General features: G+C 42.6%; 2 protein-coding genes and 1 non-coding gene across 4 annotated transcripts; 2 read left to right on the top strand and 1 right to left on the bottom strand.

Annotated features, from left to right (window-relative positions):
* Positions 1–54801: 54801 nt before the first annotated feature.
* lmf1 (lipase maturation factor 1) lies at positions 54802–257236 on the bottom strand. 2 transcript variants are annotated; one of them, XM_007903504.2, is made up of 10 exons: positions 257091–257236; positions 241342–241352; positions 200012–200160; positions 157146–157211; positions 104802–104969; positions 82051–82234; positions 81308–81461; positions 79658–79841; positions 62949–63061; positions 54802–55547 (listed from the first exon to the last, which is right to left on the bottom strand). In XM_007903504.2, exons 1-10 carry the CDS (start codon positions 257159–257161, stop codon positions 55373–55375), a joined length of 1275 nt encoding a protein of 424 aa, XP_007901695.2. In that variant the 5' UTR covers positions 257162–257236; the 3' UTR covers positions 54802–55372. The 2 variants fall into 2 exon arrangements, with proteins under 2 accessions (XP_007901695.2, XP_042197013.1); XM_042341079.1 differs by lacking the exon at positions 157146–157211.
* trnaa-ggc lies at positions 58441–58512 on the top strand. The gene has a single exon. It is a non-coding gene; the product is annotated as a tRNA-Ala (tRNA).
* Positions 257237–275422: 18186 nt separating the features above from the next.
* Positions 275423–283164, top strand: sox8a (SRY-box transcription factor 8a). The gene is made up of 3 exons (XM_042341061.1): positions 275423–275964; positions 279635–279891; positions 281481–283164. The coding sequence occupies exons 1-3, from the start codon at positions 275441–275443 to the stop codon at positions 282212–282214; spliced, it is 1515 nt and encodes a 504-aa protein (XP_042196995.1). The 5' UTR covers positions 275423–275440; the 3' UTR covers positions 282215–283164.
* The last annotated feature ends 5194 nt before the right edge of the window (positions 283165–288358 follow it).

The following is a 288358-nucleotide window of genomic DNA, read 5'->3' as shown; positions in this document are numbered from 1 at the left end:
TGTCCTGGCTTCAACCATCCTCTCTGCTAACCTGTACCAGCTGCTGATTATCATCTGTAAAGAAATACTTTGCAGGGGGGAGGGGTGGGGGTGCGTTTTTCCTGAAATTGCTCTTCAATTAGTGGCCTCTTGTCCTAATACTCTGGAAAGTATTTATCTTTGCTTTGGCTTTCTTGAACCCATTAATAAGCTTGCGTCCATCAGAGTTGGATCTCTTTACCACGGGAGCGATTAAGATACCTATCGTTGTCCTTGCGCAGTCGAACATTAAAATCTCCAGACACTTTGGAGGCTGAAGCACTGTGTGCTTAGATACATTTCCTTGATCGGTAACCTTCAATAGCACGAGAGTCTGCTGTAACATATACCCAAAGCCCCACGGGTCTTAATAAACCTCCCACTCGCTCAGCAAACCATGCCGATAGCACACACTGGTCACCGCCCACATAACGATTACAAACATTTATTTAATATTGCCAGGGACATTTACCTTCGCAAATAAACCACGGTCCCCACGGGGGGAACGGACTTGGAACCGAAACCCACGCTCGCTGGCCAATAATCACCACAGCTTCGCTGCTCGCTCGCTCGCTCCCCAGTAGCCGATAGCTGGAGTAAATCTCAGATCGAAATGAGAATGTGTTGAATAGATCAGCGCGAGTGTTTCGCAGGACCTGTATTCCACAGGCAAAAAAAAAAAACCCTTTTAGTTTCCAATAATTCTTTTGAGTCAAAAGAAACAGAATTTGATCCGTCTATGAATCAAAGAGCCGAACAGAGCAAAACAGCCTCGACACCCTCCCACTCACCACCCAACCGCCGCCCCCCTGTAGTCTGGTTTTATACATTCAATGATAGAATCCTGCTCTGTTCTATCTCAGCTTCTCTATTGCCCTGGAGAGTTCAGTGTTTTGCACCTGCCATTAACTAACACAAAGAAACCAGAGAGAGACGCGAAGGAAATGTGGCTATCGATCGCCGTCCATCAAGACCCCCTTTTTAAAGGGACTTTTGAGCCCACGGTGCACCCGTAGGGTGCTGCTGCTGGGCGGTGGGGGGTGGGGGATGTGGGTGCGGTTTGCTCTGCATTGTCGGAGGTCAGGTTCTTCGGATGAGACGTTAAACCGAGCTCTTGTCTGGGCCCTGTTCAGGCGGACGTTAAAAGATTTCCACGGCGTAGCTCGGAAAGAGAAGGGAGTTTCTCTTCTCTCCCGGTGTTCTGGCCGACAATCTCCGCTCCCCCCCCGCCCCCACGCCAGGTAAAATAAATTGTGGTCAATTTATTTCATGGCTGTTTGTCTTGGGGACATTGCTGGGCACAAAGAGAGAGAGAGAAAGAGAGACAACATGTGGCGCAACATATAACATATTTCATAGATTCATAGAATGTCACGGCACAGAAGGAGGCCATTCGGCCCATCGAGTCTGTGCCGGCTCTTTGACAGAGCAAGTCACTTTCACTAACCCCAATCACCAGCTTTCTCCCCATAACCCTGCGAACCCGTCTTCCCCAGATTACCTATCCAGTTCTCTCTTAAAAGCTGTTATCGAATCGGACTTTGCTGCCCTTTCGGGCAGATCATTCCAAATTCGAACAACTTGCTTCGTGAAAAAGTGTCTTCTAACCTCCCCTCTGCTTCTTTTGGTAGATATCTTAAGACTGTGCCCACGGGTCACAGACACACCTACCAGCGGAAACAGCTTTTCCTTATCTCGCCTGTCGAAACCTTTCATGATCTTGAAGACCTCTATCAGGTTGCAACATATGAAGAAACAATAACATGTATGTGAGTCAGGGTTACGTGGACCTTTAATCCTTTAAGATCACAACTTTCAGATCAACCCAACCTCCTGCATTCCCATTACAGCATCAACCAGTTTCCCAGTTTAAAGAACTCGAATAGTCTTTGTGTGATTGTTCCGTTACTAATTTGTCAGAAAAAGGATGTTTCATTCCAAATTGGAGAGAGGGGAGGGTTGCGGGGGAGAGTGGGGAGTGGGATGGGGGTGGGGGGGGAGTGGGGAGATGGGGAACTTTTATGACAATTTGAATTTCAGCTGATTTCAGTTTCACATCCACCACATTGGGGAGGACAAATGGGCTTTTAATAGTCAATAAGTGCCTGGATGACATCTGTTAAATGCTCGCTCACCCCCACATCTCATTCGGATTACTGTCTGCATGTTCTTTCGGAAGGTCTTGCCAATGGCCGTCCTATGTCTAAAACAGATGGTTGCTCATGCGAGAGCCATACTCAGGAGCCGTCAACATGAGAGGACAGCACTTGCCAGACAGACAAGGCACAAAGCAGACAAGGCTTCCTGTATCAACAGTGCACATGCACCAAATGCTAGGTCATGCAGGCAGACATCCTAATCATGGCTAACGTTAAAGCCAAACTATTTTGTCTTCATTGTCTCATCATCTGAAGGAAAAGTCGGCTAATTCTGAGACCTATTCCCCTCCCCCCTCCTCCCTCCTATTCTCCCCTCACCACCCCCCCCCCCCCCCGCCTTTTGCCCCATTTTAACTCGAGGCAAACCTGCTGCCAGATTTTTCAAAGGTTTATTTACTGGAAGAGAGACATGAGAAAACAGGAATTAAAATCTTCCCAAGCAATTTGGATTTGGCAATTCCCTTTAAGGGATGTGTATTTTAAAGGCCATTCTTTGATATTTTGATGCCAGTGTGTGAGAGAGAGAATCACATCACGCACACAGACACACGCACACACACACACGCACACACACAGACACACGCACACACACAGACACACGCACACACACACACACACATACGCACTCCCACAGACTCATGCACTTATGTATACACGCGCACCCACATAGGCATATGCACTCACACGCACGACACAATCACACAGACACACGCACGCACACAGACATACGGACTCACCACAGACTCATGCACTCACGCTCGCAGACACATGCACTCACGCTCGCAGACACACACAGACGTGCACACACACAGACACACGCATGCTCACACATAGATACATGCACCCTCACACACAGATACATGCACGCTCACACACAGACCCACAGACGCTCACACACAGACCCACACACAGACTCACGCACCCTCGCACACAGACACCCGCACGCACGCAGAAACACAGGCAAACACAGACACACACACACACAGACACACGCTCACACACAGATACATGCACGCTCACACACAGACTCACGTACGCTCACACACAGACCCACGCACGCTCACACACAGACCCACACAGACCCATGCACGCTTGCACACAGACACCTGCATGCACACAGACACTCGCACGCACACAGAGACCCACACGCACACAGAGACCCGCACGCACACAGACACCAGCACGCACACAGACACCCGCACGCACACAGACACTCACACGCACACAGAGACCCGCACGCGCACAGAGACCCGCACGCGCACAGAGACCCGCACGCGCAGAGACCAGCACGCGCACAGTCACCAGCACGCGCACAGTCACCAGCACGCACACAGTCACCAGCACGCACACAGTCACCAGCACGCGCACAGTCACCAGCACGCGCACAGTCACCAGCACGCACACAGTCACCAGCACGCGCACAGACACCAGCACGCACACAGTCACCCGCACACGCACACAGTCACCCGCACGCACACAGTCACCCGCACACACAGACACCAGCACGCACACAGTCACCCGCACGCACACAGACACCAGCACGCACACAGTCACCCGCACACACAGACACCAGCACGCACACAGTCACCCGCACACGCACACAGTCACCCGCACGCACACAGTCACCCGCACACACAGTCACCCGCACACACACAGACACCCGCACAACTCCAATCAAACAGTTAAAGGGAGCACAATATGATTAAAAACAAAATTCTCAACAAGCCTTTGATTTGGGGAAAACCATAGGAGTTGGTTGCCAAAGCGGCTACTTGTATCAACTTGGCTCGATCTGTAGCGCTCTCACCTCTGGGTCAGAAATATTGTGAGTTCAAGCCCCGTCCCACCCAAGTGAGGGCTTTGAGATGTTGCTGAGCACAAATCGGTTGCCACATTCGCCTACAAAATACACATCACCTGCGCTCACCTGTGAAGCACCTTGAGCCATCTCAACGACATGATAACAATGATGATAATAATAATAATAATAATCCTTGCATTCGATATAGCGCCTTATCAGGTCTTCTAGACGTATCAAAGCGCTTTACAGGATATACTGTAAAGTGAAGGATTATTTGAGGGACGTATGGTTACCACATCCAGTCATGGATGCCCGCACCCACCCCACTTCACCTGCCCCGCCTCACCCACCAACAGACTGGCATCCTTCAGGCTTTCAGCGTCCAATGCAGCAACAGGTGATGTCTGTGTGTGTAAGAGGACCAAATGCTTGATGACCATTTGGTCCTGAAACTCACAGATGTTAATAATTGGACGCCTCCTTTACGAAACATCCACTTCCACTCTCTCCTGCATCAAGGCCTTAAACACAGAAGCCCCACCTCATGACCCTGGTCCTTGATACACTTAGGTCCTGTGTCCTTTCCTTTGAACTCACTACATACAAATCTCAGCGCTGAACAGAAATTACATCGCTGCAAGTATCCTTTTCTGTCCAATGTGTAACAATAATAATTACTAATGATTAACGGTACTGTTAATAATAATTTATTATTGACTTATGTCACTATTAATAATAATTTGATAATAACAACAGGGGAGTACTGTAGCTCAATGGTTAGAGCGCTGGCCTCACAAGCAAGAGGACCTGGGTTCAATTCTTGGGCAGAGTGAAACGTTGGCGAGTTTCCTTACTCCACTCGCTTCTGTTTACCAAACAGTAAGTAGGAACCCGGTTGTTAGTCGATTGGTGGATCGCTTTTCCGGGGCAATAATTCCTTCAAAAAAATAATAATAAATTGGTCGCTTGAATCCACGACTGTTTGTGGGGACGCTGTGGTGCGCAATTGGCTGCCGCGTTTCGCCCACAAAATACATAATCAATTCACTTTGCAGTATGTCCCGTGAAGTGCTTTGAGACGTCTCGAAGATGTGATAGGGCGCTGTATCAAATGCAAGGATTATTATTATTATTAATAACAATATGTGAATGTGAAGAATTGGAGAGATGGGAAACATAGCATTTCCCCACAGATGGCTTCCAGTCTGGGAGCTTGGCAGAGGAGCAGTGAAGTTAAACTGTGTGACCTCCACCTTGTGCTTTCTCTCACGCCGTTTTCTCTCACCCGAGCAAAGTTACGTCTTATTTTATTGGGGTGGTGGGGGGAGGGAGGGGGGGGGGGGGGGGAGAAGAGGGGAGGGAGAGGGGGGAGTTAACAAAAAAGCCAGACAAATCCCACCAGCATCCCAGAAGAGATTCTAGCTAAAAAATTCACACCCGTGTAGAATAAAGCAGACAGATAAACACCCACGTATAGTCTACAACTGAGCAGCGGTGATATAATGGGAAAAAAAAGGATGGGGTGGAGGCGGGTGGGGGGGAGGAATGGGGGGCAGGTGTGGGGGGGGGGAATGGATCGCAGACGGGGGGGGGGGATGGGTCGCAGGCGGTGGGGGGAATGTTTCTTTATCGTAAATAGCTGCACATGAGGATCCATCAACAGCTCCACAGAAAATGGATCCCAGTACAGCCTACTTGAAATGTAACAGCATAAGAACAGGAGGAGGCCATTCAGCCCCTCGAGCCTGATCCGCCATTGTATAAGATCATGGCTGATCTGTACTTCCACTGGTAAAGTGAATCGACTGTATATTTTGTGGGCGAAACGCGGCAGCCGATTGCGCACAGCAGCGTCTCCCACAAACAGTCGTGGATCGAGTGACCAAATTATTATTGTTATTTTTTTTAAGGGATTAATCCCCTCGGGAAAAGCGATCCGCCGATCGACGAGCAACCAGGTTCCTTCTTACTGCTGGGTAAACAGGGGCATGCGGGGTAAGGAAACTTGCCCAACGTTTCGCCCTGCCCGGGAATCCAAACCGGGTCCTCTCGCTCGCTGGCGCAGAAGTGTACCGATGTGTGGTGGTGCTCCCCCCCTCCAACCCCCTCCAGACTCGGCGCTCAAAAGGCGCCCGAGTTTTTGTGTCTGAAACCGGTCCCGGCCTCCGTCCAGGGGTAACAGGAGTATCGGACCACATGCATCAGAAAGAGCAGTAAACTGCTTTCACCAGACAGAGGTAGCTGAAGAACCCTGGATCTCGCCCAAGAACAGCTTGACATTCATTGCTATTACTGCCCATTAACTTATACATCAGCCAGATTGGTCTACATCGCAAAGCCTGAGCAGCCAGGAACATTCAAAATTAGACCCAAAGGATAGATAGTTATGTCTGCAGTCTCTCTATTAATCAAGACCAAGTAAATGTTATAATAAGCCTGACTTAAACAGAAGTCTCGGCCCAAAGCGAAGGAGAGACAGGAAATTATGTCACTCTCCGAGTTCTTGCATCCAGCTAAAGTTCTAGGAAGCGATTTTTTTTTTTTTTTTTTTTTACTCAACAGAGAAACGTTTACGGACTTTTGAAATGAACTATTACGGGTCCGATTCCATCCGTACCCCGTCATTTTTCTCCCCACGCCCTCCCCCCTCCTCTCCTCCCTCCCTCCCTCCCGCCCGCCCGCACCCCCCACCCCCGCCGCCCCCGTGTCCCTCTCCCTGTGTCCCTCTTCTCCCGCGAGAGTTTCTCCTTTCGCGCAGTTGCTTGGAGTCCAGGAGGAATAGTCTAGGGATCTCATGGCAGTTTTCGTGGGCTGGGTTGCTTGCTCTGCGTAGAGCAGAGAAAGGCTTAACCAGTCTGCAGGGACTCCCACCCCTCCCATTTCCTTCCCTCCTGCTCAGCCAAGCTCTGCCGCACTTCTTTCCTTACGCAGGAGAAGCAGAGAACACACCCTTTGGACAACTCCTTGGACCAGTTTGTGTCGCTCAACTCGACAGCACACAAAGCGCTCAGTCTTCACGATTTGGTGTGGGCGGTGGGCGTGAGGGGCGGGCGGGGCGGATGGCGATGGACGTGAGTCAGGCTGGAGTTGGTGGACCCAGAGGCCCCTCGACACAATCTGCTACCTGAGGGCAAAACGCGCTCCTCCCAAGCCCTTGGACATTCGATAGCTTTGGCTAAAGAGAGATCAATTTACCATAACATGGCTACCACAGGCATGATAGGAGCTCTCTACAGCCCCGCCCAACGCACTGCAGCCCCGCCCAGCGCACTGCAGCCCCGCCCAGCGCACTGCAGCCCCACCCAGCTCTCTACAGCCCCGCCCACTCACTGCAGCCCCGCCCAGCTCAGCGCAGCCCCCGCCCAGCTCAGCGCAGCCCCCGCCCAACTCCCTGCAGCCCCGCCCAGCTCCCTGCAGCCCCGCCCAGTTCCGCGCAGCCCCCGCCCAGCTCAGCGAAGCCCCCGCCCAGCTCAGCGCAGCCCCCGCCCAGCTCAGCGAAGCCCCCGCCCAGCTCGCTTCTCTCAGCAACAGCGAGCGACCTCGAGTCGAATAGCTTTACTATTTGTGGTGGCAGTGAGGATGGCGGGCGGCCGGGTTCGCAATGGGCAGCTGAATTGTTAAAACTCTCATTTTCTTCTCGTGTGACTTTCGCCGGGCCAGGCCGGCATTCCAGATCAAATCGCCTCCCCCAGAAAAAAAAATCTGCCGCTCTAGACAGCTGCCTGGTTTGTCTACAGCCAGAACAGCCCCTGGATGGAGCGGAGGGAGTTGAGTCACCGCAGGTTACAGAGGTCGGGGGGGTGCGGGGGGCGCGAGGATGTGCAAGCGTAGGAGGGCGAGGAGAGAGGGGTTCGTAAACTTGACCTGGTTTTTGGTGGTGGTGGGGGGCGGGGGGGTGGGGGGTGCGGGGGGGGGGGCTGTGGTTGGTGGTCAGTGGATCTGGGGCAAGCCGTGAGGACAACGGGCGCGAGCATGGAGAACAAGAACCAATACGTAGCTCGGTTTTGCTTGTACGATAACACAGCTGGTTGAGTAATCATGTGAGGATCATGTGAGACGTTGATCCCAAAATGAGCGCAAGCATTCTTTGAAGTGCCTAACCGACTTTCCACATTGCTGCTCATTTATGCAAGACGTACCCCTTATTGTACGGGTAGCACTACCACGTTGCAAAGGCAAATCCAAATCCATCCAAACTCAACTGCTCGTCGAGAAACTTTTATGGATTTTTTTTTAAAATAGTAATATTACCCGTCCCCCCAGTCCGTCTGGTCTGTCTATGTGTGTGTGTGTGTGTGTGTGTGTGTCTGTCTGTCCACGCCCCTGGAATTTTCCCCCCTCTCCCACAAGAGTTTGCTGACCACCCCCCCCCTCCCCAAGAACCAAAGGTGTCCTTTTAACCCTTCGTGCCTCAGAGGCAACAAAATTAACATCTGTATAATCGCTCAATCTGAATGTCCTTGGCACAGCACATATACAAATGTCTGTCTGCCTGTTTGGGTGGCCGTTAAAGACCCCATTCGATGGGAGAAGGAGCTTTTCTCCTGATGTCCTGGCCGGCAATCCTCTCCCGGATAAAATAAGATCACTCTCTTCCCGTCTGTCTGTGGGGACGTTGCTGTGCGCAAATTGGCTGCCACGTTCGCCTACAAAACACACAGTCACCACTTTTGACAGTGACATCCTGTGAAGCGCTTTGAGAAATCCTCCCGAAGTGCAAGGCGTTATTATTGTAACGTTTCTTGCACTGGTTTGGTTAGCTTGATAAACAACGGGAGTTAACTGGCTTGTCAAGTTGTCCAATTGTGAGCCAGGTTTACACCTCTGGTATTGACTTTGGCTCTTGATTTCATCAATATTGCCAAACTGAGGACTTGGCAGAGTCTGACATCCAGTAAACGTTTAATATGGGGTAGAGCGAGGGTGGGGGAGGTCTGATGTAATGATTAATCGCACTATTAAGATATCATCGCAGCAACCAAGTCTTTCACATCCACTTCATTCCACCAAACACTAAAAAAAATCCTTGCCTTTGATACAGCGGCTCTCACGGCTTTGACGTCTCAAAGCCACCGCAGGATCCTCTCTGAAGTGTAGTGACTGTGTATTTTGCAGGCGAGAGCTGTTCTTGGCAAGATCGGTTCGGATGAATTAGGCTCATCTCATCTGATCTCATCGTTCCACAGTCCCCGCCCGAACATCCTCCCGTCATGACATTGAGCTGCTTTCTTAAATGTCCTGCCCTCAGACACCCTTCCTGGGAATCCTGTTCCAGGCATTTAATGCCCTCTGGTAACAAGAAATATTTCCGTTGTCTGTCCTGAAATTGCCTTTGGCAATGGTAAACCAACGTTCTCTCGTTCTGTTATCTCCGTGTGTCCGAGAGCATTGTTCTGGGATTACTTTCTCAATCCCTTTTCAAAATCTTGTCCACCTCTACACGGTTCTCACTGAGATGTTTCTTTTCAAGAGCCCTGGCATGTCTGATCGCTGCTCATAGCTCAATCCTCTTACCCTGGGGATCATCCTCATTGATCTCTACCCCACTGCCCCCCCACCCCCACCACCACCCCAGGCACTGGCCTGCTCTCTTCCGACAACAACAACTTGTACTTAGAGTAGTGTCTCAGAGTGCTTAACAGTGGCGGAGCCTGACTCTGAGCCGGGCTGGGGGAAGGTGGCCAAAAAGGGGGAGAGAGGGGACAAGTTGGAGGGATTGAGGGAGAGTGTTCCAGAGTTTTGGGGCCTAGTGGGTGAAAGCACGACCTCCGATGGTGGGGAGGAGGGTGCGAGGGACGAGCAGGAGGCCGGTGCCAGTCGAGGGGTGGTGCCAGGTGGCGGGTTGGGGTGGAGTGAGGAGGTCGGAGAGGTAGGGAGGGGCCAGGGAGTGAAGGGATTTGAACACTGGACAATTTGATCAGACCCCTCGACACGAGAATGTGATCGAGCCGGAGAGGAACAGGGCAAAGATCCTGGCACCGAGGAGAAGCGACCAGCTCGAGTGTCGGCAGACAGACTCGTTTAGTCAAAAGCAGTTTGAAATTCCATCACCGATGATCGGATCTGGTTTGACACCAGCTGCACCATATGACGTGGGAAGTGCTACGAGCTGATAGAAAGGCAAAACAAATCTCAGCTCAGTCCAGGTCTGGCTGTACTGATCACAGTTGGATAAGCCTGCAGTTCTCCTGGCCCAGACCTGCTCTGATCCCCACAGTATTGGGGGGGAGCAGAGAACTCCTCAGCTCCGATGTGCAGCTGGCTTGTCACTGAGGCGGAATTAGGTACACGTCCCGCAGGGTTTGCTCTCACTGCGGAGAAGTCCGAGGATGTGTTGCCGAGGACCTCAAGTCTATGTATCGAGTGAGGATCTGGTAACAGAGCTCCCTGTAATCTGGTCACTCAATCCAAATTCCAGGCTCTCTGAAATGCTAAATCAATCGAGTAAAATCCAGCCCTGAGTGAAATTTCTCCCCACAGGAAGACGCATTTGTTTCAGCGCGTTCGACGGTTAACTTTGATGCTGATTATTATTTCAGTATCATTATTTTAATTATTCCAATTATTATCAGGTTAATAAATCGTCCACAGAAGAAAGCGGTCACTTCAATCCACGACTGGTTGGGGGACACCGCTGTGCGCAATTGGCTGCCGCGTTTCGCCCACAAAATATACAGCCAATTCGCTTTAATAATAATTATTATTACAATACCTTGCATTTGATATAGCTCCTTATCACGTCGTCGAGACGTCTCAAAGCGCTTCGCAGAATATACTGCAAAGTGGTAGTGACTGCGTATTTTGTGGGCGAAACGCGGCAGCCAATTGCGCGCAGAAGCGTCGCCACAAACGGTCGTGAATTGAGTGACCGAATTATTATTATTATTTTTTTTAAGGGATTGTTACCCCCGAAAAGCAATCCACACATGTCTGTTTATATTCTTTACAGTATATTCCGCGAAGCGCTTCGCTGAAGCGCTGAATCAAATGCCAGGATTATTAGGGTTATTAGTATTACTATTATCTCCGAGCTGCGCGCAAAGCCCCAGTGGATCAGAACAGAGTCCTAAAAAAGTCCGACCTGCTCGGCCGGGTCTTGGAGCAACGGAAGAGGTGACTTAGCCAGCTGCAGCCCCCGAGCCGAGGAGGAGATAAGCAGTGGGAAAGAGGGAGCGAGCCAGGAAAAAAGGAGGCTTATTTCAGGAGAGCCAGAGCGAAATAAAACTAGAAAAACATGTACAGGAAATGAATCAGCAGGAATTTATATCTGATTGAGAGACTGATAGCACGACAAGTTTTCTCTTCGGTTTGAAGAGCTTTTCTTCAAGATGAAACACAGCAGCGTTTCCACGGCTATTTACCCAGTTGTCGTTTAAGCCGTGCCAACGTATCGCAATAAATTGCCCCGTAAAAGCGCCCGCTGTGGATTGCCCGGCCAGCGGCTTGAGAAGCACCAAATGAAATAGCAACGCGCTGCAAGGATTAATGAGAGGCAGCAAACATTACGCATCGAACGGCACCAGAATGTGGTGCAAAAAGAAATGTACTACATACATTCCAGCCTTTCTTTCCCCTCCGTATCAGATTAAAGGGTTACAACCAGGCTTCATGTCCCACGTCTCTTTCCGCCCCGCCCCGCCATTGGAGGCCAAATTTTCAGGCATTCTGCCCCCGCTCTCTGAAACTCTATCTGAGTCCCTCCACTCCCCCGCCCACCTTTTAACGTTTTTTTTTCAATTGCTCTTTTGGTCACCCCCACCCAGCTCAGCCTCCCAGCCCGTCGCTGCAAAGTGCTTCGAGACATCCTCCTGACGTGAGCAGCACAGAGTCCTGTAGCTCAGTGGTTAGAGCGCTCTCGCCTCGCAAGCGAGAGACCTGGGTTCGATTCCCAGGCAGAGGGCGAAACCTTGGGCAAGTTTCCTTACTCCGCACGCCTGATAATAATCCCTCAAGAAAAACAAACAAACAATAACAAATTGGTCACTTCAAACTACGTCTGTTTGCGGGGACACTGCTGTGCGCAATTGGCTGCCGCGTTTCGCCCACAAACATACAGTCAATTCACTTTACAGTGCATTCCGTGAAGCGCTTTGAGACGTCTCGACGACGTCTATATCGAATGCAAGAATTATTTTGTCATCAGAATCGACCTTGCATTCGACACAGCGCTTTATCGAGTCGTCAAAACATCTCACAGTCTTTTATTGCTGGGTATTTGTAGGCGAACGCAGCAGTCAATTTACGAGCAGCAAAATCGTGAAGCGAATGACTGATTTGATCAATCCATACCCAAGCCGTTTGCTGCTACACAAATGACTCCCCGATTCGCTTTTATGATATAGAGGGCGATGCCAAGCATAACACACCGATTGACCTGATCCAAGCATAACATTTTCTTAGTCGCGAGTCTTCAATGTGCAGTGCATAAATATTCGTTTATTGCCCAAGTATTGAGTAGGTGAAGCACATGTCAAAGTTTAGTCGTTTAACGCATTAGCACCTGCTTGGATAACATTACTTTTTTGCAATATCACTAATCTTTTGAGTTGCTATCAAGACTTTTTTTGTGCGTGCGTGTGTGTACGCCTGTGTGTGTGTGTATACGTGTGTGTGTGTATGTGTGTGTGTGTGCGTGTGTGTGTGTGTATACGTGTGTGTGTGTGTGTGCGTATGTCTGAAATGAATATCGAGGGTGAGATTTGAAGTCGTCTTTAAATTAGTCCTTTTTGATACCTTCCCCTTCATCCACCCCTACCGTGTGTGTGTGCGTGTGTGTGTGCATGTGTGAGAGTGGGGAAGGATTGGTGGGGAGGGTAGAGTTAGCAGCTGAGCTGCTGTACATGTGGTTTAATTAAACTTTGACCCGAGCATTATCAAGAGGGGAAGTTCAGGGAAAGTTACTTTCCTTTTGTTAAGAGTTCAACGATTCTGACCTTACGGCCTGGAAAGTAGCCGAGGGCTGTGTTGGAAAACCATGCTGATTGAGGCTGGCTCTCTGAATATTAGGTGCGCAATGCAAATCATTGGTTCATATGGTTCAGCGACATTTTACAATCAAAGCCTACGGAGTAAATAATAACAATTACAATCCTCGCTTTTGATACAGCACCTCATTGCGTTGTCAAAAAGTCTCCAAGTGCTTGTTAGGATTTACTCTCAGGTGCATCGACTGTGCATTTTGTAGACGAACGCGGCAGGCAATTTGCACACAGCCCCGAAGTGAACGATTAATTGTATCTGGGGGATTCGGGAGAAACTTGCTTCTCTTACCGAATAGTCCTGCGCCATCTTTCGTTTCGCCCACAAAATATACAGCCAACACACTTTGCAGTATATTCTGTGAAGGGCTTTGAGACGTCTCGAAGATGTGATGAGGCGCTGTATCAAATGCAAGGATTATTATTATTATTAATATTATCATCATCTTTAATGTCCACCGGAATTGAACGGACACAGGCAGTTTGGCACCTGATCCGAGCGACACACACCTTCCACAATACAACGCTCCCCCAAACACTGCATCGGAGTGTCAGCCAAGACACTCGTTCGTTCAAAGTCCCTGACGTGGGGCTTGAGCCCCCAACACCTTATCACATCTTCGAGACGTCTCAAAGCGCTTCACAGAATATACTATAAAGCGAATTGACTGTATATTTTGTGGGCGAAACGCGGCAGCCAATTGCGCACAGCAGCGTCCCACAAACAGTCATGGATAGAAGTGACCAATTTTTTTTGGAAGGAATTACTACCCCCGGAAAAGCGATCCACCAATCGACTAACAACCGGGTTCTTACGTACTGCTGGGTAAACAGAGGCGTGTAGAGTAAGGAAACTTGCCCAACGTTTCGTCCGGCCGGGAATCAAACCCAGGTCTCCCTTTTGCGAGGCGAGCGCTCTAACCACTGAGCTACAGGGACTCCACAACGAAGTCCGGAGTCCGAGTTAGAATTCGGGACTCAAAGAGTTAAAGGCTTGCAATGGCAGGTGGCCTACTTAGTTGGTTGCTGTAGCTTTGGGTGTATCCATTTTCAGGGCCATGTTTTGTGAATGAAACTGGGCGCGGGGGTTCGTAACCAGGTTGGGGTCAGCTGTGTGTGCCGCGAGGCCTCATTGGAAACGTGCTAAACTGCTTCAGTTGCGAAAGCATAGCCTCTCCACATCCGCACTCGGAAAGCCATCACTAACCGCAAAAAGGCCATCACCACTAGGGAAACCAACTCAGCCTGTGGTTCCCAAGGAACTTCCTGCTCATCTGCAATGTGGGGGGAGAGACATTAATTAGTAACAGCTTCGGAAATTGAGCAACGGAATACACGGCTCGACCTTTGCCCGTCTGAACTCCGGGAAACCAGGGGGAGGGGTGGAGGGGGGTGTCATTGGATTCCTCTTTCCATTTCGGGGTCAGGCAATAGTTCCGTTTGTACCTTACGGTTACCCCCAAAAGACGTTTAAACCTCACTCCCCGTCTGTGTCCTGTTCAGCGGATGTTAAGCATCCTGCCTCGCTACAGGAAAAGAGAAAGGAGTTTCCCTCTCTCTCCTTCTCTCTCTCTCTCTCTCTCTCGGTGTTCTGGCTGACAATCCCCCCTTCTCTCCCCTCCCTAGATAGGAAATGGGGTCATTCACTCCATTTCTGTTTGTGGGGACATCGCTGCGGGCAAATTAGCCGCTGCGTTCATCTACAAAATACACAGTCACTGCAGTTTACAGTCAACGACAATGGTGTTTAAGAGCATCAAATTTTGCTGCGTCAAATGCGAGGAATATTTATTTGTATTCAAATTTTTTAAAACTCTCAAATAAAACGCTGCAATTGGTAATACTGTGTTTAGTATTAATATTGGGACGTCCTCCCGACGTGAAAGGCTCTGTACAAATGTAATTTGTTGAACTGTCTTGTTCCCTCGCCGGTTCTCTGTCCCGTTTGCCCCATCAACTTGTGCACCAGCTACAATCTTTCACAATCTTTATCGGTATTAAACTTTAATAACAATAAAATAGTAAGCCTTGCATTTGATACAGCGCCCGATCGTGTCGCTCGTTGAGACGTCGCAAAGATATTGTAGAGTGAATTGGCGGAGGATTTGTTGGACGCCAGTGGCTTATGTTCAGTGTGGACAAGGGAGAACATGGTCATTTGAAACAAATGACTGATGTAATCTGTTTTCGCTCTCTCTCTCTCTCCCAGTGTTTGGCTTGGAAGTGCCTTTGAACTGCTGAGGTTAGGATGATTACACAGCCCCGGCAAATCAATGTGAAGCACAGGGAGGGGCAGTGCCGTGTCAAAACAAACCTTCTCTTAAACACCCAAACGCCAAGCAGCTTTAAACGTCTTAAAAATTTACCCAATTCCTGCGCGGTTAACAACTACAACAACAACAACAACGGCAGCAAAAACAACAACAAATGCCACTTGCCTGTAATTGACTCAAACCCTTCATTTCGAACGCAGGTTTAGATTAAAATCTGACCCGAGTTGCACATTCAACAAAAAACTTGGGGTTTATAATGGATCTTTCATGTAGGGTAATGTTTCAGAGACTTTATAGGGTCTGATACGAAGCTAGGGAGAGAGAGAGAGAGAGAGAGAGCGAGAGAGATAGAGGGAGGAGGAGGGAGAATGCGTAGGCATGAAAAGGTAGGTTTTAAAGTGGGGCTTAAAGATAGATCGGGACGGAGGAGGGGGGGAGCCAGGGGCAGAGAGAGGATGCTCCACAGGTTGGAGGCTCAGGACATTCATGTTTTATAAAAAATAATAATAGTTTGGTCACTTCAATCCACGACTGTTTGTGGGGACGCTGCTTTGGTCCTGAAGGGGGTTTATAGCTGAGGGCAAGGAACTTGAAGTCGATCGATTGGGAGACGGGGGAGCATCGGGAATATTGGGAGTGGTGGACATGCCGAAATACAGAACCAAAGAGAAGGGCAACAACAACAACTTGCATTTATATAGCACCCTTCACGGCCAGCGTCTCTGAGCGGAGCCTGATGTCAAGTTGGGGGGAGAGGGAGTGAGGAGGTTGACCGTAAGCACAGTCGAAGAGGAAGCTCTTTCAGCCTTGGTCTAAAAGAGGGGAGGGAAGATTGAGGCGGGGGGGGGGGGGGGGGCGAGGCGGAGGGATTGGGGGAAGAGAGTTCCAAAGCTTCGGGGCATAGTGGCTGAAATCGCTAACGCAGCAGGAGGTCGTGTGGCCCATTATTTCACGCTAGTCTTCACCCATCCAAGAAAGTATCACTCCTAATCCCAATTCCCTGCTCTTTTCCTCCCTCCCCCGCTTCCCCTCCCCCACGGAAAACCACCCCACACCCTGACGACCCCCGGGAGTGGGGGGGGTAGAAGAAGTTCTTCCAAGCACTCTCCTTTTCCTCCCCCGAACCACAAGCCAAAAGACATGTTTTTGTTTTTTATGCAAAAGTCTTCCTCCGAAATGCTAACTGAACTCGGAACCTATGCAAATTGTGTTGTGGATGAATTATAACCTTGCTCTGACCCAGACATTTCAATGTCAGTTTCTTATTAGTTTAATACTTTGCACAGATAAAACATTTATTCGGAGCAATTAAGAGCGTCGCTGAGGTCCCTTGGATTCAGCGCAAACTTCCTCGGGGTGATTGGGAGTCCATTCAGCATCAGATAACGCAGGCAACCACAAACCAGGAGATAACACACGCCAAGAACTCAGTGCCAGATGAGCATCTGCCGTGCAGTAACGCTCCTGTAAACAAATACCCTGCCCTGCTCGCGTCTAGCGCCTTGGGACGTCCTCCCGACGTGAAAGGCGCTCAATAAATGGAATCTTGTTGTTGCTGTTGTTGTTGTTGTTGTTGTTGTCTACCTCTGCAAACAGATATCCTAGTTTTAGTTAAGATTCCGCGCCTTTCACGTCAGGAGGACGTCTCAAAGCGCTTCACAGGCCATACTGCAAAGCGCCGCGACTGTGTGCTTTTGGTGGGCCAGCGCGGCAGCCATTTTTTTCCGCACAGCGACGTCCCGCCAAAAAAAAAAAAACAGCCGCGGAAGCGGGCGACCCCATTTTATTTTGGCGGGTTACCTGCCAGGGCGAGGGAGAAGGTAATGGTTACGGTACATGCCAGGACACCGGAAGAGAGAGAAAATCCCTTCGAGAACAACAACAACAACAACCACCACCACCACCACCACCTGCGTTTATATTAGCGCCATCCACGCCCTCCCAGAGCGCTTTACCGTGTTGGAGGAGAATACGTCATCTCGGGCAAATATTATTTCCGAGGCAGGGTGTAATATTTATTAGGGGGAAGGCCGCTGGTCTTCAGGGAGTTAAGTTGTGGTGATTAACGTCCTCTAGGATTAGTCAAGCACTTTAGAGCTGCCCCGATTCTGAACGGGATGATAAATGACTTTGCACTTAAGTCAGTTAAAAAAAAACATAGAAACCCAATGAGTGATTCAATGCCTTGAAGCATTAAGCAGCCGTACATTATATTTCTTCATTAGATTTCCACGACGGCCTTACAGTTCTACTGCCTTTTACCCTTGTGAGGGCTTTCAGTAGCGTATCTACATCCAAATAAAACAAAGTGCTGCCTACTGGGACCCTTTAATAACGCTGCGAATTAAGTAATAATTGTTAGCGCTCAGCACAGTTTAGTCTTTCGAGGAACTCGACTCAATTATCCAACTACCGCCATCCTCTCTCTATCCAGTTGTCAGACGGTACATAAAAAAAAGGGGAATTTTTTTGAAAGGTAAAATGTCCCTTCTATCTTTCTTTCTTAATAGAATTCTGCGATTGCTGGGATCGTTCTTCTTGGAGCAGAGAAGGTTGAGGGGAGATTTAACAGAGGTGTTCAAAATGAGGAGGGGTTTCGATAGGGTAGATAGGGGAGAAACTGTTTCCACTGGCGGGCGGGTGGGTCGGTAACCAGAGGACGCAGGTTTAGGAAAATTGGCAAAAGAACCAGAGGGGGGACGAGGAGGAATTTTTTTTAATGCAGAGAATTGTTACGGTCTGGAATGCACTGCCTGAAAGGGTGGTGGAAACCGATTCATTAACCATTTTCAAAAGGAAATTAGATAGGGGAAAGAGCGGGGGAGTGGGACGGATTGGGTACCTCTTCCAAAGAACTGGCACAGGCACGTATGGGCCGAATGGCCTCCTTCTGCGCTGTAATATCCTATGATTCTACGATAAATCCATTCAAAACAGACATCCCCCGCCCCGTCACCTCCCCCCCGAATATTCAGCCCTATTCCGTTTGATGTAAAAGAGAAGGGAGTTTCTCCTGGTGTCTCATGTCTGACAATTACCCCCTAATAACTGATCATTCATTTCACGGCTGTTTGCGGGACGTCGCTGTGCACAAATTGGCTGTCACTTTTGACTACACAATGCACAGTTACTACACTTTAGAGTGAATCCCTGTGAAGTGCGAAGGCGCAATATCCAATGCAAGGGATTACTATTTTAGCCATCTCGTTGCTGAGGAAATCTCAGTCACATCACCACCTTCTGAATCAGGGGCGAGAGAACTACGGACTGAGCCAGGCTGGGACACGGAGACATCTCGTTTGCCCCACTCTTGCGCGCGTGTAACTTTGTGCGGGGGTTGGGAGAAAGGGGGAAATGTCCCTTTAAAAGTGTCCGACTTCATTGGATAGTCGGTTATTCCAACCTTCAGCGCACTCCACTTGCTGTGACACGAACCCCAAGAGAACGAGCCTCAGGCTGCAGAAAGAACACTTCATCAGGTCTGAAATAAAATAAAAATTCTTCCCCCCACCCCACAAATATATACTCCCCAGGCAGGCTTCCCAGCCGCCCCGCGCTGTCACTCACATCAGCCATCAGAATATTTTTCACATTTCAACACAAGAGTCTTTAATGTGTTTCATATTAAAAAAAATTCTTTCAGTTGTATCCGCAGTCGATTGATCGTGAAATCACAGCTGGGACTCTGACAAGAGATAGAGTACAAGGGGATTCGATTACAGGGGCCTGAACAGCCCATAGCAGCCAGCGAGCGAGAGCGAGAGAGAGAGAGAGAGAGAGAGAGAGCGCGAATGAACGAGTCAGAGGGGCAACTCTGAGGCGAGTATTGAATAAAAGCAAGACTTTAGAAACATTCCATTAAGACACCCTTTCTAAATACTTTTTTCTCTTCCCCCCCCCCCCCCGCGCCCCACCCCAACCCAACACTCGCACTGGGTGTAAGCTGACCTAGGGACTCATTGACAAAGCATCTTGATGGTGTGAGGGGAGGACGGCAGGGGTGGGGGTGAGATCAGATGCTCCAAAGGGACTTCTTCATCCGAACTGATCCTGCAAAGCCCCAACCACGGTGTCAGTCAGTCAGTCAGTCAGTCTGTGAGGTTTCATTTATACTGTGGGAAAACAGAGGTCCACCCCACCTGCCCACTCCCACCCGCTCACCACAACCACAGCCCCCATCACACGTTCGCCTACAAGTGTGCAGTCACTACAGCTCACAGAGAAGCTCAGCTTTGAGATGTACTCAATGCAATAAGGTGTTGTATCGAGTCCAAGGATTATTATTATGATATTATTATGATTTAAATCACTGTGTAGAGATGTGGTTTTCAGTGATGGGCAGCCAGACCAACAGCACTGCCACTTTACATATTACTATGAAGGATGTTACTTTCCTTACTATATTTGAGCTGCCTAAAATGGTTACTTTTGGCAAGAGGTTCATATTTTATTCACTGGGTATTTTGTCAAACCGTTTCTGATTAGTCTTATTAACAATCCCAATTACACCGATGTCTGTATTAATTATTAATAATATTCATATTAACGATGTTCTGCCCAACAATCCCCAAGATTAAATGAGCCATTCACTTCACGGCGAATGTGGGGATGCAGCTGTGTGTCAAATTGGCTGACCGCATTCGCCTACAAAACGCACAGTCACTTCACTTGAGTCACTTGTTGGGGAGAAACCTTAGGCAAGTTTCCTTACTCCACACACCTCTGTTCACACAGCAGTAAGTAGGAACCCGGTTGTTAGTCAATTGGGGGATCGCTTTTTCATGGGTAATAATTCCATAAAAAAAATAATAATGATAATAATGCGGTCACTTATCACTCACTGAATCCATGACTGTTTGTGGGACACAATTTGCTGCTGCGTTTGGCCCACAAGATACACAGTTTAAAATTCACTTTCTGTGAATATTCTGTGAAGCGATTTGAGACGTCTAGAAGACGCGATAAGGCGCTATATCAAATGCAAGCATTATTTATACATTATTATATTATATTAATGATATTATACATTATTATTATCGTCCACTCACGACAGAATGTCTTCCATCTATCAAACAGGTGCTGTCGGAAATAAAGCAGCTCTGAATTGTGGTCCAATGCCTCCAATGCTGAAACGTGCTGAAATTGTCAGTCCTTCGCCTGTTTGCTTCAAAGAAAAGTCAGCTGAGAGCCCCCGAGATTTGCTTTCCAAACCCACTGAGAGGTGCTGAAGGGTTTTTTTAAAAAAAAGGAGGATATCTTATTTCAGGTGTGGGGGCGGCGGCGGGGGGGAGGTGGGGGGGGAGATGGAAGGGAGGGGGCGTTCTGATGTATTAGACTGCGTATATTGTACAGTTTTTGTGCCTGTTTTTAATCAGACCCGGTTTGGGCCTCAGTCTCTCTGCTTGTCAGAGCAGTGGGTGCTGGGGGAAGGTGTCAGAGACAGAGAGACGCCAGACACTGAGGGTCCATTTATTTAATTGATTGCCAAACGCAGTGACAATATTTCTGTTCTTTATACAGTACTTGCACCGCGGTGTGGGTCGGCCTGGCTCGTTTGGTTGAACTCTCGCCTCTGATCCCAGAGGTTCTGGGTTCGAGCCCCAACGTCGGGGGCTTTTGAATTCACATACTCGAGGCTGATGTGCCGATACAGTGCTGGGTGGGGGGAGTGGTGTGTGGGGGGGTGGTGGGTGGGGGGGTGGTGGGTGGGGGGGTGGGGGGGAGCACTGCATTGTCAAAAGGAGAAGGGAGTTTCTCTCTTTGTCAGTGTGATCGCCGTGTCCCACAAAGTAAATTGGCTGCTGTGTTCAGCAACAAAATACAGTCACTAGATTTTGCAGTGACTACAGTGATAATAATAATAATATTATTATTATTTATATTTGATACAGTGGCTTATCGCGTCTTCGAGACGCCTCAAAGCGCTTCACAGAACATACTGTCAAGTGAACTGACTGTATATTTTGGGGGCGAAACATGGCATAAAATATACCTCGTATATAAATATATCTAATTCCTTTTTTTTTGAAGGAATTATTACCCCCGGAAAAGCCATCCGCAAAGTGACTATCAACCAGGTTCCTTTCTTACAGAGGTGTGTGTGCTAAGGAAACTTGCCTAACATTTTGCCCCGTCAGGGAATCGAACCCAGATCCTCTCACTTGCGAGAAGAGTGCTCTAACCACTGAGCTACAGGACCCCGCAGGATAAGACTCTGTATCTAGTGCCAACAGTATTATTATTGTTGTTGTTGTTGTTGTACGCACCGCGCTTAGGAAGGTGCATGTTTAATAAAAACCTTCCCCCACAGTCCAACCTCACCCCCCCCGGGCCCAGTCAATCACTGCCCATTTCCTCGCTGTTCTGGAATGTGCCCTTTTTCATGGACTCGCTGTCACCCTGCAAACGGACAGCAGGGGGCGCACACGTCCAAGGTCAGGGAGGCGAGACAGAGCCGTGACCACACCGGCAGGGTTTGAGTTGGCTGGACTCCAGCACACATTCTGGGGTCCCCGAGCCTTGGCTCGCGCCAACCTGCACCTCAACTCTGCAGGTGTAGGTGAGCAGGGTCGGAGAGGGGTGTGTGGGTGGGAGGGAGCTCGTGGGGGGGCTGGCAAGGGTCCCAAACCCGCCAAACAGAAGCCAATCATTCGAGGAGCTCTCAGCTTGGTCTGAAGAGCAGTGATGGGTTTCCGCGTGTGTCAGACCAACACATAAACACACGCCTCTCCCACCCTCCCACCCCTTACTCTCAAAGCCGAGCGCGAGATTAGCTATTTCCATCCATTCACTGTGCGTCTTATAGGCAAACCCGGCAGCCAGTTTACTCGCAACAACTTCCTACAAACAACCACGAAGTGAATGACTGATTTTTATTGTCAGTTAGTCAGAGGAACGATACCCGGGTAGAGAGTCTGTCAGGTGTCTGAGATCTGCTGTCACCCACCAATTATGACTGAGGCACAAGCCATGGTTTTGGACAATAATAGCCTGACTCACATCAGTGACACTCTCAACCTTCTGACTCTGAGTCAGAAGCTTGTGGGTTCGAGCTTCGAGTCACTTTGAGCTGATAGTCTGGGCTGACTCTCTAATGCAGTACTGGGGGTGTGCTGCTCTGTCAGAGGGGCCGTCCTTTGGATGAGACGTTAAACCGAGGTCCCACCTTGTACCCTGTTCAGGTGGACCTTAAAACCACTACAAAAAAGGAGTTTCTCTCTCCCCGTGTCCTGTGTCCTGGCCAACAATTCCTTTGATAAAATTGCTCATTCTCTTCACGGCTGTTTGCGGGACATTGCCGTGCGCAAACTGGCTGCCGCTTTGGCCTACGAAGCACACAGTCTTCACGGTCCATCCCGCAAAGCGCTTGGAGTTCTGACGGCGCGATAAGGCGCGGGGGTCAGAATTATCATTTCAAAACCCAGCCAGGTTTGGAGATTTGATGAATCTCTGGTTACGTTGGTCTGAAGGATTAGATTTAAGACATAGTGCCCAAGGCAAGGGTACGAATTGTTACAGTCCTGATGACATTTAAGAAGGAGGAAGAGTATGAACAGCTGCTGGTTCTTCTACAAGACCTCCCCCCTCGCCCCAACACAAACCCACCCTTAAAAGACACACATGTCACTGCCTGTTAAAACCAAAATTTCACGCTGGAAAAATGAGGTTGACACAAGACAGCCGGCAGGAAATATCAAATGATACAAGCATGTAAACATGGCCAGGGCTGTGGGGGAGCTTTGCACAAGTGGCGGGGTTGGAAATCAGTGAGCGCCACCCAACAAACACATCGTACGGGGTCAGTCGCTGAGAGGGCACCAGGGGGTGCAGGCGTGGGTGACCGCCACTAGGCCGCGCTGCTGCCTGGCTCATTCTCAACACTCTGCCTCGAGGGCACGTTTCTCCAAACCACAAGCGACTGCAGATGTTGAAACCCCGGTGAGGAAACTTGCCCGGCAGCTGAGCTCCTGATTAAACAGCCCCTTGTGATTCTACCAGCGTTCACGTTAGAACAGGCGACGTTACGGGCGGGCAAAGCTCAACACAACAAACCCTGTACCTATTCGGAGCGGGTTGGCACATTCGTTGATGTGTAGCTTTCAAACCCACACGAGGTCTCGGCTCAACACGCACGCGCACACAGGCGCACACACACACGCACGCACACACACACACACACACACACCGCCCGCTGCCCTTCCCCACACAGCCGCAGTTCCACCTTTCTTCCTCACACACACACACACACACTCACGCACCAAATCAGCCGCTCCCAGTAACGCGTCCAAATTTATTCCACGGACGTCCACAAGCAACAACGACGACAACAAGGCTTATTATTATTGTTATTCCCTTCAGACTGTGAGGAACTCCAGAGAACTATGGGAATCCCTGAACCAAATAGTAGCATGACATCTCTCCACAGAACTGTCCAAACTGACGATACAGCACGAGGCAACTAATCCCATTCTCTCATTTGTTCCTTCGAAAGCCGTCTATCCCAGTTGCAATTCCCTGCTCTTTCCCGGTGCCTTCTCATCATCTACAGGGTGTCCACAAAATCCCCCCACTGTCATAAAACAGGGATACAAGACCACAAAGGAGCATTTCACCTCCTCACTCCATCCATGTTACCGAAGATGTATCATCGAACATGGCGAAGGATCATTATCTGCCATGAAAATGATGGCGCACATAAACACACTCACACTCATACACACACACCACACACACGCTCACACATACACACGCACACACACACACACACACATTCACACACACTCACACTCACATTCACACACATTCACACACACACTCACTCACATTCACACACTCATACACACACACACACACATAAATACATTTAACACTTGTGCTGAATACAGTGAAGTACATCTAAATACATTTATCGTCATTCTGCCACATGTTTCAGTTCTTGGTCAGTGCACTGTAGGGGGGAGAAAAACACAGGGGTAACCGAACTTTGTGGACAACCTGTACATCCCAGGGAAATAACAATAATCCTTGCATTTGACACAGCGCCTTATCACGCCTTCGAGGCGTCTCAAAGCGCTTCGCAGGATATACTGTAAAGTGAATTGACCGTATGTTTTACGGGCAAAATATTCCCTGGGCTTTTCCACTTCAGACCCACGACCTTTTTCATTCCCTACAATAACATAGGTAGACCACTTAAGGAGGAACTCCTTCCCCAGGACTGAGTGCAGACTTCCCCAATCCTTCACAGTCCATCTGTCCCTAAAGCCAACATTAACGGTATCCATATGTCAGAGCACACCCACTCACAGTCACAGAATACATGAGGTGGTAAGTATATGTTCCATAACTTTTAATACTTAATTGCTTCTGAAGTAGTAAGTAGTGAGATATTTTATGGATGAAATCATAAATTTAGTTCCATATTGTACACTTATTTGCCCCCAAATAAGAACACAGGAAAGTGTTTTATACTGTGGACGGCCGAGTGCTATTTACTCCTCAATCTCCATTTAAGCAGCGTAGTCCTTTGATGTGAACTTGAAGTTTGACTTTGCTCCGTCCCTCTCCTCTTTCACGCCTCCAAATGTAACCGCCACCGTCAAGGTTTCTCGGGACGCCAGCCTGCGTGAAAGGCGCGATATAAATGCAAGTTGTTGCTGTCGTTGTGGGTGAAAGGCGCTGTATAAGCGTGAGCTGCACTGCAGCGAAGCGAATAAAGGGAACTAGACATCAGTCTGTTTAAAATGACAATACAGCGCCTTTCACTCTCGGGAGGACGTCTCAAAAGAGCCCGATACTGGTCCGCGAGTGAATAAGAACGAGTCGTTATTGGGCTCTGGCGATCGATCGCTTTACAAGAGTCCAGGTCGATACCTTTCGCTCACGTACCACAGTGACGTCACCCACCGCATGCGTTTTGTTGGCATTTTATGGTCTGTTGCTTTTGAACAGCATGTCCTGCTCCACAGTGCCACAGACAGCACAATTAAACCTCCTGCATTCAGAACGGGCACTAACCTGGGGCATAAACTTGCACCTATTTGATAAAAATACTAATAATGATAATAATAATCCTCACATTTGACACAGCGCCTTATCACGTCTTCGAGACGTCTCAAAGTGCTTCGCAGAATATACTGTAAAGGCCAGTGACTGTGTATTTTGTGGGCAGCCAATTGCGCACAGCAGCAGTCCCATAAATATTGATTGAGCGACCACAATTATTTATTGATTTTTGAAGGGATTATTACCCCTGGAAAAGCGATCGTCTAATCGACTAACAACTGGGTTCGTACTTACTGCTAGGTAAGCAGACGCGCGTGGAGTACGGAAACTTGCCCAACGTTTCACTCTGCCCGGGAATCAAACCCAGGTCATCCCGCTTGCGAGGCGAGTGCTGTAACCCCTAAGCTACAGGAGTTCACATTGACTAAACTCTTGTGTTTCCCCCTTCCTCTCCCCACCCCAAAAAAAATTAAACAATAAATCTGAAACACAAACAGCAATTTGAAATTTAAATGGCGGCTAAATAAACAGTGATGTGTTTGTTGGTATTTTCTTTTGGTCAGCCGGGTGCTGAACACACACACGCACGTGCGAAAACCCACAGCCATGGATAAGAGTGTCCGAGCCAGACTGAGAATTCCACAAATATATGGCACCTACACGTAGAGATTTCCCCTGCGTCTGGAAATGGGATGTGCATTCTCTCTCTCTCTCTCTCTCTCTCTCTCTCACTCCCAGTGGCCCTCACCCTGCTCACCCAATTCGGAAGGGCGTTTGGCCAAGAGAATCCCAGAGAATTCCTCTCTCCATAGATGCTGCCTGACCTGTTGAGTGTTCCCAGGGACTTCTGTTTTTACCCCAGACGGTTGGCGGGTTAAGTCCCTATGTCGGGACCTTTGAGCTCACAGTTGCGGCTGATGTTCCAGTGTAATGTTGTGTGTGGGGGGGGGGCAGAGAGCGGTGAGTTTGTCAGATTCGTCGACAAATACACAGTCACTACACTTTTTGGAAAGCACGTTTTCATCCTGACAAGCTCTAACATGAAACGCACAGATTATTAAGGTGCAGTCAGGGAAGAGCAGGGCACATCCTATTCCAAGGGGATCTGAACGGCAATGGTAAAGTCAGTCCTTGCGTTACATTGCTCAGAGCATCAATCAAGTTGCTCTATAAAATCACGCACCTGGAATGTAACGTCAGTATAAGTGGCTGAAGTGTTCCTCTCGTCTCGCTTGTGTTTCAGTGCAGACGTTCTAACATTTAATTTGTTTTAGCCAGAAAAGCACAGCGGAAACCTCACAAAGAGAGGATAGCAATGCTACAAGTTTGGCTTCTACCACAATGATAAATAATAATAATAATCGACAACCTCCCCCCGTTCCAGAGTGTCGGGGCGTAGTGACTGAAGGCACGGCCACCGATGGTGGAGTGGGAGGGGGCGAGGGATGAACAGGAGGCCGGAGCCAGCCGAGCAAAGCAGCAGGTGGGGGAGTGGGGGGGTGGGTGGGGGGGGGGGGTGTTAGGGGGAAACAATAACTGGAGGTGGGTAGAGAGGCTTAACCATTCAAACACCTGGAACACATTTACCTACAGAAGATGTTATCTGCTCCTTGTTACATAAATTACACAAAGTCTGCAGTTGATAGAATTTTACTTCCCCCCCCCAACCCCCTGCCCCCCCCCCTTACCTCCTCTCCCCCACAACCCCCGTCACCCACCCTCCCCATCCCTCACTCCCTCCCCCACCGTCCCCGCTCTCGCTCTGGCCATATTCTGACCGTTGGCAAATGCCTTGGATGGAAGCCCAGCCCCAGGTCCCATTTGCATCATAAACCCAGCGCTATCAACCCTGGCTCTTGCCCGCTCAGTCTGCAGGCGGCTTTGCCAGGCTCCTCTATTGACAGAGGCCAGGAAGCCGGCCAAAAAAACAAGCGCGAGGCGTGCAGTGGGATAAGAGACGCAGAAATCCAAGACACAAAGGGAGGTTTATAGAGGAAGTGGCCACCTGACATCGAGAGAACGTGCTCAGTTTGATCAATCTCCTTTCGGGGCTGGGTTTACACATACAGATAGCAACAGCTGGCTGAGATCTTTCCAAAAAATGAACTCACCAACAGCTGTTCCGCTCTGCGTCTCTCTCTCTCTCTCTGCCCCTCTCTCTCTCCCTCCCTCCCTCCCTCCCTCTCTTTAATAATTTTACGTGTACTCTCGTTAGATCAGGCCATCAGTGCGTGACCAATTATTTCAATCGTCAGATAAGACTGCGTGCATCACACAAAAACACGCACACACAAGCAGCAGAGAGAGGGAGAGAGAGAGAGAGAGCGAGAGAGCGATGGAACAAATAATATCTCACTCCGTACAGTTTTAGTTGCACTTTTCAGTACTTTGAATTTCATCTGTGGATTTTTTCAGACCGTGATTAAGTAGCGCTCGAGAGAACTTGCGTACAACCTTCGGATGAGACGTTAAATCAGTCCCTTTATCATTATCATTCAGTTCTCTTTAACTGTGCCCAGTTAAAGATCCTGCGGCGCTATTCGAAAAGTTTCCCTCTCCCAGTGTCCTGGTCGACAATCCGCCAGATGTCAAAATTGTTCGTTCACTTCAGGGCCTTTCACGGGGATGTCACTGTGTGCAAATTGGCTGCCGTGTCCCACCTACAAAATACACGTACACTTCACAGTGAAGCCTGTGAAGCCCTTTGAGACGTCCTTCCAATGTAATTCTGCCCACGAGATGTACAGTCAATTCGCTTTACAGTATATTCTTTGAAGGGTTTGGGATGTCTCGGTGACGTGATGTGGTGCTCTATCTAAGGATTATTATTATTAATAATAATAATATTATTGTTAATAGTATTGTTATTAATAATAATTTGATTTAAGATTATTATTAATAATTATACAACACTATAATCAAATGCACAGATCATTATTTATTTCAAACTTAATAATCCTTCCAAAAATCATCTGGACCTTCGACCAACAAGTGGCAAAGCTTTCCTAAAACATTTCCCGAGTTGACTCAACAACAGGAACATCAGCACCCCTCTTCCCAACCCCCCAACTCACACCAGTCTTACACGTCCCCCCCGTCCCCTCATCTCTGAAGTAGCGAGCAAGAAAGTCAACGTAAGCAACAGCTGCCAATTGGATTTCATTCAGCCACTTAGCCTCTGTAACCCTCTCTTCAGCCATTAACATCTGATTCACAGTAAATGGTGGGGTCGAAACAGAGTGGAGTTATTGACAAGGATCAGGAGTTCAAGACGCAGAGCTCTGACCCTTCGACCCGGGAGATTGATCCTTGCTAATTATACTTCTGAGTATAAACTCCCATCTCCTAACCTTGGCCTTGGTCTCCGCAGATTAGTATCAGGCTGGTAATAAATGGCTTCTGGGGAAGATTTCCATCACTTTCCTTGGTGGCGGGGGTGGGGGGGAGGGCAAGATAGTGACGTGCTTGGTGGGTTGATGATTTAATGCTTCCCGTCAGGGAAAGTGGATCAGGGGGAAACTGCTCTCAGAGTGGGTATGAACCTCAGGAGAGCAGGTGCCATCCTGATCAGCGTGTAGTTAGATTTCACAGGAGAGAAGGTTATTGTGTGCAAAGCCTCCCTTTTATCATTGACGTCGTCCTGTAGACTCATAGACGCAGTTTGAAGTATTCTCCATTCTCCTCACTGTGATATCCCACGTAACAAAACCACAACAACAACCAAATTACATGTGTATAGCGCCTTTCATGTCAGGAGGATGTCCCAAGGCGCTGGGCAGTCAGAGCTGGGGGTCGGGATCGGGGAGAGTGGGGAGGTGGGAGGGAGTAAGGTACGGTCGAAGAGGACGGTCCTGAGACGGGTCTTGAAGGAGGCAAGGGAGGGGGCGAGGGGGAGGGACTGAGGGATGAAGTTCCAAGAGGGTGGAGGCAGAGTGGCAGAAGGCCCACAGCACATGTTGGTGAGTCAGTGACTGGAGGGCATCAATTTGAAAGCATTAGCAACAGGAGAGATTGGGAGGAACTGCTTTACACACAGGGAGTTGTTAGGTACGCCCTGCCAGGTGCAGTGGTGAGGCAGGAACCAAATTAGCTTTGAAAAGGGAATGGGATAGATATCCAAAAAGAAATAATCTACAGTACGAGTATAGGGCGGGGTGGGGGGGTGGGTGTGTGGGAGATAAATGGGACTGAATGGATCGCTCTTTCAATGAACCAGCATAATAATAACAATAATAATGATAATAATCCTCGCATTTGATACAACGTCTTATCACATGGTCAAGACATCTCAAAGCGCTTCACAGAATATACTGTAAAGTGAATTGACCTCGTGTTTTGGGGGAAATGCAACAGCCAATTGCGCACAACAGAGTCCCACAAACAGTCGTGGATTGAGTGACCCAATTATTATTTTTTTTTAAAAAATGGATTACGACGCCCGGAAAAGCGATCCGACAATCGACAAACAACCAGATTCCTACTTGCTGCTGGGTAAACAGAGGAGTGTGGAGTGAGGAAACTTGCCCAACGTTTCGCTCCTGACAGGGAATCTTGCTTGCGAGGCGAGTGCTCCCACCACCGAGCTACAGGACTCCCTGTCTAGACACGATGGGTTGAATGGTCTTTTTCTGGGCGGAGCTGTAAATATCTATGGCTGGTGGTTCCAGAACTGACTGGAAATCCATTATCGCTCACCCAGTGAAAATTCACGCTGTTTATAAAATGAGTCCCAGTGTTGTGACCTCAACCACCCTTCCCTACTATCCCCCTTTTGTAGTCTTGGCCACAATTTTGGGGTGATGTTATACGTGTCCATGGAGCTAATGGGAAATTTGCGGCTTGCAAGCCTATTTTCCACTCGGCAAACGGGGTCTTTGCATTTGGATTGCAACTAAGTTAAAGACCAACGGTGAATTCAATCGCCCACCCCACCATTTCCCCCCCCCCCACCTCCCACCTCCCCTTCTCTCCTCCCAATCCTCTCAGTTGAGGTCGAGCCAACTCCGTTAAGTAAAATTATCCTTCCACACGGTGCGGGGAAAAAACAAATGAGGTTCTATTGTTATATGTTTAAAAGCGACGTGATCTCAACGGAGAGTTATCAAAACACCCAACGCAGCAGCCCTGCTCAGGAACTCATGACGACTTCCGAATGCTCAGGGGTCACAGGAAAGGCTGCCCGGGGAACAGCAGAGAGGATGGGGGGTGGGGGGGGAGGGGGGAAAGGAGGGGCGGGGGGGGAGGCGGAAGGAGAAAGGGGGAAGGAAACGCAAATACGCAGGGATTATCTGTGAAATTCCTGAAAAGATTCCCACAGGAGATGGACTCGAGCAGACACCTGCTGCGTTCTGATAGTTATTTTGCAATTATTAAAAATAAATATATGTGTCTGTGTGTGGGGGAGGGAGGGGGGCGAAGGCGAAGGGAGGGGGGGTGGGGGGGGAATAGAAAGTCTGACAATTAACTGTCCTGTGTCAGTTCCTACATTTTAGGTTTTGCTCTTGATAATACCAATAATAATAATAATCCTTGCATTTGAGATAACTCCTTATCACTTTGCTACGACGTCTCAAAGCGCTTCACAGGCTATACTGTAGAGTGGATTGACCGTGTATTTTGTGGGCGAAACGCGGCAGCCAATTGCGCACAGCAGCGTCCCACAAACAGTCGTGGATTGAGTGGCCACTTTTTTTTTTAGATCGCAAAACGGCTCATTCGCTGATCTTAACATTTTATTCCCCAAATAATAAATCACTCCCCAGACACTACACTTCACAAGAAAATCATGTGAGGTGCGTTGGGACATTTTCCAATGATGTGATAAGTCGCTGAATCGAATGCGAGGACTGTTATTATTTTAATTATATACAAATTGTCTGATGCACGTATTCAACTTATCTTGTAATGAATTATTACACATTATTTTTAATCCACTGCATTTGTATTTGATCCAACAAATTGTATAATTTGTATAATTGTATAGAACAACACAAATGCAATGAATTAACAATAAAAAAAAGGTCTCTGCAGTTTGCCTCGTTATAATTATGGTGCGGGAATTCAGTGGATGAGTTTTAAACATTAACTCACTTTGACCACGTCCCTCGCGGTGCGTGTCAGTGACCTCTGATTAACGATGCTCAGTTACAATAGGGGAAGACAGAATACTTTGGTCGTGTATTTATTTGGGTGTCTCTCGAACTTGGGAGCGTTTGCGCAAACGTTCCACACCTCAGATATTAATGGGATGTAAGAAACCTTTCAGCGAGTAGCCATCTGTGTTCAATACTCCAGCGAGAATCAGCAACGACTAGTGGATGCCAACTGATGTACTGAACTAGACTGAACTGGTGTCAGCTGGATTTCACAGCGGGGATGTCAAAGAATGTGTCAGTACCCGACACAGCTTGATACGGTCCTAAATGGGCCGGGGTCATGTTTTTTAGCGGGATCAGTCTCGTCTTTGTTACTGTGTCAGTCAAATGCTGATGGATCTCAATGGCGTAATGAAGTGAGAGTGAGAGAGCGTGAAAGTGTGTGTGTGTGTGTGTGTGTGTGTGTGTGGTGGTGGTGGGGTGGGGGGGGTGGGGTGGTGGTGTGGGCTGGGCGGGTGGGGGTGTACGACTAGGGGTGGAGAGAAAGAGAGTGTACAAGAGGAGGAAGTGGGGAATCAGACGAGGAAAGGAAGCGCTATTTCATTGGGGTGGTGGCGGGTGGGGGGGCGGGGGTTTAGGTGAATATTAGAGGTCCCGCAGTGTGGGCAGAATCTATCTGTTCAGGAGGACGTTACAGAAATAAATAATAATCCTTGCATTTGGCAGAGCGCCTCTACCCGTCTTCGAGACGTCTCAAAGCGCTTCACAGAACACACTGTAAAGTGTAGTGACTGTGTATCTGTGGGTGAAACGCGGCAGACAATCGCACAAAGCAATGTCCCACAAACAGTCGTGGATCGAGTGACCAATTTTATTTTGGAGGGATTATTACCCCCGGAAAGCGATCCACCAATCGACTAACAACCGGGTTCTTACTTACTGCTGAGTAAACAGAGCGTGTGGAGTAAGGAAACTTGCCCTAACTCTATCCTAATGTGGATTGCCCCCTCCTACCTCTCTGACCTGCTAAACCCCTTATCAACCCGTCCGCTCCCTCCGCTCAGCAGGCTCCAGCCCTACCATCAGCGGTTGGGCTTTCACCCTCTCTGCCCCCCCCCCCCCCTTTGGAACTCCTTGCCACAACCCCTTGGCCTCGCTCCCTTCCCTTGCTTCCTTCAAGGCACTACTCAACACCCTCCATTTCGACCGTGCCTTCAGCCGCCCTCCTACTCTCTGCCCTCCCTCGCCCCAACCCTGCCCCCCACCCCCAAGCTCGGGTCCTGATCCCCGACTGTTCGAACGTCCTCCCGACGTGGAAGGCGCTTTACAAATGTGATATTGTTGCTGTTGTTAAGTCAAACTTGCGTAGAATATGAATTCTTGAAAGGAGACTTGGGCCGATATGTACAGATCAGACTTAGGAGAGTTTTACTGTATTTTAACACATTACGGGGGGGGAGAGGGAGAGGGAGAGGAAGGGTGGGGTGCATAATCCATGCTGAGAAAGAGTACAGCAGCCTCTTTATTGTCTAGACTGTGCACAAATGGTTGTTGTTGTGCCAACAAACTGAGCTGAGCAGTAATGTAATACATGCAAGGTGGCTAAAAATAGACCGACATGTTGCCTCCTGCATCAGCGTGCAAGAATAGCGGTAAACCGGTAACAGGCAGCGGTAAACCGGAAGCAGGCAGACGTGCCCCTGATGGTTCACTCCCAAGTTGGCGATTTTCCACCTCGCCTTAAAACCGCATAAAACAGACACTAGGAACGACGGAAAAATATTCCTCACCCCAACTCCCTGTGACGGAGCAAAGCTGGAATGGCTTTTGAATGCGTCATTTACAAGTGGGGCGTGTTTACAGAGACGTTCCACTCTGTTCGGCAGCGACTGTTTTCATGATTTCGTCCACAAAATACGCAGTCAATTCACTTTACAGTGAATCCTGTGAAGCGCTTTGAGACGTCTCGAAGACGTGATAAGCCCCAGTATCAAATGCAAGGATTATTATTATTATTATGATTGGGTTCAAGGTGTAGGGTAATAATATGATATTCAACCTCACACTCGATGCAGTGATTTGTTATGCCAAAAAAAGTTTTCCTTTGCTGCCTGTAAATCAAAATCACTCTCTGAAGTGGACTATGTATTTTGTAGGCGAATGTGGCAACCAATTTGCATACGGCAAACAGTCCCACAAACAGTCAATGCCTAATTTTGAATCTGGGGTTTTTTGGCCGGGACATGGGACCTTCAACATACACATAACAGTTTAACATCTCATTTGGTGGACAACATCTCAGGCAAGGCAGTGTTCCCCACCCCCCAGTACTGTACTGAAATGTCAGCCTGGACTGTGAGCTCAAAGTCCTGCCATGAGTTGCTGGAACCTACAACCTTCTGACTCAGAGGTGAGATCGCTGTTTACTGAGCCAGATCACCTTTTGGGGCCAGGGGGCTTTGGGACCTTCAAACCCTCCCTTGCGATCGCCATGAAGACCAGTTGTGTCTGGAACGATAGTGAAGTAAGAAAGAGAGTGTCTTTTAATTAAAAATCCCGTTCCACTTCAAAACACGGTATCTCAAAGTGCTTCACGAGTTACAGCTGTTGAGTGCGGTGATGATTTCAGCAGGTAAGGACCCGCAAGGTAATTGGATGATTAATTTAGTGTATTGTTGGGCAGGACACCAGGTGAGAGAGACTCTGTCATCATCCCTACTTTATATTTAGACTCCTTTCTCTTTTCAATAGCGAGATGGGATCTTTAATGCCCCCTCCACCCACCCAACCCACCCCCACACCATTCCACTCACCCATCCAACCCACCCTCCCACCTTCCCAACCAACGCTCCCCCCTACCCACCCAACCCACCCCCACATCATCCCATCCACCCTCCCACCCACCTACCCAACCCACTCCCCCACCAGATGTAGCCTCCGTCCATCCTCTCAAGCTAACGGCAGCACCCCCAATGCATGGATCCTACCCTCTTGCGGGAGGAAAGAGGCTTGAACCCATACAACCTCTTGACCCAGATCCGACAGCCTCGAAGCTTAAAAGGGGGGGTGGTGGGGGGGAGGGGAAAGCATTTTTAATCAGAGTAAGGTCGAGCAATTTTATCTCCAGGGCCACGACAAGCAATGATTTACTGGTGACGGTGGTGGTGGGGAGGGGTGAGGCGGTGAGTCGAGGAGGATGGGGAGGGGTGAGGGGGAGGGTCGGGGGCAGAGCAAGTGTTTGGCTCTCTCCAGCACAAGTGCGGGGGCTCTTTTTACTCTCCTCTCGGATTCTTTAATCTGGGCCGGGACTGAGACGAAGGGGCTTGTGCTGAGCACAGCTGCAGCTGCCCAGCCTGAGAACAGGTGACGTGTCCAACTGTTGCTTCCATGTTAACCGCCTCTCTCCCGGGCAACCCTCGCCACTTTCCTCGGGCCTCTCCGCGCCCCACCCTCCCCCCACCCCCAGCCCCGTCACCCCTGAAATAACAAGCACGGGGGCCGCTTAAACATCCCCATTAATTCTAATCAATTGGGGGCGGAAATGTCCACCTCTCTCTTCCCCCACCTCCATAAGTACAGGAACTCGCTGTTAAAGACTATGGAATAAGTATCTCGGGTCAACGGTCAACAGGAAGCACCTGTTACTCTGGGGTTAGTGTTATGGTAAGCAGGTCACCGGAGATTGTCTTTTGTGGTGCCGAAAATGTACGCGTTTTCAAGTACTTTCAGCCTGAGAGTCTGGCTCAGTTGGTAGCACTCTCACCTCTGAGTCAGAAGGTTGTGGGTTCAATTGGCTGGACACCAGAGCCCAGAGGAGGAGATGGTGGGGCTGAAGGGGGGGGGGGGCAGGGTAGGGGGACAGATGACTGAAAGCACAGTCAAAGGAGTGTAAGCCTTAACAGGGAATGGGTTTGATCGGACGCATCGTCAGAGCGGGAACTGAGGCGAGGAGAGAAGAGAGGATTGGGGTTGAGAAACTCCAGGGAGAGGTAGAGCAAAACCCACAGCGAAAGGCAATGAATTGAGATCACTCGCTGCTCCCTCGAACCCACTTTCAAACGCTATTTGCAGCAGCGAGCAGCCACAACGATCACGCTACTCCTCGTAGAACAATCTGCGTGAGTGATGCGTGAGACAACCATGATGACCCGGCTGAATAAAAGATGGCTGATCACATCGTGCTCTGTTCACGTGCAAAAATACACAGTCACTTCACTTTACAGTAAATCCTGTGAAGGGCTTTGGAGACATTTCGATGACTTTACTTAAGCAATATTATTATTCTCGTGTTCTTTGGGGCAAACCAACAGAAATCGCTTCGTAGAAATTGGCCTTGCAGAGCACTATCCAACTTTATCTGTCCCTACCTCTCCTGGAGATGTTTGCCTCCATTCCTCGACTGCATTTACAAGTCCATAGATGCCCTGGTGCATGTCCTGGCCACCAATCCTTCCACCGTTCACAAATTTGGTGCTGGGTTTGTCCATAAAATACACAGTCACTGCACTTTCTCCCTGTGGGACACCGAGACTCCTCGCTTGATGTACACACACCTGGAGATATTTTCTTGTTAGGGATCAGAAACTCTGGTTGATTTCTCCCCACCCTCCCCCATACACCCACCCTCCCTCATACCCATTCTGTGTGTGTGTATGTGTGTGTGTGTGGTGCTGCCGAGGCAGAGATAATAATAATAATAATCCTTGCTTTTGATATAGCGCCTTGTCACGCCTTCGAGATGTCTCAAAGCGCATCACAGAATATACTGCAAAGTGTAGTGACTGTAATATTTTGTGGGTGAAACGCAGCAGCCAATTGCACACAGCAGCGTCCTGCAAACAATCATGGATTGCAATGACCAATTTATTATTATTATTTTTTTTGAAGGAATTATTACCCCGGAAATTAGATCAGCTAATTCAGCACAGGTTAGCAGAGGATCACACCAATCACCTGTAATACACAGCCATTCACTGCTCTTAACCTCCGTGTTGCTTTGCAACGGCCCCAGCGACCATGTCTGTGCAATTACTCTCTGGCCGTTTACTCTCTAAGGAATAGGAAGAACAAGCGAATAGTTTGAAAGCTACAAAGAAGGCGCTGGATTTAAAGGATTAACGCGATCCTGAACGTACACGAAAGGCTGTTAAAGTCATCAAACTAAACAGCTGTAACGCCTAATCCTGTATAATTGTCACATTACCAGCGGGGGGGGGGGGGGAGGAGGGGGAGAGAGGGAAAAACAGGCGAGTTTTTTTTTGCCATTGCGCTGCCCGAGTGATACTGTTGATCAAGAGGTCACTTTAACTCTGGCGCAACAGCGAGCCCCGTGTCCCCATTGCACCCACATCCCCTTTCCCGCTTGTCCTGGCCTCGCAATCAGTGTCTGTACAAGGCAGGGCTGTGATGAATGGCCCTGTCTGGGTGCCCTCTGTACCAGGCACATACAGCTGTCTGTTTCTCTTACAAAAGGGACCTGCCAATGCACATGTCACTCCTCCCGCTCAGCGGCCAGCTGCACCCACTTCAGCCAAACTCAACGGGTCCCCGTCTATAAAATATTAACAGGCGGGCAGTTAACGCAATCACTTCTCCACACAGACACCCCTCAGTGATGAATTAACCCTTTCTAAAACAACCGACGCAAGGTCAGAGAAAGGACCCCTTGACCAGCCCGAGGGTGTATCTTTTTTTTGGGGGGGGGGGGGGGGTGGGCGGGGAGTGGGGGGGGGAAGGGATTTAAAGAACAAAGTAAATTCTCTCTCGTTCTCCATCCATCACCGGGTATCTCAATGGTTAGGGCCCTCGTCTCGCAAGTGAGAGACCTGGGTTCGATTCCCGGCCAGGATGAAACCTTAGGCAAGTCTCCTTACTCCACACGCCTGATAATAATCCCTCACGAAAAAAATAATAAATAGAAAAAAATCGCTATATGAAATACAAGGATTATTATTATTATTATCTCTGTGGTGATGCTTGAGGCAGTGCTGCTTCCCAGACTGGCCAGCAGGGGGCAGAATGACCACTGATAAATAATAATAATAATAATCCTCGCATTTCATATAACGCCTTATCACGCGGTTGAGCGATCTCAAAGAGCTTCACAGGATATAATAATAATAATAATAATCCTTGCATTTGATATAGCGCTTTTCACGTCGGGAGGACGTCCCAAAGCGCTTCACAGAACACACTGTAAAGTGAATTGACTGTATATTTGTGGGCGAACGCGGCAGCCAATTGCGCACAGCAATGTCCCACAAACAGTCGTAGATTGAAAATGACCAATTTAATTATTGTTTTTGGTTTTTTTTTATATACTGCCAAGTGAAATGACTGTGTATTTTGTGGGCGAAACGCAGCAGCCAATTTCGTACAGCAGCGTCCCACAAACAGTCCTGGATTGTGTGACCAAATTATTATTTTTATCTACTTATTTATTTTGAAGGGATTATTATCCCCGGAAAGGCGATCCGCCAATCGACTAACACTTGGGCTCCTACTTATTGCTAGGTAAACAGTAGCGTGTGGAGTAAGGAAACTTTCCTAAAGTTTCGCCTGACCCGGGAACCGAACCCGGGTCCTTTCTCTCACTTGTGAGGCGAGTGCTCTAACCACTAAGCTGCAGGACTCCAGAAACAACAACTTGTATTTATATAGCGTCCTTTATGCAGGGAAGAATCTCGGAGCGCTTAGAGTATACAGCATACGTGGCACGGCTTAATGTTAATGTTTATGACATAGATGTGAGCCAGGCAGCAAAGCAAGTAATCTCTTACCACTCGGTTAAAGCTACGGATTCAACGAGTGCAACATACACTCAGCTGAATGGAAGGTACCAGTGTTCTGTTCACCCAGAAACAGCACAATGATATCAACACCTTTCTCTAAACCAGTTATATACATACATATAATAATAATCATCATTCTTGGATTTGATACAGTGCCTTATCACGGTCTTAAAGTCCTGTGGAGTCCTGTAGCTCAGTGGTTAGAGCACTCGCTTTGCAAGTGAGAGACCTGAGTTCAATTCCAGGCAGAGGGTGAAACCTTGGGCAAGTTTCCTTACTCCACACAGAGCCTAATAATAATCCCTCCAAAACCAAAAACAATAATAAATTGGTCATTTTCAATCTACGACCGTTTGTGGGACAATTGGCTGCCGCGTTCGCCCACAAATATACACTCACTTCACTTTACAGTGTGTTCTGTGAAGCGCTTTGGGACGTCCTCCCGACGTGAAAAGCGCTATATCAAATGCAAGGATTATATTTAAAGCGCTTCGCGGGTTTTACTGTAAGACGTGGTGACTGTGTGTTTCGTAGGGGAGCACGGCAGCCAATTTGCGCACAGCCACAAAGCGATTTTTGTAACAATGATAAATGAGCTTCTTTGCATTTGACACAGCGCCTTTCACGTCAGGAGGACACATCAAAGCGCTTCTCAGGATTTTAGCGTAAACTGCAGTAACTGCGCATTTCTGCCGATTTACCAGCTACAGATTCTATCTCAACAGAACGGCGGAAATGCGGAGGGGGGAACTGAGACATCCTCTGACATACATACTCCCCCGTCTTAAAGAGAGAGAAAAAAATCTGGTAATCTTATTACTGGGAATTGAGAGAGAGAGAGAGAGAGAGAGAGAGAGAGGGAGGGAGAGAGAGAAAATATTTCAGCAAGTGGCATCCAGACAAAAACTTGTGGAGGTCACAGAGTTCAATGGTGTGACTGAACCTGCAGGATATGAGCGAGATCCGGAATGCTGTGAATCTGCAGCTTATTTAACAAAAGGAGCCCGGTATCAAGTAATGAAATAGTGACACAGACACCAGCCTTCACTGCCACACGATTCCGTGATCGTCCGGAAACGCTAATGTGATTTCAGCCCTTTTGTCTTTAACCGGAGAAAGAACGTTTTGTTTTACATATAAAAAAAAGATATAGGTTTTAACGGCAAAGTAAAAGTGCTTTCACGGGTTTAAGCTTAAAGAGGATCTTAACAATATGTGTAACGTGGTCAAAAATAATTCTAAGAAGGGATCACGGCTCAAGCTCAGAAGGAGGTATGAACGGGCAGTTTAGAGCTGCTAATTTTTTTCCAGGTTGGGTGTTGAGACCTTCAGGTCCAGCATCTCCCCAGCACCTCCCCACCTCGGTGACCTTCTCCTACCTCACTCTTCTACACTCTTAATGGTTGGGACGTCCTCCCGACGTGAAAGGCGCTATACAAATGTAATCTTGTTGTTGTTGTTTATGCGCTCGCCGAGCGAGCGAGAGGACCCGGGTTCGGTTCCCGGGTGGGGCGAAACTTTAGGCAAGTTTCGTTACTCCATGCGCACGCCTCTGTTGACCCAGCAGGAAGTATGAACCCGGTTGTTAGTCGATTGGCGGATCACCTTCCGGGGGTAATAATCCCACCCAAAAAAATGCGGTCACTCAATCCGTGACTGTTTATGGGACACTGCTGTGCGCAATTGGCTGCTGTATTTTGCCCACAAAATATACAGTCAATTCACTTTAGAATATATCCTGTGAAGTGGTTTGAGACGTCTCAACAACATGATAAGGCGCCGTATCAAACGACAGGATTATTATTATTTATGATTCTACTCCCTCTCCCCTTCTCCTCCTCACTACCCCTTGGCAAACTCGGAGTGGTTTTACAAAGGCGGAGTTCAAGGCTGAAAAAGGGAGAGGTGAGTGGAGGCATGGTCAAAGAGGTTTTAAGGCGAGATTTAAAGACGAGGAGGGGTGTTGACCCCAAGCTTTCCTGGTAACCAGCAAGTCTGAGCCTCCGTAACTTCAGTTGAACTAAAGCAAGCTAATACTTTGTGAGGTGGACCTCCAATGACAAGCATTGACATGGGGTAACCAGAGGCAGAGGCCACATGACAGGACCACTCAGCAGCATGGTTCTGAAATCAAACATTAACAAGCGGAATGACTGGGATCAGCTTATTATTGTTTGGCTCCGCAGTGGGTGAAATAACTCACCTCAAGGCCTTGCGATAACCTCGCAGGTCACCACGAGGCATGATTCATGAGATTCATAGGGGAAGGGGGAAGAGGCCCCCTCGGTTCAAAAAAAACACTCCCAGTTCACAAGATCTGTCTGGATGAAGAAGGTCCTTCGGCCCATCTGATCTCAACCCTCTAGACCACCTGCCCTTCTGTCCGCCTATCACAGTGTTGAGCTGCTTTCTAAACGAGTCCCAGTGTCCTGGCCTCAACCACCCTTCCTGGCGAACCTATTCCAGTCATTAATTACCCTCCGGGGTAAAAAGTATCTGTCCTGAAATTGCCCCCTTTCCAACTCTAAACCGTGGGTCCTCTTGTTCTAGTGCCTTGGTGTGTCTGATGGTAACGGCCCTGTTAACGACAAGTTCCTCAAAAATGCTTCCCAAAAGCTATTTTCATACTCGTGCAAAAAAAAAGAGTCTATCTCAATTCAGGGTTTTGCCGGCTTTTGGAAGGGAAAACCGTGTGTGGGGTTCAGTGTCTTAACGTGGGCCCTCTGATGTGGACTCGTCGAAAGGTATAAAAATACCCAGCTGTTTACTTATGTGATTCAACAAAATACGGAGCAGGAACAGAGTACACAACCATGTCTCCAAGACTTTAAAGTAAACAGAATCGGACGCCAAAGACACCTCTTCCCACTCTTGGAAAGATTTGTGGGACATGGTTCCCCTTTTCCTGTTTTTCCTTTGTGGTGGTCTCTCAGGGGTCTGGTTTCTGAGCCGGGCGGGTCCAGGGAACTGCCGATGACAGACCAGCTCAGTCTGGCTCATCGGCAGGACTCGGAAGGGGAGGCCAGTCACTGGGGGCAGGGATTTTTCCAACTCGACTCCCGTTAATTCTACAAGTCAAAGCTCTAATAGGTAGGGTGGTCCTAGTTGAACAAGTTAAACTGGTTAAACTCCAGCAGTTACTCCAACGCACACTCTGGGTTCCCCCAAGCCTTGGCTCCCGCAAACTGGCGCCTAACCCTCTCCGGAATTAGATGCGTCCTTGAGGGAGAGATTGCGCATTCCATTCCAGCCACAGGGAAATGTCCACATGCAGGTGGCGTACATAGGTGGAACCTCCAGTCGGACTTGGATGCTCTTATAATAATAATCCTTGCATTTGATACAGCGCCTTATCACGTCTTTAAGACATCTCAAAGCGCTTCACGGAATATACTGTTAAGTGAAATCACTGTGTATTTTGTGGGCGAAACGCGGCAGCCAATTGCACACAGCAACGTCCCCAAAAACAGTTGTGGATTGTGTGACCAAACTATTATTATTATTTTTTCTTGACGGGATTATTACCCCCGGAAAAAAGATCCGCCAATCGACTAACAACCGGGTTTCCTACTTACTGTTAGGTAAGAGAGGCGTGTGGAGTAGGGCAACCTGCCCAACTTTTCGACCTGCCCAGGAATCGAACCCAGGTCCTCTCGCTTGCGAGGCGAGCGTTCTAACCACTGAGCTGCAGGAGTTGAGCACGACGATAGGTCAAGACACCAGTTGACCAGAGCGATGTGTGGACTCACCGCCGATCAGGCAAGAGGTGGGGGGGGGGGACAACACGTATCCTCCCCCGGCCCCAACTGGGAACAGTACGAGCTGAGTTTTTCTCGTTTCGCAAGTCGATCGCAGCAAAGCCCCGTTTTCCCATCCAGTTAAATGTGAAGTGATTTATGAGCCACTGAGTCTCGCTTGTGTTGTATCTGGGGACCTACCATATGTGATTTATGATGAAATAAGCAGAGCAGTGGAGGCGTTCTGACTAGACAGAGCCACACAGCACCGACAAATAAACACCCAACACGCTTCTCTCCAATTGTATCAACACAGCCGGTTTCTGTGGCAACGATGCCTCCGTTGCCTAAATCAACACGTTGCCTTTCGAGAGGCAATATTTGAGGTGACATTCTTTGAGAAGGATGCAAAACTGTGACGTTTTCCCTGCACAGGAATACAAACACGGCGTGTTTGCCAAGCCCCGCTGCACCGGCAGAGGTGAGACCCTGCTTCTGATAGCCTGACGCTTGCCTTCAAGTGCACATTGTTTTGAGTACTTTACACTGTTCCCGGCCTCCCCGTTACTGATTACCCAAGGTCTGAGCTTGCAAGGAAAGAGCAAACAAACTTGCATTTTTATAGCATCCCTTCGAAGCTTCTCGAAGCACTTGACGGCTAATTACTATCAAGTGTAGTGACTTTTTTTGTAGGCGGTCATTTGCACACAGCAAGGACCCACAAGCAGTGTGGAGAATTAAGGCGGAGGTTTGTTGGCGAGCAGTGTTTTCCGATGGTCTTAAGAGATCTTTAACGCCTGCCTCACAGGCACCTTGGCTATAGGTCTCATCTGAAGGGCGGTGGATGAATCCAGATACCCCCCTCCCCAACCCCACCCCCACACACACCTACCCAGTAATCCTCAAATGTGACATAGCTCCTTTCACGTGTGGAGGACATCCCAAAGCGCTTCACAGGACGTTCTGGAAAGCAGAGTGACTTGTATGTTCTGTAGGCGAACACGTTAAGAGAAGCGTTAGAAACAGGACGTGAAAAGAATGATGTTCTATGCAGTATTATTCACACCCAGTTTAGAGGCTGGGCTCAGATGGAAGAAAGGTCATCAACCTGAAACGTTAACTGACTTTCCTCTCTCCATAGATGCTGCCTGACCTGCTGAGTGTTCCCACCACTTCTGTTTGTATTTTTGCCTTTGTAAACCGCACTTTACGTAGGATAACGCTTTGGAGCGCCCACGAGCGATGGAGAAGGGGGAGATAGAGAAGGCTGACATAACTGCCACTCACTAGCTGTCGCCAGATGGTACACCTTCAGTCATCCAGTCACCTTATCCCTAACTTCCCTGATACTTTGCAGACCTGGAATTCTTTTAACTTGAGTTTTCCCACTTTGGCTTTGGTTAACAAGAGGGAGAGGGGAGTGGAGGTGGTGGGGGGGGTGGGGGTTGGATGCCTAGTATTTGCTATCAAGTCATAAATAATCTTTCCTGTCAAAGTGCAACATCTTGACCCAGGTGGAACTTCATTCCGGAACTGAATTAGACTGGGCATCTGACACATGCATATCACCGTGCTTACCATCGTCTCCAAACCAAAGTGAGATTTCCACGCATCCCACCTACACATGGAAATTCCGGAGGTAGATTGACGGAATGGAATGCGCACTCTCTCTCTCTCTCTCTCTCTCTCGCTCTCTTCCTGGAGGGATGTATCCTGCTTGCCTAATTCCCAGAAAGTATTAGACGCAGGTTGGGAACTGGACTAAAATTAGTCCAGAATAGTAAATCACTGTCCTTCTCATTGAGCCGTTTCATTGACGAATATTGGGAATTTGTTTTCTTTTGGGACAGATCTAGTAAATCCAGCAGAATTGAATAATCCCAAACAACACCAGGTCAATTCGAACGGCTTGATCAATAACTGGGGTCTCGGCCTCTGTTGAAAAATGTCCTCATTTTGATGATTAAATGTGAACTGTCTGGCATCAAGCTACAAAATTCCAATAATCAACTGGTCATTGAAACACGGAAACCAATTGATCAACCAGTCAATAGCAAATTTGTTTACCCGGTGACCTGACATTCAGGGGGCCAGAGGTCAGGCTGAACATACGGTAAATCTCTTGAAAGTCCAGCCATCCCCCCAAACATGTCTTGAATTTGTGGAGACACAAGTCTCCTGTCACACCTCAGCTGCACCTTTACATACTTGAACCAATTGTGTGGAATTTTTTATATATATATATAAAAAATCTCATTTCTCTTTCCTCCGTGCGAATACAGACAAGAGCATCCAATACACATTAAAATTGCCCCCAAAGGTCATCAATCACAATTTATAGTCTTTTGTTAAAAGAATACAGAGGACGGGATGTTGGAGGGAATTAAGAGTTCTGTTCGATTCGATTCTTTCTACTCTGGTTTCAGATGGAGCCCATGACAGATGGGATGAAAGTCTTCTCTCTGATTGCTGTCGGGTGCCTAAGTGAAGCAAGTTTCGGACAGCTTCATTCTCTGGGAATGGCCAGATGGACCTTAATGGTCTTTTCCGGTTTCCGTGCATTCCTCCCCAGTAATTGATAGCATGAACCGGCAGGTCTCAATGGAAGCCACCAGGACACCGTGGGAAATGGACATGTCCAGGGGGAGGCACTGTTTTGAAGTTTAGGTAGGGAGTGGGGGGGCGGCGGGAGCAGGGAGGGGAAAATAAGTAAAGCAAATAAAGGACCTGTCTTCTATCTAATCCAGGCCATACCTATTCAGTGAAGGCTTGAATCTGACACCGGGCAGAAACAGTGGAAATGTTTTGCATTCCACAACCCTCACCTCAACGCGCACAAAATCCGATACATTTTCATTTCTTTCAACCACAACACAAAAAAAGCTGCTCTTTTAATACCCGGTGAAAGCATGAGACGTGCACAGGAGCCACAAACACACAGTTACCACAGTTTACGTTGAATAAAAGCCCGGGGAGCCTTTTGCTGACGAGACGAGGCGCTATATCAAATGCAAGGAATATTATTGTGATTATTATTTGAATCTGCCATCTGGACATCTCTTTCCCTGTCGGATTTTGCAGATGACATCACTTATAGCTGCTATATTGTCCTCCTCTCCTTTCAGTCGGTTGGCTCCTTTTGGCGATGATGTAACTCACAAGAGCGCAATCTGAATCCGTGATTATTTCAGGAATCAGAAGTAATAGTCTGGGATTTATTAAGGTACTGTATAAACCCCAGAGGTTACCCTGCAGTCTGAGTTTTTTCTGCCTGTCTGTTACTTTCTTTTTAAACCTTAACTATTTCCTGGCGCACTCCATTACTTTAGCCTGAACCGTTTCAGATCCCTCGTGTGTCGCACTTCTATTCTACCCCCAAGAATGTGCAGGTTTCTCAGCGTCAATGTGATAGGGCTGTCAGACAGCGCTAAGGCTCTGCCTGTGCTAATCACCCTCATTCCAAGCTATTTAATTCTACCTCTGGGTCTGAAATCTACCCAGCCTTTCGCCTGCAAATAGGCGGTCGCTAACATTAATAACAATCCTTGCATTTGATGTCACCTGTCACATCGTTGAGACGTCTCAAAGGGCTTCACAGAATTTACTGTAAAGTTTATTGACTCTTATTTTGTGGGCAAAATGCGGCAGGCAATTGCGCACAGCAGCGTCCCACAAACAGCCGTAGATCGAGTCACCTTTTCTTTCTTTCAATTTTATTTTTGAAGGGATTATTGAAGCGTTTTGAGATGTCTCGACAACGTGATAAGGCGCTGCTTCAAATCTGAGAATGATTATATTGTTATCAACTTACTACAAAGCTCTCTCGGTTTCAGGCCTCCATCAATACTCAATACATGCCGTTTGACTGGGGAGGTCGATTAAAGGGACAGCAATGTGCCACAGTTAATCTCTCTGCACGGAGCAAGGGAGCAAATAGAAAGTGTCGAGTGTTAAAACCTCCACCTGCTGTTGTAAACTGTTGCCGTACTTTCACTAACGTCTGTGAATGCCACGTAGGTGGCCACTTATTGGGGTGAGGGTGGGTTAGCACTCAAAGCTTTCATTCTGCTGCTTCAGTAGAGAACAGCATTGCTTGACTGCTATCTATTTTGAGCATTTTCCTTCCTTTGTCAGTGAACGCTAAACATTACAGGATAGTCAATGCCACACACTCACACACACACACACACACAACCTCTCCCCCACTCAGGTCACCTTATCGACGTTCTGTGCAGGTGTGAAGCTATTTCAAGAGGTCTTGAAAGTTTATGGTTCTGGTAACTGCTCACAGGTGGGAGTGTGAAACATCTCCACAGTCCGGGCCTTGAACTGCGGTTACGCTTGTGCTCTATTTATACATTTATCTATTGATATCCACGACTGTTTGTGGGGACGCTGCGGTGCACAATTGGCTGCCGCGTTTCACCCGCAAAATACCAAGTTAATTCCCTTTGCGATATATCCTGTGAATCTCAACGAGGTGATAAGGCGCTGTATCAAACGCAAGGATTATTATTATTCATAGCTTCCTCTATAAGCGTATCAAGGACTTATACATCGATGTGGAAAGATTCTGTGCCCTTCCCTTCCTTTAAACTGGCATCTGCTCCAGTCGGGGGCTGAGTGAGTCAAGAGGCAGGTTCGGGGCTGTTTATTACAAGTCTTTTATCTCAAGCTTGACGAGTCATTGAGAAACATTTTGATTTTAATCCCCAGCTATGGGAACGGTGACACACGAGATTCGGAATGGTGGGTGTCTGTGGCGGCTTTACTGGATGGAAATTTTCTTAGAAAAAGGAAGGGTGTGGGGAGCAAGATGAGCAGAAGATCTAGACGGAATGGAATGGCCTGGAGCGAAGAAAGAGAGCTGGTGTCGAGTGTTGGAATTAACGTGTTCCTTGGGGAAGTAGGGCTGGAGCACAGACCTGGGGGGAGCTTTACTGTGTCACTGCACACATTCAACCTCGTTCGCTGCCAAAAGTGGACATTCTTCGCTTTAACCATAACAGCTACACATGGGAGGCGTAAATGTGGGTCAAAAATAATCTTGATATCCCCTTTCCTTTCCAAAGAGCCAAGCTGGGATCGTTTTTGCGAGACTGTTAACTTTCGCTGTCGAACTGTTAACTGGAAGCGTGAGATTCTGTTTCACTGAGAGCAACGAGAGTTCATCATCTCAAAAGAGGAACGGGCTGTTCAATCGCGACCCTAGTGCTGTAGACTTCCGTCAGAGAGTTAGAAAGCTCTAGCTGTTCACTGTGCCATCATCATGTCTCCCTCTCTCCTTCAAGCGTTAACTGTTTCCTACAAGGTAGACTGCTTTCAGCGTGACTTCAGACACTTGTTATATTTAACAAAGACTCGTGGTTTGACATTTGACAGCTATGTTTTCAACAGCTCAAAGCCAAAAGGTTACAAATCAGCAGCTGGAATGATCTGATGCAAATCTTTGCTCTCTACGGGAAAACAGAACAGGTGACAAAATACAGTAGAGGCTGCCACCGTCAAAGATTTCAGAACTATCCCGATTACAAAAAGCAAAGCTCTGGTGGTTGGCGGTGGGTGGGGGGAGGGGGTATAGGGGAGAAACAGAGGGAAGGAGGGGGAGGTAGAGAGAGAGAAAGAGAAAGAGAGCGAAGGAAACCTCAAAGATGGCTAAGGAATAAAAGAGGAATTTTTAAATCCAACATCCCTCTGGGCAAATTAAAACTTCATCTGCTTAAACAGCAACTGAATGTGGAACCATATGGAATCCATCCAAGAATACGGGTTCTGGAGAATTGCTGAAAAAAAAGACATTTCAAAGCATTCGAAAGTACAGCTGTTCTTACGATCCCGGTGGCACAGAACGTTTTGCCTATTTACCCAGGAAGGTCTGTTTAACCCTCATGGAACTGACCCTGACCGTCACGTTCTCGCCTGCCACAAAACATGGGAGTCCTCTCCCCCGTGTTCGCCACCAACACCGTTTGCTACCACTAAACGTGGCAGCGCAGAGAGCTCTGTGATTATTCCGAACGGCGCTCTGTGTCCCCCCCCTTTTCCCACAGCGGGCCCCACGGACAGAGGGGTGAGCGTGGTAAGGGGTGCGCTGTTTCCAGCCAGCGACATGCTGGAGTACTGGCAGAGCAGCAGAAAGTGGGCAGGTGTGCTCAAGTGACTGAGCGGCCTTTAGGAATCAACCCAGAGAGCCAGGCATGTTTCTTGCTGTGTTCTGATTGTATGTTGCACACGTTGATTGCACAGGGCTTTGGGGACAGTACTTGTATTAGGTTTGCTGGCAAGGACGTGAGCAAGTGGGAGCAGTCTGTTTAGAAGGTTCAGCACAATTCATTTGATCTTGTTACTGCGCTTGTGTTGCTGGGACCAAAGCTCCTTTGCTAACAGCAGCAGCAAAGTGGTGTTGGAGCGGGAGACCTAGATTTAGACCCGTCGCTTGGCGATAAGGACCTCTCAGCTATCATAATCCCAAACCGATACCGTTACATGCTTAACCGATATGCTTAACATTCCATTCATTCATATATAACGCCTTTCACGTCGGGAGGAAGTCTCAAAGCACTTGACCCCTCTAGTAGGGCGCCCGAGCTGGAGCCAAGGAGCGGGGCAGGAGAGGAATGATGATCAAAGGTACAAGGTACGTTTTAAGATGTGCCTTGAGGAAGAGGGAGGCTACAACAACAACAACAAGATTCCATTTATAGAGCGCCTTTCACGTCGGGAGGACGTCCCAAGGCGCTGGACAGTTGGGTCAGGACCCGAGCAGGGGGGGGAAGTGGTCAGAGAGAGGGGAGGGAAGGGAGGGAGCGAGGAGGGGGAAATGATCAGGGTGAGGGGAGGGAAGGGAGGGAGCGAGGAGGGGGAAATGATCAGGGTGAGGGGAGGGAAGGGAGGGAGCGAGGAGGGGGAAATGATCAGGGTGAGGGGAGGGAAGGGAGGGAGCGAGGAGGGGGAAATGGTCACGGTGAGGGGAGGGGGAAGGGAGGGGCCGAGGAGGGGCTAAACAGAAACCTAATGTAAGAGCAATAGGAAGAGGAGGCCAATCAACCCTTTGAGTCTGTTCTAATAATAATCCTTGCATTTGATATGTTCACGTCTTCTAGAGGTCTCAAAGCGCTTCACAGAATATGCTGTAGTGAATTGAATGTATATTTGTGGGCAAAACTTTTATTATTTTATTGTGCTGACCTTTTATTAGACCACAAGGCAGATCTTTTCATCCCATCTGCCACTTTTTCTCCCTATCTATTTAATAGCTCGAATATCTATCCATTTCCCTTTCAAACATTCAATCAATTCTGCATCTACGGCCTTCTGGGACACATGGCGTTGCGATGGCAAATTCTCATAGCCCTTTGTGTGTCGAAGAGTTTTCTGGCTTCACGTTGACCTGCAGGGCTATCTTGCCTGCACAACTCCTCTGCTCTTTCACAAGAACGTCCCATGTTGCATTTTGTTTGATCGATAATGGTGTGTGGTCTATTTACGGTGCCCCCCACAATGCTCTATCGCTGCTCGACTGACATATAAAGCAAAGGGGTCGAGGTTTCAGGGGAATCAATAACAGGTGGCCCTGTACTCACACCGAAGAGGGAGGTCTGGCCTGTACTGCTGGCCTCTCTGAGTTGGTGCAGAGTTCAGTAACCCAACAAATAATATGAGTAGTGGTTTTCATATCACCGCACTGCGCGCTCTCAGGCCAAAGGAAGAGAAGGTGTGATTGCTGCAGGTTGGGTGGGTTGCTTGAATGAACGGGGGCCTGTTTTCTCAAGCGGAATGATTCTGTAGATTGGGATGTTCTGTATCTCAGTGGTTAGAGCACTCGCCTCGCAAGCGAGAGGCCTGGGTTTGATTCCCAACAGGGCGAAACGTTGGGCAAGTTTCCTTACTCCACACACACACCTCTGTTTGCCCAACAGTAAGTAGGAACTCGGTTGTTAGTCGATTGTTGGATCACTTTTCTGGGGGTAATAACTCCTTCAAAAAAAAATAATAAATTGGTCACTTTAATCCACGACTGTTTGTGGGACGCTGCTGTGCGCAATTGGTAGCCGCGTTTCGCCCACAAAATACACAATCAATTCACTTGACTGTATATTCTGCAAAGCGCTTTGAGACGTCTCGAAGACGTGATAAGACGCTGTATCAAATGCAAGGATTATTATTATTATTATTATTCACTCCTGTGAGGCACCAACCTTTTGACATGTGCGGCCAAACAACACGGGAACTGGCGTGTGTGTGTTTGTAATATCCTTCCGCTGCAACCGGTCAGTCGCTTTCCAGTTACTTCTAACAGAGCTTCCCGCCCCATGACGTCAATCTGCCTTTGGTCTTCTGACAGCGTTTAACGAACATTTACATTTTTCTTTTGAAGATTTATTTATAAAAAAACACACACGGAGACCTATTCAATGTAACCGAGGATACTCGCTCGCTGAAGGAGTGCGTTGAATTGCGCGAAACCTCTGGACACCATCTGGCACTGGAGAGAGAGAGATCTTGTGTCTGGTTTTTCTGAGGATTTGGGAGATGACGATATCTGTCATCCCTCTATTTGTTTTTCTCTTCCTTCTTGCGTAACCAAGACAGATACTGGACTGCAGACTTTACTCTGGCATAGCACTTGACTTGGTTATTGTGGGTGAGAGTGAAAATCTACCCTGATGTGGACCATTGCTTCTCCTCCATGTTCCATGCCTTGGTTAGTATAGCAATCGGCAGGTCTGTATTATTTCCTTTTATAAACACGGACCCAAGAGTCCATTCCAGTTGAAGGGGGAGGGAGAGGAAGGAAGATCATTATTTTTATAGACCTCTCTGCTGTTTAGAAAATGAGCGCTATGTGTCTGGAACACTTCCTTTTCCCTGCTAGACACAGCTTTGTTTTCTTCTCACCGCTTCTTGTCTGCTGGGACAAGTCTACGAGGGTGAAATACTGAACAAATAAAACTACAATTAGGAGGGTGAGATTGTTCCCTGCCCTTTCTCCAGATCCCAGTACGTGGAGTAAAACCTGAGATGATAATTATTTTTGCAGAAGCCCTTGTAACGTGCTACATCTTACAGAGGTTCCTGGATAGACAGGCAAGTGACAGAGCTCAGACACTCACATTACCATTGCAGTGTCTGTCTGGTGGGCTGGCTAGTTCCAGGGTACCACTGGAGTGTTAACCCTTCACAGTGCTCTATTCCGAAGATTGTACCAGTATGGGATCTGGAGAGGTTGCAACGCAAGTTTAAAGCGGGCTGAGAAACTGGTTGACGGATGATAAACAAGCCAGCTCTGACAGAGGAGAGAGAGAGAGAGAGAGAGAGAGAACCCTGATTTTATTTTCTGATGTACTGATTAATGAAAAGTCGAGAGTTATTTAAAGAGTACCTGGAGGCAACCTGAGACTCGGTCAAAACCATTCTGATTTGAAAGGCAAAGGCATCCGTCTAGATACTGAGAATCACAAGAGTTTATAGGTTTGTTGTGGGGTTACGTCAACACTGACTGTTTAAGAATCACGTAATACTGTTAGTCAGTCCACCAATCAGTACGTTAGTCATCCACAAAATAGTCAATTCACTTTAATAATGATCCTTGCATTTTATATAAACCCTCATCATATCTTCAAGACGTCTCAAAGCGCTTCACAGGATATACTGTAAAGTGAATTGACTGTATATTCTGTAGGCAAATCTTTACAATGTATTGTTTGAAGCGCTTTGAAACGTCTCAAAGATGTGCTAAGGCGCTATATTTCAAATGCAAGGATTATTATTAATATTTGTGCATTGAGTAATAAATTAGTTGATTTCCTGGGAAATGACAAAACCAATAACTGGAGATTCTCTTACCTCTGAAGAGCAACCTCCCGAGTCCCTCTGTGATATGGAAAAGCTACTTTCCATTACCATTACGCACTAACATGAAGCCAGTAGGTTCCTTTGATGTCCTGTCCAACATGGTCTGAAGAAACTGATACCTGGACAGATCCTGATAGTCTCTGGTGTTCGAGCCAATGTGTCTGGTTTGTGAGGCTTTGCAGAAGGATGGTGTCTGTCAATCCTGATAATTCCTTTCCATGTAACAGAATGAGAGAAAGGGCCACAGTTCTGTCGTGGACACTAACAAATGTAACTTCCAATTGGGCCTGAGGACTCCTAGCACAAGTGAAGTGTGTCCAGACCTCCTGGTGAGATAGAGTCCCATTTATAAAGAACCCTGTGATCCCATAACTCCGCAAAACAACAAACAAACAGGCAGAGGAAAAGCATCAGTGGAATGTCACAAGCAAGAGCCTCAAACCAACAGCAACTCACAGCAATGAGCAACCATTGATGTACAGCCCGGTACCTTTCACCTGTCAATCAACAGCTCAGGTCACATCTCTCGGCAACACGGCCATTTCAACAACAACAAGAAGATTCCATTTATAGAGCGCCTTTCATGTCGGGAGGACGTGATTAGTTAGTTAAGATGCCGGATGTTACTGGTCACTCGGCTGGGCATTTCCCGAAGTTAAGGAAACTCCAAATCCACGGAGAGACATTGGTTTCAAGAACAAATGGGATAGGTTTCTGCTAGAAAATAATATTGTGGGATACAGTGTATCGTTTGGGATCCAACATAAGTGACTACCAAGATGGTGGAAGGCGAACTAGATGGACCTTGGTCTTCGTTCCCCAATAATTTTTTATGTTGTATTATGCTCTTAGGAGTCCTTCGTCTGCAAAGGAACTCTCTCTTATTATCAAGGAACAAAGTTATTTTCTTTTTGCCCGATAGATTACCTGGCTGACCACAAACGCGGTGGGGAGCAGGAGGAAGTGGGGGGAGAAGAGGGAGGTGACCATAGGCGCAGTCAAAGAGGTAGGCTTTAAGGCAAGTAGGGAGGGGTGAGATGGAGGTGTAAAGGGAGGGAGTTCCAGGGGTCAGAAGAATAGAAGGGGACGCACAGCAAACTCGAGTTAGCCGAGTGGAGGATACAGCCTATTGAGATTGCAGTAAGTTCCTTTTTCCCTTTCGCTTCTAGTACAGTGAGGGAAAAAGAACTTTTACCACTAAGCCGAAAGTCATTTGAATAGATAAGAGGGCGCCTGTGAGGGCAAAGTGTTAAACTGAGCTGCCACTTGATCGCCATAGAGCGGTAACACAGGGTAAATGTAAGCAGTAGGAGAGGACTGTGTTACACTGTGATTGAGTGAGTTGAATGAAAGGTGAGACTGAGATGAATGCATCAATCAGACAGTATATCCTTATTCCTCAGTACAATGCAAGCAGCCATCTATTACTGATATTCAATCATAACCTGATGCATTTCGGAGGAGATCTTTTCTGACCTCTGCTTCCTGACTTGTTCACTTCGTGCCAAACTCAATGTCATTGTGGTTGGAGGAGGGTGGGGAGTGCGGAGGGGGTGGGCAGAGAGGAAAGAGACATCAAGTAACACAGAGTATCTTGATTTACATTAAGCCCAGCTTCTGTATAGTACCTACTGTTACAAGAGCTGGATATGCCCTCGATCGGTCTTGAAGGCCAGCGGTCAGAAGGCACAGGTAACAATCTCTTACAGAACACTGCAAACGTTCATCAAAAAACAAAGCAAGTTTTACTTGAGGAGGTCAAGACATCAGGTGTTTCAGTTAGCGCTGACACCATAACTCACAGCCCAATGGCCAAGTGCGAAGACATTAATAATAATAATCCTTGCCATGTGATACAGCGCCTTATCACATTGTTTTGATGTTTCAAAGTGCTTCACAGAATATACTGTAAAGCGAATTGACTGTATTTTGTGGGTGAGACACAGCAGCCAATTGCGCACAGCAGCGTCCCACAAACAGTCGTGGGTTGCGTGACAAGAGAAGGCAGAGTGTATCAATCACCATGAGAGAGAAGCCATAAGTTAGATACTAAAAGATGTCAGTCAAACAGCTCAAGTCCAAAATGACACCGCAATACATGTGAGGAACACAATGTATGAGAGGCAAAACACAACCCCAAAAGTCACAGTCTAACCAGAATGAAATCGCCCATCTAAATGTGAAGATACTTCTTTAACTTAAGATCTAATGCTTAACTTGAGGAGATCAGCGATTATATTCTCATACAATGCAACTACAATAGTAGTTCTTAAACTAAAATGTGTAAACCAGCTTACTCAGCAAACTATGGCTGAATTTAAGACTTGTTCAAAGTTCTTCACAATCTGAAGGTTTGATCTTAAGGCTAAGATCATGAGCAATTCGGGGCATCAGGAGTTCAAGAGTGACTTTGGTTTCTTATTTAAAAAAGGATATTATAATAATAATAATCCTTGCATTTGATATAGCGCTTTTCATGTCTTCTCGACGCCTCAAAGCCCTTCACAGAATAGACTGTAAAGTGAATTGACTGTATAATTGAGGGCGAAACGCGGCAGCCAATTGCACACAGCAGTGTCCAACAGTGGATTGAAAATGACCAATTTATCATTGTTTTGTTTTGGAGGGATTATTATTAGGGTCTGTGTGGAGTAAGAAAACTTGCCCAAGATTTCATCCTGCCTGGAATTGAACCCAGGTGTCTCACTTGCAAAGCGAGTGCTCTAACCACTGAGCTACAGGACTCCAGTAATAATAACAATAATAATCCTTGCATTTTATACAGCGCCTCATCACGCCTTCGAGACGCCTCAAAGCGCTTCGTGGAACATACTGCAAAGTGAATTGACTGTATATTTTGTGGGCAAAATACAGTGCTTAGATGGTCTTACCTGTGACACTGCTGGGGTGCAGCGGGAGAAGGTGAGCAGAGCTTGGTAGGCATAGTGTTCTAGTGAGAGATCTGAACCCTCTCACCATGCATTTCTTTACGCCAGTGATGCCAGATATTCTGATCCAACTGAGCTCCCCTTTGACGCAAAGCTTTGAGGAAAGTTGGTCCGGTCAATAAAATGGATATACATTCTCGATTACGTTGGAAGTTTTAATTCGCTGTTTTCACGAGATTCACAACAAGTCCGTGCGTATCATAACAGGCACAACTGACGGCAATTGAGATTGATTAACAATAACAATCCTTGCATTTGATATAGCGGCGTATCACGGCTTTGAGATGTCTCAAAGCGCCTCACAGAATATACTGTAAATTGAATTGACTGTATATTTTGTGGGCAAGAGATGGGGAGAGGAAAGGTAGTCAAGAACATCAATGAAGGTGATACATGTGGTCTTCTACAGAATTGGTACCCATAAAATTGTTACAACACTTTCTCTGCTAAAACCCCATTTACTTATTTAGGGCTGAAAACATGCTGCAAATTGGTCTCAAACATGAATCGCCACCTTACTGCTTATGAAAATTAGCAACATTATAGTTTGTGTAAAATACAAATTGACTATGTACGGTTAAATGGTCTGTGCTGAAGTCTGTTGGCATTCAGTGTACATTAATTACATTCATTGTGCTTCACGGTATTTTAATAGGCATCAGTTCCTGAGGTGGTGGCAGGTTGTTCTTGTTGGATCTCTGGCGAAGGCATCTCAATGCGTATCAAGAGGTGGCCAGTTTTGCTCTTTGAAGTACTGCTTGAGGTGTTTCACACTGAGAGGTGGGAAGTACATCCCAATACGTTTCCGAATCCACCACTTACCATTGCCTGCGTGGCTGCCTCCTGGCCGGCTGAACTTGTATCGATAGTGTTCTGCCCTTATCCACCTGTCCGCAGAAAAGAGACATCAACTGTGTTCAGTCGGGAATAACGAATCATTTCAGGAACCTACTCATTGCTGTGTTTTTTTTTAACTGTAACGTACACTGTATGCTGCATTTCCTTTCCTTTCGCTATCCTGCCAAGAAATGACATTGCTGGAGTACCCGTCACTTCAAGTTACTGATACTCCAATGCAGTGCTGGGGGTGTGCTTCATTGGCGGAGACTCCGTCTTTCGGATGAGACGTTAAACTGTTCAGGTTAAAATCCCATGGCACTATTCGAATAGAGCAGGGAATTTCTCCTGGTATCCTGCCAACAATCCCTCAAATACATTTGGTGGGACTATCTGCATGGGCACACAGGCTGCCACGTTTGCCTAAAATACACAGTCACTACACTTCGCAGCAATCCCTGTGACGCTCTTTGAGGCACCTCGACGAGGTGGTAAAAGCCATGTGTCTAATGCAAGGGAAAAAAAAGATACAGTAATAAGATGAGTTACTGTCGAGCAGGGAACTTGGAATTCGCAGTGGAGGAGTGAGCACCAGCTAAATGGGCCACTTGATCTCCTTCATGCTGCAAAACATCTGAGTGACGTTAGACCTCTCACCATGTCACTCAACACCTTTCACATTCCCCACAGCAGCGCCCAGCCAGAAAGCTCAAACCTCAGCTAACAACTGAAAACAGAACAAACTCACGGCAGCTGGAAATAACAAAGAAGTACGAGACTGTCACGGACACTGATTAACGTCTGTAGTCTACCCTCACCTCTGTCTTGCCTTTATCAAGAAGTAACACCTGCAATAGCTCCAATCCCAGAATCACTGACGACTTAACAGTATTTTGCAGACCAGAGTCACTATCTGCTGAGCCTAACACATTGATTTATACGCACAGTAATGCTGGCACCGACTGTAGCCTCCAGCCCAGTGACATTTCGGTATTTTGTGGTCTGATTTTCCACCAAAAAGAGCTCTCATCAACCAAACCCTGTGTATTTTTCTTCGCGCTGTCTCGACACCGAACATGTAAGTCAACAAGCTTGTTATTGGGAACCTCGCTCGCACACAAACTGGGCAAGCCAGCTATATAGCTCCCCGCGAGAAAGCCCGGTCAAATGGTTGATTTTTCCGTTTTTCCGTACACATAGTGAAAGTTAATTAAATCGGCAATTTGGAAGCTTACTTTTCCAGTCTAGACAAAAGCATAACAATTGCACAAGAGCTGGTTGGTCCGATCTCTCTGCTGATGCTCTTTGAAATCGAGGCTGAACGAGACGTTTCTCTCTGTATGTACCAGGAAAATGCCACATGCCAGCCAGCGTGGGGAGGAGAGGGCAAGAGAGAGAGAGAGAGAGAGACAGAGAGAGAAAGAGAGAGAAAGCCAAATAGGTTCCAGCTTTGTTGAATTGAAACAGGGGGTGTGTTTACCTACTGTTTTGAGATTGATTTAAAATACAGTAGGTCTTGTTGTCTGACGACCGTTCAAAAGATATAGAATTATGCAGCACAGAAGGAGGCCATTCGGCCTACCGTGCCCGTGCTGGCTCTTTGAAAGAGCTACCAACTGGTCCCACTCCCCAGCTCTTACCCTTGCAATTTTTTCCTTAAGTATATTTTTCAAGCACTTCACACAATAGTGGGGGGGGGGGGGGGGGGGAGGAGGAGGAGGAGGTAGGGGGTGTGGGGGGAGCTGTAGCAGTATCACTGAGACATTCAAACAGTCATGTGGAGTTGCTCAATGATGCGATCTGGAACGTAGAGTGAAATGTTTCTCACAATGGATTCCCAAACTCCTGTTGCTCCCTGCAGCTTGGCTGAGGAGAGGTTGAGCAGCCTCACAGGCTCTATGATTGATCTCTCATATAGAAGCGGTGACATTATTGGCAATGTAACCCTATACTGTGAATCAATTCTCAGATGAGTGGGTCAACATTCATTCACCTTCATTGTCCACTCTCTCTGAAACAGTATGATCACGATGGACTCAGAACGCTTAACATGACTTGTCTTGACGGTTCTTTGCACCCTTTGATACGTGGTAAGTAAATACATCAGTGTGTGTCACTTTTCCAAAGCCACAGCCCTGATCCACAAATTCAGAGATCCTGCAATCAAACTGCTTCTCAGAGGTCAAAATAAAGCCAATTTATTTCTGACGGTGCAGATCAAGCCGGTTTGGTGAGAAAACTTCTGTTTGTCTTGTACAAGCTCTTTTGAAACCGGAGTTAATTTGTAATTGGCAAAGTGCTTGAGAAAAGCAATGAGGAGTCAGGTTTGATCTGCTCTGCAGGCGAGGGGAAATTTTCGNAAAAAAAATTGTGTTGCAGCCATATCCAGAGGCTGCTGTCGTTTCAAAATAGTCAGCCTCACAATTTACAATCACGACTTAGTCCATTGTCTTAGACTTAGTCTAAGCTGACACTCCATTGCAGTGCTGGGGGAGGGCTGCACTGTCGGCGGTGCCATCCTTTGGATGAGACTTTAGTTAAACTGAGGTCTCATCTGCCTGTTCCCATGAATTGTTAAAGATCCTGTGGCACTGTGACCCAGTACTCCATAGTGAATGAGTCCCTTCAGGCAAGGAGGGAAAACTGCCTGGAAGGGGGGTGTGGGGGGGGAGGGAGTAAGAAACATAAATCCAAAGCATCTAACTGTACAAAATACGGTTCACGATGTTCAATAGATAGGCACAGGCAATAAACATGCTAAGGTTGCAAGTACCTGCTGCGAAGTACGTACTGTTTAACGAAGCAGAACCATTGTCATTATCTTTCCAGGTGCTACGTGGATTTGAAGAGAGCAGGAGATCCAAAATAGCAGCTCAGTTGTAATAACCCACCCATCATTAGATCTCTCCGTATATGTGGTATCTTATTAACTACTAATTATAGAGTCCTGTAGCTCAGTGGTTAGAGCACTCGCCTGGCAAGCGAGAGACCGGGGTTCGATTCCTGGCAGGGCAAAACCTTGGGCAAGTTTCTTTACTCCACACGCCTAATAATAATCCCTCAAGAAAAAAAAACAATAATAAATTGGTCACTTCAATCCAGACTGTTTGTTGGACGCTGCTGTGCACAATTGGCTGCCGCATTTCGCCCACAAATATACAGTCAATTCACTTTACAGTATATTCTGTAAAGTGCTTTTAGACGTCTTAAAGGCATGATAAGGCGCTGTATCAAATGCAAGAATTATTATTATATTATTAGCTAATAGAGCATTAGCAAATAGACAGCGAAACTCAGACGACACTTTGGTTGATGAATCGGGAATCTGGAAGGATCAGTAAAGGAATGAGTGATACCTTACGCTTTACTGAACTCGTGGGGTTCTAGTTTGCGGTACATCTTACAGGAATCTTTAAATTGCTCTGTGACAGCACACTTCCCGAGGGTCGCCCAGATCTATCTCTGGTTACTAGAAGAATCCCCCTTTCCCTAATCTGCTTCTGTTTTATCCCTATCTTATTAAGAAATCCTGTTATGAGGTCCTGAAAATGAGCTCCCCTCCTCCCACCCCAACAAAATCACATGGAAAGCAACCTCCCACGACCATGAAAAGGCTGAGAAAATGTATGGCAAGGAATCCCTAAGAGAAGGAGACGCCACTTCAGACAGAACTGAATGGATTCAGGGGGTTCCTTTCCCTCTTCACCCGCTCCCCCGTCCTCTAATCAACAGAAACGCTGGAGGTACAGGGTGTAAGCAGATGCTTCGTTGCTGCGAGGGGGTGAGTCACTTGCTGGGAATCCGAGTGCCCCTGAGAGTACCTCAAGAGCGGATACACAAAGGCTTAGCGTGAGCAGCATTAGAAAGGCGCTTCTGGAGAACGGACAGATGCAACACTGAGCATTTGAACAACAACAACTTGCTTCTATATCGCGCTCTTCACGCGGGGCAGAGTCTCGGGAGCGCTTGAACCCCTGAATAGCGCGAGATGAAACCCAAGTGCAAGTGCCATAACCGAGTAACATTCTCTCTCTCTCTCTCTCTCTCTCCCTCGAGCTACCGTGGGGGAAATGTTCCAAGAACAGTCATACGCAGATGATAAGACACGGATGATAAGGAGCCATCTGTGGACTGGTGGCTCTGAGCGAGGACCATGTTGATTCACAGACTGCACACTAGGACGTTTCTTTTGTTGTTGTGAAGGGGAACCTGACATCACACAATGAACTCGTCAGAGAAATCTCCGTGTTTCCATGCTGTAAAGGACCCGTGGGTGACTGCACTGAGCCCATAAATCAGTGCGCAGAAACGGTCAGTAACACGCACACAAATGCCAAAGCAAATGTTTTGAGGGCAACAAGAGAATTATTGGCAATTATTCCGTGCGTGTGCCAAATATGATTAATTAAAAAAACACAAGTCCTTCCACCCAGGCATGTAGGGTAATTCTTATTATCAGTCTACAATTCAGGGTAAAAATAACGTGCAGTCTCACATTTTGTCTTGCAAACAGAGTCTTTCGTCAATGTTATTGCAATACTGAAGCTTCCTGACTGAGCCTGTTCCAAGTCCAACAGAATGCGTGAGGAGGTCATACTTGCAAACTGCCTCTTCATAGGCAAAGAGGGGGCAAGGTGGAGGGATTGAGGCAGGGGGTCTCAGAGTTAACCAATGCATCTTTGTGGGTTAACAACCTGAATTCATTTTGTGGAGCGGCACTGGAATGCTGGCTCCAGAATCACCTACAACAACAACTTGTACAGACAGCACCCTTCATGTGGGGCAGCGTCTCTGAGCCTGATGTCGAGGTGGGGGTAGGGAGGAGGTGAGCGCAAGCGCGGTCGAAGTGAAATGAAGCGGTAGCAAACTCAACCAGTCGGTGGGGGGGGAATGTGGTGTGCTTTACACCCTCCGGCGGCCTGTAGGAACAACTGGAACATTGCGATGTTTTGTAACAGATTCGATGTGAAACATCTCGTGGATGATTAAAAAAAATAAGGCAGGTGGAATTTCTCCCCAGGCATCTGCTGTGCATTTTGATCAGTACCCGCGGGGTTAACCCGGCACCTTTTAACCCATCGAGTGACAGGTTTTTATTGCTTTTGGGCAGGAGGGAGTGCAAGACATCTTTGATCAGCCTGCGAAGACTGAGCTCGGCTCTTTGCAGCCTCGCTTTAAGTGAAACCGAGATTAACATTAATGCGTCCGTCACCTCTGCTATCTGACACGTTGTCTCGTGCGCTGGTCAAATGGAGGGAAAGGCAAGGTCGGGAATCACCTCACGCAAGGTGAGCCCTTCTCCCTTTCCGAAGGATAGGAAAGAAAAGAATGATGAAAGAAGCGAATAAAAAAAAAGTGCAGGGCTGGTCTGTTGCTGGAGCAGACAACGCTGAGCACAGCAGAACCAACTCCTCACCCCCCACCCCCCCCCAGTCCCCGTCCCCCCGCCCACTACCGCCCCCCCCCCCACCTCGTAACTCCGACAGCTGTAATGAAATCCAGAGGGGAGCAGCTGCTTCTAAAGCAACAGCTGTGAGTTTTGGAGGGAAAAGTGCAATCATGTTATGTGTTAGGATTAATGGTCTGACGTAACACTGGGCAGTTGCAGATCCAAGCGCAAAACTGAGCAAGGCAGCGTTTCTGTCTATTTACTCCCTAATTTCCATTGGACTGCACAATCACTGTCAATTCACTCCCCTCCCCACCTGCATCATCCCAGGAAGCCGCTGCGTGTTCCCGCCCAGTGCTTCTCCTGCTTTGTATTTGAAGTCATTTAAAAACGCTTTCGTTTTTGTTACTTTTACGAGCTGGTGTTCAGCCCCACTGCTTCGCTGTCAGGTGTGACTGTTGAACGACAACAACAGCTTGCATTAGCAATGGCGGCCTTCATCTCGGGGCGCTTAACAGCTCCGAGGCGAGTATTTAAGAATATTTCAATGGCTTTTTTTTGGCATTTCCGCTTGGATTTTGCACTCGAGGAAGATGGGGGGGGGAAGAGGAATAGGGCAGAAGCAGCTGGTTCATACAGTGTTTGCTACAATTCTCTCTCCTGAGTCACTCCAATTGAAAATCCCAAGAGGGACAGTCAATGCTGAACTGAAACTGACCATTGGGTGGGAACATTCATCCCAGGGCGAGCTGCCTCCAACTGGAGAATCACTGAAACCTTCCCTTCCGTGGTTCACACCATGAACTCACTGCGTGGAGATGTTGGGAGATGCCAGCTCAGCTCCTATGCTTCAGTGACGGAGCCAAGTCTGTTGACATGCCAAGTCTCTGCCACCTCGATGCTCCCGAATCATTTCTCTTTTGCTGCTCTGAATGAAAACCTAATGCAAGTGTTCAGATGGCATCACCTCACGCTGAAACCATAATGGGCATGTGTGGCAGAGAGCCACGTGAGAGCAAAGTATTCCATGATGGAGCAGCCATGATGTGATCACCGGGGAGGGTTGTGAGTTCACCTGCTCTGGATTCTATCTGTGCCAAGTGTTACTGCACCACAGCTTTAAGATCCTACTGCAGTCCAGTCAATTCCTTCTTCTTCCATTCTACAGCTTGGGTGCCCAGCCAGCTGTGTTAAGTGCTTTGAGACATCCTGTAGCTCAGTGGTTAGAGCATTCGCCTCACAAGCGAGAGACCTGGGTTCTATTCCCGGCCAGGGCGAAATGTTGGGCAAGTTTCCTTACTCCACATGCCTCTGTTTACCTAGCAGTGAATAGGATTGGATCGATTGGCGGATCGCTTTTCCGGGGATAATAATCCTTAAAAAAAATAATAATTTGGTCACTCAATCCACGACTATTTGTGGGACATTGCTGTGTGCAATTGGCTGGCATTTTTCATCCACAAATATACAGTCAGTTCACTTTACAGTATATTCTGTCAAGCCCTTTGAGACGTCTAGAAGACATGAAAAGAGCTATACAAAAATTATTATTATTATTATTATTATCATCCTCCCAACATGAAAGGCGTTAAATATATACATAAATTGTATTGTATTGCTCTGAAGAAAAACATTTTTAATTGCATTTAATTTTTAATTTAATTCAGTTTCAGTCAGACCGGGATTAAACTTGGAATTGCCCGATAACAGCAAGATAATAATAATAATCCTTGCATTTGATATCACGCCTCATCACGTCGTTGAGATGTCTCAAAGCGCGTCACAGAATATACTGTAAAGTGAATTGACTGTGTATTTTGTGGGTGAAAGATCCCTTCACAGTGACCCACAGAGCAGATAATTACCAGCCTGAGAGAGTACAGCGAGAGTTACAGCCTCAGCACTGATATCGATTCCTTTGCAACAAGACTTCTGTAGGCCAAGGCCAGAGGATTGCAGTGGATGTTGAGTCTGTAACGCTGACTGCAGGGGCTGGACCTGAGGAAAGGAATCAACGCACCCCAGTTCGGAAAGAAAGTGAATAAAGGTCAAAGCTCCTCACCTGGGCGGCTGGCTACCTGCGAAGGGATTGTGGGAGATGAGTGACAGGGCATGGCTGTCGTTAGTCAGCAGCTTTCCCGCCAAATGGATTAACCAAGCGTTCTGCTCGTAGGTCTGTCAAAACATAAAGTCAACCAGTTAGACAAGCAACAACAACTTGCATTTATATTGCTCCCTTCACTCCTCAGGGCCAGAACTCTTGACAGTGGCGGAGCACAACACCAAGCCTGGGGAGGGGTGGGGGGGGGGAGATGACCATAAGCACGGTCGAAAAGGAAGATCTTCAGGTGTGACCTGAAGAAGGGGAAGGAGGGAGGGGGCAAGGCGGAGGGATAGAGGAAGAGTGTGCCAGAGTCTCGGCCATTGGGGAAAAGCATTTCTTATTGATGTTCGAGCTAAGCTTCAGCCCAGTGTCTGGACTGGGAAGCCAATAGAGGGGAAACCAGATATACAGGTTCCCCTCATTATAATCCTGTGTTTTTGGTCAACTGTTTGGTGTCATCATGAGGAGCGCTGTAAAAGTGGTCAGCACATCATCACGTCCTGGATGCTAAGAAAGCCAGGAAATGCAAGTTCATGTACGAGCCTGGATTACAAGTGAATACTTGCGTTAATAATGACATGTCCGGTACCAGGCACAATTGACATCTTTTAGGAAGTGCTGTCAGGCTTTGGGAGAATGACAATGGAATATCCACCAACACGTTGTTGTCATCTTGAACCACAATTTATTCTCTACACAGAGTTATTTTCCCTTGAACTGTAGGGGCCACTCTCGTAATGTGGGAGCTTGGATCTGTGATCGCTTTTGCTGGCTGAGCAGAGTGTGTCTAGGCTGAATAATTATGTGTTGATAACCAAAAGCCAATATCCATCTGAATCCTGCCAAAGCCAATATCAGTTTAATTAATATAAAGTGATGAAAAGCACATCAGATTTGATGAAAAATGACGTTTTGAAACAACAATTTCTTAAGGGCTTCAGGATTTATAATCTTTCCGCAAAGTTTAAAACTCTTAACTTCGAGGAACTGATCACAGTCTAGCTTGACAGGGCTGTGTTGTTGGAGGAACACTGTATTGTAGGAGGTGACATCCTTCGGATGAGACATTAAACCAACGTCCTGTCTGTGCTGGTTCGATTTACAGATCGCACGGCACTATTCAACCAGAAAAGGGAATTTCTCCCGGTGTCAATCCCCCAGATAATATTGATCATTCAATTTACCGTTGTTTATGGGACGTCCCTGTGCACAAATTGACTCATCTACGGAATACACAAGTCGTTATACTTCACTGCAGAATCTTTGAATTGCTTTGAGACGTCTCGACGATGTAATAAGACAAAGTATCAAAATGTAAGGATTATTATATTATACATTATTATTGACATTGGCTGCAAATGAGTTAGAATAACAACGTTACTCATCAATAAATTGACGGATAATTTGGCAGCCATTCAGCATGTCCAGCCCCTGACGTGAACATGCATTGACATAAATTACTAAGAGACACAACGAGACAATCACATCTGTAAAGCACTGAGTGTCATTTCACCCGAGAGAGCGAAAGAAAATTAGACTATTAGGGGAAAGTGTTCAACCCAGGTCTAGATTTTCAGAACGGTCAAAATTGGCAAATTCTGCCAATGCAGAATTTTCTGTAATTTACAATAAACCAGCTTCGGAATTCAGACTGGATTGAAGAAGTTGCTAAATTCTGGATGCACCAGTGCTACATAAAGTCAATCTAGACCTGAGTGGAATTTCTCTCCCTATAGCTGTACAGCACACAATGTCATTTCTCAGTAAAACAATCCCTTTCTGTGATCAGGCCCCATTATGCCCCTGGGCTAAAGTCATGCTCCTGTTAAACACAAAATTGGTCCACTGGGGTGTGTTCCTATGAGGTCAGATGTTTAGGTACATTTTAGGAGCAGAAGATGGGTGGGGGGGGGGTTGCTTTGGACCTGACATCTGACCTGGGAGACAAAAATGCTAACACTGCTTTATCCCCCAGTTTGATGATCAAAAGTAGGACATAATCTTGTACTCCACTGAACCTATGGTCTAAACCAGTCTTGCAATCACTTACTGGCTTCTAACGAAAGACAGTTTCCCTGAAATTCCACCTACTCTTAGCCTGTAAGATCATTCGGTCTTAAAATTTAAGGAAGGCGAGGGTGTGGTAAAAATCCTTGAATTCAGTTTACAATTTGGAAGCTGTTTTCCTTTTACGAGTTTACAGTACTTTGGAAATACTGAGTTCAAACATACATGCAGCTGTTGTAGATGTGTGTGTGGGTGGGGTGGAGGGGATGGGACGGGGGGGTTGATGTAGGGAGGAAATGTTCATCTTTTGAGTTACATCTTCAGGGAGTCAGCAGAGATAAGAGCAATTAAACCCTGGACAACTCAGTTCTTTTATCACTTCAGCTAACATCTGCTGGGTCCAACAATTCCTCCCAGTTTTTTACCACAGTAATATCACTCTCACTACAGGACTACATAGGCACAAATTATATGTTTTTCCCCTGAGATTTGGCTTTCCAGACAGCTTCAAGAGAATAACTGCTGGCTACGACTGCGATCTGGTAAATATCATACACGCCAAACTCAAGTCTCTTGCGAGTTCCAAGACCAGCCTTCTCTTATGGCAATCTCTCTCTCCCATCTCACTGCTGCTCGGGATCTGGCAAAGTAGGTGGATTGTTCGTGAATGTGGTCTAAATCAGCACTACTTGACTTCATTTGCCTCTTAATTAGCACTGAGTGCAATCTTATCCTGCTCTCTCACAGGCTATTTCAACTGTTGATGTTTTACTTCCAGATGCCTAAGCGCTCCGAGACTCTGGCCTTCATGAAGGGCACTGTATAAATATAAGTTGTTCTTGTTGTCTGTCTGTAGGTACTGAGGCCGAGGTTCTGAGGATGCTCTTAATGGAGCTGCCTTCGTGAACCTTGTTTGCATAGCAGTGTCAAACATTATCAACAGGAGAGTCCCGGAAACTAGCATTACTTACTCACCCCCCCCCCCACCGCACCCCCCGAGTGTAACATATCCTTCGCAAAGCGATCCGCCAGTCGACAACTGGGTTCCTATTTATGCTAGGTGAACAGAGGTGCGGAGCAAGGAAACTTGCCTAACGTTTCGCCCTGCCCGGGAATTGAATCCAGGTCTTCTCACTTGCCAGGCGAACACTCTAACCACTGAGCTACAGGTCTCCAAAAACAACAGCTTGGGTTTATATAGCGCCCCTCACGCAGGATAGCGTCCCTCCCAGAGCTCTTTGTCAGGGGCACTTTGGAGAAGGGCCAGATTAGCTTCTTTCAGAGCCAGAGTTAGGGTAAGAGTGCACACAGTGAAGGCGTGATCGGCCATTATTCTTGCAGACCAGCAGCAGATAAGCCAAGGCAGATGCACGGGGCACCAGTTACCTTATTAATTTGATTCTGTTCAAGCAGCTGCCCCGTCAGTGCAACAGCAAACCCCACGAAAAGCAGCGGGTTCAGACAGTTCAACACGTGTTATTTCTCGGATTTTTTAGTGCTGCAGATTACAGCTCGCATTCCAGGATTGCATCACCCACACCACCCTCCCACCCTTTCCCCTTCCCTTTCCGAGTTGAGCGCACAAGTGTCGCAACTGACGGCGTCTGTTAAACCAGAAAAAAATCATCCAAACAAAAAAAACCTTGGAAAATTAAAGGTTCATTGGAAACTCTGGCTCGAAGAACCCATCTTGTTTTTGAGCACTCCAGACCCGGGAATTAGGAATTGCTGGCTCTGCATAACTAACATATGCAGATCTTGTTCAGCACTCAGAGACTCAGCTGTTCCCCAATCTTGTGCCAATGCCAGGGCCAAGTGAGTTTGCCAGACAGCCCCGTCCTCACTGCGAAAAGACAAACGGACAGCCAAGGAGTGAAGGAGAGGCCTTGCCACATGGGAAATCCAATGATGACCTTTTCTTTCACTCTTAGGCTTGGGATCCCATTGCAGTTCTGTGAGTGCCACTGGTGATGAGGAGTTTGGTTCAAACGACAGGAGTTGGTGAGGAATTATACCAAAGGGGATCATGGTAACTCAACCAGAACAACAGAAGTCCTCTGTGTGCTTACTGGGTGGTTCTGTGAAAGTAGGCATCCATGACATGTTTGGTACCCTGCCAATCTCCAAGGCGCTCTGCCTACATAACTGTGGGCAGGATAACCATCATGAACTTTTGCTTTCTCAGGAATGTGTGCTGGTTTCTGAGGTCTATGAGGAGGCTGGACCTCACTGACCTTTGGGGGAACCACAAAGCAGCACAATTTTTCCTTTAAGAAAGATACGTTTTCATCGGGCCTCCACCCCTCGCGAGTCTGGCGGTTTCCTTTCACTCAGTTTTACGGAGATGAGGCTTCCTGGGCAGGACCTTGATCTGAATGAATTTCTTTGATCTCAGAAATTCTTTCCAAAACCCAGAGGCATCTGTAGATAAGGTCTTTGTATTGCCAGAGGAGCCTGGTTATTTCTCCTGCCATCAGTCCACTCAATGCTTGTAGTAGGATTATTGGATTCATAGCATTGTTAGATGGATTAAGCAGCTGGGACATGGCGGGCAGCTCCATAGTGATCTGAAGCAGGACGAGAAGACAATCGTGATCTGGAGAACGAGGGCTTTCTGTACAAAACATTTACCCAATGGCAGAGTTTGTGTTTCAACAGATGATGGCGGGAAGTGTGGGGAGAGCTCCTGCCTTTACAGCTGTACATAGCTAGAGATGTTCCTGATGTTATATTGATCGCTGTATGCAGAGCATGGGTTTAACAGAGACTCTCTCAGTTTAGAGAGAATGTATGTAGTGTTGGAGGGTTTACAATGTCCCGAGTAAGTTCTAACAAAAAGGCAGAGTTGGACTGAAACAGCAATTTCAAAGTGAATTGAGGATCTATCCTTTCACCCAAAGAGACTACTTTACACACAAAAAACCTCTTCTGAACTTTTTCCACATTCCCTGTGCATCACTTGGTCGCAGTGTTCCTGTGTAATGTCATTTCTGGTAACCACTGATACCACAAGGCACATCTTTCAGCTCACTGAATATTTTGGAGTAGCCGTCACAAATAGTCAGCGCTGTTTGTTACAAATATTTTCACTCTCTAAGTTGGGACTCAAGTTAGGAGGGACTGAGGGTGGGGGGGGGTGGGTGTAAGGTGGCCAAATGTATAGTCAAAGGTCTTCAGGCAGGATATGAAGGCTGGGAGGGAAAGGGGTGAGGTGAAGGCTTTCAGGACAGCGTTTCAGAGAGAAGGGGGCGATGTAGCCGTTAAGGATTAATTACAGATGTGCATGGGAGTCTACTGCTGGTCTGTTGATAGTGGCATGGAGTAGGCTGGAGTTTGGCGCAATGGAGAGTGTGACGAGGGAAGCAGGAGCACAGGAGGTCACGGAGATAGGCTGATGACGATGTATTTTTTAAGTCAAAACTGATACTGATCTGTGTTAGGTCTCGGAGGATTTGCTTTCTGTGAAGAGCACATTCAGATGTCAGAAGACACTGATTGGCCCCATCGCTGTTCCCCTCCACTTCCAAGATGCCTTTGCTCTGCACTCATTGTATCAATTACCTGCTGTTCCGCAGTACCAATGGCCTACTTGCCTGTGGACCTTCCAAACCCCTGAGTCCTGTCTGTCATTTTCTTTGTGAACGGAAACCAGGAACAGAGTTCCTGGACTGGACAATGGTTAACACAGCCAAGGATTCATTACAGATGTGCATGGGAGTCCACTGCTGGTCTGTGGATTTTATGTGACAAAGAGTTCCAAGACTAGCTTAGGAACTGCACAACATGTCTGTAATTCAAGCACAGCCAGCTGTTATTCTATATATAAATGTGATACTTTTTTTTTAAACTGCCAAGGAGGCCAAAATCATCAGCAATTAAAAACATCACAAATTGACCCATGTGGTTGCCTATGAGTGTGATGGGAACAGATTCATTTCCTCGTTAATGCCATTGAGGAGGAGAGCCAGAGGCTGGACACACCACTGGGTGAGGGTGGGGGTAAGAGATAGAGGGAAATTGCCTGTTGGGTTGGCTGGGGTAAAAGAAAAATGTCAGCCAGGTGTCTGACAGATGCGGAAACCCATCACCGTGCTTAAGAGTAACCAAACCAAACTGAGGATTCCATGCATCTCACTTACATTCATCCTTCAGCCACTACCCCTCGAAACACTGGAAATCTCTGCCTCATTCCCTCTGCCTTGCCCCCTCCCTCCCCACTTTCAAATCCCGCCTAAAGGCCTCCTTTTGATCGTGCTGATGGTCACCTCACCCTTCCCTCTCCCCCTAGACTGCCTCCTAGGTGTCAGGGGGCTATATAAATGCAAGTTGTGGTCGTTGTTGTTACACATGGAAATTCCAGAGGTGGATTGTTGGAATGGAATGTGCACTCTCTCTCTCTCCCTGGAGGGATGCATCCTGCTTACCTAATTCCGGAGAGTATTATGTGCAGGTTGGCAAGAGCCAAGGCTTGGGTAAAATGTAATCTTTGCAATTTGATACACCATCTTAGATGCCAAGATATCGAAACCCACTTCACCACATTTTACAGTGAAGTGTAGTGACCATATATTTTGCAGGCGGGTGCAGCCGCTAATTTGCACACAGCAGCGGACAGACAAGACGGGAGGGGTGCTGTTCCAGACGGCACATCACAGAGGCCATGAGACCGTTCCCTTGACGTGAAGTGCAAACCTCCCCAGGTGTTTATTGCCTGTCGATACAGGGAGTCAGTAAAACAGGGAGGAAAGATGCTTGAGATGCGGCAACGCCAGCTCAGAGAAACGATAGCGGAAATACACGCCCACCTGCCACAGGTGTCTCTCTGGAGTTAAAGACTTCAAACTGTACTAACGTGACCTCCAACTGAACACCATTGACTGCACTGCGCCATGGTGAGCCATGTTATGTGCACTCTGTGACTTAAATGGAAGTTCGCCAGACGAGAACACTTATCAGGCGGAAATACAACGCCTGATTAGGACTTGTCTAAAACAAACAGAAACTGCTGAACAAGTCTTTTCCCCCCAACACCACCCCCCCAACCGCCCCCTTCTCCCCTCTTCCCTCCGCCTTTACAAATCAGCTAAACTACTACGATAAGGGCAGGGAAACCTCATTTTCAGACCCAGATAACGATGGGTTCACAAAACACTAACTCTGATACTTTGACTGCAATTTAAAAATAAAATTCTTGCTGTTTCGGCAAGAGTGCTTACTTTTGTTGCTCTGCTGTTTTCCCTCCTGCCCCCCCCACCCCCCGTAACACTACTTGGCGAATGCACAGCTCTTCCAGCTGTGAGGCAGAGTGGATGCACTACTCCCTACAGACAGACCCATGCTTTTCCACGATTCACCACACCAGACCCCAGTCAACTGCTGATTCATCTGTGCCTCTGGACTTGTTACTAATTCCCAGCATGAGCTAGCATCTTCGGGGGGGGGGGGGGGGAGGGGGGGAAGAGGAGAGAATGATATACAGATGGCTGAGTTCAGATAGTCAGCCGTGTGAGCTGTGCTTTGAGGATTAAACACATAATGAAACCAGGGAGGGAGGTAAATAAAATACCAGTGTGCGATAATAATAATCCATAATAATCCTTACATTTCGTATAGTCCCTTATCACTTCACTGAGACGTCTCAAAGCGCTCCACAGATTATACTGCATACCATATTTTTAATTATTATCATAACAAAATGTGTTTACCCTCTTGTACAATGCATGGTGCACCCACACACATGCACACACACACATACACACACACACAGACAGCGTTCTTAACAAACACTGGATAGATGACCTTAACATCGCAGATCAGCATAAAATGCAGCAACTTCAGGGGAGTGCAAATACAAGGTTAATGATGAGAAGCACTGCCAAGATTGACGCTTTAAGATTAGAATCAGAATGAGAGCTGCTCTGGGAATGTTTTAGCAGGTCCATGAACGGGGGCAGTTTGATGGGGAGGAGGGAAAAACACACAAAGGTTATAGCCCAGTGATCACCGACATTGTAAATAGAAACTTGGCAACGACTCGCTGGCCTTACCTTCGCTCCTCTCTCCATAAAAACCTGAAACACCCATTCATTGCACTCGCAGTTTGATTTCCTATGTCAAGTTCTGAGTTGAAGCAGGTTTATTTTTTAACAAGCTTCGTGACTCGACAGATCAGATCTTAATAAGAACATAAGAACATAAGAATTAGGAGCAGGAGTAGGCCATTCAGCCCTTCGTGCCTGCTCCGCCATTCAATAAGATCATGGCTGATCTTCTCACCTAACTCTGATTTCCTGCCCTATCCCCATATCCCCTAATTCCTCTATTTTTCAAGAATCTATCAGTCTCAGCCTGAAAATGTTCAAGGGCTGAGTATCTACAGTCTTCTGGCGTAGTGGATTCCATAAGTTCACTATCCTCTGAGTGAAGAAATGTTTCCTCAACTCTGTTCTAAGAGGCTGACCCTTAATTTTAAGACTGTGACCCCTGGTTAGAGATTCTCCTACCAGGGGAAACAGTCCCTCTCTGTCTACTTTATCAGCCCTTTAAGAATCTTATAAGTTTCAATGAGATCCCCCTAATTTCTTCTGTACTCTAGAGAATGCAGCCCTAGTTTATTCAGCCTATCCTCATAGGTCAGTCCCCTCATCCCAGGAACTAACTGAGTGAATCTACGCTGCACCCCCTCTAGGGCAGTATAAGTAATAGTGAAGACATAAAATGGAGCATTGCAGTGCAGCAACAAACTATGTGTGAATGGAAAAGAAGCCATGCGTGCAACCCTGCCCACTGCACCAGTAGCTCAGCTCTCAGTATCACCATTCACCTCTCCTCCAGCAACATTCTTTTATGCCCATTTCCAGCGGGAGCAGTCAGCTCCTTACCGACTTGTCCGCTCCTTCCGCTCAGTGGACTCTGGCCCCATCCCACCATCAGCAGTCAGGCCTTCAGTCTTTCTGTCCCCACCCTTTGGAACTCCATCCCACATTCCCTTCACCTGGCCCTCTCTCTTGCCTGCTTCAAGCTTAGTCTCAAGACCCTCCTCTTCAACTGTGCCTTCGGTCACCCTCCTACAACAAAGTACTTAAGTGTCAGTGTCAGTTTGACTCAGTTCATAGCACTTTTACCTTTGCTTCAGAAGGTACAAGTCCCAGCTCACTGTGTGGGCTGACAATTCAGTGCAGTACTGGGGGAACTCTGCAATGTCAGAGTAGCCATCTTCTGGATGAGGTCCAACCTCTCCTTCGGGTAGACGTTCAGGATCCTATGGCACCATTAGAAACAAGAAGGGAGTTCTGTGATGGCCAACAATCCTCCAGATAAATTAGTCATTCACCTCATGGATGTGCGTGAAACTTTCCTGAGGCAATTGGCATGGCCTACTGTTGTGAAACACTTTGAGACATTTTGATGAACAAAACTTGAGATGTAACATCTTACCTTAAATTGAGGACTAAAATTGTCAGCCCTCGATTTAACATAAATATTCTCTCCTGGTTATCCGTTAGGTACCTGCCCTCACCTACATTCAAAAGTGTCTATGGAAATATTTAAAGGCTGCAAAAATTACAATACAGTGGAAAATGTTACCTGACAGACCCTCAAGGGTCATCACATCAATAAAGGTCATTGTCTTGTTCAGCCGGTTCCTTTGATATATCTGTGCTGCAGGTGTCATTCACATCCTGTCCTTCAGAGTTTTATGGTAGGTTTATATTACAGGGCTGCTTCGAGAAATGCTTCTGTAATATTGGCTGGAGGATGCGAGTAGTGTGGAAAGCAGTAATTATATTACGGGGCAGATTCCACTGCGATTGGGATGAAAGCCAAACTACTGCGTGTGGACCAGCTGGACACATGGTGGAATTTCCCTTCCTCTCCCACTCCGCCTCATTCCTACTCAACGAATTTGTGTTCCAGCTGCTCTACCTTTCCTCCATCGGGTGTAAAAAGCACAAGCCAGTGAAGGCAAGACATTCGCCTGATAACCAGTTCGAAACAACCTCGGAGTTCAGTTTGATCCTCAGCTCTCCTTTCTTCACCTCTCCTTGCACCTGGTCCCTGACCAAGACTGCTTTAGTTCCACCCCCCCTAAATTATAACATAATAATCCTTGCATTTTGATATAGCATCTTATCACATCTTTGAGACGTCTCAAAGCATGTCAGAGAATATGCTGTACAGTAAATTAAGTGTGTATTTTGTGGGCGTAACGTGGCAGCCGATTGCGCACAACAGTGTCCGACAAACAGCCGTGGATTGAATGACCACATTTTTTTGGGAGGGATTATTACCCTCGGAAAACGATCCGCCAATCGACTAACAACCGGGTTCCTTCTTGCTGCTGGGTAAAGGGAGGCGTGTGGAGTAAGGAAACTTGCCTAAGGTTTCGCTCCACCCAGGAATCAAAGCCGGATCCTCTCGCTCGCGAGGCAAACGTGCTATCCACTATGCTACGGGATCTTACAAAACATTTATCCGAATATCTCCCTTTGTTTTCTTGCTAAGGATCTCGATGGACTTCTTGACTGACTGAGCAGTAATGTTGGAGGTGCTGTTGGCAGCAGCACTGTGAAGTCAATGAGGCGTAAGACAATGTGTCAGTGCTCCCATTTCAATGAGAATCATGGTAGACTGTAGGACCTCCAGGTCAAGTAAAACCCCAGGAAGGCTTTCCTGTGAGTTGCTATTTCTAAAGACATTTCTATGACACCAGAAAACTCTCCAAGCGTCTGCCAGATTCTCCGCCAGTGCTTATTCCCTCAGATAAGCTTGGCAACCATTTTGCCTCAGTGTATACTCCTGCTTATTATCCCAGGGTCTGGGAGCCAGGGCAGTTCCAGGGAAAGGCGAGAGTAGGGGAATTGGAAATGAAAATGGGAAAGGAGAGGAGACAGCAAGAGAGATGGAGAGCAAAGGGGGGAGAGAAAAAACACAGAAACAAGGAAGTTACAGAGAACACAACGTAATAGGCGAAAGAGTGCTGAGAAACTGAATGACAAGGAAAATCCAAGCAATCAATAACATTTGGGCTGTATGTAAGTAACGATGACTTCATGCTTTCCATCCCTTTTTGCATCTTGGCCCTTGTGTATACAGGAGAGTACGAGGGAAAAACAGTCTAAAAAAAACACAATCAAGAAAGAGAAATGTATAAAATGCTTAAAAGAGACCTCTTTGACCGCATTTCCCCATCTCACTACCCTCAGCACTCTTCTGGTGCCCGGACAGAATTGTCAAGCGCTGTACCTGGGAACCAGACCTAAACAGGAGGTGTAAAAAGGCTAAAATAAAATAATAATAAATTAGTCAGTTCAATTGACGATTGTTTGTGGGACGCTGCTGTGCACAATTGGCTGCCAGGGTTTCACCCACAAAATACCCAGTCAATTCACTTTACGGTAGCGAGCTTTGAGGCGTCTCGAAAATGTGATAAGGCGCGATATCAAATGCAAAGATTATTATTATAAATTGTATTGTATTGAAAATATGTGTGCTCGCAGAGTGGGGCCACATAAGTTTCTGAAGCACCTTTAGGCCTGAAATTCCACTTAGTCTTAGCAAGTGGGACTATTTCGCCTTTAAATTTAAAATCGCGTTGACAATTCTTCAATTCCGATTCTTAAAAGGAAACCAAGGTAACCAGGTTATGAGTGAATTCATGAGATTTTTTTTTGGGGTGGAGCACTACATTGTTGGTGGTGCTGTCCTTTCGAGGAACGTTAAAGAAACTGAGGCCTTGTTCGGTTTTTCCAGGCGAACGTTAAAAAAAAACCCTGTGTAACAATCTGAAACAGAGAAGAGAGTTTTCTCCTGACATCCTGGCCAACAATTCTCCAGATCAATAAATCATTCACTTCAAGGCTGTTTGTGGGACCTTGCTGAATGGAAAAATGGCTGCCACGTTGGCCTCCAAAACAATCACCACGCTTGACATTGATCTGTTTGGGAATTGGATAGGGTTCGGGGTAAGAGCGGGGGAATGGGACGAGTTGGTAGCTTTTTCAAAGAGCCGTCACAGGTATGTTGAGCCGAATGGCCTCCTTTTGTGCGGTAAGATTCAACAATTCCTACTGATAAGGTGCTACGAAAACTGTTTTCTTCCTTTCACAAAGGGTTAAATGCATTAGTGGTTTAAAATAAATCTGTAGTGAGGTGAAAGGCTCCCTTTAAATGTGAATGTAATCCCAGACGAGTTGGTTTCGCCTCCAGTGGAGCCGAAACGGGCTGTGCAAGTCACAGTCAGCCAAAATAGGCAGAGAGAGAGAAAAAAAGATCTTTCAAATTGTTTTAATTAGTAACTTGGAACTCAGACCACTTCAGAGCAAAGAGATATCTAATTAAAACCATTTTGTTGCAGTCGAAATGTAAAACAAAAGCAAAAAAAACACACACAACAACTTTGAGTCACTGATCGGAACATCATGATGAAACATCCCAAGGGAAGGTTTCAGGGTCACAAATTCTATCATATTTTCCACACTTTTCTCTCCCGTCTTAAAAGCTCCGCAACTCTTCAGCAGTTAGGATCTGTGGGAAGTCCACTGCGAAACAACTTCCTTCACTAAGTGATCGTAGACAGTTGTATGCTTATTGAAAGTGGAGCGATTTCACGTTAACCAAATGTCCCTGTGTCACCCCGAGACATATAAAATGTGGACAAACTTAATGTGGAATCCTGTTGTGTAATGGTTATCGTGCTTGCCTCGCAAGCGAGAGGACCTGGGTTCAATTTCCGGGCAAGGGAAACCTTAGGCAAGTTTCCTTACTCAGCACACACTGCTCTGTTTGCCTTGCAGTAAGTAGGAACCCGCTTGTTAGTTGATTGGTGGACCGCTTTCCAGGGACAATAATCCCTTTAAAAAATAAAAACTATAACAATTTGGTCATTCAATCCACGACTGTTTGCAGGACACTGCTGTGCGCAATTGGCTGTCACGTTTCGCTCACAAAATACACAGTCAATCTACTTTACGATATATTCTGTGAGGCGCTTTGAGACACCTCAATGATGTGATAAGTTGCTATAGCAAATGCAAGGATTATTCTTATTCTTATATAAAGATCGTCAACTCAAACCAGCTATCTCAACCCTGCATCCAGCTTTCAGGTACAGTTGCTCAGTCAACAACAACAGCTTGCATTTATTTAGCAACCTACACACGGGCTAGTATCCTGGAGTGCTTGACAATAGCGGAGCCTGACCCCGAGCCAGGGGTAGAGGGAGGCGGGAGGTGACCATAAGCATGATCAAAAAGGAATTTGAAAGTGGGGAGGAGACAAGGCGGAGGGATTGAGGGAGAGAGTTCCAGAGTTTTGGGGCGTAGTGGCTGAAGGCACGGCCACCGATGGCGGAGCAGAGGGGACGAGGGACGAACAGGAGGCGGGAGCCAGCCGAGCGGAGGCAGCGTGGTGGGGAGTTGGGGGTAAGCAAATCGGAGCAGTAGGGAGGTGCGAGGGCATGAAGGGATTTAAAAATGAGTGAGAGGATCTTGAAATCCACCCGTTCAGTAATTGGGAGCCAATGGAGCCTGGCAAGGACTGGTGTGATACCCAGAGGGTAGCTTATTGTGGGAAGGGAGTGAAGCATGACTTTTGGAGTGTAATTTTGTGTTGAAATGTAGATACAAAGACCAACAGCAGGTGGATGAGGACACCTGGATTCCTCCAACACACACTCACGCAGGCTTGCGTTTTGGTTTTGAGTAACAGCCAGCACCGGCACAGGCTTTTACCGCTATGGACTTTTGTGCAGTAGCAATAAATTATTCAAGCAATAAATGGAAACTTATCTCCCAGAAAAGGACGAGTGGAGGAATTCCACCCAGGTCAAGATTTGACCCTATTTATGTAACGTTTCAGAGTTCCCAGAATCTGTCAAATTGCTGAATTCAGTCTTAAAATTCATGTTTAAAATTCGACGTGAAAAGCGCGATCCCAATCTAATTTGTTGTTGTTTTTTAAACTCTGAAGTCATTTTTCTGCGGTTCTTAATAGAAACATATAAAAAAAAGGCTTGAAAATTATGGCTGCCAAATTCTGGACGGTCTGAAATGCTACATAAATAAGAGTAAATCTAGCCCAGGACTTGGTAAGCCAGTTTGGAGTAGGTTTGGATTCAGTGCGGAACAGCCCCCTGCACCACTTACTTCCACGCATGCGGGAATGGGATGAGAGTCAAACGTCTTGCTCTCAGTATAACGAGGAGACATCAGGGAGCCCGAGGCTGAACAGGCTGTACTCTTGTGGCCTCCGCCTGGCCTTTACCCTGTAAATCAACAACTTCGGTCTCTGCTTTGCATTTGTTTCCAAGTAAAAATGAAAACAGGAAGTGGATAAATAGGTGGAAAAACAAGTCACAAGGAACAGGGGCAAAAGAGAAATTGTAAAATACTTGTGACTCACACAGGTCTCATTCCAGTTTAAACAAAAGAACCACCTGTAAAAGAAGATTGTTTGTAGTTCTCATGTCTCCCAGCGCTCTTGGGCTTAAATCTAAGATAGCCAGTGGCAGACCTAATTGGGAGTTCGGGAGCAGAGTGCGCAAGCTGTGATTGAGGCAAAAATCATCAACGTAATTAAAAGGAAACGTGTGCTCACATTAGGGAGAAGGGAATAAAGGGGTGAGGGAGAAAAGATCAGGAGAGGTGAGCCAAGTGGAAGACAAACACGGATGTGGACGAGTGGAGCCAAATGGTCTGTTTTCATGACATATCATCCTAACTCTGACATCGTCGTTCGCATAATGTGTCCAGCGTTGGTCAGTCCACTTTAGGAAAGATATTAAGGGGATAGAGATGGGGTAGAGGAGCTTTACTGGGATGCTACCGGGAATGAGTGATTTGGCCTAGAAATGAGTGAAGACTGGAGGAACTGGGACTTTTCCTCTGGGGGAAAAAAGCTTGAGAAGTGAACTGATGGAAGTCTTTGACATTTTTGAGGGCTTTTGATGGAATCAATAGCGAAAAATTGTTTCCTAGTAACAAAATAACATTTTAAAAAGTTAATTTATTCACTCAACCCACGACTGTTTGTGGGACGCTGCTGTGCGTAATTGGCTGTCGCGTTTCACCCCCAAAATCTAGATTCAATTCACTTTACAGTAATAATCATAATAATCCTTGCATTTGATATAGCGCTTTTCAAGTCGGGAGGACGTCCCAAAGTGCTTCACAGAACACACTGTAAAGTGAATTGACTGTATATTTGTGGGCGAACGCGGCAGCCAATTGCGCACAGCAATGTCCCACAAACAGTCGTAGATTGAATATGACCAATTTATTATTGTTTTTGTTGTTTTTGGAGGGATTATTATTAGGCTCTGTGTGGAGTAAGGAAACTTGCCCAAGGTTTCGCCCTGACTGGAACTGAACTCAGGTCTCTCGCTTGCAAAGCGAGTGCTCTAACCACTGAGCTACAGGACTCCAAAATATATATTGTATATATCACAGTATATTCTGTGAAGCATTTTGAGACGTCTCGAAGGCTCGATAAGGTGCCATATCAAATGCAAGGATTATTATTATTATTATTTTAATTACATGAAGGAAACGGCTTTCGGTGGAGCAGTCCTGGGTCAATCAGCAGCGCATATTAAGATCACGGACTTACATCCTGAATTTTAAGCACATTTGCCTCCTCAACATTGAGCTTTTAGCTTTTTTAACAAAAAATATATGTATAAAAATCTGATACCTAATAAAACAAGTGACATTCAAGAACTCGTCAGGCACTGACAGATCCCGAGCCCATCACTCAACACGTTTGCCTTCAGGACAGGACCCTTGGTTACAAGCAGAGCACTGGAAAGTATTTGCAGGAAGCAGTCGGTGAAATAAAGTGTCAGATGTTGATTGCACTTTAAAGAGTGATAACCTGTCAGAGTTGCAAAATGTGGAAAATGTTCTCTCCTTATCAATTACCCCCACACCCCCCACTCCCCCGCATGCACGACCCCACCACCCCCCCCCCCCACTTCCCTTTCCCCCATCACTAAGTGGGTGCCAAGCTCGGGAATGTAACAGGAGCACTTTGCTTGGGATATTACAAGGTTATTTGGGAATAACCTCCTCAGCGAGCCTTGCTCCCCTTTCATTTTCAACTGAGGCATATGAGGTGTGATTTAAGGCGCTGAACCCTTTGTGGCAATGTGGAGCCTGAATCTGGACAGTTACAGTGTGACATAAATATTTTATGTGGTTACGCAAGACACCAGATTGCAGCTGAAACGCGAGTAAATGTGGCCACTGAATGATTTGTGACCTTTATGTGAATATATATGCAGCCTTTGGTCAGAATAGCTGCATATACCTTACAAGGGAATTCCAGCAGGACTGGATCAACACACGGTTACATCTGCCTCAAATGCCATTTTGAGATGTGAGGAGCATCAATTGGTAAATACAGAATGCACGAGTCCATTTTCAGAATGCTGGACCTGTTGAAGAAACAGTTTGATGCTTCATGGGAAATTCATGGTGTGAGTTTATGGATATCCTCTTGCCCCACTCCCCACCTATAACAAGGCTCTACTGAAAATATTGGTTCATTGCACTGCATGCTGCCCCCCTCCCCACAGGTAGTTTGTGGGTACAGCCCGGTAACTGCTTTCCTGAGAACTACACATGAAGCATGATTTGAATACAGAAAAGCAAATGACTTGCCTGGAATGCTGCAAACCACATGAGCCAGTCAAGTCGATAATGGTAAGGAGTAATAAGACAAGGCCTTCTCTGCAGATCTCCAGGTTTACACTTAAACCCATACTCTTGCCACTGGGCATTGGGGTCTTTCGGATCCAGACTGGACGTCCCCTCAACGATGACCTCAGTCCGTTCTTTCGTTATACTGGGTGAATGACAACACAGGACAAAGGCAAGTTTAGGAAGAAACTCCGTCAAGTTCTGAAACGCACGTTTTCCCCCGATGGCTCACTGGGTAAGCACACAATGTATGCTGTGCGCAATTGGCTGCCGCATTTCGCCCACAAATTATTCAGTCAATTCACTTGGCAGCAAATCCTGTGAAGTGCTTTGAGACGTTGCAAAGACGTGATACTTTACCATACAGTGTATAGTTTGGGAAACGACATGACAAGCCAGGATGGCGGAAGGAAAACTAGATGGACCTTGGTCTTCTTTTGCCAGCAAATTCTTATGTTCTTACATTCTTAGGTGGCAGCCACCCTGGACTCAAAAGGGTTAAAGCTATTTCTGGCTTGCAAGCGCTATGTAGTCAGGCAGCTCACCTCATTAAAGCATGAAATATGGCGTTTTCTCTCAATCCAGCTTCCCGGCAACACTTACTAAATCAAACTTATTAAATGGCTTTTTAAAAAGAAAAAAAGTTCTTGTGTGTCATTTGAATTATGTAAAATGCATCATCCATCACAGGTATCACTTCTTTTTAGGGCTCTGGCTTTGTGAAGGGGGAAAGGAGTTTTTCTCTCCCAGTCAGTTGTGTAACATTCGATTACACATCATTTTTTTTTGATAAAAAAAATTGTCACCGGGGATTTGTGTTCCCGGGCAAGTCCGCAGCGCACATCAGGCTCTCATTTGCTGGATTTGTCAATGGATTTCAAGTCGGGAGAAAAGGGGATTCCCTCCCACAAACCGGAAGTACGTCACCCCAGATTGCAGGAAATTTGCTCCAACACAATCTATAATAATAATCCTTGCATTTGATGTCGCGCCTTATCACGTCTTCGAGACATCACAAAGCGCCTCACAGAATATACTGTAAAATGAATTGGCTGTATCACAAAATTATTATTTTTATTATTTATTATTTATTATTAAGCAAGTTTCCTTACTCCACACGCCTAATAATAATCCCTTCAAAAAACAAAACAATAATAAATTGGTCATTTTCAATCTACGACTGTTTGTGGGACATTGCTGTGCGCAATTGGCTGCCGCGTTCGCCCACAAATATACAGTCAATTCACTTTACAGTGTGTTCTGTGAAGCGCTTTGGGACGTCCTCCCGACGTGAAAAGCGCTATATCAAATGCGAGGATTATTATTATTATTATTATTATTTTATTATAAGTACGTCACCTCAGATTGCAGAAAATCTGCTCCGACACAATCTATGATCTCAATTGAGCAGAGTTGCTGCAGCTCGGTGGGAAATCAAAATCAAGAGACACCGTTAAGAAATATCGCAAGTGGTAAAAATAATAGGTCAAATAAATTTCATTTGATGCAGAGCCTCATGGCGGGAGGACACCTCACAGTGCTTCACTGGTTTTATTTTGGTCGGTGGCAAACGAAGAAGCCTGTGAAAGATGTGAGCGCTCTACTCCGTACCTTCCGAAGGCTCCATAGGTGTTCACGATCCGCAGGGAATTGAAGGAGGTGTTCATGACTTGTTTGGTGCTGAGCAGGTTTAGAATCACTGGCAAACTGAGGAAGGCGATGAGGGATCCAAAGGCAATGTTGACCACACGGCGGATGAATGTACCTTAGAAGGCAAAAGGACACAGAACACTATAACTACTTCTTTTTAAGACTCTTTTGAAAATTCTCGACTGTAATATCTGTCTATTCATCTGTATTAGTCACTGCGTCAGTATTAAGGTTAATTAAGGCTTTAGCAAGCTTCGCGGTCAACTGGTGTAGGAAACGGAAATGTCACACCAGTGAAACCCTTCGGTGGGAGGAAGAAAGGCAGAGCATTGGGAATGGCCTGGTTGATTTCTAACTAACCAACAAGATGTCTAAATGTGGAAAGTGATGTGTGATTCTGGATACTCAAAGGCATGCCAACATGACCCAGCCTTATCCATTCTACATCAAGATTCGAATTTGATTGGACACTCGCTTTACATTTCTCTACATTTCATTTGGTGCTGACTGTGAAATTGCTACATTCATCAGCTGTTTTACCCAATGGCAAGTGATGCGACCATTGGGGGGCTTCCTGGGAGCGAGGAGTGTAGACCAGAAGAACTCAAATTGCTGTCGTTTGTGGTGAATGAGTTAAAGAGCAAAGGTTCACGGAGAAGGACAAAGCCCAAACCACTGGGGGCCCATTAATCAGTGTGACATACCGTGATGAGGGGGTGGTCCCTGACCTGTGACCTCCTCAGCCTGAATCTTGGCTACTTGACCCCTGAGCCCTCCTTGTCGTGAACTGAAGAGAAAGGCCAGGTTGGAGTCGTCAAAGCAAGCAATGCTTGGCACAATAGTCAACCAGTTTAAGAAGCTGAGGTTCCCACTTACGATGAGGATGACCTAAAGAACGGGAAAAGAAAAGAAAATGTACAGCTGCACTCTAGCAAGAAAGTGCCATTGTGAAGGTCTGGTGCACAGACTGCAGCTCGTTTTGTTGATACAGTGAAGTCCACTTATTGTCAAACCACTTTGTGATATGATCCATTTTTTATTTTACAATGTCAAAACACAAAGGCATTCTCTAGTCCTTACTATATACTGCATGTCAGCCTGTTTTATAACATACCGGAGTACACTTCATGTCTCTTTCTTTAAATACATACTGCAGCTTTTCAATAAACCCAGCTCAACCCTAAAACAAATATCTTGGCTTGCCTTGTGGAGGAATTTTACTGTGTTTCTAGATATTACAGTGAAACTTAATCTCATTTACCACAGTTTGCCAATGTAACCTGTGTTGAGGTGATTCATCCTGGTTTAGACATAAGCCTAACTCAATTAGCAGCAATTATACCTCTGGCTCAGACAATTTGGGTTAATTTAGGACCCCATAAACTGATCACTTGCCTTGTGACTGTCTGTGGTAGTTGGCTGTGTGCAAAACGCCAATCATGTTTGCCTACAAATGCAGTCACTACATATACGAGTGATGATTACCGTGAAGTGCTTTGAGACAATTTAACGTTATAAACTTATCAACATTTGATATGCAAGAATATTTGATATGAACGTTATAGCAGTTATAAAATCTAAGTACTTCTCTGTGCTATGAAACTCTTAAGACGAATTACATGGACACTTGGCTGTTAAATCTAAACCCTATCTTAGGTTGTTTGTATAAACTTTGCAAGAATCGATCAAAATATTAAAACAAACTTTTTCCAATTCTTCTTTATGAAACAGATTTAGGAAAATATTTGGTGTAATTACTATTCTCCACTTAAAGGGTTAACAGAAAAAAAAGGCGCCATGTCTAATTCATCTGTAAATCAGAGGGAATTCTTCATGAATAAACACGCTACTGTATGAATTGGGGCACAGGCCTGTTTGGCAAGTGAAGGAATTTACTCTCTGTGATGTATTACAGGAACTGATGGCTCATTTATCTCCACACTATTTCAATTCAGTCACCGCATTTCAGAAACGTACAACCTAAACACAATTTTCCGAAGGAGATTTGTAGGCAATTTACATTCTTTTGGGAAAATCAGACAAAGTTACAATGTGTTTGTGCCATGAAATTGGTGCCAGGGGAGCACTTGGATAAAATGCATCTTATCTGCAATAAACCTGTTGGCAGTCACTCCCACCATTGGTGAATGAACCCGATTCTGGTTTCCAATCTGAAAAAAGGCCCTGATAAGCTTCATTTTATTATTCTCCTTCATTCTTTCAGGGCAAGAGTTTCGGATGAAGAAGACTTTTGATCCCAATTTGATCAGTCCAGCACTGTTCGTGGGACACTGCTATGCACAATTGGCTTCCGCGTTTTGCCCACAGAAATGTAGTCAATTCACTTTACAATATAAACTCTGAAGCGCTTTGAGACGTCTCAATGACGTGATAGGGCGCTGTATCAAATGCAAGGATTATTATTATCTCATCCTTTCAGAAGACCAAACTTTGCCACTTTCTCATTACAAAAATCGAGATGCTTTTAAATGAGACTCTGGTCTCCACCACCTTTCCAGGCAACCCCTCCTAACTGTTGATTAAACGCTAAGGAAATACTTCCTGGTGCCTCTTTTAATATTGACCTTCGAAGCTGAACCTGCTATCTCTTGTCCTTCATGGCTTCTTGAGTCTCTTTGCATAGTACTCCAGCCTCAAGCAAACCAGGCACACAACCTCTTCTCGGGTTAACAACCGCAACAACAGCAACAAAATTACATTTGTAAAGTGCCTTTCACGTTGGGAGGTCGTCCCAAGGCACCGCATTTGCGCTGGTTAATTAGTGCATATTAAAATATAGGATCATAATAATAGTAATCCTTCCATTTGATGTCACGTTGTTGAGACATCTCAAAGCGCTTCACAGAATTTATTGCAAAGTGGATTAACTATTGTGAGTGAAAGTGAAACGGGTCAGCCAATTGCGCACAGCAGTCCATAACAAACAGTTATGGATTGAGTGACCACATTATTATTATTATTATTTTCTTGAGGGACTATTATCAAACGTGAGGAGTAAGGAAACTTGCCCAAGGTTTTGCTTTGCCGGGAAACTAACCCAGGTCTCTCGCCTGCGAGGCGAATGCTCTAACCACTGAGCTATAGGACTCCACACAGGACATACAGGAATCTCTTTGTTGGAGGTGTTGTAACTAGAAAAGGTCGATTGTAGGAGGAAATACTTTCAATACAAAGGGACTTGGAGATTCCCCTCAACATCCTTCAGCTCACGAATCAGACAAAGGGGAAACACTCGGACTGTGACCATGCAGCCACGGTTCTGGTGACCCAGATTTGTGTTCAGTGCCTGAATTTGTCACATAAATCGGGAACAACAATTCAAGCCAGATGTTTCCAATTCAGACACTGTAAATTCTCCTCAAATGTCCCAGACAAGCCCTGTACCAAGCGAGTAAACAGTCACAGGCAAATAGAGAAGTTCTCATTTATCAAACTAATCTTCTCTAAATTCTTATCAGATCCCATTACTGCAATTAGATTATATAAATATACAACCAGCCTCATTTATTCATTAATCTTCAACTGTGTGACTTCATTCACTAAACAAAGTCCAAACATCACCACAGTCTTTCTCCTGACTACAGATATCCCACGTTCCGTTTGATGGCTTCTGTTTGTGAATCCTCTCCCAGCCACCAGCTCTGCTGAGCAGCGTCAGACACACGTCCCCACTTACGAGACCAGAAAATGACTCCACAATAGATCGATGGCTAACGACAGTAGCACTTGTGTCCAGTGAGAAACGTTTTTACTTGGCAAGTATTTTACATGCACCGTATCCACAATGACAGGTGCCAGCCTGGCTCAGTTGGTAGCGTTCTCGCCTGAGGGTCAGAACATTGTGGGTTGAAGGCCCACGTCGGAACTTTGAGCTCCTAGTTTAGGCTGACACTCCTGGGGAGAGTGCTGTGTTGTTATTTAAATGAGACATTCAACTGAGATTTCCCTCCTGTCTGCCTGTTCAGGTGGATGTTAAAGATCCTAATAAATTCATTAGAGTCATTCGCTTCATGGCTGTTTGCCATCTTGTGGCAAGTGCGGGACATGAAGTGGAGTGGAGTGAAGAGTCCTGGACTCTTCCTGTGCTGTGGCCTCCAAACCAATTGCAGGAGCACTCAAGATTCCGGGCAGTAAACGTGAGCCTTTCAAACCAGAGTCCAAAAAAGATGAAAGGGAGAAGCACTGGAGAACACTGCTCTGGCTCCACGCTGCTCTGTCCCGAAGCAAAGTTACAGACACGGCCTTAAGTGTAGCTTGCGTCTCGAGAAACAGGCAAGCCTTGTTCAATCAAATGAACGTGAGTTTGTTTTTAGTGGAGATTTTATGAAGTGTAAAACAAAATAACGTACATTTATTGCTCTCGAAGGAATAATCCAGGACACTCTTTTGCTTATGCAAGTAATGAAATCCATAATTATTTCTCATATTTTCTCTCTTGACAACTTGGCCCCCGATTTTCAGTAAACAAGCAGGCAGCTACCCTTTAGTAATGAGCAGCAATGAATCCTGTTAAAACTCACACCGACAAGCTTGCAGTATGTGCACGGGCCAAACAGGGCCACTGGGAGTTGGCAGTAAAATTAAGTTTCTGATTCTGATTAGAGGAGAAGCAGCTACTCGGCTCAATGGGAAGAGAAACACAAATGTACAAAAAAAAAGGCACCTATTGAAGGAAAACACGGGGGGACGAATTGTTTTCTTTAGGAAAGGCAGGGAGCAGCCTGTGTGTACAACGGCTGGGTACATTGTGAGAGGCAACGTACTGTGCAGCTGACTGCAAGCCAGCCAGCAAGCAACCTCGGAAATTTCCTGCAAGCTGGAACATTGGAGATCTCTCCTCTCTACCAGGAGGTGGGTGCGGAGTTCAGGCCACGTGGCTCCTGCAATGGGACTGTAGGGAAAGAACATCTCAAGTAATTCAAATCATATGGAGAGTCTGAGCGACATGAAGCCCCCCCCGGCTAGGGAGGGGATTTGCCCGAGGCCTGGGAACAAGCGAATGGGGGAAAAATGCTTTGTATATTACAAAAAATTCATGAAATAAATGACATAATAATAATAATCCTTGCAGTTAATGTAGCGCCTTAACACGTTGCCAAGACGTCTCAAAGAGCTTCGTAGGATTTACTGCAGTGAACAGTCTGTGTGTTTTGTAGGTGAATGCAGCAGCCAAATTGCGCACAGTGACGTCCTGCAAACAGCCTGAGGGGAAACTCCCTTCTCTTTTCAAATGGAAGAGATCTTTAATATCAAGCTGAACAGGCGCAGGTGGGGCCTTGCTTTAATGACTCACCTGAAGGACAAAATTAGAGGGAATAAAAACAAAAGAACCACCTGGTTCTTTTTTCTATATTAAGCAGCTGACCAGGTTGAAGTATTGAAAAGAGGATAGATTTCTGATTCAGTGGGGAGCAGAGGAATACAGGAAGTACCGGTTTGTTTGGTGGGGTGGGCCTGAAAGTGGTTCCAAATTATTGGCTGGCTGGAAAGCAGGTTCGACAGAAGTAGCTAAAGGTACATGATTGCCTCTGAAACAATGAGAGCTGGTTTGTGCCTTGCAATACAAGACGTTTCTTTTATAGATCTGATTAAATAATCGGTCCACGTACTTTCCTGGAAAATATTGAGATGACCTTCGTATGTGTATGGGTGTAGGTCGGTGGTGGTGGGAATGATCTTATTTGCATTATTAATGATACAAGTGTCGTATTTTATGGTGTTTAATTTCTTTTGCATTTGAGGCCATAAAAAACTTTGAAAGTTATCTTCCTTGATGACTCAATGGGCGAACGCAGACATGATGTGGCCGGGCTGTGAACCACAGAGACAAGGAAGTCTTCATTCCAAGATGACGATGGCTCTCAGGAAGGGATGCTAGTGAGACTTTGATAACAGGACTCAAGAGTGTTCTTGGGGGGAAAGGGGAAAGAACAGTGGTCAAGAGGCTGCACTCAGTTCCCGTTTTGCTAAGGGCAGACCAGCAAATAAGTGCATGTGTGTGGATGGCTAGGTGAAGAGAGGTCAGGCCTATAAGAGATGGAGCCGTGATAGTGGTGAAGAGCTGGAATATAAACTACTATGAGTCATTCCTTTCAGAAGAGTGAGAGGGAGAAAGATTACAGTAAAAAGTTAAAGGGAAAAAAACATTGAAATCACAGGACCAACAAAGGACATTCGTTCTTTCCCTGTCTGATGGTAACCATTCTGATCTCTCCTTTACATAATATATAATAATCCTTGCATTTGATATAGAGCCTTATCACATCTTCGAGACGTCTCAAAGCGCTGCACCGAATATACGGTGAAGTGAATTGACTATATATTTTGTGGGCGAAACGCAGCAGACCACTGCGCACAGCATTGTCCCACAAACAGTTGTGGATTGAAGTGACCAATTTATTATTATTGGTCCAAGATCTGGTAATCTTTGGAGAGTGATGAATGATTACTGATCAAAATGTCCAGGAAGAAAGCTGTATGACATTCATCCAATTTTGCTGAGTATAAAAGTATTTGTAAAAGACAAAATATTTTATTACCTCTGTTCCTACTTAATATAGAAAAATACATCAGCAGGAAGGTCAGAATATAAATGACACCGACTTCAATAAGGATTCAAAGAAAATCAATCTGCAAAACAGCAACAAGTTGTAGTTTTACAGCACCTTTCAAGTTGGAGAATGTCTCAACACACTTTACAAAGACTGAGTTGGAGCCTGACTTGGGTGGGAATAGGGGTTGGGAATAGATTGCCAAAGATACAATCAAACAGCTAGTGTTTACATGGGTTTTCAAAGTGGAGAGGGAGGGAGCGAAGCAGAAGAATTTTGAAAGAGTTTTCTGGAGGGCGGGGAGGTTTAAAAAGATGGAAAGCAATAAAAAAAAGGACAGAAAGTAAAGCAAGCAAGAACGAAAGAAAGAACAAAAGAAAGAATGAGAGAAGAGTGATAGCTAAACGTACATGCCATCTACAGATTACAACCATTCTCACCCTTAGGAATGTTATGTTGAGAAACAACAACATCAACAAGATTGTATTTATAGAGCGCCTTTCACGTCGGGAGGACGTCCCAAGGCGCTGGACAGTTGGGTCGGGACCTGAGCAGGGGGGAAATGGTCAGGGTGAGGGGAAGGAAGTGAGGGAGCGAGGAGGGGGTACAGAGTCGAGATGGGAGATGAAGGCACTCTGAGAAATAGACTCTGAGTGAGGTTTTTAACTGAAGATTAATTTGAAATGAAATTGACCTTCTTCTGGGACTGGTTCTGGAAACTTCTTCCAAGAACTGGCAATCAAATGTAAACTGGTGATTGGGTGCTTCAAACATAAACAAGTTTTATTTCAGCTTTGTCATATCAAATCAAACCAGTTAACCATTGAAGCAGGTTTTCCTATAACCGGAGCCTCTATAACTACTCATTAAGAGTTACCGAAATACTAACACAAAGCAGAAAAATCAACCTAATCAGTGTGGAAAGATCGTAACTGATGACTGGAATCCTCTGTGCACGTGGATGGCTTTATTTCTGGGACAGCCGTTTTCCTGTTTCGACGCATAAAAACATGGTAATTATTGACCTAGATTTTGCCCTAGAAAACTGTCACTGCATTTTACAGTGTATCCTGCAAAGCGTTTTGAGGTATCGTTGGAAAGTGAAAGGTGCTGTAAAGTGCAATGTGTGTGTGTTTTGTAGGTAAGGTGAAGGCCACCAGATATTGGCGGAAAAACACAGTATGGATTTAGAAAGGTGATAACTGGGGCGCTGGTTGGCTTGTCAAACAGGTGACAATTTTCTAGGTAGTTCACAAAGCGAACAGAATCTTTCCCTCAGATCTCTGATTCCATTAAAACAAAATGTCATATCATTGTCAAGACAGATCTTTTAAGAGTCTTCCAAGCCTGTCAAACAGCTAGCCCCATCGCTGCACGGCAATGACACCACTAGGCTGCTCACAATGCTGTTGAGATAAGAAAGGAAGATATACTTCCCCCTAAAGCCATTCAATTACAGTTGGTTGCTGCAATTTTCTTTCTTCTGTTATCCAAGGACGTACAGTACTCTACAGTATGAAAGTGCAAAAGGCAATCATTTTAACCCTCCCCCTAGCACAATACTTAATGGACAAGCTCATAATAAAATATGCTTTGCATAACAATGATAAAAGGACAGAGATTGCTGAAACTGACAATTTACTTTCAGAGTCTAAAAGAGCAAAGCTTTTTGTTCTTAAAAGATGTATTACAGACCTGCAGCAAGGAATTGATATATGTCTGTAAAACTACAGTGGATTTTGCTTATGAATTCACTTGATAAGAGTATAATTAGGCTACATGTGTAAGATTTCACTAAATAATTTTCTGGGCACGCCCGGTGGGCAAGTCTTACTCTTCTGCAACAATCTCCATCTCTATTTTGTCTCTGTGCCTTCGGTCACCCTCCTACCCTCCACGTGTCTGCAGAGTGGCACTAGGAGCATCGGACACATTTTTGGGGTAAAAGCTGGGGTAACCTGAGTCAGGACGACCTAAACATGTAGAGGATCCCCAGAGATGAAACACTGAGCATCAAACAGTCTGAATCCAGCAATAGAGTCAAACACGGTCTTTGTCCCGAGTGATGGAGTCGTGAGAAACGGACATCCCTCCTCGCTGTCAGGAACCATGGATGTAGTGCTAGTTCATAGATGTTCGCACCAAAGGTGGTGTTTCTGAATAAACGGACTTGTTAAAGTGACTTTGATGAAATAATCGGGAGGGAGTCGTGATGCTTTAATTCATTTCACTAGTCTAATACTTTTCCAGGGTTCCTTTCCTCCGTCCTTCAGCTGAGATCATCGGATCAGCAGGAAAGCTGCACTGAGCAGAACTACAGCAAAATCAGAGGCTACTTTAGAGGCGAAGGGAGACTAACGGAGGATTGTGAATCGGTTAAAATTCTGTCCGTCCCTCTGTATCTCCAGCAGGTCTCGGTGTCAGTGCCTGTACAAACAGGCGGCAAAAGATGTCACTTACAAGGGCAACTGTGCAGAAGAGCTGGTCTCTGACAGCAGGGCAAGCTGTGCTGGTGATGGGGGCGCCGTGCTCATGCACCCAGATATGAAGGCTGCGTTCTATCGGCACAAACGCTGTGCAAGGTTGCAGCGAACGCACGCCCTGGCGTTAGCGTGCACGCAGTGCGCTCTGAATCCGCAAGTGAGAGCCAGCGTATCGGCCAGTGGTACTGTTTTAGTTTTAGCGGGTGGTGCATCATTCTGCCCACCCCCCCTCGCCACCCCCAGCAAACTTTAACCTCTTTGTTGCAAGCAAGCAGTTAGTGAGCGCTGAAGGAACCAGAGCTCAGATTTACTGCCTGTTACACAGCACAGCTGGTTTCAATGAAGGAGAGCCACTGGATGTGTGTGTTCTGAGAAACGTACAGAGAGCACCTAGAAAAGATTGCAAACTTTGGAATTTTATATTAGGCTCTAATTGGAGATTGTTCCAAATGCTCCACGATAATTACGACATTACAGCTCTCTTAAGCAGGGACAGTTTGAAGGAGGTTTGAATCAAAATGCAAGAGGAAAGGCACCAGGTAGCTGCCAGGGCTGTTGAATGGCCCCATTAGTCCTGCGTTGCTCTGTCAACATATACAACGAGACTAAGTCAAGCGGAACGGAAGGAAATTGATTCTCTTGAGAAAAATCGATTGTAATTTGTTCAAATGTTAGTTCTCTCAGGTTCTACCTAAATCTCCTGCAAACGGAACTGTGCCTAAGCAGCTTTACTCTCAGCCTCTGTACAGTACTGCTTACAAGAAGGCATGCTTGCGAGCAAGCAGATTTCTCTGTTCGGTCACTGAATGGGAATAGAGTGCTGGAAAAGATACAGTCACTACACTTCACAGTGTAATCTCATAAAACGCTGCACTATAGCCTCCCAAAGTGAAAGGCGCTATACCCAATCCAAAGATGATTATTATTTGTTTATCACTATTTAATATTATCAGTCAAGCGGTGGGTGGTGGGGGTGATGGGTTTGCTATTGGAGACCACCGCTGTTGTCTTGGGGCTCGAATCTGGGTGAACAAAGGCATTTTGCTCTCTCCAGAAGAAAGAACACTCACGGGAGCAATATCTTTAAATCTTAATTTGATAAAGAAACTGGGAATGATTCCCCTCTACAGATGTTCTATGGAACATGAAGTCATGGTGTGCCAGGACAACGCAGAAGGCTGGGGTTTCTGGGTACTGGGTAGGGCGTGACCTCCCAGTCGTCATGAGGAGGGTAAAGGGGGGGGGGGGGGAAACAGGTCTAATTGCGATAAGCTGTTGGAATCTCCTATCGGCTTTGCAGAAAGTGACGTTGGCAAAGGCTGAGGAGTGAACATTTTCTGCTCTCTTGGCTGCTGCAGGGTGGGGCAACAGAGAGGAAATTAGTGTAGTGTCACACAAGATGAAATAGGATTCAAACCTTGAGTTCACTCATTGAGGCTCCGAAGACTCCAAAAGGGCTTGAACTTTCCTCCTGTGGTTTACCATATCACCAGAACCCGCACAGACGAATGTCAGCCTTATAAACTCCCACGTATCTAGTATTTCACACAGACTGCACACTATCGGTCTGTTTGGAGCCCCCTGTAATTCTAACAAATGCACGCACACATCTCTTAGTTACCGTGAACTAACTCCGGTCGGTTGATGCTTTTCCCCTGCTGTTTCAAGCGAATTGCAAGCAAACCAACATAACGCACACACATAACTTCAAATTAAACAGTTCACAACCCAATAGTTTAAGTGCCAACTTCAATAAATGTCACAGGAAGCAATCGCAAGCACACGCACACAAATTGCGACCTGTTTGGCAGGCCATAGGACTGGCAGCCATTTATACGGTCTGGCTCTGACCCACAGCCAGTAATTTGAGCACTTATTAAAAATCATTCGAAGCTCACAACATGCATCTGAACAGAGACTCTCCTGAGCCCTGAGGTGGGGGCACCTGAAGAGACAGTGTTTTGGTAAAGATACAGTGAACCTGCCTGAGAAAGCAGAGGAAGAAAGGCATTATGCTCAGGACAGAATCTGACCTTTGCCCGCCCCCCCGCCCCCCCCGAGAGCACCATTTATTTTTATCCACACACATTACCAGGTAAGGTAATGTTAGTCAATATCTCCTATCCTGCGGTGAAGTTAACGTGCCCATTTTCAACTAACCCCGATCTAAACATAATTCAAAAGGAACAGCTGGTTCTGATTCACATAAATGCACTTTATACAAACCTGATACCAGGCTGTTACTATCAAAGAATAAGTACAAAGACCTAAAACATTGTTGCCTACACATTTATTGATATCCAATTATAAAACGTTTGCCTGCGTGTTGTGCCGTGTTTTCCAAGGCTCATGACCATTGATCCCCTGTGCTGAGGATGGGCTGTATCAAAGGGCATTACTCTTGCCTGGCACTGTTCCAGAGGACATGTGGTCCACATCAAGTTGTGTGAAATGGGCACATTCCCCGGGAGGAATCTGTCGACAATCAGTGTCTAAGTGCACATGAAGAACGGTTCCTTGGGTGAGGTCTGCCTGTTCAGGTGGACGTTAAAGATTTAAAAGAGATCCTGGCTGACAATCCCTTCACATAAGATTGTTCATTCTTTTCATGACTGCTTGTGCAGCACTACTGTGGGCAAATAGGCTGCCTACAAATATACAGTCACTACACCCTACTGTAAAATCCTTGTGAAGCGCTTTCAGAAATTTCAACGCCGTGATAAGGCGCCGGCAAATCCAAGATAGAGGGTGCAGGGGCAAATTAAAGAGAGTCACTGCAACACTGAATGCAGAAGTGGAACCAATAAGCATTATCCTTACAACGCAAGTCCACACTCCTTGGAGCGATTAAATAATTTCTTACCATTTCCTTCGGAAGAGTCTACTTTTAATCAGTGGTATTTCCACGATGACAACTTCTCAAATCAAAAACTTCCACTTAACTTCCTCAAAACAAGACAAACACGGAACTTGATTTAGATTAAACCATTCAATGGTTTTCGGGACAGCTATTGCAAAGTTTTCTGATACATTCCACCCCCTCCCCAACCCCAACAGCTGGTTCCATTTCATTTAAATTTAGCCTTTTTTTAAAAAAAAAAGCCACTTATTTCTGTTCCTGCAACACAGCCTATAATTAAAAATAAATAAAAAATCATTTATATGGTAATTGATAATTACAGCCATCTCTTTGGATCAAGTTTCCAGCTGCATTTGGAACTATTGAAAACAAATGTGTGACATTTCCTTTAACATGCCTCATCCTGCCCATAAAGTCACAATCTGTTTCCATGAAACTATCTCCAGATGACATTGGGCTTGATAAATGTTTTGAGTTCTCTGGCCTTTACCAGATGACAGGCAAAAATCCGTTTGCGCTTCCAGCAGATGCAGTCTTGGACTGAACAGTAGGAGACGAGAGCAGCTAGTCCCTGCTAATTTACTGTAATCTGCGACAATACTCGAGACTCTTGTTATTTTATGGAGATACTGTCAGGAGCCGCCAATGCAATGCGACATTCATTCCCTCAGGAGGAATCTAGCTCATTTGTTTCATTCAGTCTGCACTGTATAATTACTGAGAAGAGCTGAATGCTATTAAGTAGCGCAAGATGGCAGTGCTCCAAAACTGTGCTGTAAAACTAGCAAGGCACCTGCCCCTCGGCCATTGGTGACTGGGTCACCCAGGCAGTTCTTGTGACTTGTGATATTGGCAGGGACGCGGGAGCAGATCATCAACTGTCTGCTCCATCGGCCAGGGAACGGTGCGTGCTTCATGGATGAGGGAAGGGAAAGAACAGGCAGGAAGGAGCAGGTCTGCCTTCACGAGTGCCTTAAGCTACCGTAGGCCAACCAACGCTGGCAAATACAAGTCACTGAAGGTGTCTACGTCCCAGACCTTGATGACTCTCTCCTCGTTAAAAGTGGGGGAAGTGGGCAGTGGTTCAGACATAAAGGAAGTCAAATGTTTTTAGAGAAACAAAAACCAGTTTACTGAACAAAACCCATCACTCTGGCTTGTGAGTCATGACCTTTTAATGGCGATATTTCTCAAAGAGTCACGGATGCCGCCCGCATACTGACCCGGACCAAACTCCGTACCCACATCTCACCAGTTCTGGCCCAGGCTCCACTGGCTCCCCATCACCAAACGGATCGACTTCAAGATCCTCACACTCATGTTCAAATCCCTTCACTCCCTGGCACCGCCCTACCTCTCCGACCTCCTCACTCCCCAATCCACCACCCGGCGCCTCAGCTCAACTGGCCTCCTGCTCGTCCCTCGCACCCTCCGCCCCACCATTGGAGGTCTCGTTTTCAGCCACTGCGCCCCGAAACTCTGGAACGCTCTCCCTCAATCCCTCTACCTTGCCCCCTCTCTCCCCTTTTTCAAGTCCCGCCTGAAAGCCTTCCTCTTCGACTGTTCTTACGGCCACCTAGCCCCTCCCCCCGGCTCGGAGTCAGGCTCCGCCCCTGTTAAGCGCTCTGAGATGCTACCCTGCGTGGAGGGTGTTATGTAAGTGCAAGTTGTTGTTGCTGGATTCCATCAGAATGGGCTGGCCATGGTACGCAAGACCAACCGAGCTCTTCGGCTCTACTGAGCTCATCCACCCAGAACTTCTGCCCTACTGTCCTCAAGTTACAGCATCAGGCTCTTTCATATCGGGTTCAATGAAGCTCGTTGGTATCCTCTGCACTGTCTTTAGCGTCTAGGCAGTGCCCACAGGCTGTTGGGACCAGAATTGAAGCAGTTCCATTAGCCCCAGCCTAGCCAGAGCCCAGTGTATACTGAGCAAGATGAGCAAGATCCCCCCACCCCTATGTTCACCTCACCAACCTACTGACTGTTAATTGAGTGTAGAAGAAGCACTGAATAAACCAGGTTTTGTCAACCTCAAAAACTCAATTTCACTGGGTTCCTTATAAAAGAGGTACGTAAGACATTCAAGTAGGTTGTTACGGTAAACATTGCTGTCAAATACAACAAGGCAACAAGGACAAAGAGACGAGATTGAATGAAGGGTGTGAAGAGCAGCTTTAGGACACACACCTGGAAGTATTTCTTTCCCCCCCTAGGGAACCTATCAGCTTCTGTCCACAGTCAGCATCCAGGAACACAGGCTATCCTGCAGGGCTGGGGGTGAAGAGGAGCAAAGATTGGAAACTCTCCTCCCCCCACCCCCCAACCCCCCACCCCCGCTATTCCTCTCTCGCCCCCAGCACTGCCCTGGGTGAGAGAGAGAGCACTTAAATCAGAATACAATTCCAGCCAAATGCCTAATGTGTGAAAGCTGACTGCTGCGGAGAAAATCCCTTTCCCCTTGCAACTTTCATCACACGAGACAGCACAAGGGAAAGTAGTTTTATTCCCTTATTTGTGACATTCAAAGGGCCGTGTGTATCTTCCCATTCTCTAAAACCTGTGGTCTAAGCAGGCCTGAGTTGGCCTCTGTGGTGGATGCCGCCTGTAGCTGGCGCCAGTGCTAACAGCAGGCTTGCCTACGTGTCCGTGCATCAGCTGAGTGAGCCCATGATTGCAAATGACTGACTGCTCCTTCCGGGCAGATCACAAGATCGGTGTATAACATGGGAAGCAAATCGGTGTAAAATAGCTGTGTTTTCTGAAAGATTGAGAGTCTTTCCAACTAAGTCTTGTGACATCATTTAAAAACTATTCTGGTAAGACATGCATCTATTTCAGTGGAAGAAATATTCTGCTTGCAATGGCAGTGTCCACTGTTGTCTTAATATCCTACATGGATAGCAGTGCTTTGAAACAGTTAAACAATGTGATAGTGCGCTATGTCAAATGCAAACATTATTAATGCAGAATATTAAAAAAAAAATTCTTAAAAAAACTTGCTTAACTTTCTGGGATACACCGAATTTCCAGGTCAGGAAAGAGCTGTGTCATACTGACTACGTCTATACCAAGTCAGGGTGTTGGCACACCTGGCAACTCATGCCAATAAACATCCAGAAATCTATAAACGTCCAGATTGAAAGATCCAGCCTGAAGATCTTTGCATTTAATCATTCACTCGTCCGTTCAAACCAAATAAAAAGGACTGGCAACACTTAACAAAAACATGTCCTTTTACACAAGAGTGATTAGAGTTCCATGCTGTCTTGGCATCCTTGGGTGAAGCCCATTTGGCTGAAACGCCAAATGGTGAGCTCTGGAAGTCAGCTAATTGTGGAACATTTTATGCTTGAATCAGAATTTACTTTTACGAGCTCTGCTTCTGTGGTGGCTCAAGAAGAGACGTAAGATTTTAAGATTGCCAGAAGGAGAACGTCTCAAAATGGGAAAGAAGATCTTGCACGTGCTCTCTGGGAAAAATAGAACAAATGGCTTTCTCCCAAGGAAACTCATTGTGGTGCTGTAGTGCATGGGTTGAGCCCTGATTTGCTGAGGGTGCAGGTGTACCTGAACTTCCTGTACACCTAGCTTCTGAAGCTGATGTGCCAGCTTCCTACTGTAAAAACACGGGCAACTTCCTATTTTGTGAAATTGCTGTTGGCATCAATTTCTGCAAGAAGCGTTGCTGATGTCACTTTCAGCGCCTTGGGACGTCCTCCCGACGTGAAAGGCGCTCTATAAATGGAATCTTGTTGTTGTTGTTCCTGCGTGTCAATGTGCACAGGAAGCGCCATAAGTATCCCAGGAACCAGGAAGTGACCACGGAAACAGTGCCCGCACATAGCACGGCATACTCACAGGCGACATCAGTGACGACCTGGCATTCCGCAGATGGGAATTTCAGGAAATAGGACACAATTCCCAACTTCCCAAATGCGTATTTGTGCTTCTGTGGGCGTTGGCGAAGTGAGTTCCCAGTAGAGTTACTTCTTGAGAATGATAGATTGCTCCACTTCCAAAACTCAGCTTCCCACATACCCTAGACCGGTCAAACTGTGATGCCCGTGACAAGCAATGTCAGACAAACATAAACAATAGCCATCGCCAGAAGGGTCAACAAAACTGGAATGGTTGATTGCGCTAAAAAAAAATTTACTCTTACTGGTTGCTTTTTACTTCAAATCTCGGATCACCATAACATACATCTCACAATAAGCATAATAATAATAATAATAATCCTTGCATTTGATATAGCACCTTAGCACATCTTCTGGACGTCTCAAATCGCTTCACAGAATATACTGTAAAGGGAATTGACTGTATATTTTGTGGGCGAAATGCAGCATCCAAATGCGCACAGTAGGGTCCCACAAACAGTCGTGGATTAAGTGACCAAATTATTTTTTTTGAAGGAATTATTACCCCTGGAAAAGAAATCTACCAATCAACTAACAACCGGGTTCCTGCTCACTGCTAGGTAAACAGATGCGTGTGGAGTACGGCAACTTGCCTAACATTTCGCCTTGCCCGGGAATCAAATCCAGGTCCTTTCGCTTGCGAGGCGAGTGCTCTAACCACTGAGCTACAGGACTCCACCTGTATAACAACCTGTATATCACATATTGACGCAATGGGCCGAATGGCCTTCTCCTGCGCAGTGAATTTCTATCTGCTGGTCACTCACAGAAAGGTTCAGAGAACTAAAACATCCCAGGTGCAGTAAAGTTTGCTGAGTGGACAGCATCCAGTTTCAGTGCTGAAGGATTAGCTGGAGGGCACTCCTTCCCTATGGCTCGTCTTGAGTATCGTCACTTAGACATCAACTCGTGACATGTCCTGCGGCAGCAATAACCTCCGGGCAAAACGTCAACGCTGAACTTCTTCCACCTTCCCTCCTTTTGCCATCGCTTTTCAAAGGTTCATACCGAAGAACAGAAGACAAATCTGAGGAGTCTCAAGTTTCTTTTGTTTAGCTGCCCTAGAACCACTTGAGCCGGGCTGTGGCAGGTTAGTGTTACACCAACGTTTTTAGATGTTGCCTACAGCGGGAGGTAATGCATCTGCAGTAATTGTGACTAACAGTTGAAATGGCTAAGTGTGTGGCTTTAGAGAGATCTGAAATTCAAGTCACTGGGAAAGACGACAGAATGAAACGCGGAACGTAGCGACCCTGTGATTCACCGCTGCGCTCATTCCCTGCAATTTCAGCAGGCTGAGAGCGCAATTAAAAAAACGTTGATTCCACTTCCCTACAGAGGGGAATTCAGCTCTGTGCTTGTAAAGCTAGCTGGCAATCCAGATAACGTACAATTCTTCACAAATAATAATCCTTGTAATAAGCCTTACACCCATCCGATAAAGTGCCCTATGACTACAAACCATCTCAAAGCAGTTCGCAGTGTTTTCTGTGAAGTGTAGTGACTGTGCGTTTGGAGGTGAACCCTGCAACCAATCTGCGCACAGCAATGTCTCACAAACAGCCTTGAAGTGAATAATATTTTTTTATTCTAGGGACTGTTGGCCAGGATATTGGGAGAAACTCCCTTCTCTATTCGAATGCTGCCATGGGGGGTTTAACGGTTTACCATCTCATCCAAAGGATGGCACCTCCAGCCATCCTGCACTTCCCCAGCCCTGCATTGAAGTGTTAGACTACACATTCAAAGTCCCAACATGGGGCTTGAACCCAACAACAAGCTGACTCAAGAGGCGAGACTGCTACCAGCTGAGTCAGGCTTGCACTGTAAAGCAACAAATAACTAGATCGAGAGATGAACTGTTCTCTTCAAACTGTGGGGTTAGAGTGGGGAACAGACTTGGTCATTAGTTCATATCCCCAAAGCTGTAGACTCAAACTTTACCCTCTTTCAGTGCTTTCAGTGCTGAGGAAACACAGACAATAGCCCGTAGCTGAGTGGGCTCCTGTATCACAGGGGTGCGTGCAGAGATTTTCAGTGAAGTCCCATACCGTAGAACAATGATTTATTTAAGGAATGTGTTTGGTTTTAGAGTCAGAAAATGGCTTACTTTTAAAAGAGCGAACCAATCGTAAATCCTAAGCAGCACCACACAAATCATTTGTGAGAGAAATTTTCACCCTCAAATAATCCACCGCTTGGGGAAGGAAGGGGGATCGTGGAAAGGATATTGCATCTGTGTGGCTTGTTCCTGAAGTCCATTAATATCTTCACCAAGTTGGTCATTTTGATTTATTTACCCATTGGATAAAATATCACACTTTCTTTACATGTATTTAAGTTTAGATTTGGCCTATCAAAAAACATTTGATTTTTGATTGCATAAAATCTCACAATATTAGCAAATTCTCAAATTTCTGAACATCTGGAGTGGATAAGAAGCCATAAAATCCAGGGACCAATAAGTCGTTTGAAGCATTCGTTGAAACAAAGTGCCAGCCAGCCATTTTTTTTAACCTACAAGTTTTTAACGACTAATTTAACAGAGTAGTGGACAGAGCTCTCAGCAAATTCCATGATCTTGACAGTTAGCGGGAATGAGGCCATTGCTGATAACTCAAAGCGTTAGTATGGTTAACACAAGAATGATAGTTGCCAAACAGTTTACAGAAAATAATTGTGACTGAACGGGACTTGAGGCAGGGCTGTTCATAGCGTATTTTGGGAATAAAATTAATTTTGTATTGGGGTGAAGGGAACCATCAAGATTGGAAAGATGAGGATTGAGCATCAGACAAATTAGGAACAAGAAGCTTCTGTGATCTCAAGTTCCAAGTTACGGAAACCGAGCAAACTAGAGCGCTCCAAATTCCTGAATGAATTTGAGTTGCTGCCAACAACAACAACAACTTGCACTTATATAGTGCTCTGGAGAACTTGGCTCGAGTTTGGATTTGAAGAAAATAAACGGAAGAGGCAAAGTATGGAGCTTGATGAGAACAAAATAGAAGCAATGACAATAGTAGTATTGATAAATAGGGGGAAAGATGGGTGGATTTGGAGAAAGGAGGTTGTAGATTAAAAGAATCACATTAGATAGATAGACCACCACGCCAGAATCTGGAGAGTGATCCCAGAAAACTCTCTCCAGAAAGGGAAGCAATATTTGTCTTGGACAGACTTGGACTTTATAGAATTAAGGATTTGGTGAGGGTTATTTTTTAACAATTAAAAACATTTCTTGGATACTGAAAGGTTGTTCCTTCCTCGAATAATATATTTTCAGCCTACTTTGATTTTTTTATATATATATTATGTATATGTATACTGTACATACAAAGACATATATATACACACACATATAAATATATATATATTATAAATTGGACCACAAGTTCTCTTTAAAGCTACCAGGAAATTTCCACAGGAATCTTTGTTTTAACAATGAATGACTTGCTCAGTAACAAAACAACTCTTTTTAATTAGTTTATGTCAAGACCACTTCTGGGTGTATTTTGATGACTTACAGCACCCCAACAAGATCTTATATTCCTGCTAATGCACTTAAATACCCGAGTCCCAGAGGTTTTAAATGGTAGTTCAGAGCTGTGATTCAGTTCAGCAACATTTTAATCACCGATAAATCATTATATAAGGCTATCAACGAAAACCAGCTGAAGGTACTAACTAGGCCGTGCACTGGTGTGACAGCGTGCTGTGATCAGATTGACGGCCACTCACCTTATAGGCTATTCCCAGTCTCGGCAACACAGTCATCGACGTGATGCCAAGCCTAAGGTACCATTGTTGCTCGAGTGACGTTTTAAAACTGTTGGCTAAATGGTGAAGTGGCTGGAATGGATATTAAAGTCCATTTGGAACAATGTCTCAGGTTACGGGAATCATTAATCCTGGCTGAGTCGCAAATTGGGAATTGTGTTGGTGCGTCACACCGAACAGTGGGGACTTCCGACCACACACATTAACGCCTCACAGCCTTTTACAAAGACCACGGGGATCACGGTGATAAGATGACTTCACGTCATGTCAACAAAACAGAGATGGAAATCAACTTATAATTCAATTGAACTAATTTCACTTAAACCTCTCCCACCCGCCCCCCACCCTTACTCCTCCTCATATTCCTGTTTAGAAAATCTGAGCTAGTTTAGTACAGACACAGAAAAATAACTACTGTGGTCATCCCACAATACCAGGCAAAGCCACAGACAGGAAACAGAATTTTTTTATACATACACAACTACGTTTTTAGATCGCTTCCTAAGCCACAAATTCTACGAGGAGTTTTTCTCAACCCATTCCAATTTGCAGCTCTTTGATTGGTGCAAGTAAAGAGAGAAAGATGTACTTTAGCGCAGGGCTGCTTTTAACTCACAAATCAACAGCCTTTAAAGCATTCCAGCAATTACAGACCCAGTACTTTAGAAGGAAATGAAACTCTCGGGTGAGAATGGTAAATATTTACCCCCAGATGCATTCCCAGTCGAACACAGTGTCGCAATGTTACTGTAGAAGTTTGCAAAGACGTTATCCTATTTGAAGAGCGCTGCATAAAGCAAGTTGTTGTTGTATAGGAACAGCAGAACTCTTGCTCTGAGCTGTTTCTCCCCCGCTACGCAGCCAACCACAAGACAAAAGCCGCAATCTGCCAAAACAGGCACGTGATCCAGCTCCATGGATGGCGTCACTGAGAATAATACCAACAACAAGTTACATTTATTTGTATGGTGCCTTTCACGTCAGGAGGACGTCCCAAGGAGCTGTACTGTTAGGGATCTGCACCCGAGTTGGTAGTTGGGATCAGGAAGGGTAGAGGGTGGGGGAGGGTTGGGGTAGGAGGGTGACCAAAGGCACATATCAGTAATATCACGTCAGTAATGTTTTGTCGTTAGTCCCCATTGTGTGACGTTTTGGGCAATGACGCAGAGGGAGGTTAGAGGAGAGCAGAATGGCTGATTTTGGAAAGGAGAGGCTCACAGAGCTGAAATTCACATTAGAAAAAAAGATGGGGTGGGGTTAGGGGGAGAAAAATAATCCACGGTCTTTAAATCACTAGATACATAGCCCAGAGACCTTGACTACAAGAGCAGAACTAAAGAACAAAATTATAAACTTAAATATTAAGCAGGAGTTTCTCATGACCATATTGTTATTGTTAAAACAATCCCTTAGTAGTCGGGAGGGGGGGGTAGGGGGAGAGGCAACAGGATACTGATGCATCAAAGCATGGTATAGACTTTGAGAAAATTCTAACATGTGAAATGGTAGCTTTCTTTCTCCAGGCTAGATTGGGTAGATGTAACAGAATATGGAGACCAGCTCGGAATAATCCATCAATCACTGTGACTAGTTAAGCATTCAAGATTTTGCCAGCTTGGTTTTCCTGACTTCTCTGTGGTTTTATTAATCACAGATCATAATGTCCATCTTCCTCTCACTTATAAGTGTGCAATCTTTTCATCCTTAGTTATTGTTTCACTAATCAACTGTTTGTTTATCCAAAAATAAATGGGCAATCTTAATGAAGTTTAAAAGAAAGTGTGTGAAGTGCAGCCCAACTGGTATAAGTGACTTGCTCCAGGGGGTGTTCGTGGAAAGATATACTGTACCTGATATTTTCCCATAAATAATCCAGGTGTGGGCTATATATTGGGAGATAATGTTTCATTAAATTGCAACTCAATTTGCTGTACTAATGTACATTAATAACCAAACCAACATCCCTGCAGCAGCCAAGCCAAGGGGGCAAGTAACATACAATTTGATATTTCACTCACCTATTCAAGAATTATATGTGAATGGGCAGAAGTTTGTGGGCTCAATCTCCCCCACACGTTTCAGCTCATAGTCGAGGCCAAAACTCCAGTGCAATACTCGGGGCACCACTGCGTTGTCAGAGGTGCCGTCTTTTAAATGAGACATTAAACCAAGATTCTGTTTGCCTGTTCAGGTGCACATTAATCTCGTGGCACTATTCGAAAAGAGAAGAGAGTTTTTCTCTCCCAGTACCAACTCTCATGTTGTTGAGGATCTCAGGCAGTTTTGCTTAAAGAGGCCATTTCGGCATCATTTCTAAGAAAAGGGCTGTTTTGGGGGCACTCACAACCTCTTGGAAAGGTAAGAGCTGAAGCAGCCAATTTATCAGGAGTGTGAGGCCAGACTGAAGTTGGATAATTTGGAAGAAATGGACCAGAACCAAGCTTTTCTGGCTGCATATCTTTGGCTGCGAATGGCTGAAATGTGCTGAAAAAGGTGGAGACAGCGACACCTCAACTCCATTTATTCAAATAAAACCATTATTAAAAGTACTTTTAAGTACTGAGGAGTCCTGTAGCTCAATGGTTAGAGCACTCGCCTCGCAAGCGAGAGACCTAGGTTCAATTCCCATCAGGGTGAAACCTTGGGCAAGTTTCCTTACTCCACACACCTGATAATAGCCCCTCAAGAAATAAACAAATAATAATAATTTGGTCACTTCAATCCACGACTGTTTGTGGAACGCTGCTGTGCGCAATTGGCAGCCGCGTTTCGCCCATAAATATATAGTCAATTCACTTTACAGGATATCCTGTGAAGCGCTTTGAAACGTTTAGAAGAAATGAATAGTGCTATATCAAATGCAAGGATTCTTCTTCTTATATTATTACTTTGCTTGGCAATTACACTGAAATGGTATTGAGGTAAATAAAACACAAACGGAGTCTCTCAATGAGTACAGACACACCATGCATAATTCAGTGTCGGGCGAAAAATAACCTGTCTCCTTTTCTAAAAGCATTCAGCTGATCTTTGATCAATTCACAAGGCCAACGTGGAAACTTCATGGCTGGAGAATGAAACTGCATCCTTCAGAGCAAACCACGTGACTCCGGATGTGGTAAATAAGCAGTTCTTTAATGTAAAAATCTAACACCAACATCAGTTTCAGATTCTTGGCATTCGAGGTCTGGACACAGTTTGGCTTCATTCTGTCCCCTCCCACCTCGGAATGTAACACACTCTGAATATAAAGCGCACGATTAAAAGGCAAAATAATATAAGAGCATGTTCTTGCAGCTGGTACCCTTAACAACATGGCTGTTGTTTTTGAGTCAGTTGAGATTCAATAAATGTATCTGAACACAAGCAGGCAAGGTTACCACCAATTTCTAAGTTTGAGCAATTAACTGGGGAGAAAGCGTTATCAGCCTGTACACTACGTCCTCATTATAAGGCTTGAAGTTGCAACATGGCGCTATACCAAATGTAGGGATTATTATTATTATCTAAATTGTAAAGCACCTTAAGTTTGTTTTGTTTTCATGATCTATTTTACACTCTAAGTGATTCCCTCCATCAAACGCACAAATAAGCTCTTGTGGATAAGCTCTTAAACTCATTCGACAAGCGCCCTGGAGAGAAAACGTTGCGCTGAAGAAGAAAAGAAACCAAACTCACTCTGTTAACCAAACCTGTGCTGCGTGATGTTGGTGGCCGATCAGATTATCTTCCCGCGACTGAAATCCACACACGCTATTATTTCACGTGAGCGTTTTAGCAAGGGAGATTGTGCCATGTGATCACAGACTGCCAGAAGAGGCACAAAATCTAGAAAGGTACCTGGAATAGAATCTGGAGAACTCCATGGATTGCACACATCCGGCGGCCCAGGAAAAGGAAGAATGGCACAACCAGCTCAATTAAATGATTGCCAAGAACTTCGAAGGAATGGAACCACCACGGTGATCGGTGCATGTAGTAAGCAATAGGATTTGGCACAGGCTGAGTCTGTAACACAGGAGACGAAAAAGGGAGGTTAATAAATGAGAAGACTTCGGTTCAGAGCCAGACTAAACCATTCAACACCCGTATGACCAAATCTTGATCTGTTATCAGTCTAGTATTGGTGACAATCAATGGATGTAGATGATTAGAAAAAATATGTGTGGGGTTACGGATTTCGATCTGAACAGAGGAGGAATGTCTCGCTCATATCATGGAACCAGAACTGGATGCAATACTCTAGGTGTGGTCTGACCAGAGTATGACTGGTTGGTTAGTGCAAACATATTGCTACTGCAGTATTTGTTGGAACTACGCAGGACTTTTAAGTCTCTGCTAACAGAGGAATGAGTAAATGTCAAGAGGACATCGAGAGCAGAGGATGCACTCAACACAATCTTTTACTTGTTGCTGAGTCACATGTTGCTAACTCACTGAGTGTCCATTATCCTGAAATATAACATGATAAAACTATGTCTTCACTGCCAACAAGCAGTGATAATGATCTCTGCGCAACCTGGAATTAATAAACCTGGTCCTTGTATTTGGATTAACTGAATGCAGAATCCCCCTGAGGTCACCACCGCATCCTTCCTTCCTTCCAACACCACTGGAGGAAGCCGTCTGCTATGGCTAGGAGTTTACCAATTGCACTGGTTAAGGGTCACAAAATTATTACTTCCCAGGTCACCAAGGCGCATGTGTTTGAAATGCTTCCCAAGGCATTTCCTGAGAGGAAGCAATTCAACTTGCTGTGATGTCAAATGCAGCCGGCTTCATTTTTAGTGATGTTTCAATTTTTAGGTTGAGATCCTTCAATTGCACAAGACGGGAATATTAATATTGTGTTTCACCTCAGCTACATTGTTAAAAAAAATGTTTTGAAATGGAATGGGAAACTGATCAGGAGATTGGGTTGAGAGTGGGTGCAGATAGTAACCAAACAACGGGGCTGTTGCTAAACAACAACAACAACAAGATTGCATTTATAGAGCACCTTTCACGTCGGGAGGACGTCCCAAGGCGCTGGACAGTTGGGTCGGGACCCGAGCAGGGGGGAAATGGTCACGGTGAGCGGAGGGAAGGGAGGGAGCGAGGAGGGGGTAAAGAGTCGAGAGGGGAGGTGAAGGCACGGTTGAGACCGGCCTTGAAGGAGGAAAGAGAGGAGGCGGCGAAGCACTGGGGGATGGAGTTCCAGAGCCTTGGGGCTGAGAGGCTGAAGGCCCGGCCATCGATGGTAGGGCGGTTCGGGCGGGGGATGTGGAGCAGACCGGAGCCAGAGGAACGGAGGGTTCGGGCAGGTAAGTAGGGGGATAGTAGGTCGGAGAGGTAGGAAGGAGCAAGACCGTGAATGGTCAAAACGGTTTCATAAGAAAAATGGAAACTTTTTTTTTACTGAATACTTTTCAGGCATAGAAAGAACACTCCATTACCCAGCAACGGGGACTCATTTGTGATATTTGCAAACCTTTTTTTGTTAATTGTGACTTCTGGAGGGACTGGATATTCTGGCCAGAGAACACTTGCACCTGATCAACTCCAAGATTGGATTCCCCCGCTGACAATCTATGAACTTCGAATGGAAGTGCTCCAGTCAAAATCGGGATCCAGTTTCAGGAATCTGAGTGGGAACCCACTGGCTCATGCAGGAAGGCCAAACGGGATTAAATTCTTCCAACCCGGTAAACCACACCCCAGTCCCCCAGTATTTTACATGCCAGCTTGCTTTGATAATACTCTTATAATTTAAGATCTCAGTAAAAACTGCAAACCCTCTGTCTGACAACTGACTTACACCCTATGTTGGATGGCCAAGGACTCAGATCGACCAATATCACTGTCAGGCTTGTGTGAACACCAGTGTACAGAGAGCTCTTTTATATGCGCCCTTCACCCGGGGTAGCGTCCCAGAGTGCTTGTGGAATAATGTGGAATAACAGTGCATCCTCATTGCCATCCAGTGTAAGACGCTAAAGCAATGTTGGTTAAATTCAGTTACAATGCACAAAACATTTCACAACAATGTAAGATTCTGTACTCGTTACATTTTTCACAGAGTGCTGTCTTAGCTCTTAAATTTTAATTTTACAAAGCTTGTTTTCACTCAACACTCAAACTAAGATGGTGAATCCGCTCTACAAGATGTTCCCTATAGTTTATATGCTATTTTTTTACTGCAAAGCTATTATGCAGGAAGAGTCTGCTAAACTATTTCTGAAGCCTCATCCAGAAGTGTCTGAACTGTTGGTCCTTAACTTCCTTTAGGTCTCTCTAGAGGTCTTTTCAGCAGACGAAGATAAGCTATAATTATGCACTCGTTCTTGACAAATTTCAGTGAAGTTGTCCTTTGAGTGTTAACACAGCACATACTGCATAAAGCTACATCGGAAACCTCTCAAAATCAACCAAATCAAAGGAGAGGGAAATTGCCCTGAATTTTCTTTGCAAACTTTTAAGTATGTTATCTCGACATAACTTGGAAATACACCGCTGGGGGCTAATTCTTTCTAGAAGATAATGGTTTTTTTTTTAACTTTGCACTACTCCTCTCTACCCACCTCAGAGATTTTTGTGAAGTCTTCCACTGGCAAACAAAAGATTAATTTTGTCCATCCTGAGAACCCCCAGAGGCTATAAACCTTGGATAGTGTGCGGATGTTCTACAAGCATGTGACTTAAACAGGAACATCTGGCTATCATATCACTGTGAAATAGCATCTCGATGGGACAATAAAACAAAATGACTTCGAAACCTACAATTACAAGGTAATTGTCTTCACATTCGGAAGAAACATTTATTTTCCTTTTTACCCGCCAACACAGCTCGTAGTTGTTTTTTGAACTGTTACAAAAGAAAATCAAAATAATCCATCTTGTTCTGAATCATTTCTTCTGAGCACATCATTAAAAAGGAGGCTGGGTTGTAGCTTTTGTTCGTTCGTTCAGTGTTTGTTTGGGAAAGTTTTCACCCTCCTCCTCCTCCTCTACTGGAGTCATCATCGGCCCTTGCATGACCATGGTTCCAGAGGCATAAGAAACTCCCAGGGCTGTTCTCAAGCGCCACCCTTCAGATATGTGTGTCCGGACAGTGAACGTCGAGAGACTATCTGACCACAGAGGGCGTCCAAGCCAAGCCGATGTGTTTCATATCCAATGAACACATTTACTGTTCAATTATCCGGAATGAAAATATGGGCTCATTTCCCTACTCATGAGGCCAATAGCTCTAAGGCCAATTGCACCATGCCAACTGCTGAAATAGCTGAGATCAACTAACTCAACACAGATCAGGAGTCAAACCTGCACCCTCTAAGGAATGTAAGGTCGTCCACTACTCAGGTAAGTTCATTTTAATCCAAAGCAGAACTTTCAAAGCCTTTTCTTTCCGACTTATAAGAGGCAGGAAACCCAACCTCCGCTGTTACACGTTTAGGGATTTAGTCAGGTGAAAAACAGAAATTGCCAAACAATCCCCGCTCCCCAATAAAGCTTCATCAGTAGCATGTTCTTTGCCAAAGGCGGAACAGGAACAGAGCCAAGTGGATCGTGTGTGCACTCAAAAGCACATCCAGAAGTTTTGACAAAATGGACTGGATTTTACAATGACGAAGGAACAGAGTTTATCTGGGAGCCCAGAGTACATGCAAGGGCTTTACTGTCTGAAGTCTGGGTCAACTTTAAACTTTTTGATGGAAAAGGGCCTTTGCACAGGTCAAAGACAGCAAATGCTCCATAGATCACTGGGAAAATAACACGCAGACAGCTGTGGGTGTTCTTCCTCTGTTTTCCCAAGTGCCACTTTACATCCTCCATACTGCTAGTATCTCACTAGCTAGTTGTCAACATAAGGTCAGGCATAGAAATTCCTTTTCTACCACAATAACCAACAGCGAAACTGACTAATCTCTGATGTCTGACATGGTTATGCAATGCAAGCATTCTTGAGGTCCACCGATCAAAAGAAATCCCGAGGAAGAAAGAATCAGATAATGAGACTCAGAATCCTTTCATGCTCGAATTGCTTAGGTCGAGAAAAGATCTGTAATCTCCTGTACATTATGGAGCCACGACAGATTGAAAATAAAACCTCAGAGCCAATTCCACCAAAAGAATCCTACCAAAAAACTAAATGCCTGAATATGGAAGTTAGACATCTTCCCTTCATTCCCAAAAGCAGGAACGCCGTGTGTACACCCAATCTCTCGAGGAGAAAATGGAGCTCAATTGCTCACTCCCTTCACAGTTCTGAGTGCGTAGGACATTGCCCTGACCCACTTCACCACTGAGTCTCAGAGATGTCTGCTGGCTGTTTGCATAATCTTGCATCTGAAAGAGAACTGTGAAAGTGGCCCATCAGATAAGCGAGGAATAAAATAGTGGAACAGTCTAAATCCACATGGATGAAATCATCTTTGATCCTGTGCCTTGAAAAGCGGGTGAACCACAATTTGCTGAATGATGGAAATACCCTTTTACCAGTACTGATAAGGGGCAGATTTCTACTCTATAATCAATTCACTTTCCACTGAATATGTAACAAATGGATGCAAAGAATAATTAAATCTTATTATGAACCGAATAGGAAGCAATGAGTGATTTTAGAGATAGCCATATGACAAGGTTAGTTGTGACTGAAATTTAAAGGACAGCTGAATCACGGAAACATGTCCTCTTTCAATGAGAAATTAACTTCAACAGGATGTCTCACAGTTGAAGATAACCACAGGGTTCATGATAGACTGACAATAACTTGAGTCAAGCTTTATTTAAAAGGCACCAAGATGTTTCAGAGCATTTTTTTTAAAAAGCAAATTGCTTGTTGCTCTACAGATACAACCATTTATTTGATTTGTTAAACACTGCATTTCAGGCCAGTTAAGTTAAATATTGAAGCAAACCCCAGCCTTAAAGAGTCAAATAAAAGCAGATTCAATTTTTGGCTGGAACGAGACCTATATATAAGCTGTGAACTCCATCAGTGTAATAATTCTTGATGTACTTGTGCTTAGTTACATGGAACAGTGAAAGTCCTGTTTGACAGGACTAAAGCGTCATCAATATAGCTGTGGAAGGGCTGCTAAACACTACTGAAGTGGTCAGAATGGCCGAGTGGACTAGGGTGCCAGACATAAGAATTGATAGTTATTATGGTGAATTCTGGTCTCTTTACAGGGTTGTTGGATTGAATTTCTCTTCTGACACATGTATTTTCACTGGCGCGGACTGGTTGGGCTTAATGGCCCGTTTTCGTGCTGTAAATCGTATGTCTCATAAAAATATTAGTTCAGGGAAGTAATCTTGGAACAGATAGCCCCGGGCAGTAGAACAGGCAGGATTCAAAGCCTGTGAAGGAGAATTTTAGGATAGATACTTGGAAGTGTTTCTTAACACAGAAGGTAATCAATAGCAGGAAGGGATTACTGGGTAAAGTGGTAATATCATAGAGTCTGACTCATTCAAATCCCTTGATGCTGCAATGGAAAGACAGTGGGTGGATATTGTGAAAGGATAATAATATTAATCCTTGCATTTGATATAGCGCTGCCTTATCATGTCTTTGAGACATCTTAAAGCACTTCACAAAATACTGTAAAGTGAATTGACTGTATATTTCAGTGGATGGGACGGATCAAGTAGACCTTTAACATCCACCCGTTGTGTTGCGGCTTCCTGGAGTAGGTTAGAAGTTTGTTATAACAAGAAGTTTATAATAAGGATTAATTTGTATTAATCAATTTTGCCATCTGATCATTCCCGTCAACGGGTAAATTTTCACCTTTAATTAAAATTTCTGCTTCATATCAGAGTTGGCTCACCTCACCTATACATGAGCATGACGGTATGATATAAATGCAAACTGTGAAGACAATTTGAAAATATCTAAATCTTGCAATTGACACTCTGTGTGAATGCACAGAAGTCTTTTGAATGTGCAAGATTGGGAATCGATCAGGTGATATTATGATTTACACGGTGCTTTGTGATTCAGGTAATCAGACCACTTTTGGTCTCTTCATAAAACTTCAAATGTTTTATCTGTAAATTCTAGAGAATCGTGGTGTGCTAAGAGGGAAGAAAATTTAGCAAGAGCCCCCCCACCCCCTCCCCTCCCCCAGACATGAAACAGACACAAAATATGCACGTTGGTTTATAAAGTAAATCCATTAAGAATCATAACTCCTACAAGTCAGAATCAGAAAACGTCCTCCAGGAGTAGGGGGGTAGTGAAAAACCATGTTCAACATCAAAACACACAAAACCAGCACGCTTTCAGATAGCACCGCAAGCCAAAGTGACGTGTTGACCCCAGAGTTGGTCCAACCATAGGAAAACATTGGCAATCTACAAGAGACAGTGTGCTGTACCATATTCCCAATGGAATCAAAATCAAAATCAGATGTAAGTTGCTTACAGGAGAAATGCTGCTGTTACACACACAGCACTGTTTAGTCACTTGGTGAGAATTTGAATAAGATCATTATTAGAATAAAATGGGTGCCTTCAATGTGCCTCTTAGTATCCTACACTCCTGTGAGGTGCCATAGGTAAAGGTGGTCTGATCCGTGTAGGAATGCGATCTGTCCTTCCAGGTTAAACTACTTTTTGGCGATAAAATGATTTTGAAGGGTAATATCGTCATTAATGCAGTGAGATTGAAGAGTTGAGGATCACTTTTATTAGCGTCTAGAATAAACTTTAAACAATATCACTCTCAAAAAGTGCAAAGCAATAGAAATAGCTCAGAAGGTCATTCTCTCATCTTATTCCTCTCTGTACTTCTCTTTGCAAATATTTTTTTTACACCAAATGTCCTTTTAAAAGTGATTTTGGATTCTGCTCCAACCACCGTTTCTGGTTAGGACATTCCATTTCCTTGTAAGCCTCAGTGTAAACAAAACATTTTTCCTAGCTCTTCCCTGTGTTTTCTTTGGTAATGATCTTCAATTTATGTCCTTCACCATCTGAAATCGAATCAATCGTAAATGTAAACACACACACACATCCAAGTTGGAATGGTATTTTGATATTTGCTTTGAGATAGTTCTTTAATTCCACCTCTCTCCCAGTGATCCAATCCTGCACCACTCACATGTAAAAAGAGTGCAGGCTGATCTTCCAACAATAACACTGTTCTGGGGTCAGATAGCAGGGGCTTGTGCATACATAGCATTAGACAAGTAGACTATTAGCTCACCTCATGCCAAACAGATAGTCCCACCTAGGCATCCAGCTGAAAGATGATAGTAGTAACTGGAATGAATGTTGACCTCTCCACAAATGTACGGTAATGTAGTTGTGAAAGCTGGGGCAAGTAAGGCTTACTGATGGCCGGCTGAGTCACATCATGCAAATTTTGATAGTTCTGATGTGTATATATATATATATATATATATATATGTATAGTCTGGGAAGGCTAATATATAGGAGACAAGAAATTAAGCCAGGGTTGCATTCCCTACTTCAGAAACCTGAGTCTTTACTGTTAATAGTGCCCAACGTACACTGCTTTTGGTCAAGCTCAAGATTCAAGTATCAAAATCCTGATTCCACAGATACCAAAAAAATTCAGTCTCTGTGAATGATCCGATCAGTGCCAAGTTGTTTGGAAAACAAATGCTTAATTTGATAAAAACATACATGGGAAAACAGGACAGAAAGTATAAAATAATAAAAAGTAAATGTTATTTTACAATAGGGGAAAATGGCTTCCAAATTAAGACTAAGAATTAAATTGAAGGATTTCCTAAAATTTTGCCAACATCTGAAACTTTTTAATCGATCTTAGGGCTGAGACCGTGAGCCATTTCAGACTTCTGGTTCTCTCATTGCCACCCTGCGCTAGTTTTGCCAAATAAAATATCTTACAATACTCCACTGTACCCAATCACTTCAAATTAACACAAATCTGCTTACATCTCGACCCTGAGCGTAAAAGTGACACTACCATATATTCTGTGAAGCGCTGTGAGATGTCTCAATGATGTGATCAGGCCCTGTATCAAATGCAAGGATTATTATTATTAACAAACCAGAAAATCCACAAAGTTGCTTGAAATTGGCATTGGTGCCCATCCTTTGGAAAGCAACTTTTTAGAAATAATAATACTAATAAATGTGGAGCGCTTAAGTATAAGCCGCCTCAGAAACAGTGAACGAGAAGGAAATCATGATGTCAAATCATCTCGTAATCTTCCAACACAAACTCATATTTCTACTTTCACTGGGTTAAAGTTGATTTCCAGTATTCCCTGTTCCACTGACACCAATTTCGGTACCCCAGGGAATGAGCCACATATCTACATTTTACTGCAGTGTAACTAGACACTCATACCCACACCCAAACATACACGTATACACACATACCAATACACAAATAATTAATTGACACACAGTATGAAATGACTGACTTGTTCGGAAGAAGTAAATGATAGGCTTTGCATAACAGGATTATTTCTCCTACGTGAGCCTGTCTTTTGAATCTGGAGATATTTAATTTTTATAGTCTTGAGGCTGAGTCGGTGCCAGGTTTACGGTACTGGTTACGCAAGTACACCACTGGGGACTCAATACTCAATACCCACAGCAAATGAAGCAGCCAGAACATTTAATCCTAATGGACAACAACTGGACTTCCAGAAATGTAGGCTTACTGGTTAACCTATTCAGTACTGAATTCTCTGTGTGGCTAACACCACAAAACATGCTCTACTTGCTGCAATGTGCTGTACAGGCAAAGCCAGGCTTGCTCAGGAGCTCGACTGCTTATGGATTCCTCCATACAATGACAAAGAAACTGGGAAAACCAGGTATCTGACTGGCGCATTATAATAATAATAATAATAATCCTTGCATTTGATATAGCGCTTTTCACGTCTTCTAGACGTCTCAAAGCGCTTCACAGAATATGCTGTAAAGTGAATTGACCGTATATTTGTGGGCGAAATGCGGCAGTCAATTACGCACAGCAGTGTTATTAACACGGCATTAGGTAAATAGGTGTGCGGATCCATGAGCAGTAGACAGATCGACAGAGTGGGGGCAGCTAGAAAGCAATTAGTGAGGGAGATAATTTGATTGATGTAGACAGAGTGGTAGAATAGAGGAAGTGATTGACCCACGCAGAAATTGATTTATACGAGGTATTTGCTTTCAACTACAGTACTGTACTCTTCAAACTCAATTCTGGTTTCAGCAGTGTCTGAGCGCACAGTAGTAACGGCGCAATATACATCTCACCATGACATACACAGGTAAATCCAATAAGGGGAGAGCGAGAGATTTATAATACTGAGGTTTGGCTTCAGGCCACGACAGAGTAAATTTTATTGCTTTCGCACTGCGGGGCTACTCTCTGAATACGACATGCTATACCGTGGGCAAACCACTGAGCACGAAACTACTTTTGCAGATGGTAAGATCGATTTTATACGTTCATACAGTAATGGGCGCCTTATTTTACACTTCAGAATTCTTGCCGAATAATAGGGCTATTAATTAGAGAAAATTTCCTTCATTTGGTTCTCCGAGGCTATAATGATAATCCATCTCAAGAATAAATTAACTGTAAAATTACAGAGAATTATAAAACTAGCATAAATAAGATAGATAGATAGATAGATAGATAGACAAGACTCTAATGGCCTTTTCAGCCATTGTATTATTGCCTATTTTGCTAGAATTTGTGTTAAAACGTTGATGGGTTACTCCAACTCAAAATACACCACATACTCCAAATGTGTACACCCTGCATTACTAGCTTTGACTATTTACACACACATACCCACACATATGACATACTCACAATAATAAATCATTGACACCTTCGTGAACCATCCTAATTGTAGTGGAGAATGTTTGTTTGTGGGAAGCTTGGCTATTTCTTCTCAGTATTTTTGTCTTCACCATTACAGTGTGTTTACCCAAACTTTCCTTACCATCGTAATTCTATAGTTAAACCTTACAACAACAAAACAACAAAATACATTTGTATAGCGCCATTCATGTCGGGAGGACATCCCAAATGCTGGACAGTCAGTAACTTGTGCCCGAGCTGGAAAATCAGAAGGGGTGGAGGTCATGGAGGATAGAGGCAGGAGGTGACTGAAGGCGCGGTCGAAGAATAAGTTACCAAAGTAACTCTATAGTTGGCAAAAAGATACAAGGAAGAAGATGCACTCTATCCAAAATACATTAATGTGCTCCTCCGTGCTATTAGACTTGGTTCTTCTTTCATGTCTGCTTCCCTCAAGACAGCAGAGCAAGAGGACATAGGTTTAGAATTGTAAAGGACAGACACCAGGAAGGTTTTCTTTACTTAGAGGGCAATTAATGACTGGAATATGGAACAGGATCCCAGGAAAGGTGGCCTCATTTAATAGAAGCAGCTTGATGCTATGATCGGGAGGGTGGGGGGAAGAGGCAGTAGAGTGGGTGTTCTGGAAGGATGAGATTGGATGGGCCAAAGGGCCTTCTTCATCCATACAACTCTTGTGATTTTGTGATCATCCAAATGATGCCACCAATACACAATTATTAAACAAAGTGACACAAGTCTCAAAAATAACTCTCAGAGGTGAAGTTGACCATTCTTTCGGTGGAGTTAGTTTTGAACCGAGTGGTGAGACTCTCTCGTTCAGCTGAATTTTCCCTGGTTCTAGCCACCCAACAAATGGTGTCGCAGTCACACGTACATTTGACTCTGTAGGACCGATTCCAGATGAGTTTGACGGTTCTAAGCCAACTTTATGTCCTGTATAATTTAAAATGCAATTCCCTGCCCTCCTTCACAAACCACAATAACTAGTTAATCAGATCACTGTGTGATGGCTGCAAACCAAAGTTGAACACTTCCAATCATTTAATAATAATCCCTCCATTTGGTACAGCTCCTTATCATGCCAGAAGGACTTCTTAAAGTGCTTCATAGGATTTTTGAAATGAAGTGACTGTTTATCTGTAGGAAAACATGGCAGCACAATTGCACACAGCATAGTCCCACAAGCAGTCATGAAATAAATGACCAGTCCTTGGGATCTATAACTTTCAGTTGAACAGGCAGACGACCTCAGTTTAATTCATGTCACATACAAGGAAGAAAACATGACGGGGTTCACGTTTTAGAAACATCCATTAATTGAGCCCGTTAAGAGTTACATCAACTATGGATGTCGCGAGCCAGAGGAAGGGTAGCTTAACTCATTGCTGTCGGATCCTTCTGTAAGTCTTGCTGATCACAGGCCAGGCCAGCATTGACATGACGTGAAAGAGGGCAGAACAGCAATGCCCAATCTCCCAGATACCCAGCAATAATGAGAAAAAAGAGAAAATATCAATAATTTGGTGAACTCCTTTGCCCCCTATTCTTTCTCACCTTTAAAGCCCTCCCTTCCGAACGAAACTGGCGAGAGCCATCTGGGGCAACACTGCTTTGGAGTGTCATCTTAGACTATATCACTTCCAAATCCCAACAATGGACTTGAACCCACACAGTTGGATGTCAACCAAAGGAATGATCTAGAGCATAGAGTCACACCACGCTGGTATCTCTAATGCACCCAATTTCATCTTAGAATTTTTTTAAAAATGACATCTTCCAACTAAATAGATTTCCTTCAAAGCTCGTTTCTGTACTTAACTCCAGCAACTGTTTAATTAGTTGAACATTTTCCTCCAAAATAATTCTCTCAACTTGACATCTGTTTCACATAGGCTTACTTGTGGAAAGGCTCACAGATATACTGTAACTGCACGGCAAGCATTTAAATAGTAATGCAGCTGATACACATAGGTTAATGCTATCCTAGAGGCAATTGTATTCAGATCCTACATAGGTTTCTGTCAGTGAAGGGGATAATGGATTTTCATGCAGCTTCTAAACCACTGGTCTACCGACTGCTGTTAGTCCATGTAAACCCTTTGCGTCCGGCCCCATGGGCCAACCCTAAGTGATTAATCTTCAGCGCCAGGCAAAAACGAATTTTTACGCAATATAAAATGTACCCAATCTGTTTACAGGTTCAGTATATTTGGACCTGCAGGTGTGAGGCTATGGGGAATAAGGTGGAACGAATAAGCCACTGCTTATTTCTTGCGAAGACCGAACCGTCTGAATAAATGAGATAAAAAAAACAAGCCAAAAGATTCTCAAAGCCGGGCGATGTTGCGGAAGTGGGGGAAGGCAGATCGGGTCATGGCACAGATGTGGGGGAGAAAGGACAGTTGACAGTCAAACAAGGCGCCTAGGTTTCTGACTGGCTTAGTGAGGTGGAGTGTGCGTCCACTTACTGCCGCTTTCATCATCTGAAAGTCGTCACTGCTAATTGTAATGGATTCTTATACATCCCAGCGTCTTGGGACGTGCTCCCGACGTGAACGGAGCTATACCGGTGCTGGCAAAATTGATGTTTTGCTTTAACAGAACTGCTGAAAGTTCCAGTGATACTCTGCACTGGTTGCTAGAACATAAACATCCCTGTTCAGTCAATTCAAATTCTCGTATCAATTATGTGTCCACCGACTCCTGGGGTTTTGCACTGATGCCGATTAAAAAAAGAGCAGGGTAACAAACTGCTGTTAGTTTGCTTGTGATTATCTCCAAAGAAATAGTTTTGAAAGTCCACCTGCGAGAGTTATTCAATTTCATTGCCACACATTTGTCTTTCTCTTTATCTTTATCAGCCACTCGTAGGGGTGCGACTTAAGTGAATTTCATCACTTGATCTTCCCATCTCCCCCTGTGAGGAAGCACCTGCTTTCTCCTTAGGATGTACCTCTCAAACAGCATGCCTGAGACCGAGAACCCACCCTGTGCTTTTGTTAAACTAGACCTTCATAAAGCACCACTGGACTAGCCCAGTCTTGCAGTGGAATGCCATATGTCTCATGTCCTCGTCTCCAGCTGCACCTTGTGCTAACTAATATCCAAAAATACACTAGGGTTCTGTCGTATACATCCAAAATCCTGTTATATTTTTATTACGTCTTACAGGATTTAACCTGATCTAAGAGATCAATTTCCAAATCTCTCAGATTTCACGGATGGTGACAACTCTCGAGACCCTCCATATTCTTTTTGATGGTGAACCTTTTCACCCCAATTCTGTTCTGCTCTCCGAGGAGCAAGGCTGCCCCAAGGCTGCACTGAATATGCAAGTTGCTGCCTAACCCTCAGCAACTACTGCTCTCTGTGGGGTGTAAAACAAGATATTCGCCACAGGATTTACAAAGGATTCGTGAATCAGAGACGCTGCCCCATGTGAAGGGCGCTAATAAATGCAAGTTGTTGTTGTTGAATACTGAATCGTGGCAATGTCAGAGAAGAGCTCATCAGAGTAGTTGGGCTGTTTCATTGATTAGAACCAGAGATTTTTTTTAACACAACAGGCTTAACCGGCAGGCAAATGGTGTTGCTAATACTTTTCAATCTCTAGGTGTTAATTCCTTCTCTTTGCCAAATGTGTTGGGACAGCAGGTGCTGAGGAGTGAGGGGGTGGTGGGAATAAGGACATGGATAAATCACCTGAAGAATAAAAGCAACTCAGGATGGCTAACACTCCTCACGCGTTTGGAGATCAGGTACAATATGGGCTACAAGTTAATAAGCTGCACTGAAGTTTGTAAGCGCTGGTACTCACTGTCTGTCTGACATTGTCTATGAGAGCTTACAAACTGGACATTAAGGGGTTTTCCCTAAGCTCCAAAATCCTAAAGAGGGCAGTATTGTATATGTTCATGGCTCTTTTGAAATGATGTTGTAAAAATGCCGATTTCTTTTTTTTCATAGAAAAAAACTCAGAACTTTGAAGGCTGGCAGAAATGTTGAGAGCCAGCCATGAGGCGCAAAGCCGATCACCTAAAAGACCAAAACATTGAGTTAACTTTGGTCTGTCCCAGAACTCGGAATATCAACTGAGACACTACCACAGAGTACACTTCCTGTACTTTTTTCTCTTCCTTGTCAAAAAAAAACACATCATGCTTTGCTATTTTTAGAATGTGATAAAAATACTCTGCAGTTTCAAATAACTGAATAGTTTTCAACTATGTGCTCAGTTACACATTTTATTTTTCTAAGCTGCAAGGCAGATGATCCCAGCGGTACCAACCTGTAGAATCATCTAATGTATTTTGCAAGGCAGTCAATTGTTGAGACAGGATAGCAAGTTCCATCCAACAAGGCATGTCTGTGCAATCACAATGTCAAAGTTACCCGACCGAGCCTTTGAAACTGTATCATGTTCTGGTTTTACTCTAATTTTAACAAAAAATTAGCACATCTGAAATATTGCTATGGCAACGTTTTCATTCAGCTCACAGTTCAATCTCTTGCTGACTGCGTGCTGCAGAGAAAAACGTGGTGAGATTTTGTTTTGATACCCGCGCGTACTGCAAAATTCAAGTACGTTCTGCCAGAGTTTCGATCAATTGGAAAAAAGAGTAACTGTGATGGTACGTATCCATTACACACCAAAATGATTAGTTAGACGAAACCTGCTCTCAATTGGATTCTAAAAACATAATAGTCTTGGGTGATCTTGAAAAGGGAAAGGGGGAACAGCAGATGTTCTAATCAGTTGTATAAGCGCTTTTATACGACCTGCTGCAGTGAAAGGCACTATGCAAATGTACATTTTTTGCTCTTTTAAGTTTCATTTCACACGGTAGCTAATTTGAGTCCAGCAACATCCCACAAGCAGCCATGAAGTGAGTGACCAATTTTATCTGAAGGATTGCCAGCCAAGATACCACGAGAGAGAAACTCCCTTCCCTTTCGAATAGTGCCATGGGATCATTAACGTCCACAGATGTTCAGCAGGCACAGACAGGACCTTGGCTTAACGTCTCATCCAAAGGGCCACACCTCTGACAATCCAATGCACCCCAGCACTGCACGGAGGGAGTGTTAGCCTAGTCAGGTGCCTTCATGTACAGATTCCAATATTAGCCCTGGAATGTCCCCTCAGCTTTCATAGACTATTTGAGATTTTAATTCCTGTACATCGTGCAGTTCAAATTGCGCAGGACGAGTTGTTAAAGCAGAACAGTAGGCCTTTCTGCCATCAAATGCTAAATTAATTAAATTGTGTATAAATAAACTGTGCCAATAAAGTGTGATTATCAATCAGCTCTTCAGCCATTACTTCATATTTTGCGCCTTTCCAAACAATAAAAGTATAAATCAGGCATCTATGCGATTCAGTTATTAAAATTAAAGAAAATAAACACAACCGAGTAAAATAACATCTTGTGGAAGCCAAAATGCTAATTTAAATTGAAGCAGATTCTGATGGGGGAAAAAAGATTTCCTCAGAAAATGCCTCAAATTGTAATTTGTCATCCTGGAAATGAGAAACTTTCAGGATTGTTTAAAATGAACAAATTATAAATCTTTTCGTGCTTTGCAACATAAATAAACATTTCTGTCTGAGCTAAGTGACAAGATTAACAAAGGTAAAAAAAATCAACTGTTAACTTAAATCTAGACAACTGAGGGTGTGTCATTAGATTCTAATGCAATATATCAGGTCACTACATGAAGGTCAAATCTGTATAAAGACCACCTGTACCTGTGGTTTATTATTAACTATCTAAAAGAAATGTCTAATTGTTTTGTTAGAGGGAACAATTATACATTTCTTTTAGATGGCACTATATTATTATATCGATATATAATGTACACACATAAAAACAGGCTAGTTTCTGAACTTGCTTGTTTAGTTTTGGTTATAACTCACTGTGTCAGCCAGGCGGCCGTAAATCAGCAACATCCCCACCCGACAATTAAAAAGGGAATTGTACATCAACACACAGATCACAATAGGAAATTGAGTTTAACTCTGGAGATTAGCTTTAATCATTTAAGTGAAATTCTGTGCATGAACCTCCAAAGACTTTGCTGGAATCAAGGGCACATGGACAACTCAAATCAGCTGACTATCTTAAGAATGTAACCCACTCCCTCCGCTCAGCGGGCACCAGCCTTCTCCACAGAGGACCTGGAGAGGATGCAGTGCTGTCTACACACACGGACGGGCTGGGTGAGATGGATTGCTTCACCCTAGCTTTCCTCTCTCTCACCCGTGTCTGAGTTCACAGCTGATGAAACTTGTGCAACCAAACTTCTGTCAATGTCCAAGAACACACAAGCAAAAAGTGCTAATCTTAGTACTGGCTGATCAAACCAATGCACATAATATTTTCAAACTATTACCAGATCCCATTTGGAAAACATGTTTTTATAAATTACCCAGCAATTTTGATGGGCATTTCGCTATGTCCATTTTTAAGACTGTGTGATCGATATTGAGAGAGCAACAACAATATAGCCTTCACATAGAATAAAGACTTGGAGCCCTTTGCATTGGTGGGGATGGACCGTGAGCAGGGGGGAGGGGGAAGAGGGAGATGACTGTAGGCTGGTCGAAGAGGAATATTTTAAGGCTCGAGTGAGCCGAGCGGAGGGGGTGAGCAGAGGAGTTGGTTAGGAGGAGGTCAGAGAGACAGAGGGTGCTATGGTGTGAAGGGATTTATAGGTGATGTTCTCTTTAGTTCTATAATGTTCCCTTTTACAGGGGGAAGTATTCAAAACATAAGCACCTGCATTACATTTAGTGAAAAGAACGACATCTGGAAAATGTTTATTCCTTCAGTTAACAATAATTCAACTACATGCAGTCACCTCTCTTCATTACAAACGTGAAACCCACAAAGATCAGCTAAACAAGGGAGTGAAAAACAGCCGTGGTAATGGAGATTCAGAGCAAACCGCAGGAAATAAGGTATAACAGGAAAACTGCAAACACAATTTGCATACAAAATACACAGTCACTATACTTTACAGCATATTCTGTGAAGCATTTTGAGACATCGTCCAAACATGACCACTAGATCATAGGTCTCAGTGGTCTAAAAGGCTTTCTTTTATGCTGCAAACTGTAATTTACATTTACATAGCAACTTTACGTCATGAGGATGTTTCAAACTACAGTACTTCATATTGCTGGCTGGACATTTGAGCCGTGGGATGCGAGCCGAATAGTTTGTGGACGGGAAAGATGACTGAAAGCGTGGTCAAGAGACAAGTCTTCAGGCAGCTTTGAACGTGAGGTGGATTCTAGTGAGTTTACCCATGTTGCTTAGGTTACCAAGCTGTATGTTGAACGATCAACATATTAATTTAACATTGGGAACTCTGTGTGCCACACTTTAATGCCAACGGCTTTATAATCCACATTGTATTTTGGCAATTAAAAATAATCTACAACATGACACCTCAAGGAACAGAATTGGAATGCAGGGTGTCTGTCTTTCATCTATTAAGTTAATCAATCATTTAACAGCAATAATTGGACCCAAAAGTAAAATCTCTGGGCTCGGGAGAACGTTGCCTTTTAAAACAACTGATGTACAAGTTTCACTTTGAAGCTTGCTGAAACAAAATGCTTTGATATTATATAAGTGCCTTGTCGTTCCCCTGAGAGATACAGTCAAGCTGAAGCATTGCATCATGAAAAGTGACTCTCCACGTGGACAGCCTAAGGCATGGGATAAACAGTAACATCTCCAGAACAGCATCACATGTCCTCAACACAAGTAGGACACACTCGGCAACTCTTCTCTGAATGACATGACCTACTTCTGCATTCCAACCTTCACTCCTACTTTATTATTTCACTGAAGTATTATTTTACCAATTTTTTGCTTCTTGTGGCTTCTACCTTTCATTATGTGGAAGGGATCAAATTTCCTTTGTTGGGTGACGAGATTGAAATTGCAATATGCCTCTTTGCTGGTCTTTGGCAACTCATTTGAAATGTTAACCCTACAAAATGTTACACCTTCCAACACACGGTCAGGCAAGGTTTCTTTTCCAAAAGCATTGCAGCAAAATGAACTTTGACTTTGAAACTGTTCCCAACCAACAACTATACCCCTAAGCTCTAGTAACCTCCCTCTACCCCTCCGTCTCACTCCCTCTACCCCTCCGTCTCACCTTACTCACTAAATCCCACTTAAAAAATCAACCATTTTGACCACGCCTAGGGTCACCTCCCCCTTCACCTTGCTTGGCGTCCAACCCTGTACTTGCATCTACATTCAATGTGATTTTATTCAGCAGAAAAGTCACGGTAAGCAGAAAAGAGACACAAGAGTTCACAAGAGTTCGCCCGCAAAATACACATTCACTTTGCTTTACAGTATATCCTGTGAATCGCTTTGAGACGTCTCAAAGATGTGATAAGGCGCTAAAGCAAATGCAAGGATTATTATTATTATGATTATTATTATAAGAGCAGCTGAGTAAGATCACAGGAACAAATGCTCACATGATGAAGGGGATGATTCGTTCTGGCCTGATACAACAGAGCAGACAGGAGTTTGCTTTGCATGTATCCTTCCCCCACCCCCCACCCCACCCACTCATTTTTAAAGGAAGCTTTAAATGACTGATGACTTATGGCTTGAATTTATTTCATCTGTTCCGAAAATGCATCTGAGTAGATGCAAGACCAACATAAGAAAAAATAAGGCCGAACCCAAACTTTTCACGAACCACTCAAAAACCTACCTAGCGTGTAGACTCCATTTCCTAGGGCAAGATTTTGCTAAGATATCCCCTCATAAGTAAAAGACACAGAATAGTCATCCATCTCTCACATCACCGCTATTCAGTCCCAGTTTGCTACCTTCCCAGCACTGCCCACGCGATGTCAGTATCACAGAGACAACAACAACAAAATTACATTTGTATAGCGCCTTTCACGTCGGGCGCTGGACAATCAGTGTTTCGGACCCGAACTGGGGGTCGGGATCTAGGAGGGTGGAGAGCAGGGGGGAAAGGAGGGTGACCGAAGGCACGGTCGAAGAGGAGGGTCTTGAGACGGGTCTTAAAGGAAAAAAACAGTACTGGACGAGTCCAAGTAGAAAATTCCTCCTCTCACTTAATAAGCTTCCTGACAATGCACTAAAACTCAAACAATACCTAAGCTTCATGAGATCTCTTTTCATTACCCTCTCTTGCAAGCAGATGAAACTTTGCATCATCCACTTCAAAACACGTTACCACATTATGGTTCACTACGCCCAAAAATATATTTGTGGCCATCTAATTTACCCTTATGTTGCTCTCATGTGTAGTTGGCTTATCCTTTGACTCTTTTAACATTAAGTCAAACTTTCCCCGAAAAGTTCTCTTCTTTTATCCATTTTGTTCATTTCCCCATCAACGACCTGCTTTACCAACCTCCATTCTCCTTGTAATAATAATTATAATAATAATCACAATAATAAGTAATCCTTGCATTTGATACAGCGTCTTATCGCGTCATTGAGCCATCTCAAAGCACTTCACAGAATATACTGTAAAGTGAATTGACTGTAAAACAAAACGCCCACAAAAAAAACACTGTAGTACAATGACTAACCCTGGCCTAATCCAATGGGGCAATACACATTTGTTTCTATCAGTTCTTTTAAGATAAGAGTTTCTTCACAACACTCACAAGCTGAGCTAACAGTTAACTACCTCTGATATCTTGGCCGCAGTGTCTTCTCCCATCTCAAACAAATCTCTCAAATCTCCTTCACAGCTAAAGCTTCTTCTAAGAAAGTCAATTTCCTTTTCTGTACTAAGCACTTCCTTACACCAAGCAACTTTTGACTCTGTATAAAAGCCCAAGTTCATGCAAGGGCTCATATTTCTGCCAGGACGAAAAAAATTCTGTTTGACAAAAAAAATCTTGATGGACAAATCGTGGCCTGCAGTTTGAAAAACAGTAAAATTTGAAAAAAAAGTAATTTTAAGATATTTAATATATATTAAATATACAATATATATATATTCCTTTTGCAATAGTGCAACACTTAGTTCAATTGCTAGAAACCCAGCTTGAATATGGGTTATGTTGAAAATCCCACCTTAGCCTTTATCCTCTAAGGTCAATAGCATGAGCGTCCCTAATGTGGGAGGAGAGCAGCAGGTCAGGGAGCCAAGCCAGGACAGCATTGGCCACTTCACCATGAAAATTGCTAAATGGCATTTGTGCTTTAGAAAGGTCATGGAAACAGAAGGCAGGAACTGTTCCCAAGCAAACAGACATTATGGGAATCTCAACCAGTAAGGCAACGCAAACACTAAACTGTTTATCATCACTTCAAATGTAGTTCTGCAGCACATTTTGCCCAAACTGCTTCACAACAGCACAAAATGTTCAGTGCAACTGCCATACAGGGATTTCGCCAAGAGCAAATTCTAGGCACAAGTTCAATTACTGCAGTAAATAAATACACATTCGGCTACGGCACCATGAATGTGGGCTGGCTACTGTGGAATAAAGGAAGCTAGCTCGGTGTGGCCACTTGTTTAATAATAAATCTAATTTTTCACCCTTTTTGTTCTTCCTTCTCTCTCCACCACTGAACATTGTGATATCCTGTAGCATATTGGTTAGAGCGCTCGCCTCGCAAGCGGGAGGACCCGGGTTCGATTCCCAAGCGGAGCAAAACCTTAGGTACGTTTCCTTACTCCACACCTCTGTTTACCTAGCAGTAACCTGGTTGTTAGTCGATCGGCAGATCACTTTTTGGGGGTAAACATCCCTCCAAATGAAGACATTTTGAGGTACAGTTTGATGGGTGCCAGCAGTCCTCCAGATAGTCACCCAGGTAAGCTTGACAATGAGAGCTAATGGGTTCTTCAACCATGAAGGGTGCCAAGGTTGAATTAAGAATCAACACACACACAACAACAACAACTGGAACTTATATAGCACCCTCCTCGCAGGGTAGGGTTTCAGAGTGCGCTTAACAGTGATGGAGCCTGACTCGAAGCCGGGGGTGGGGGGGTTACAAGAACAGGAGCTCATCAGTCCCTGAGTAAATTTTGACCAATGTGGATCTGGAAATACTGAGGCCAATTTTCACACCCTTATTGTTCCAAAACACTAAACATGTTATTTTAATGTGACAATTGCCGTAACACGATAACATTGGTGTCCCATTGTACGATTAATCCTGTAACAACTTCACCCCCTCCCATACAGATAAAACCCTTTCCTTTCAGACCTGTAACAACCAATTTCCATTTTCTTGCGATACTGTCAAAAATTGGCAGCTTTGGGTAACAAGGAATCGGATGCAGAATAACTTAATTTCCACCACTTTGTGCTCCTCTGCAAAGATGACTATTTTCGCTCAAAAATATTCTACCTCAAAAGGATGCATTTCATCAGATTCCCAGAGAACCTTTAGGGGGGGTTTTATTTTTGAAAATATTTGCATGGTAAACGGAAGGAAAAAAATATTAGTACAATAATTGTTGAGGCTTATGGAAATCGGCCAAAGAATAAATGTAAATATTTCCTTTTTTTAAAAGAAAGGTAAGGGGATTACAACTGGAAGCAGACGATGCCTGCAGCTCCACCATGTGTCTTTCATTTCGTATTTGTGCACCTCAAAAAAAAAGGACATCTAAATTAAGACAGGATTTGTACTTCATACCATTAGCTTCCTTCTGCAACAGCTTTGGAAACGCTTATCTGTCAGAACAGTTGACAGGAAATTAGTGTTACTGGTCATGCAAGTAGATTTATGTAGTCTCATTGAAAGAGGACATAATATGCTACATTTTGGTACCAAAAAAGGAGTAAAATGAAATTTCCTTTTGAAGGTACAAAGCCTTTATGAACACGTTACCCATTTTTTCTTATCTTGCTAATCATTCCCAGGTCATTAGCCATCCTGGGACCGGGGAGGAAAGGTTGTCTATTCCCAGGCTAGCTGCAATGCTATCACTTGCCCTTTGTGGCCAACTGGGCAGGATTAGAGGTGGCCTGAGAACTGGCTCCCTCTCTCCACCCCACACCCCCACTACTCTCCCTACCCCCATCTCTAGTCTCTAGTCTGGTTAGAATTTCCCTCATTCTAACCATAGCATCTCCTTGCACCAGCCCCGAAATGTGGACAACCCAAACAGAAATCTGTTACTTTTTTCCCCAGTGGATTGCACCTATTAGTTAGTAAGAGAAACAAATGTGAACCTGTTTTAAGTATGGCCTCTTGCAGTTATTACGGCTTTGTAGTTTTACAAATTACCCAAGATAAAAGAAGAAACAGCAAAGTAATAAAAGTACAATTTGCAACTGTCCACGACAAGACATGAAAATGATTTGCAAAATTAAATTGAAGTAAAATAGGTCTTAAGTCTTGTGGCTATTCAATGAATTACACCAAATGACACCGCATGGAAACAGGCAATTCAGTCCATATGGTGTTCATACTTCACACGAGCCTCCATGTCTCCTAATCCCCTCTCTTATACCCCTTCTATTCCCTCTCCCTTGTATATGCACCGAGTTTCCTCTTAAATAAGTTGATGATTCAAAAGATTAAGAGTAGTCAGGTTGAAAAGAGCCATTCATCCCACAAAGCTCTTGGACAATAACTCTCTCAACATGGCATCAACTTGTATTTTATTGTAAGGCTTTTCGGTCTTTGTAAAACAAAACTTTTAACTTCTGCCAAACCTACTCTACTATCCTGGCGATATAGCCTAGGATTCTATTAGCATTTTAAAATAGTTTCAACACATGTCTGCACATTGAATGTGACGTGTCTACTGCTATGATGGACCCTGGAGTGTCTACTAATATTTCCAGATCCTTTTGCAAGTCTCCCTGCACTAATTCGATTTCATTCTTATGACCCACTTTTTTTCCCTACCTATGTGTAACGCTTTGAGTTGATCAGTGTTAAATTTCATTTGCCGTACATTTATCCAATTGAATAACTAAATCCTTGTGCGAGATCCTGATTCCCCACTGCTCCCCTATATCTGTGTCAAAATGAGACACACAAGATGGTGGCACTGAGATCATCCGGAGCCCAAGAGGGACTGCAGCACACAAATGGCAGCTTGGGAAGAGATTCCTTTAAGTCTGTTCGCAAACAAACAGAACACCAGAACGCTACGCTGTAGTGCTATCTGTTATTGATTATGTCATCTGTCAGAAAACAATAGGCCTCGACTTATTCTGACCACAATTGGATTTTGATGCTATGTTTAGCAATCAGCACGCTAGTGAACTCACAGTAAGTGAATAAATCTCACATTCTGCAGAAACCAAACTCCTTCTGGGAAACTTGTCATCGCAGAAAGCAGGAATAAAGTTAAGCGTGCCAAATAAAGTAGAGACCCATCTTGAAGAGTGTCACTGAGATTTGAAGAAAGGGTTCTGGCCAAGGCGTCATTTTGCTTGACTGAATGTTCTCTAATGGCTCTGGAGCCCTCGAGAGGCATCCTGGTGCAGTTTGTTAGAGGTGGAAGTCCCTCCGGCAAACACAGTGCTAACATTCTGCCAACAGAAAAGCTTCTGCAGGATGTAGCAGAGTCAGAGGCTCGGGTTACCCAGTGAGGTGGAAAGCAGGAAGCTGAACAGTCTGAATAGCCTGGGATTAACCTCCCTTTCCCCAGAGGCACACAGTAGCATTTCTGACACCACATCATAAGTCCCGTAACCCGGCAATGGTTTTAACTTAAAGAGACAGGTTCTCTAATGGCCTTCAGACATTCCCTCACGTGAAAAGTCAACTATCTGTTCACATTCCAAATATACTCCTCTTTGGATGTTTTTTCTTCATGGGTTAAAAGTGTTCATTCCCCCAGCAAACTGACGTGATGATAATGCTTGCATTTGAATAGTGATGTGAATGCAGGCCAACAAACTAGGTTCTACGAAATTGTAAAATTAAAAGTAAGCATTCAGACTACAGCATTTCCCTGCAATTTCGCGCAGGCAGTACTGATACCTATGGTTTTCATTACAAACACTAACAATGCACAGGAAATGCAGGAGCATTCGGATTCAGGTAGTCCTCATGTAAAATGATCAGACATTTACCACTGTGAACTCCAATCTTCATCTGCTTCCACTGCAAGCAGCACCATATATCACAAGCTGTAACCAAACGCCTTAGTTTACTCATAAAGGAGAAATTCTACCCGGGTTTAGATTTACTCTATTTATGCAGCATTTCAGAGTGTCCAGAATTTAGCAAATTGTTGAAATCAGTCTTATTTTTGATGCTGGTTTTCGGCAGTTTCTTAGAAGAAAGCTACAGAAAACAGGCTTCAAAATGAAGACTGTATTTAACAGACAAATTCTGAACCCTCTAAAATCCAACTGACAAGATTCAATCTAAACACGGGCGGAATTTCATTCTGTAGAACATTACATCCTCATTATCAACCTTTTAGAAATCCCTATTTCTTTCCCAGCTCCCAACCTGCTCCAATTCCCACACTCGGTAGTCTATGTAAATTCAGTGTTGGCACAAATAATACTGATGGTGAGCTGGTACAATGTGAGACTGTTACAATCTCGAGGTTAGTTCCTCTGAGTCACTGTGTCTCAGTAAAGTTGTCTTGCCCGTCACACACTTGCCTTAGTTGACCTGCGAAGAGCCACATCTGAGCAATGCGAGGACAAACCTCCCCTCTCGTTGAAGACCCAATTTTCCACCCTTACATCTCCAGAGAATTTGAGCAAAGTCTCCAGGGAAGTCCAAGATTAAAAGTCAAATTGATCCTTCAAATTGGTGCAGTAGATACAGTACCAGAATGCCTGCTTTTTAAAGTTTTACCCAGGCTGTAATGGGGTCTCAAGTGAGAATTTGCATATTGTGTTTGAAGTTTTAGCCTGTAAAGTACATACGTGGGTTTATAATAATGAACCATTACGCTGAATACTTCATTAGAACTGACAGCAGTGGGGGAAATAAAAGCAGAACATATTGAAATTGTTTTCGCAGCTCAAAGAAAACGTCACAAAATGGCACAAAATTTTGCCTTGTTCTGGCCAGAAAGACTTAACATTTAAATTTGTGAAGGATTGAGGAAATTTTTTTTTAAGTTAAGACTTGATTTGATAATTTTCCATATTTCTGTGTGATTGTAAATTTTATGACAAAACAGTTGTCTAAGACCAAATGGATTTTCAGACCCCAGAGGTTTGTACTACATTAGCGTATCAGTGCTACATCCACAGCACTCAGATGGTAATTGCAGAAGGAGTGTCCAGGGTGCGTAAGATATTTGAATCAATGGAAACAATTACTGCTGCTTAAGGAGTTTCGGAGGTATTACTCAGCTGTCATTTCTCCCTTTTCGAAGTTACGGTGACAGACTGTAGCTGAAGACTTGTCATTTCCAGTGTTTTTGCGTATCATTGTAACAGCCAGTTAGCTGTGTCCAATTACTTCAAGATTCATTCCATGTAATCAACACCTAGGTAGAACTTTGCATGTTAATAGGAACTCAATAAACACAGGAAAATGTCTTCATTAGGGGCAGAGTTTGAGTGCTCTGTGCCTTCCAGATGAGAATTCTGCAGGAATTGTATTTACTTTAAGATTGCATTGACAATTGATAGAGTTCCTTTCCAAACAATTTTTAAATGGACGTCTGGAGGGATTCAACAGTTGTAGTCACTACTTTTCCACTAAATACCCTGACTTACGAGCCTCTGGAGAGACGTTTCATTGTTTTTCTTAGAGATACAGAACACAAAGGTTTGGTTGGTAATAGATGGGTCATGTGCCAAGCTTCAAACCCATTACCATATAAAATGCATCTCAGATGTCATTATGGGTCAAATTGATAGCTTTATTTCTACATTTATAATCCTAACCGTTCTCAGTAAAACTGGAAACAGTTATAAATATACAGATTCGGATTGTTTCCACATTTGCAAAGAAACACAAATAAATGCAAATCCAAGGTAGCGAGTATGTCAGCGCCTCGGCAAAAGAGTTTGACCCTGTAGCACACTTCTACCCATGTGTTGCTGGCTACTTTCTACTTGTCCATATGGTACTCATTACAGTAACTCTCTCTCTCTCTCTCTCTCTGATATTTAGTGCACGTCACCAGTCACGAGTTATTCCATCTTTGGTCGGTTTAATATTGCCTCGATCTGAATCTTCTGCCTTCTCAGTTCCCCAAAAGATCTCTTGTAGGAAGCCTCTCCCAGAGTCATGCACCTTCGCCATTGGTGTCGCCACTGTGTTGATGAACAGATCATCAATCTCCTGTTGGCACTACCTACCGACAATGTGGGGTTGGTTAATCTACTGGCACGGGACGTCTATGAAAATTCACTTTGTTGGTACAGATATGCTGATGATGAGGTAGTACCACATGAGACTGTTACAATCTTGATGTTAGTTCCTCTGATAGTCACTGTGTCAGGCAGACCAAGCGCCCAGTACCTCCTCAGTCCCAGCCACTGTGTGAAAGACCAGCTATCACAATGCCATCGGCGTACATAACATGGGTCATCTGGATCTCATTAAGCAAGACTCCTGCAGTACTGCTTTCTAGTCCCTTTGCCAAGATGTGGTCAGTTACAAGATTGATCAATGAGGGTGCAATGTTATAGCTTTGGCAGTCTCCAAAATTGATGTTAAACCAATTTGTGAGTTCGGCTGCAATCCACACAGTCAGAGAGGATTTTATTTATTTTTATTATGTAATGAATCCTAACTTCAGCATTCAGTTCCACACGTACACACTTTACACTATAAGATTGTTTCAAGTCAACAAAAGATTAGCATCCTTAATTGATCTTCCTGCACCAATTCGAATGAAAGAAATTTGAATGGAAACAGATAGAATGGTCGATTTGTACTCGATTTCCCTAAACAATAGCTAGGTTGTTTCTCTGAAAAGTACCAGCCTCATTTGCATCAGCCAATAGATTCTCACCAGCAACATTAACGACTGAGATTCATGGTGTGTGTGAGGCTTATGCCCCTTTATCTGAAGGCACACTTTTTCCTTTCACAGCTGTTTGTGGGATATTGCTGTGCACAAATTGGTTGGCGCATTCACCCGCAAAGCCGCAGTTGCTGAATTTTACAGTAGACCCCATGAAGCCGCTTGAAAAGCAATTCCTATCCGAAGGGACATTGTTGGGCAGGGTGCAGGAGGTCTGTGACTCTATGTGTAATACCAGACATGGGAACAATTCAAGCAAAGATTTCCTTCCCCAGTGATAGAATCCCTCATTTTGATAAATACATAAAATTCACCAATTTTTGTTTAAGTAGAAGCATCAGAATTGGAAATAACGATTGACTTTAGTAATTTGTTTATTCCTCCATTTCCTTGAATCAAGTACTGTGAGATCACTGCTTGTCGTTCCCACATCTTTGCCAGCATTTTGCTTTCATTGGGATGGTTTCCCGAATACGTCCTGGAAATGGAACACTCCCACATCTGATTTGGCTTCCACATCCATTGCTAAACCAATAGAGAGTAACAGTGAGCTACCTCTATCAGACAGGTTTGGGGTCTGCTGCACATGACCTCATGCACCGATGACTTTCATGCAGTATGAAGGGCGCTACATGAATGCAAGTTGCTGTTGTTTTTGTTGATGCTTCATCTTTCGCCACTTAGAAGCTGAGCTAGAGGTGGCCTGAAACCTCACTGTTCTACTCAATTCCATGGGAATAGTCAGTGGAGACAATACTAATCCTTGTATTTGTCAAAGGGCATCTCAAAGTTCTTCCCAGGATTTTGCTGTTGCATTTGTCGGTGAGTAATGGATAGGTCAAATCAAGTTTCACGTTAAAGAACCAGCAACCACAACAACAAATTACATTTGTACATAGCACCTTTCAGGTCTATTGGCCTCTAACAATGAACAGTAAAGGTCAAAGGCTGGGATCTCACCATATTTTCACACCAAATTTGTGTATGTGTTTTTTTAAAAACAAATAGACAACCTGATTTTGTTTAGTGATATTAAACATATTCTGTTCAAAGCGGGGAACCAACCCAGTGTAATTCAAACCCGGGACATCGGCAGCAGATTTGAACCATGAATTCACAATTTTTTTAAAAAAATTTAATTTCTAGGGACAACTTTTTTTGTTTGATATTTGGTTTCTGGGCTTGACGTACCGAAGAGGGGGTGAAAGTTGGGCTCTTCATTAGCTTTGAAGATACTGTCAGGTTTTGGGACAGAAGCGTGAATGAGAACAGCCTTGAAGCTCTGTAACAAGTAATTCTAGAAGTATGTAACAACGCTTTGCACCACACCAACATGATAACTTCCTCCTACCATTCAGGTTTGAGTGTTTATTTTAAAGACTCTGTTCTTAGTTCACTTCCAGCAAATTGTCCTAAATGACAGGCCTTAAATCCGAGGAATCAATCGTAGAGCTTCATAGCATGAAACGACAAGAGCAATCAGTAGATGGACCAGGTGTTTCCGCCTCAAGTATCAGAAGAGTGCAGCTGCACAGTGAAAGTGAGTGGGACGACGCAGTGTTTGATAGCTGCAGAAATCATGTGCGTAAAATCTTTAGTCCCAGAGTTACAGATAAAATTTACAGCAACAGACACACACCAAAGGCCACAGGGAGAGGAGAAGGATAGGAGAGAAAATAATTAACATAGCAGATGTAATATTATAGTAAAATCTTCCCTTTCGAAAGGAACTCCCCAAAAATAATTGAAAAACTACAAATGATGAGTGGGGGGATTTTTTTTAACGAGATGATATGTTCACAGACGCAACGTCAGCAGTGAATATAAAATGAAAGGAAATGAGTTTTGTTAGTGGCGATATCGCATTACAATTCATTTCACAACTTAAAACAATTATTAAATGTCTTAGCAGCCTGGCAGTACAACATGTTATACCAATGTACGGTACTACAGAGAGCAAGTACAGAACTGCTCTGGCTGTATTTTCTCACATTGTGAGTGCCAGTTTTGGCAGCGTCAATGGAAGGCAGCATAAAGGGCAAGCGAGGCATTTTCTCATGGGAAGGAATAATAATAAAAAACAGGCAATGAACCAACCAAGACCTCGCTTTAAATTCTCAGTGGTATCGCCTGGAAATAAGGTTTAACTCTCAAGCTGGGGATGGGGGTGGGGGGGTGGGCTGGGGCCTGACAGGGCAAGAGGTGGTTGAGTAGATATTTTTCATTTCAGCCAACGTGTCTTCTTCAAATCTCTTTCAAAACCACACTGCCTTTCCATTGCGTCTCTCCCTGCCTCTAAAACCCTTAAAACATATCTCCCTAACCGTGCCTTTGGTTGCCATCTTTAAAATCTGTCATTTCCCTTCTTTCGCCCACAGATACAGTCAATTCTGTGAAGCCTTTGAGACGTCTAGAAGACGTGAAAAGCGCTATATCAAATGCAAGAATTATTATAATATTATTATTGCATCCACTAATTGTCAAGCACTTTGATGTTCCTTTATATGAATATAAGTCGGGGCGTAAATGCAAGTTGTTCCTGTTGTTGTCACTCACTGGTTGTTCATTTTCATTCAATTCCTTTCTTATTGCTTCAAATCGTTTTGGTGTTTAATATGTAGGTATTCAAACCATTTAGTGGAGAAAACAAAAATCTTCCGTTTGATCTTATTTCCTAAAATAATAAATCAATGCAAGCAAACAAGGAATTATTGGAGGGGAAAGGGACCATTCTCTTTCAAACCGCATGCACTTTAAGAGGAGCGTGGAAAAAAGAATGAGGTTAAAAGGCACAGTTTTGTCTTTAAGTATTTCATGTACAACTTTTTTTTTCAACAAACTGCCCAAAGGACCTCTCAACAAAAGCAGCTCTGTTTATACGAGGAAGAACGATGAGCCTTACTTTCACCATGCATAATTCATTGTGAACCATCAATTTTCTAGAAGGGTCTTGTGACACGGAATTAGCAATTGGCTTTAGATATGGCTAGCACGCATCACATTGCTAAAGTACTTTGTAATCAGTTTATAAACTGAGGCAGGCATTGCTTGATATCATGACCAAGAAATTAACTAAAAAACAGAATTATAGGAGCCATGACTGCAGCGCTTTCTAATTGTCCGGAAATGCTAAAAATACAACAACTTGCACTGAAACAGCGCCCTCCATGCAGGGTAGCGTCTCAGAGCGCGTAACACCGTTATGTCCAGAATGCAGGCTACAATTCGCCTTCTTATGATCCTTGCATCTGAGACACTACCTGGCATGAAAGGCTTTCTATAAATGCAAGTTGTTGTTGTTATAACGTCCATTCACACTGAAACATCTCAAAGCACTTCACATAACTCTCTGGAAAGTGTTGTAGCTAAACATGCCTCACAAGCAGCCATTATATTAGCATTCTTTTTGATTAATTTCCCTTCCCTCTCCTTCGCAGTAACTTCTTTACATGCCTTTATAATTTTACTCCTCAGGTGCTTATCCAGTTCCTTTTGAGTGATATCGTTCACCTGGCCTTAATAGTCACAAATGAATTTCACACTCTGAGAATCCTCATAGTGAGAAAATTCCTTATAACCTCTCCGTTGGCTTTATTGCTAATAATCCTGAGATTATACCCCCTTGCCACTAATTCCCAAACTAAAGGAAATAATATTTCTCTATTTGCCTTATCTTGCCTCTTCAGAAATGTAAGGACCATCTTCATATGACCTCTTAATGGCCTTTGCTCCACACTTCTGATCTGTGTACAAGTCACTCAATAGAAAAATGAATACAGAACACATTACATTTCAGTACTAAGTCGGTTGTCATCAGTGGCTTAGTCTTTACAACTGTCAACTGTCTTTACAAAGTAAATAGCAATTAGAAGAGATTAACTCAACCACTGGGCTTCAGTGGAGTCAAATGAGAAACAAATACTCTAATGTTAAAATGACTGTTAAAGTGAATTTGTACAATAACAGTTAGCTATTAACCGTTTGAAAATAGCTTGTGATGGGACCGACTCTAAATACAGCCAGTCGTTAGTTTACTCTGCTAGTAAAGAGGTTTACTGTTCGCTTGGTTTGTGTAGTCAGAATGCAATATATCTGGGGGGAATTGTTGGCCTCAGCACAGGGAGAAACGTCCTCCTCTTCTGAATAGTCTCATGGGATCTTTAACGTCCACTTGAACAGGCAGATGTCAGTTTAACATCTCACCTGAAGGACGGCACTTCCGACAATGCAGAACGTGCCTAGCACTGCACTCCGCCTGGACTGTGAGCTCGAAGTCTCCTGATTTGGGGATTGAGCCCACAGCCCCCTGATTCACAGGCTATTTGCTCTGGCCGTTGTGAACCATCAACCTTCAGTGTGGCTGAAGAGGAGCCGGGAATCACCTAATCTCCGCCATATACAATGTGACAGAATTTTATTTGGGATACTGCACCACCAATGTGTAAGCTATTAATTTCCTTGTGCCTGAAAGGCAACGAGCGGTGGTTTGGGTGGAGTCCTGTAGTTCAGTGGTTAGAGCACTCGCCTTGCAAATGAGACACCGGGGTTCAATTCCAGGCAGGGCGAAACCTTGGGCAAGTTTCCTTACTCCACACGCCTAATAATAATCCCTCCAAAAACAAAAACAATGATAAATTGGTCATTTCAATCCACGACCATTTGTGGGACGCTGCTGTGCGCAATTTGCTGCCGCGTTTCGCCCAAAATATACAGTCAATTCGCTTTACTGCATATTCTGTGAAGCGTTTTGAGACGTCTAGAAGACGTGAAAAGCGCTATATCAAATGCAAGGATTATTATTATTGTTATTGTTGTCCAAAGGAAAGGGTTAAGTTCAAGATCACCCCCCCCAACAAAATCCTGGACGAACGAAGGTGTAGCTCTGGAAAAAAAGCAAGGAACTTCAACTATAAAAGTGATTTGTGGGCTGAATTGGAGCGCTGCCTTAGAATTTGAGCGCCTATACGTGAAGAAGTTATGACCATTATTAAAGTGTACCGCAGTCTCCGCCATATACAATGTGACAGAATTTTATTTGGGATACTGCACCACCAATGTGTTAGCTATTAATTTCCTTGTGAACAGAAGAAAGTGATTCATCGGAGGAAACTTTTTTAAAATTTGTAGTAATTGGTGTTGTACTGATTTATGGTCGATAGGCCCAAAGTACAGATTGCCAGCCAGCAAGAATCGTTCCGCAAAGAGATTGTTTCTTTCATTTAAAACATCTGGGGTGAAATCCTGGCTGCTATCGCTACGGCTTTTGGGGCAGTTTTGTGGTGTGTGTGTGTGTGTGTGTGTATGGACGCATATTTTCCAAAAGATCCTTTCTATCCAAATCAACATCATGCTGTTCTATGTTGCTGATAACAATATTCATCAACTGACTACTGTGTGAGAGATAAACTGGGCAGCTGAAGCAAAATATCGGAAAACAGTTTTCAGAATCAGGTTGCTTTCAAAATAATCATTACTGGAAATGAGTCATTGGGTTGAAAAAAATGTAAACCCAGATGTGTTTCACAATCTAGCCATATTCATATTTATTTCATATTGCTTTGCATTCAGCTCTTGCACTTTCAGGTACATTCCAGAGCAGATCTTGACTTTAAGCATTTGCAAGTTAACACAAACAATACCGTTGTCATGTAACTTGTTGAAATGTTTTCGCGCTCACTTGCTGAAGAGTTTCAGTCTCATCTGCCCTCAATTTCTCTCTTGATGTAATGATGTAATTATTAAATAAAATAATAATAATAAATGGGACACTTCAATCCAGGACTGTTTGTGGGACGCTGCTGTGCGCAATTGGCTGCCACGTTTCGCCCACGAAATACACAGTATATTCTGTGAAGCGCTTTGAGACGTCTCAAAGACGTCATAAGACTATATCAAATGCAAGGATTATTAATATTATTATTATTATGTTATTATGGTGTTTCCTCAGATTGGAAAATGAATGGAGGAATCATATGAAACAAAGAGATCAAGGCACATTTGGGTCGAGGGCTTCCCTGTACAAAATAGCCAAATAGTCTGGCCTAATTTGCAGTGTTTCTTGCTAAGGAATCCATGTTGTGCAATGGGCCTTGTTCTGATAACTGGAATTGAGTCAGCAATCCATTTCCGGAGCAGCCTAGCCTAGGGTCGGTCCCAGCACGTGAGAGCTTCTCAATTGTGCCAACTGTGTGTCAAATGGGTTAACAATTCTTCTATTCTGTTTGCTCTGGCTTGCTGAAACGTACATGATCTGGGGCCAAAAGGGCAGGCGTTATCACACAGCCAAAATGTTAACAGATTTAAAGTAATTTACACCAAACTCTTTCACATCCAAGACCAAAATGCAAACCATCCGTGCAATAAATTACTACATCAAGTCAAAGACACTTTAACAAACAATTTACCTGTTAGCTAAATCCTTTTGTATTGTCAGCTCATGAACCATCCTTACTAATCCGATTGGTGCTTAACTCTGAGCACATTTGGTGATGGGTGATGTGATTTACAATAACAAAATTCATCCCTTTTTTTGGCTAGTTTATACAGAAAACGGTGGTCTATTCATTATTTCATTGACAAAACCATATCATTTCTCAACAGCAAACGGGTAATTCGCAAAACTAATCACCTGAACTCGTCAACAAAGAACAACATGGACAGTGTCAACTATGATTGCCCAACTAGTCAACAAAGTGTGTTTGTGGCAGACATAAACTATCAGGTATACGAGGTGTATGTGTTTGTATATAATAATAATAATTATCCCAAAGCGCTTCACAGAACACACTGTAACATGAATTGACTATATATTTGTGGGCGAACGTGGCAGCCAATTGCGCACAGCAATGTCCCACAAACAGTCGTGGATTGAAAATGACCAATTTATTATTGTTTTTGGTTTTGGAGGGATTATTATTAGGCTCTGTGTGGAGTAAGGAAACTTGCCCAAGGTTTCGCCCTCTGCCTGGAATTGAACTCAGGTCTCTCACTTACAAAGCGAGTGCTCTAACCACTGAGCTACAGGACTCCAATATATAATAAGTGTCAGGAAAATAAGGACGTGGTATCCTTAAATTTGCTCAGAAATCGTCCCCTGCCAATAAAAGCTGAACCCAAACCGGCTGTGATATCGCTTTGTAATTTGTCAGCTTAATTCAAAATGGTTATAACCACAGCCCAATGCCACTTACTTCCTGTCAACAACAAAGTCTAAAAAATGCTTGATGTATACCCAGTTTCTCACCGAAGGTGTTATTCAAACGGAGTGCTTAAGAAAGCTATTAAAAACAGTTCCTTTGAAACAACCATTTGAAAGACTAAGAATCTAATATAGATTCTGACATCCTCTGTTAAAACCCTAATGCAGCAAAATTCAGAGTCCTGAATATATGGCTTGAATTACACTTTCAGTCAAAATTTATGCAGCTTCCCTGATCTCCAATGAATTACAGCCACGCTAGCCATGGAATTATGAATTGCGCTGCGGATGAAATGCAGCTGACATTAACAGCATTCAGGTTACATCTTCATAAGTCCAGGTTTTTATAGTAATCATGAGGCAACATATATTAAATCGAAAACATATCTCCTGCATTTCGAGAGTTCAATATTTGGGGTTTTAAATGAGTACATGCCCAATTTCCAAAAGCACATTGTTGCTCGCACGGGTTGAGGACCGTCTAAGTGGAAACACTATGGAGTTTGAGGAGCTGAACGACTTGCATTTATGTAATGTCTTTCACTTGAAGGAATGTCTCAAATCGCTTAACAAATGTAGTTGTTGCTCACTGAGCAGGGAAACCAGAGGTTTAAAAAATGGCAGCCAAAGGCACGGTCAAAGAGACAATAATAATCCTTGTATTTGGTACAGCACTTCATCACATCTTCGAGATGTCTCAAAGCGCGTCACAGAATATACTGTAAAGTGAATTGACTATATATTTTGTGGGCAAAACTCAGCAGCCAATTGCGCACAGCAGTGGCCCAGAAACAGTCGTGGATTGAGTGATCAAATTATTATTTAAAAACAAATTGATGGGATTATCACCCCTGGAAAAGTGATCTGCCAATCGACTAACAACTGGGTTACCACTTACTGCTAGGTGACCGGAGGAGTGTAGAATAAAAAAACTCGCCCAATGTTTCGCCCTGCCCGGGAATCGAATCCAGGTCCTCTCGCTTGCGAGGCAAATGCTCTAACCACTAAGTTACAGAACTCCAAACATATGTGTTTAGGAGGTTTTCGAAAACAAGGAAGAGGGTTAGGTTAGCAAGGCACTGCTCAATCCAAAGTATTTAAAGCAGTTTTTTTTGGTACCACCGATTTGCATTTCCTGTTGTTGTGGTTTGTTTTTCAGGGACCGTACATTAAAACCATCGTTGGTGGATCTGTGCTTGATTTATACTTAACCCCGGGTTCAATGTGAGCATTTAGCAGCAAATTGCGCTTTTTAAATTTTTTTTTACATTGAATGTTGTGGTTATTTCTTCTCCTTATTTTGTGCCATTTTCCTCCTCTTCATTTAGCTCCCGCTGTTAGAACACTTTTCAAACTAATTGCAAACCCATTTCAACATATACAGTGGCGTTTACCTTTCATAGCAAGATGCATTAAATTCAGCTCCATCATGAAATCAAACCCACTGAGTCTCAATCCAAATGAATTAAATAATCAGTCTACATTGCATTGTGTACCAGTCCTCACTGCCCCAAACTACGATCTGCTTCCATGCTTTTAGTTGGTCACAAGAAAGGCAAGGGAGAAGAAGGTTCCCCTTTTCTTCCTCCCCTCTCCGTTAGCTAACTCAACACTAGCCTGTATAAACGACAATCTTAAGTCTCACTATCAGTGATATGTGAAGTTCTATTTCAAAGAGCACTGGGTGTACACATGCAAAGCAAAGTCCTCCCCAGCTCAGTCCCAGATTTACTGTTCTGCTGCTTGTGAGAATGTGGACTGCTCTGCCCCAGAAGGTCACAGAAGTACAATGGATTAGCATGCTTAAAGCGATGAGACAGATACTCAGGAAGTAATGGTATTAAGGGACATGGGGAACAGGCGGCGAGATTGGGTTAAAGGATCTGTCATGATCTAATAAAACTGCAGAACAAGTTTGATGGGCTGAATAACCTCCTATGATATCACTGGATGGATTTCACAACGCACTGTGATTGCTCATTTAGTTGTTCAATAGGAAAACAATGTTTTTTATTTGATTGCCCTATATCGTATATAATATATAATATATATTTGGGACACGACATGAGCATACGACTGCCAGGATGGTGGAAGGTGAACTGGATGGACCCTGGTCTTCTCTCGTCTAGTGAGTCTTGTGTTCTTATAACAATTAATTCACAACGAATTTGGGCACCAGGTTTTGGAGGGTGAGGGGGTGTGCTCAGGTATGAAACCTCTTCAACCTCACTAAGTGCACCTGCTGTATAATAGCAAAACACCCGCTATTTAACATCAGCAATGAGAAAACTCCAATATGCAGATTATTCGTGCTAAATTAATGCGTGCTAAATTAAAGAGCTGTCACTCGATCTTGTAATTCAGTTAATGCTTGCAAATAGCTCAAGCTCTGCCCCTGCAGTTCCTGAGCTCATACATAAAGTATTCAATTAATTGACGGTCTTGTGGCTCGTGGACTATTGTTCTGAACATAGTATGACATTCCTGCTGGACAGGTAATGGACAAAATAGACTTTGATCCTGAACTTGCAGGTGGTTGAGTGCGTCAATAGCTGGTGATATCAAGCGTTACTGTTCAAATACGTTCAGTTTTACCTGGCCCTTTTTTTAAATGAATGGCTCGCAACCAGTGGAGGCTGTAGCAGCCGGAGCTGACGAGATTGATAGTACACAGACTTTGCAGCCCCGGAGATAGCCAACAGGTGACACTCTCAACCTGTTAGCAGGTCAGAATAAAGAAACGCTTTTTCTACCCCGCTCATCCCCCCACCCTCATTCCTCAGACAAGTTATCACCAAGTGGTTGGCTAAAAACTAAAGAAGTCATCATTCACGTGACTGTCAATTGATCTCGGCCTCCCAGGGACTGGAGCTGTGAGCCATAATGCTAAGGTGTATGATGAACAGTTTAAAGCTACGCTGTAAAGATTCACTTCTGAGGCCTTTTAACAACTTTTAAATAACTTCTGCGGTCTTCAGCAGAGAACGGGTTTTGATTAGTCCCCCTCTGAATTCTCCTTAACGTCTTGAAGATGAAAGTTCCTGTATTTGATGCAGTCACCAACACAGACATTTAATCTCCCTCTACAATCAGGAAATGCACTAAAATCTTTAAGTTGATAGTGCTGGACACAGGATTCAACTGATGCCTCAACAGTTACCAAGCAGAAACCAGATGTGGAGCTCCACAATCAATCCTAATATACCTTATTATTTTAGCCTAGAAGACAGAAGGCAGAAAACAGAGATAACTCAATAGAATACAGAGAGTCACTGTTTACTAATACAGCTAAAGCCTGATAAATGCATACCTAGTTTGCCAAGAAACCTTATGCTAAGATCAGGATTTATATGAATGGTGGATAAGTATTTCGTTTGCACATCATTGTGCCACAGTCTATTCATCACGATTTTCTCAGTAATAGTACTGACAATAAATTAAAGTGAAGAGTTCTTCGTGGTATTTTTAAGGATTTCAAATTTGAGATAGAGCAGACGCCTGGGGAAGTGATTTAGGATCTGTGGATTGAAGGCCAGGTTGAACTCATGCCTCTGAGCAGGTAATAAGTCTATTTCGCTCTTTAAAGTACAGAACGTGTGAATCATTTTTGCACCAACAATCATTCCTTCAGATGTTTCAAATCGAAAATTCCTTCTGCAAAAGTATTATGCAGCATTAGAGCAGCCGACACAATCCTTGTGGGTTCCGTCTGTCATTTGTGGGAAAGCCAATTTTGCATTTTTCAAATCGTTGGAGTGTAACTCAGTCCCAAGATCCCACCTATGTAAAGCGCACGCTGAAAATTATGAGACTCAAGCCTGACTAAAAGTTTGTATATCGGGTGCTCAGTATGATTCAAAGGGTTTGATATTCCTTTGCATGCATTTCGCCCACAAAATACACAGTCACTCCACTTTGCAATAAATTCTGTGAAGCGCTTTAAGACCTCTCAACGATGTGATAAGGCGCTATATCAAATGCAAGGATTATTATTATTATGTCAAAACAAGGCAGGCCCACTCCAATTCATCTCTTGTAGTTTATTCATTCCCTTTTCCATTTGCTTTCCTGTTGTCACATTGTTCTCCTTCAGGCAGGAGGGCAACATAGCCTGAACAAGACCTTTCTAATGGTGTCTAGATTGGCTCACAGTCAGTATTTTATTTCAGATTAAGACTGGCTCATGATTTTGATCCACTTCAAAACGTGAGAGTCCAGTAGTTCATTGCGATTAGCTGTGAAGCCGAAAAATTCTTTCACAAGCACACCGCCGTACCTTTCAATTGATGATTATGAAAGAATTGGGGGGGGGGGCATTTTGCCCACAAAATATACATCAACTCACTTTACAGTATATTCTGTGAAGCGCTTTGAGACGTACTGAAGATGTGATAAGGTGCTATATAAAATACAAGCATTATTATTATTGGACTTACAAAGCCTGGCATGTCACACAATATTTTAGCGTGTGCCTTCGTGTAGGTAACATCAGAATTATTAATAAACACCATGGAGCAACAAATGACCAGGACCAAGTATTTTACAAAGGATGAGTTTAAGTAGACAATTCAACTTTACATTTCTGTTCATTTCACATCTTAGGATAAGCCATCAAACTGGCTTTCTGTTTCCCCACCCTTCACTGATTCAAGCACTTGAAACCCAGCTAACCTTTCTCCCCATCAAAATGTGACTTTCCAAAAACAGCAATGAAATGGGATTCTCAGTTTATATATGCAATTGTTTTGTTATGTCACCTTTTTCACAAAGCACATATCAAAAGTCCACCAAATCATCTTGCACAGAAACATAACTCCTAAACTTAGAATTTCACAGCAAGGTTTTGCTTCCAGGAGAACAGATCACTTTCAAATCGTGTTTCAGTTTCCTTCCATTAGCGCAATGTGTCTTTCTGCGAACATGTTGTGGTTTGTGTTCAAAAACAAGAAGGTGTTCTGAAAATCCCTCAAGTCTTTTTAAGAAGACTAATTGAGCCGAAAGTGCGTCAAGGGTTTCAAGTGGCTGCATTTGACAGCCTCACTCAAGGACACAGAGATGTAATGGTTGTTTTTCAGGCCTGTTAAAGTGGTCAAATGTATGAGAAGTGCAGAGAGGGTCACCTTGAAGATCTGATTAAGTGCCTGTGAAGTAGGTTTCGGGTTTAACCCGATTAGCACTGAAGGGTTGTTCTAATGTTTGGAGTCAGGTGATGGCTGGCTGGGTGGTCCATGGCCAATACTTAGATAACTAGAAACTACAGGAGTGCAATGCTACACAGAGTAATGCGATCTGCAGAAGGAAGCACTCGGAGTCACCTTATGGAAATTTGTACTTCTCATAGCATTTCTATAAAATGACTATCTATACACCCAAGTTAAGCTAGTGAAACGTACGTACCTTATAAGGGATGATATAGTCGGGATGATATGATATGATCGGGAATGCAAAACTACAGATTTTTAGAAGCATGCAGATTTACAGCAGTCATGTCTCACTGACTCTCTGAAAAATCTATCAGTTTAGTCCCAACCTCCTGCCTTTTCACCATGTTCAGCAAATTTTATACAGTAATTCATTTGAGCTGGAAAGGATTTTGAATGTAGAACACAATCCGCAGTTTGTCTAGACTTTGCCACAGCAGCATCGTAAACTAGACCGTCTTCACATAAAGACGCACATTATCATGCACTTCACACCTTCATCGCAGACTCCCAATTCAGCTGTTATGAACAACAAGAAGATTACATTTGTATAGCGCCTTTCACGTCCAAGGCGTTGGACAGAGTACTGCATTTCAGACCCGAGCTGGGTTGGGGAGGTAAGGGAGGGGAGGGGAAGGGGGGTGGCCGATGGCATGGTCGAAGAGGACCCAGCAACCACTGTCAGCCTTCCCTCGTCCCTTCATTGAGTTCTCCTAAGCCACGCATTCTCCCCTAACATCGCACAACCTCAAACCAGGTCTCACTTTCATTCCTGTTTAAAAAAAATGAATTGTTAGCATGGTAAAGGTTACATTTGAATGATCCGAGACCGAGGGACATTCAGCTATGTCAATAATTAAGACGGACACGGCATTATGGAAGCCTGAGTGTAAACTAGAACATTGTGTCCCTGAAGATAACTGTATAGGATATTAAAAAGGTAGTTGGCAACCTACCTGTTTGCAATGGTTCGGATAACCAATCAATTTAGACATCGAGCATTTGGCTCAGAGTGGTTTTACTGTAATTGTTCAGCGTTTCCTAGTGCGTAATTAATGAGAAAACAGAAAAAGCGCATTACGTCTTCCAAGAACTAAAGTCTCCTTTTTTCGTTCAAATTAACATTAAACATAAGAGGTCCAAACAATCCTGGGGTTTCTGCCAATCACAGTGGCAGAGCCAAGGAGTGCTGCGCGAACTCAGACCCCGACTTCCTGAACTGGCCTCTGCGATAGCTAGATCTTCCTGGAGAACCCGCTTCTTTCTGACAATATTTTTTCCCTCCTGGCGGCTGGACCCCAGCGGAGAAAATGAACCAAAACTTTTCACGACAATTCTGCTGGAGTTTTGTGGCTTTAAGACTGAGGCGTAATCGAGGAGTTTTTTTTTTGCTTTGCGTACAACTTTAAACGACACCACCCTGGGAATCATAATAACAGCAACCACTCTTTTATGAAATTAATGATCTTAAAGTCATTTCCTGATTTTCTGCAACTTTCCCACCAAGATGGATGATATCATGCTTAATATTTGGCCGGGGCTCCCCAGTGCGCAAATGTAAGCAATCTCAAGGACATCATTGCAAACCAAAGGGGGATTCACAGTTAACAACTGGTTGCACCTATTTATATCAGCAAAGTCCAGTAATCAACACAACACAATCCTTGCATTTGATATAGCGCCTTATTATGTCTCCGAGACGTCTCAAAGCGCTTCGCAGAATACACTGTGAAGTGAATTGACTGTATATGGGCGAAACCGGCAGCCAATTGTGCACAGAGGTGTCCCGCAAACAGTTGTGAATTAAAGTGCCCAATTTATCATACAAGACATCTGTCTAATTGTTAATCCTGGAGCACCTCAAGCATATGATGCCTTTTGCCCCCAGGGCAACAACACGGAACGGATCCTCCCAAGTTATCCAGGCTTCCCATCAATGTACCAGATCTAGTGGAAGTGTTTAAATATGGAGGCAAGAGGTCTAAAATTCTATCTAATCTTACTCAGCCTGCTGTAGAATTTAAGATGGAGCAGAATTGCAAAGGACTCAGCTGAATTTGGAAGTCGGTTCTTTATAACCTCTGCGGGAAATGCAGCTTCCAAATTGAGGCTCAAATTTTGCAAAATTCTTACATTTTAAGACAAACTGGCTAAAAGCAGGTGGGATTTCAATTCTTAGAATATGATAAATATGATATGATAATCCCTCATTTCAGAAGATCGGTTTGGATTAAGAAGGCCCTTTGGCCCTATTGATCTCATCCTTCCAGAATTTCTATCTTTACACTTTTTTTAAAAAGCGTCCTGGTCTCAACCACCACTTCCTGGCAACCCTATTACATTTCCCTCTTGGTAAAGGAAAACTTCCTGTTGTCTTTCCTGAAATTCCCTCTTTGCAACTCTAAACCTATGTCCTTCTGTTCTACTATCTTGGTGCTTGTAAAAAAGATACTGTTCTAGGTATACTTTATCCAACTTCATTTTAAATTGTCCTCCATTTACTTTGGGTCATTCAGATCCACATCGCAGAAAAATAAAATGGTTTACTTTATTTCTCTCTCATCCATTTTCTCTTTCAATTTCCCCCTGGTCCTATCACCTCCTCTTCAACTGAAAATGGTGGGACTATTCCTTCCCTCTCATGCAGTTCCCCTTCATAGGTGATCTCCAGTACCTCGCCCAAACGACCATTATTTGTGTGCGAGCTTGGACGGAGTGTTAGCAATCTAATGGGTGGCATTACAGGTGAGCTCCATTCAATCCTCATCTGAAATTTTTCACATCCACAGCCCCCCCAACAAGATCACGATCTTAAAATATAAAATGGCACAGAAATTTGTAAAGATTCTTAAACTTAATCTTAATTTGGAGCCATTTCTTTTCAACAATGGTAGAAAACCACCTTTCAAATTGAAGACTGAATTTAGGAATTTTCCAAAATTCTGCAGGACCTTACATTTTAAGGTAATGGGACTTAAGGTTGAGATGACAAAGCAGATGGGTTTCAGACACCCTCATGCAACTTCTAGCAGGTTTCTTTGTAAAGGCAACAATTACTCCCAAAACTGACACGCAATTCCAATTATACTCCCCATTGAAATAAGATAACACCACACACCATGGTGTTCAAAGCTTCACCTTTCTGGGTTGTATTGCAGCGAAACATGTAAATTAAGAAAACCTATAGACCTAATGCCATGCGAGGCAACAGCATCAAAATGGTACTGGAGTGTGTTTGCAAGACATAACAGGCTTTTCCTGTCAATTCAATACCCGTTGGCAAACATTCAGAAAGGCTGAAAGTAGAAAATGTTTTGGGGATAATTAAGACCAATTGTTACACACAGATTACCTTGATTACCAAACAGATTTTCCTTTCTAACTCAACTCAACGCTGAGGATACAAGCGCAGTGGCACCATTACGTCTTACACAATGTTGCCAACTTTTTAAAACTCACAGCGTAGCTGCCTACAGAGAGGCAGTGACTCACCAATGGGTTCAGATGTCATAAACCATTAGAGGAGAGCTCAAGCTGTTTCTAGCCGTCACCTGAACCACAAGATGAAATTACAGCCTTGAAAACATTCCCATGAATCTGTTATTTTTATAATAAATCCTGCAGGGCTCAGTCATTTTTTCCACCAGTAGCTTAGGGTGGGGGGGGGGGAGAGAGAGAAGAGGGGGTGCGGGTGACAGACAGATAGGACACTCCACCAAGAGCTACATAATGACGTCTGCTCCGAAGGATTAATGCTTACAACGTAATCGCCCCATAGCTGATTACCAGGAAATAACAGTCAGTATAAAATACAATCTAACTTTTCCTTCATTAAAACTGCTCAATGAGCCCCAACTGCTTCATAAATCCCAATGTCATTTTACTGCCAGCCTAAGTCAAGTGCAATTGTTCTCTGTGAGCAAGTTAAGCTTTAGTCCTTTCCACCCCAACTTATGCCTTTTCATTTACACTTAAGACCTGAACGTGTCTGTAATAATGAGGATAATAATTCACTAGCATTCTATGGGTATTGAACTGATGATAGAAACTAATCTGGCACATAACTTGGGCTGCAATCCATTACTTTGTTATTAATCAGACCTATCCTGATCCTGTCAACAGCATATAATTGCAAACTATCACTTTCCAGGTGCTTCATAAATTCTAAAGTAAAATACAAGGTGTCATCTATTTTTATTTAAGAAAGAACTTGCATGTTGGCCTACAAAATTCAGTCACTCCACTCTACTCTATATCCTGTGAAGTGCTTTGAGAGGTTTCAATGACATGATCAGGCGCTATATCAAATGCAAGGATTATTATTTTTTTTGTAGATGTCGGAAGAAAGATCAAGTAAGCCAAAAGAGCTTCTTCACCCAAATCTCGCTTGTGAAACAGTTATTTGCTGTTTTGCTTGTGACCTCTTCATTGTTTTATCCAAAATGTTCTGTGTTGGATTGGACAAAATGGAAAGAAGAGATTTACCTCCAGTCAGATAGATTTCACGAAGATTCAATCTATCTGATCAGGGGCAAAGAGTAAACACAACTCATAGTCCACTTAACCCTAATTATCAAACGGGAGCATAGCAGTAATACTGCATTGTCAAATACGTATTCGGAGTTATGAAATAGTCTCAGCTGGTTGGGAGGGAAGACACAGAGAAGAGGCAAGGCACTTCCCAGAGGGAGTGAGAGAAGGAAAACACAGTCATCGATCCAGGCTTCCTTTATGCACCTCCCAGCATCTGGCTTAAGAGCAGTGTTGGCAGGGGCCAGCTAGCAAGCTGCCTTTCTGGTTTGGGGAACAGTATGCAACGTGGGGAGAATATATCAATTTTAAATCATGCTTTAGGCCTCTTTTACTGTACTTTAATTGTACTTAAATATATTAAGCATTATCGTTAAAGAAAATCGTTGTTCCTTTGAAAAGCTTACAAGGAACATTTCTCTCTTACCACCCCTTGTAAAAGCAACAGTTCATGCTGTTCATGGTTCAGCTCCATGGGTACTAATCACTGCCCACTTCCTACGCAAGTGGCAGAAGTGAGCGTCAGAGGATACAGCTGCCCAATGTGAAATTGACCCATAAACCCTGGGACAGCTAAATTCACCCATTGGGGAGCCAATGTCTTCATTCATACACAAGCAGTTATCAGCAGGAGTCAATTCATAGCAATCAGGACCAGGACTTCTGGCTTGTTTTCTCGCTCCCTAGCCCAGGAACACTGGGGCCAGTTGCAGTACCTCTTCTGCTGCTTTGACTGAATACACGAAGAGCAAGATTGAACCTGCAACTTGTCAAGACTTTTAGCTCAGTTTCACACCAGACGGATGCCTCTAATTAACTGAGCCACACTGCAAGATCAATTTGATAAAAGGAGGAGCCAGGAGTTTGTGTCGCACATGGTCAGTGAGAAGGTTGAGTGCCATTGATTGTTGTAAATGCCATCAAGGACTAAATGCATTTCCATATTAAGCCTATGCCAAGTGGGCCCCACCAATATCGCCAGCAACTGTCATGCAGTAACAATGGTCCTGAACATCAAGCCGGGGTTACTAATGCAGGCTTTTTTCGAGTGTTGTACACAAAGTCGCTTGATGCCTAAACTAGCTGCACTTTAGCAGCCTTATGCTAACCCGTCACTGAAGGATTGGGTTTTATTGAAATGTATTGATTGTGGCAGCAAGCTCTGGTGATCTTCGGCTTCATGTATTATTTCTCCAGTGGGCTTGGGACATTTCATTGAACAGCACAAGATAGATAGCCCTGCAAATCCTGAGATGGTCGAGACATTGCTTCACACTGATGTTTAGCTTTAGCCCTGATGAATAGAGTAAATATACAAAATGGACGTAAAAAAAAATACTGTGGCTTTTATTTCATCTTGTACAAATAAATGCGAGTGCTTTACAGCTGTAATAAATCAATTTAAAAAACGATAGCTTTGTGGCTGTGGAAGAGGAGACATTCTGCAGATGTGGCTGCCATTTTAATTGAGACACGCAGTGTCAGGCAACGGTTCCCTGTCTCTTTAACAACTGACCTTCCCTGTGTCTTCCCAACATGTTCCACCAATGGCCCAGAAATGCTCATGATGACAAACCTCTGCACCGTTCCCGCTTCCTGAAGTTCCAAGTTCACTCTAACCTGTTGAGAGCCACAAGGCAGCAGCACGTTTCGTGCTGAGTGTAATGGCAGCATTTGGGTGCTTTGCAGTGACCTGCAGGGTTGGAGGTAAACAAACAGAAACATGGACCCTTCGACTAGCAAAAATGTCATTAAAAAGTCTTCCGTGACTTGGGTTTCCTGGCTTAAGTTCTTTTCTTAAATTTTCTTTTCACGCAGCAGTGTGTTGATTCAACACAATTCTAAACGCACGGTTTTCAAGATCATTATGTGTTCCTGTTTGAAAGTTGCTTTCCTTTCCTTTAATAGGGCTCTCTGTAAAGCACACTATTCTCTGCAACGGACTGCACTGAGTGTGTGTGAGGGGGGGCACAGAAGTAGCTCCAACCTTATAATAATCCTTGCATTTGAAGCAAATGCAAAACTAAATATTAAATTCCAAAGCTATCTTATTAAATCTTCATTTTGATTTTGAATGAAATATAATCAGCCAAATTTTACAAGCTGCTGGGCTGTGATGCAAGTTTCCATTCCATTAATTGGAAAGGATTATTTTGACAGGCATGAGGTCTTCAGTACTTTGGCAACTACTGAGGCAGTGATTTTAATAAAGTTTTTGCTAGTAGAAGGGCCCATGTTTCTGTTTGTTTACCTCTAACCCTGAGGGTCACTGTAAAGTACCCAAATGCTGCCATTACACTCAGCATAAAAAATGCTGTGCTTGTGACTCTCAGCAGAGTGAACGTGGCGATGGTGGACATGTTTGTAATAACACACCAACCTGTCCTTCACTTAGGATAATATCTGGGAGCGCTTTGCAGTGGCGGAGTTGGACACCAAGCAAGGGAGAAGGGGAGGTGACTATAGGCGGGTTGAAGAACTAGGTTTTAAGATGGGATTTAAGGTGGATAACAAACAACAAAACCTGCATAGACCAAGAGGGTGTGAAGTAGAGGGATAGATAGAATCTGTGGGATTCAAAGTGTGGAAACTGAGTGAAACTAGCCCCAGAACAGTGTGGGCTCCAGTGGAAGGAGAAGCTACTGGATGGAGCAACTAAAATGAAAGGAAGCAAACTACAACAACTTGATGAAACACACTGACGTGGATGAGGTAGGGTTGGAATGAATGTTATAGCATTAAGCTGGGTGGTAAAAAAAACCTCAACAGTTTGTTTAATTTACCATCCAACTAATGCTAACAAGATGTTTGCTTAAAATGCAATTAAATGACACCTCTTGTATCCTATAAATACTCACAAAAACTTATTTTACATCTGTCAAAAAAACAGTGGTAGTGCAAATCCTACTCATTTATTCATTAAATAGAAACTCTTGATTGACATATTTGGATCTGCTTTGGTTCCCAGTTTACACAAAAGAGCTCATAAGCCATGATGTCTGTAGCCTCTAATTACACACTTGCTAACTGATAGTAGCACTGATAAAGATCAGAATGGAAGGTACTTGTCATTTGGAGCTTGTTTCATCACATCAATTAACCTTTGCTCTTTACTCTAGAGATGCAATCACCCCCTTTGTCTTTCCCTCAGAATGATCAGCAAGATGGAGTCTAGCTTCAACCATTTTATGACCTTGGGAGCAATTAAAAACTCATTATATGGCAATTATTTTCATGAGGATGAAAATTATCTTGCAGTGTCATCATCAGCGTCTCGTAACTTGTTTGATAGGGGCAGTGGGAGTCTATTGATGAAGTTAATAAAGACCTAGGCATATCTTGGGACCAGCCAGGTTTTAGATATATACACTAAAGTCTTATTGCTGACATTTCAGAGTTACTGATTAATTTGGGTCAAAAAGGTACCAGTAGTTTAGCGATAATAAAGGCAAGTATTTGCAAAAGGCTTTTCATTCTGGACTGATTAAGTGTAGAGAATGAGTTAAACACTTATGAGCACTCTTTGGGCCTTGAATAACTGTAGCAGACAGAAGGGTAATAGATAGCAAAGGGATTATCGGACAAAGAATATAAGTCTTAGGATATATGAAAGTGTCAACTGTATTCTGTCTATATACATTATTACAACATCAATGGTCTGTTAAAAGTAACCTTTACTTTAAGAAATGGGAGAATTGTCAGTCACAAACTCCCTTTCCTGTGTTTCTCCAAACTGAAGTCACTGAATCTGCTGCATTGTAGAAAAAATTTCACGTGATCTTAGGTTTGACTTGAGCTAATTTTTTTATATACACAAGAGGCAGTAGGTATCAAGGGGGAGGCAGTCGATGAAGAAATGAAAGGAGATCAGGTGAAAGAAAAGAACGAAAACAAAGCTGCTTTCTTCTATGCTAGAAGATAATATTATCAATAGATACATCCATGCACTTAGTCACCGGTTCATTGGATAATGGCCAATTAACCAAAAAAATTAGTTCCAGAACTGTGACTGATTCAGACACAGCGTAAATGTGGATAAATAAAGAACGTTACATGCACACTAAGTGAATGTCTATTTTGCAGCCCCTTTGAACTTGGCAAGATAATAAGTTGGATTTTCCAGTCCTGTTTCTATGCAATATATATATATATATACACACATATATATATATGTTATTTATTGCAAAGCATCACACCCAATTGTTGTACAGCACTGATATTGAAGCTCTCCGGGAACCTACCCCGCGTGAAAGGTGCTATATAAATGCAAGTTGTTGTTTCAAGAGCGAACATGGAGTCACTCTCCAACACATGTCCCACGCGGGGTGATTACCACACCACATTATGAAATGTGTACCTATCCAGGCAAAAGTAGTCGAAGTAACAGAGTTTCATTAATATGGACAAAGTTGTGAAAAGCTCCACTATATTAAGCACATTGCATGATGAATGGAGGTCACATTTAAGTTGCTGTGGTAAATCACCATCTGATGTTAATGTGTCATGGGATACATTGCTTCCTCTGGCTTCAGGGATGAAATTAGCATTTGGCAAAACAGAAAATTCTGCCAAAAAAGGTTGAAATATTAAGCACTAACTTCAGCCTTTGTTTTCCACTTGTGTTGTCTGATACCTCTCCCTCCTCCCCACCCCACTAAGTTTATCCGTACCTTCCAGAAATAACTTGACAAATAGCGATAACTCAAAGGTACATCTTGCATCTTATTATGAGAACATTAAGCTTGCCTTCACCGCTCTATTGAAAAAAACACAAATACTAAATGCCCCACGCAGAGCAAGGAACCAGTGCTATTTACACTGAAATGATTTGGTCACAAACTGTGACCACTGTTTAAATCAAAAGTGCAAAAAAAGCGAAATAGCATCTTATAAGCAGTATCTTGGCATTTTGTTTGGAACACTTCAACCCGCGGGACTGGTAGGGATAAATCAATGTGAGTGCCAATTTGAAAAAAAAACTCGGAAAATGAGGAGGTCACCAAAATCGATCATAACTTCGAACACAATTACTTCAAATTTTAACTTTAAAACAACTGGAATTTGTTTACGGGAAATCGAGCTGCTTGGGTTGAATAAGTAAATGAGCATTAGAAAACGTGTGTTGACGTGAGCTGCACAAGTCAAACTGAAGTCATGTCAACTTCTGCCTAACATGTAAACACCCAGCAACTCAAAATGCATTGAGAGAGATTAAGGAATGACCTTTAGTGGTGGCGGGTGTTTTTAAACTGACTTGCCCCAAGGCTAGGAGATTGGCTGGTTTGACTTGCAGAAGCACTTACAGCTTTAAACAAAGTGACACGATTAAAAATGAACACTTTTTTAAATTTTATTTTGCTTCACATAAGTACTTAGCTTTGTTGCGAGTCAGTTTACCATGTAGTTTCTTTCACAACTTCCAATGAAATACAGTTTGGTTCACAGTCAGTCAGTCGGATTACCACGGTGAGGTACTGTACTTGACTGTGTAATAAAGGTGTTACAATAGATTGTACCAGCAAAGACTCAAGGGATTAAATGGTCTTAGTGCTGTAATGCTTTACCAATTCCACATGGAAACTGCAGCTACCTCGATATGCTGCAGTAAAAGCGGTGCTCACTGTTAATGCTTTCCAATATTTTTCTTTAAATACTCTCAAAGTTCAGTTCCAATTAGGGGTGGGTTAGGGGGCAGAAGAAACTAAGCTGGTACATGTATCATAATCATTCATATTGACTTATTAGAAGATCCAGGACAGCAGGTGGGTTGAGTCTGCTTCAAGAATAAAACACCCCAAAAGGGGGAAGAAAATACTATAAGCAGTGTTAGTGCTCTTTAAACTGCATTCATATATAGTACTGCCTCAACCCCATCCTACCTCTATGACCTCTTGCAACTCTATCAACCGGGCTGCTCCCTTCGCTCAGCTAACACTAGCCTGCTTTCAGTCCACTGCCCTATCCACCCCAGAGACAGCAGATGAGCTCAGTCATTCTGCCTCCGGTCTCTGGAACTCAATCCCAGAGTCCCTTTGACTTGCCCCCTCCCTCCCCATGTTCAAAGCCCACCTCGAGGCTTACCTCTGACCATGCTTTCGGTCATCTTTTCCCTCTCCTCTCCATCACGCTCCTGAGCCATCCCCACCCATCTCTGAACCCACTGTGCAAAGGCATTGAAACATCCTGCCAAAGTGAGAAGTGCTATATATAAATCCTATTCTATAGATTTACCTATTTCACTGTGGCAAAAAAACAGACAACTGAATGAAGTTGAGAGATGGCTTCATCGTGTTATTTGGAGTTACAACATGCAAGGAATTGGCGTACCAAGTTGGTGACTCAGTTTGTTTCTCTGTCTCCTAGCTACGCTTTCATTCACTGAACTTGTATACAACTGACTAGAGGATTTTTTTTAACAAAAAAACACCCACACACTTTGGCGTTCTAATGTTTTATACTGAACTGTAGTGTTAAATGAGTGGAACCTTGTCTGGCACAGACCCTGGTATTACATAATACCATTATGTAATTGAAGAAAAAAATGGCAACTCATAACAGTAAAGTGAATGGTCGTGACAGGAACTGATTGATAATCTTACAGACTTGAATTTTGTACCCTCCCTTCTTCTCCTGCCTTTAAGCCAAGTCTACTCCAGCACCATTGTGAATGTATCTTCCCCCAATGGCCTAGACTCAGGGTAAAGGCACTATACTATACAGTTCAGTTGGGTCAGTTTGACTCCTAGCTTATGCTAAGTGTGCTAATCTCAGCTGGAGCAGAGGGGCAACATAATTGACCTGTCCTGATCCAAGCAGGGGATTGTGTAATATGTTCTGATGTGATAAAGTTGTCTGCCCACATTAGCATTATCTGTACTGGAATACATGTGGAACCCCCCCCCATCCCTGAAGAGAATTGGACTGTGGAGGAACAGAAAAGGAGCCAATTGTCAGGAGACCTTATTATTACACCAGGTTAGCTCCCTCGAGAGCCTCGCGAGAACCACCAAGAGAGCCGTCCCTTGATCAGGAGCTGAAATGATTTGGTGAAAGTCCTTGATTTTTTGCAAAGACATGGCACTATCCTAAATCAGGCGAGAATGAAAATAATAGAAAAGCGCACAACCCCACAGCTCTTATCACTTGAGAAATATTACTGTGGCACTCAGAGGCCAGCAGAGCAGAGTACCACGTATGCTCACACACAAACGTACATAGCTTTGATTTCCCTGGCTCCAGAATACCTTGTAAGAGCAATGTAACCATGGCTCCCCGGTGCTCTCGTGTTGCAGTATAGTTAAGGTTTAGGGCTGTAATTATTAGGTCATGCTAAAGTTGCACATCTAATCAGGACTTATTAATTCCCATTAGCAAGTATGCTTGCGACAGGCCAGTGTGTGGATGTTCAATAAATAGACAGTGAGTTCCCAACAAGAATGATTAAAGCCTCTCCATAATCTAACTGTGATAAACTGTGGAGCCAGAATACAAACAGTGAGCTATTACCAATCTAGCACCCATTACTCCTAAAATGAGACTTCAAAGGGAGAGAAGAAAAATTGACCAATGCACAATTCGAAGCCTTTAATGTGCTCTGTGTAAGATTTTAGCCTTTTAGAAGATATTATGTCTAAAGTGTGTTGTGCTTAATGATTATGGCACTAAATCTTTAGGCAAATGTTTGCACATAATTCAATAACTGTGCCTAGCTTGTTTAACAAATGCCTTTGGCACAGGAAGTATTGATTGTCACAGAACTGTACATGAGAGGACAATGATAAATCGTACAATCAGGATAAACTGTTGTGAGCATTTTTTTTACTTACCTGGAAATTGTGTTTTTGTGAATTTGGCAGCAGATAAAGCTGAACATAAACCATTAGATTGCTTGAATTTCAGATTTCTTTCTATAGGTTCATCACCAGTGTTGAACAACAACCACCAATTACATTTGAATAGCGCCTTTCGTGTCAGGAGGACGTCCCAAGTTACTGGACAGTCAGGAATTTGGACCTAAGCAGGGGGTTGGGATCAGGAGGAGTGGAGGGCAGCGAGGGTAGGGGTAGGACCCCTTGGACGTCCTCCCGACGTGAAAGGCGCTATATAAATGTAATCTTGTTGCTGTTGTTGTTGAAGACGTGATCGAAGAGTAGGATTTTGAGACATGCCGTGAAGGAAGCAAGAGAGGGAACAAAGAGAAGGGACTGGAGTTCCAGAAGGTGGGGGAATACAATGATTCACTTGATTGGGGCCTGTCAATTCTAAGGTGATACCACAAACCTGTCCTGCATATTTAGGTATACAATGCAGCTGATTTATGGCATGCAGTGCCTGTCAGACCCGATAGGATTGACCATATATGCAAATCGTAAAAGATCGTGATTGATTAAGTACATAATCATTAGCTTTAAGTTATTCTGAAACCAGAATCCTAAAATGGATCAAATGGAACTTGGAGAAAATTGCTATATTGTACATACCTCGTAATGATAGTTCATACAAGTCAGGTCTCTCCAGCATCTGTCTCCACGGATTTTGATCAGCCCCTGCCAAGCAAAACCCCAAATAGCCTGTTTACAATCAATTATTCAGAAAAATATACTATTAATAATAATAATTCATGCTGTCTACGTAGCATCTTATCATGTTGTGTGACAGCCTGGCGTAGTGAATACACTCTTGTCTCTGAGTCAGAAGGATGTGGGTTCACGCCCCACATCGGGGCATGGAATCACTTTGTCTAAAGTGACACTCCAATGCAGCGCTCGGGGCATGTTGTATTGTTGGAGGTGCCATCCTTCGGATGAGATGTTCAACCAAGGTCCTGCCTGCCTATTCAGGTGGATGTTAAAGATCCCATGACACGATTCAAAAAGAGAAGGAAGTTTCTCCCGGAGACGGCACCTCTGTCAATGCAGTGCATGCACCCCAGCGCTGCACAGCACCCCAGCGCGGCACAGCAGTGTCAGCCTAGACTATGAGCTCAAAGAACTGAAGTCCCAGCTAGAACCCACAATCCTCACTCAGATGCGAGAATGCTACCAATTGAGCCAGACCGTCACGTATTAGAACTGAAATGAAAGCATTTCGAGCGATAGGCACAGAATTACACTGAACATTGACAAATACAGAAATAGTTGTGAAACATCCAGTATATAGAAAGCTTGTGAGCATGTTGAAAGAATTCAATATAATAACTGAGATGGTCAGTTGATACCCAAGAGGAGTGAAGATTGTATATACCGAGGACTCTTAATCTGAAAGAATTTGTTGAATGAGAATTGGAATCACTTGCTAAGAGGTTTCATGATGAGTAACTGAGCTGGTTGCTGTGGGAAAGGAGCAGAGAGAGAGAGAAAACAATGTCATAGAGAACCTACAAGATGTTAGTGAAAGAGTCTATGAACTGAGACACAGATAACAGCAATTTCAGAGGAAACCAGAATCATACAGAGTAGAGTATGCAACAGGAAAAGAGATTATTCAGCCCATTGGATCTCTGATGGTGCTCCGCTCCCCCAGTAAAGATCTCAAACTCTAATCCGTTCCTCCTGCTCTTTCCCCATTGTATCTGTGCTGATGCTCACTCTCTAGATAGCAAAGATCGAGTGATGGTAATGACTTAATGAGTACACAGTGCCAAAATCTGTCAAAGGCTCTGGAGGTGTTGAAAGGGATCTGGAATTGTGGGCTTTAATCCTTATAAGCAGAGTAATTTGTCTCAGGCTGCTTTACAAAGAGTAAGAGGTAGAATTCTTATGACTGGTAGATAGTATTGAGCCACAACAACATCTTTAGTTTGATGATAATAATAATAATCCTTGCATTTGGCATAGCGCTTTATCACGACATGATAAGCCACTACATCAAATGCAATAATATTATTATTATTGTTGTTAACAATTTATCGTGGGAGAAATATTAGAGTCCTTCATCACACTGTGATTATCTGTAGTCTATTTGTCATTAGAGGCAGAACATTCACACCGACTGCACTGCAAGAATTTAGCCTGCTTACCTGTTTAAAGGTAATGCAGTAAACCTAACAAAATGACAGGGATATTGCACATGTAACTGATAGGTTGCCAGGGCATGTACTGAGGAAGTATGTGATGAAAGAGAAGGCTTTGCTATTATCTCTTGTGCATTTGAGGCTCAAATTAAAAGTAGTATAACATTTCGGACCCAGTGAGCTGTGCCAGAGCTCATAAAAATGTATTAGATTTCTTCATCAGCGCTAATAATAAAGGGACCAGTGGTCCCAAACAACAGACACCTGGACCACTGCGATATTTCTGGCAGAAAGATGCACAATCAGATCACACCAGCCTCGAGCTATCTAACTGGTCTTTGGCTTTGAAGCACAGGTAGATCCTGATTAGAATTACAATGCAACAGACCAAAGGAGATTTCAGCAGTCAAATTGCCTGATCCAATCTCCACCTTTCCTCTCTAGAGTTACAAGGATATCTCTTGACGTGATCTCACAAGGATCCAGGATACATACTGCCAGGGTTGTCAACAACCCAAAGAGAGAGAGAAGGCACGTTATAGAAAAGTGCAGGGAGGAATGCAGAAAGATGATGACGATTTGAAAGCAGATTAGCTCAATGACCTTCCGCCTTCATTGGGTCCTCTGTTATCGAGCACAATATTTCAAACAAAGCTTCAATCGCTCCCTACTCTGAATCGAGTTGAAAGCGCTGCATTCCTTTAGACAATCTCGACAATGCAAGGGCAATATCTCCTTAACGCTGGCTTTTTTCAGTCCATCAATCCAATCTCAGTTCTACATGTTCCGTATGTGTATCTCAGGAGGCACCTGTCAATATTCTTCATTGGGGAAGGAGTAGGAAGAAAAGTATTCATTGCCTATTGGAAGAGGGGAGGAAAGAAAGGGGATTTACATATTTACATTCATATCATATCTTGGGGAAGGAATCATCTGACTGTCCTGGTATGTAGAGGCTTACAAAACAAATAGCACTATCCACTCATTTCCCAACCTCTCCCATGCTGATCTATTCTGCTTGTGCACACTGGAAATGACAATTCTCCTGTCCTCGCTCTACACGTCCCTGTGCTTCTGAAATCTGTCCCTGCAGAAGCAGTGCAACCCTAGTGACAGTGCAGCCAGTCACCATGGCAAAATGGCAACGGTCGAGTGTCAACTCAGTAGAACAAGCCCGCTGAACATTGCTGCTTCTCAGCACAATATTCCAGGGTGGTCCTGTCAGAAAGTGTCCCGATTGAGCCTGGGTTCACTTACTTCACTATCACCCAGCGACCAGGTCTTCTTTTCTTCTCATCACTTGTGCAAAGTGCTTCTATTCATAAAACTAATCGTAATTCCCCCCCTTGGTGAAATGATTCAGGAATGCCCCAGTGGAAAAAAATGGAGAGTAATCACGTCACCAAAAACCCTTCCACTTTCTCATTGCTTACGAAGATGTGATAAGGCGCTAAATCAAATGCAAGGATTATTATCATAAGAAGATTCCGTTAAATGGTAACCATAGTAATCCCTGCATTTAATACAGTGCTTATAACTCTGAAATGTCTCAAAGCGCTTCACAGGTAATTACCATCAAGTGAGGTGGCTGTGTGTTGTATCCCAGAACATCCAATTGAACTGGGAGACAGATTTAACGTTGGTTTAACGTTTCATTTTAGGCACAGCAGCATTTGCTCAGTACGGCACTGGGCTGTCAGCCTGGGCAATGAGCTCACGACCTAATGTGGGTCTCAAACTAACTACCCCAGAGGCAAGAGAGTGTTCTCAGCTGAGCCTATAATAAATAATAATAATAATCCTTGCATTTGATATAGCGCTTTTCACGTCGGGAGGACATCCCAAAGCGCTCACAGAATATACTGTAAAGTGAATTGACTGCATATTTGTGGGCGAACGCGGCAGCCAATTGCGCACAGCAATGTCCCACAAACAGTCGTAGATTGAAAATGACCAAATTATTATTGTTTTGTTTTGGAGGGATTATTAGCCTAACTGGCTATGGTTATGGAGTCTAACTGACACGTGGAGTCAACCAGAAGGATGCAAGCACCCAATCCAGTTCCAAAATGGCTTTGGCCCAGGCCTCCTTCCAACAAGTGAGAAAGAATGAAATGAATTACATTGCTACCTTTAGAAAGCTTTTAGCAGTTCAGAGACAGACTCACTGTATGTATGATTCAAAACAGTAGGAGTTTGAAGCCTCTGTGCAGGAAATTCAATTGTGTATATTTGAAACTGTTCCACGTCAGGGAGTGTGTATGGCAATCCAAACGTCCTCCCACTCCTCCACAGCCCCTTTCTTTCAGCGGGAACGACACAGTCAGTGGAAACCATTGCCAGCTGTCAATAATTTCAATTGTATTGTATTGTCAAGAATTTCTTGCAATACAGCTTTTAACAAAAAAAATCACGCCATAAATATTGTGCTTTTCAATGTGATGTATGGAAAATGAAGTCACTTCCTCTCCCGGGTGTTGCTGCCACTATAACAGGACATCAAAAGACACCTTCAAAATAGTGCAGCCACTGTTTTCTTTACAAAAAACATTCTCACAGATGCAGAAAGTGAAGGATTCTGGAGTAACTGTTTACATCTGTGCGATAGCAACTTATGCAAAGCTGACTGATGTAACCGGTTCTAAACAAAGACACCTTTCATTAGGAAATTGAAAAATAATGCCTTTCCATTCAAATGACAAGGCTTAGGAGAGCAGTGTGCACTAACTGCACTAACTAACTCCCACATAAGTGAAACAGCAACAATAGGTGAAACGTACAACAATTCATTTGCACAAATGTAACCCTCTCTTTTCAGTTGTAGTATTTAGTTTTCGTTAAAGATTGGCAGCATTTAAGTTACTTTCGGGTGGCTTGTCAAAAGTTCTGGTTATTACAGGACTCAGTAAGATACAGTCACCCAACCAGCCCAGAGGTGTTTGCCACATGTGGGAGCAAACCACAATAGATATGTACCCATCCAAGGCCATTGGAAAACTGTGTTCATTTTAACTTATTATGATTCTTCAATACACCTAAAATGTCACCCCGTTCATACAAAAGAAAACCAACCACAACAAAAACTAGTACCAGCACTAACTAATAGGACCTCAGTTTGTCAGTCTGGGGTATAGGGCTGAAGTCTCGATGTGGGATTTGTTCCTATAGCCAGTCATCCAGAAAGATTGAACAGGTTGGAGCTTTTCTCTCTGGAGATGAGACGATTGAGAGGGAATCTGATAGAGGGCTTTACAATTATGAAACAATTTGAGAAGATACATCTTGATTGGCTGCTTCCACTCCCCTCTCTTTTCCAATAGCACGTGGGATCTTTACCATCGAACTGAACAAGCACAAGTGGCACTGTCGTGCCCTGAAGGATGACAACTCTGACAATGCAGCCCCCCACCCCACCCTCCAAACACAGCAATGGTTCTTCAGCTTTGACTGTGGGCTCAACGTCCCAGAGAGTCCAAAACGAGCAGGAAACTGCGGTTGAAGCATCAATATTTTCAAGAGGAAACATGATGCACAAAAGAGGGCATAGGGAATAGAGGAAGGGAGAGTTGGAGGCTCATGTGGAGTATAAACACCAGCACAGTCTAGTTGGGTTCAAATTGCCTGTCACCATATTGTAACATTCCCTGTAATTTTATGTAACCTTCTGACTTAGAGGTAAAATGGCTACCAACTAAGCCAGGCTAAAATCTTAAATGACAGTGAAAATGTGATTGGATTTAGCACTCGCTTGCTTTGGCAGCTGGCGGTATCCTAAACAATCCTGTAAGAATTTTTTCTCAAATGTAAGTGATGTTTTCATGTACCACTCTATGTCACTCACTCAACCAAAAAACTGTACGGGACTTCATAAAATTTTAGGTGCAGTCTGCTAAATATCAGAAACTGCAGATATCCTCCTCCATTCTATTACCAGGCCAGCAGAGAAATCATAAGAAGAATTCTTCCATTGATTAATAATAATCCTTGTATTGGTTATATCGCCTTACGTCAAAGTGTTTCACAGAGTTTTTGCTGTAAAGTGAACTGACTGTAATTTGTAGGCAAATGTGGCAGCCAATTTGCACACTGGAGTGCTGCACAAACAGTGAATGACAAATTTTATGTGGGGGATTACTGGTCATGAACACCGAGAGAAACTCCCTCATCTTTTCTAATAGTGCAGTTGGTTTAACATCTATCTGAACAGGCACACGCACAACCTGAGTTTATGTCTTGCCCGAAGGACAGCATCTCTGACAATGCAGCATACCCCCAGTGCTGCATTGGAGCTTTACGGCCTCAAAGCCCCAGAGAACATACTTTATGTTGTCATGTTCAATACTGCCTTTTCATTTCAATATTTTGACATTTGAATATTATTTTACTAGGTGATGCAAACACATGCAGGGTTGTTAACTCTTATTGTTCAACAGTCCTTGCCTTAAGTTACCAAAATCGTTTTGGAGTGCAAATTTATCTGAGCATGCACTTCAAATTATTTGAAACAATTGCTGGGGGTTCCACTGAAGTTTAACAATTTATCAACAACAAATGGTACCAACGTTAGTTCCTTTTGAGTACACGATTTTCCGGACTGCTCCCTGTAACGTGGCTTTTCAAAGCTATGCAAAAGAAGGGTTATCGTGAGGAGTGGAGAGTATTTCAGATAGCTGGGAAATATGTGTAAACACACTAAGTGGAAACCATGTTTGTCCATGCTTGACCGAATAAAATTGGCCATTCACTTCACGACTGTGAGGGTTAAATGGTCGAGTCCAGTTTTAAAATCAGCCTCAGTGCTGCGCGATGAATTCCCGGCATCACTGTCGTCCAGGCTGACACTGCCAAACCTCAATTCACTGTTGACGACTCGCAGGCCTCGAGTTTAGATATTTGGGGGCCAAGCTTCACGACCGCCAAACAACTCCTCAGCATGGGGTTAGCAGCAGAAGCTGAGATCAACAGCAATATTGGCTGGGAGCTAATATGTATTATAATGCTTGTAGACCCAACTGGAGGAGCAGCCAATGTTAGCTCTCTACAGCTACTTGGTTTGAAACAGTTCTCATCTCTCAACTCAAGTGTGTTCGATCTCAGGGTTTGGCACCTTTAATTCCAAGTCAAAATTTTCCTATAATCTGTCATTGCTGGACTAAGTGGTTGCCCTAGAAAGGAAGCGCAGTAAAACAACACCAATTGTACTAACTGATAAATTTCAAGGACTCAAAGGTGTGCAGAGACCATTACCGCAGGTCACCTTCGCATGGCCAGTGTTTGAAACTAATGTCATTGAACTTATGGACTTTAGAGTGAAAGAGTCAGACAAGCGGGCTGAAAAGCATCATAAATGACTAACCAAGGTGTTAAATGATTAAAATGATCCAACAATCCCTAACAGGAGGACGTGGTTTACTGTAATTGGTTTGGATGAAGAAGGCCGGCAGCATCCTTCTCATTTGATCTTACTCTTCCAGAACACTGAGTCTACCATCCTCTCATGTGAGCCTTCTAGCTCAGTGGTTAGAGCGCTCGCCTCGCAAGTGAGAGACCTGGGTTCTATTCCCGGGCAGGGCGAAATGTTGGGCAAGTTTCCTTGCTCCACACGCCTCTGTTTACCTAGCAGCAAGTAGGAACCGGTTGTTAGTCGATTGGCGGATCGCTTTTCAGGGATAATAAACCCTAAAAAGAAAATGTGGTCACTCAATCCACGACTGTTTGTGGGACACTGCTGTGTGCAATTGGCTGCCGCCAACAAAATATACAGTCAATTCACTTTATAGTATATTCTGTGAAGCGTTTTGAGACGTCTAGAAGACGTGAAAAGTGCTACATCAAATGCAAGGATTATTATTATCACAGTATCAAGCTGTTTTTTAAATGAGGTGCGACAACCTGGCATCAGCCACCCTTCTGGTAACTCCTTCCAGTTGCTAATTATCCTTTGGGCAGAGAAATACTTCCTGTCCTGAAATTGCCGTTTGCAACTCTAAACCTGTGTCCTTTTGTTCTACTGTCTTGGTGCATCTGAAAGTATTGCCCCACTTAAAATAAGTTCCCGACAGGAACATCCCCTTTCAAGATCAAAGAGCCCTAGCTTGTCTAATCATTGTTCATAGCTTGTTCCTCTAACATTGGAGATCATCCTTGCTGCACTCTCTGTTCTACCTCTCGGGCTTGGACAGTCCTCTTATGTTGCAGCAATCAGAACTGTCAGACTGGACCATAGCAATTCTGACCAGACCACTACAGTATACACTTGAGTACAACTTCTGGGGATTTTGTGGGTTTCGCTCACAAATATACAGTCAATTCACTTTACCGTATATTTTGTGAAGCGCCTTGAGACGTCCAGAAGACATGATAAGGTGCTGTATCAAATGCAAGGATTATTATTATCTATTATCTGAATTCAACCTATATGGTAAAATAGCTCAGCTTCCTGTTTGCCTTGTCATTGCTGTCTCACACAAAATCCTTAAAGCTGATACAAATCTCTGGATTGATCCTACCCTCTATTTGTTAGTCAAACTTAATTTTCACTGTTGCTAAAGAGGATCTAGTATTTGCATTCTGTTAGATCTGTTCATCCCAAATGTTTTTTTGCATTTGTCCAGATGGTTAAAAGAGTGAAACAATCTTAACAAGAAAAGTATCTTTCAATTCAATTCAAAACATCTAAAGTGCATATACAGTAAACTCTATATAAATCGTATAATCGTCTAAGTTGTACATGCACCTCAGTCCCATTCAATTTCCTACCCAAATCCACTTAGATTTCTTTGCACTAGTCATATTTTATAAATCGGATAAAGGACTAAATCGTAACAGTTTATTGGTCCCAAATCATCTCCTGACTCATAATCCTGCTACGGCACTTACTGGCTGAATTGAAGTACGCATGCACAGTGATCCGCTTGAAACAAGTGCGGGAAATGAAATTTTGACCCATTACTGCATGTGTTTTCTAGCTGCAGTGAGGAATACAGTGTATGCAATTGAAACAAGCGTGGAAAATGAGGTACTTGTTTACTGTTAGGTATTAGTCGTACAAAAATCTGACTTACGCAAAATTTGTTTATGATGCATATTTTGCGTAAGTCATATTAAATGTTGTGATTAAATAAAGGTACGATCTGAGGTGCAGGAAAGATAACTGCATGGTCAAGTACCATCCGTGGTAACTTCATATCTGTACATTAACTACATGGATTTGCACTTTTTTTTCCCCCATTTAATTATCGTTTTCAGTCGAGGCTGCAGTAGGTTATAGGGTTCAAACAAAGTTGAGAAATTCCTCAAGTGTTTTTCTTACAGATGGTGCCATGTGCATCTCTTAGTGTCTTTGTGCCTGGAATCACACTCCTAACTACATTACCCTCTGTGCACCAGCAGTGAGCCATCTGCATTAAGCGGCAATCATCGCATTTGATCAAAGATTTTTCATCTACAAACCACAGAAGGGTGAACTGCTATTTGCCTGGATAGTTGACCTTGAATGCCCTAGCCGATGAAAACCAACATACAGCTGACCGCTATTCCTTTGCATTTTGGTGTTAATCATATTTTCAAACAAATTGATAAATGCTGGTAGCTATAAAGTGTTTCCCAGCAGTGTGCTACAATCAGAGAATACAGGAAGAAAATACTGGCAAGAAAGCCACTTTTCGATATTCCGTGCAGAATGTGTTTACACATTTTAATAAAAAAAAGTGGAAAGTATGCGGCGAACGATAAAGAAATTCTGCACTAATTAAGTATGAAAGGATGCAGGAATCCTTCAGAAGCAAGAGATAATTATATTCTCTTTTAATCTATTGATTTTCCACATGCAGATGTCAGATCTTCCACTGATTTTTAGATCACAAGTGTCTGCTGAACAAAGCTGCCTTTCAGCGTTTCAACCCAAAATTAATTCAAAAACTGGTAGAGACAGGGCCAGGGCACGGGAGACCAATAAAAGCCAAGTGACCTACAGTTTTGTCTGCACTGCTATTCATATCTGCTGGGAAACCATGAGAAAAAAATGCCATCAGGCCTGCAGTCTGAGTCTGGGGCCAAACGTGGAACGTTCGAGCGCTGCACTGAAAGCCATCTTGTTCTTCCCCAAATTATGTTTCAAAAATGAAAATCTGAAAAGTACAGCTACAATAAGATAAGTTAAAATACTGGTGAAGGTGCTAAAAAGGGGCAGCAACACTTTGACATCAGATCGTGAGAGCAAAGCTCAATGTTAAATAGGTCATCTGAACTCCCAAGTGGTACCACCAAGAACAGAAACACGCACCCACCAGGTCTGGTTGTTCTTTACAAAATCAACTGGACCTAATAGAAATGTGGATGCAGGAGAGATGGATAATGATAACAGCTTATTGCTAAATTTACTGATATGTAAAATGCCTCAAACTAAAGTGATATGAAGCTTACTTTACAGATTGATGTCAGGAAATAAATACAGTACGAAAGGTTATGGTTTCATTGATATGGATACCACAGTTTGGCATTTGAGTAAGGTAAAGAATAAAAGGTACACAAGCAGAAATAGTGCACTACCCACTTGGGTGAGAAAAATAAACCCACAACTTACAAGTGACAGAGCCTTTAGCGAGTTAAGGAGCTTTTCAGGATTATTATTCCATGCTTTCACCAGTGAGTCACAGAAATCGCATCTCCATGGCTAAGCAAAATAGTTTAATATCCCTTTCTAACAAAATATATGCCTCAATTCCAAACAGCAAATCCAGCTGGTAAAACACATTTATACATTGGGAGCCACAGCAAAGCAGTCTAATTAATCCCATTATCTCAAGTTAAGCGGTTTAAACTCATACCGGCATGAACCATCATCTCAAACACATCTGCTTAGCAGTTAAAACCAGTGAAAGAGTGAAGCTATAAATGTGACATCTGTCCTGGAATCCGAGGTTGCTGATAACTTTCCACTCAAGAGAGAAATGCATTCCCTAAATATTGGCTTTGTTTGTAGTCAGTTAAGTAAAATGCAAACACATTTTAAGAACATAAGAATTTGCTAGGTGAATGAAGACTAAGGTCCATCCGGTTCGCCTTCCATCACCCTGGCAGTCGCTTGACATGTCGTGTCCCAAACTATATACTGTATCCCCGAGATATTATTTTCTAGCAGAAATCTATCTAATTTGTATACATTTTTTGTGTTTCCGCAGATTTGTTCTGAATTTATCCTCCTTCAATCGCAGGCCGTGTCCTCTGGTTCTATTGTTCAGTACAAGATAAAACAGCTTATCATGGTCTACATTATCTATTCCTTTCAGAATCTTAAAGACCGTAATCATATCACTTCTGAACTTTTTCTTCTCCAGTGTGAACATTCCCAGTTTACCTAATCGCTCCTCGTATGCCAGTCCCTCCATCCCCTCAATCATTTTGTTTGCTGTCCTTTGTATCCTCTCTATCGTTACAATAACATTTTTATATTGCAGTGACAGAACTACATACAGTATTCCAAATGCGGTCGCACTAACGATCTATAAAATGCCAGGATTACCCCACTATTTCGACTCAATATTGATGTCTATTTTGACTAATTGTATGTCTTTCAGAAAGGTAAATAAATCTGCATACATGACCAAGTAAAATTGCCGATATGAATGTGATTAATAAATCAAAAAATGCATGCAAAGTTAACTGGGCCATATATTTGGACCTCGGCTAATAGATTGTCATGTTGCTTTTGAATCCTGTGGTGTGCTGGAGTTCAGTTAACACTTGCGTAGTGGGTGAAACTGTTGAAGGGAGCGGCCAAACAAATCGTTGCAAACCAGTTTGCACACAAGTGCTAGTTCTCCCACTTCAGCAGATAATAGTACACATCAAGCTGGTGAAAAATAGTGGTGCTGCTGTGTGCCAAGAGTAGAAAAGTGTTCCAATTCCCAAGGCTGACATACCTTAATGATTATAGAAAGTCCCCTCCCAAAGTTATACACAAAGCAATTAAACTTTGCAAACTTCTTTTATCCACAAAAAAGTTGATGAACATCAAAAGATCTATTGATAAGGAGGTTATCCATGCAAGTTGTGTTTGAAACCCCTAGGCTCTTTGCCTCTCTTCTCTTTCCCTCCCTTCCCAAATTGGCTGCAATAGATTTACACTGGTTGTGAACAGATACTGAAGAAACCATCTTTCTGGAGAACATCTGGCGGTAATAACGCCCATATGGTTACTTGATTTGTGTTTCTGTTGCTTTGAAATATTTTCAAATCTTGCACAGCAGTAATCTCGTTCTCAATGAGAATGAGTCTCCCAAACAGAACGCCTGGCTGCATAGGCCCACAAGGTAGATGTTGCTTGTACCGGCAAGAATCAGAGCAGCCCCTCTCTGATTTTCTAGACTAGAAATGCTGGCAAAGTGGTACAAAAAGGGCGTAACAGGTCAATCGTCTTTGCTCTGAACCCTTAATAGCTTCTTCATCCACATTCCCGAGTCACAGCAGCTCGTTCCATCATTGCCCCAGGATAGAATCAGAATGCTGCAAGTTTACAAGTGTGTGGATGTACTACCACTAGTCAGGTAGTTAATTAAAGATGCTGTTGCTGGTGACACTGCTCCAGGCTACTTCCAACGAGGAGGTTCCAACCCTGAAGACATTGCCAAACACTATTGGCACAGCACAGCGTGAGTCACCATTGTGACGAACAGACACAGAACAGAATATTGCTCAAGTCCAGCAAGGAAACACTCCACTTTCACGTACATACACTTATTTTTCCGGCATTTTATTTATTTTATTTTATTGAATTAAAAGGTTCAATTGTGGTTCAGCCACTGCAGGTATTGAGCAGCTGAGAAGAGCTGCATTGGTTAGGGTTTGTGAATAAATTCCGTGATTTTCGAGTTCAGGGTGATTCAAAGATCAACAAAATTGGATATATGGGCTCACATGGTGTCAACGAGGCAAGGAAGCCAGCACTAAATAGACAGATGGTGGGTGGGGGAGAGAAGAAACTACTTATTAGTTTGTTTTACTTTATGTAGTGAGCAGATGTTCACAAATTCCAGTATGATTAGATATTCCAAAATTTGTTGACAAATAGCGTGTCAATGAAAAACAAGCCAGCAAAACATCAGCTGCACGTAAACAGTTGAATTAATGATATGGCCACGTCTGTGGATAAGATTCCAATACCCAACAAAGAAAAGGAGTTTACTGACACTATGAAAAATTTCAGCACAGGCTGCATATGTAACTTGAAAGATATCATGACCATGATGACAAAGTGCCTCAGTGACATTGTCTGTCTACTCAGACAGTAATCACCATGTGATCTCTTCCTAATACCTGAGCAAAATGTTGCTTTGAGACGTTTTAATGATGTAATAAGGTGCTGTGTCACGTAGGGATTAATATTATAATTGTAAAAAATAAAATCATTATTTTACACACAAACAAGTTTCCAGTGGAACATTTAAGTGAAGGCACTAACTTTGTATGTCTTTTCTTTAAGATAACCAAAATGTTTAAATATCACATCGAACTAAACTAACACAATATATTGTCCGTTTAACCAAGACAATTTATTTTCTAGAATACATAAAATAGATTCCACATAAAAAAGACCACAATTCCAAACTTTTCAGACTTGGCAACAATTAACAACTCTAGGCAACTTGTAGTCTGCTCAGAGACTTAGCAATGAAAGATTTGATTAATTATGTAAAAAGTATGGAAGCTTCGCAGGATTTATACACATCGGAAATTAAAAACAAATTGACTGCATTGTTTCCAGATGCTGTCCCACCTGCAATTTCACTTCTCCATTCGTAGCTTGCACATTGCAAAGCCCACTCAGGATGCTGAAGGCAGAGAGCAGTGTAAGAGTAAAACTGGTTACATACCAACATGTCAATTTAGCAATAGCGCAGAGTTAGCTCCAGACTATGAAAACCTGATGTTTGCTCTCACAACAGAGAGCCCAGATTCCACTCCTAACGAAAAGCCAGTTGAAACTCCAAAATGATAAATTCAGAGTGGGAGAAATCCTTAGGACAATCCCAGAGTTTAGATAATGGATCTGCAGTGGAATTGAGTGGAATTGGCTGCCGCGTTTCGCCCCAAATACAGTCAATTCAGTTTACGGTATACTCTGTGAAGCACTTTGAGATGTTTCAACGACGTGCTAAGGCGTGTTATCGAATGCAAGGATTATTATTATTTCTCACCAATTTAACGATATGTTTACATGCCAAATGGGATCTGGACTTTGACTGTCTAATGGGGCAAGAGGGCTTCTTCTACTTTACCAATTCAGGGAGCCTTGCAATATTATATTTAAACTTGTTCATGGCAACGTGCATGAGGTTTGCTCAGATTTACCGATGCAGTTAATATGCCCTAAATCAGCAGGTAAACACTGATTATTTATTAAGGAATCTGAGGCAGATTAAATGGTCTAAATTGACATTTCATTCACTGTATCAAAATATGAAGACGAATCCTCACTAAATATCCTACAAAGACATGAAGTTAAAAAAAAATTCAATATATCAACAGCTACGTTAAATCTTACATAAATGGGAACTCAGTGATGACCTCAAGATTTGCATGGGAAACATCTGAGTTCTAATTGGAGTCTTCTCAATGAAGAACAGTGACTATGATTCATTACAGTATTTAACATAATTATGTGAATCAAATGTAATTAAAACTCAAAAATGGTTTGATAACTTCCAGGAAACTCCCATTTGGCCTAACATCTGTCTTCCTGTTAGATTCAAACTCTGCGACTCTCATTGGGCAACTTAAACCAGTTATGGGAATATAGTGTAAGACTGGGAATGTGAAGACTTTTGCATTGGTTGTCATTTACATGTTTTCCAGTCAGTTGTTCCACCTGAGCGGGACACCTTCAACAATGCAGCAGATCCACGAATGGCAGCGTTAACTTAGACCCCAAGCTCAAAATTCTGATGTGAGACTTGAACTATCAGAGGTGAAAGTGCTGCCTGATATACCCATATTTTTTAAACATCATCAATGAGGACCTGTTTTCTAAGACCTGTTTTTACTGGAACAAATATACCAACTGAAAACTATAAGATGGAACGTTGGGCAGGTCAGGAGATAGCGAAGCTGACTGCCTATACCAGTGCTTTGTATGTAAGAAATAAATTGGAACTTGGTTACAGGCCAGGGATTTGTTTATAGCTGGATAGCATAATAATAACTGAAGCGTTGTAGTTGTTGGTTTTACAGCCTGCATGACATAATGCTGAATTCTGTGCCAGTCTTTCAAAGTCTCTGCACTTGACATTAAACTATACATTTTAGTTAGGTCTGAGCAAATCAAGGGAATCTGAATCGGAGTCAAGAGTCTATATTTTGCATTCATAATTTACAAAAACTTTCTCTTTCCCCATCTTTGATTTTTAAGAGATTTTGATTTCTCCACAACCCTACTCCCTCCATAGTATTCCGTGGCAAAATGGTTAAGTACCTGTTACCAACACTCTACCAAATGGCATTGAGGCAGAAGTTATTGGTTCTGAGAGTATTTTTCCTCTCTCCCAACAGTGTGACATGAGAAAAAAATGGGCACAAACAGTCTTCAGAACATTTTCTTCCAATAGAGAGGTGCCAAACTACAATCCAATTCCGCAAACTCACCCAATGGCCTGGCAGACACTGGGACCTTGCTATGTAGGGTCTGTTGGCATGAATCCACACTCCTATTGCTTCATGACACACTGCCACGAAGGGGATCAGCACTGAGCCACCATGCCTTACTTCTTTTGCCACCTTTATTCTAAAGCCCGCTTCAGACTATTGCTCGTTTCCTATTAGCTGGCTGTGTTTCTCATCTGAACAATATATTTGAGGGGTAAAAAAAATCTAGTTTGCAGCACTTCGCATGAAGTTGAATGTAAGAGACATTGGCGTGCCTCTTTAGCATTCTAAATAAATACAATATACATTGTTCGGTGAACAGAATTCAAACCCTTCACACAAATGGCAGAAAAATGTACACATTTGTTTCGCAAAAATGCCACTGTCACCAATCAGACCCGATTAAACTCATAAAATGCTGTGTGCAGCTCAGAATTAACTGGGTTATTTTGAATTGAAATATTCCCTTTTATTCCAGGCAATTAAATTCGCAGATTAATTTGGTTTTAATATATTGAATGGTAGCACCTCCAAACAGCAGCAATATTACACTGCCCGTTTCAAACTTGCATTTTTTCTCACACTTAAACAAATTAGAAATCAAAAGCAGATCTGATTTTTTTTTAAAAAAACTTTGAATTGTATCAGCCTGTCTGAGAAATCTCTGCATTTCTGGACGACCAGAATTGTTTTCATCCAGACACTTTCAAGTCTAGCTTTAAGTAGTGGGGTGAAAGGGATTTGAAAAGAACTTGGCATTAACAATTCTATGCCTTTTATTCTATTCAGTGGCATCAAATCGTGCTGCCAAAGGCTACTGCAAAACAAATGGATGAAGATAACTACTACAAAGAGCTTTCTAAGGAGTCAAGTATAGGATTCCTGTGGAGAGCAGGGGCTGCAGCTGGAAAGCTCAGAGGTCAGAGCATTTTAGACATCATTTTCCAAAAATTCCCATGAAGCACAGCACAAAAGTCACAAGTCTGGGCTATCTGGCTCTTCTCTTATGAATAATAATAAAGCAATAAATAAAGCCTCCTTTATTCATCCGACCTACAGTAATGTAATAAAACAAATTAGAATAATTACTCTCAATTTTAGGCCCATAATATACAGGATGAGGGCATGCACATAATCAGGATGACAAATGCATCTGTTACTTTTGGTATTTATTAACAGTGAGAGGCCACTGCATTCCATATTTATCTCATTAGGTCTAATAAAATAAAAGCACAGGCATCCCGATCTGTAATCCAATGCTGCCACTGTGAAGTGCTGAAGTGTTTAATAGTTTAGCCATGTGAGTTATGAATTTCAACTGTGGTTTGCAGCATATAAACATGTTTATCATTAACTTGAAAAATAAGACTTAAAAAAAATTTAAACATTTCATCAGAACTTCCTCTTTCCCCCAAAGTACATGGTTCCTGTATCTCAGTGCAGTTTACAGTTTACAGTGCTGTGATATAGTGTACTTTGCTTTAATAATAATAATAGCTGCATTTGATAAAGTGCCTTATCATGTCTTCAAGACGTCTCAAAGTATTCACAGAATATACTGTAAAGTGAATTGACTGTATATATTTTGTGGGCAAAACATAGTGTATTGTACACTAGAACTCCTGCAAGTAGCATACAAGCATAGAAGGCCTGGGGTCTTAGCAATGTGGTTGCTGGTATCCTGTAGCCATGCACAGAACACAGGAAGTAACATCAGCAAAGATCTGATGACTTGGAAGTGCCCCACGGCAGCCATTTTTATAACCACTCCTTTATAAAGGTGCGTCTGACCATAGGGTCGGCCTGTAATCCAGTCAACACAGAAAGGTTTTAATTGCAAATTGGTCGCAGTGGCTCTTGGTCAATGGGACCTATTACTCTAAGCTTCACAGCCTTGGGGTTCAGGTTTCTAACCTTGTCCCCCAAATTTAGTTTTATTTGTAATAACATTTACAAAACTATTTACACTTGTCACCTGAACCCTGAGATGCCAGTAAAGTGTTGAGGTTCCTCCCCATGTGTGACAGCATTTACTGAAGGTGCCACAGTTACAGTGCATCACTATGACTGACCACCCCTACCTAGTCTAGTCCACACCACGCTGTCGAAAGTGCAATCAGCAACATTCTGCTTTAAAACAATCACTCGTCAAGAAAAAGAAAAAATTTGCAGGGATTTGGGGTAAAAGCATGGGAGCAGGACAAGTTGATAGCTCTTTCAAAGAGCTGGGACAGGCACCTTGGTCCGGATGGCCTCCTTCTGTGCTGTAAAGTTCTATGATCCTATAAGTACAGCACGGCAAAACAGGAAACACTCGATTTGATCCTCCGGTTGGACTTCACAGACATTCCACCCAGTAAAGATATGCAAAGTTGTGCACTCAGTAACTTCCAGCAAATTTCACAACAGAAACAATGAATAAATGGAAAGTCATGAGCAAATGGTTTTTTATTCTCATCCTGTAAAACCAAATAAAAACTGCTGTCATATTCTCAGAAGAAAGGGGGGAGGAGGGGGTTGACTCAACCTCAGATTTTATATAAATGTCATGCATCACCAATGCAGAAAGTATTCTGTGCAACTGAATAGAAATTGAGTTTTCATGCATTCCTTCCCCTTGACATGCTCAATTAGCATTCATGTACTATCACTTTAATCAAATTCCGGTACAAGCTGTTCTATACAGTTTGGTTCTTTAAATAAGATAATATCCAATACATTTGGAATTCAGGGCACATTACTGCTGTTTAATGGTGTTCCTGCAGTAAGCCACAATAGCTAGCTCGTACTGCTGGAGGCTGTTACATGGTTACAGTAGCTTTGCTACCGTACATTCAGTGGCACACAAAGCAGAGATGGCTCTATCCTTTCTTTCCATTCCCCTCCCGTGGAAGATCATGGACTCATTATACTGCACTATTCAGTGCAACCGTAACCAAACCTAAAATGCCTCCTCTTATCCTCGTTGGCTGAAAATTGAAGTTCGTGCAGAATTTTGAGAAATCATTTTGCTCAAGTCTTCACTTGGAAGCTACTTTTCTTCTCAAATATCTCGGAAAACCTTCTTTCAAATTAAGAATGTAAGAATTTTCCAAAATTCTGAGTCGTTTTACATTTTAAAACAATGGTCCAAAGGCTAAAACCGTGAGAAATGTTGTGTCATCTTTATGGAGCTCACGCTCACCATTCCACAGTGAGAAAGCAAAACTACACCAGCTTCTAAAAGGGGCAAAACGGAGAAATTTAATTAAAAAAAACTGGCAGGAATATGCGTAGACAAATACACCAGCAAATCTGTGCACATCAAAAGTCCACCACGAAAGTGAATGACCAAATTATCTGGAGGATTGTTGGTTAAGGACACTGGTGAGAAACTTCCTTCTCATTTCGAATAGTGCCACAGGACCTTTACCGTCCACCAGAATAGGCTGACAGGACCTTGGTTTAACATCTCATCTGAAGTGTGCAGTATAATGGAGGAATAAAACACCTGCTGTAGCCTCACAGTTGAAGGCACCAGCGGCATTAGCTGTACAGCTTTCACTTTCTTATTGCAGGAGAACACCACAATAAAGATCCACACACCCATACAGCGTGTTTTATAACAGGAACACAAGCAAAATGGCCACTCTGTGCAATGTGCAAGAAGCACACCCAACACTATTTCCTGAAAACTGTGCCCACCACTGACTTCACTTCCAGCGAAGTGCAGCTAATGTTACGTCCTGTAGTGCACAGATAAGTGCAACGTCACTCACAGGTCCAATGGACAACTGTATTCCAAGCAAATTCACGAAACAGTGAGGCGTAATATAACAGGGTCATCCTGAATGATCAATTTGCCGGCAACAGGTTGCAGCAATGACGATCTCATCAAAACAAAACAGACAAGTAAAGAAAACGAGTCAAATGAAATCTGAACAAAACTAAAGCAAACAGACAGTTGTATTGTAGGAAAGCAAAATAAGGACAGGAAAACCTCTTATGACCAAAATGTAATAAGATAACATTAATTAATTAATGCCTAAAAAACTTTATATCAAAGTTTGCGAGGCCTGTTTTACCCCCCTAGCCCGCCAGCTAGGCCAGCAAGGGAAGGAGTGGTAAAACTGATATGATCACAATTTCATCTTGTTCCGATAATTCAATCTTATCAAGCAGGCAGTGAAGAAACGGTATAGAGCAGATGTGAGGGGATTAAAGGATTAACTCAAAGGTCAGGGCTGCTCATACATTGAAAAAACCCAAAGCAACTTATCACAGAGCCATTCAGGCCTTTACAAGACACGGAAAAATTGGGATATACTTAGATTTCATAACCTGATTACAGAAAAACTGTAGATGCACTCACAAGCACTCTCAAAATGTGAGTTTATTTTTACTGGTAATCTTCCAGCTCTGATTTTTCTAGTATTTGAATGAATGTACATTGTTCATTTACATTTTCCCTGGCTGCAGTAACCTGACATATTAACATGATCTTGTGATGTCAGGTAACTATAGGAACTCTGTTCCATTATGGAAAATGTTACATAATGAAAAAGTCCAATAAACGATATTCCATTTACGGCAGATTATTGTGTTTCGACCTTTGAAGATTTCAATTAAACAAAATGATTAATGTGTGCCCTACAGCAGTCTTACGCAGCAATGAATTTTCTTGGAATTCTCATTTCTCTCCCCCTATATAACCTGCCCGTGCCTCACTCCTGAAGACAGTGTTGAGATCAACCCCCAAGCTTTGATTGAACGCACTCTCTGATCAATCACTATATAAATGGCCTGGGTGATCGACCCTCTGATATTCTCTCCATCTCGATGGGAAATTTCCTGTGTTCGCTCAGTACCTCCCCACAGTGGTACAGTTAAAACATTGCAAGGGGCATTGTAATTGCAAACCAAACTCCATCCACACCACTGCACAGTGCTGTTATTGGAGCTCCAACATCTTGGATACCTGGCTTTGCAGGACTCACTATTACCCGACGAGCTGCCAATGACAACACCAGTTTAATCCTGTTGCAATCCATATTGCAATAATGTTATTTCTGAGCAATTCTTGCCAATGCCCCTGAAATTAAGTATGTCAGGATTTCTGTACCACAAAATTATTGTTGTACAGAACATTTTAGGATATTGGACAAAGTCTTGTTAAGAACTAGAAAAATGCTGTGCGAGTTCGACGGTAAAATTTGTTTTAATTAATTATTCCATACAACGATAGAATTGTTTCATGTGACCCATTAACTTACTCATCTGGGTGTAACTGTGCATGAGATCTCTTAGGACACTCATGTGACTGCAAATGTAATTAAACACTATATGTCCCAACCCTGAACAAGAATGGTGACGGTTATCCAATTTTGCCTATTGTGATGCACACATATGTTGATGTTGGGTGAGTGCGTAGGCAGCTCAGTGTATTAAGCACAACTCAGCCAAAGAACTAGTGGCATAGGCATGATGGGCTGAACACTTCTGTGCCTGGGTTTCTGAGGATGTAGTTGCTCCAACTCTGATGTGGCAGCTCCACAATACTAGCTCGTTCCAATTTTCTCTCATTTCCTGCCTTACTCTCCTGAACACATTGATTACAGTTATACACAACACTCTGTTACTTCGCCCAAGTGTTCATTCTTTAACTGCCAGCCTGACCAATCATTATTGGCATGCTATTTGGCTGGGGACATCACAACAAGCCCAACCTTATCCTCGCCCAACATCAACAGATTACACAAGGCAATAATAGGCAATACTGAATTAGCACCATCAGAACAAATCCTGGCTGCTATCCTCCTAGCCCTAGAAAACTGTAGCCAACAGTGTCCTCACCACTGCCTCCAGTTAATATCAGCTAACTCAGAGATTCAGGCTTGGTTCTCTTCTTAATCCTTATGGCCATCTACCACTCAAGGCTGTTCATTTACCAACTGAGCTATTGGCAAGTCAAGTTCTCTCAATTCCAAACGTAGTAACGATTTGGTTCTGAATCAGAACTGCAATTTTTCCATGTTGTTTCTTACTTCTTTATCAGCAACCAAAAGCGCAGGAATATAAAATAATGGATACTGTGAAATCAATGATCCATATCAAATAGGATCTTCTGACAAGTTGATAAATCCTCATTGTTTATGAATACCATTTAACATTGCTTCACAACTCCCTCCATTATCCACCAACATTCATTATTCTACATAGGACCTACCCTATCAAACCAACAAAACCAAATTACATTTGTATAGTGCCTTTCATGTCAGGAGGACGTCCCAATTCAGATGTTGGAAGCTATTAGGGGGAAATTTGGGCAGAACTATTGTTTTTCAAACACACCTCTTTACTGTGATACTAGAATTCTTATTTAGCTCAATGTAAAATTTGAAAGTTTCATCTCTTCTGAATTACAGCACTCTGTAAGCCTTCCACAGAGATTACCCCACCTCAATCTCACAGCTGCAGTCCAAAAATACTACAGCAGCTTCCAACCAAGCGAGGGAAGTGAGGTTGTCAAGCCTGGAGCAGAGACTGAAATGGACACAGCAGAGATCTGAGAGGCGCAGAGGAATTTGCAAAGAGGGAAGAGAAAAAAATGTGTTGAAAAGAAACCAAGTCCTGTTCGGACTAGAAATAAACCGGATAGTGAGGACATACTGGGATCGCATAAGCGCTTCAAGTTATATTTGTATTTAAAAAATCATCCAAGAGGTATATTTTACAATTATCGTGATTACAATCAGCCAGTACGACCTGAGAAACTATTAGAGCATTACTTATCATTATGGCTCAGCAGCACAGATTGCTTCAGGGGTTGTTACAGGGGAGTCAACCGGACCTTCTCCAATGGCCCTGGTAAAATAAAATACACTATTTGGCTTTCACCCACGGAATTTAATAATAATAGTCCCTGCATTTGATAAAGTGCCTCATCACATCTTTGAGATGTCTCAAAGCACTTCACAAAATATATTGTAAAGTGACTTGACTGGACTGGACTGATTGATCAGATTTTTTTTTGAAGGAATTATTACCCCCAGAAAAGCAATCCGCTAATCGACTAATAACCGGGTTCCTACTTACTGCCAGGTAAACAGAGGCTTATGGAGTAAGAAAACTTTTGCCCTGCCCAGGAAGCGAACCCAGGTACTCTCACTTGTGAGAAAAGTGCTCTTACCAATCTGGTTAGTTTGATGTAAACTAATGACTATAAAACAAAATTGTCACGATCAAAAATGGGAATATGAATCTAATTGTATTCTGGGTTTCTTTGGAATTTGGTGCACAGCATACATTTTAATATTCTCCTTAACTGCCCAGTTATAATTAGCCTGGCCAGTACAGACTGTACAGGAACTGATTTTTAATCATCTGATAAAATCACAATGCGCAGTTGGAGTGACACTCCAAAGGAAGTCTTTGTGCTTCCAATAAATAGTTCTGTACTAGAACAAAATAATTATGATACACTCATTCCAATTTGACAAATAACTAACAAAGTATTCCATCTTTAGCTAAGTCTGTTTGCCTAAGAAAAGGTTTGCATATTCCTAATTCACTGAAATCACAAAGCTTCAAGGTAGCTGGTAATAATGCTACCCACAGGTTGTAAAATGTTTGTTTAGAATTAATCAGGTTGGATGCCATCAACTGTTGAGTTAATCAGTAAGATCGGAAGACTTCTAAAATGGGACACAAAGTTAATTTGTAATAAGGGACATTCTTTGGTGCATACATAAACAAACCTTACAGGAATCATAGAAAGGTTACTGCCATTAGGTTACTGTCATGTCTGCACTGGTATTATTATTATCTGCACTGCCCATTATTAGAGCTCTCTATGTTATTCCCATTCCCCAGTTGTTTTCTCCAATCATATCTGTGCTGGTGCTCGCTCCCCCTCCCCAATGGAGCTCTCTATTATAATCCCATTCCCTCGCTTTTCTTCATACCCTTTTAGAATGTAGATTTTTACTCCAAGACCTTTTATTCCATAGGCTTCCTCACAGCAAACCATAAATCCTTTGTCTTCAGGTCTACCATTTTGGGATTCCCACAGCTAATGTTTTGAGATCTGGGCTTGGCCTGACACAGTATGTGGTTAACTTTCAGAATCCTGACTTTTAAACAAATCTTTAAACTGATTTTGCCCCTGTATTTTGTGGATCGTACTTCATGTCATTCGAATGAAATAAGATTACATTTTCTGCCAGCACACAAGTCATAAATGCTTACGTCAGAGATGTTGCAACCCTAAAGAACTCATACTATATAATAACCCTAACTAATGTTTACCACTATTACATCTTAACAGGGACAAAAATGTCAGTGCTTTAAATCAAACGCAACTAAGTACTTCAATAATTATGCAGACTTCACACCGACTGAGCTTAAGCCAAGGATTTGTTAATTTTGCAATGTGATCCTTCAACACAGTAATTTTTGGATTGCAACAACAACAACAGCAACTTTATATCACTCCCCACACGCAGTGTAGCACCCAGAGAGATTAATGTTCAACCATAACGTATTCTTTTCACACACTGACTGAGGACCAGGGAGCTGACTGTGGACATTAGTGCTACATCCTGCTACAAAACACATATACTGCACAGAGTCTCATTAATAATATCTACTGGCAAAGTGGACTAAGAAGTAGACGTTGAAATCAGGCAATATAGCTATGCTTGGCCAATGTGGGAGTTTCGAGTGGCACTGGAATTGGTAAAGGTCTTGGAGGAAGTCTATTGGCCTCTCAGCTAGGAAATAAGACAAAGGTAAGTGAAAGAGATGCAGATAGAGGGAGAAATTAAAGATTTGTTTTAGGAGCTTTCAACATACTATAAACCGCATTTGTTGTTGTTGCAATTCTGCTTTGCAAAGCATTCATCAATAGACTCATTTGCAAGCATCTGAAAGCTGACACGCTCTTTCAGTAATCAAAGGCTTAAACCCAAATGTGGCTGCGTAAAAAGCATTGTGGATTTATAGTACTGTGCATTGAAGATGTAAATCAATGAACACTGCAGTATTATGTTTCAGAGTTCATGAAAACCCTTTTTAGGAGAATTATAGTACTTCCAAAACAAATATGTTAACCAAAGTACAGTATTTACAATTCATTATCACTTGCTCAGAGAGTGAAACACTTGCTCACACAGCATTTCAAGCTCCGATACAAATGACAGAGAAAAATACTGTATATACAAAGGGAAAGTGAACCACAATCAGACACGTAACCACCCAGGGAGAGAGACGTGTGTGTACACAATACACACATACAGCGACAGTGAGAACGTTGACAAAAGGAGAAAAATAATCATTACCTCACAGTCACTAACCTGCCCATCCCAGGCTGTCATTAGTGTTCCCAGACAAACGCTATATTGCTTTATTTGCTTTCGATTTTAAAGCTTTACAACCTATTTTTACTACAAATCAGGATTTTTAAGACTACATCAAAGCACTAAAGCCTCAGTTTAGTTTGAGCCCTAGAACTTGTTTGTCTTCACTGCAAACATCAACTTCCAAACCTAATAGGACAGAACGACTGGCAAAAAAAAACACCAAGGAGAAAAATATCTTTTTTTGGACATGAAAAACATGGACGCGTGGAACAAACTTAAATGCCAGATTATCCCCCTCTCCATTTTAGTTCGATTGAAACTTCACCAACACAACTGCAGTATTCTGCAACTTGTTAACAATCCTTTCGTAACTAATATATAAGACCACATTGAACAGTGGCAGGAATCACATGGAGTGTTTTTAGTAAGGAATTAACCTTACTAAACCGGACGGCTTGTACAAGTACATCTGATTACTGTGCTGATAGTTCTGAAAAAACTGCTCGAGGCCATGCAAAACTAAGACCATCTCTTCCAGATTCTCTTTCCATGACTCAATCCAAAGGTATAGTCACGTTGGCTGTGCAACTGTGCCAGTAAGTAATCTGAGCGGCTGAATATTCGACTGCACGCTCAATATGATTTGGTGAAATATGCAACAATCAGTACAATGTGTAGCTATTCTGCATTTTAGCACATTTAACATACACTTGTAATAACGGAGACAAAGTGTTAACTTTCTAATATTTTGAATTTCTTCTTTTGAGCAATGCACTAAATGAATGAGATCCATCCACCCAGAAGTGCTCACTTTCTACTCACACAATATGCACTATTTCACAGCTAGGGACGGGGGTGGGGAGTGGAGGGGTTTGTGGGGGAGAACCAGTAGGTGCCTCAATTCTTTGCCAGTGCTAAGAAAAGCACAAGTTATGCAGCGTGACTTGCTTTGTGATTTACCACTTCCTCCCTGTGGGAAAGGGAGTAGCAGTCACAAACGGTAGACAAGACCAGAACTTAACGATGTGGAGAATCATGGACCCAATTATTGGGGAGAAACTTGGCACCTGGCTCTAGATTTACTCTATTTATGTAGCATTTCAGAATGTGCAGAATTTGGCAATTTTTTAAAAAGCCTTAATTTTGAAGTTGGTTTCCTGCAGGCTCTTGTAAAAATTACAGAAGAACAGCTTGAAAATTTGACACAACAACAATTTGACCAATTTCTGGACATTTTAAAAGAGTACATAGAGTAATCATAGAATCATATAGTATAAAAGAGGCCAATTCGGCCCATCGTGTCTGTGCCGGTTCTTTGAAAAGAGCTTCCAAATTAATCCCACTCCCCCGCACTCTCCCCAAATAATTTGCACTGTTAATATAGTTACTTTTACGAATATCCAAAGGAACATCAATTTCGCTCATGCCATGCTTAATGGTATTTAGCCCACGATTTAAAAAAATTGCTCAGGTTGCAAGGAATGGGTCCAACTGCAAACTACTGCAGCCAGCTATGTAATGGGCAGCAGGCAAGAAGTTATGACTAGCTCAACCAAATAATCCCGAACCCTGAAACAAAACAAAAAGCAGCTGTTGGAAAATAGCACTATTCATTAACAGCTGCCGCCTAAATATTCAGACTAAAGTTTCGTTTAAGTTGAGCAGATATTGTTCACTCTAAAAATGCTAAAATCTGCACCAGCTCACGGGGAGCAAATGCAAATAGGTTGTAACGATAAGTTCAACATTTTTACTTTGAACAACTCCATGGAATTCATGACTTCGATTTTCCTCTTCCAGCTAAGCTCACCAGTCAATTTTTTTTTACCTTGCTGGAACAGCTGTCTCAACAGAATTACCTTCCCTACTAGCGTTAAAGAGCGTGGAACAAGTTAATTGGCCAAAGAGTTGCTATACAGAGTTATGCTGTGTCGTTACCGCTGACAGCAAAGACTGATTTATACTCTTCACCACACAATGTACGAATAATCCAGTCAAAAAAGTTAGTTTCAGAGTTCTGACAATAGATTTGGTCTCCTTAAAAACATCTCCTTGTAGGTTCTTCGGCAGTCCGTGCTGGGGAGTGCAAGGGCAAGGGAGGAATTGGCAAAAAAAATCTGAATGATGTTAATAGATCCATTAAAATGATCACCAAAATCCTTGGCTGAATACCTTTTGCCAGGTATGGAGCCGATTTAATAAAACTCGAAAAAAGGAAGGTCCGCCTTGAAAGTTCCCAATCTTTCATATATAATTCATGAACCTGAATTATTTGTAACCTTTTATTCTGAACAGGAAGACTTGTCAAAATATATTAGCATCAATCATCAATAAATGGACTGCAAATGTACACATATCTATAAGGTTTACCTTTAGATGAAGTGCAGATAGAAATGGCACGAAAGGCAGAAGTAAGGTACTCATTTAGAATGAAAGCAATTTAAACCTATTCAATGTGTTGTTTGTTTCAAAAACAAATTAGATAGATTTCTGCTAGAAAATAATATCTCGGGATATAGTATATAGTTTGGGACACGACATGTCAAGTGACTGCCAGGATGGTGGAAGGCGAACTAGTTGGACCTTGGTCTTCTATCGCCGAGCAAATTCTTCAACCTTCAGCCTTTAACAGGTTAGCCACATTACACTTGTAGCATATAAAGTTGGTATAAATATTGCAAATTGATATTAATCAATGATAAACAGAATACACGTACTATGTGCACACAATTTGTTTTGTGTGTGCACAAATCTGGCAGAACATATTTGACTAATACTTCAAGGGGGAGAGGGGGGCATTGCCAAGAATCTATGCTTGGAAGAACATCAAGTAGAGGAAATATGATGTAAATAAGAACAAAATGTCTTCTTTTCTATACAATTAGCAAATTAAAATCAGAAAATATAATCAGCCATCAAAGGAACAGATGCCCCTTTGCCACATTAACCATTTCTCCCCCACCCCACACACATCTTGGTTTAAACTATTTTAAGAAAATTTTAAGAAAATAGTTTGCTTGCTCCCTTTATGGTTAATGAGGACTTCAATACACTAACATCCAATGTTTATTCGGATGAGATTTAATGTCGTGTAATTTGAAAAAAAATCACTATTTTTGGCTATCAGCATTAAATAGGCATTTTTCTCTGTTACCGAATAAGTTGCTTACAGCAAACTCCAGCAAATTCGTAGAAATTTGTGTTGAAATGGAGCGTTGAATACCATTAAGAAAAAACGGTACTAGAATTCTTGCCAACATACCTTCTGCATGTACCAAACTACACTTCAGTACAGCATTTCACTTACTACCTTGACTGACAAGTGAAGGCAAATAAAAAGGAGCTCTACAACTTTAGCAGAATATTCCATATGCGAATATACAAGGACTCATAGAACAGTGTCTCCATGGGAGGTTAATGTTTGCGCTCACTGTGATAATGGTTATTTTGGGTTTGAACATGAGTTAGCAAACGATAGAGAGAGATGTGTGTGCTGGTGCGAAGCTAAATTTGGTTATCCGTATCCAAACACAAACTGTTGGCAGCATTATGGTTATTGCACTGATTAATTTCTACTTCAAAACAGGGATTATTTATTATTATTTCACCATACTTATTTGTAGAAACAGTGAATATACCAAACAGAAATTCAATATAATTTACAATACAACTTACATTTTGTGGAGCGTGTTTCACATTGGGAGGATGTCTCAAAGCACTTATATTTGTATTGACAGACCCCCAAAACAGAGCTACACGATTTTTTGATGTGCATGCTGGCATGTTACACAGATCAGCACAACAACTACTGTGAGTGACCATTCAACAGATCCACAGTGATAACTGGTTTGATTTGCCTTGAAATATTCTCACAGCGCAGATGGAATAGAAGGACACATTCAAATATGGTTTCCGAACTGTCAGACTAAGTGCTTTATCCGGTCGTCTATTACTTGTCAATCAGGATTGACTAATTGTCTCACTTTAATGTAACTAATTGTCTTCTAATTGACAATAATAAATTGGTCATTTTCAATCTACAACTGTTTGTGGGACATTGCTGTGCGCAATTGGCTGCCGCGTTCGCCCACAAATATACAGTCAATTCACTTTACAATGTGTTCTGTGAAGCGCTTTGGGACGTCCTCCCGACGTGAAAAGCGCTATATCAAATGCAAGGATTATTATTATTATTATTATTATTATTATTATTATTTATATAATGTCCTTCATTTGGTGTAGCGTCCTGGAGCAAATTTATAAATATTTACGAGGATCAGATTGATAATCGAGCTCTCTCGATACATTTCCCAGCACCATAATTCTATTTGAAGTTGGCACGTCTATCACACATACCAAATTCCAGCCTTCCTGCTGCTTAGCTTCCTTGATTTTCAAAAGAATGTTGTTTTTCAAAAAAATAGTTTTAATATGGCTCATTGCTAGGCTCAGTGCATTTGTGTGTCTCAATTCACCTTAATTTACTACCAAAATGAATAAGTAGGTAAATGTGAAACTTTTTGACATTCAAGAGGTGTGGTGATACCACCAAAATGTTCATTTTAAGTTGCAAACAGCATGTTTTTCTTCTTTGGGCTACAAAATGACCAGACAGGCAGAGCAGGAGAGGCAGACATACCAAGTCAGAAATAGACCTGTTTGGATGATTTGCAAGAAATATATCACGCAATAGTCTCAAGCAAAACAAAATCATCCCATTACGAAACATATTTACCAGAGTAGTCATTTGCTATTTTTAATGACTAAATCGCCTTCTAACAAACGTATTATTGAACATGATTCCACAGAAGCGTATGTGATATATTTTATGTAACGTTGCCACAAATAGAGTTATCTTATAAAAGAGCCCTTCATAACTTGGTCCCTAAGGTAGTATTTCTGATAAAACAACAACAAGATTTCATTTATAGAGCGCCTTTCACGTTGTGAGGACATCCCAAGGCGCTGGACAGTTGGGTCAGGACCCGAGCGGGGGGAAATGGTCAGGGTGAGGGGAGGGAAGGGAGGGAGCGAGGAGGGGGAAATGGTCAGGGTGAGGGGAGGGAGGGTCGAGGAGGGGGTAGAGAGTCGAGAGGGGAGCTGAAGGCTCGGTCAAAGAGAAAGGTCTTGAGACCGGCCTTGAAGGAGGAAAGGGAGGAGGCGGCGAAGGCACTGGGGGATAGAGTTCCAGAGCCTCGGGGCTGAGAGGCTGAAGGCCCGGCCACCGATGGTAGGGCGGTTGGGGCGGGGGACGTGGAGCAGACCGGAGCCAGAGGAACGGAGGGTACGGGCAGGTAAGTAGGGGATAGTAGGTTGGAGAGGTAGGAGGGAACGAGGCCGTGAATGGCCTTGTAGGTGAGGATGAGGATCTTGAATTCGATCCTCTGGGGGATGGGGAGCCAGTGGAGGCGAGCGAGGGTGGGAGTGATGTGGTCGCGAAGCCTGGTGCGGGACAGTACACGAGCTGCAGAGTTCTGAATGACCTGCAGCTTGTGGAGGGAGGTGCCGGGAAGGCCGGCGAGGAGAGAGTTCCCATAGTCCAGCCTTGAGGTGACAAAGGCGTGGACCAGAGTTTCAGCAGCGTGAGGGGTGAGGTAGTGCCGTAGTCTGGCGATGTTCCGGAGGTGATGGAAGGCGGTGCCAGTTGTGGCGCGGATATGAGGAAGAAAGGACAGCTCAGGGTCGAACAGAACACCGAGGTTCCTGACTGGCTTTGAGAGGTGGAGAGTGCAGCCTTGGATGCTGATGGTGTCAGCGCCTGAGGTGCGGAGGCGCTGACGTGAGCCAATCAGGAGGGCCTCAGTTTTGCGCACGTTGAGCTGAAGAAAGTTGTCTCTCGTCCAGGACTCGATGTCGGACAGGCAGCTGTCAGGACATCGGTGGTCGTGGAGTTGAGGGTAGAGGAGGAAAGGTAGAGTTGGGTGTCATCCGCATACATGTGGAAGTTAACCCCATGTCTGCGGATGATGTCACCACAGGGGGAGCATATAGAGGGTGAAGAGGAGGGGACCGAGGACAGAGCCCTGAGGGACACCGCACGAGACAGTGTGGGGGCTGGAGGAAAAGCTGTTTGTAGAAACAAAATGAAGAGAGGTACGACCTAAACCACTCAAGGGCAGGGTCTTGAAGGTTGAGGTGGGAGGACAAGCGGTGGAGGAGGATAGCATGGTCGACCGTATCGAATGCGGCCGATAGGTCGAGGAGGACGAGGAGGCAGAGGGAGCCCTGGTCGCAGATGGTCAGGATGTCATTGGTGACCTTGACCAGGGCGGTTTCTGTGCTATGGGCAGCACGGAAACCCGACTGAAGGGGTTCGAATAATGAATGGGTGGAGAGGAAAGAGCGCAGCTGGGAGGCGACGACTCTTTCAAGGACCTTGGACAGGAAGGGGAGGTTGGAGATGGGCCGGTGGCTTGATAGCTGCGATGCATCAAGGGAGGGTTTTTTCAAAGTGGGAGTGATGGTGGCAGTTTTTAGGGGAATGGGAACAGAGTCAGAGGAGAGGGACAGGTTGATGTCTGTGAGAAGTGGGGCAAGGAGGTGGAGCTGGGAGATAAGGAATTGGGTGGGGAGTGGGGAAAGGGAATGAACACATGACACATCTTAAAGATAGTAACACGGATTTTCTATTTCTAGCTTTCAAAAGCTGTCTGCGGTATAATAACAAACTAACCAAAGATTCCACAAAATACATCAACCATAACAAACACAGAAAACAATAACAATAATAAATTGTTCACTCAATTTTTGTTTTTTTTGTTTGTGGAACACTGCTGTGCTGCCGCGTTTCGCCCGCAAAGTATACAGTCAATTCACTTTACAGTATTTTCTGTGAAGCGCTTTGAAATGTCTTGTGACGTGATAAGGTGCTATATCAAACGCAAGGATAATTATTATTATGAGAAACAGCATTGCCATATACTAGTATACTAATACAGTTACTGTATAACTGTGCTAAAGTACTGTACTACACTCTATATATATATTTCTCAGCCAAGAGATGAAGGGTTTTGAAACATCTCAACGACATGATAAGGCGCTATATCAAATGCAAGTATTATTATTATAATCTTCTTCCAGGCTTCTGTCAATGGTGTTCTGAATTTAGGGGCAAGAACAATTCTTACAAACCTTGTACTGGTTCCAAACAACCATTTTATTCACCAGACAAAAGGGTTCAAGCTTACACATTTCTGTATATCTCTGTTGTTGAATTTAGCTGAGATCTGACTGTGTACAACAACAACTTGCATTTATACAGCACTCCTCACCCAGGGTAGCATCTCAGAATGCTTGAATGGGAAAGTGTAGCATTCAAATGGGGGAAAAATCTGAAGAGCTGCCTTATTTATATTGGCAGGGACTTTTTTTTATATAAATATGCACATAAACATTGTGCATGTTAGACTACATAGTCATAGGGTGAGGAATGCAATTGGTATTCACCACTGTGCTGCACCCAAACTGATCCATGAAACCTATCCTATAATTATGTCTCTTACAGTTTTGCAGATACACAAATAGTCTTGTGTAGTTTACAGTGGCAAACAGCTCAGATTTCAGGACAAACCTAACCCCCTTTTGTCATTGTAAAATAGCACACAAGCCAAATCCAGATGAGCAGAAAGAAAAAAGGTAAAAATGCTAAACCACTCTCCAGGTTGTCTATTGATCCAATTACTGTTCAACTTAAAAAACAAGTGATTTCATTCTACGTGTAATCACATAGACAAAGCTATGAACATAATTTGTGTGTGTTTGTGTGGATATATTTTATTCTGTTATTTGCAATCAAAAGCGTATTAATCTGCTCCAACATTTCCTAAATTACATTGTTATACGAACCGTCCACACAGCAAAAGAGGAGCTATTCGCAACTTTTAAAAGCAATTTAATGTGCAATGAACAACTGTCAATGAAAGCAACATCAAATCATTCTTTTTTTATTTCCAGTGATCCATTAAAAAGTTACTGAGCCGTAAGTCAGAAAATTGAACCAGACAGCTCTTCATCTGCTCACCAAATGGAGAGGTTTAAAACAATATAGTGATAGAAGTGTGTTTTTTTTAAAAGGAGCATTATTTGTTTGCTAATTCTCGTTAATTCAATCAATGATTGTCTTACAGTGTTACACTGCCAGATGAGCTAGTGCTATGGCTTGTGATGTTTTTAAAATTCGCTGCCTCTTCCTCTCCCTTTGTCACTTACATCTACTTGGCAAATCTGAGATTTTTTTGTATCTATTAGCACTCTACTGTGTGCACTTCACTCCCAGCAAGAGTGATTATAGGGCTGAAGTCACCAACACTCTCAGGTGTTTAGTTCCATCTGCGGGTGCAGAGTTTATGTCATGCGACATACGTGAAAAAAGTTTGCATTATTTTTCCCTAAAGTAACAGAAACAAAGACCGGGAGCTAAACCTGTATATCAGGCGTGTCTGCTCTCAGCCTAACAAACAGGGCAAATGGTTAGTGAAGACAATTTCAGAGATGTCATTGTTCAGTGTTGTTCCTTCAATTTCTGAAAGATTTTCGTGTGCTATCTTTGATAAGATGCCACATTCATTCAAGCCTAAAATTCCATTCACAAAGTGAAAGTGATAAATAACAAAGCTAATACTTTATTTTATACTGAAACCTATTCTGCCAAATCAACTCAACTCAACTTTTTCCTGCGTGCACTTAATTGGGACATGCTTTATGTATTCGTTCTTATAGATCAGCTCTCTACTTCAAACCAGCCCTGGGAAACCTCTCATAAAGTGCACGTGTTACATCTCCTGCCAGGCTTAGCGTGGTATTCAGAGCTGCTTTCTAACAGGTGCATTCCCATTTCCAAAAGAAACCTCATTTCATGCATTAAACTAACTTTATCATGCTTGTCAGGCACATTATCCTCGCACAGAAGGAATCTTACAACTGTCTGTGTGTCATGTTCATGACCAGTGACATTAACACCCCAATCAATCACAGCTCTTTCGTCTTTCACAGATGAACTGCTTAACCGTTCAACACGGACCTTTCTTGCCTCAAATAGCTTACAGTTTTCTGAAATACATCCCAAGCAGTCCATTTTCTAATGGACAATACTGTGTCCCCTGCATTTCAAAACAGTTGTAAATTAATTCTAAGTTGCCCACTTCATAGTGCTTGTCTCAAGGCTGATATCATGGCAAAGGCCAACACTCCAGCCCATTAAAAGTAGATAGACATCGCAATGAGTAAACAGGTTTTACCCACAACTAAAGGCCTCAAATCAAGATCAGTGTTAGAACATGCAAATATATGGCTGACTTCTCAACTGCACACCATAGAAAGGTTCAATCTTCTAACAAAAGAAAGAAGAAAATAAGGATTGATGCTGTGACACAAGTCCACTAGCACATTTTGTAAACACTTTATCCTGTTATATTTAGGATGCTACTAGGGATGGAGCACTAATAATCAGCCATTAGCCGCCTAACAACCAGGAAGCGGGAACTTCTTTTTCTGTGTAGCTGTTATAACATGGCATTGAGTTTGAGAGCGTATCAAAGCAGAGTCGCACTGTTTTCTACCTTGCTTTATAAGCAACGAGAGAAGGCGAAATCTGTATATAACAGTATGTATAAATTAAAACGTAAAAATCATGCAGAATGTGAACACATACACTAGAGAAAGTTGTGTTTTTAAACGATGAGTGCCAAAACACTGTGGTCTACTGCCAGAGAAATGTTACAATGAAGGGAAATAGAAGTGAAAATAGGAGAGTTTTGTAAATTACAATAAACATGCTATGATAGGAGACTGAACATACTGCAGGCAGGAATTTCCTTGGCCCAAACCCCAATGATCATAAAGCAGAAACATCTCACATAAAAGACAGGCACAGCATGTAACAGGTGCTAGATACACTCCCAGACGTGAAGGTACTCACGTAGTAGCAAGAAAGAATAACACATTTGTTTGGGAGGGAAAGAGTCAATAAAATTTGGGCAATCCCTAGTTTTATGTATTGTATATTCAGATTTTCTATTAATTACACAAAATGTTACTTGAAGATGTCCACAGACACCGATTCCTGTTTCAAAAAAAAAACAATATGTCTATTTTTCCCCCATTATTATATGCCTGTGTTCCTGGACCCCAGTCTCCTCAAGTTGGGGTGGGTTTCAAAGGTACTGGTTGCCTTCCGGTACTTATTCAGTTCCCTGGGACGTCTTTCCGACATGAAGGGCGCTATACAAGTGTAATTTGTTGTTGTTGTTATTCTCCCAATCTGCCATTATTCATCTGCGAGCCTTGGCAGTGAGCATTGGCAGCCTTGAGCCTGACCTCTCCTCACCCGGCTTGCCACATATGTGCACAACCACTAGAGGGTGGTGTAGAGGAGCTGGAACCCTGACTGATTTTCTCCTCCCTGACTATGGAAGGCCAACAACAACAACAACAAGATTACATTTGTATAGGGCCTTTTATGTTGGGAGGACGCCCCAAGGAGCTGGAGGTCAATTTAGCCTCCCTATACAGCCCCCGCCAAGACCAGTCCAGCAACCAACCAACCAAACAGCTTCTGGATCATAACCTGCCGCTCAATCCCCTAAATGTGCTGTATAATTGAAAGATACTCCATCCCATCCCATCTGTACTACATATTCCATTTCCTGCATTTGTTTTACCAACAGTGCACATCACAATGGATATCAATGGTTGGCTAGTCCTTACAAATCATGTCACCTGTTTTGAATTGAAATGTCATAAGAGTTACCAGATCTACTACACTACGTGCAAGGAAACAGCATGGGCTGTATATATTGTACAGTGATATATAGAAGAGATTATTTTCCAGTGATATAGTGGTAAAACCGTTAATATATCATTCGGTAATCTATCACAATACAAGACATCAGAATGTACATGACATCCTGCCTCAAGTCATGCCAACTGAATCCATATTTACAGATAGAGCAATGTATATCATAAACAGTCAACTGCAAACAGAACTGAACCGGCTAACAACAGATCTGACAGGATCATCGGCAATAAGAAATACTACAATAACCCAACCTTTGTACAATTTAAAATAAGTCACACTGGACTGAGATCCAGACTGTAACATATCTTGGCACTGAGATTATATTCACAAACCTATGCGAGTTTCTCTCTGTGATTCACAATGTCATCTGAACCTCTCCATTGGGTTTCACCCTCGTAGCACATTCCAACCCAACTATTATCCTATACAAACATCCTCTTTCCTTTCTTCGAGGCAAATATCCATTTTTTTATTTTAACCTGAAAACCAAATATAGCTGTCAATCAAAGGTTGCTTTAATTAAAAATGAATAAATTCACGGTCGGATATCTCCGAGTGCTTCAGGTATACGTCTCTCGGGAGAGTTTTGCTAAACAACTGGAAACATTTCACAGTAAGGTTTATATTTCTTAAGTCAGTGACAGGCAAAACATCTGCAACCTATGTCTTGTTCAGCCAATTGATGTCTGAGAAATAATTCCATCCAAATGCAGGTCACAAATACCTAATGCTCTAATCCTCTTCTGTTTCAGCATTATTTAGCTGGGAGATTCAGCTAAATTGGCCGACATTTCCTTCATCTTACAGCTGCCAAGTTTAACAATGCCAGGCTACTGTTTATTTGCAAAATACAGTCCTCAAGTATCTCTTCTCAGTGAACCAGGATAGTGTGACTGCGGTAAACAAAGCTAATCTTATTTTTAACATGTTGATGCTTTTTGCATTGCCCGCTCCACATCAACACCAGTGTTTTATTTTCAAAGTTAGCACAATCTCAGGTGATGCTCAAAAAAATGATAAAAGGGGTATCAAATATACTGACAACTGTTGAAAATTAAGTTCACTGGAAAGTAAAATGGTTAAAGTGCAGGAATGAGACATTTCAATCCAGTATCGTTAGTTGAGGTCATTATGTTGCCTGCTGAGAACCTGCAGACAGGATTGACTTTGCAAAGCACAGCATGAAACACATATTATTAATAATAATAATCCATTCATTTCATATAGCGCCTTATCCTGCAAAGAACCTCTTTGCAAATTTTACCAGTTTTTTTTATTTATACAAGTAAATGAGGAAACCATAAAACAAAATGCACCACGAGCAAGACAAGTGTGAACGGATGACTACCTGCTAGTTGACAAATAATACTAATCCTTGCATTTGATATAGCTCCTTATCATGTCATCAAAACATCACAAAGTGCTTCACAGGATTTACTGTACAGTGCAGTGACTCTGTATTAGCAGGCGAAAACACCTTTGGTTCAGGGAAATACATTGATTGAGTATTATGCATACGCCAGATTTCTATCTAAAGCAGATTTCTAAGCAAACTGGAACTATATCAATGCTATGTCAAGTCCAGGACTCTAAAAGCTACTTGTGACATATGTATTTGCTACAATTTGTCATTTCTCGATCAGTTCTCTAATGAGACAAAGCTGGAGACGACATGCTGTCGAGACTCCAGTAAGGTTTATATTTCTTACGTCAGTGACAGGCAAAAAATCTGCAACCTATGTCTTGTTCAGCCACTCTTCTTCATGGTGCTCAAAGGTGGCCTGGAAAAGCACTCCATTAGATTTTCAATCTCTTCACAGGTCTTCAGCAATGGCTGATGCTCATAGCAGCACTATGAAATAAGCAACCCTTATAAGCGTGGGAGATCAAAATCAAACATGCATTCTATTGCTGTGGTGCCATGCTGTCACATTAGTGTGCCTTGTCGAGAAACCAACTTGACTTTTTCTTACTGTGAGGGAGGGCGGGAGATCATAGAATCATAGAAATTTACAGCACAGAAGGAGGCTATTCAGGCCATTGAGACAGCACCAATTCTCGGAGCAAGGTTTGCAGTCAATCCCACTGTCTTGCCTCATCCCCACAACCATACAAGCCTCTAACCTTCATACATCTGTCTCCTTCCGTTTTGAAACCCACAAAGAACTCTGGCTGTCTCTACTACCTGACATGGCAGGGCGTCCTCTCACGCATGGTGATGAGTTTCGACATGTGTTAGACACCCGAAAACAGAAATAAATCGTCCAATGATTACAACATATATAAGTGTGTGTGCCGTCACCTCCATTGGCTCTTGCACACAATCCTAAGAAAAGGAGTAGGCCATTCAGCCCATCAAGCCTGCTCCACCATTCTATTAGATCATGGGTCATCTGTGCTTCAACAAGAGTCAACCTTTCCCGATCAGCTGCTTCATCTCCTCCACAGTAGGGAGAGAGAAGGCCCAGGTTCCCCCAGCTTGCCTTCCAAACTTCATAGCTTGAGAGAAAGTATCAAAGCAAAATTCCTGCTGGAAAGTGTGTGTGTACGGACATCCAACTCAGCTGAGATGTCTCAAGCAGTCGACTAGCTTGCCGGTGTCAAAGATGACGACTTGGCCTGAGATAGTGCAGGTCATGCAAATTTACGCTCGCATGGAGTAAAAGGAGTCAAATGCCTTTCAGGGGAAATCTGGGGGAAAACAACTGATGAGACGAAACGACTACACAGTAAAACTGGAAACTTGGTTCCATTATGTGGGAGATACTGTATATGTAATCTCGCTGAGATTCTGTCGCAACGAGGGGTAAGAAGTCTGAAGCGTAGATTCATAGATATTTGCAGAAAAAGGAAATAAATCAGCAGAACCATTGTAATCATAGTTGAAATTACTCTTCTCCCGAGAGGACCTAAAGAGATTTATTTTACCAGTTGCTTTATTTTGCAATACTGTATGTTATTATGTTGTTTTTTCCTCTCTGAGGTAGCACAAACCCTGAATACATATTTTCTGTTTGAACAAAACCCTATCATTCCATTCCTTCACAACACTGAACTCTTCCTTCCAAAGATCCTCCAAGCAGGTTTTAAACTAAGCACTCAAAATAACCTGCTCTTAAAACTTAAAGAGCATGTTATTCTTAAGTGAAAATCAGGGTCCCCCTTGCCCAGAGCAGTTTATATAACACAGTCACTTTCTACAGTGTCAGTGCTCAGCAATTTCTCAGTTTAATCCGTAATTACTGCTGATGAATCGCAGAATTTAAGAGGGACGGTGTTAAAGGGGTTTAAAAGGGGAGCTATAGGCGTATAGTATACGGTTATTAGGGCAAATTACAATGGGTGTAGGTAGGAAATCATTATGTTTTTTTTTAAATCGTATGCATTTAGTTGAATTATACAATTTCTAATTCAGTCCTCGAATGTAAACTATTGCAGCCTGGCTGTGTTCTCGAAATCAGCTTTCAAAATGACAGCCATCTGCTCTGTTTCAGATTTTACTATATTGGTCACCCCCACTGACGTTAATGTCCCAGGTCTCATTAAACAGATGGATGACACTTCATTTCGACATCTTAAACTGATTTAAGATATTTGTACATTACTGGTAGTCTTGGCCGCTGGCGACAGAAAATAACCACTCGTCCCTGCGAGTCAGAATGCTCTTGGCTTATGTGGGTTAGAAAGGATTGGAATGTAGCAACTAGGGCCATATGCAAAAACAATTTTGCAAGAAAGTTCTTTCAAGTAAGTGGCATTTCTCAAGGCATCTCAAGAGCTTGCACAGAGTCATCGCTTGAACTTTACTCCCAGCCTCTAATCCTCTTCAGTATGCCTTGAACAGTCATGTGGATTATGTCCAGCAGGTTATTGAGAGCAAAGCTGAATCCAAGTCACATTAACAAGTCCTACCCATAACAAGTAACCTTTTGACTACTAATTTTGGAGGACAATATAATAATCCTAGCATTTGATATAGAGCCTTATCACGTCTTCGAGACGTCTCAAAGCGCTTCACAGGATATTCTGTAAAGTGAATTGACTGTATGCTTTGTGGGCAAAACGCAAATATAAATATCACAGAATTTGAGAGCAGGATTTAAGTCTGCTTACTTTGCAATTTATTCATTGGGAATATGCACACTTAAGAACAAGGCTATATATTTTGCTAGATCTCTGTTTTGCTGAAGAATGTTTTTTTATTGTTAGTCAAACTACTAATTTGCTAGTGCAAGAGTCAATGCAGATGTTAGAGCTTGTGGTGTTTGCTCTGATCAAATTAACTATACTTAAGGCAAACTGTTGTCTCCTTCCTGCATATTTTAAACCATGAGTAAGGAAATTGTTGATGAGTTGATCATGTCTAAGCTACAAATTTAAGTGAGACCTTCAGTATTGGCAAGTAGAGAACTTTTTCGCTTTGGAAGTCACAGACTAAATGCACAATTTACTTTAACTGAAGGTAATAACAAAAACTTCACAGAATCCAGTACTTCACTCACTGTGCTGAAATACAAGTTACACAGTCCATAAAAATGCATATGATAAACATATGAAAGCACTTTAATTTTATGAGGAAAAACAGTATCCGTCAGTAAGTTAGTCGCTGACACAACCGGTTCAAACATTGGTTTAATCAATGAAGGGGAAGGATTTTAGTCTTGGTCATGTTTGACCACATGATTCAGAAACAAACTGATGCCCAATCCCAGAGTCATGAAGAATAGATGTGTAGAATAGATTACAATGCTGAAAGAATTCTACTTTGCAGACACCTAATGTTGATCAGCATTAGCTACTTTCAACATTGTATCACAGCCAGAGTCAAATATTTTATTGAGTCAAATATAAATAATAAGTCATTTATTTTGGTGCGGTACTTTTCACGTCAGAAGGACATCTCAAAGGATTTATTGAAAAAAAGACGTTGAGTACCTTATATGCAAACGCACCTACCAACTTGCGCACAGCAATGTCTCACAAATAAGTGAATGACCAATTTTATCTGAGGGGCTGTTGGCCAGGCCACCAGGAAAAACTCCTTTGTCTTTTCGAATAGCATGGGATCTTTAACGTCCACTTGAACAGGCCAAAGGGATCACAGTTTAACATCTAATCTGTAGCACTGCGCCTCCAACCAATGAGAATTAGGTAAAGCAGCCCATCTTTCTGCATAGGACCAGAACTTGTCAATCACTGGAGAAAAGGTTGCCAAAAAGCCATAAGTTTCTTGAGACATCAGCCTCATTGTAGCTATGGCTCCACTAATACAGCGCACAAATAGGTACACTTACACTCTGGCAGTATGGAGATCACATGCAGTTCAGATCAGGATAATCCAAACTGCATGCAGTCTCCTGAGGTTTACACTTTACAGCCACTCAGATTTATGCACTAGGTCTGTATTAAATTAGGAGCTTAATGCATCCACTGAGTTTTTCTTCCTGCATTAAGTTAAAGGAGATTTACATCAGATGCTTGTAGCTGCAAACTGTGATTGTCCCACTTTACAGTTGAGATCGATTCCAATGACAAGAAGTGAAAGGTTTTACTCGAGCTCTGATCAAAAGCAAATAACTCAACATTACTTAGACTTGATCATTTACTGCAAATCAGCTGCAATTGAACATTTGTTGTGAATTAGCAGCTGTTGAGTAAACGTGACTCGAGATTACTGGCTTCTACGCTATTCGTTCTTTGAACTTTGATCTTTCAAATAGTAAGTGAACAGGTTTTCTCAGACAATTGGAAGAAGCTTTAGTTTATCCCCATTAATTTCATACAGTTAGTCCACGGAGGTGTGCACTCATCACGTATAACCCTCTGCTTCCTGCTCACTTTAAGATAATTTATTTTCAATGCTTTTTCATTTTGGCGTCTTTGTCTAACTGCACTGGCATTCCCAAAGGTCCATGATGGATGGGGTGTCTTGGCATCACTGTTCAAAGAACAAAGACTATTATGGTAAGTAATCCTGCTTACTTCTTCAATTGATGTCTCCTCCACATACCTCTCCCTGACCAAAGTTTTAACTCAGGTGGAGGTAAAAATAACAGAGGCTTTCTCTCTCTGGAGCTTGTTATATTATTAGATTATGACTTTGTTATTGAAATGGACAGTTTCTTTGCTACAGATTTCTCTACCGATGTCTCTTCATGCCATCATCAACTAAGAAGACATATCATACTAATAAAAGAGATATACCTCGTGACATTTCTCTTGATCCTTGGATCTGACTCACTTTTCCTCTGAAATATTACTTACAACCTCTGTAAGATTCTGCTCTGATCCTATGTTCATTCAGAAACCATATGTTGACCATTTCAATTTAGGCTTGAAATTGTAGCTATAGATATTCACTCGAGGATTGTCCCTTTTGTCCAACATTGGTGTCATTTTGCTTAGCTGCTCCAACGTTAAATTTACTTTGAAACAGACCTGCCCATTTCTGGAATTACGAATGAGTTATCATTTTTTTTAAAAATTCTCACCAAACATCTTTTCCAGTTGAAGTAACTGTCAATTGGTATGTTAGCAACTCTTGTTTCCCTAATTAATATAGTAATATAATAATGGTAATCCTTACATTTGATATAGCGGCTTATCACGTCTTGGAGACTATTCTTAATATTAATATTATAAAAGATGAACTATTCTTTTGTGGATAGTTTAGTTGATAAGGTGGCTCTCAATTCGAATTCCAAACTCCTTCCCAAGTTGGGGGGGGGGGTGGGGTCTGGCTTCCAATGAAGCAATCCATCTGTAATTTCACTATATCTATACCATCATAAATCACATTTTGGGAAAATAACACTCCTTGGATTGATTTGTTTCTCGGTCGATCTGTAAAGCTTCACCCTGCTGCACAAACCTTTCTGTTTGATACCAAGACAGGCCATAAATAATCATTTCCATTGCAAAGAGCCCCTGAGAAAATGGCTGAACGTGATACCATTTGTTATTAACTGGATTCATCTTGCCTTATTCCCCATTAAGCAACATACCATCTCCCTTGCTTGCTTTTGACCCGAGATGGGGGTTGGGATCAGGAGGCGTGGAGAGCAGGGAGGATAGACTGTGAAGACTGAGCTGAGAGGAGAGTTGGTAGAGGAGATCGATAGTGTAGAAGGCAACAAAAATAACTCATTTGATAGTAGTACACTCAGTCACAGCACACTGAGGACCTCTGACTGTTCTTATTGCTCTCCCAAATGACAAAGATGGTAAAAGACGAGGTGAAAAATGAAAGAATGCAATCATAAACGTTGCATTTAACAAGGATTTCAGCATTGATCACTGAATGTGATAGATGCTTTACTGAGGTGTAAACGTAACTCAGTCAAATCTTTGCACTTTATCTTCACTTTGATGACAGAGAAATACACTCACAGCAAGATGTAGCATCTTATTTTTCCTCTGAAGATGGGCAACTTGTTTACAGCACTTTTGTTTCCTCCTTTAAATTGTATGTCTCTAAATACGTTGTATACTCCTAATTAATTCCGTAGAACTGAAGATTACAGCACTATCCAAATGCTACAAATGATTAAATGCTCTTACCGCTCCAAGCATTATGCGGAAAATAAGCCATCGGAAAGCCCAGATGACAATCTTGGATGGTGGAGTATGGCGTGGGATGGCACGAAGGGTGAGAACTGGACACAGGAAGATAGCAAGGAACCCAGTTTCCAGCAGCTGAGACTCCCAACCTGTGGGGATGAAGGAAAAGAACACATCAGCATTAAGAAAGATGTGGATGACAATAATAGTAATAATCGTTGCATTTGAGATAGCATCTTATCATGTCTTTGAGACATCTCAAAGCACTTCAGAGTATACTGTAAAGTGAATTGACTGTATATTTTGTGGGCAAAACACGGTAACCAATTGCTCACAGCAGTGTCCCACAAACAGTTGTGAACTGAGTGACCAAGCCATTATTATTTTTTATCTTTTTACTCGAGGATTAACTAGCTTTGATAATATGTACCGTAAGTCACACTAATACAATACCCTTATTGAAGATGCAACTAGTTACAAGTTGATCTGTTAGTAAGACTGCATATAGGTTTTTATTGGAATTAACTTTTATTAATTAACAATTGGGTGCCACATTTTGCCCACAAAACATAGTCAATTTACTTTACAGTGTATTCTGTGAAGCGCTTTGAGCCGTCTCGAAGATGTGCTAAAGTGCTATATGAAATGCAAGTATTATTATTTATTATTCACATAAAATACTAGGCAAAGACATTAACTGTCAGGACTGAAAAAGTCCCTTCACCAGGTGTAATTTTGGCATCAGCCATGCCTTCGCTAGATAAAATGCAACAGTAACAAATAAACTCAAAGTGGATGTTCTAAAGCAAGTTTTGCTTCACCACTTATGTCCCCAATAAAACTTTCAATTTGAACCTAATGCACCGCTGATTTATTTTTCCTGGACTAATATTAAAACCATGTTGATCCTTTGTACTGTTCACAAACGTAATTGTGTTTACAACCCACGCAAGGTTTACAGTTGCTTTTGACCAATATCCCAGATTTTTACTGCTGCACTTCTGTCGTAAATGGATATTGTAAGAAATATCTTAAAAGTGATCAGTTAAACGCAGCACAAATCTCTAAATAAAGCACAGCTCAAAGACTGCACCAGATTGTGGGAGGATAATCACATCTGACTGTTAACTTTAAACCCACTTATAGTTCAAACTTTATACATTTATTGAGTAATACATAAGTTGAAGGAAAACTCCTTTTTGAAATAACCACAGAATATCCTTTATTTCCACACATTGTTCAACAACAACTTGCATTTATATAGCGCCCTCCACGCAGGGTTGCGTCTCACAGCCTGACTCCGAGCCAGGGTGGGGTGGTGGGGGAGGTGGCCGTAAGCACGATCGAAGAGGAAAGGTTTCAGGAGGGATTTGAAAAAGGGGAGAGAGGGTGCAAGGCGGAAGGATTAATGGAGATTGTTCCAGAGTTTCAGGGCGTAGTGGCTGAAAGCGCAACCTCCGATGGCAGGAAGGAGGGTGCGAGGGACGAGCAGGAGGCCAGTTGAGCTGAGGCGCCGGGTGGTGGATTGGGGAGTGAGGAGGTCGGAGAGGTAGGGCGGTGCCAGAGAGTGAAGGGATTTGAACACAAGTGTGAGGGTCTTGAAGTCGATGCATTCGCCAGTATTCTAGATTTTGAAAGCATTTTTATGCTTCCCTTTAAAATTCAATCCCATTCTTCCGCCAATAGGCAATGCAAGTGATGCATTTCCAAGTCTCTCTCAATATAATTGTTTAACAAACCACTGGGAGGTATTTGAATCGTGAGGTGTTTCATCTGCTATCTCTCTCTCCCTCCCCCAGCTGAAAATGGAAAATCACTGTGCCGAAAGTCAAATGCACGTACCATCCTACCAATGTATAAACATATAAAATGTTTTTTTTATTCTTTCCCTTTGGTCCCTAATCATGTTTCATCATTCCACATCCTAAAACCAGTACTGGGTGGTAACAACTGATGGTTAATTAAACAGATGAAGTTAATTGAAATCATGTTACTAGGTTTGACAGATAGCATAAGCCATGCCTTTGCTGATTCTGTTGCAGTATTGAGAAATCCAATCGTGCTCATCAGAATCACCATGTGAGCAAATATCAAACGAAGGAACAGTGAACACTATACAACAGGAACAGTATTCAGTTTGCAACTCACAGAAACACAACTTTGAGGGCGAGGTGACTGGAAATGGAAGCGGAAAGTATTATAAGGATAGAGCAAAATGGGAAGAGAAGGCAGCAGATTAGTTGGTTTCAGGTTTGGGCTTCTCAGGAGCCACAGTAAGTTGTGGATTCTGAGTTTCTATTTGTTTGTTGTCCATAATAATATCAATGGAGAAACATAAACCAAAGGCATCGAGCAAAGGTCATTCATTTCAGCATGACCTATTCTCCATAGCCTTTTCCACTATGGACTTCATCCCACCCACTCTGTCTCCAGAGGAAAATCCTGTAGATACTCCTCCCCATGCACCAAGGGGTCTCGAGCAAATACTCCAGAATATTCATTCCCACAAACAAAATAGCACCCACTTCCATCAGAAATCCCTGTTGCCTGCATCTGATTATTTCAATCTGCAACTATCCCCATCCCCACACCCTCTAATACTGTTAATCCGTTTCCACCAGAAGGCGACCGGTTCAGTCAGCGGCTCCTGACAACAACAACTTGCATTTACATAGCGCCCATCACGCAGGGTAGCATCCCAGAGCTGACGCACAGACAGCAACTCTTTCGCCGACCCCAAAGTCTTCCGGGAAAAAGCCTGCTCAGCTTCGTCAATTCCCCTGGCCTCAGCAATCGTGTGGTTCAGTCAGAGCGGTCTCTGACTCTCGCGAGCAGCTCCAGCTGTCTGCAGCATGTCATTTTTAGAACATTTGTGACTCCAGCCAGCCTAACCAGCTCGAGCCTTTTCGTCGCTTATTGGTTCTGTGGTCGGGTCCATGAGTGGCCCAAACATCATACACCACATCTGGCGGGCATGTACACTCCACTGCACGGCTACACATATCCAGCCATTGCTGTGTGACTGGTACACTCTGACTCATTTGTGGACAAAGAACAAAAGAAAGCTGTAATTACAGTACTGTAAGTGGTAGGTTTCCTTGAAATCTTTTATTCAAAACAGCAATTGTGTTAAGAATACTGAAAAATGCTACACGTAGATTAATAACTGGTTTGTGGGCTCCAGTAACATTTTCCAAACCTTCCCCATCACCCCCATCAAATGTTTATATAATGGGTGTCAATCAGACATTGATCACTAAATTCAGGGATCTTTTCATGATATCTTTTCAATGGGAAGAGTCCTTTACGATTACGAAGTGCAGTGGCTGGGAGGTTAGCAGCATATTCTCAATACAGAATCATTCAGCACGGTTGTGAAAGCAAAATCCCACAAAGCACAGCTTTCAAATTCAAATCATACAACCCTTATATGAAAATAACCCTTAGCAATTGCTCTTCTCTAGCAGAGATATCCAATCAGAATGCGGAACATGCTTCACCAGTCTCGTGACTTATAAGTCAATACTCGCACAAAGATAGTTTCATCGGAATCCAGTGTCTAACCACAGACACTAAAACCATGCAGAAAGAGAATACTCTACAAACAAGGGGCTAAACTGTAATTGTTGGTATACTTCAGTAAGCAACTTTATAATGTAAACTAGCATTTTGTGCATTCTGAAGCAACTCTGGTCGTAGGATCCAAATGTACTGGTTCTAATTTGCAACGCTTTCAGGCTGGTATAGTGCGACTGAGCTCCAAATTGAAGTAATGTCGCGGTTAGACATGGGTTCACCTCCGTGGGCTGTTACTTTGCTGAGTTGTTGCCCTCAGCTGTTTTGCTGTTCTGAGGTGAAGGTCAAGTGCTTACACACAGGGAAAAAAATATCAAGACAGTAACAACAAACTCTTGGCTGGAACCCTTTTGTACAATTTCTAGCAACTGGCTCAAGAGCTGAAAATGCAAATAACCTGTCCTATAAGGCTGAAGTAAGCACATGAATCAGGAAGATTGAAAAAGACGTAAAAATATCCTGTNAAAAATAAGATTGCAGATTTACCTTGCGCTTGAATCAGCCTATGTTTCAGTGGCAGCACACAATACAATACAAAATTACATTTGTATGGCGCCTTTCACATCGGGAAGACCTCCCAAAGCGCTGAACAGTCAGGGATTTGGGCCGAAACGATGGGGGCAGGTTTGGGATGAGGGAGGGTGCAGGACAGGGAGGGGTAGGAATGTGGCTGAAGGCACGGTCGAAGAGGAGGATCTTGAGATGTGCCTTGAAGGAGGCAAGGAAGGGAGCAAGACGAAGGGAATGTGGGATGGGTGAGGGCAGAGAGGCTGAAGGACTGGCCGCTGATGGTAGGGTGGGCTGGGGGGAGCCTGGAGCAGGCCAGAGCCTGCTGAGAGGAGAGGTTGATATGGGGTTAGCAGTTCACAGAGGTAGGAAGGTTGTATAACACTATTCACACACAATAATTTTGACGAAAAGCTCATGTTCAATTTCAAGTTAGGTTTTCTAAAAAGGTACATTCAGTCTTAAAATAGATAAATGTTCGAGTTGAAGACAAGTTGTTATAAATATCTTACTATCTCATGTGGAAAAACAAAACAGTAAAAACTGGGACTGTTTGGTGCAGCTTACATCAGTGGGAGCAGATGGGCTTCCAACACAACAAAACCATCATGAAATACATCATTTAGATAATACTAATAGGTCAACTCAGTCCAGTTAATAATGTACCACTATCATGCCTCATTACCTACCAACCACATCACTGCACAGTGGCACTAAACAAAAATGACCCATTTCCTTACCACACCTTTTGTCAGATTAATGTATAACATTTACCAAATGAGTTTTATTTCACAAGGAAGTTTGGCTGAGAATTATTTACTACAGCGCTGTGCTACTAATTATAGACTCTTCGGTAATGTTTGGGACAGGCTCCCATGTGATACTGTTTGTGCAAACAGTGCCACTCGTTCAAGAAAAATAGGCAAGGAAGTGAGGACCAGCAGCTGCAGCCTGGGAGCATGATCTGCCGTATATTCTACACTCGGGTCAATGGTCCTCTCCCAGAGCTTGCTTGACTGTCCTCGGAAGTCGAGGAGGAAATCTCCAGGAAATCTTTTTTTTCTCCTCCCTGAATTAATCATGATTTTTTTGGTTAACTCTGTTCACCTTCTCTAGGAGGTGCCTGAGTGACTTCTACCAGACTGCGATGTGTAGGATCTGTAGAAATATACTGCAAAGTAGATACAGTAGGGTGCAGCATTATTATTATTATTATTCTCTCACTGAACAATTCCTCTATAAAGCCAGGAGTCCTGCTTTGGCAATGATAACTGGTCCAATGACAATAGACTGGATGGTCCCCACAGAACAAATCTGCTTGCCTGGCTGATAATGTACTGATTCATTACAATGGCAACTTATTTGAGTTATGAACCTGTCCTTCTGCTTTACTAGATCACTATCAATAAACACAGACTTGTGCAAGCAATGGAAGCCATTCAGCACTGCAAGGCGGAGGAACCCAGGTTCAATTAATTTTTCTCTCTTCCGCCAGGACAGAAGTGGCCCAAGGGCTTCCCAGAGTGCACCGTAACACTGGAGGAAGAGTCAATGTCATGTCCTGTCAGCCCAAGAAGGGGCGAAGGTTGAGGCATGTGGGTAGATGGCGCAGGAAGGTCTGGGGAGAAAACAAGAGGGAGCAATGAACAATTGAAAAACGACCCAGAGAAATGTTTTTAGTAAAGTAAGGAAGTCATTCCAAACAGGAACACCTAAAAATTTCAACATGTAAATTAGTCATGAGACAACCTGTACGTAATCATAATGATAATCCTTGCATTTGATACAGGGCCTTATCACGTCATTGAAATTACTCAAAGCCCTTCACAGAATATACTGTAAACTGATTATACTGTATATTTGTGGGTGAAACGGGGCATCCAATTGCGCACGGCAAATGCAAATACTGAGATACGTGCTCAGTTTGTAAGCAACCCTACTTCCAGAGAAAATATTTGGCCAATTCAAAAACAAAAGGAAAAGAACATAATTGAATATTGTTGAAAAGGGCTTTTGTATCTCCCAAGGTTCTTTCGGTTCACACAACAAAACGGGCCTTTATTTGTTGTTCAGCTATTTGAAATATCGTATTTACATTGCAAACCCAGAGTTACATCTTAAAATCAGAATTTCTTTGTGCTGCGTTGATGGAATTTTGTTTTGTGCGATTGGCTATGTTAATAATGCTTTGCACTGTGGGTGGCAATAATGCGCTATATACCAGTACCAACATGCTGCTCCACACATTCCAAGTCTCTTCCCCCTCCTCCCTGCTCGCCCACTGGACTGACCTTCAAATTTCAAGAGCAGCGCTGTTGGAGAGGTATTGAGTTAGAAGCCCAAGGAGGAAAAAAGATACAACCCCCACATCACTCTGCTGTGCCTCCTAGGGGTGATAGACTAAAACAGTATCTAAAGTTCAGCTTCCAGAAAGATATAAAGGTTTAACTTTACTATTTAAATTTATTATTAACTTTATTAAAATAATTATTAACGCCACATTGAGGAGATGAGGGGAATCTAGAGAAATAGCGAAGGAGAAAAATTGGTGGGAAAAAAAAACCTCAATGTAATAGATAATTCTTTGGGGAGGACGAGTTTGCAGTGCTATGGAGAGAGACCAGGGGAGTGGGATTAATTTGGGCAGCTCTTTTTAAAGAGCCAGCACAGGCACGATGGGACGAATGGCCTCCTTCCGTGCTGTATAATTTTATGATTCTATGAATATTCACAGCGGTCATATTGCAACAAATAGTAAGCAGTCAAAATCTGTTTTTTTCTATCAATTAAACAGCTCGGGAGACCATTTCTGGCAAATGCTTTTTTTAAAAGAAAATGTTTTCTCATATGCAAATATACTTAAGAGGAAATAATATGCAAATATTACTTTGCATGATATTTTTTAAAAGGATTATAGAACCTTGATGTATGTAAATATTAGCACACTATTTGGAAGGAAAGCACAAGCAACATTCGACAATGCAAAATGAGTGTAGCTTTGTCTGATCTTATCTTACCTGGAACAATGTACTGGTAACCAAGAAATCTGCATGCAAAATTATGACCTTGTGTCCTTTCTAAAGAGCTTCCTCTTCGACCGTGCTTTTGACCCCCGGCCCACCCACCCCTCCTGACCCCAACTCTCAGCTTGAGTCCAAAAAACCTTGATTGTCCAGCGCCCTGGGACGTCTTTCCGACATGAATGGGTGCTATACAAGTGTAATTTGTTGTTGTTTCTAGATCTCTGAACTTTTGTGATGGCTATGGTGGACACGAGTTGAGGCTGGATTCACTTTATGATATACTTTGATGGAAAATGATTCAGTCTACTCCACAATCGAAAATAACACGATGATGCAGTCCCAAAGCATGAAGCCCTCCATCCCTCAGCAATGACCATGAGAATGTTAACTTACAATATTTAAATTGGAATCTGAAAACGTCATTTATACTAAACATTCAGGGTCCACTGCACATTAAATAATACTGATGATTTGTCAGGAAAATGAAGAAAATTTATCCTAATAGTTCAGACGATGAATCCACTTCTCTTTAATTCATCAACAGTTAATGTATTTGACCAAAAGCATGTCATTGGATTTACACATTAAATCCTATCTAGGATAGATCATCTGTACTTATAGGTAAAACTTATGGAAACAATCCAATTTTCTGTACTGAAAAAGTTCACATTTTGTGTCAGTCGTTTATTTACCAGTTTAAATATTTACCAGTTTCACTCTGCGGGAGAAAAATTTTTGCAAAGAAGCCAGCTGAATGTTTCAAAAGATTATGCATTCCACTGATATTTAACAATTTAATATATTTATATTGCCAGGAATTATTGATATCCTCTTAGGATCCAGGCTTTATTGTTCTGCAACATATAATATTTTCAGTCTGAAAAAAACTGGCATTGAGTCAGTGTGAAAGATACCCCCAAATAAATCTGAGTGAAAGATCCAAATCTTAAGGAGTCACAGGACATTCCACTGGCACAAAGTGATTATGAAAATAGGTCAACAACAACTTGCATTTGTATAGCACCCTTCATGCAGAATAGTGTCTTGGTGGTCAAAAGATATAATAATCCTTGCATTTAATATAATGCCTTATCACGTCTTCGAGACATCTGAAAGCGCTTCACATAGTATTCTGTAAAGTGAATTGACTGTATATTTTGTGGGTGAAACGAGGAACAATGAGGGAAAGATGGTTTCTCTCTTTCTATAAATTTTGAAATATTTTTATGCAAGTATCAAAAATACAAAAAAAAGTAAACAATGTAAGTTTGGAAATCCAGTTTAAATTCAATAATGAAAGTGACCTGAGTGTGGAGATTGATAGAAGTTTAAAAGAATTAACATATTGGAAACTATCACAGTTCAGTATTCTATAATTGTTTTTGGCCCTCAAAACCTTTGTTCTTCTGCACTTGGTTGCACCTTAAAAGTTAAATAAAACAGATTGGTGAAATGACAGTCAGGTAGTTATGTATATGATTAGATTAAAATCAATCAACGGTTTCACCTAAACAAACATGCTACTGGTTACTGAACTTTCCGTATGCAAATTTCACCTGCATTCCGCAGTCCACTTACACTAAGGTTTTCGCTTCTGAAATAAATGGTCTCCTAGATCACAGCACTGACTGTTTTCAATTACCACAGTTCAGATGAAGCTTCCCTGAAATCCAAGTTTCCTTTATAATCGGATGAGGAGCAGATATGTCAAATACCGGTGCTGTACAATAGCTGATAACAGACAGGTCTGTGGCCTTGCCATACTTGGTCTGCCACCCCCACAGCTGAACACATGCAGCAATATTTTCTAATTCAACAAGTTAAAATTTGCCACCAGTCATCTTTGCACTTTTGCATGCCCATGTTATATAAATTCTGACATAAAGCCTGCAACTTTTTTTTAAATGAACTAGTAATTAATACAATCCCACCCGCCACCCACACACTTGCACTATTTTCTGAGGTCCCACAACTTTTTATTTACAACAAATATACATCAAAGCCTTACAGTATGATTTGGAGAGCCAAGACAAGCACTTATTTCAGACATAATCTATCATAAACTAACTAACAATACACAGTTCAAAAGTGTGGTAGGAGTCGTGCGTTGGAAAGCTAAAACCATGCACCAACTCTGTGAAGGGTGGGTGTGATAAGCTGTCAGGTCACAGCAACAATCATACAATCAAACTGATTAATAGGAACATTGACATCTGTAACTGACAGAAATGTACTTAAACTGAATCACAATATTTTCACTTGAGATTAATAAGCAGGAGTTATGTGTTTCATAAAACATTCCATAACAGCAATTCTGGTTGTCCAAATCCAGGATCCAAGCTAACAATTATTTGTTAGGACTACAGTATTTACCAACAGAAACTCAGAGCTCTAATGCAGTTTTGCATTCCTATGAGGCAATTCAATTCACAGTCCCATAATTCTTTTGCAAGGTGCAGTATACAGCATGTGACTAACATCTCACTATGAGGTGATTATAGCATTGCTTAACAATGCCGTTTCGTTTTATGACATAATTAAAATGGTTAAATACACAATGAATTTGCATGTTTCTGCTTGAACATAAGCTACATTTTAACAAATCTATTCACAGATATTAAGTCTAACAGGATAAAAGTGCAAAACCTATGCCAAAAGACAACAACAGCAAGATTACATTTGTATAGCGCCTTTCACGTCGGGAGGACGTCCCAAGGCACTGAATTAAGACATATTAAATGTACCCCCTACTTCCCGCTTTATATTCCAAAGTTCCTCAAAAGACCTTTACCAGATCCTCCATTATTGTGGATCACGCCACATTTATAATACTATGAGCAATCCTTGCCCTGAACATCAAATAGCTGGCATGCTGATTTGACTGCCAACAGATGCACCTTTTTGGGATGAGAATTCGCTGACAAGACTCTACTTTCCCATTTCTGTAAACCTCCTTCCTGGGGACTTTCCAGATTGAATTGCCAAATTAGTGTCATGTAAATCAGGCGTTTGATAGATGTCCAACAAAATGTTTAGAGCAACAGCTTATTAGAGTTTTCGCGTAAGAATGGGAAGTCAGACACTTAGCAACACGCTCAATTTGAAAAGAACCCACAAGATAACATTGATTGAGATGTTTAAAAGTGAGATTGAAAGATACTTGACAAATACGGTAAACACATGGATTGACAGATCTTTCATTATCTAATAACTGTCTGAACAAGCTCAACTACCTGAATGGTCTCCTGCTGTTCCTATGTTACTATTATTCTTCATCAACCTTGCCAATGTTATTTAACAGACTCATCAAGATATCTTTGGAATATAGATAGCCTTGGGGTACGGAGAGAGAGAGTGCACTATAGTTATTTGATGTCTGAACTGGTAGAACTTACAAAGGATCAATCTGCCTAGAAGTGTAGATTTTAATGAGATACATGGTCACATGGTCTACATGATCAGTCAGTAGATAGCATTAATGCAGAATTCCTAAAAACCTGAAGATCTTACATAAACTTATCTGCCATTGAGCTACTCTGTTGCAAATGCAAATAGACTTATTTAAGAACACGCATAACTTTAGTATTCCAGAGTTCAATTGCACTGTCTATCCCTAAAGAGCTGATCTCAGTTAGGCCACAAATACAGAAGTGTTCATGGCAATGAAGGTAATTCTTTGGATGCTCTGTAAAGGGTTACAGTCTAGTCAGGAACCAACTAACTGACTTTCATTCACACAAGGAATATGCTGGACAAGTTGTAGTTTTGTAGAAGATCAAAGAACATGGACAGAGGAAAACATGAAAATACAAACCTGACTAAAAGGAAAAAAAAGTGTGGGCATCATGACAAATGGAAAGACGAAAAGTTGATCATTGAATCACCTTCATATTCAACTTCCCTTATTTTACTGTAAGGTGCAACTGAGAGCAAATTTGTGAATAATAAATAACAAAAGAAATGCAAATTTCTTCTGTGTAATTCAATTCCAGTTCTATAAACAGCATTGTTTGAAATCATCCGTAGAAAACAGGCATTTGGGTTATCATTAGGGTCCAAATTGTAATCAAATATCTTGATCATATTGTGCAGTTATGCAGTTATTCAAATAACCCAAATTTGTGAATAACACTGTTTAACCAAATAATAATAATAGTAAAAGTACTTTTCACATCAGGAGGGCAATTCAAAGAGTTTTGCAGGATTTCACTTTAAAGTGTAATGACTGTTTTTTGTACAGCAGTCAATTTGTGCATAGCAATGTCCCACAAACAGCCACAAAATGAATACCCAATTTGATTTGGGGGATTATTGGCCAGGATACCAAGAAAAACTCTCTCCTCTTTTCGAATAGTGCCATGGGATCTTTAATCTTCACTCGAACAGTGAGACAGGCCCTAAAAGGTTTGTCACAGTGAGATGCTGAAGACAACGTACTAGTTGAACCCTGCTTTAAACTGCACACCTCACAGTGATTCATCATGAAACACATGTTATAGCAGGTATCTCTGGAGAGCGATATGGAGTCAGGAATCCTGGTCAATTTCCCCCATGAGAAAGAACAAAAGATATAATTNAAAAAATCAAAATAAAGCTAATTTGAGGTGGATTATTTTAAAATAAAAACTGCGACAGTTTACAAATACTTTTCCCATTTCCACTTCCTCCACATGGTGTCACATCCTTTCCTGCACCGTGCTTTTTGCAATTCGTTCAAATACAATAATACAATACCATGAAGCAGTTCGGCTTTACAGTGAGATCCAGTCCTTTCACTTGTTTAAGTGCTAATAGAAAAGTCTGCTGCGTGATACAAAACCCCTGGGTAGACCAGTGCAACCCGATATATCAAAACCCCTAATGATGAAATATATCAACAAAACACTTGCAAGCAGCTTAAATCTGATAACAGAGGACTACACTCAGTAGCAGACTGGACCCAAAGACTCTTCGATTGCACGCAGGGAACTAAGATACTAATAACACTTAATGCAGCATCCCCTGGGCCCAGAGTGGAGCTTGATATTTATGGGAAAGAACGGACTGTGTTGTTGATCCACCTGCTCCCGTTCTTCTCTATCCAGTTGGATTTCTCCACATGCCAGCTGCAGTCTGATACAATAAGCCACATTGTTTTTAACTCTGAAAAGTCACATATAAATCCTACCAAAAAAGGCGCCAAATAACATGACCATCATTGCCTGCACTTGTCATTTGCAAGTGCATCTTCTTTTACAAAGATTATAGTATAAATCAGCAATTCACGTCCGGACGTTGCCAAAATACATAAAATATTGATAATCATTCATGAGCCTGGCATCAAAAATAACAGGTTTCAGTTGAGAGAATGTATTCTTCAATTTGTGAAATGTCCAAGAAAACTATCAACCCTCCTGAAAGGTAATTAGGCAAACAGGATTTTAATCCTTTTGAATGTTTCAATCCTGCAATTGTAGAGGGCTAAATTCAGAACAAATCTGCAGAAACACTACTTCAATGAGCGAGTAGTAAACATGTGGAACAGGCTCCCTGGGGAGACGGTGGAAGCAGAAAGTGTAGATTCTTTCAAAAAACACATTAATTAGATTTCTGTTGGGAAATAATATCTCGGGCAACAATAAATAGTTTGGGACACAACATATCATGTGACTGTCAGGATGCTGGAAGGCAAACTGGATGGACCTTGAAATTCTTTCTCCTAGAAAATTCTTATGGTCATAGAACTGTACTGTCTAAATTTGAACATGTAAGAAAAAAATGATTAACATGAACTGGGTTTGCATTAGAACTTAATGCAGACGACTTATATGCCAATGGAAAGTTGTGGTAGCACCAACTGTTCAACGAACTCCACAGGTAGAATTTGTGAAGGCAGGGTTGGATGAAAAGCAGCACTCTATCACTCTACAAGAACACCTTTGAGTTTACTTCCCCCCCAATGCATTGTGTACATTTATCTCCCCTTAATCAATGCTCTGAAGGTGCACCCATCCCAAACCAGCCCAAAGAGGGTGTGCTCTCAAATCTCTGCTCCATGGCCTGACTTTCCATCAGAGAAAAGTGTCTCTTTGAAGTGACATGAATAAAATCAGAAACCCACCAAGTCGCTGAAAAATACAGAAGACAAAGAAATAAAGACAGAAGTTGCTGGGAACACGCAGCAGGTCAGGCAGCATCCAGAGAGAGGAAAATGAGTTAACATTTCAAGTCGATGACCTTTCGTCAGAACTGTTCAACGACCTGAAACGTTAACTCATTTTCACTCTTGGGCTGCCACCTCACCAGCTCAGGTTTATTACAAACAGCCCCTCCCACCACCCCCCTGCCCCCCCCCATCCCCACACAAAGGAAACACAAAGAGATATAAGGAATATCTCTTAATAACTGACAGATACTGGGAAAAGTATCACAATTTTCAGTCTACATTAATCTAAATTCTCACTTGAGTTTTGTGGTCTGACGATTTTCGTATCAGTATTTGTTTGTTCGGTGTAAACTAGTTTTGTTTGGTGGCGGGAGGAAAAGGTAAATAGATGTTCAAATTAACAGCCTTGCTCCATAGAGGCCTGTGGAGTGAGGATTAATTTGTAGTAAAATAAAGTTTTTGGGGTAAGAAAAAACCTGGAAATTATTTTACTGCAAAATACAGTTTTACTTTTGACTATTGAAGGTAACAAATCAGTGAAATAAGTAAAGTAATGGATGAGGAATCTTTTCATTATGATTTCTTTCCTTGCGGCTTTTAAACTATTATTTTATTTTAATTAATGGAAGCAAAACAATAGTTTCCCATTTAATTGTAATTCAAGCCATTTAGGAAATGCCTGAACATTCTTCAATCGCAATGTCATCTGAATGAATCTCCAAAATAAAATAGCTAGGTTATACCCTTGCTTCGTGAGAAGAATTGAGCAGTTTCAAACAGGCTGATTTCTTTCCCTTATTTTGGAGGAATGTTTTGTGCTGACAAAACACAAAGAAACAAAAAGGCCAACAGAATGAACAAGATCCTCTGTTCATTATATGGGGAGGGGGGGGGGGGAAAGAGTTGGGGAAAGGTTCTTTGCAGTGATCAACATTTTCCTCTGCTATTCTCTTTTTCTTTGCATGGCGCAGTACATCTGTGCCATTAACGCAGAGTTAATTGTTAACATTTTAAAAAGACTTTGCAAATGACTAGACAGACAGGAAGTGACTAGGGTGACCCAAACACCCACACTAATAACCTCACAGTCAAATTCATCTCCTGCCATGATGCTAACTGAAAGTCAGTTTCCCTAGCAACCAGCCTTCCCACTCACAGATGTCCAGTGTGCCCTGAATCTACACAGGTGGTACATGACTGGTGTTCTGAAATAACTGGAACAATGACCTTGGTCAATCTTATTGCTGTCAAACAGCCATCTGAGACGTTCCTTCCTTTTGAAGGAAATTAAACCAAGCAACATAGGGCTCTTTAAGGTCAATGTATTCTGGCTGAGCAACATAGATTGCTCAAAGGCAATTTACATACAGGATTTGGACTCAGTTTTTCAGCTGGGTATGTTAAAAGGGAATTATCGGTTTTACTGAGCATCCACAAGCTATGTTCCAAAGCTTGCCAGACAGCAATATCAATGGCAAACTATTGCAGTTTTAGCTGGTTAGACTCCAGCAGTTACCCCAATACACACTCAGGGGTCCCCAAGCCTTGGCTCCTGCTAACCTGCGCCTAATACTTTCCAGAATTCGGTGAGCAGGATGGGTCCCTCCAGGGAGAGAGTGTGCATTCCATTCCAACACTCTATCTCTGGGATTTTCAGTGTAGGTGGGATGCATGGAGATCTCAGCTTGATTTGGATACTCGTAAGCACGGTGATGGGTTTCTGCATGTGTCAGACACCCGGCCGACTAAGCTGAGAGCATGCATCTATATTTGGAAGACAAAGCTTTTAATAAAACTAACTTCTTTTTCAAAGGTATAGTATTTTTTAATGAGGATGACATTGTATACAAAAAAAGACCTGGAATGAGAAAGGTCCATTTAGCCTATCAAATCCTCACAATTAACTTGATCACAGATATTATGTTACCCCATTCATTACATCTTCAGAGGTGAAGTTCTTTATCTCCAGAAGTAATTTGCTACCAGCATATGGAATAACATTACTTCCTCTGGGCAATCCACTGGAAGGCTGATGTGTGTACAAGTGGAAGCTAAATTTTGAACCATGTAAAATATTCACAAGGTAGATCTGTGTTGATTTTATCTACAAGCCACTGTTTAAAGCTACCCAAACAAGCCCAAGTCCTCACTGCAGCTCACTTCCCATCTACCAACCTTCAAAGGAGAAATCCTCATGAGAAATGCTTGGCAAGAAAAGATTCCCATATCCTAGTGATGCAATAAAGTTTGACGCAGCTTTTACATAATTCAGTCAAGTGTCTGAAGTCTATGAAAAACGTTCTGAAATAAATTTGTTGGAAAAGCTGTCCCTTCAAAGAATCTCCTGCTATCCAAACTTTGATGGCTCACATGACACATGTGATCACTTGATCATCAATATCAATCGATATTGCAATGTGTAAAATACCACACAGTAGAAATATAATAATAACTGGCATTTATATAGCGCCCTTCACGCAGGATTGCATGTCATAGAGTTTAAAATCCTGGAATTTACAATTTTAATGATCACGTTGATACAATTGGGATCTTTTTATTTTTTAACTGGGTCATTTCGATGTATTGTTCCAAGCTTAATAGAGAATATGGAGGTAATTATTGCTCACTGCTTTGAACCATCCAAATGGTATGACATGTACTTTGCTTATAATTTATTGGCATTCTCGGGACACTGTGCAATCATGACGGTCCAAATACTCACTGAAGCATGTTTTCATGATTTAAAGTCCAATTGCCAATCAAAGTTTTAGTCAAGTCAGGTTTGTTCAATTTAGTCGTAACATTGTCTAATACAACTGATTACTGACATTTAAGTACAGCACTTTGTTTGAAGAAACTTGTTTGTTTGTGGTTTCAATTGTCAGCACTGAATCAGCCATTTCCAATTCAGTAGGGTTGATATGCTATTAGAATTGGTAAGCGTGCATAGTCTTCAAGCATCTCACATTCTCTTCTTAAACTCTCTTGCAATCCTCTTAATTTGTACCACAAGAAGAACAAGGATGGCATAGTCAAAGTATGAAGAGCATATGCCATGACTGAAGACTGTATGTTAGAATGGAGAAGGAATGAGTATTAAGGAATCCACCAAATTAAATACGGTGAACCCATCAACATAACCCACTCACACATCCATTCCCAATATACAAGCTGCAAACTATTCATGTTTTCTTATAAAGGGTGACCAAAAGGTTGTGATACCATTACAACGTCTAATAAATCTTTAATAAGAATATTATGATTTTTTTAAGACAATAGGGTAGCAGAAAAATAAGACTTTTTGGTCACCCTGTTGTATGGTAGGCAATATAGTAAAGCTAATCTCTCAAAATAACCCACATGATGACAAAATGCAGCAATTGATCATTATAATGACAGATTATTACATTTAATTAGGTGAGGTGATTTAAACATCCACATTAATTGTTCACCCAGAGGGTTTAGAACTAAAGAGTTACAGTTAGGCGACATGTTCAAATAAATGTTTCCTGTTGAAAGGCAATCAATTTTCGTTGAATAATGTGTCACAATTTTTGTAAGCTTCATAAAGAACAAGGAGCATTGCAGGGACTCCAAAGGAATAATAATAATAATAAAATACTAATCCTGGCATTTTGAAATAGCGCCTATCACATTGTTGCGACGTTTCAAAGCACTTCATAGGATTTACTGTGAAGTGTAGTGACTGTGTATTTATAGGTGATTCGTTACTGTGAATCGCTCTGAGATGCCGTCCAGCATGGAGGGCACTATATAAATCCAAGTTGTTGTTATTATTGTTGTTGTAGGTGAACACAGCAGCCCATTTGCACACAGCAATGAAGTGAATGACTAAATTTATTTGGGGATTGTCGGCCAGGGTATCAGGAGAAACTCCCTTCTCTTTTCCAATAGCGTCATAGAATCTTTAACAACAACTTGCATTTGTATAGCGCCCTTCACACGGAGTAGCATCCCGGACAGAGGGCATCCATCTGAACAGGCTGCCAGGAACTCGGCTTAACGTCTCATCCAAAGGACGGCACGTCCAACAACAAGGTAACATCTCCCGAGCACTACACCAGAGTGTCAGCCCAGTCTGTGCTGAGTTCAAATCCCAACGTAGGGCTTCAATTCACAACCTTCTTTCTGACTTGAGGCAAAAGTGCTACCAACTGAGCCAGGCTGTCACACAGGCAGAAACTAAGTTAATGGTTAACGCTCACAAAATATACAGTCAATTCACTTTACAGTATATCTTGTGAACGCTTTGAGACGTCTCAACGATGTGATAAGACGCTATATCAAATTCAAGGATTATTATTATTATTGCTGTTGTAACAGAGTCGTCAAACAACACTACTTGACTATAATGTTTGTTAATCCAGAACACAGTTTCGATTCACTAGTTCCTTTATTTAAACTTTACACCTCCACTCTCTTCCACAATCTGCCCAGTCACTTTTCCAGAATCTTTTTATACTTGCTTGTTTCTCATTGTCAATGTCCAATTTGTCAATTAAGTCTTAATACAATATGCAGCATTGACGATTCAAGCTGTTTGTGTACGTTATTTGGTTACATTCACCTGTATATCGATGCACAATGATGTTGCAAAGTTATTAAAATCTGCATCTAAAGAGAAGGCATGTGCACTGAATGAGATGGCTATTAACCAGCTACCACAGCAGCATGGGTTCCCTCCACAAGCAAATACTCCAGTAAAAATGTGTGCAATTGGAGACCTTCAAGTACTTTATTTTACAATTCAAAGCAAGCCTTTTGGTAATGATCATAGAATTTCATCAATAAAAAAATATAGAAAAGCAATATTCAGACTAAATTGGTTCAGTTTAAGTCAATTTTCTTACAACGCTTTTATTTTTCTTCAACTTTTATATACCTGCATTGATTCACTTTGACATGAAATTATTAACTTCAGTGGTGCAAGGACTTCAGTGGTCAGGCTGGTCTCCCACAATTTCCCACGTGACAAGGTCTTAATCTTGGGGTTTTGTCAATTGTTTCAGGGAAGGTGCTGGGAGACACTGAGCAGAAGCCAGGATTTTCCCACAGGATATATGGGCGGGGAATTAGAAAAACAGAAACAGAACGCAAGTTATCCAGAATCCTTCTTGGGAGCCTGGAAGGAGGAGTATGCTGCCTTCCTTTGCTCTCAATGTACAGGGACTCATGTCATAACCATGTTTTTTTAATGGAAAGTCACATTGAATGTAAAATACAAGGCCAGTACAAAAATATTGCAAACTTAAGTTGCTTTATCAGATTAGTGTATATTGAAGTACAGTGAAACTCTGATAACTTATCACCCCAAAGGAAATAGCTCAAATCATTACTTATCGAGTTGACTAGTTATCCAAAGTACAGTATCTCGAAAGTACTTGAATAGCTGGGATATTGAGTGAGTGATAAGTTATGTGGGGCTGATGACTTATCTCAGGGACGAGTTATCAGTTTCACTATATTTGGTGCAAGTCTAGCAGGCTTACCTAGAGCATATTTGTACCCATACACAAAATAAGTCTGGCAATAACACTGATAAGTATATACACTGGGATGTGGGAAGACAGCAATATCGCACCTTAGGCACAGGGTCATAGATAAATTTGTATTTCAGACTTTTCTGCCAAATGCTGTTAAATAGTACTTACTGCAGCCTGCCATGTGATTCAATATACCCTAAGGTTCCCTAAGCCCAAATTGGTAACATCTCATGTCATGTGGCACTATTTTCATCTTCAAACAACATCGGAAAACCTCAAACAAGCCACCAGACTGCACCCAAACAAAAACAACTATCTTGTACAAATGTGAAACAAAATGTAAGTCATTAATGCCTTCAAAATGCAACTGGATAATTAATAATAATAATTATTCTTGCATTTGATATAGCACTTTATCATATCATCGAGACGACTCAAAGCACTTCACAGAATATACTGAAAAATGTAGTGACTGAATATATTGTGGGCGAACTGCAACAGCCAATCGCGTGTAGCAATGTCCCACAAACAGTCATGGTTTGAGTACCAAATTTTTTTTTGTTGGAGGAATTATTACCACTGGAAAGTGATCCACCAATAGACTAACAACCGGGTTCCTACTTACTGCTAGATAAACAGAGGCGCGTTTACGGAGTAAGGAAATTTGCCTAAGGTTTCGCCCCACCTGGCAATCGAACCTGGGTCCTCTCGCTAATTAAAACCTTAAGAACAGTACAGGAGAACGTAGGAATAGGAACTGACCGAGATGAACAAATGTGTTCTCTGCAGAACACGTAGTTTCTGTCCAACTGGAGAAAGGGAGTGGGAAGGAGGGTGGAAACATTTTTTTTGGAGGGAAGGGATCCCCAGTTTAACAGTAGAGATCTGGAGATGGATAATTAGGCAAATTTGTGCAGGAGGACCAGATGGGATGACGTTGATGGTAGAGCAGATTTTTCTGCGGTACATGGAAAGTTTGGATTAGGTTACCTACGTTCTTCTTGGTAATCTGTTCAGTAAATGTCAGAAAGCAAGTGTAGTGTGGCAGAGAATTCAGTTTCTGATGCACTGCATAATGTCTGAGTTAAAGTGGATTTAATATTAATATAATAGAGTATATAGAGCACATATATGAATAACCACAGCTCTGAAATACATACAAGGATCATTGAAATGTCAACAAACAAAATAAGGACTGAAGTGGGAGCCAATTGCTAAGTGAGCCAGAAATGATCTGCATCACAAAAGGCAAGAAAAGTTAAATAATTAAAAGCTGACTTGTTTGACGCTAAACTTTAATCGTTTATTTTGACTAATTGCTCTAGGCATTTTTATTGCGGGTTCAACTTATTGAACCCTTGAACGGATTTTATTGCTCCAATAATCAAAACTGTAACCAATTTCATTAATAAGGCTTCCTGTATAAATATCCAGTAGCCAGCCAGGCTAATGGATCCGTGAAAAATGTAACCAAATGTCAAAGTTATCAGCGTTTTGTTAATGAACTATTGTGAATAGTCAAAAGTGAAAATAATTATGATTATGTAAATGACTGAGGCAATGCATGTAACCTTTGATGTCATATATCTTCTACAGTTACACCTTACATAACATGACACCACTTTCACGCTGACAACCAGAAAGAACCATTTCAAAAGAACTACACTATTTGCTACACTTCAAAGATTCCATCATCACATTAAGATTCCAAACAGAAAAACATCAGCCAAACATAACATACCCAGTCGGTCTCCATCTTTTCAACCGCTTGCCCACTTCAACGACCACTTATAGAGATGTACATGATCACAGATGTAGCCTAAAGAAAGCTACTTCTACTATTAAGAACAACCATTTTAATCTTGAAAATCTATTTTAAAATATAAAAAAGCCATTAACTGCAGAAAACAGGGAGGGAAAGCAGTCAAGTTTTCTTCTGGTTTCTTTTAGCAAATAACATTATGGGATATAGTAGTTTGCGACATATGTGCATGCGACCGGCAGGAAAGTGGAAAGCGAACTGGATGGACCTTGGTCTTTTTTTGTCTAGCATTTGTTATGTTCTTACGCTTCTAGTTCCCTGACATACGGTATTATTGACTCTCTATCAATCTCTCTCTCTATATATATATATACATACACACACACAGTACTATATATACGCCACACATTGAATATCCCAGGAATCAACCTCTATAGTTTGATAACCTATAAGCACTTCGAGATGTCTTGAAAATGTAATAAGGCTTTATATCAAATGCAAGGATTATTATTATTATTTTTTATTATAGAACCATACAATCACAGAAAGAATACTCATAAACCAGAAAAGTTATATTTTTCTTCAAAGATTTTATCCAATTCCCTTTTAAATACTGTTGGGCACCAAGTTTCAACAGGAATTTGTAGTAAGGTATTCATGTTCTCGCAAACCTTTGTGCATAAAAAAAATCTGACCTACTCTATTTTTTTTTAAAAAAGTATTAAATCAGTGCTTATTTTACCAGCATTAACTGCCAACATTTTTCACAAATGTAAATATCTTGCTTGGATGGGATTTTCCCAGTGGAGGCTGGAAATGCAATGAAACTGCTACTCATAACAATAAATCCTGTAGCTTAGTGGTTAGAGTACTCGCCTCACAAGAGCACCTGAATTTGATTCCTGGGCAGGGCGAAAGGTTGGGCAAGTTTCCTTATTCCACACACCCTGGTTTACTTAACAGTAAATAGGAACCCAGTTGTTAGTCGATCAGCGGATCTCTTTTCCGGGGGTAATAATCCCTTCAAAAATAAATATTAATTTGGTCACTCAATCCACGACTGTTTGTGGGACACTACTGTGTGCAATGGCTGTCGTGTTTCGCCCATAAGGAAGTGACCAGTAGGACTCAGAGAAAGAGACAGAGCTAACACCAAGCCATCAAAAGACACAAGCCTAATGGAAACTAGTTTTGCCTGATCAGTTATATGATTGCATGTAAGCATGATGACAGCCTCAGGTCTTGTCTGTAACAACCAATTGTTTCCTACAAAGTTCCAACCAAGTTTAGACACCTGAATGCCTATATTCTGTAGTTTTTTTGTAAAATATTCTGCTGATTTAAATAAGGACCTGGTGCAGATTTTCTACTTTCATTGCTGACACCTGCCCTGGGGAAAATCCTGTCTGTTGGATTTTATTAAAAACAAATGGCATCTGTACTTCCTGTTCTTAATTCTAGACCTCCATACTATAATTCAAAGATAATACACACTTTATTATAGGGAATACTGATATCCAGTTAGTAGCCCATAATTTCATGTTCCTGACTCATTTTCCGTTCCACTAAGCGTCCCCTGTACGTCACCATGTGACCATTATTCATGTGTGAGCCTCGAGAGGGAATGTAACCAGGGTATTTCATCTGGGGGGCAGGGGAAACAGAAAGAGGGAAAGAAACATCACCAGCCAAGTCAGTTCCTGTCATCGCCCAATATCCACACTGGGCATCTACAGATAAGAGACTCTGGATAACAGTCAGAGATAGTCCAAAGTATTTTAAAATATAGAATAGATTTTGCAAACACTGTATAGTCATTTAGGCCTTCCTTATGAGTCCTGTGTATCAGCAGGCAAATCGATGACATAGGGGCCATTGCAACACATTTGCAATAGTTGAGAAAGAGTTTTGTTCCTTCTCAGCCAAGTGGTTGGTTAGATGCCCTCTTGAAAGCAAAATCTATTTCACCTTTAGTATCAGGGCACAAAGGGAAAGAGAGAAGAAATAAAACTGTTGGACACGCCAACTATTGAACAAGGCTGCTTCCTAGCTGATAGTTTCAGAACACCACTTGCCATCTTGAATCAAGCACTCTGGGACTCTACCGTGCATGGGTGGCGGTATGCAAGTCGTTGTTGTTCAATATCCTGAAGATGTTTGTGGTCCAGGCCAGCCTTCCAAGCTGAAGGAGCTTAGATGGAAAGAGGAGGCTTTATGGGGAGAAAAAAAAAATCAGAGAAAGAATTGGAAGAGAAGAGACAGAACGACCACAAGCCTTGACACCTATTTCAATAATGACTTTTGCAAATAAAAAAACTTTCCAAATTTCAGTGAAAAACTAAACCTCTGGGATCGTTAGTCCAACAAGAACACAAGGCTTTATCAGTTGGATATATGAGAAAGAGCGAGAGAGACCCCTTGTCTTTGATATATGCGCTTTTCACGTCTTTTAGACGTCTCAAAGCGCTTCACAGAATATACTGTAAAGTGAATTGACTGTATATTTGTGGGCGAAATGCAGCAGCCAATTGCGCACAGCAGCGTCCCACAAACAGTCGTGGATTGAAGTGACCAATTTTTTTATTATTGTTTTCTTTTTTTTGAGGGATTATTTATCAGGCATGTGGAGTAAGGAAACTTGCCCAAGGAATCGAACCCAGGTCTCCCCTTTGTGAGGCGAGTGCTCTTACCACTGAGCTACAGGACTCCGACTATAAGTGTGGGACTGTGCCATAACTATTTTACACTGGGTGGTATGAACCATTTGAACATTTTAAATTTACTAGTGGGAAAAGAACTTTTATATGAAGAATTATGATTCTCACTGGAGGTGAATGTAACCAGAGACATCTGGCCTTGGGTCAAAAATGTGGCCTGGGGTTTATTTTGTTTAAAAAACACCACCTTGTCGCAACTTGATCTCCAATTCAGCTAAAAAACAATGATGTGCTCAGACTCCTCCAGGACCCAAATCACCCTGGCTTTAACAGGACACTGTGACTTAATATTGAGAATCATTGGCTCGTGGTGTTGAGCAGATTTCTGTTTGAAACACGACCATTGGAGCATCAAATCTTATTGATGCCAAGCAGAAAATGGCACACAGGCTGCAGTTACCAACCGCCTGTTGCTAGTGTAACGTTAAGCTTGCTGCCAATTTGAAAAGCTGCCCCCTAAACATTGCACATAATGTTGAGCAGTTGCTAAGGAATCTTTTACCACAGCACCAACAGCAGCAATTTAATGAGCGATAACAAGATTTCAGTAAGCCAAGAGTAAATGCAATGTTCCCCAATGAGCTCAACTTTATGGTGCTGCAAGAGATCTCTTCAAAGGAAGTAGAACATAATCAAATCTATTATTGAACCTTTTCCAACTGAAGCAACGTATTATCAAAACAATGTTTTCTGCAATTCAAACAGCTAGGGAAATCGAAGAGAAGTGGCAATGTAGAAATAGTAGCTGCAGCACCAGGTTACTGCTGTAATCAACGAACTCCAGGAAGGGAAGACATCTGAAATACTACTACAGTTATTCAATCTCTTTAATCCTTTTATAGATCCTGGCTAAACTTCAACAAACCAATTCAGCAAATTCAGTAAGAAATTTATGACTTTTCACAGGATACTGAGAATTATTATGAAACGAAAGCTGGAAGAAGGTCAAGCTAATTGTTTTGAGCTGCTCACGATTGCAAGCTTACAAGGCTTATCTCTGCCTTCCCTCACACCTTCCCTTCATAAAATACCTCCAGACTGAATTATCAGTCCAATGTTAACAAAGTAAATCATTTCCTGTCTGAAACTCACAGAACCATTTCAAAATCTAAAATGGACTTGGTCACCATTAACTGTAAACTAACTTCAGGCCAATGCAGGTGTCAAGTGTTTTGTTTCAAACAAATTACAAATTGAACCAGGCAAAAGCTGACAATTTTAAAAAGGGCTTAGTTTTTGCCACATTGTGAAGTTTTCAGCTCTGCTCAACAGACCTGGTTTAGAAACTCTGCCATATTGTTTATTAGGTGAAGCTTGCAATGGCAGCCTACCTTCTACCTGTGGTACCATGAACTGCTCCAATGCTCTTTTTTCCTCACTGTTGCAGCACTAAGTCACACAGACAAATACAGATCAGAAGGTTGCAGGTTCACAACCTGATTTGTGTTCAGTGAACTGATCTCAGGCAAGGCAGCATATGGAGCACTAGTATTGCCTTCAATGGTCTTGAATTATAAGGGGGGAGGGGGGAGTTGAGGGAAATCAGATGGACTTCTCGCTCTTGAGATCCCTCCTGGAAGGTGCAAAGGTTCAAAGCATTCTTCAATGCAAGGCATTTAGAAGAACTGGTTTGTATCAACATACAGCAATCACATCAATGTGCCACAATGTCAAAGGACATCAAGTATTCTAGGTTTTGGCATCAGATAATTACTTTAATATCTAAAACTTCAATGTTATACCTATCATTACAAAATACAAAATCTAAAGTTTAAAGGCATCAGCAGAATACTCCAGATTGGGCTTGTTGGCTTCCAAGTAAAATTATATTTTTCTTGTAATTAAAGTATTAAAAACAGATATAGCCTCCAGTTGAGAGATGGCTTTGAGACTAATACAGAAGTCTCTTGTGACGTCTGCCTCTGCTTGAACACCAATTTCCTAATCGTTAAGCTCTGAAGCTAACATGATCACAAAAATATGTTTTCCGTAACCCAAATACCTGGAGTTTAAATAATGCAATGTGCAAGTCATTTTCTGGAAGTAAAAATCATGTTTTAAATTTTTACTCTTGTAAACATAACACACTCATTTTATACTTAAAAAGTCAACAGAGTGACAAACTGATTTCTTGATCTTTGTCAAGTTTGATAGGAGACCCAAATCCCTGATTTAGTAGAGACCAACATGTCCTTTTACACATAAGCTTTACCACAATGAGCTTTATTTTGTGCTGCCTTGTTAGATGGTTTAATTGTGCCCATGTAATCCTGACAGAATTAAACCAAGAATTGTATCAATTCTGCAGGTGGGTGACTTGAAAACAGTTGCTTCATATTTTCACTCTCATATGTCTCAGTTTTAAATAATCAGCACCACAGTACGGTAGAGTTTCGCTTCTGACGAATTGAGTGTCCGTTTATGAAACATTACGTTGAATGGGTACATATTTATCGTAAATAGAATACCAAATTGGGGTGGGTATGAAGCAGATTAAGGCACTAATACAATCTCAGCATGTAGATTTAATTAACCACTCAAGCTTTCCATTTTGCAGTTTACAGCAATATCTAAAATCCAAAGTCAATTACACATAAACAATCAGCTTTCTCCCTTCACTCCTATGTGGAAATTCTTCCAGGACATTTTGACCTAGTCAAATCTGGTTCAGTTACCTGCTGTGGTTTAATAACTATACGGTTTGATTCAGTGATCATCCTCCCACTACACATTAGAATTTGTGTGCAAAGCAATTATTCATATACTCATTTAGGAACAATAAGTCTTAAATGAAACCACACGTCAAAATCCTGCATTAGGAATAAGACCTCATTGCAAAGTAAGGTAACTAAGAAGTGGGAGAAGAATTTTATTCTGTGCTGTCTCGGTCAGTCATGTAAGGGATTCCCTCACCAACCTCATGATACCCCTTTTCCGTGATGATTGCATAATTTACAAAGTATAAAATTCCCTCTTTTTTATTATAGTTTCTCTCTCGAGCTGCTTCATGCTGTGGATTCTCCTATTCCTGGATCATGTAAGATTGTGTTCCTGAAACCAGTCATTCCATTCCAAACACATTGTGAAAACCATGAACATTAGCCCAAAGAGTTCCCGTGTAAAAAAGAACCAGTATTAAGTATTAGTAATTACAAACATCAATCCCAAGAAAACCTGCATTAAAAAAATTCTTGTGACCTAGGCCTGGACTGGTAACACAGCATGCATGCAATAAGATCAGCTGTCAAGGTTACCCATCAGAAATGAACACCTCATTACACACAGGAATGCTAATGCTGAATGGGAAAATATTGAAGAGTTGTCCAATCCATTAGTTGTATAAAAAAGTAGAAAGCTAAAAATGACTTGAAAAAATGAGTCCAAAATCTTGGAAGAACTTCTACACAGCGAAGGAGAGTTGAAAGCCTTATTTCTGGTTTATGCAAATGGATTTCACTCATTATGCTGTACCTAAATTATACAGTGAAATATAAATATTGCCGCTTGAATAGCCCTTTAGAAAACATAATTGCTCCTCTCTTTACATTATTTTCCCCATCACAAATTGTTGCAAATTATAATTCCACAGCAAATGTTATTCATATATTCCATAAGCCACAATGTTATTTTGCAGTACAGAGCACCAGATAAAGTAGATGCAGCATTTACCAACTACAGTATCACCAAACCTTCAAGTCATGCCACTGAACATGAGAAGTGGCCTTGCTTGCAACAGTATGCATTTTACAGAATGTTCAAAATTGCTCACAGGTTTTGTGATAAAAGATAACTGCTGTGTTCAGTTACATTATATGCAAAACATCACAACATTTTGAATACTGAAACTGTACCAGCAATAAAAGTCAAATTTCAACTAATATAATTACTTCCTGCTCCGTTTTAAAAAAAAATCTTAAACATCTTTGTGTTTTCAATTTCCACACCACACGTAGGCAGGGCTATAATATTACTTTTGGAAGTGAGCATAAGTCAGAGGAAAAGTTAAACATCATAAGTATACGTAATAATAGCAAACAGATGGTAAAGTATTGCATGAAGTTAAACACTCCGGAAGTTTGCCAGGAAGATTTAATCTACTAGTGTTTGTTAACTCTCTGAATACAAACCTGTTTTTAACTTTGGTGAGTGGCGAGGTACTATTACATCAAATCACTTATTTCGACAAAGGTTCGCTCGTTACATGTAAAACATTTTTTTTTCTGGAACTATTGTACATTTCTCACAATGCCTCAGTAGCACCAGTCCACAGTGAGGCCAACCTCTGTCTCTATCATTCAGATGCACATTCACACTCACTCAAAGTCTGTGCAACTTTATTTCTGTCTCTCACTTAGAATTTTAATCAGTCCTCTTGGACATCGTTCTCTTACAGTGCTAAATACAAAGAATCAATCTTACGTACAATCACAACTGTGGATACATTAAGCCAGTCGCTCGCAATTTCATAACCTCATATTGACAGCTGCTCCTGTTCTGACTGCCATTCCTGTGACAGCATGGTAACAGCTGCTCTCAATGCCACTCGACCACTATTCCAGAAAAGCGTTAAACTTTCAGTAAAATCATTAAATAAACAGCATTCAAATAGACAAGTTGGAGTCCAATACTTTCATGCATAAAGTTATGCAAGATTGCTGCAGATACAATGATGCAGAGAAAGCAGAATTGTGAATTCAGGTAACTCAGAAGGTGTTTACTTTCCAATCAGAAGCTCAGAGGTTTGAGTGCCAGAGATGCCAATCATCACAAGTCTCAGTTCATACAATCAGAGAAATTTACAGCACAGAAGGGGGCCAATTAGTCCATCGAGTTCTCAGAGCAAAGTATTTGTTCAATCTCAGTGCCCTAACGTATCCCCATACCCCAACAAACCTTTATCCTACTACTTTTATCTACTTCCCTTTTGCCTTGGCAGGGCATTTCCACGTCCCAACAACTCACTGTGTGAAAACATTTCACTCAAGCTCTCCTTTCGGGCTCCTTGTGACTATCGTATACTTGATCCCTAATCACCGACTCCCCTTAAGTTACGTTACTTTACAACTGAGGCGCAGGACAAAGAAATGCATCGAAGTGGAGCATTCCATATCAAGGTGATAACAATTCCATTCGCCATCTAGAATCCATGATGGCTCCTTGAATAACAGAAGTGATGTGGTCATGAAGAAGTCAATGGGCGGAACCATTCTGCTCTCTCCATCAAAAGAGGATGCACAGTGGTGAGAGGCCCTAAAAGGGAAATCAGGAAATGCTTGGAGATAAAAACTCTAATATTACAAAACATTACAGGGAAGCTTTAGGGGGCAAATATTAATGCTTTGAAAAGTGCCGAAATGTTAATTGAATTGGAAAACAAATATCAGTCACCATTAAGTCTTAAAACTGATCCCATGGAAGGGCAAGAATAAGCAGGAATAATTTCTTTATAGTGTATCCTGTGAAGCACCATATCTTGATGACGTGATGAAGTTGTGTATCAAAAAATGATTATTATTATTATGACTCAATTAGTCAAATTCAAAAACGTATTTATTTGAGAAATATTCAGTTGCCACTCTGTTATCCTGTTCTTGTTGACAATAACCAGACTATTGTCATTTATTGCCAATAACACATTATGCAGATAAATAGTATTTGCCTATTAAATAGCAATGCTCCTTCAAAATGTACTAGCAATCTATCGACAAAAATCTATCAGATATAAAAATTTTAGGAAATTAATAATCTGAATGCAACACCCTTTGAACCAACAATCTAATTTGTAAACAAGATTTATAAATTAAACAGAAGGTTTTCAGTGCAGGAAATGTATTATTTTGCAGGACTATCACTGAAATTCAATCCACCGCATTGCTCTAAAAGGAAATTGAACATTACCATTAATTTAGAGCTGAGGTAGTAGCAAATAGACACTAATTTCTGCATTTGAAGTAAGAAAAAGTTCAAAAATACATGTAACTCTATATTGTCGCTCAGAATTACTTGGAAGTGTCATGGATCAAGGTTAAACTGAATGGATACAGTTCTACAGAGTTTATCTGATAGCACTTAAAATTGTAATCTATTAACCTGTTTGCTTATACAATAACATTCACACTATTTCTAATCAAATTTATTTTGTGAAGTGCTTTGAGACATTTAGTTTTATATGAAAAGCACAATATTTTCACCCACAAAAATATAGTCAACTCACTTTGCAGTATATTCTATGAAGGGCTTTGAGACGTCTCAACGATGCTATATCAAGTACAAGGATTATTATAATATAAATGCAAATTATTATTTTAATAATCAGGATTGGGAAGGAGTTATTCATGTATTAAATTTGAGACCAGCAAGACAATGTGCGAAGGGCTCGCCATACCTGTACATTCCCATGCACATACAGCATTGTATATTGTTGCAGTCACTCACCTTTGAAGTATGGAAAATGCTTCCAGAGTTGCTCGTCCATGCAAATGTTATCAGTACTAATCTTAACAAGTTTGCTAAGTGTTGCGCAATTGCTGAACACTGCTCTTAAACAGAACACTGACCATACAGTACTCCACAAGCACAATGGAATAAACTACAGGCCATGTTTATTGTTGTAAAAGCCCTCCTCCTTTACCTTTAATGGGCAATGATTTAAAAAAAACTTGAAAAAATACTTTATGTAAAAAGAAACCAACACAACTATTTTGAACCGGCAGCTTCCAAAGCCTAAGCCCAGATAAAATAAGAGTGTGTTTTATAAAGTGTGTACAACATAACAGAATGTGATTACAGCCTTCCCGAGGGGATAAATGACTGCAGAGATCAGAGGCCAGCTGCCTGAATGCTGGCCGTAACACACCTCAGAGACTGTAAACCTCATAGAGTTTGCTGATAAACCAAAGAAACATGCCAGTAAAGCAAATAAGCCCACAAATGGCAGCCAGCTGGCTGGATATTGTCTCACTTAAACCTATAACTACTGACACTTATTAGATACATTTTAAACTGCATCCTAGGAATATCCTTGCACAGATTTCAAAGGGGGTCTAATTCCAGCAGGAAATACCATTGACCCTAAAATAACTTTCCTCCCCGCTCCATGCAATTCTCATTTTCGAGCAGAATAATTAAATCTATTTTTTTCCTGCAACGCAAAGCTTCACTGAAACGCAGAATATTCTGAACATAAGGAGTTGCCCTTCACCTCACATGTTATAACTTAACTTCTTAACATACAATTTCAATAGGTTTCAATACTCCACAGATATATTCACATCAATCCAGTCAGGAGAAATCTCAAACTCCAATTTTTGAACCACTAGGAAGAATTGTGGAGTTCTGTAGCTTAGTGGTTAGAGCACTCGCCTCGCAAGCGAGAGGACCTGGATTCGATTCCCAAGCAAAGCAAAACTTTCCTTGCTCCACACGACTCTGTTTACCTAGCAGTAAGTAGGAACCCGGTCATTAGTCGATTGGCAGATCACTTTTCTAGGGGTAATATTCTCTTCAACATAAATAAATAATTTGTTCACTCACTCCATAAATATTTATGGGACACTGCTGTGCACAATTGATTCCCGTAATTTGTCTACAAAATATACAGTCAATTCACTTTACAGTATATTCTGTGAAGCACTTTGAGATGACTCAAAGCCCTGGTAAGATACTATATCAAATACGAGGATTATTATTCTTATTACTATTATTGTTATTACATTCTTATGTAATATGGAAATCAGATTGAACAATCTAGGTCAAGCCCAGCTTCTCAAAACAGTAATAGATGGTGAGCTAACACTAATGACTCTACACTCCGTCACATTAACATACAAACCTTAACGTACAAGTATAAACATAGAACAATTCCTGTCAACCTACAAAATAGGATTTTTCATCCAAAAATTGACGGTATTGCAAGTAATGCACGACAAACTTGGATGCTCAATGGACTGTTTCAAATTTCAGGGCTGTCTGTGTCGTAATCTACTTATGACACTTGTGGGTGGAACGCTTATCTTTCCTGGGGACAACAGCACTAATAAGGGAAATGGTTCTGATGTACGACCATGTGCAAGAAAAATATGATTTTCAATTTGGCCACAGGGAACCAAAACAAATGTCTGCCAATATAACGGTGCACAATCTCAGCTTCTCAGTTGCAAGATGTGGTCAAGAAAGAATGGATGCATTCACATTAGACGCAGGAGTTTGCTGTTTATAAACATTTCTAAAACGTTTCTTTCTCAAGCTTCACTGTTTGAACTCCTATTTGTCTGCTTTTTTTCATCGGCCAACTTGTATGCAAAGATTGAAGTGAAATACTGCATTGGAACATCACCTAAATCATAAGATGAAGTAACTGGTGTGGGTTTGAACCGGCAACCTTGTGATCCAGAGGCGTAACTGCCACCAACTGACTCACACTGCCATTAATATCTGCATATCATAGGAGGAAAGGAAGAATGAAAGAGATCAGCAGTTGCGCAGTTCAGTTGTTCATCGATGTTTTGACAATGAATGAGTCAAAAGCACAAGCTCGTGAGATCAGGAAGAACTGGACAGTGTTGCTATTGGCAGGAGGATTGTTTTGGAGAGAGGAGAATTAGCCCTAAGGAAGTCTGATGAGAAAATGGGAAAAAACCTTTCGCAAGTATCCAGGTTCTTGATTTATAATACGTGGAAGCCTTGCGATCATCCAGAAAGTTTACAGCTCTGACCACCAATTCAGGAAGCCTGGAGGCATCAACCATCAGAATGAGTAGTCAATCTGCAGGGAGATGTAAAATAAGGCAGCTATTTATCTGGGGGGGGTTGTTTAATGTGCGAGGAGACAGGGGTTATGGAAGGGTCACATGTCTTGTTGGGTTAGCAATGGGGAATCTGTTTTTGCAAGGAGGTGATTTTTGGCAGTATTGCTGGTGGGAAGGGAGAATTTGAAGAAGGTTGAAAGTAGGTCAGGTCAACTCCAGGCAGATGTGTATGGCAAAACCGAGTCACTGGATTCAATGGCATCATTGGGTGCCTGGAAAATCAAAGGGAAATTTCTCTTCAACCTCCCATTCCAAGGTATTTTAAACATTTGTTTTAGAAAAAAAATCAATTATCTTGTCAAAAGTAGTGGGTGGTTCTGTGCAAAATGGGAAATCCAGTAGTGTAACCTCAATGCATTTAGTAAATTCATAATTAACATTGGTGTCTAAAATACAAGATTTACAGATTTGCAAAATGCAAATCCTACAGATACCTGAAACAAAAACAGAAGTCGCTGGGAACACTCAGCAGGCCAGGCAGCATCTATGGAGAAAGGGAAGTGAGTCAGTGTTTCGGGTCCACGACCCTTTGTCAGAACTGAACTACAGATATCTTGATTGCTCCCGTGTCAAAATATTGAGAGGCAGCAATAAACAGAATGTTGGACTTCTTGTCTAATCAGTTGTGTTCAGATCTTCAGAAGTCATATTCAAACAGCATAATGCTCTGGTCCGTCCGCACCTAGAGTACTGTGGTCAATTCTAGTTGTTGCCACGTAAGGGAGCTTCTCAGACCCTCAAACCAGTGCAGAGGAAAGCCACGAGGATGATCTATCCTCCTGGTAAGAGGAATGAGCTATGAGCAACGATTAGACAAGTCAGGGCCCTTGAAAAGAGACGTCTCCTAGGAGACCTTATAGAGGCGCATAACATTTTAAATGGAATTCAGAAAGTATAATTAGAACAATATTTCCAGATGCACTGAGATACATCTGGGCACTGGCAGTATTCCCAATTTACAAAATCAATTCAAGAACATTACAAATTAGTCCCAGTACTTAATATGCTCTTAAATTATTGGTAGCCCAGCACTAATCAAAAATATTCTATTGCAGACAAATGTCAATTCCCTGAGCATTTTGCAATCCTGCACAATTGCACATTCGAACAAAGCTTTCTGATGAGCGATTGGAACTCATTTATTCATCTTTATCACCAATCCTTACTCAACTTACAGAAAACAGTATCTTACACAAAATACTTAATACTGTATTACTAATTTTGAAAGGCAGTTATTAAACATGACAACTTAGCCTGAGGAACTAAAACGTTAATGCTGCTGTTTCTGAGTTATTGTCAAACAAGAAAACACTAACAGAACTATTTGAATAAATCAACAACATACTAAACCTGACATAATGACAAATGGGACTTAGGTTTTGTACATTAAACCAGCCCACTTTCTCACATGTAAATCAGTAACGTAGGGTTATGATAAATCTAAACTCTTACTATTCAAAATAACATTTATTTAAGTCATTTGCTTTGGGAAATTCAGAAGTGGCATTATCAGTGACCACATTAGGATATTTTATATGTACAATTGAAAAAAGCACCAGAAATTTCTTGTAAGAATGCACAAACGAACTGTGCAACAATTACTCGATGACAGGTTGCTAGTTAGCATGAAAAATGTTGCACCACTTTATGGCTCACGTGCCAGGCAGAGTCTCGGAGCGTTGCACACTGTTGAACAGAAGCCTGGTACTCCTGGAGTTTACTTGCTGCGGAAACCTGGGGATTTCAGTGAAAAGGATTTTTATTTTGATTTACCATTCTAGCAGGCAGTTCTTGGAAGTGTCTTCTTAGGCAATTAAGTAGCAGTTGATGATGTGCCAAACAGTGAGTGCTGGGTTTGCACATTGCAGCAACTTTTAGATTTTATGAAAACTGAAGATGCAAACAAGTAAATTCTCACTCAGCACTATTTCCCTCACCCTTTCAATCTGTTCCCCTTTTCTCTTGAAGGCACGGAGTCCCGTTGAAGGAATGGAAGGGACACTGCATGGAGCAGGAAGCAGGATGCGTGCCTCCAGGGAGAGTGGACATTCCATTCCAACAATCTATCTCTGGAATGGCCACGTGTAGGTGGGATGCGTGGAATTTTCAGTTTGGTTTGGATACTCTTAAGCACGGTGATGGGTTTCCGCATGTGTCAGACATCCGGCTGAACAAACATAACACTGCATCGAACATTTGAAAGGCTGAAGGTCTGAAAGGAAAATCTTCAGTCAGTGGATGTGTGCGGTTGTAAATTTCTAGTCGGGGCAGACCAGTTTTGAATTGAGTTGGTGTGGCCCAATTCCAGTTCTTCACCAGCACAGTTCTGGTAGCTGAATTTAAAAAAAATGCCAAAACCTGGAGATTAGGCCATAAGTGGTGCTTTAGCAGACTGGAGCTACAGGCCTGATCCCAATACATGAGTACCCCCACCACTACTGAATTAGTCTAATATCCCCATTTGTGTTCTTTACAGCATGGCTGGCTTTAGCATCCTGCTTGTCCCTTGTCCCCTCCACCATCGGCGGCCGTGCTTTCAGTCACTCTCTCTCCCCCAATCCCTCCTCGCCTCGCCTGCTTCTTCGCCTATTTTAGATCGCAAATGAAGACCTTCCTCTTTGACCGTGCTTACTGTCACCTTCTCCCTTTCCCTGGCTCAGCATCAGAGCACTGTTAAGTGCTCCAAGACACTGTCATCCTTAAATGCAAGTTGTTGTTGTACGGTATACCTCTGTAGATGGAATTACTGAAGTAAATGTACCTTTATTAAAAGCAAGGTAGTGCAAGAGTTAAAAAAAATCTGGAAACATTTAATAGGAACCTCCATTACCTTGGCCAGCACCAAGCTGGGTTTCTTTTAGTAATTGTTTCCTTAAGGCAGAACTTTTAGCACTAATAGGTTTTATTAAAACTTCCAATTGGGTCAGTAAACCCCTCATTATGCTGTTTTTACAGCATGAAATTAAAAGAGAAGAGGTGAAAGGTCTAAGCTAAAATTTGACACAGAACTACTCCAAAGGTGATGTTATGATTAGAAACACAAGGGTTCAACTGGCCAGGCCACATAAACATCCGACTCTATCACTGCAATAGCACAGAAAAATCCTGACAGGATGAAATACGCCAAAGTTAAGTTTCCTAGAAATAAGCTACTTTAAAATAGAAAGTATTGGAATACTTATATCATTTATTTTCTGAATTGAAAGGGGGGGAATAAAGTGGAAAATGTATAATATGAAGAGAATGTATCAAATCAATTATTTTACAAATTGCAATTCTTTTTGTATTGTAAGGTTGAGAAGCAGGGCATGGGTTCATGCCCAGGATCTCCCACATCTTAAGTTATAATCTCAGCCAAGGAGGTAATAGTGGAAAGCAGATGTTTCTTCACAGCAGACAGGGGAAGCGCTTAGCACAATAAAACACATTTTATTGTGAAGTGATTTGTTAACTAACTATTATTAGTACCAGCCCATCATACAACTCTGCATAAACCGAGCAAAATGATCAGTTTCCAACTTCACAGAAAGGCCAATCATGCCACTTTTAGGGACACTTTTTCCAAATACTGTGTTGTTTCTTTCTAACTGAGTTGATCCCCGATTATTGCAACTGTTTTAATTTGAACAATGGTTTAAGGACATGCCATGACTTACAGCCCATTCTAACCAGGACATGTCAGCAGAAAAAATGACCCAAAGACATTTCCGGTCTTGTGATGGACCAGCACAGTTTCAACTCAAGATCTACCATACAATTCTCCCAATTTAGAGGTGTAGCATAGCAAACTCCTTAGACAAGTCCTTTGTGCTACGTGCTCTCAATTATTTGAAAATGTCATCAGTTATCAGGTACCAGTGAGTAAAGTTCTGTACATGATCTGGAGCACTCAGCTATGAAGCAGCCTCTTAACAATGATGCAAACAGCTGATCAGGTCTAAGGTCATCAAATCAATTTTGAGCTCCACTTCAGCTTTTCTTCAAAAAACAACTGCCGCACATATCTGAGAATGTGAATCGATTTCTCAAATCTATTGCTATTAACTCATCTATTGTTGATTGAATTGTGCTAGTTTTATCTCAGGGTCTTCAAATAGATCTCATATATATAAATATAATATATAAATAGATCTAATAAATAAAGCAGAAGCTCTGTTCGTAGTTATGACTTTGTTAGATGCAATCCAACTCTGATAACTTCAGTATAGCAGTTAACTCCAGAGAAACCAAACATGTTTCCAGATTAATAGAGTGTCTGCTGCCTCACTTACTGGCCCTCACAGTGTTTGACCATTGCAACTTCGTAAAGTCTAATATCTGTTCAGTAGATGCTATGGAGAACTAACCTCTGCCCCATCAGCACCCAACGATTATGCTGTCCAATATCCAGATTCTATCATTGAGGAAATGAAGGGTGAGAGATCAATGGCTCTATCTGATTTAATTCCATTTTTAAAAGTTTATGGCAATTAAAACCAGCTGAAAGTACCAACAAATCTTAAAATTCAGCAAAAATGAAGAACACTGAAAATTATGGGAGAAATAGGAACACCAGTCTCTAAAATAATAGACTAACCCGGATCCTACAACTGTCATTCGCAAACCTGCGCTATTCCATTTAACATGAAAGTATTGGCCAAAGAAGCATTAAAAGTGCGTTCGCCCAAAAAACACGCAGTCACTACACTTTATCATATAACCTGGGAAGAGTTTTGGACCGGCCTCCTGATATGAAGGCATAAAACCAAATGTAAGGATTAATATTGTTATTATTACAACAAAATCCATGGTAACTTCAGTCAGGTCACTGTGACATTATCACTTCAGTAAAAGTACTTTTGTAACCACAAATAAAATAAAATATTTTGTAGTTTTATGAACAAAGTTAAGCAGATTTTAAGCTTTTTTTAATAAATAGTAGATTAATGTATATGACATATATTCAAGGACTGAAGTGGTTTTAAAGTGAAGGACCACCACCACGTTCCCAGGGAAAATCCTGAGAAAAGAGTGATTAATAACACCTAGGAAACAAGTTAAAGTAATCAGTCTTCATGACCACAATTCATCCTCATATCAAACTTACATCTTGTTTGATAGCTTGTAAATACTTCAAATTCAACTTCTTAGCTGCGGAAACTAAATTGCTTTATCAATTAGAAGTATTCCCAGTGAAATAACACTAAAACCTCCTTGCGGAATGATAACTGAATACAAGATAATTAATATACTTTGTTCCTTTCAGTTTTATTTGTAGAAGAACCATTAATATATTGCTTCCTGTGGCCTACACACATTAGCCTTAAATTAGAATTTTATTCCTCCCAGTACGAATCTCTACTAACATTAATTATGGGCATAAATCGTCTCCTGGTTCCAAATTACTTGACAATTAGCCCAGCAGTGTTTCAAACTAAGATCCGCCTGGGAAAAAGGCTGATTGATTGTGGTGCTGATAGCGAAATTTGTCGGAGCCAGCAGAACTAATAATTAGACAGTTATTGATTTCAGAGGTGATGGTGGGAGGGGCGAGCTGACAGTAAACAGAACCAGATAAAATGCTAAGGACAAAATCTCCTACTGACAGACCATTTATCAGAATCCTCAACAGGGCACATTAAACGTTGCTCAATGATTAGAGAGCTGGAAAATTTAATTCCATTCCAAGAAAGGCACTATTGGTACTTTTTTTTCTCTGAAAAGTCAGTCCACATTACCGGTCGTTCTTAACATAACTCCTCCGTGAATTGTTTTGTAGTCAGTATTGTTGAACATGCTTGTAGCCAGTAACGTCAGAGCACAAGTGCACTACCCTCTTAACATTCTGCTCTCTCATTACCATATTTTGATCGGCAGCAGAGTGCTGCCGGCTTTATATTATTTCTGAACTGCCATATTTCTGCTGACCTTTAGAAGGGATTTGAATCTGTGTTGGTGGCAATTGAATGTGTGGATCACGGCAGCTTTGAAACTTTGCTGAAGCCGCTCCAGATTGCGTTTCCTTGCTGCGTCATTCTCAAGGAAATTAAAATCATCAATAATAGTGAACTGGAACACTCGCCCAGAATCAGAATCAATTCAGCCCAGTCAACTCTTTGCTTGACTTGTTCGAAGAAAACAAATTATTGTGGACTTGACAAACATACCAGTTATTGCAAACAGCCACAAGCATACATTTGAGTTTGAGTTAACTTGTTAAACTAACTCAGAGATGGAGATTAGTTACTAGCAGTGCTCTGGTAGTGGGATGCAGTGTCACCAGTAAACTGCCAGTTCATTTTAGTCAGCATCTAATGAGGTAAAACAAGCTTATTTTGTATCATGTTATCCTGAGAAGTGTAAATAAACCTGAGCAACTGTTTTGTTTAATAGATAAGCCAGTCAAGGTCAGTTTTTTTTTCCCTAGCACAGCAAAGAGACCAAATATTAGGCCTGTTTTTCTCCCTCCATAATTTTCAGCATTAGCAATTGAAAAAGATATGAAAGGTGCAAGTCAAAGTTCTGATCCTGAAAGCCAGAAAATGTAGGCATATTCTCTTCTCATTTCCTCCGTCCAACACACATGAAATGTATCATTAGAAGATACAGTGACACAGGCACATACAATGGTGCATCAGCCCACCATTATCACCAGAGAGAACACTTCTCCATTCCTACAGGACTGCCATTGACCTAATAGCTCACTTCCCCGTAGTAGAAATGTAAATCAAATGGATATCGCGAGAATTTGCAGTTTATGGTTCTAGTTTTGAAGATGTATCTGCAGGTTAGATGGGGGAGAACCAGTAGATGTAGTATATTTAGATTTTAAAAAGGCATTTGACAAAGTGCCACAGAAAAGGCTATTGCACAAGGTTAAGGCCCACGGGATAAATGGGAGCATATTAGCATGGATTGAAGAGTGGCTAACGGGTAGAAAACAGAGAGTAGGGATAAACGGGTCATTGTCGAATTGGCAGGAGATGTAACTAGTGGAGTGCCACAAGGATCAGTGTTTGGGCCTCAGCTATTTACAATTTACATCAATGATCTAGACGAGGACATTGAATGTAATGTATCTAAATTCGCGGATGACACTAAACTAGGTGGGAGAGTAAGCTCCGAGGATGATGCAAAAAGATTGCAACGGGATATAGATAGGCTCGGGGAGTGGGCGAGTAGGTGGCAGATGGAATTTAAGGTGGGGAAGTGTGAAGTTATTCACCTAGGTAGCAAAAATAGAAAAACAGATTATTTTCTAGAGGGGGAAAGATTAGATAGTGTTAGTGTTCAGAGGGAATTGGGTGTCCTTGTACACCAGTCTCAAAAAGTTAGTTTGCAGGTGCAGCAAGCAATTAAGAAGGTGAATGGCATGTTAGCGTTCATTGTAAAAGGTTTAGAGTACAAGAGTAGGGAAGTCTTGCTGCAACTGTATAGGGCCCTGGTGAGACCGCACCTGGAGTTTTGTGTGCAGTTTCGGTCTCCTTATTTAAAAAAGGACATACTTGCCCTGGAGGGGGTGCAGCGTAGATTCACTAGGTTAGTTCCTGTGACGAGGGGACTGACCTATGAGGATAGGGCTGTATTCTCTAGAGTACAGAAGAATTAGGGGAGATCTTATTGAAACATAAGATTCTTAAAGGGCTGATAAAAGTAGACACTGAGGGATTGTTTCCCCTGGTAGGAGAATTTATAACCAGGGGTCACAGTCTTAAAATTAAGGGTCAGCCTTTTAGAACAGAGTTGAGGAAACATTTCTTCACTCAGAGGGTAGTGAATTTATGGAATTCACTACCTCAGAAGGCTGTAGATGCTCAGTCCTTGAACATTTTCAAAGCTGAGACTGATAAATTTTTTAAAAATAGAGGGATTAGGGGATATGGGGATAGGGCAGGTAATTAGAGTTAGGTCAGAAGATCAGCCATGATCTTATCGAATGGCAGGGCAGGCACGAGGGGCCGAATGGCCTACTCCTGCTCCTAATTCTTATGTTCTTAGTGAAACCAATAAAAATAATCCAAACATTTTCTGTAAATTTAGCTGCAGTCTACTGCTAAATACTGCTAATAGGTCAGTTTATTATATCAACCATTGGCAATAGTGGTGGACTAGTTAGGTTGACCTGAGATTCCTAATATTTACTGGGAACATCAAAAGTTTCTTGAAGTAGGCACAGAGTAAAGCTATACATGGTTTGGGAGCAGGGATGGAGGAAGGAAGCATAGAGAATATAGTTTGGAAGAAGAAAACAGCAAAGATAAGATGAAAGAGTTTATTTTTTCAATAAAATAATTTACCGGCAGAGCCAAACATTCCACAGTTGTGTACTTAGTGCCATGAGGTAATGTTACTTAGTTACAGACCAAACATGGTTTCTGGGTGGCTAGCATAAACCAGCCTGACCAGAAAGGTGCAAATCCAGATTCTAGAATTACATAAAAAGTAATACTTTATGCACGTGGGTATTCAAATTACAATATTCATTTTTGGAAAGGGAGGATTATCTCTTTTATTTCTAAAACTGCCCTTGTTTTTTTCCTTCTAAATCTCCTTCACTTTGTCTTTACATCAATCAGTACTTGATAATCTTGACCAGAAATGAATTTGTTCCAAACAAAAAGGGTCCCTTAATCTAAATCTCATTATCTGCACCAACAGGTCAATTGGATTTAAAATGAATATCCTCTGCTGGTTCCAAAACTAAAAATAGCAGGTTCCAGACCTTGAAGCAGTGGAAAGGTCTGACCCCGATAGTAAAGTGTTTAATTAAAATGGTATGTTGGACCGGCTTACTTGTTTTGCCTTGTCATTCCACCCTCTTCTGTGCCAGTTCCAAGTGGCCAGCAAATGGTTTCTGGGTTGCTTAAATTTTAATTAGAATAACCTGATGGGCAGTTATCCTGTTTTCCCTGTAACAATTTAATGCATCACACTACAAAGTGCTGCATATAAGAGATTAACTATTTGCAACCTTGACTTCAACTGAAACATAAGCTTGCTTTGAAAATTCCCAGTGCATATCATAATTTCCAGTAATTGAGAAGCTCTTGTCAAATAATGTTATGGGATCCATTAGATCTATCCGAATAGCAGATGGCACCTTGGCGTTGTACATCAGCAACAGGGCTTTTTTTGACCCATTGAAGAACAATTATAGACAGACATTATTTGGTTAATTTGATAACTCACCTTTCAATAAGTCTACTCAGCTGCACGAACAAGAATTACTGGCAATTGNTTTTTTTCTTAAAAGCTCACATTTTCTGTGGTACAGCAAAATCTTCTAAAAGTCCAAAATTCATCCACTTACCAAAGGAGTACCTGAGAAAGAAAAAGAAAACTTGTAAAAGACGACATAGCATTCAGCGCACGGTGTCCTGAAGTACCGGCAATGGCAGAGCAATGCAGTTACGGCAAGAGTGTTACATGGCAGTAAACTATTGTAGGGGCATCGTAATCCACATCAGCAAAATTTGATTCATAACTGAAATCTAAGAGTAGATTGTAAAGAAGGAACAAAACCACTCCTTGCAGAGTTATGTTTGAAACATAGCATATTCCGTTTGAATTTTGTGTGAGGAATTTATACAGCTTTGGGCCTATATTTTTTTTTACCAACTGTGTGCACCAATGCAACCAGGTTATTGACACATAATGATCCTCACATGGGAACATTAAAAATTGCACCAACATTACTGTTGCATTATCGAGGAATAATTTGCTGTTGATTACCAGACAGGTATCTATAATGTCATCAATATTGCTCAGACGCACTTCTCATAGGCTAGAATATTTCCTTAGATAGCAGCAGTTAGCTATGTTGCAAAAGCCGTACAGCACCTGAAATTAGGTAATGTCTCTGAGCAAGGAGGCTAACTTGCTTTTTGGTCATTGTTTTGCAATGTACTAATTAAAAGTGTAAAGTACAACTGTTTCAGCAAATAGCTACATCAGCATTGCAAGCAAATGATTTATTAGCTTCTGTTTTCGCCCACAAAATACAGTCAATTCACTTTACAGTATATTCTGTGAAGCGTTTTGAGACGTCTCGAAGACGTGATCAGGCACTATATCAAATGCAAGGATTATTATTGTTATTATCAAATAGCAGGCCAATTCAAAATTCAACATAATTTCAAGTTTTAAAATCTAATTGTAGAGAAGGAGTCACTCCTGCTATCCATCCTGCTAATGCCAGGCTACAGCAGCATATTCCTCATAGCCTGACCCTCATTTCCCAAGTACTGCATCAGATAAGAATGGTTAGTTATGGCGATTACCATGGTAGGTCTGAGGAGATGCAGGAACAGCTGGTTATGACACCTCTGGAACAATTATTCAAATATTTCAATAAAAAGCATCACAAATTTTTATCGCTATTATGGACCCAGTCCTGGTCAGGCAACAGACAAGTAGGATGTCCAGTTACCGTCTTTCATGTAAAATAAGCGTTTTAAAGCTTTACAAACTAACCCGATTGGAAATCAAAGTGTATGCTGTTATATAAGACAAATGGCTGAGTTGTAGCTTAATTCATTGTAGCTTAAAACAGGACAAAATATTTACATTTATTTATAACTAATGAATTGATGCTGTACTCTCCAAAGCACAGTACATCACAACTGAAACATGCATAAAGAAGGTTAACCAGCCTTAATGTTTTCCACTTCCTTCCAGAATTTGATTCCTGTTGTATATTATAGCCACCAAAAGCCCACACACAAATCACTTTTTATTAATTGTTGAAATTATTTAGTTCTCAGTTCTGCCAAGTCACAGAGAGACTCTTTAGACCTCCACACAGCTAAATGTGTGAAAATACTCAGTAATTACTTTAGTTTGGCAGGTTTATATGAATTGACCATTGCTTGTATTTATAAAAACAGCATGTATACTGCAAGGTAATATTTCTCCAATTACAAGTGCCCTGGAGTTCTTCAGCAAGACCCTTCCTTCCGTCGCTATAATCAAATACCCTAGAGGAGAAAACTTCCTCTGCATTGCTTTTTCCTTCCTAGGAATATGGACAGTGTAATTACAGAGTTTAGGAGCCCAGTTTGGAGAGCTGCAACCACAACAAAGAGAATGCTGAAACCAGACAAGTGGTTTCATTTACCACCATTCCAGCTTATTTCCTCCCCTACAACTGCTGCAGAATAGTTAGGTTTGGCACCAACTGAAAACAGCTGTCAAAGATGTAAATTACTTTTGCTTTGTCTAATGATGCTCCTTATTCGGTTTCAATAAAAACATTCTTTTATTAAAAACCCGGATTGTTATTAGAAATAATCAATTGTAGTCCACTCGGAGGATTCATTTCATAATCCTGAATGTGGCCCATCAACAAACCAGCTGATTATTTTAACAACTTTTTAACACAGGCATAGTGAGCTGTAATAATTATGAGGCATTCTTAATAGCTTTAACCTTTTGCCCTTACCTTCCTAATAAGTGCTTCAAATGTCAAAGCTGTTTTTGGTGAAAGCTCTCCCGGTGAGGGCAAAAGGGTTAAACATTTAAAACAATTTTAAAACTCTTCATTATTTTGTGCCAATTTGAGATGAAGTGTGGAGAGAATCGGGTCAATCATTCACCCAAGCCAGTACGCATTAAAATTGAATCTCACCGTTCATCTTAAAAAGGGGGAGGGAAGGAAGGAAGACCATATCCACTATTCAGATGCTCTCCATGTCTCCATCAGAAGTTTACATATGGATTTAGATTATATCAGCATCGTCTTAGAATAAAATATCAAAACTCCCTGGAAACAAGACCGAAAGAAACAGGATGCGGCCTTCAAGTGATGTCATTGTACAAAACAATCGAAAGGATTTTTCTATTTAAAAAAAATAAATCTCGTTACTGAAGGAAGTTTCACAGCAGCAAATCTTTGAAGCTGTAGTAAGCAGAGACAGGGTTACGTTCCACACTGTGAATTCCTCGCTTCTTGCTTTGAACAGCAAATGTACAACAGTGGGGATTGAAAAAAAATTTCACTTTGAAAATATTCCTGGGGAGAACTCCTGAGGTGCTCGATGGCAGATAGCAGTGGTTTATTCAAATTAAAATTGATTAGCATCAGAATGCCTGTCTCTTAAGTGCTCCAGGTGTAAATTGAGTTTTATTGAGAGGGTGGGGGGAATAACTTCATCTTGCTCATATATTCTATCCATTCAATGTTCTTCTTTTGAATACAGCATTGGAACAAACACCATAGGAATGGAAAAGGCCATTGCAGGTCCATCTGGATGATCTCAAAGTAAAGGAGACATTTAAAAAAGTAATCCTATATTAATCTACATCTCGTGCCCCTCAACTGGCTTCAGCATTCAAACTTTAGCGTCCACCAAATGTCTCGATTCTAATAAGATATCTGTGCCACTTTAAGGCAGAAACAAGTGTAACATCCCTTCAATCTTTGGCATTAATGTCAGGGTCTCATTATTCCTGCAGTGATGCATAGAGGTCACAAACCAGCGGCTATAAACTATGCCTGGAATTAAGCACATTCTATAAATAGGGAAAGGAGGGACTGTGGACATCTCAAAACACATCCAGTCCAAGGTTTACATGGTTTTATGAACTTCTTCTTTTTGCCACATTTTAACAAATGAATTTAGACTTCACATTCTGGCTTTTAGCCCACTTTACATACTCAATAGGTTTGGTTATATCAGATGTAAAGCACCATGGCTTAGTCCAGACATCAGTCACTCGGAGAATCCAGATGCCACAGGAATTCCTGCGCACACAGGAAAACATTGCTTCAAAGTAGCTTCGCACAGGGACAAACTTCTACCCCCAGTCAGTCTAGATCTTTCGTCAGATGTGAGCAATGTAGCCTAACAACAATGGTTTGTACATGGCTCAGAGATACAAAATGTGAAAAATACTTAAATAAGAAACAAAGTCAGTATTTATTAATAATCAAAACAGAGCAATATTCCCAATCCTACACTGTACTTCCATTCTGCTTGCATTTGAGTTTAGTTTGATATTGCACAATAAGATTTTAGAAGCTACTGCACAAAGCAACAGCTTTGTAAAAAAAATTTTATCAGGAACTGGAAAGCGCCACACTTCTCAAAATTCCACTTCTGTTTGATTCAAGTTGGTCAGATCAGCCTCCACCACAAAGAAAATCTGAAAAATCCTTTAATTCTTTTATTTTACTGAGATTGGATTCTGGTTTAATCTACGTGCGGTCTTGAATTTGAAATAATCCAGTCTGAAATAAAAATAATAATCCTTGCATTTGATATAGCGCACTTCACGTCTTCTAGACGTCTCGAAGCGCTTCACAGAATAGACTGTAGAGTGAATTGAGTGTAGAGTATATTTGAGGGTGAAATGCGGCAACCAATTGCACACAGCAGTGTCCCACAAGCAGTCGTGGTTTGAAGTGACAATTTATTATTGTTTTATTTTCTTGAGGGATTATTATCAGGCATGTGGAGTAAGGAAACTTGCCCAAGGCCCCTGACACATTCAAAATGGTTACCATGCTGTCAATCAACCTCTGCTGTGTCAATCAAAATTTCCTCTTCTCCCATTATTCCCGATGCTTTCCAATATATTTGATCCAGGCTTCAGTGTTTATACTTGAGACCATAACAGTGAGATGGATATCCAGTAAACACCCTGTAAATAATCCCTCAAGAAAAATAAAATAATAATTTTGTCACTCCAACCACGACTGTTTGTGGGATACTGCTATGCACAATTGCTGCCGCGTTTCGCCCACAAATATACAGTCAATTCACTTTACAGTATATTTTATGAAGTGCTTTGAGATGCCGAGATGTGAAAAGCACTATATCAAATGCAAAGATTTTTATTATTATACAAATGTAACAGAAACACTTACAAATCTATCAAAACCATCTTAGTTTGTTTTATATAAGTAACGAATATCAGGGGAAGTGAAAAACAACCAAACTGAAATTGGTTTCATTCTATAAAAATATTCTCCACCAAACTACATCTGGGAATGGTTGTTATATTTTAACAGCAGCCTCTGAAATGACAATTACAGACTTCTCTGCATTTCAAAGGAAAGTACAGTAAGTTTAATAATGGAAATGAGGTATTTGCCTTTTTTTTGAAAAACTACACTTGCAGTTTAGATGGTCAACGGAACACCCAGGGTTTAAATGCACTCACTTGTCATCCATCTCGTGGTAAGGGTTTGCCTTAATATATGTCAACTAAAGGCAAAGGAGGTTTTTTAGTATTCAAACTTTAAGTCCATTTTAAAATGGATACTTTTCTTCTGTATATGAAACTGGCGGCAGAGAAACCCACATCCTTTGTCGAGAGTGAGTGAGCGCACAAGCCATTTTGTTTATTGCTGGTTTTATGGATATTGTCAGTTCCACAATTTTGAAACGATTATTATGCTTTTTCCAAAGCACGAGACCTTGACAGCCCCACGAAATGGAGCCTTTTCCCCCTTCAAGTTTGCATCTGGTGATCTATGGCAGGCATGGTTCAGGGTAATGGTAAGACCAGAATAAGGGCCGGCATTGGGCTCAGCAGGCAGTCTAATTCTGATCTTATAGAAATATTTCCACCACAGCAGGTGATGCCTGTGACCTGGCAGTATAACACCTCATCGCTACGGTCACAAAATTAAATTACGCGTCTGTTGTGAATGTATTGGGCCAGTCGGAATTAATTTCCCCTTTTCCCTCTGATCAGCCATCCTCAACCATTCATGTAAAGGATCAGAGAAGCACAGTGCGCCACCGTACCGAAACAAGCCATTTGGCCCATCATGTCTGTATTGGTGTTTTTCTCCACATGAGCCGGCTTCATTTAGACAATTGCAGATGTCTTTCACCCATTGGTGATTTAGGATTACGTGTTCAGAATGAGGTATATCTCGTCTAACCAACCTCAGATGTTTTTGAGAAGGTGGCATCCAAACTTGACTGTGGAAACTGGAATTACATAATGTACTTATCCTTCCAAAAGTGGGTATGACAAAGTACCACATGAGAAACTCCTTCACAAATTCATGTCATTGATAATCAAGAGATATGGACATAGATTTGAAATTGATTGAAAGGAAGGAGGCAGAGGGTAGTTGTTGGAGGAGCTCAGTCAAAATGGGGGAAAGAATGAAATGAGGTGCCTCAGGAATCTGTAAATTTCTTTGTATACATTCATGACCTGAGTTCACAGACTCAGTGATAGGTTACATTACATTTGCAAATGACACCGAGTTATCTGAAGCTATCTATTCTAATCCCAATCATTTGCTCTTTTCCCCTACTTTTTAAAATATTTTTCTTCAATAATTTATCTAGTTCTCTTTTAAATACGTCTACGGCCTAGGCTCCAACAGTCATTTGTGGTACAGTCTAACAAATGTCTGTAAACAATAATTTCTTCTACTGTCCCCTTTTTCCCTTGTAGTGATAATACTCAATTTATGGCCTCTTATTACTGACTCACTGATCAGTGGACAAAGTCTGTATTTATGTTATCAAAACCACTCATAATTTTGAAGACTTCTAATCAAAGAACTTGCCGAGATATACGTACTGTACGTAAGGGAGACAGATTGTTGCTCAATATTTATTTAAATCATAATTATATCTGGCGAGACTCACAAATTACCACCAGTTAAGACATAAATCAATACAAATGAGTTTCAATAAAACAAGTCCTTTTATTACTTTGTGATTCCCCCCTCCCATCCCTTCTTTTTAACAGTACTACCATATTGCAATCAATCAAATAAAACGGAATATGGCCATTGCCTTTTTAAGACATCTTTAAATGCCATACAGTTTTACTGATTCTGGCTGCTGTCTTTCATTAAGAACACATTGAGAACACGTGCCCCTTAGTTCATCCATGGCAGAAATTCAGACTTTAATATGTCTGTGTATTTTATAAACTGCATTTCCATCTAATCTGTTTGCAATCTAATATATACCGTGGTATGGAACTTTCCTATAAATTTACAGCAAATTATTTTACAATAAACCAGCAGTAATGATTTCACACAACTGAATGAACGGACTTCTGTGGAACTCATTTAGCACTGCAGACTGCAATACTCGGGGGGAGAGGGGGGAGAAATACATCAAAAAGTGTAGCAGTCAGATAAAAGGGTAAAAAATAACTCAAGCTAAAATTCCAATCATGTATAAGGTTTATAAAACAAAACGCCAGAAATGAGTTCCCCCTGCAACTGAATCATAGGGTACAGGTGAAACTTACAAACTCCAGCAGCTTACTCCCCACAGATATCATCTGGTCTCCTAATTACATTTTGTGTGGAGGCTAACATTAGACTGTAGAGTATATTGAAAGCGAACACATCAAGGAGTCCACGTGACATCATGACCCACAAGCGTTTTACCCGCATGATCATCCAAACTCCGAGATCTTTTTATCACCATCTTGAAATACACTTCTAGTTACTTGTTACCCATTGTAACATAATCATAAAATCCAGAGCACGTGTAACAATTTACACTGATGTTTGCAGCCTGCACACCTGGGAGAGGGATGGAGGGGGAGGTTTTTGTGCAATGATGAGAGATTGTTTACGTCTTAGGGGAACTTAGCAGATAGAAAAACTCTTTTAACAGCAAAGGAGTAATACTTACTGCACAAAGAATTTCAGATGTGTGGCAAGTTTCCATGAATGTAATGAAATCACCATCAAATTACTCAAAGTTAAGTGAAATAAATTGCTTTTTTTTAAAAAAAATGCTGAATATTTACCGCTTCCCACTATTGGTTCCTGTTTCAATTCTTTCAATTTACAGAAATTTTCTGGAAGCTACACTTTGTAGAATTAAGTGCTATTTATAATGAACTCTGAAAGCATAATATTTCTCCTTAAGGTATGTCGTATAACATTATTCGTAATAAATATAACATATTGTATTTATAAATTTGAGGGAATTTCTGGTGAACTAAACAGGCTAATTCAAGAAAAAAACTTAAACTGAATACAGACATTTTGGAAATAAAGATTTAATTTTTAGATACTGAAATTAAGTATCTCAGTGTGGATGCACAACAATAACAACAACTCACATTTAGATAAGCGCCCCTTATGCAGGATAGTGTCCCAGAGCGCTTAGATATGTTGATACACCTTTTGTTATGTTGACTTATTTTGCTTCCTGAACATGTAACATAAACACGATAGATTAAACAGAGGGAAAAATGCAGTCTCTTCAGGGAAAAGACGATTGGCAGCACTTCTGAAGGCGCTGCAAGCACCTGATCAGTTTCAAATTCAAATTGATTTATTGATTAACGTCGTGTACATTAGGATTTTATACACCAAGCTGCACATTGTGCAATAAAATCCTATAGACCGTAAAAAGAAACACGCATTGAGCAATACATTTTAGTACTTAGAGTGAATTAGAATGGATGTTTTATTGCTTTAGCAGTTAAAGTTTTATGTTGCATTCAAAATCCAAACGGATAAATATTCATTTTAATACTGATATCAGTTACATAGAATAATAGCACAGAAGAAGGCTGTTCTGATCAACATGTCTCTGTTGGTACTAGCTATCCAAAGCCTTGATAACATTTGTGCATTGCTGCCACCTTCTTTAGGATGAGCTGGCCTTTTCTTTGCTAAGAATTGTCTTGCCAAAGCTTTCCTTCACAGGCTTACCATCTACTTCTTTTGAAAATATTGCCAGACAGATTTCTTTCAGCTACATTTCTGGTTTGATATCCTCTGCAGGACATTTCCATGCCTTTGACTGGAATCGTTAAGCCTGCTCTGTAGCACTCTCTGGGTGCAAGATTGCGATATAATTTTGGCAACAAGTCAGAGTTAAAATGATAAAACATATGTACAACAGTGTCATAGTTCAAAAGTTTCTCACATAGCTAGTTTGGAGGGCAACAGCTGTAACTAGTGTACATGCTGATACTGTAAAACACAAAAGGTTCACTGAAAGGAAAGCCTACATTTAGAAAAGTTGAACAGTGTGCAACAGGAAAATCAAATCAATGTGCAATAATTTCAACAGTCTTGTACATTTCTGGCATAAAGAACATGTCACCTGGACCGTATAATCTAGTTCACTGAATATCAATATTTCATTGAAGTTCCGTTTTTTTGGGGGATCAAGTACAAGCAGATGGGATTGCAAGAGGTACAGTTCAAAAGCATTCTGCATGTGTTGGTCTGCAATGTCCATTTCCTCAACAGCAATGTCATCTTGTGCTCCAAACTACTGGAGCTTTCACATTATTACAGCAATTAATAGTATTAGCCACTGGAATGAGAAGCAAGGCAGATTCAATTGTCCAAGTATAAGACAGGGCGACCAATATTTTCACACTATAGATACTAATCATCAGAATGCTATTGATGTTGCGCACTACATTTCTGTGTCAACTGTCAAAACATGCAAACATGTGGGCACAAAAACGTACATTTCTATAGCACCTTTCACTTTGGGAGAATGTCTCAAAAACTGTTTTACACAGCTGATGGGGAGCCTGAGTTGGGTATGAAGAGAGGTTGGTCAAAAACATGGTCGAAAAGATAAGTCTTAAGACAGGTTTTCAGTGCCTTGGGGCATCCTCCCAATGTGAGAGGCGCTATACAAATGTAATTTGTTGTTGTTGAAGACAGAGAAGGAAGAGACAAGGCGCAAGAATTTGAGGGTGGAGTCCGGAAAGTGGAGGCAGAGTGGGTGACCGATCGTAGCTGGGAACAAGTTACTGGGCAATAACTCTAAATCACAATCTTCGGAGGTCATAAACCAGTTTCAATCCTTTATGATGGTCACTGTGAATATAGGTTTTATTTGGAGTGAAAAGTGGTTGTATCACATTTTTGTACAATGCAGATTCCATGCAAATGATGCACAATTACATTCAAAATGGGGCAATAAAAGCTTATGTGAAGTCAACAAAGGGGAACTGCACAGTCACTTACTCAGAGGTAACATACTCAATATTATTCGAAGTTGCTGTACATTAAAGATGTCAACGGGTCTTGCTCGATATTCCTCATGGCCAAGATATGATGAGGTATCTCAGATCCAGGAACCCATCTCTCCTGTACCATATGTCAGCCCTCGAGACCACAACTGGATGCCCAGTCAAGGTGCCAGTATGAACTACCGAATACATTCTGAACAAGTTTGATGTTTTCTTGGCACCACAAAAGAGACAACAGATATATTATTTAATGAACAAAACTAGTGTCAAGGAGTATCTACCCTAAGTCTTTTTTTGTTAAAGTCATCAAATAAATCAGTGTAATTTATAGAATAGAAGAAATTGTCAGTTTATTTGAGATATCCCCATCTGATGCATGCACTGAATTAAGAATCTAAATTTAACAAGTCCTAAAATATTCAGGAACAAATATCACATTAGTACTACATTCATGAATTGCGTTAGAGACTGTACTGGAGTAAAGGTAAAATAAAAATGTATACTTTATGTTCTATTGTGCTGTTTGTGACATGTGTGTCATCTCTAAAACCCCCAAAAACGCATATATAGAAGATCCTGAGGAAGAATGGGAAATTATTCCAATTAAAATGATCACATCTTGGGAGTTTAGTTCACAAAGCACTTGAGATTTGCTTGCACCTTTGGCAACATCATCGGATATTGCAGCGATTAAGAGGATACAGAGGAGGGCAACCAAAATGATTGAGGGGATGGAGGGACTGGACTACAGGGAACGATTAGATAAACTGGGCATGTTCACTCAGGAGAAGGGAAGGTTGAGGGGTGATATGATTACTGTTTTATCTTGTACTGAACAGGAGAACCAGAAGACATGGGCTGCGATTGAAGGGGGGTAAATTCAGAATAAATCTGTGGAAACAATTCTTCATTGAGCGAGTAATAAACTTATGGAACAGTGGAAGCAGAAAATACCATTTGTTTCAAGAACAAATTAGATAGATTTCTGCTGGAAAATAATATCTTGGGATACAGTATATGGTTTGTGACACAACATGTCAAGTGACTGCCAGGATGGTGGAAGGCAAACTAGATGGACCTTGGTCTTCTTTCGCCCAGCAAATTCTTATATTTTTATTTATTGTAATTCTTACCATCCAGACATTGTTATGCTATGTAGCTACTACTTTTTGTCTAATGTATACTCCTCTTTGAGAAGTAACAAAAGCTTTGCATGCTATGAGAAATATGCAACAAGAAAGCCAGTATCTTTTATAAGAGTCCAAAAAGCACGATAGCAGAGAAGTTAAGAAGGTAGAAACTGATCCCATCAGGATGTTTCAGTTGCAAAACTTACTTTTCATCAAACTGGTATTTTTATAGTCAATCCAGGCCAGGTTCTAAGCCCTCTCCAATGTATCGGGAGCCAATTAAAGGTGTCAGAGAATTAAGGCTACACTTGGGATTGCTGGCAAATGAGCTGACCCTACTCAACCCTAACAAACTCAAACCCAGATCCAAATTTCTAAATTTGCGGAGCCAGAACCTACAGTAGATTAAAATTTGGATCAGAAGTTAAGATTTTCCAACATGTTCATGTTTCACAAGCAAACAGAGGTTTTTAAACATGTGCAAGGAAATTACAATTAAACAAGAAAGCCCAGCTATTATCCAAGCCGTCCGTGTCGGGAGAGGAGAAACAGCAACAGAACAATTTTCAGCTTCCAGAAAAGAAGCATTTGACTGCAGGTGTAGAATTACAACTATTTTATACTAATAATAATACTTGCATTTGATATTGAACCTTATCACATCAGGAAGATAGCTTCACAGGAATTACTGGGAAATGGAGTGACTGTATTTGTAGGCAAACGCGGCAGCACAACTGCACAGCAACATCCCACAAACAGCCATGAAACAAGTGACCAATTTTATTTGGGGGATTGGTGGCCAGGACAACGGGAGAAACTCCCTTCCCTTTTCGAATAGTACAATGTCCACCTGAACAGGCAGACAGGACCCTGGTTTAAAGTCTCATCCGAAGGACGGCACTTCCGACAACACAGCACACTCCCAGCATTGCATTGCAGTATCATCTGAGACGATGTGAGTACAAGTCCTGACGTGAGGATTTGATCCTACAACCTTCTGATTCAGAGTTGAGAGAGCTACCACTGAGTCAGGCTGACAATTTTAGATAACCGAGCAAGACCACGAGGAAATGTTACAAAACTTCCCCAAAAAATTATGGGTTAGCAAAATTTACTTTTTGAGTCATTTTTCTCCTCTGTACAATTGTAATAATCTGTTACCATGTTGCACATTTGTCTAGAACATTTTTCAAAGCAGATGCATAACATATGCCCTTATATACTTTCTCTTACTCCTCCCTTCCCATCTAAGTATTTCCGGTTTGTATCTTTATAAAACTAGATATAACTGGATCCACCTGGCACTGAATGGAATAACGTACCACATTTCTACTCCATAAAAAAATCTCACTCCTTGCCACCATACGCTTGAAATGAGAGCCAGAAATGCTAAACGACTTCAGTTACTAAGTGTAATGAGACATCTTGTGGTTGGCCAATTGACATCATATGGCCTGAATGTTCTAAATACTAGATTTGAGCATAAAGTTGAAGTTTTCAACAATAAAACATATGGCCAAGATAATCTAACAAGGGTACTTTATGACACGGTGTGGATTTAGCCACTATTTGAGGATTCAAATCAAATATTACAAAGCTGTACATTTTTATCATCGAATCCTTGCTTTGGGGAATATTTTTTGCTCTTGCAGCTGTAACAGACAAGCACTTTACTACACAACTTGTGTCTGCCAGAGGTATTCATATTCATTTTTTAAAAAAATTGTGGTTTGAAAAACCATGGACAGGAAGATCTGTATTTAACTACAGAGAGTCATTTTATGTTCCAAGTTACAACACTAATCATGTACACCATAGATCAGATCGCCTTGCGTTATCAGGTTCAAATAAGAAATTAGCAATGGATTTTCCTCTAAGACAGTAAAAAGAAACAAGAGACCATTTCTACCCCCCTTCCTCCCCAAGACTAATCTATCCTTACAAGCACATTACATAGTTTAATGATGATCCCCAGCAAGATGGACAAATTCTTGCAATGGGCTTTGAGGTGGTGGTGAATCATATGAAAATGCATGTGTGGTCCGGTCGCTTGAGTTGTAAATAGGATCTTTTGGAGTATACAGTTGAGGGCATATTATTCATAGGAACTTTGGATTATCTTCAAAAGTGGAATGTTCAGTCATCTCCAGAAATTACCGAAGTAATATAATTCTCAGCATTGAAAGTGATTATTCAATGAATAACTTGGTGGGCTTAGTAGTTCAGATTCGCCATGAATGCACAAAGTGTTGCTATATTTCATTGGTTCGATCACCACAACTGGTTTCTGCACTATTCAAATTAGAGAATGTCGATTCAGAGTTTAATATTATCCACAAACAAGCGGATTTTAGTGACGTAATACGGCTTTAGAAATTAGTGACTGGTAATACTTAATTATCTGGAGCAATGTGCATCATGGTTGTATGATGGCTTGAATACAAAACAATCTCACTAACATACTCCAGATATCTCCATCAAATTACCATCAATAGCCTTACATGTAAAACCTACCCAATTTATCATCAGCAACATCAAACAAAATGTACAAGTAATGATTCAGGTAGCAGCTAGATTTCCTCTGGCACTCTCAAACTTCTTTTCCTTTTGGCGACGTAATTAAGAGCTTATTCATTGTGTAAACCGGAATGATTACTGTGAAATTAATTGTCTGTGTGTTTTATAAGACATTGCTTAAAAAAGATCAAGACACATTCCAAATACGGTTTAAGTCTACAGGTAGGCATGCACCATGGCAATATGTTATTTGACCATCCAGTGACCCATATCAGAATGGCTGATGAAAAAAAACAATTATTCTTGAATGAACTATGGCATGTACACACAGCTCAGATTTTCCTGTTTAACTGATCTCCATTCCGGTTACACACACAATTCCACTAAATGTTAAAATGTGTGTACGATTTACAAAACTCATTAATTTCCAGCAACGACACATATCACTTACAGCCAGAGAGGAACCACAGTACAGCCTCTGTGGACAAGTGGCATTGATGATAATTCTCCATAACAAAAAAAGCAACCCAAATAGAAACCAGAATTCATGGAGGCTCACTTTCAGGATAAGTGGAATTGAATAAAAACAAGTATGATTTCAATAATGATGAAAGGTATTATCTTTCAGCTTTCTCGAAAAAAATCAAAATAAAGAAACACATGTCATGTCAAAGCTGTCACAAACAAAATTAATATGCTCCAACACAGTGCAACCTGGGTTTAAATCGTATAAGATGGTACAGTATATAATGCACAAAGTAATGGAGGCTAGAGATTTTGACTAAGAAAACCCAACCATTTAATAGGTTTGCTCAAGAAAGTATACACTAATCTTTATATTGAAGATAAACAGCTGTTGTAAGGAACACTGCCATCATGAAAACAACTGTGTGGCTGCCTTCATTTTCGGAGCAGCATTTATAAAAGTTTATAACATAAACTCACAGACGTATAAGACAAAGGTCTTCAATGCTCCTGAACAGGCACTGATAGATAGGCAAATTATGGGCCACTGTTCAGTCTAAACGCGAAGGTTTTTATAGTATTTTGCCATCAGCAAAATCCATATTCCTCAACAGCTAGACAATTATTACCAATTTCTCCTGCTGTTTCAAATGGCAATTAGTAAACCTTGATGGACCCTCTAACATAAGCAAGTTTTTATACTCGATTCACTTCAGTCCTGGGTCAATACATATGTATAACAAGAAGTATCACAATCAATTATGAGAATCTGCTGTGTCAGACTTACACCAAAACAAAGAAGACAACAAGATCTTAAACATAAAAGTCTCAAACAGATTGGTTCAACTTAATAATGCTGTGGAACTTATGATATGAATAGAAAGGATATTTAATATCCCAGCAATATAAATCTTCCCCCCTCCCAAATAAATCTTCCTCCTACTGCACTTTGCTCAACTGTGATTTCATTTAAATATTTTTTATAACAGAAAGCTCTATAAGTGTTATAAAAAATAAATTGTGGCAGGCGTAGGTAGTTCTCCTACAATCTCAAGCTTCATGCCAGTTAATATAAATAAATTGCTCATCTCATCCTTGTGATTTTGGACAGTGTGTGATTGGTTAGCCCTTGCAATCTTTTTTCTAATACAGACAAAATATCTGTCTGTGTGGCAATAATGCAATAACCAATGTCACGTAGAGACATAATTTATACCTCATCGGAAAGGTCTTGCATTGGGGAGTGTCATGGGCATATTTTTCTGGGGGAATTCTCCTATCGCTGATAAGCTATATTAAAACATGCTTTAATTAAGCTCCAAAATATGACGTATGCATGGTATTCTGCAGCAAAGTAGTGACAGAGGAAATTACATACCCTCTCCCCGACCTCCAAAAAATACGCAGTCCCATAATCTCTCGAGGGTAAGAGTGAGGAGGTGAGAGAGGCTTTTTTTGCAGAGGGAGGGGCAAGAGGGGAAAGGTTATATGAGCGTGTGTTTGAGTGAGTGAGTGTGTCAGGAGATAGGAAAGGGAGGAGAGGGGGTTAAAGTGAAGCCTGAGGCCTGCTCGGACTGACTAAGCACCAGAAGCCGAGAGAGAGAGATCCCAGCACAGCTCACACACCGCACGTGTGTTTGTCTGCCATTAACGCAATAACCGATTGACATCAGTTGACATCACTTCATTTATACCTCATCGATTTATATCTCATCGGAAAGGTCTTGCAGGGGGAGTGTCATGGGCATATTTTTGGAAGGGAAATCTCCTATCGTTGATGAGTTATAATTAAACAAGCTCATTGCACATGTATGGCAGTTTTGCTTAAGGTGTACAGTGTTTATGGCTTGTTAAATGTTTTATCACTGAAATTACACCCACGTTGGATCCTTTGGCTGCAAGCATAGCTGCAATGGCTACAGTTAGTACAAAATAAAAATGATAAAACTGAAACTTTATAATGATAGCACTCACAGCACTCACGAGTAGAATTTTAACTCACCAGATTTGTCCATGTTCACCAGCGAATGATACAGGAGCCACAAGAGAAACATGATGATCATGTTGGCACATCCTGTGATAAACACAAATGCTGATAATCCCAATCCCATCAGGGCAATACAGTCAAGATTTGCATCCATGTCCGACCAGTCCAGGAACCACAGAAGTGTTGGCGAATGGCTAACTGCCTCCATGCCAATTTTGCCACCAAAGTAACGCTGAATATTTTGTAAATACGATTTACATGGCAGAAGTCCCTTTTCTCCAATCAGCTGTTTGTTCTGGTTGTAGGCAACAGCGAATGCCACAACTGCAAAAAAAAGACAATGTGGAGTAACTTTTATGAAACAACCACACAAGTTAAAATGCAAAGTACAGGACAATTTCTTCCCCCTCCAGGAATACAAATTGAACGATGTCTGACATATGATTTGTTTCACTTGGCACAACAGTTTTGCAACTAACAATAACTGCAATATAATTTACATTTATATAGCACCTTGTACATCAGGAGAAGTATCGAAGCATGTCACATTGCTGGCTGAGCACCAGAGCTGGGAGCCAAAGAGGGTGGGAGAGAAATGATAACCAAAAGCACAGTCAAACAGCATTAAAGATATTTATAGTTATGTCGTTAAATTAATATCAGACCTCTTGTCTGATCAAGCAGTCTTAACAGCAGGTTAAAACTACATCTATGTTTTGGTGTAATACTCAAATCACAGTTTGTGTTGAGATGAATGAAAACACTCTGCATTTTAAGATTTGAATTATAGACTGGGCACAAAGATATTGCACACAGTTAATTTGAAATACAAACATTTCTGAAAGTTCAAAACTATGAAAGTAACTATAAAATCAATTATCCTACTAAAACTGATGCTGGTAAGACAAATAAGTGGAGCACTGCTACATGCTACCGAGGTATGGTGGGGCACAAATTTGTTTCTACTTTTCATTGCCCTGTAAATCCCATCATAAGATCATATGATCAAGTCAACATATGGATCAGCTTAAAATTACATATTTTTTTACGTGGTCCATAAATTTCTTGACATTTGGAGAACTGACACTCAGATGTTTAATTTAAAAACTGCCTGTGTGGTTAATGTTATAACAACAAATTACATGTGTATAGTGCCTTTCAAATTAGGAGGATGTCCCATAGAGTTTAAAACATTGTCTGAACCCCCAATTGTGCTGTATCAGTGCAATATATATCAATTCTACTATCATTTCAATGCTCAACTTGTATTTCGGAGTTCTGCTTAGATCCTTGAATACTTGATCCATGTTTGAAAACATGCCTGGAATTTAGCGTACAAGCCTAAACTAGTGCTGGATTTTAGCAAAAGCACAGCAGATCATCGTTGAATATCAAAAGAATATTCCAACAGATGATCAACTGCATAATCAACAAAGTATGCAACAGTTCCATATACGTGTTCTATTTATGTCATGAAAATGAGTCAGAGCCCAGTCATTTTCACTGGCAATTATATTCATTGCTCAATAGATGCTTACTTACAAATGGCTCCATGGCCTTGCCCACCTTACCCCATCCATTCTATTACATGCCCCCTGCCTGCACCTCCTCACAATCAGCAGGTGTGTTTTTATATTACACTTAGATAATACTTAGTCGCTGCTCTAGAATTCTCTTCCAAAATCCCTCTGCCTCATTCCCTCACCTTATCTCGATTTTCAAAACTTGTCTCAAAACTTGACTATGCCTCCCTCCCACCCTCTCCCCCATGGGCTTGCACTCCAACCTTGTAAAGTGCTTTGAGACTTTCTCTTACGTGAAAGACAAATCATTGTTGTCGTTGTTGACAACAGAATCAGAATTTATCTGATTTCTAAAGAATTCTGGTTATTGTCAAATTGCTGCAAGTCTACTCTATTCAATGGGATGCATTTAATGAATTTCAAGTAAATTTCTGTGACATAAGTTGTCAGCAGTTATAAGAGCAATATATAGGAAGATTCCTCAGGCTTAAACCATAAATTTAATTAAAATTGAAGTGTTGTACTTCTGGTTTTCAATAGCATTCTGCAGGGTTAGTTAAAATAACAACGCATGGCTGTTACATATCAGGACAAGGCTAATGTTAAAGCCCATTCTAATCTTAGTAGAAAATTCTAAATCACAACAAAAATATTTGCAATAAAAGTCAAGTACATTGATACATAAACTAACACGTGTTTGGAATCTGACTTATTATACAGCATAAAACAACTTTTGATTTCAACATTTATTAAATCTGACTACCTCAATTTAGGTACAACATACCTGTCAATTCTTACCAGTGGAATGTTCTTTATCTCTGCAGGTTAATCAACACTTTCACTTTCTTTGCCAAACTCAAAGGAAACATATCCATTCCCTTATTTAATCATTACACTGTCCAGGCTGCTGTGCAGTATACATTGACTGCAGTCAGATTTCCCAAACTTTAGCTGTCAGCTCCACAATTTGCTACAATCACTCTGTTCCTTTCACTAGTGGACTACCTTTATGCATGGCTGTTTGTTTAGTCAAAATCAACATAGAAAAAAGACACACAAAATGGATGCACAGAGAGAGATTCTGATCTCCAATTGTTGTCTGTTATTAATGAAGCCATTTAATATAAATGAAAGTTCATTGTTTGTTGCTAAACAAACAACTCCTGTTCTACATTGATGCAAGATCTCTTTTTCAAACCTCTGACTTGCATGTACTGTAGGAAAAGTAGTTCATGATAAGCTGTATGTGTGCTGCGATTGTTTTACCAACTGATGTAAATTAAATATGGAACTGAGATAACTTCTCTTAGGTAGGAGTACAAAAGCTGCACTATCGCAACAGCCTGCTCTTTCATATAAGCTGCAACAAATCACTCCAGCTACTTCCTGAACTACGAAAGGGGATGAAGAAAGATAATCAGAATACACAACTGTATTGTTCCTTCATTAAATATTGGTCAGTATCATAACAGCAAATGACAAGATAAATCTGAATACAGAAGTGAATTTCAGTCATGTAACATAAAGTTACATAGATTCAAATGACTATATTTTCATTAACTGCTTGAGATTTGCTTCTGTAATTCATGATATCATCTGAACCTGAGGGACATTATTATTTTGAAACCTGCTTACTTTTCTACATTAAAGCACCTTTAACACTGATGTTATCATTTTTATTTCCCTCTAAACAAGTTTACTCACTTACAAGGTTTCTTTTGTATAAAATTTGAACCCAAAACTTTGATGCAATTTTTTTTCAGAATAAATTTAATTGCTTTGTTCCAAATTGGGTTGTCACAAAATGACCCCCAGAAATATTTTATGAAACAATTGTACATGTGAGACTTTGAGACAATAGTACTTTGAGACATCTCGAAGAAGTGATAAGGCGTTATTTCAAATGATTATTATTACGTGAAGGCAAAGTGTTTGCAGGGAAAGAATATTGGTGCATTAGGTCTGTTGACATGGCTGTGCACATCCACAATATTGACAACTTGAGGTTCAAGTTCTGAGTTATCAAGTGTCTGAAACAAATTATCATAGTATTTCATGCAACCGAGATTTACATTCAAGTAGGTTGATTCTTTGACTACAGTAGTAACTAACAGAATGAATATTGCTTTTTAATAGTGGATAACAGAAAACGTATTGGTGATATAATAGGTTAAGGTGCTATGTGAAATGTGTTTGGTCAATTTCAAATCTGTGCACTCTAACTGTTGAAAACACTATACAGGTCAACCGCATTATAAAGGTCACAGTAACTCTGCACTAACTGGATCCACAGATACCTCTCACGCTGACGAGTTGACTTCTCACACTAAAAATGTCCAACTCCCAGATCATCAGGTGGCTATGTACAAGAGGTGCCACAGCCATCATTTCGCAATGCTCTGGATGTGAATTCAGTTGCACCTAACAATCCGAGAAGTTGGCCATTTTTTTCACAGGTGCTTATAACGCAAAGCCTGAAGTACTGAATGCAGACAATTGCACCATAATGAGGTTCCCTGTAGATCTTGTAAAGGAGGGGCACAAACTTTGGGTCTGTGTCTGCGTATCAGGAGAGAATTGCACTGTGGCTGTGGTTGCAAATAGGCAACTGTGAGATGAAGGCAAGGCTGGGGCTGTGGGAGATACACTTATTACTTTTGTGGACAAGTTTCTCCGTGGTTTTAAGGAGGAGGGGTTGCATTGTTGATGTGTAGTGATTGTGGAGGAGGGGATTAGTTTCCTACAAATATACAGATACTTGGCAGGAAAATCCTGTGAAGCACTTTGAAGCATCTCAACAACATAAAGTACTATACCAAATGTAAGGATTATTATTAATAATAATCCCCTATGGTGGTGGAGTGATGTGCTGTGGGAGGAGATTAAATACAGGTGGGAGGTGCTGATTGCGGGGTAGAGTGGGGTTGAGCGTGGGGAGAGGGTTTGAGTGTGGGGGGAGGGGTTGCGTGCAGAGAGAGGGGCTGAGTGCAGGGTGGGGGAGGGGCTGAGGCCTGAGGGGAGGGGCTGAATGCAGGGTGGGGGAGGGGCTGAGTGTAGGTGGGGGGGCGGTCTGAGTGCAGGATAGGGGGAGGGGCTGAGTGCAGGGTGGGGGAGGGGTTGAGTGCAGGGTGGGGGAAGGGCTGAGTGCTGAGTAGGAGGAGGGGCTGAGTGCAGGGTGGGGGAGGGGATGGGGGAAGGGGGAGGGGCTGAGTGCAGGGTGGGGGAGGGGCTGAGTGCTGAGTAGGGGGAGGGGCTGAGTGCAGGGTGGGGGAGGGGCTGAGTGCTGAGTAGGAGGAGGGGCTGAGTGCAGGGTGGGGGAGGGGATGGGGCTGAGTGCAGGATGGGGGAGGGGATGGGGGAGGGGCTGAGTGCAGGGTGGAGGGGGAGGGGCTGAGTGCAGGGTAGGAGGAGGGGCTGAGTGCCGGGGGGCGGGGCCGAGTGTGTGCAGCGTGGAGGGCGAGGGGCGGGGCAGATTTCCAGAACCTTCCACGTGGCCGCGAGCTGTCAAGACAGCGCGTCAAAATAAAAAGGACGAACGACCGGAGCCTCAGGTGAGACGGGGCGGGCGACCAGACTCCCCCCACCCCCCCCCTCCCCACTCAAATAAACCCGGGGTGGGAGGAGGAAGAAGGGGTCGCAACCGGGAACCGAGGCTCCTCTTCCACTCACAGTAAATGAGCGCCACGGAGCGCAGTAAAACTATCCGCGTCAGCCAGAAGGAGCCGGCCTTTATCCCGCCCGAAGCAGGAGCCTCGCGCTTGTCCTCCCGCCGACCGCCTGCGGAGGGAGGGGGTCGTGTCGTCTGGTCGCCGCCGCCGCCGCCTCCTCCTCCGCCGCCGCCTCCTCCGCCTCCACCACCACCACCGCCGCCGTCGTCGTCGTCGAGGACGCCCTCCCACTCACGCCCCCGCCCTCGCCGCCGCCGTTGACGCCGGGCTGGCAGCCAGTCCGCCCCGGCAGCGGCCTCCACCTGAGCGCAGGCCGCCATCTTGCCCCGCAACGGTCAACCGTCGCCTGCGCCGATGCGCATGCGCCAAGCCGCCCGCCTGCCCCGGGGGGGGGGGTGGGGGGGGGGAGGTTTGGTTGGAGCCCCATAACTAATCATATCATCATCATCATCATCATATGGGTAATAAATCCCAAACCGTAATAATATATAATGCATTCGTAAGAAAAAAATATTAAAATAATACCAAAAGTAATAAATCCCACAGTGCTGACCGTAAATCACATCATAATAATAATAATAATGGTAAAGGTAATAAATCCCAAAGTCTAATAAAAAAAATCACAATAAAGGTAATAAATCCCCTCCCCAAAGTCTAATAATAATCTATTTATTAAAAGATAATTTATACAACCCCCTCCCCCCCCCCCCCCCCACCCCACACACACACCCACACACAAAATGGTCATTCAGTTCACAGCTGTTTGTCTACCAAATATGTAGCCCCAAAGTAGTATGAAAATAAATAACTTGTTTGAGGAGAGGGTCGGGTATAAACGGGATCGCACACCATTGGAATGGCAAACTCCTGTCACTGGAAAATTCAGAAAAATTGTAAACCGTGTTGACGCCTGTGACTCTCACCAATACACCTCCGGATCATTGGGTCTCAAATCTGTTTTGCACTTACTAACCATTCTCAAAAAAAACCACCTTCACAGGATGGCAATGTTGGCAACTCTTACCACGTACTGCATTTGTCCCTTTCGTGGACAACATTGATTCAGATGTGTTTTTCCTCGTTTTCAAATCGCCAGTGTTATTAACACATTGTAATAAATGTATTCGTGAAACTGACGTTTGACCTTTTTTTCAAACTGTACTTGTCACCCCCTACCCGTTCACTTCTGTTAAGGCGCACTGTTTTGTTGATTTGGTTGTTTTTCTCAATTTGTATCCGTTTGCCCTCTATCAGCCAAATATACAGAAATAACAGATGTACAATGGATTAATTGTTTTCCCTTAAGTTTTCCAAACAAGCTCATCTAATTACTTTTTTTAAAAAATAACTTGTGCCTAATTCATATAAAGGGACACTGTCTACATGATAAAGTGTTTCCAAAACTATTTGGGAACAAAGAGTCGTGTTACATCTGCAGTGACAATTCCCCCCTTACATAATGTGTTTGACACAGTTTACTTCATTGCATTCTGATTGTTTACAGAACAAAACGATTTGCTAAACACTTAGGTATCCTTTTGCACGTTTACCCAAACCGTTTTCTTTATTCTTTTCTCATCATTTTTGATGTTTGCTAAAAGGTTAAAGATCTGGATCTTTAACCTTCTTTAAAAAAAATCATATGGTTTGAGGGCAAATAAAGCGAAGCAGTATGCCACCTAATTAGCATTAAACACTGAATACTGTAATTCTAAAAATATCAGAGGACAAAACCATATATATTCAAACACATTTAAGTAGCTAACCAATTACTTAATTATATGCCCAATTGTCCACTCTAATTTTCCGATTCCAGGAGCATGTTATGCAAATAACTCCAACCGTCTATTCAATTCCATGGGAAATGTTCATAACTGTTTACTGGAGAATCAATCTCCACAATGACTATGTACGTACCCTCAACAAGTCTTAAAAGACAGTTGTAATGTAGCACAAGTTTACGGGATGGCCCGATTTTGTAATTGGATTACTGCAAAATAGCATTCAGTACATATCAAATTTTAAATTAATGTCTAACTGTTGAAAGATTTTGTAGGCAATACCGCAAAATAAAACGCACATGTGAACACTTCATCCTGTTAAAAATCAGGAGAGGTAAATGATTCCTCTGCAAGGCAGATCGAAACATCTGATACCATCACAAACATGATGTACTTTTTTGTAGCATTTCAGTTCAATCCAGATGATTCCCTTGCTGGAACCCAACACCCCAATGAAAAAGGCACAACTTTACAAGTTGTAATGGAACACTGATATTATCGTTTGCCTACTGATTACACAGTCACTACACTTTACACAGCTTCCCCGAAAAGCGCATTGAGACGTTTTGACGTTCTGGGCGGTTGTATCACAGACAGAGGAGGATTAGAGTGGAGATGCAATGGGTTTCAGCCAAGAAACCCAACACCTTGTGGCTGGGGAGGGGGGGGGGGGGGGATTCAGTGGATGACATTACATAAAAGTCTCGAGATGTTATTGTTTTGCAGTCCTATGCAAACAACAATTAACTTTTCCTATATATCATCAAAATTCCTCTTCCACAGTTGAACATTCCCATTGCAGTGTCCCCAATGCCCAAAATGTAATCAGATATAGTCCTAGTAACATCGAATGGCTACGATGAATATATTCCCTCCCTTACCGTGCAGATGAAATGCTGATACAGTACGTTTGATCAATTCCCATTAGCAGTTAATTTCTTTAGGGTGCAAAGATAATGGGAAACTAGTAGTTCTGGAACTAGCATTGGTCCCAAACACACGAGAAGACCCTCACGTGGCGAATTTCATCTAAAGATGAATACTATTTTGAATTCCTTCCCCTGCTATTATAAATTCTGCCAGCCGGCTTCACGGTAAACACATTGAATGTCCGTCGGTCTCTTCCTCCGTCGATCCTTGCTGCAATTTTCTGGAAAACGTATTTTTTTAAAAGATTGGGTGTGCGTGTGATCACTTTTAAAGGGAACTTCAAAACTCTTGCATCTGAACGGTGTGCTATGAAAAAAAGGCATATTTTTTTCCTAAAAAGGATTGTTAAAAGTGGTCTGTCTGATGTCGAGATTCTATCTCTAACCTACAAGAATATCTGAAGTTGACAAATGCTCACAACTGTTGGGGTATTTTTGTACACATTCAATTGCATTGAATAAACACCTGCTTATTTACCTTCTAAGTTATAGCCATATGTTTTCCTGCCGCTGAAAGTGATCGAATATTTCATTTAGATTCCTTGTAAGGAAAATAAAAAGGATGAACAGCTCACGTATCCAAAAGAACCCATCTGATTTGATTAGACTTAAACCCGAGGATTCTTCCAAGTGTGTGCAGCATGTGCTGTAAATGGAGATTTGTTTGTAGATTCCCATCCAACCCAGTTAATCACAGTTCACAACAAGGCGAAGCTCACCTTTACACAGTTTAGTACACAAGCACAGAAGCACCGTTGAGCATCAACATTAACTGAAGATTTCCAGAATGAAAAGATATTCCAATCTCCATTGCTTACAAATAATTTGGCCTAGCCCAGCCATTGAAATCCTGAGACAAATTCACATGATTTATAAACAATCAGAATCCCTATGATTCTGAATTATTGCCTTCAACTCACGGCCCACCATTCAGTATATTTACAGTCTATAACCCACGGTATGTACTGTAACTAAAATAGACAGTGGAATAGAAATAATTGAAACACATTTCTGTTTACCAATTGCAGTTCTTACACTGCAGCGGGTAATAACGTAGTTGTTTACCAGACGGTGAACAACACAATAACATATTGCACAATAAACTAACGTTGCTGTTATTTGGCAGTTAATACGTTTTAAATCTCAGCGGGTCAACATGTACCATGGCATCATCAGTGGTACCAACATAGCACATAGGATAACAGCGATTAACATTGAAAACAAACATCGTTTGCATGTTACATTATCACTATGCTCAATGTTTTCGAGCTATTCACTGCCCACAAAACTCCGAGGGATCAATCTGTTGAGTATTTACTTTTAATACGACTCAATTTAATACGAGCACCACATATAAACGCATGGACAATCACGTGTATTTAAAGGGCCGCCAATTCACAATAATCTGACTGAAACCCAAAATGATCAAACTAAGTAAAGCCTTTGCAGCTTCCTGTGTAAGTCCAGTATCCATCAACCCAATATCTCAATGCTTTCTTTGTTCCTCACCCACCCACTTCCCCCCTTTGCCTTGTCCTTATCAGCATCGCCACCATCATTAATATGAGATCTAAAGAGCTTCCTTACCCCCCTTTTGTGCACAGGTAAACGCAGACAGTCTGTGGAGGACTGGAAGAGAAATTCCAACATAGTTAAGCGACAACGGGAGTATGTTTTTATTTCCAAAATAAATAGTTAATCGCGTTAAGGCAAACCTTAGGATGGTTTGCAGGAGCACAGTCAGCAGAGGGTCATTTCAGCGAGAGAGAGAAAAAAAACAACCACATCAGTAATTTATGAAATCCAAGAACTATAATCTTTTCAGGAATATCTGACTTGACAAGGGCATCGGCTCCTTCCGCTCAGGTATGAAAGAAGATCTTTGTGAGCTTAAACAAACTCATTTCAGTGCTGTTGAGTTTGAAGCAAATTACCCAATTTATTTCCAAACTTCAGGGCTCGGTGCGAGTCGATAAGTAGATGTGAACACCGGTCTTTTTGTACAGTACCATGCGTGTTGTTTTAAATGTAATTCAATAGTCTTTCAAGTCCCTGGTTCGCTCCTGGGTCTAAAGGAACTGCAGCAGAGAATGTTGGTCACCTTTGAAGGACAGAACACCCTAAAATGGTTCCTTCTGCGCCTCCAATATCACTTGGCAAGCGTTTTTAAACACATCCATCGCCTTTCTTCTCCTTCGAAGATTGAAGAACTACTATCTCCCGCATTACTTTTTATTTCCATTTTGACTCCACTCACATACAAACAACTGACTGATTGATTGATTTACCGTATATTCTCTGAAGCGCTTTGAGACATTTCGAATGCAAGGAATATTATTAATATTATTATTATTCAATTGGGTCAAATCAATGTCCCACTGGCCAGGTAGTTAGCACGACCCATCTGCAGAGCAGTGCAAAATACTTTGGGTTATGGTTATTATCATTCATCCTGGCCAAACATCAAACTCTTGACAAAAGTATTTATGGAGCGAGATGTAATTACTCGTTTGATGAAAAGCTTCTTGTGCCCTCTGCAAGTTGATTAAAGTGCCCTGCACGTGTCACCTGTTTTCCCAGATGCTTTCTATTTAACATTGCCAGGCCTATCAGAACTTCTGGAGTTATTAGATAGCACAAGCAGAGGAAGATTTTTTTAACTGCATTTTCTAAACAAAACGAAGTTTACATCCATATGCCACAGAAATCAATGCGAGGGAAACACACACACACAAACACACGAGGTTTTTTTTTCTTTTGGCAGAGAATTGGTTCCTTGTGCTTTAGCGTGTAATTGGGGGTCGGTGCAATGCAAAAAGATTGATGAATATCAGTGTTGGTGCTCGCGTCTAAATTAGAGCCCCTTTGTCTTAAAAGACACAGAAGTCTTTCTTCCTTCCCCTGTGTGTGTGCATCAATAGGCCCTGAAAATGCAACATCCTCCTAGTCAGGAGCCTCAGACCCGCCAGTCTGTTTGCACTCATTTTACTAACATCTAAAAGAGCATCGGCGAGAATTTTTTTATCCCCCCCCACACACACAGACACACACACACATACAAATGTATCACAAACGCATTTAATGATTATTAAACATTAAGCTGAACGCGTTTGTTTGGAAGTTGCATTTTATACCCAATAATTCAAGGATTTATAGCCAATAAATGCAGTGCCATTGCAATGACTGGCGCTTTCTAAAGTCATATCCCATGATATATAATGTAAAAATGTGTCTATAATCCTTGCATTTGATACAGCGCCTTATCACGTCGTTGAAACGTCTCAAAGCGATTCACATAATATACTGTAAAGTGAATTGACTGTCATTTCTGGGCGAAAATGTGTTTGACATGCTCCACAACCATCGTATAAACGTGTGATGCTTGAAATCACGTTAAGAAATGATTTGAGAAAATCAAGTCTTTTTTTTCCCCCCCTTTTTTGACTCAATTGAAACCAAGCAATTGACAAAGTGTGGTGAAGGGTTGGTGTATTTGAGGTGCATTTGCAATGCACGTTGCATTAATTGTGATAATTAAGTCACACGAAAATAAATATATTGACACTTAACCGCGGTTTGGGAAGAAGAGACTGACTGTGGTGTGTGTAGGATTTGCTTTATTGGGTGAGTCAATGTAGTTTTAATCTGTAAACAGTTAGTGGGTTCGATAATGTGGAATTGGGAGGTTGTCAGTGACCACCTTAAACCTGTTAAGTGATGATACCAGGACGCTGCCTTGAGAAATGTATTCCTAAAATGTTGAGTTGAACGAAAACAACCACCGACACACATCATCACAGTGCATCCCGATTGCGAGAAAAATAAACCTTTGACATTTGGATTTGAAATAAATAATAATAACAATAATAATAATAATAATACAGTTTAATACTCCTTTTTTTTATTTAAATAACATTAAACTCGGCAGTCTACACAGGTAGGGGAAAACTTCTGACTCGCTTTGAATGAAATAACAAATACAAGTTCCTCATTCAAATTCAAGTATCAAATACAAGGAACTAAATCAAATCCCTCAAAATCGTCGTGTCCAGCCGGGGCAGGAGTTGGCATTGAAGCGCTGATGATGACAAGCAATAATTTAATTTACACATCATGGGTCGATCAATATAAAAATAGCTTCATCAAAATAACAAAATAACAATTCGAGAGAGGGGAGGTGCTTCTCATTGTAAATATCATCTGCTTTTTGCTGTAATTATAATAATCAGTCAACAACATTGCGAGAATAGCTGACATTCCCCCATTAACTTCGGCTGAAACGTTTCACACTTGGGCTAAAAACCCATAACAACGAATATGAGTCCCAGAAAAGTCACTCCTAAACATCTTGTTCTGCCCCTGAGGGTACAGACAGCTCTGGGCCCAAAGCCGCTACCAATTACAACGGGTGTGGGTGTGTGTGTGTGTGTGTTCCCTTTAACTTGATTCTAGTCTAAAAGGAATAGAATCCCGTTAGTTTCTATTCATTTAATTTTTCCTCCTTTTTAATTACCAGGAACATGCCCTGGTCACCAAATCACCAGAGATTTGAGAGTCCCATTTACCTGTGGAATTACAGAATTATTTTATATTGCAATTCCCCTATCCTCCCTGGTAACTGTGTGATGTTAAATGCAGAAGATAATAAGAATAATACGACTTGCATTTGAATCTACAATAAAAGATTATACATTCAAATGCAAGTCTTATTATTATTATTATTAATACCATTGTTATTTTACTAGATTCAACTTTACACAATTACCAGGGCAGGTACAATATAAAATAATTCTGTGATCAACAACAACAATAATAATAATAATGCTAAGATTTGCATTTGAATCTACCACAAACTGGTTAAAAACAGCCGACTCCCATCCACTGACTTGACTGACTATGATTTTGCCCCAAGTCTCAAATATGAGGATCATGTTACAGTTCATACAGAGTCTCCACATGTACGGCACGGGAGTTGGCAGCGGACACGCTGTGAGAAAGAACTCAGTGTGTATCAGATCAGATCATCCCAAGCTTCACAACCTTTCACAGTAGAGAGAAAGCGGAGTGTATATACCTCGTCCAAATTCCAGCACTGTCTGCGGTGACTGCACCCCCTCAGAGCCAACGTGGGACTTCGCTCACAAACCGAACATCCACCCAACTCCTCGCACATTCCAAGCCACAGTTTTGCTAATTGTGTTGATATTTTTATTTAATTTCTATCTGCCAAGTGCAACGCCTTATATGTGTTACCCGGGGCCTTGACAGATGATCAAATAAACTGACTGCCCTCGCCTTGCCACGCCAATTGACTGTGCACAGCTAAAATAAGATGACGTTTATTATATACATATATATATGTATATATTAAAAAGGCAATGGAACGATTGAAAGACTGGTTTTGGCATTGATTCACGATGGCATCGGTTCATGTTTATATCTACCTGCTTTGCTTCCAGTCGTTTCACCACAAACATGATTTCCATGTAAATAAAAAAAAACTGCACACTTTCAAGGCAGCAAAACGCTTGCAAAATCACAGAAATAGGATCTGCAATGTTCAGAGGAAGTACTGCATAACACTCGATTCCCTTTTAACCCATATCCTTCTCTCTTTTCATTTTCTTTTTGCAAAAAGAATTCACCCGTTTTCTTATTTGCTGGATCTCTAAATAAAAACAATCCTCGCATTTGATGCAGCGCCTTATCACGTCGTCGAGACGTCTCCAAGCGCTTCACAGGATATAGTGTAACGTGAATTGACTGTATTTTGTTTGGGCGAAATGTACTTTATGCATCAAAGATGCTAAATCGGTTTTAATAGAACTCGTCTCATTTCTCCCACCAAAAACACACACACAAGAAAAAAATCAATAAAATAAAATGCCTTGTTTCAGGGGTGGGAGTGTGTGTGTGTGGTGGGGGGTGGTGGGGTGGGGGGGGGGGGGTCTGAACACTCTGGTTTTCGCAGTTAGAAATGGGTCACTTTTAAGCCAAGGAAACGCAGTGGCACGTTATTCTCATGCGTGTCACTGACTCCTTGGTTTGGCCAATTTCCCTGTTAATTCCCATACAATGTGTGTTTTGCGGGCATTTGATGAATGGGTTTCTCTCCCCCCCCCCCCCCCCCCCCCAACACCCCCCCCCCCACCACCACCACCACCTTGCTCCCCATCCCCACGCATACACACCTCTAGTTGGTAAAGGGTTTGAACTGTGCAAATGATGCGGATTCTCCTGCTTTGAAAAGGATTACTACTTTTAAACAGCGAGGTTGAGAGGACCATAATCTCTGTAAATCTCTCAATTTGTCATTCAAAAGTAGATGTCATCTCGCATTATAAACACAGGTCAACCACTAAACCAGGGGTACAGTACTCGCACCAATCTCACACCAGCTTCATTTCATCATAACCCAAACACATCCCAAACAGAGCCTTTAAACGCTTCTGGAACAGCCTTTTTACTCCAATTCAGGTAAACAACAGTTTGGGTATAACAAAATCACAGCATCTCTTAAAACTCGTTTTTTATTTACAAAATCCTGTCCTGTGGGATTTTGTAAGCGTAACTAATTCTCATTTGATCCAAGATCAAGACACATCATCAGGAACCCCTTTTAAGCATCAAATAATCAGGAGGCAATAGGATTAAAATGTTCTTTGTCTGTGTCCCATTTATTCCCGTGTTGGACTGTCTGAAATTCTAGTATTTGTTTTGAACAGTGATCGAGGTTTTCAATGTTTTTTTGTTAAAAAAAACTCCCTCGAAAATAGCTGAACTGAGCACAAACAAATTCTGTTTTAATATAAAAAAAGGATATTACGTGTATGTACATATACAGATTCGTGTTTGTGTAACTCCAGCGTTTAGAAAATTCAGACACACATTTCTCCGGCAGAGCTGAAACAGAATGAAAATAGTGATAATAACATTTTGGACTTTCTTGTTAATCAATTTCATTCACACACATCAAAAAGATTCCTATTTTTTTTAAAAAAAAGCATCAAAGTGCTACCGGTACACATACAAATAATAATCCTTGTGTTCGATATAGCGCCTCATCACGCCGTTGAGACGTCTCAAAGCGCTTCGCAGAATATACTGTCAAGTGGAGTGACTGTATATTTTGTGGGCGAAACCTGACCCAACTTTGACTGACACACTATTAGCATCAAAATAGTTGCACTAACAGTTGGGTGCTTTGGAGTATCACATTGGTCTGTCAATTATCAATCAATGCTTTGCTTTATGTTATGGTTTACGGTGCAGGGAAAACATGCTGTAACTTTTAAATGGGTTGTGGGGGTGTGGGGGGGGGGGGGGGGGGGGGGGGGTGAGAGAGAAAAGCTTTTCTAAACGATCCACTTTCCCTCTGCAAAATGCGATGAAATAGCAACACACAGGTAAAGAAGTCACCCAGAACTCAGCCACCCCCACCCGAATAGTCAGCGCTGTGTGTTTTTTTCCCCTCTCTACCCCCTTTCGACAGGTGTCATTAACCGCAATGGTTACAGAAATTCAGACACTCTACAGACTTTCGAAAAACCCATCTATCGGAAAAATTTAAAGCATCTTTTTAGTCCTCTGTTGAAACCCCGAGAAACTGCCATAAAAGTGAGGCACGCACGATTGCAATCGTGTTTTATTTTTAATGCAACGTCTTATTTTTGGCATATTTGCTCCTTGTATTTTTTTTTTTTTTTAAATTTAATTTACTGCTATTTTGCAAAGCTCTACCTGTCAGCATGGTCATACTGCAACACCATATATATATATACATATATATTGTATTTTTAATGTATATATACGTGTGTGTGTGTCAATAAAAGCAGTTTTTTTAAATCGAATATGTGAAATAAATTCGAAATAGCAGCGGAGGGGATATTAACACCATCAAATAGTTACTGGACAGAACATAACTCTTTTCCGCAGTACAATGCACGCTTTTTTTGTTGTTTTTGCAGGAGGCGATTCTAGTATCGTTTTGGGGGCACAGCATATATGTATTTTTTTCATATAAAAGAATAAGTTTACGTTGAATTTGAATCAGGGAAGAACTTTTTATTTATTATTCAGGGCTGGAATCGATTGCCATTTACGATACCGAGAGAGAGAGACAGAGAGACACACACACAAGTCAATACAGTTTTGAGACAGATTGTAAAAATCGCTTAAAAATGTATTTTGTGGATCAAGGACACAGATATATTATACAGAATACACAGCGACTCGTATTGTACCCACAGAGGCGAGAAGGCACTTAGATAACATAATTCGGCACTGAGTTACGAAGCTAACTTTTTAATAAAAATCTATATTTAATATCTAAGATACTAAAGTCGATCAGATGCAAACTACCGCTTTGCAGAGAAGAGAAACACAATAACATATAATTCTCTGATGCCTTTGAAATACTTACCCCATACACACATATATATATATATACACATATATATAATGTTACAACAGGTTAAATAAAAAAAAGACGACTCCGTTCAACGGGAAGTTAGTTATCCTTGAAATCTTAGATTATTTCAAAAAAATATAATTCACATTTTTTGTAGATGACAGCGGAGGGGTCTATATTGGGGGGTGGGGGGAGCAGTTTAAGTGAGAGTGGGTTTAAATCCAGGTCCAGTCGTTAAATCGCGATCGGTCCGCTTTACAGGGAGACACGATAGGTTGGATTTACAGTGTACTGGTTTGGAAAATTAATACCACACAGACAAGTGTCTGAATAGGAGGAGAGAGGGAAAACAGAGAGAGCCGCATAGTGTGTGAAATGTATATTGCAACCCCACTTCGCGTTAAAGAAAGTCTAATCACAACGCGACCCCAACAACAAGAGCCATTGGAAGGTCTTCTCCACCCCGGAACCCTTTGGACGTTTTCTAACTCTTTTAAGAAAACGTCAAAACAAAACAACCCCCCCCCACCAAAAGCCCTCCCTGCCCACCCCCCACCACCCCCCCACCAGCCCCCGCAATGACGATAACGGTGCAAAAAATGATTACGGTCCGTGGACCGAAATGTATTGGGCTCCAAAAATAACAGGACTGGGGTTTGGTTTGGTTCAGAATCCTCACGACATTGAAACAGTTTTAAAGGGGGGGTGTGGGGGTGTGTGGGGGGGGGGGGGGGGGTTATGAGATGGATTTCTCCTTTAAGATTAAACCTACCGCCTACTTTAGGTCGGTGGGCAAATCAGAGGGATTGGGGTGAGGACCAACCACAGAGGCGCAGGAGGGACTGAAATACTGCGGCCAAAACAAAGTCCTGACAAACTTCTTCCCAACTTTCCTCCTGGTATCACACTTGGTCCGGGGGTCAACCAGGCGGCTCCACACCCACACACCCGCACACAGGGGGAGAGAGCCGTGTCTCTGTGTGTGTGTGTGTGTCTGTGGTGTGTGTCTCACTCTCAAGGCACCAGAGCGACTCTCACACTCATCCTCACACTCATCCTCACACTCACTCCTCTGATCCCTGGACTCTCATCTTCAACGAAACACAAGAACAAGGAGAACAACAGGAATCGTTTTCTTTTTTTTTCTTCCTCCTCCTCGTTGAGAGCCCAATTGCAGTGCCACAGTAGGAATTTTTCTATTTTTTTTTTTGGGTGGTGGGGGGGGGTGTCTGCCTCAATTTTTGTTCCAGACCAATTCTTTTTTATTTTGGTAATTAATTAGCTTTTTTATTTGCTTTGGTGGTGGTCGTTATGTGATGTGACTGAAACAAAAGGGGTGATTTTTTGGGGGGCAATTGGTGATTTTTTTTAGGAGAGAGAGGAGGTGGGGGGGGGCTGTTAAATGACAAGTTGGTGGTGTTAAAGGATAAGTTTTTAAACTTTTTTTTTGGGGGGGAGGGTTGGAGTGGAGTGGAGTGGTGGAGAGTTTGTTTTATATACCTTTTTTTTAATAATCCCCCCACCCCAAAAAAAATTGGGGAGTGGAGCTGGGTGGGAGGAGAAGGAAAAGATCTGTATCTTTCTGTGTGCAGAGGTGTGAGTTGTTCTGGTTTATTATTATTATTATTATTATTTTGGGGGGGAGAGGGGAAGAGAGAGAGAGAGAGAGAGAGTGGGGTGTTTTGCAAATTAGGAGGTTTTTTGAGGGGTTGGGGTTGAGTTGGATTTTGTTTGCAAATAAGATTATTTTTTTTTGGGGGGGGGGAGAGGAGGGGAGAAGAGGGGGGAGAGGAGAGAAGAAGAGGGGGGAGAGGGGAGAAGAGGGGGGAGAGGGGAGAAGAAGAGGGGGGAGAGGGGAGAAGAGGGGGAGAGGGGAGAAGAAGAGGGGAGAAGAAGAGGGGGGAGAGGGGAGAAGAAGAAGGGGGAGAGGGGAGAAGAAGAGTGTTGGTGTGCAATTAAGAGAAGGATTTTTTTGGGGGGTTGGGGGTGGTGTTGGGTGGGTGGTGGTGGTGGGTGGTGGGGGTGGAGTGGTTGGGGGGTGGGGGCTCAAGTGGATGCTGACCATGACCGAGGAGCAGGAGAAGGTGGCGCCGGGGCGGGGTGGGGGGGTGGTGGTGGGGGGGGGTCTGGTGGTGTGCGGCAGTCCGGGCTGCAGCGGGTCTGAGAGCGAGTCGGTGGGCTCTCCGGGCTCCATGTCGGACAGCGAGGCCCCGCACACCGAGTCCGAGGACGGCACCGGGAGGGGCTCGGGCTCCTTCCCCGACCGCAAGCAGCTGCCGCCGGGGGACGAGGACGAAGAAGAGGAAGAGGGAGGGGAAGAGGAGGAGGAGGAGGAGGAGGAGGACGAGCGCTTCCCCGCCTGTATCCGAGAGGCGGTCAGTCAGGTGCTGAAGGGCTATGACTGGACTCTGGTCCCAATGCCCGTGAGGATCAACGGCTCCTCCAAAAACAAACCCCACGTCAAGCGGCCCATGAACGCCTTCATGGTGTGGGCTCAGGCCGCGCGCCGCAAACTGGCGGATCAGTACCCGCACCTCCACAACGCGGAGCTCAGCAAAACCCTCGGAAAACTGTGGCGGTAAGGCGACCCCCCCCCACACACGCACACTCCCCCTCACTCTCTCCCACTCACTCTCCCTCACTCTCCCTCACACACTCCCCCACTCCTCCTCACACACTCCCCCACACACACACACACTCCCACACACACACTACCCCCCCACACACACACACTCCCCCACACACACACTCCCACACACACACACACACCCCCACACACACCCCACACACCCCCCCACACACACACACACACCCCACACACACACACAGCCCTCCCCCCCCACACACACACACATGCCCCCCCCCACCACACACACACACACACACACACACACACTACCCCTCACACACACTACCCCCCACACACACACACTCCCCCTCACACACACTCCCTCACACACACACACACTCCCCACACACACACACACTCCCCCCACACACACTCCCACTCACTCTCCCCCCACACACACACTCCCCCCACACACACACTCCCTCACACACACACTCCCTCACACACACTCCCACTCACTCTCTCCCCCTCACACACACTCCCCCCTCACACACTCCCCCCCACACACACTCCCCCTCACACACTCCCCCCCACACACACTCCCCCTCACACACACTCCCCCTCACACACACTCCCCCTCACACACACTCCCCCTCACTCACTCACTCCCCCTCACTCTCTCCCACTCACTCTCCCTCACACACTCCCCCTCACACACTCTCCCTCACTCACTCACTCCCCCTCACTCTCTCCCACTCACTCTCCCTCACACACTCCCCCTCACACACTCTCCCTCACTCACTCACTCCCCCTCACTCTCTCCCACTCACTCTCCCTCACACACTCCCCCTCACACACTCCCCCTCACTCTCCCTCACACACTCCCTCACACACTCCCTCACACACTCCCCCTCACACTCCCTCACACACTCCCCCTCACTCTCCCCCACTCTCCCCCCCCCCACTCTCTCTCCCCCACTCTCTCTCCCTCCCCCTCACTCTCCCCCTCTCCCTCCCTCTCTCACCCCCCCCAACCACCAGCACTTTCCTAATCCTTATGGATTCCCCCTCTCCCCCCTTCTCCCCCTCCTCCTCTCCCCCCCAATTGCAAACTCATTATTTTAAGTGAAATCGATGCATTTCAGGGTTTTCTTTTGCTTCAATTTGTTGTTGTTTGTTGTGTGTGTGTGTGTTTTTTTTGGGGGGGGGGGTGTGGAGGGTGGGGGGGGAGGAGGAGGATGGGGGTGTTGGGGGGATGTTGTCACAGAAAAAAACAAATCGATGTCAACTCTAAATTTAGTTTGGATTATATTAGAAGTATTTGTTTTGGTTTAAAAAGAGAGGGAGGGAGGGAGGGGGGGGGAGAGAGAGAAAAAAACCTAAACAGCAAACACACCCCCCCCAAAAAAAAAAGTTTGTACCAAAGTTTTATATAGTTCCAAAGTTTTATATAGTTCCACAGTTTTATATAGTTCCACAGTTTTATATAGTTCCAAAGTTTTATATAGTTCCAAAGTTTTCTCTCCAATACCTCTTGGTTTGAGAGTTTGACTTGTTTGAGACTTTTTTTGGTGGGGGGGGGGGGGGCGTGTGGGGTGTGGGGAGAAATTCTCTCCACTTCCCCCAATAAAATCTGTTGCATTTAATGAATTAATTAAGAATAATACCTGCGCTGAATCTGTATCAATCGCCAGAGATTCTTGACTAAAGCTGAGACGCGTCGGTTTATTTGGGGGGTGGGGGGGAAAGGACGGTTGGAATTCGACTTGTGCTAAATATTTTTCTGTGCAAGAATTCTTCCTTTTTTCTTCAGGGGTTTAGTTGTGTTTTCTCAAACTACTAAATATATGGCACAATCAGGCACTTGTCTACATGGATTTGCAATGCACTAAGTATCATTAATGATACTTTCAGACATTGGTTTACCCGGCTCTTGGGGGGAATTTGGCTGGAAGTTAGGGTAGGAGGCTATGCCCCTCTTCCTTTTCTTTCTCTCCCCCTCCACCCCCCCCTCTCTCTTTCTCTAATAATAATAATAATCCCTCCAAAACCAAAAACAATAATAAAATTGGTCATTTTCAATCTACGACTGTTTGTGGGACATTGCTGTGCGCAATTGGCTGCCGCGTTCGCCCACAAATATACAGTCAATTCACTTTACAGTGTGTTCTGTGAAGCGCTTTGCAACATCCTCCCGACGTGAAAAGCGCTATATCAAATGCAAGGATTATTATTATTATTATTATTATTTCTCTTTCTCTCTACCCTTCCCTCCCTCCCCGCCTCCGCACCCTTCTAAATATGCCAGAGCTCCATGATTATAGCTTTGAAAAGCGCACATGTTAATGTTTTAGCTGATTAAGTAATAGGAGGCTATTTATTACAGCCAGCAATTTACGTCAAGCAAAACAAAAAAAAAAGGCAACTGGGGTTCTCACATGTGAATAAATATATTGCTCCGATCTGTAATCACTGTATAAATTGCAATTCCCTTAATCCACTAGGAAGACTTGACTGGCAGTTACTTGATGCCTCTAATAAAACCAGTTTAGTTAGATGTTGAAAGGTACAGGGAAGTGTGCAAGACCACACAGGTCAATTGTTTCCAGGGCAAATTCGCCACCAACTAACTTAACTCATTGACCATCACGCTCAGTCCTAACCCGCAAGCGAGAGTTTCAGCGACAAGTTACGTTTAAACACCACCTTTCAGGCCAGGAGAATAATAATAATATTAATGATAATAATCCTTGCGTTTGATACAGTGCCTTATCATGTCGCTCGAGACGTCTCAAAGCGCTTCGCAGGATAGACTGTAAAGTGAATTGACTGGGTATTTTGTGGGTGTTTGAGCCCAGTAGCGTCCCACAAGCACAGTTGAGACGTGAGGTTTTAAGGCAGACTACGAAGGCAGGGTGAGGTGAAGGGTCTCTGGGACGGCGTTCCAGAGATCGGAGGGCAGAGAGGGCTGAACATTCGCTCGATCGTCTGACTGTCCGGGATCGGATTATGTGGGGTTGGGGGTGGGGGGTGAAACGTGAAGCGGGATCGTTTTTCTCTTGAGCTTGTGGACCGGCGCAGTCCCTGTCCCATTCAGTACAGTGTCCTGTAACCGACTGGTCTGGGCAGAGCTAATGATAACATCACACACGAGAGCATTCCGGTCACTGCTGGAGATGTTAGTACTGAGACGAACGCGAAGGAGCCCTTTATGTAACGAGAGAGAGACAAGGTTTTAGAGATGTCAGGAAAAGCTTGGGTCGGAGAGTGGCCGAGCAGGGCGAGGCGGGGGGGGGGGGGGGGGGGGCGGCGAGGAGGTGGGGGGGAGTCCGAACTGTTTGCGTTGGTTTGTAATAATTCTAATTCTAACAACAATAATCCTTGCATTTGACATGTCGCCTTATCAGGTTGTTGAGGTGTCTCAAAGCGCTTTGCGGGAATTTTACTGTAAAGTGGGGCGAGTGTGTGTGGTTTTTTTTTGCACGGGGTGGGGCTGGGCGCAAACTCGGCAGCCAGCGGGTGCGCAGTGATGTCCCCACAAACAGCCCTGAAGCGAATGCTGGGCGGAGTGGGGGTGGGGGGAAGGGGAGGGGATGGGTGGTCGGGCCACCAGGGTGAATTATTGATCGCGAATGAATAAATTAACGACCGATAAACGAGAGACCGATCTCGCCCGCAGTTTGCTGAACGAGAGCGAGAAGAGACCTTTTGTGGAGGAGGCCGAGCGCTTGCGAGTGCAGCACAAGAAAGATCACCCCGATTACAAGTACCAGCCCCGCAGGAGAAAGAGCGTGAAGAACGGACAAGCCGAGTCCGAGGCCAGCCCCGATCAGGGCCACGTGTCTGGGAGTCAGCTCTTTAAAAGTATCCATCCCTCGGACAACCTCCTGGGGGCCGGAGTTATCTCGGAGGGGCACCATCCCAGCGAGCACACAGGTAAGTCAAACTCCGGGTGGGGGGGTGGCGGGGGTGATCCGCAAAATTAATAATAATAATATTAATAATAATCCTTGCATTTGACCCAGCGCCCCATCACCTCTTCGGGACGTCTCAAAGCGCTTCGCAGCATACGCTGTAGAGTGTAGTGACTGTGTGTTTTATGGGCGAAACGCGGCAGCTACAAACAGTCGGGGGTTGAGCGACCAAAGGTGTCACAACAGCCACCGCAACTTGCGGTTACATAACACACAGGGTTGGCGTCTCGGAGTGCTTTAGAGTACTGACACCCCCACCCCCCCCCCTCACTGGTAAAGGCGGAATACGATAAATACGATAGACTCAAGTAGGACAAAGAGCAGGACACGTGGGAAGCTTTATTTGACTTTTTTTGGGGGGGGTGGAATTGGTGGGGGAAATCAGGCGGGATGGGACAATAGGTGGCAAATAGGGAGGGAAAAGGAGATAAGGGAGGGAAAAAAAATGGTGGGGGGGGGGAATTGAGGAAAGGGAAACAGTTGGGAAAGGGAGAAAAACACTTAAATGCAAATTATTGCAAACGTACGCTGAAATGCCTGGCCTGTCTCGACACAGTAATCAGGACGGAAGTTTTTCCTTTTTTGTCGGCTTTTAATAATCCCGAAGCCAGGCAGCCCGAGCCCGAAACCCACATGTTTAACGAGGGAGCAGGCATTAATGATTAAGAGGGAACCCCACCCTGCAGCGTTAAGCATTAATGGAAACTGAGCACTGTGTCTTTGCACAATAACAAGCGAGTCTCAGGCCGGGATCCCTGTCACGGTTTCAAAGCCACTTGACCAGTTTTGAAGCCATGAACTTCCGTCGGTTTTGTCGCTTTGTAAGATGTTGATTAACCCATTCATTGCACAAAGGGCCAGTGTGTCGTAAAAGCCAAGTGGAATTTAGGGTTAGGTGGACTCTATAAATGTATAGACGAGACATCTCAACTATGTGATAAGACGCTATATCAAATGCAAGGATTATTTATTATTATTATTAATTATTATTATTATCATCTATTGCTGGCTATTGCAATACCACAAAGGCAGGGGGGCACTTCAAATATTTGGATTATTAAAAAGAACTTCAGTAATTCTTTCATTTGATGAAGAGCCTTAATGTATCATCCAGACATCTCAAAGAGCTTCAGAGGATTCACTGTAAAGTGTAGTGATTTGAGTAAAACGCGGCAGCCAACTTGCACACGGCAACGGCAATTAGGCGTGAAGTGAATGATCTGGGGGGATTTCTTAACCAGGACACTGGGAGAAACTCCCTTGTCTTTTCGAATAAGGCCACAGGATTGTTAACGTCCGCCTGTTAACAGGCTCTGCGCTGGAGTGGCAGCCTTGACTCCGCGCCTGACGTGGGGATTGAACCCACAACCTTCTGACTCGGAGGCGAGAGTGTTTACCGACTGAGCCAGACTGAAGAGCAAACACAGGAAGTCGGGAGCGGAGCAGTGGGAGCTCCGATAGAGCAGTTAGCACCAGTGGAGGCTTGACGAAAATATCTCCTCTGCAGTAACTTGTAGGTTGAGTGAATGTCTCATGTTGGCTTCTCCTCAGGTCACAACCAAGGGCCCCCGACACCTCCCACCACCCCCAAAACAGACCTGCACACGGCCAAGCAGGAGCTGAAGCGAGAGGGGCGCCCCCTGGTGGAGAACGGCCGGCAGAACATCGACTTCAGCAACGTGGACATCAGCGAGCTCAGCAGTGAGGTCATCAGCAACATCGAGACCTTCGACGTGCACGAGTTCGACCAGTACTTGCCGCTGAACGGGCACGGGGGTCTCCCAGGCGACCACGCTCACGCTCACCCTCACTCTCACGGCCACCTGCAGAACTCCACCGGCTCCTACAGCGTGTCCTACTCGGCCAACGGGGCGGGAACCCAAGTGGTGTGGAACCACAAGAGCAACTCGTCCTCGTCCTCCTCCTCATCGGTCTCCAGCGAGCCTGGTCAACAGAGGCCGCACATCAAAACCGAGCAGCTGAGCCCCAGCCACTACAGCGAGCAGCAGCACGGACCCCAATCCGATTACAGTTCCTTCAGCAACCAGAGTTGCAGCTCCGCAACCGCAGTTTTCTCAGGCCCTCAGTGTGACTATTCAGACATCCAAGGCACCAATTATTACAACCCTTACCCCGGCTACCCTTCCGGTATCTACCAGTACCCGTATTTCCATCCTTCCCGGCGCTCCTATGCCTCGCCCATCCTGAATCCTCTGTCCATCCCGCCGTCTCACAGCCCGACTAATTGGGAACAGCCAGTCTACACAACCCTCACCAGGCCTTAAAAAGGTCCTCACAAAAACGCCTGGGGATTAACAAAGCCAATTAGAAACGACAACAAAAAAAAAGCACACTTGCGTTGGGGTTGGGGGTGGGGGAGAGAACAAGAACTTGGATCTCAAGAGGGACTTGAGACTTGACCAGTCTTCCATGGCAATATGCACTAATGAAGGACTGAAAAAAAAGTGGAGCACTGTGTCATTCATTCCAGTTTTAAGTGCCTGCTGATCTCCGAAAGGAAGCCAATTCCTGGCCGACCCAAACCGACTTTCTTTTCAAAGAAAAAGTCGAAAGAAAACACGAAACGTTCTGTCCAGGACTTGATCTGAGAAGCGATTTACAGGCAGATTACAGACCAAAATAACAAATAACCTTAACAACAATCCTCCGTGAGGACCAAGTGAAATTTGGTTCAATTCTTCTGCAAAACATCCCTTTTTTTTATTTTGTAAAGTTTTTAGACCTAACTTTTCCTGAGTTTGCGAAAGAGATATCACGAGTGCGGAGAGAGAGAGAGAGACGAGAGCTTTTTATGTTGGAGAGAGAGAAAAAAAGTTTTCAAACCATTTTGTTCCTGAAACTTTGGGGAAGTTGTTCGAAACGTGTATTTATCTCATATATTTTGTTTCCATTTTCTGTTAATTGCTGGAATGATTCCTTCCTTCCTAAAAAAAAGTAGGACTTTTAAACACACTATCAGAAGTTTGAGAATTTAATAGTATTGATCAGAAGAGGCCCTATTGATTATTACTGTTTTCATGGAGAAAGGGGTAAAACAAAGTCCTGGTATTTGTGGTCATCACCTATTCTCCAAATCAAAGAACGAACAACTTGACTTTTTTTTATTGAGTATTCCTTGCTTTGGAAGTCCTTTATATCAGGCGTGGGAAACGATAACACGATTGAAAGATAATAATAATTTAGTCACTCAATCCACGGCTGTTTGTGGGACACCGTTGTGTACGATTGGCTGCCGCGTTTCGCCCACAAAATACACAGTCAATCCACTCTACAGTATATTCTGCAAAGTGCTTTGAGACGTCTCAACAACGTGATAAGGCTCTACATCAAATGCAAGGATTATTATTATTTTTCTCTCTCTCTTGTCATCTGTGGGCTATGGGGGACCAGATATTTTAGACAATAAACTGTGAATCTTTTAATACTCCTGTAATGTTAAAACAAAACTGCACGTATATTAACAGAAGCCGTCCGATATGTAGTGTAGCTTGATTAAAAAAAATATTAAATCCTCCAGTTTTCAATTGTATGCTGAGCATATAAAATCATGTTTTATTCTCTCTCTCTGTTTTAACTCGTGCCTTTTAAATGTTTGCAAAACTAATGATGTCTTCTCTTTGATAATAATAATAGTGTCAATTCTCTGTGGGTGGGTGGGGGTGTGTGGGTGGGCGGGTGGGGGGGTGAGAAGGGAGAAAGAAATTAAAGTATTCATGTTAGCAAAGGATATTCAGTGATGAAATTCCGTTTTTTTTTAAATGTTCTTTTTCGCAAACTTTTTTCTGTATAAAGTTTTTTTGGGGGAGGGGGAGGAAGGGGAGGGAGAGAGAGAGAGAGAGAGAGGGAGAGAGCGGGAGAGAGAGGAGCAGGAAGAAATCAATTGTAACTTAACCATTTTGTGTTTGTACTAGGACATTCTGTTAGAGGTATGCAGATAATTTCTGACTAAAGCAATGTTAACTTTGTACAGGTTAAAATTTGACGAGATTAAAAAAAATAAGCTTTTTACTGTTAATCTTTTTTTTTTTGTTCGTGTGGTTCAACTTTCACAACCATAAAACATTTGCAATCTAGATTATTTTGCTAACCAGCCAATATTTTCTTCTCTCTCCCATTGAAACCCAATAGCTGGGCAGGGCGAAACCTTAGCCAAGTTTCCTTACTCCACACACCTCTGTTTACCCAGCAGTAAATTGGAACCCGGTTGTTAGTCGATTGGCGGATCGCTTTCAGGGGGTAATAATCCCTCCTCCCAAAAAATGCGGTCACTCAATCCACGACTGTCTGTGGGACTCTGCTGTGCGCAGTTGGCTGCCGCATTTCGCTCACAAAATATACATTCAATCCACTTTACAGTGTATCCTGTGAAGGGCTTTGAGATGTCTCAACGACGTGATAAGGCACTATATCAAATGCAAGGATTTTTTTTCCCAAAATGTCTGTGGGGGAAAGACATTGTTCGCTACAAACTCAGATGAAAATATTCTCGTGCTTTAATGCTTCACGCCAAACTTTTTTGTTAAAAAGTGTATCTTAAGAGTATGGAAAGTGTTCAGTTACGCTGCACACTTCCTGTCGTTCTTTATAACTCTCCCTCTCTCCCCCCCCCCCCCACCCCTCCGCCACTCTCATAACTCTCCCCCTTCCTGCCCCCCCCCCTCCCCCCACCAACACCCCACCCACGAGGAATAATTCCGGAAAGATCCGATCGGATTTAAGCATCTGGAAGTAATCTCTTTTCCTTTATTCTAACAAATTAGGACTCATTTTAAAGGAAACCTCTCCAGCTTTTCTGCGTGGCAGGTGTGGCTCCCGGTTTTATACAGCCTTCAAATTCTCTTAAAATATATATATTCTAAGTTGATCACATTCACAGAGGCTCCCACTGGGTTTCACCAGATAAGAGTAAAGACCTCCCTCCCCATCGCCACTACGCCTCTAACTTCCCAAACTCCCCTGCCTCAATCGCTATGGAGTCCTGTAGCGTATCGGTTAGAGCAAGTGAGCGAACCCAGGTTCGATTCCCGGGGAGGGCGAAACTTTAGGGCAACTTTCCTTACTCCACACCCCTCTGTTTACCCAGCAGTAAGTAGGAACCCGGTTGTTAGTCAATAAACGGATCACGTTCCGCGGGGTAATAATCCCTCCAAAAAGAAATAATAAATAATTTGGTCGCTCAATCCAGGACTGTTAATGCCAACTGGCTGCCGTGTCTCACCCACAAAATACACAGTCACTTTACAATATATCTTGTGAAGCGCTTTGAGATGCCTGAATGACGTGGTAAGACGCTCTATCAAACGCAAGGATTATTTTGCCCAACCTTTCTGGAGGAATCCTGCTCGATCGCTTTATCTGATCTGCTGCGTGCTGTCCTGCTCTGCAGGCTACACATTAGGTTTAGTTATTAACTCTATAAGTAATCAGAATGCTCGCATTTGACACTGCACCTTAACAGGGATTTTTTTACTGTGACGTGTAGTTACCGAACACTCATTGACTCGGTATTCAGACCTTGGCATGTTCATCGACAGAAACGTTACCATTTGCTTTTGTGAACACGCAGAAGTCTGGCCTCCTTGCCAACAGGCACAGGGTCCGAATTCAACAGTGAACGGGATCAAAATTTATCGGTGAGTGGGGTTGCTCGTTCGTTCAACCTTCGTCTCTTTACCTTCCTCAGAAACACGCAGACTTTTAGCCAACAACCTTAAAAGACGAGGAAAGTTTACTATTATTTACTATTTTGCTTTTACCTGCAAGCCTCTGATTTGAGCCACGCTGAAATCAGTCTGGTCACTCGCTTCACTCTGCCGGTTGGGGGTGGTGGGTGTGATGGGAAGGTGGAAGCACTAAACCTGTATTAAAACATCTGCTGTAAATGTTTCACATACAATTCCAGCTGAGTTTGTACAACTCAACAGCTGGTCTGTATCAGATCCGAACGTATTACTTTTCGATTCGTTATTAAGCTTTCGTTCTGGTGACTTTTTAAACAGTGAATGAACATCACAGGTAACCAAAACAAGACATTTTGTATTGCGTATTATATTGATTCATTCTTATTGTCTTTTTCAATTATAGTTCAGAGCAGGAAAGCGATGGCCTTTGTTAAGAGCTGCAGGAGCGTTGGACTAAACTACTAGTTTCACGTCGCTCTCAAAACATGCTCTCAAAGGTTAAAAATGACCACCAAATATCCCCTAACTGGAACAGCACAGCGGTTCACACAGGCTCTCTTGCTTTGTGGAGTCCTGTAGCTCAGTGGTTAAAGCACTCGCTTTGCAAGTGAGAGACCTGAGTTGAATTCCAGGCAGAGGGCGAAACCTTGGGCAAGTTTCCTTACTCCACACAGAGCCTAATAATAATCCCTCCAAAAAAAAAACCCCAAACAATAATAAATTGGTCATTTTTAATCTACGACTATTTGTGGGACATTGCTGTGCGCAATTGGCTGCCGCGTTCGCCCACAAAAATACAGTCAATTCACTTTACAGTGTGTTCTGTGAAGCGCTTTGGGACGTCCTCCCGACGTGAAAAGCGCTATATCAAATGCAAGGATTATTATTATTATTATTTATTATTTTTGGTGACTGCGAAATTTCGCCCACAAATACACTCTACAATATATTCTGTCAAGCGCTTTGAGACGTCCCAACGACGTGACGAGGTGCTGCATCAAAGTCCAGGATTATTAGAATTATAAAACGCCGCTCAGTATTTGATCAGCCGTGTGTGGGTCGCACGTGGAAACCCGTCACTGTGCTTAAGAGCATCCAAACCAAGACTGAGAGTTCCACGTACATGCATGTGCCCAAGCATGTGGAAATTTCCCTGTGTTTAGAATGGAGTGCATGCTCTTTCTCTCTCTCTCTCTCGCTCTCTCGCTCTCTCTCTCTCTTCCTGGAGGGATGCATCCCACTAACTTGATTCCAGACAGTTTTAGGCGTGGGCTGGCGAGAGCCAAGCCTCGGGGCTTTCAGAGTGTACGTCGGAGGTAACGGCTGGAGTTTAACCAGCAAAAGCCGTTGAGAGCAACGACTGGGAAACTTCCCACTCATTGCCCTCAACGGCCAAGGGTAAGCTTTGCCAGCTCGGACCACCCTCTTATTAATTATTAATTATTATTATTATTTATATCTTGGTCACCTCTCTGGTGCCTATCGCCAACATCAGGAGGTGCCCACCTGCTCGGAGGCCAACAGGGCTCCGAGCGGAGGTTTTCTTTCACCGAATTAAACGGAACCAACAAAAAGAGCAACCGACTTTGCTCGCTCGCTCGCTTCGCCGTCCGTGTCTGGGCAAGTGCCGGGCTCGCCATCTGGTGGTGCAGCTGAGCAGTGGACTCGAGGACGCTGAAGTTCCGTGTGGTTCACCCGTCAGAGCCCTAACAGTCGGCCTTAACCCTGTCATTGCCTCTCTGGTCTCCGCACCGCACAGCACACCATAGTGGGGCGGGGGGGGGGGGCGTTTTGGGAGTCAGGAGAGGAGCGTAATTGATTGGGTCACTTCAATCCACGACTGTGGGTGGGGACGCTCCCGGGCGTAATTGTTCCCCCCTCACCCCCCACCCCCCCACACCCCCTTTTTCGCCCGCAAAATACACAGTCGATTCGCCCGACAGTGTATCCTGTGAAGCGCTTTGAGACGCCTCGAAGACTTGATAAGGCGCCGTATCAAATGCGAGAGACTTGTTGTTATCATAACTCGGGGATGATTCACCACACACAAACACACCTCCCGCCCCCCCACACCCCCCCCCACACACACACCCCAAACAAACACACCTCCTCGCCCGCCCCCCCCCACACACACAGGGAATGTGAATCCACAACCTGACATAAAGGCTGGAGAGGGCCTTCCACCAAGCCTAGCAGAGACCGATGCTAACGGCATGGGATCCACCTGAACAGGCAGACACAGGAACTCGGTTTAACATCTCACCTGAAGGATGGCACCTCCGACAATGCAACACCCACACCCCCCGCCACCCCCAGGGGTTTCAGCTTAGATGACTTGAAAAGTTCACCCACAAAATACGCAGTCGCTATATATACGTTGTAGTCAAATCCTGTGAAGCGCTTTGAGATGTTCACCAGCCGTGCTGAGAATCCACATTGGTTACCAAAAGCGAACTAGATAAATACCTAAAAATGGGTAAAATACCTAAAAATGGGTACACTAAAATTGAGGGGAGGGAAGGGGGGGGTTTGGGGAAATGGGCAGGTAAATGCGACTGAAGGGGTTGCTCTTTGAACGACCCAGCACAGACCCAATGGGCCGAATGGCCTTCCTTCTGTGCTGTGGATTTCTATGTTTCTATCAAACGTGAGGATTCCTGTTATTTATTATTTGTTATTGTTATGAACAATAAAGAGGCGGCCACCACTTTCAGCCTCTGTCGGCCA

This window comes from Callorhinchus milii, unplaced genomic scaffold, assembly GCF_018977255.1.
Source record: "Callorhinchus milii isolate IMCB2004 unplaced genomic scaffold, IMCB_Cmil_1.0 Scaffold16, whole genome shotgun sequence".
Classification (NCBI taxonomy): domain Eukaryota; kingdom Metazoa; phylum Chordata; class Chondrichthyes; order Chimaeriformes; family Callorhinchidae; genus Callorhinchus; species Callorhinchus milii.
The sequence above is the reverse complement of the archived record's forward strand: the minus strand, read 5'-3'. Positions and strand labels throughout refer to the sequence as shown.

What these genes read in the sequence shown, in the direction of transcription:
- lmf1 (XM_007903504.2), bottom strand. Translation starts at nt 257,161, where the DNA reads ATGTGCCAACATGATCATCATGTTTCTCTTGTGGCTCCTGTATCATTC. An exon ending in GTATGAACTATCATTACGAG is followed by an intron (nt 104,970 to 157,145) that starts GTATGTACAATA and finishes CCTGTGTTACAG; the next exon opens with ACTCAGCCTGTGCCAAATCC. An exon ending in TTCTCCAGATTCTATTCCAG is followed by an intron (nt 82,235 to 104,801) that starts GTACCTTTCTAG and finishes CCCGTTCTTTAG; the next exon opens with GTCATCCTCATCGTAAGTGG.
- sox8a (XM_042341061.1), top strand. Translation starts at nt 275,441, where the DNA reads ATGCTGACCATGACCGAGGAGCAGGAGAAGGTGGCGCCGGGGCGGGGT. An exon ending in ACCCTCGGAAAACTGTGGCG is followed by an intron (nt 275,965 to 279,634) that starts GTAAGGCGACCC and finishes TCTCGCCCGCAG; the next exon opens with TTTGCTGAACGAGAGCGAGA. An exon ending in CCATCCCAGCGAGCACACAG is followed by an intron (nt 279,892 to 281,480) that starts GTAAGTCAAACT and finishes GCTTCTCCTCAG; the next exon opens with GTCACAACCAAGGGCCCCCG.